The following is a 288,358-nucleotide window of genomic DNA, read 5'->3' as shown; positions in this document are numbered from 1 at the left end:
ACACTTGGGCGTCTGTTCGGATCAATGCACCTAACCAGCACACCTTTCAGAATTTTTACTTAATCACTAAGGTAAGCAGAAAATAATACAAAAGCATAAGTATTAGAAGCTGGAGCAGACCTCTCAATCCTGCTCTGCCATTCAATAAGATCTGATTGTGGCATCAACTCCACTTTCCTGCCTGCCCTCCATAACCCTTCACTCCCTTACTGATCAAAATTTGATCTGTTGTGGTGATGTTTGCACGAAATGATCTCAGGAGACTCAAGTATGGTGCAAGTTGTTTATTCTTCCAACATATGTAGGGAGAGAACTACATTGGAGGGATCTCCCAAGCAAAATGCTGCCAGTCTACAGAATTGCAGTACCTTTGTACATTAACAGTTGCATACCGCAAAACATTGTTAGATTCCAATGCTGTCTGCATATTGGTTTATATCAGATGCCTCTGGATCCAGGTAGTACATGGCTCATAGGCCAGGTATCTCCTAGGTTAGGCATTATACGTCTTCTCCTGTCTTTCCAGAGGCTGTTCCTAATCTCTATCTCAATGACTGTTCCTTCTATAATAATCAGCCATGGTCTTAAGGAGTACAAGATTGGTCTGAGAAACTCATCCGATTGTTATACGTAAAATTGACTTGCATAAACATATAGCTCGTGTTGCCTTTCACTCAAAATAATGAATATTTCTTATAATCCATTTTAATAAATTCATATTAGTTTAATTAGTCTCTTTTAATAAATTCATATTGGTTTAATTTGTTTTTAATTCCAAACGTATCTCACTCAGCCTTGAATAAATTCAGTGATCCTGACTCCGCTGCACCTTGGGGGGAAAAAATTCCATAGAATCTCTGAGGAAAAAAACATTTCTCCTGATCTCAGCCTTAAATGGGAATACTTATTTTTAAACCGTGCCCTCTATTTCTAGACTTCCTCTCCCATCCACCCCCAACAGGGTCTCCGTAATACATGGGGAGTGGTTATGGGTAACACACCTGCTAGACCACCTGCCCTTACAGCTAATGGCCACGGTGAGTTCTGTTTGATTGAGAGGAATGCTTTTGGAGTTGGGTGAACACAGGGAGTTATAAAGAGGTAAGTAGTCATTAAATTTGCTCTCAGGGTGAGCTAAATTAGTTCTGATTTGGGAAGTTAAAATCTGCGCTTCAGTGCATTTCTGCAACAGGAATCGGCTGAGTCAGCTCTCAACTGAACTTGGCTGGTTGTTTGTACAGCTTGTTAAAATCAGTTCCAGGGCCTTGTAAGTTGTGCCTACAAAAACAGAGGCCTCAGAGCGCTGCTCTGCCTGCACAGTGAGTGCTGCCTCGCTGAGAGGAGTGCTTTTGGAGTTGGGTGAACACAGGAAGTTAGGTGAAAGAGGCTACAAGGGAGAGTGCTGATTGGTAAGTAAGTGTTATTTTTTTCTTTTTGCTTTTGGCATTGTAGTTGTTGTTGTACACTACAATAATGTTTGTGTAATTTCTGTGGTTTATAGTTTGAAAAGGTTATATTCAGCAGTAACAAGGGGCAGGAAAGAAGGGCCCCAGAAAATTGGATATAATCTGAAACAAAGCATCTTTCAAAAGTTTAATTTGAAGGGGTAAGACATGACAGGAGAGTCAAGCTGTGGTTTGCTCCTCTTGCTCCATGTGGCAGACTGGGGACAGTTCCAGTCCCCTGGACCAGCATGCGTGCGGGAAGTGTCTCCAGCTACAGCTCCTGGAAGCTCGAGTTTCAGAGCTGGAGCGGCAGTTGCAGACACGTTGGAGCATCTGCAAGTCAGAGTATCGTGGATAGCATGTATACAGCAGTGGTCACACCATAGGCTCAGACTCCGCAAGCAGGAAGGGAATGGGTGACCACCAGACAGAGCAAGAGGGGTAGACAGGTGTGCAGGAATTGCTTGTGGCCATTCCCCTGCAGAACAAATACACGGCTTTGGATATTTTTGAGGAGAATGACCTCTCTAGGGAGAGCAGCAACAGCCAAACTCGTTGTACAACAGTTGGCTCTGCTGTAGAGGGGAGAGATAAAAAGTGTGCTAGTGCAATAGTTATAGGGGATTCAATTGTAAGGGGAATAGACAAGCATTTCTGAGGCTGCAAACGAGTTTCCAGGATGCTATGTTGCCTCCCTGGTGCCAGGGACAAGGATGTCTCGGAGCAACTGCAGGACATTCTGAAGGGGAAGGGTGAACAGCCAGTGGTCGTAGTGTACATTGGTAGAAATGACATAGGTAAAAAAGAGGATGAGGTCTTAAAAGCAGAATACAGGGAGCCAGGAAGAAAGTTAAGAAATTGGACCTCAAAGGTAGCAATCTCAGAATTACTATTGGTGCCACATGCTACTCAGAGTAGAAATGACAGGATATATCAGATAAATATGTAGCTGAAGGGAGAGTGTCAGGGGGAGGTGGGACTTGTACAAATTGGGCGGGTTACACTTGGGCAGGACTGGGACTGCTGTCCTAGGGGGAGTGTTTGCTAGAGCGGTTGGGGAGGGTTTAAACTAATATGCCAGGGGATGGGAACCTATGCAAGGAATCTGAGAAGGGGGGAGCAAGGACAAAAATGTGGGGAGAATGTTCCAACCACATCAAAAATCAGGAAAAAAAGTTAAAAGGAAGTAGAACTCAAGAGATGTTGTTAATGAAAATGTTAGAATTCAAAAAGAAGGTACAAATGTACAAAGGTATGATGGGGTGGCATGGCAGCACAGTGGTTAGCACTGCTTCTTCACAGTTCCCTGGACCTATGATCGATTAATAGCATTAAGCGTAGGTTAAAGAGATGTGTATTGTCTCCAGACAGGACAGTAAGTGAGTTGGTGCAAGCCCAGGCAAATCATGGGGGTTACAAATAGTGTGACATGAACCCAAGATCTCAGTTTTTTGATCCTTAATGCTATCTCCACTCACATTGTCTGCACCTTTAAGTCTGGATTAGCTGTAAAGACTCACATTCTAATCAGTATTCTGTAAATTGAATGTGTATCTTTATATGCCCCGTTTGTGATCAGAACTCCCCACTTACCTAGGGAGCCCCGAAAGCTAGTGGCATTTGCTACTAAATAAGCCTGTTGGACTATAACCTGGTATTGTGAGACTTCTTATGGTGCTTACTCCAGTCCAATGCTGGCAGCTCCACATCATGGCTGTCTGATACAACAGAGTGACTTGCTGGGCAATTTCAGAGGACTGTCAGAACCAACCACATTGTTTATAGGCCTGGAGTTGTATGTAGACCAGACCAGGTCTGGCAAATTTCCTTCTCTGAAAGACATAGTGAACCAAATGGATATTTGTGACAATCCAGTAGTTTCATGATCATCATTACAGAGACTAACTTAATTGGAACATTACCTAAGCCCATCTTCAGTGACAGGGTCACTAATTTGAATTTAATCCCCCCCTGCGCCCCTCCAGCTGCCACGCTGCAATCTGAACCAAGTGCAAAAAGCACTTGTGCAAGCCTCTGGATCACTCATCCAGTAACACAACCACTATGCTCCTGTCCATGTTTATACTTGGGATTTTGCTAGTTGCTCTTGTGTATCCTTTCTGGCAAATGTATCTTTTTTACAGCACATCGAACATGAGAAATCGGGCTGGAGAATTTCTTGGAGCTGTTCCAGCTTTGCTGTTTTTTCATCACAGACAAGAATGCAACAGAAACTGTATGATCACCCACAGTCAACCGCCAATAGCTCACATTTGGCACAAAGCCCAATTTTCAGTTTCATTTCAACAGCAGATTGGCACAGATTCCTTACTTCATATAAAAATGAGCCCCAAGGCTCAGTATCAGACTTGCCTTGGGCTTCACCATTCAGATGCAAGGACAGCACTCTATACTTTTGGAACACCCAAAGAATTGGCATGTCTGAATTTATAAGCCAGTGTTCTTCACATCTTGCAGTATTTGAATTGCAAATTTGCCTTTCTTCACTCTGTAATAGCAACAACATGGACCTTTATTTCTTCGTTGTTATTTCGGGTGTTTAACTACTTCTTAACTGCAAATCAAGGCTGAAAATAGAATGACTGTTTTTCAACTTTCATTGGCTAGGCCACTTTGTGGGATGCATAGGGTTACCTATGGCCCACAGACTGAGGCACAAAATCATGAGTAAACCAGCAGGTACTTTTATCTAAAATCTTCTGGTAACAAAATTAATCTTACAATTGTTTATAAGCAATTATTTCTAGGCTTGTGCCTTCACAATCATTGATCTCTACAATTAATAATGGTTGCTAGTTACAAACTTCATGTTAATCTACTTAGAATGCTTAAGTTGCAACCTATTTAAATAAAAGCTTTTTATTTGAGGTGTGCCTTGTTTATTTTTAAGGAATACATTGGGATATGAGCAGAAAAATGTATGGTTGACAGTGGGAAGTGGGTGGACATAAGAGGTAATTTATGGATGGTCCTTTGATCTTTTCAGTCTGTTGATGTCCTTCAGTTTGGGCCTGGATCTTCCAGCTAGGTTTCTCAGTTAAATATTGCTCCAAGCCAGCTCCACAGATATTGCTGTCAGCATTATCTGAAAGACATGAACAAACCATGAGAATATTGACTCCAATGATTAACTCTCCAAGAAAGGTCTAGGTATTTCAAGCCACTTTTATATTTAGGTCTTTTTAATTTGATTAATGTCTATGTGCTGTCATTGCTGAAAGCAGCTTTATACAATATCAGTGCTGCTGTTAGAAGAAAACTAGGTTTCCATCTGTCACCTGCACAACCTCTCTCCTTTTACCAACGACAGTGCATAGCCACTGTGGGCGTATGACTCTCCATTAGTAATGCAAAAACAATGAGTTAATCCTACGCTTTTGCTCTCTGTGGGTGCTTGTATGGTTTGCTGCACTGACGAACTAAAGCTAGGAATAGCTTCTGCCTTGGGTTAAGGATATATATCCAAAGGTCCCTGAAGAAGTCAAAATGAAGAAGGCTACAGTAAGGAAAATGAAAAAGCATTAGGCTGGTTGGCGGAGGTAAGCTAAAAACAGTGGAATAAATTGAAGATTGTGACAGAACAAACGTTACACAGACACTATGCACATTCACACACCAAGCCTAATTCCAATATAAAATCTGAAACGCATTAAAGATATTGTTCTGCTGAAACTAGATGATGCTATTTACAAATATAAAAAAAACTTTAATTATTTTAAAGGAATACCAATAATGATACCACTCACAAAATCACAGAACAGTCACAGCACAGAGGGAGGCCATGCAGGCCATAATGTTTGTGTTGGTCCTCAGATGGAGAAATTTACATAGATCACTCCCCAGAGCCCTTTTCAAATAATAACATAGATCTCAATGTAGAAATTGACTTTGAAGTCTAGAAAAATCCTTCCAAAACTGGAGGTCGACTTACATGCTGAATGAGATGTGAACCACTGGTATTATTGTAGGTGGTTGTCATTTTGAAATGTAAATAAAAACCCATTGTTAGTTCATATTAAATCAATGGGACATGTTTTATTGGATGACTTCATTCTACAAGGATATCTTTAATCACTATCAAAATATTTAAAAAACTGTAAAATTAATTGTCCTTGGTAGTCAACACAGGTTTCATTGAATTCACGCATAGGGGTAGAGTTGCAGTGGTATGCAGGGAGAGGAGGCACATTGCAGAATAGGGAGAGTGGCCCCTTTTGATTTGATTTATTGTCATATGTATAAATAGACACTGAAAAGTATTGTTTCTTGTGTGCTATACAGACAAAGCATACTGTACATCGAGAAGGAAAAGAGAGTGCAGAATGAAGTGATACAGTTATAACTAGGATGTAGAGAAAGATCAGCTTAATGAAAAAAGTTAGAATAAAGTTTTAGAAGCATGGAACAAGAGTAAAAGATAGAATTAGAGAGCATTCTGGGCACAGTTTGCAAGAAGTCACAATGCTTCGGTGCCATCTTGGGCATCTATACGCCATTGGCCCCCTTCCAATGTACCTTCCATAGCTACACCCATCTTTAATTCTGTGGTCCACTGCACTTGGTGTGATAGAACTCATTTTGTGTGCTAGCCTCATTGAGCTCCAAAGGAATTATAAAAATATTTAAATTGTCAAATAAACAAATTATACAGTCACAGAAATTACTAAGAGTATTCACTTCTACAAATATAGGCAGTACATTTAAAATGTCATAAACTCCTTCTAAATGTGACCTATCATCCCTCCCCAATCTGGAAAATAAACTTACTGCAAAACTGGATAATTACTATGGATGCTGGAATCTGAAACCAAAAGAGAAAATGTTGGGAAAATCTCAGCAGGTTTGGCAGCATTGGTAAGAGAGAAAAGAGCTGCATTTCGAGTCCAGATGACCCTTTGTCAAAGCTTTGACAAAGAGTCATCTGGGCTCAACGCCAGTTCTTTTCTCCTTACAGGTGCTGCCAGACCTGCTGAGATTTTCCAACATTTTCTTTTTTACTTACTGCAATACTGTTTGATTATGTTACCCTGCTGGGCTGTTCACAAGCTTTCACCAAGAGTGCAGTTGGGCAACTCATGCCATTCATTCCAGAACTGAATCAACAGGACTTCATCAAAAATAGTCGAACAGGTTTTATGAAGAAGAGCCTGAACAGATCATCAGTTATAGCAAACCAGTTGATACAAACCTCTAAAAAAGCTTTATACACATGAAGAGAAAAATTAAGAGAGTTGTATAACCTGTAATCAAACCAACATCACTGCATTTACAGGATTATCAAAAGTTAATCACTAAGTGATTAAAAAGTTTGGGATTAAAAGGTAACAAATATCATAAATTTAAAGCAATCAAATCTTAAATAGCCACACCTATGAACTAGAATCCTGCTTGAATTAGGACTGGTTCACCTCAACTTCCTTTCAAATTCTCTGCAGTATGACAGCTCCTGAATTTGGACTGGAGACCACAATTCGATCCACTTCTTCCAACACCCCCCTTCCCTAAAGCTGTGCTCAAACTCTTCATCCCCTGACTCCATACTCCCATTGTATCCTTCCATCCCTATTTCTCAATTCCCCCTTCTGCCTCCCTTATTCTGCCTATTCGCTATTGCTTCATTTTTAGCCAGCCTCCTCCATGTTCTCCTGTTTTCAGTACTCTTTTATACATTTGCCAAAATTGCAGAAATTCAGTGTACGGATTACAAATCCTGCAGAACTTGGAATTTTTCTGTGGGAATTATTTCATAATGTGTTATATTTTAAGATTTAAATAAGGTAGTCTCACTTCATACGAGTGAGATTTGACTGTATCACAAACATACAAACTAGGAGCAGAAGTAGGCTGTTCACCCCCTTGAACCTGCTCCATCATTCAATAAGATCATGGCTGACTGATTTGTATTGAGTTCCACATTCCCCATCTACTCCCAGTAATCTTTTCTCATTGCCCAACAAAAATCTACCTACATCTTCCTGAAAAATCTTCAGTGATCTGCCTTCCACCGCCTTCTGAGGCAGAGAGCTCCAAAGTTGCACAACCCTTTGAGACAAAAACATTCCTCCCCTTCTCCATCTTATATGGGCAACCTCTAATTTAGAACAGTGTCCCCTAATTCTGGACTCATCCACAAAAGGAAACATCCTTTCAATGTCTACCATATCAGCACTATTCAAGATCTTACATATTTCAATCAAATCATGTCTCATTCTTCTAAACTCTATTATCAAATGACAAGCCACTTCGGAGGTAAATCACTTCTGAACCGTCTCCATTGCAGTTACATTCTTCCTTAAATAAGGAGTCCAAAACTGCACACAGTTTTTAAGATACAGTCTCTCCAATGCACTGTATAACTGAAGCACAGTATTCTTATTTTTATGTTCAATTCCTCTCATAATAAAGGAAAGCATTCCATTAGCTCTTTTGATTACATGCTGCATCTGCATACTAACTTCTGTGATTCATGAATGAGAATACTCATATCCCTGTGCACCTCAGCATTCTGCAGTTGTTCTGTTTAAATAATACCCTGCATTTTTAGTCTTCCTACCAAACAACTTCCCATTTTCACACATTATACTCCATCTGCCAGACTTTTGCCCACTCACTGAACCTATCTATACCGATCTGCAAACTTTGTGAGTCTTCTTCACAACATACTTCCCGACTTAGTTTTGTATTGTTGAAAATTTAGCTACTTCATTTAATTCACTGATATAAACTGTATAAAGTTGAAGCACCAGCACGGACCGGCAAGTGCCCCATATTACCTCCTTTGGGAAGGCCTGCCATATTATGTGCCTGTCAGGCCCTTAAGTAGCCAGCGGTAGGCCTCCCCGCAGTCAAAGATCAGAGTCAGAGATCCTACTCTTTGAAAGCCAGCCAATCACAGGCCAGTCGCTCTTCAGTGTGGGCAGTATCACCATAGGAGGAGCAGTAGCTACTGACAGTGCATTCACCTGAGGCCCAAGATCACCAAGGGACCCAGACCACAGATGAAAAACATTTATTTATTAGTCACAACTAGGCTTACATTCACACTGCAATAAAGGTACTGCGATGAAGACAAGATGCAGGGGCGGGGAATCCTGGTGTGTGGGTCATGGAAGAAGGAAGAGGGATTGTCAGAGGTAAGGGTAGGATTAGCTCTGTGGCCCCCACCCCACTTCACAATGTCAGGTCCCTTGATTAGGCACTGTGGGCACAATTTTACAAGATTTTTTTCTAAGTGTTCAGCTAGCATGAAAAAGGCATAGTTCTTGGTCTGTTTTTTGGGTGAGTTTTCATGCCGAGTCTTATGCACTCAGTCTTTGAAAATATGGGCTAGACCATTTCTAGCCAACAGAGGAAGGGGGTAGGGCTTAATTCGCCAGACAGTCAGTAGCTAAGATTGAAGCCACAAACTGCGCATGCTCAGAAAAAGCAACAAAAAGCAACTCTCCTGACAGAACACCGCAGGCTAGTTATAGCTTCCTCCCACCAGGCCACCAGACCACCCTCCCCCACCCACTGACATCAGAGACCACCTTCCAACATTACTGACCCTCTTTCCCCCTCTCCCAACCCTGGATCCTTTGCAGATGGGCCCCTCATCACCCCCCTGGTCCTGACGGCTGACTGATATGATCCTCTCTCTCCCCTGTCCCCAATCATCACAGAAGCACAAACTCCACCCTCTCCTGCCCATCAGCACACCTGCAAGTGCTGACTTGGCTCCCCCTCCATGGTAACAAGGCAAACCTCATTAAACTCGTTAGAATGTTCTAATGGGCATGTGACCCACCCAAACTGCCTGCAGCTGATCTGTCCTAACAAGGGACAGCTCCATAAAAACCCCCAAGGATGGACAGACAGACAGTACAGGGAGAAATGGTCTCCAGGAAGATGGCTCCCTGGTTTTTCTGATGCTGATCTGGCCAGGTTGCTGGAGACAGTGGAAGCAAGGCAAGACACTCTCTTCCCCCAGCAGGATGCCTTCTCAGGGGAAGGGATGGAAATGCAGCTTGGGAGGCAGTGGCAACATGTGTTAGTGCCAGAGCAGTGGCCAGGAGAACTGGGAAGCAGTGACACAAAAAACTGAATGACATAATCTGGACAGTGATAGTGAATGTTTAACCCCAACTAGCATAGAATCCTACAGTGCAGGAGGAGGTCATTGGTTTGCACTGACCACAATCCCACCCAGGCCCTTTCCCCATAACCCCATGCATTTATCTAGTTCCCTTGACACTAAGGGGCAATTTAGCAAGGCCAATCTACCTAACCTGCGCATCTGTAGACTATGGGAGGAAACTGGAGCTTGTGAAGGAAACCAATGCAGATGTGGGGAGGATGTGCAAACTCCACACAGGCAGTCACCCAAGCTGGGAATTGAACCTGGATGCCTGGTGCTGTGAGGCAGCAGAGCTAACCACTGTGCCACCATGCTGCATCTTCCCCCTAAACAATCCCCAGTTCACCCAACCCCCAACCCCCAGCACCCTGCAAGCTTCCAGCATCCAACCTCCAGACACCTCCCTCCTCCTCCCAAGAGTATCACAACTCTTGCCCTCTGATGGCTACCCTGTGATACCCTGCAGGGCTTGTGCCATCAGATTTTACATAGCTCCTTCTGTCCCCAAAGGAGAAGAATGCCCATAATTGCCAGGACAGGGTGAAGACAGGGGGTAGTGCCCCTAAGATTTGGGTCCCCTTTGAAGATCGGGCACTGGAGCCTGCGGGAGAGTAGTGGATGCGGACCATCAGTGACAGCACTGGAACACAAGTGTGTACCTGCCAATCCTCCACTCATTGAAGATATCTCAAGTAAGTTGCATGCAGCCCAGATTCCACACTCTCCCTTGTACTGTGGCCTCTGGCATCGTGGACCCCACTACTGCTCTTGCCTATCTTGGCCCCGGCTGCTTGGAGGACTCCTTGGAGGAAGCTAATGAAGGGACCTCTGAGGCCGACACCAGTTTTGTGTCAGTTTCCACCTCACAATTCACCATCCCACAGATTCTCACATTGGTGGGACAAGGTAGTGGCAAGGCTTCTGGGTCATTCTGGTAAGCACGACATATCAGCTGATGTACATCAGGTGGAGGAGGGAACATCTGAGGTTGCTGGTATGTGGGGACCTGCAGGAGGTGACACTGTAGCTTCTGGAGTTTACTGTAGAAGCACTGCTGTCCCATGATGATCCAGAGGCCCATAGGAATCCCAAGGGAAGAGGAAGGGCTTGAGCCCTTGCCAGGGCCTTCCACCCAGGAGACTGCGGCTGTGGCTACACGATCTGATCCCCCTTCATAACACTGGGGCGCCTCAGGGGCAGCGATATGAAGAAGGTGTCATGGATACGTCCCAACACCTTGAAGCTGGCCAGGGCCCTCAAGGTCCAGGCCTGCCACAGGATAATCGCCAAAAGTATCATAGACCAAGGGCCAAGGTAGGCAGCTGGGCAACTCCACCTCTGATGTACATCCTAGGGGAACATGGAGACATGATGGTAGGCCATGTAAGATTAAGAAGTTGTAGCAGCACTAAGATGGCACAGGTGAAGGGCAACACTAGGTAGATGGAATATTTAGATACTTTAAAGTCTCACATTCATATGTTTTCATATTATCATTTATTTTGAAGGCTTTTTTATTTTATCTCACACCTATGACTAAGTTGTCTCTGATTAGCCTCTAACAGAGATGTACTTACCCTGACAGTCATGTTAGAGGGACACTGCATGTTGAGGCAACCAAATAATTCACTGGCTACACTGGTGATATGAATTGGCAGCGACTTACAGCATCTGCCATGGCATTCCCAGAACTCACAAGAGACTCCTTCCCCTCCCACTCCGGGGCCCTGCATGGGGCATGGTGCTCCCTTACCCTCCATCCAGACGTGGGCCCAGGTGCCAGCATGCAAGCAGACCTCAGGTAGGGGTTAGAATAGTTTGCATCAGGGCATCATCACAATGGCGCATAGCGAGTCATCATTACCCTCCTGCCTGCCAAAATATGCACTAACACCGAGTACCCAGGCCCAGCACTCTCCTGGTGTTATAATGTTACAGGAGGCTGTAGGAATGCACGGGGCGGAGGGGGGAGAATGGAATCCATATGCGGCAACATCGTAACCAAAGCATATGGTGATCAGGGCCTCCCTCGCATGCCTGATTCTTGCTGCTGTCAGCTGTCCAGTGCCCGTGTGGTGTAGCTCATTGTCCTCCTCCTCCTCCTCCTCCTCCTCCTCTTCTTCCTCCTGCTGGGCTCCACCTCCCCAGTAATGCTCAACTGGTCAGCATCCACATCCTCATCCTCAGAAAGATCTCCTCGCTGCTATGCCAGGTTGTCTAGGGCCCAACACACAAACACAATACGGGACGATATTAGAGGGCTATATTGGAGGGCCCTGTCAGAGTGATCCAGGTACCTGAACCACATTTTGAGGAGCCCGGTGCACCACTTCACTACTGAACGGGTGGCAATGTAAGCCTTATTATATCAGGTCTCTGCCTCAGTCTCAGGTCTTGGTTGATAACACCCATGCAAAGTCTGAAGTGGGCAGCCCATGTCCCCCACAAGCCATCCCTACACCCTGGGCTCCCCCTCAAAGATCTCTGAGGTGTCTGGTGCGGATGTGCATGATGTTCAGCTGATTGTCACACACAAACTGCACATTTATTGAATAGAAGTTCATGAATCTTCCTGGATTCTTCACTGGAGCTTTAAGGGTGGCATGGGTGCAGTCTGTAGCCCCTTCACATTTGACATTCCCATGATGGCCATGAATCTTGCAGCCCGGGCCTCCTGCTGGGCCTGGTTCAGGTCAAATTTAATTTATTTAAGAACTCTGCTCATCCCTAGCCCAGCAACACAAACTCCCCATATCCCCACACACCCCCAGCAACACACTCCTCATAAACCTCCACACATCCCCAACAACACACACACCCCATATCCCTCCCACAAACCCCCAGCAACACACCCTCCCCATACTCTTCCCACAGTCCCCCAGCAACACGCTCCCCATAACCCCCACAGATCTCTAGCAACACACACTCCCCATACATACACACAGCCTCCCAGCATCACACACTTCCCATATCTTCCCCACAGGCTCCCAGCAACACACACTCCCCACACCACAACAACACACACTCCCCAGACCATCCTCACACCCTCAAGCAACCCACACTCCCCATACCCCCCTGCACACTCACAGCCGCACACATTCCCCATACCCACCACAGACCCCCAGCAACACACACTTCCCATACCCCCCCCACAGCCTCCCAGAATGGCAACAACCCCCCCCCGCCCCCACCCCCCCCACCCCCCCCACCCCCGCCCCCCCACCCCCTGCCCCTACCCCCCTGCCCCTACCCCCCCGCCCCCCCACCCCCTGCCCCTACCCCTACCACCCTGCCCCCCCACCCCCGCCCCCCCACCCCCTGCCCCTACCCCTACCCCCCCTGCCCCTACCCCCCCACCCCCGCCCCCCACCCCCTGCCCCTACCCCCCGCCCCCCACCCCCTGCCCCTACCCCCCCGCCCCCCCACCCCCTGCCCCTACCCCTACCACCCGCCCCCCACCCCCGCCCCTACCCCTACCCCCCCGCCCCCACCCCCGCCCCTACCCCTACCCCCCCGCCCCCCACCCCCGCCCCTACCCCTACCCCCGCCCCCCTACCCCTACCCCCGCCCCCCTACCCCTACCCCCGCCCCCCACCCACCGCCCCTACCCCCGCCCCCCGCCCCTACCCCCGCCCCCCGCCCCTACCCCTGCCCCCGCCCCCCCAACCCCGCCCCCGCCCCCCCAACCCCGCCCCCCACCCCCGCCCCCCCGCCCCTACCCCTACCCCCCACCCCCCCGCCCCCCCACCCCTACCCCACCCCATCCCCACCCCTGCCCCCCCACCCCTACCCCCGCCCCCCCACCCCTACCCCTACCCCCCCCGCCCCCGCCCCCCCACCCCCGCCCCCTACCCCCCACCCCCGCCCCCGCCCCCCCACCCCCGCCCCCTACCCCCCACCCCCGCCCCCTACCACCCACCCCCGCCCCCTACCACCCTTACCCCCCCGCCCCCCCTACCCCCCCGCCCCCCCCCACCCCCCGCCCCCCACCCCTACCCCCCCACCCCCACCCCCGCCCCCCCACCCCTACCCCTCCACCCCTACCCCTCCCCCCCCACCCCCCCACCCCTACCCCTCCCCCCCCACCCCCCCACCCCTACCCCTCCCCCCCCACCCCCCCACCCCTACCCCTCCCCCCCCACCCCCCCACCCCCCCACCCCCCCACCCCTACCCCTCCCCCCCCCCCACCCCCCCACCCCCCCACCCCCCCACCCCTACCCCTCCCCCCCCACCCCCCCACCCCTCCCCCTCCCCCCCCACCCCTCCCCCTCCCCCCCCACCCCCCCCACCCCCCCACCCCTCCCCCCCCACCCCCACCCCTACCCCCCCGCCCCTACCCCTACCCCCCAGCCCCTACCCCTACCCCCCAGCCCCTACCCCTACCCCCCATATCCCCCCGCCCCTACCCCTACCCCCCATATCCCCCCGCCCCTACCCCTACCCCCCATATCCCCCCGCCCCATATCCCCCGCCCCATATCCCTCCCACGGGTGCCATTCCCACTAGTCGCATCATGCCCGATTATATGAACTTTTCCTACCAGAAAACAGGCATGATGAGGTCGTAAAATTTCGCCATGAGTGCCTGGCAACAAGAGGACCCCCCCCCCTCCCCTCCTACAAGTAACCAAGCAATGGGATAGGTCCTCATGTGGCTATTAATTACTCTTACTCTTTTAAGGGCCTCAACTTGCAGCTGGATGGGAAGCCTGTCCATGAAGTTTAGACTGGTCCAGGCTTAATAGGGACAAAGAGAAAGCAGTGAGGTCCCCACTCAGAACCCTCCCATCTAATTAAATGCTTCTCACCACAAACCTCACCTCGGGGGAGGCATTCAATTCCACCCTGTGTTTTGTTCTCCACATATGTTGCTTGACCTGCTGCAAATTTGCAGCATTTCTGTTTCTATTTCAGATTTCCAGCATGCGCAGTATTTTATTTTTGTATTTTATATTTGTGTAGCTTGATATATGTTTTCTTGTTCATTTTGCCTTATATGAAATTGTTGTTCACTCTTTGGGTCTAATCATGTAATGGATAGATATGAAATATACACTTGGAATCCTAGAGCTTAAATGGTGAGACTGTGAGAAGCTCAGTGAGTACACATCTGGGAGCATACAAGATAAAATTGGTTCAAGTTAAAAGGCTACCCTTGTCTCCCAGATTGGTAAAGCATGATTTCTTTATGTTTATTAAAGATAGCTTGTTCAGGAGATTCATGGTCTGTTTTAGTTGTTGAATCTTTGAGTGATCAATGAATTATATTGTGAAGTGATTTCATTGAGAATTGGAATCCAACGTGCATGCATATTCTTTAAGTACTAGTCTAACATGTTTCATAAAATAGCAATGCGATAAGTGAGCAATTAATTTATTTTGGTGGTGTTGTTTTAAAGGTGAATATTAGCCAGCACACCCAGTGATTCTTTGCTCTTCCTCAAATAGTACCATGGCATGTTTTCTGTCAGACTGAACAGGCAAGAACCTTTGTTTAATATCACTCCTCTGAAAGGTGCAACTTCTGACAAAGCAGCACATACATAATACTGTACAGGACAGAAAGAGTCCATTAAACCCACTGAGTGTGCACTGGCCCTCTGTCAGAGTATCTTACCCAGGGCTACCCCAACAGTAACCCCACAATCCACACATTTACCCACTAATCCTCTAACCTACAAATTTTAGGACACTAAGGAGCAATTTTGCATGGTCTAGCGACCTAGTCTGCACATCTTTGTTCCTAATTCCTCAATTGTATCTTGAATACAATATTTTCAAATAAATTCCAACCTTCCCTACCATGAGATTCAATGAGTTACTCATTTATGCATGGAAAATTAGTTGACAAGCAAACATTCTGGTGTGGCTATCCATTTTGCCGGCCATGCCAACTTTCCTGCCCACCTCTGCACTTAGCCTCTGGAACAGAAATTTCCACCCTATTTTGACATCACACAGACCAATCAACTGATGCAATACAAGGATCGGAAATTTTGTTTATGGAAATGGAGCCCTCAAATTCGTACATTACTCACCAAAGATCAGAATATAACTTCAAGAGGGACCTCGACCTGTGAAATTTAAAGAGCCACTCATGATATTGCAGGTTAGGCTTTCCTATCTTGGACCTAATTAGGACAAAGGACAGGGATTGGGACTCAAACAATGCTGACATCAGTTTCCTGAATGTGGAATGAAAATCCAGCTTAGAGGATTGAACTAACCCATCCTACACTAACTGACACAATGTGAGACAGCTCAACTAAACCACACAATGAGCCATATTTAAAAGAAGTGATCGGGGTCTCACCCTGATGAGCTGGTGAGCTGGCTAGAGCCCCTCAATGCTTCTTTGTAAATAGGCTCACTTATTAAGTGCCAGCTATGGGGCAGCCCTGAGTTCAATGATCTCAGGGACAGGTACAATATGCGTTCAAAACCTGGATCAAAGATGGGCCCAGGCACAGGTGAGTGATGGCAGGAGGGGCAGTTCACAGGGGAGGTGTGGAGGATGTTCACCAGCAAAGCAGTGGCTTGGCTCGCAGCAGGCCCCCTCAACTTGCCATGTCCCTCAATCAGGCACTGAATGCCTTTGCAAGAGGGACTTTGTCCCACTAACCTCCCCAACTCCTGCCACTATTGCAGGAGCTGTAAGCAACACCAACAGGGTTTTCTTTTTAGGTTCTCTGCATGTCAAGTCCTCTGCCCACCACTGGTGAATATTAATAGTGGTAGGATGAGGCTTTTAATGGTATTAATTGCACAATTAAGAGCCTCAATTGGTAGTAGTTGTGTGTGGGCTTTCCCGCAATAACCAATCAGGCCTGTGGTGGGATGGCAGCGGGTTCCCCACTCATCACCTTTTGGGGTGATTGTCCCTTTCAGGGCTATACAGGCCATGTGATCCTTACTCTGCTGTATTGCCCCTTTAAGACCAATATAAGCCATGTGACACTTACTCTGCTGTGTTGTCCTTAAAGGGACAATCACCCACATACCTGATGAAAAGCCCCAACAAACTCACCACAGGGACAGTATTAAATTACGCTCAGTGTCAGGATCTACACTAATGTACACAGTGCGAGGGAGTTCAACTACCTTGCTTCGTCAAAGCTGAAATTAGATTCATGACTGATGTTGATTCAGCTCTCTTACTGATCCTGAATTTATCTGTAATATTTATGCATACTTAAAATTGCAGTCTTGTCAATAGATTAATAGGGGAGATAGCTGAATAATGCAGATAAACATGTGTTACTGGAAAATGCAGTGAGCAAAAGAGCTCATCGGATTATTAAAATAAGTGTCAATAAAGGTAGACCTGCATTTTAAAAACTAAGCTTCTCCCTTTTGTTGCAGTTCCACGATCTGTATTATGCCTGCAAGTCATGCATATGTGTAATTAGTTTAACTGAGTCTCTGCTGCCTGCTCACTGGGGATTTGTGTTAAACTGACAATCCTAGCAGCCTTGTTAGTCTGAGGAAAAGGTTGGAAGCACCTGCTGCATCGTCATCGTCATCGTCATGGGGGGAGGTGGGGGATGGGGGCTGGTGGGTTGGGGAGAGAGAGAGACAAGGAGGGAACGAGGTGTGTAGGGGGAGGAAAACAGTAATTTTCATCAAACCATCTGCTTGTATGTTTGAGAAGAAATTAATCTGAGACAACTGTTGACTTGCCTCCATGTTATGTGCAGTGTTGTTTTCAAGTCTCTAATGTTACATTTAGAAGAATTGCAATCATTTTTCAGTTGAATTGTAACATAGAATATTAGATCCAGTTACATTTTGATATGCATTATTATAGTATGGTAACTATGCTCTGCCTGAAGGCAGTTCCTTGGCCCATTGTTCACTGCTATTTCATCTGTTCCCTTGAGCTGTTCCCTTGGCAGCTTTTTTTTCATTAGTGCCTTCACTCTTTGGGGCAAGGTGAGGAAGCAGGTCCCAGGTCTACCTGAGCTGAAACAGGAATAGAACCCATGCTGTTGCCATTATTCTGAACCACACAAGCTAGCCATCCAATCAACTAAGTTAGCCAACAGCCTCCCCCCCCCACCAAGTGCCTCACACCTTGGGGCATAGTAAGTGTTATCACAGTATATTGAAAGTGTTCGGTACAGTTAATAACAGAGCACTGAATGGGCAAGTCAGCATTATTACGTATGCACAGAACAGAAGTAGTTCAAAAAGGTGGAACAAATGGTCCAGCAGGAAATTGGGTGGGGTAACTTTTATAGGGGGATTTGAAAATCAGGATGAGGATCTTGCGTCAACTTGCTGGATAAGTAGATGAGGAAGCATGGACCTTGGGAAAAATATTGATGATGATTCGCAGGTTTATGTGTGGGAGAGGAACAGGCTGCAGAGATTTGGCTTTCCTGGAAGTTTTGAAGGATGAAGTTAGCGTTGGTTAGCTTTGGAAAACAATGTTTTGATGAAAATTTGAAGGTCAAAAATTATATGCACTATTTTTCTTCCCTTGTACTAAAATTTCTCACTGTGCCTACATGGAGCATGGCAAATAAGGTTATAAAGCTACAGGCACAGATAAACATAAGGGAATATGATGCTATTGGCAATAATAGAGACCTGGCTCAAAAAGGGGCAGGTACCCAAAGTGTTCAGGAAAAAATTGGAATGATGGAAAAGAGGGGTGGCACTGGCAGTATTGATTAAGTAGAACATTATAGTGCTGGAGATAAATAATATTCATGAGTGGTCAAGGTCAGAATCTGGATTTAAGAAACAATAGAGGTATCATTACTGTAGGATAATTACTCATTCATGAGTGGGAAAGATATAGAGGTACAAATTTGCAAGGAAATTTCAGAGAAGTACAAAACATCATACAGTAGTTATAATGAGAGACTTTAATTATTCTAATATAGACTGGAATATTAAAAGTATAAAGGGCAAGGAGGGGACAAGGTTTCTGAAAAGTGCTGAGGAACGTTTTCTAGATCAGTGTGTTTTCAGTCTTATGAGGAAGGAGGTTCTGGTGGACAAATGGGTCAAGTATTAATTTAGGGAACAATGACCAAAGTGTCATAATGCTTAGGTCTGCCATGGAAAAGGACAAGAAGTAATTGAAAGAGAAAAAGAGAATTAACTAGGGGCAGGACCATTTTTGGTGGGTTGAGAATAGAACTGGCCTACATAAACTGGAGTCAAAGATTGGCAAAACTACAGCATTAATGCACTGCCTTTAAAGAGGAGATGGTTTAGTATAGTCAAAGCATATTCCCAGGAGGAAGGAAAGGTAAAAGTAGGACAAACAAAACTAAAGCTCCCTGAATGATGAAAGAGATCAGGAATAAGAAAAAGCATGCATATGACAGATGTCAAGTTGATAATTCAAGTGAGAATCAGGTTGAATACAAAATGTTCAGAGGGGAAGTGAAAACAAATAACCTGACTAAAAAGAATTGATGAGGTAATAACGATGAGGGTAATGCAATTGATATGGTCCACATAAATTTCCAAAAAGGGACTTGTCCGACATAATAGGCTTGTCAGTAAAGTTGAAGCCCGTGAAAGAAAAGTAACAGTACCAGCCAGCATGGATACAAAGTTGTCTGTGTGACAGGAAACAGAATAGTGTTTTTTTTTGACAGGAGTGAGGTATATAGAGGGGCTTCCCAGCACTCGGTGTTGGGACCACTGCTTATCTTAATCTATATTAATGACCTAATTAATAACTTGAATGAATTGGGCACAGCTTAAAAATTGGCAGATGTCACAAAATTAGAATTACATACCATGAAGAGGACAGTGATAAACTTCAAGAAAACTTGGAGAGACTGGTAGAATGGACAAGTATGTGGCAGATAACATTTAGTCCACAGAGATTGAAAATCACACCCAGTGTCTCTACCAGATATAGCTGATACTGGGATCTCAACACAAGGAAATAGCCAGTGGAACCAAGGGGCCTGATCTTCTGATGCCAGCAGTGACAAACGTTGAGGTGTTCACTGCTGTTGTGTGTTTGGACCCATTGGGAGTCTTGATGCATGCAAAGGTGCTATAGTTGCCTAGGAAATCTAAAGCACCAATGGGCTGATTTGCACTTTCCAGCTCACTGCATGAGTGTCTCTTACTTACACTGATCTCTATTTACCCTACATAACTCCGTGCCCCACCCCCCCACCCATTGACCTAATTCCCCACCGCCAGCGGTCTCACTGCCAATGCCACAACTCAATTATCCGTAATGCATTGACCTAACTTCCGAGCCCCCAGTCTGACCGAACAGCCTGGGACTGCTCCTCCCCCTATCCACTCATTCACCCAACAACCCATCCACATACCTATCCACCCATTCACCTACTCACTTTACCCACTCATCCATACACCTACCCACTAAGTCACCCACCGACTCACTCACTCACCAACCCAACCACAAATCCACACACTTATTCAATCACCCACCCACTTTTTCACCCATTCATCCACGCCACATATCCACATTTACTACCTTAACCACTGAGCCACCCATTTAGCCACTTTATTACTAACTCCACTGAAAACCTTTGAAATCTTTATGAATGCTGTTGTTGATATCATAAAAAGGGGGGCATGTTCTCCGCTCCTTTCTACTCATCTTCTCTGTGAATGGCTGCACAGAAGTATTGCTGCTCTAGCTCAGATAGGAAGTTACAGTTGAAAGGATGCAATTAGATTGGGGGGCAGCAACTTCGCAGTCAGCGTTGTTCACCTGGTATTGCTGCTGATATGAAGGATCTGGGCCAAAATATTCTTCAGTGAAGTAAATGCTGCAATGCATGAATATGCTTGCTATATCTTTAGGCACTCAAATGCTGTTAATACACTTAAACTTTCTGCTTATCTTTGCATTACATTATTATACTGTTTTTGCATATCGTTATTATCCTCAACTGATATACAACAAATATTATTTATTTTTAGACTGTCCTATATCAGTTTAATTTTCCATAAAATTTTAAGATAAAAATCCATATTGCTCAATGCAGCAGAGAAATGCCATCTGTCGGTCAATCACTGACAGCTTTCCCTGTATTTTGTGAAGAATAACAGCTTTCTGAAGTGGTGCATGCACCAGAAATCTCTACTGATTCCTGTAAAGATTTCCCTTGGCTGTAAATTAGTTGAATTGTAAGACTAAAGAGAATGTAAACAGGTGATACTGGACAATGGGAGTTGAGCATATAGCGCTGACCATGTGTTGTTTGGTAATTTCACCATTCAGATTTATGGCATTTCTCGTTTTTAAATGCAAAACACATTTTATCTGTTGTCAGTTATGTTAAAATTAGAGTCCATCTTACCTCTGCAGCTTGCTTCAAGTTTCTCTTGAAGCTTTGAAATCTACTAGAAAACCAGTGTTTTGCACATGAATAAATAATGTGCTGAATCAACTCCAGGGAAGTGTGTTTATCGGATGTCTTTGGTGTTTTGGAACTGGTTGATTCTGTCCTCTTTTACTAAATTAATTCTATCCACTCAGGCTCTTATAACTTCAGTGGACCTGAATTTATCATAAAGATGACGGGCGTGGTTTTGCCAGCTTGCTGCACCACTCGATTAGTAGGGCAAGCTGGTAAGATTGTGTTCAAGGCCAAAAATTGGGTTTGCGTCCGGTTTGGCACCGCAAGCAATGTTCCCAGCCCTGTTTGGCCGGATCAGCTTCAAGCCCAGGAAAGTGAAGCCTATTTGCATATTAATGTCTTTATTTGAATTACATTAACGCACCTAGCCTCATGGACACATCCCCCCTTGCTGAGGTCATGCTGGCGAGAATCATTCCTGGTCTCCATCAGTGGAGACTAGATGTGATGGCCATGCCAGGGGGATTGGAGGCCATTGAAGCCTCTGGGTCGTTGGGGGCATGGCCGGCAAGTGCCCATCTGACACCTTCGCGATGCCCATTTTGCACCATAATTGTGCCAGGTGTTTACCAGGGGGTGCTGCCTGAGTGGAAATGGGGCCATGTCTGGGGGGTAGGGGGGAGGTATTCACAATGATGGGTCCATTTCTAGTTTTAAATGCAAAAGTAGAAACAACTACATTGAGCAATGTGGATTTTTATCTTAAAATTTTATGGAAAATTATACTGATATAGGACAGTCTAAAAATAAATAATATTCACTATATCAGTTGAGGATAATAACGATATGCAAAAATAGTATAAAAATGTAATGCAAAGATAAGGGGTCCAATGTCCATTACAGGGGCAGCGAAGGTGTCCCAGTTTCCTGAGAGATTAGGATGCACTGAAGCTAGATTCCCTGGAGAGTTTAATCTCCACCCCCTCCTGTACTAGTACAAATCTCCCTGTTGGCAAAATTCTGAGAGTATGGGAAAATTGCAGTGCCAAATTCGCCCAAAAAAACGACATGAACATGCCTGTTTACACACTTTTATAACACTTAAAGGGTGATCTTACCACTCATCCTGCCAGTCGATTGGTGTCTTGAGCTGGTAGATTGCGAAAAAGGCAAAAAATTGGCATTGCATCCTGTCTCTCACCTCTTGTGATACTACCGACACCATAAAGCTGGTGTGACGCTATGATGCCTTTATGAGTGTATTTTAATCATGATTCTCTGCAGTTCTTTTAAGAGGATCTTTTGTGCTTGTTGCCAACCTGTCTCAGTCAAAGTCTTTTTATTGTTGTAAGAGTTATAAAATAGGCTTTTTGTTTATTTTTAATCTGGGCCTAATGCATCCTCTTGGAGTTTATCACTTTTTTGGAATTATTGGGTAAAAATAATTGATAAGTCAAGTGGGATAGCTTTTTTTCCCCTCACAAGACTTCTAACTTTCAGTTTTGGTTGCTGATTAGTTAGAAGATTTTTGGACTCCACTCTAGATGCAGTGTGTTTGTCTCTCTCCCTGGTATGAGAAATTCTGCTGGCTCATTGGAAGTAGTCTTTCTTAGTTTTCTGGAGTGAAAATTTTGCTTTTGGTTGTTTGCTCGCAAGAAGCAAGCAATGGCTCTATTTCTGCCTCGAGGTTTGTTGGGAGCTACAGGATAGAGAAGTTAGAGTTTCAATTCTCCATCCAAAGAACTAATTCACAGCAGGTGTTACAAAGCTGCAAAATCATGTGGGCATACATAGTTTCTGTGCTAAACCAAAACCGGGGATATACGTTGGTAAGAATGTTGTGTTGGAACAGTGAATTGTGCTGTTAAAGTTTAGTCATTAGCATGGCTTTTTTGTAATTGGTAAAAGTTCTTGTCAACTTTCTTTCTATGTGTTAACAATATTTTTAAATAAACTTTGTTTGATAAAGTTTGATGAAACATAACTGAAGTGAAATATCTTATGCTTACCCGTGCCAAAATTCAAAACTTATGATCTAGGCTGATTTCGTAAACTTTGGAGTTTCTGACCTGGGTTACTGGTGTGATGAGCTCAACAAGGGCATGAGGCTGATTTTAATATTTAAGTGCTAATTAAATATAAAGTGAGCTGGGGTGGAATCTTCTGGGCTCACTTACCTTAATGGCTCTCGAATGGAGGTCCTCACTGGCAGGATCATGTATGATCCCCAGCAATACCTGTCACTCTGGCCTCGCCTGGGGGTGCTGGGGGCAAAGACCATTAAGGCCCCCCAAGTGGTCATGGACAACGTGTCAGTGCCCCATGCCAGCCTCGGACACTGGCAGTGCAAGCTTGACATTGTCCACTTGGCACCTAGGCCCTACTCACCAGACACCAGGCAGTGCCAACGGGTAGGGACTAAGAGGAGGCAGAGCAGGAGGGTGTGCTCTCTGCAACCAATGATCAGCTAGGGAGGCCAACCAGTGATACTGGGAGAGGGGGAGACGGGGCCGGGGGTATGATGTTTGGGGCTTGGTGAAAGTAAGATATCTCCTAGTGCATTAACTGTGTACTCTTGTAAACAGTTAGTGCACTGGGGGAATTGGTGCACGTGCAACAGCACCCTTTAGCTGTCAGCAGCTAGCTTCCCGACATGAATAGACTCCATCCACTCTCCCTACTGGTGAGAATCACACTTCACCTCATTTTATTCTCTAAGTGGCAGAATATCATGTCTGAAAGCTCACCCAAAAATGGGTTCAACTCTCTCTCATTTTCATGCTTGTTTGGCACTTAGAGTTTTTAGATAAGATTGCCCCTGTAGAATTTTTTGGAAAGATTCCAACCAACAATGAAGCTAACAGCTCTCCTCACCACTATCTATCACAAATCTGGCAGTGGCAAGCAAATTATTGAAAATATTGGAAATATGAAATAAAATCAGAAAATGTAAGAAATACTCAGCAGGTTAGGCACCATCTGTGGCAGGAGAAACAAAGGTTTCAGATTGATAACCTTTTTCTTTAAGTTACAGATGTAACAATTTAAGTACAGAGATGGAGAAAAAGGGTGAATGGTTAAAGAACAAAAAGGGAGGTTGGATGCTAGACGGGAGAGATTAAATGACAAAAAAAGTGATGATGCAAGCCAAATTACACAGATAAAATATGGATCTAGAACAGCTGGAACCCCCCCCAACCCCCCACCCACCCCCTCCCCGCCACCGTCAAAATTGAGGCAGCGGTTATCATTGGAAATTGTTGAACCCATTGTTCAATCCAAAAGGTTGCAAAGTATCCTGTTCCTCTAACTTATGCTAAACTTCATTGGAACACTGTAGAATACCAAGTATAGAGATGCCAGGGAGGAATTGGACAAGAGAATTAACATGATAGATGACCAGAAGCTCAAGGTCACGCTTATGGACTGTAGAGAAGCATTTTGCAAAGCCAATCTTTCCCAGTGTAGAGGAAACTCCCTTATGGACAGTTAGCACAGAATACTAAATTGAAAGAAAGGAGATGTAAATTGCTATTTCACCTGAAAAAAATGCTTATGGGCCTGGATGATGAGAAGGTAAAAGGACTGATGTTACATCCTCTGCACTTGCATGGAAAGATGCTGGAGGAAGGGGAAGGGGTGTTGGAGGTGATAGAGGAGCAGACCAGAGTATCACAAAGAGAACGTCCCTTTGGAATGCTGAAAGAGGATGTGAGGAGAAAATTTTCAGTCCAATTCAGGTCCATTTCCTTTCTTCTATGTTTGTTACATTGATGACAGCATTGGTGCCATTTTATCCTCTTGCCAGGAATTGGAAAACCTTTTCAACTTTGCTTCCAATTTTCACCCTTCGCTGACTTTCACATGGTCCATATTTGACTTCTTCTTTCCCATCTCCATTCCTGGGGATAGGCTATTAGCAAACATTCATTATATGCCCACAGCTAATTTGAATATTGTTGTGATAGCCATGAGAGATCGTTCGATCGCCCCATGGGCCTTGTTGCATATGAACTCCCCTATCTGATGAGTGGGGACTTCTCCAAACGGGAAGCAACAGTAGGGATGGTGGGGTGGGGGGTAAAATCACTCAGGCTGGCAGTTGGTAGACTCGGGATTGATCTGCACTCTAGCTGCTGAAAGGCATTCACGTACCATACCACTGTAATAAAAGGGTGATTGGTGATTGAAGACTGATCTTGGTAAGATTATTACAACTATGTTTCCTCACACTCCATTCTTTGTCATTTTCCCAAGTTTCTCTGCTCCATTGCTTTTGTTCCGACAATGTCTATTTCTATACTAATATTTATATCATTTTTTCCCTTATTGTCAGAGAATTCCAACCCCCCCCTCACCCCACCCTAGCATGGTTGACAGAACCCTCAACTGAGTGTTTCATTTCCAACACTTCTGCTCTCACTGTTCCCTCTCAGAACCCCAGCATACTTGCCTCCACTTCCTCCAGATGTTTTGACGTATCTGTCACATCTAGCATGAACCCCCCCACTCCATCAAACACATCCTTTCCCCCACGTCATTTCAGCATTTTGAAGTGACTGTTTCTTCTGTGAAAGCCCCAATCCAGTGCTTCAGCATCCACAACAACACAATCCCTTCCCATGCAAACACAGGAGCTGCAATAACTATCCTTTTACCCCCTCCTTTCTCTCTATCCAAAGCCCTGAACACGGCTTCAGGATGGAACAGCAATTTAAATTTTATTTATTAGTCACAAGTAGTCTTACATTAACACTGCAGTGAAGTTATTGTAAAAATCCCCTAGTGAATCCCCTGTGAAAATTCACAATTTCCCTTCACTTGTACCTCTTTCAATTTGGTATACTATATTTGCTGCTCTACATTGGACAGACCAAACACAGATCACTTTGACCTTTTGCTGTCCTCAACTTCCTGCAGTGTTATGGTGAAGCTTGATGTAAGCTTGAGGAACAGTGCTTCATTTTTCAATTAGGCCCTTTACAGACTTCTGAACTGAATATAGATTTCAACATTTCAGATCACAACATCTGCCACTATTTTCTCAGTTGGTGCTGATTTTGTTACTCACATTTAGGCCTCCTCCAGACCCATCTTTTGTTAGAACATAAGAAATAGGAGCAGGAGTAGGCCATCTAGCCCTTTGAGCCTGCCCCGCCATTCAATAAGATCATGGCTGATCTGAAGTGAATCAGTTCCACTTTCTCCCCATAACCCTTAAATCCCCTGTCTATCAGAAATCTATCTACCCATCACTTAAATATATTCAGCGAGGTAGCCTCCACCAACTCAATGAGCAGAGAATTCTAGAGACTCACCACCCTTTGAGTGAAGAAGTTCCTCCTCAACTCCGACCTAAACTGCCCCCCCCCCCCGCCTTATTTTGAGGCTGTGCCCTCTAGTTCTGCTATCCTTTCTAAGCGGAAAAAAATCTCTCTACCTCTACCCTATTTATGAGATGAGGAGAAATTTCTTCACCCAGAGGACAGTGAATGTGTGGAATTCGCTACCACAGAAAATAGTTCAGGTCAAAACATTGAATCTTTTCAAAAAAGCAATTAGATATAGCACTTGGGGCGAAGGGAATCAAAGGATATAGAACATAAGAACATAAGAAATAGGAGCAGGAGTAGGCCATCCAGCCCTTCGAGCCTGCCCCGCCATTCAATAAGATCATGGCTGATCTGAAGTGGATCAGTTCCACTTTCCTGCTCTCTCCCCATAACCCTTAATTCCCTTGTCTGTCAAAAAACTATCTACCCATGACTTAAATATATTTAGTGAGATAGCCTCCACCACTTCAACGGGCAGAGAATTCCAGAGATTCACCACCCTTTGAGTGAAGAAGTTCCTCCTCAACTCCGTTCTAAACTGCGCCCCCCCTTATTTTGAGGCTGAGCCCTCTAGTCCTGCTATCCTTTCTAAGCGGGAAGAATTTCTCTACCCTATCCATCCCTTTCATTATCTTATACGTCTCTATAAGATCCCCCCTCATCCTTCTAAACTCCAATGAGTACAGACCCAGTCTATTTAGTCTCTCTTCATAGTCCAACCCCCTCATCTCCGGTATCAGCCTAGTGAACCTCCTCTGCACTCCCTCCAAGGCCAAAATATCCTTGCGCAAGTGCGGCGACCAAAACTGCACACAGTACTCCAGCTGCGGCCTCACCAGTGCCCTGTACAGTTGCAGCAAGACCTCCCTGCTTTTATATTCTATCCCCCTCGCTATAAATGCCAGCATTCCATTTGCCTTCTTGATTACCTGCTGCACCTGCAGACTGGGTTTTTGCGACTCATGCACAAGGACCCCCAGGTCCCTCTGCACCGTAGCATGCTGCAGCTTTTCGCCCTTTAAATAGTAATCCCTCCTACTATTATTTCTGCCAAAGTGGATAGCCTCACACTTGCTAACACTGTACTCCATCTGCCAGGTCCTCGCCCACTCGCTCAGCCTATCCAGATCCCTCTGCAGACTTTCCACACCCTCCGCGCAATTTGCTTTTCCACTCATCTTCGTGTCATCAGCAAATTTTGTCATCCTACACTCAGCCCCCTCCTTCAGATCATCTATATAAATGGTAAATAGCTGAGGCCCCAGCACCGATTCCTTGTTGACATAAGCAGAGGATGATGTTGGGTATGTTGTTTCCTCTTCCCCTTATGTTTGTAGATGAGGGTGACAGATGTACAAGCCTTTAAATAAAGGTGGAAAATAACATCCTGATGGCCTCCTTAGTGTACATCTGCAAGATTACACAAGTTGCATTTCCTCATGGATTCTGAAACACTGCCAGCCAAAACCATATTCTTGTTTATTTCCAGCAAGTTTGAGCAAATCCTTAACTACCAAGTCAAGTTCAACTTAGCAGCTAAACTTTCACTTCTGGGAGATTTACTCACCTCAAAGAACCTGAGGATCTTTGTAAGGCTGTCCAGAGTTAATGGTTTGTCTGGACTCTCCTACATGCTGTCGAATAAGATTTCCATGATAGAGGACAGGAAGGACTGGGAAGCCATGCTATCTGTGGGCTTTGTGTCATATAGTCCAGCATTAAAGGATTTGCTGATCTTCGGTACGTCAGGCTGCGACGATGTTCCTTCGTCTTCTTCCTTCGTGGAACTTTCTCTAGCAGAAAGTCTGAGCACACCTCATGCTGCTCCATGCAGCAGACTCTGGACTGGAAGTGATTTTCAAGACTTCCACAGCAACAAATAAGTCTTTATGGCACTTGGAAATCCTCCTCAAAATTGCCCTCCATCAACTGCAGCGGAGCAGGTTTTGCATACTTTTCTGGATTTGGGATATTTCCCTTTGTCATTTCCACCTCCTGAACACCTGTGAAGATGATGAATCTCTTAAAGTTTGCCTTGATTGCTTCCCTCTAATGTGTTGGGGACCGAATGGGAAGTTTTGCCATTCTCCAACCTTTGTAATCTCTTTTGAGTTCTTCAATGTTCTCTGGGGGTCAACATTTCACATTTAGTTTCTATGATCTCTGCCAGCTCTCTGGGCTTCCTGTAGATGACTGTCAACCACTGCCAGTAAGAGACAGTGGTCAGAGAAGAACATTGGCTTGATGTTACTGGATCCGACCACAAATGCTCAGGGTACAAATAGGAAATCTATCTTGGAATGGACACTCATCTGGGATTGATCGAGTGTATATGCACAGAACTCTGCCTCAGAGTTTTGAAGTAATGAACCACTTGACCTAGCATTATTTCCACAAGCAGTAAAATTCAGGAAAATGAAAGGGGCCAAAGCCTGACATAAACAAATTAAGCAGATTAGCGTGGAATCGCTTACGTAATAAAATTGTAAGCAGCAGGGAAAATATTTAATTGATAAAAGGACATTTTTTGTTTCAGGTAGAAGATTCCCAAAAGAAAATTGACAGTACTGTACCCCCTTTCTCCACCACCCCAGAAAAGCTTGTCTAATTAGCATTTATTTCTCTCAGGTAACCTGGATCTGGAGGAATCGGGGAAAGCACAGAGGGCTGTGTGTTTTTCCTTAAAAGGAACTTTTAGGTTGCGTGCTTCTGCTGATTGGGTTATGGGAGGATGACATCCTGTGGTGGTTCTTTGCATTTGCAGTGGGTGTACTCCTGCGAACGTGATTTTCCTGCTATACCTGGCAGACCGTGGAATCAACAGATTAACATCTAGTACCTGAATGTTAACTTATTGCTGAGAAATCGCGGAGTCTACCTCTTAGAATTTCAGAGTTATTCACAGAGTTGCTATTTCCAAAGAAAGCTGTGAATTCAACTGAAAGATCAACTGCTGCCAGTGTTAGCGTTTCACTGTGGTTAAACAGAGGCTTGATTTCAGTCATAGTAATGTTGCTGGCAGGTTAATTTCAGTCAGCACGTGCCTCCTCTGACCTGTAGAGACAGCGTAGAACCGGTGCACTAGCAGTGAAAGTGAGAATGTAGGGTTAAAGAAGGACTTAATTGACTTTCAAGTATTCGAATTGGTTTTCGGACAGATCCAAGCAAACTCGTCGCTTGCCTTGGAACTAGTCCCAGGTTAAACCTGGAAGAGGTCGAGATGGTATTGGGTTCCTGATTCAACATCACTTTTAGGGGATTTAAAGTCTTAAAGTTCCTCACTTGTCTGGGAAATTTGCATTTTCTACCTCCAGATTAAAGTCCATTAATCCACTTTTTTTGTGAATACTTTGCATATTCAAATTTAGTGCCACTGGGGGCTGTATTCATTGGAGTTTAGAAGAATGAGAGTGACCTGAAGATCCTGAGGGAACTTCACAGATAGATGCTGCCAAGGATGTTATCCTTTGTGGGAGAGACTAGAACTGTGGGATATGGTTCAAAAATAAGGAGTCTCCCACTGGAGCTGAGAAGACTTTTTCCCCTCAAAAGAGCATGAATCTTTGAAACTCCCTTCCTCAGAGGGCGGTGAGGCAGTGTCCTTGAATATTTTTAAGGAAGTAGTAGGTAAATTCTTGACTAACAAGGAAGTAAAAGATTACCAGGGTAGGTGGAATGTGGAGTCAAGCCGCCATCAGATCAGCAATTATCTTACTGAATGGCAGAGCAGGTTTGTTTTTTTAAAAAAATTCTGATGTGATCCTAGTCTTTCATGTCCCATTATCTTTGTTCAGCTCTCTGTTTCTCCCTGACCCCCTCTGCTGAATTTTAACCAGAATACTACTCTGCTAAACAGATTCACTCATTGCTTTTGAATTTATCATTCCCTGCATCCTCCCACTGCTCACTTCATTAGTTCAAAGCCCTTTCTATTGTCCCATCTGGTCCCATCACAGTTTAAAATAGAGGGATCTGTTCCATTGGAACAGATTCTTTCTCCTTGAAACAATCCCTTCATCCTAAGCCTTAGTTGTCGTTCACTAAACATTAAGTAAGGAAGCCAAACTGTACACAATTGTCCATGTGTACAAGATAATAAGTAATTGCAGAAATACAATTTAGCCTTCTAATCTGTTTGTCGTGATGCAAATTTACACATTTCAGATAACAATGCAGTGATTATGTTCCATGGGGCTGTGTGGTTTAGGTTCAACCCTGGCTTCTCAAACTCTGAGCAGAACCTCATTCCTTGTTTTACCTATGTTGTAGGTTTCAACATGGATCATGATAACTCCGACCATCCCCACCCCCACTCCATGGGTATAAATTAAGGTAGGCAATGGGGGTTTTGCCCACCGAGTGGAGAGCCGGTGAGAGGCCTGCGTGACCTCCTTTAGGGAAATTGAATACCAAATTAAGTACCAATTTAGCATATTAAAAGCAAAAGTGATAAACTGATAAATAAATAAATAAAATTGCAGAACATGGCTGCAGGATGTCACAGATTGGGACCATATTGTTCCATAACACTCAGGAAGTGAGGAACAGGCAGAGGGGGGTCTCTGTTAATTAATTACAATACAAAAGAGAGGGATGACCTAAATTCGGTAAACCAGGATATAGAAACGATTTGGGAAAATATGAGAAACGAAAAAGGCAAGAAGTCACTTGTGGGAGTGGTGTACAGGCCACCTAACAGTAACCACATGGTCAGATGGGATATAAAGGAAGAAATAATGGGAATTTATCAGAAAAATATGACTATAATCACGAGGGATTTTAATCGACATATAGATTGAAAAATGAGGTGAGCAAAGCTAGCCTAGATAACGAGTTCATAGAATGTTTTCAGGATAGTTTCTCAGAAAACAGGTTCTAGAGCAATTATGAGGGCATAACAAGAGTTATCTAGAATGAACTGGCAACTTGGGTTAAGGGGCGGTCAATAGAGACATTTGAAGGGCTATTTCAGGGTACAAGTATTGGACTCAGTATCTGGGAAGCTTGGGACTGACACATTCCAGGTGTGGTGATTTTGGATTATGTGCAGGGAAGGTGGGGGCGGTGGAGAATAGGGTAACTTTAAGCCAGGCTGATTTCTCTGTCAAGCTGGATCCAGCTGGAAAGGAAGGAAAGAGGGAGGAATTGGTTTCTGCTATTAATCCTGAACCCAAACAATAGGAGATCAGCATGCTGTGATCTGGATATAATGAGAAGCAGTGCCTTATGGAGATTATAGTTTCTGGCAAGCAGGAGTCAACTTTCCAAGTTCCTCTGCCTGAAGCACACCAGCCCTCTTGCAGTCCCAACAGTGGTGGCCCCTACAGGCCCACAGTGACAGATAACTTGAGATGGCATCCACATCAGCCACCATACCCTAGGACTGCACCACACCACACCCCCCTCTCCCCACAACCAGGGTCATTGGGCTGCTACTAGTACCCCTGACCCTCACTCAGACCTGGGCCAGTCTCCCCACTGCTATGCCTTTGTGGAGCACACAGCAGATGGTAGAGAATCCCTACCTTGCACGAGGCCATTTGGCCCATCAAGTCTGCACCAACTCTCTGACAGAGTATCTTACCCAGGCCTTCTCCCTCACCCTCTCCATGCAGCCCACACATTCACCTTGACTAGTCCACCTAACCTGCATATCTTTGGATTATGGGAGGAAACAGGAGCACATGGAGGAAATGCAGCAGAAACGGGGAGAACGTGAAAACATCCCACAGTCACCTAAGACCAGAATTGAACCTGGGGCCCTGGCACTGTGAGATAGCAGAGCTAACCACATGCCCCCATTAGCTTTTGGAGCACTGCTCCTTCATCAGGTAATCTGCTTACCTGATGAAGGAGCGGCACTCTGAAAGCTAGTGGCTTGTGCTACCAAATAAACCTGTTGGACTTTAATCTGGTGTTGTGAGACTTCTTACTGTGTTTACCCCAGTCCAATACCGACATCTCCACATCAGAGATAAAGTCTGCCATGGCACACAGTGTTTGGCAGTTTATTAGAGGACATATGGGTCCTATGGAGCCTGGATCTCTGTCGTCTTCTGGTCTCCCATCTCAGGCCAATGGGCGGCTGTGTCCTGGCCCCAACCTGCAGCCACACACGTCTTACCGCTGTGGCCTCCCGCCTAGGTTGGCCTTGCTGTGGGCGACCATCTCCCTCATTCCACCACAGCAGCCACAAGTATAACTGCCAGCTCCACCGGCTCTAATGCAAAATCTATTCTTGTTCTGGGAATGGGAAGAGTGGGGGTAAGAGGGAGAAAAAGAGAGAGAGAGTGCAAAAGAGAAAGAGGGAGAGAGACAGATCCGTAACTCCATAAGTCTGGATGCTAGCAACCCAACACTGTCCCTAGTGACAGGCATGACCTCAATTGGCTGCTGAGCGCTGCTACATCCTCACCACAGCAGGCACGGAGAGCATAAGGACGGCTGTGATGGAGTCCACATTGGAAACCCTTGAGGTATGGACATGAGTGCATTCACCTGGACAACTGGTGCAGTTGCTTCCAGGAATGGCTTGAAGTTCAGACAGTCAGTGGAGAAGCACATTTGTGCCTTTCATGCCATGGGTGGTCATTGTGGGGAGCACTGCAAAGTTTGCGCAGTGTGAGGAACTGTGTTAATACCTGCAGATCTTTCTTGATTAGGGTGATAGCTGGTGCTTGCCACTGTTAGTGGGGCCTGGGATAGGATGTCAGCGCTAAACCTTATAGCCTGTCCAGCAGACAGATGGCAGGGTAACCAGTGCAACATCAATGGGGTTGAGACTCAATTTCAAATGAAACATCTTGGGGGTCGTTCAGCAATCAGGCGGAATGCGTGCACACAAGCCCCAAGCTAGTGGTGACCCCCGACCCTGAGGATCTCCAGACCAACATGAGCCTCCCTGAACTCCTGCAAGAACCCCCCACCCAACACCATGGCAGCGGCTGACACCCCTGAGATCGATTCCTAACTCCACTAATGTTGTACTGGTTATCCTGTCATCCATCTGAGCCACGCTTTTCAAGAGCAGTACAGCTTTGTGCTAGTTTGACATCTCATCGGGGGGGGTGGGAAGCATCCAAGAGTGGGGGGAAGAATGTATACCGAACTCCAGTGGGATGTGGGAGTGAAGTTTCAAACATTGCCGAAGCGGAGCAGTGTGAGGTCAGGTTGGGTAGGTCCAGCATTAGGCTAGGACAGAGGGTTGTCAGACTTGGGGGGAGTGGGGAACAGTTGCGTTGGTGCAGGAGTTGTCCCATGTGGGGCTTATTCTGGGTTGTAAAATAGTTACTCTGGAATCAGAATTACTTTTTTTTTTCTAACTCTTTCAGAGTAACTATTAGTGTTTAAATCGCTTTGTCAAATGGTTCCCAGACAAGCACAATTGTCCAGAAGTTGGTCCTTCTGGACAATTGCCAGGTAAACCCTTACCTGAGAACTTCCAAGAAAGATTTCCCAGCTCATCTTTGGTGTCCCCTCCAAAACCAACACTGGGGAGCCAGAAAATTATGGGCCTACTTCTCCAGTTTCTGTCAAACTTGTGCTAAATGGATCTCTACAGATAATCTCTACCCCATTGTTCATAGACTTTGATACAGAAATGTAGAAATATGAAACCAAAACTGGCATTTTTGCAATTTTCCTGCAATCTAACTCAATGTTTGTCAGAATCTACGGAACATAGAGATTAGACTCGAAAGAAAATTATGCTGTTTCCAGCATTCTTCTCAAATACCAAACCTGCCATTTATTGGTGACTTGGTACTGTCATTTAAAAAGTTTGTCTGACAAAAAGGATAATGGCCTCCAGCTTTTGAAACAAAGCCAAAGATTTCTACATTTTATTCAATGTCTTTCTCACCAAATTAAAAACTCCACTAATTTGTCAATGTTGTGTTGCACATTTAACTTGTTCTGCTCAGCGGGGTATGAAAAACCAACCACTGATAATAAGCTTATTAATAACAGCTTGTTCAACACCATTAAATAGTTAGATCTGCAATCACATCAATAGCCCAAATGACTCAATTTGAATTAAAGCTGCTGACTGTAAATTAAAATAAATTAAGAAAAAGGAGTTGACAATGTAGCTGAATTAAAATGTGCATGTTGTTAAAATGTCAATTTTGAAAAAAATGTAACCTCTCGCTGAGGTCCCCACCATCAGAGATGCCAGTCTTCAGCCAATTTGATTCACATCACTTGCTATCAATAAATGGCTGTAGGCACTGAATGCTGCTATCAGCCTGACAACATTCCAGCAATAGGACTGAGCATTTCTGCTCTAGAACAAGCAGCAACTCTAGTCAAGCTGTTCCAGTACAGCTAAAACACTTTATAGCATCAACCTGGCAATGAAGAAAATTGCACATGTATATCCCTATGCACAAAAAGCAGTTCAAATCCAACCTGACCAGGTACCACCCCATCAGTCCATAATTGATCATCAGCAAAATGATGGAAAGTGTCGTTGAAGAGCTATCAAGCAGCACTTACATAGCAATAACCTACTTTCTGATGATCAGATTGTGTTCCACCAGGGCCACTCAGCTCTTGGCCTTATTATGTCCTTGGCTGAAACATCGCAAAAAGAGCTTAACTCAAAAGGTAAGTTGAGTGAAATGTGATATCAATGTATCATTTCATCAAGTGTGGCATCGAGGAGTCTGAACAAAACGGAAAATAATGAGAAAAACTGTTCACTGGTTGAAGTTATACGGAGCAAAGAATAATGATTGTGGGTGTTAAATGTCAAATATCTTAGTCCCAGGGCATTGCTGCAGGAGTTCCTCAAGGTAGTTTCTTAGGCCCAAACATCTTCAGCTGTTTCATCAATTACTTTCCCTCCATCATAAAGTCAGAAGTGGGGATGTTTACTGATGATTACACAGTGCTCAGCATCATTCATGATCCCTCAGATACTGAAGCAGTCATGTCCATATGCAGTGAGGCCTGAGTAACATTCAGGCTTGGGCTGTAAGTGGCAAGTAACAATTGTACCACAAAAGTGCCAGGCAACTCTCCAACAAAGGAGAAACTAATCATCTCCCCTTGACATGGGTTGAACTGAGAAATAAGAGGGGGGAAATCCTCTTTGATAGGGTTGTATATAGGTCCCCAAATGGTTGGTGGGAAATTGAGGAGCATAAAACTTAAGGAGATAGCTCCAAGAAAAATAGGGTGGTAACAGTAGGGGATTTTAACTTTTCCAACATTGACTGGGACAGCCATAGTATTGGAGGCTTGGATGGAGAGAAATTTATTGAGGGTACACAGGAGGAATTTTTCATTCAGTAAGTGGATAGCTCAGCTAGAGAGGGGGCAAAATTTGATCTCTTGGGAAATAAGAAAGGCCAAGTGACAGAAGTGTTAGTGAGAGATCACTTTGGGACCAGTGACCATAACTCCATTAGTTATATGATAGCTATGGAGAATGATAGATTTGGCCCAAAAGTTAAAATTCTAAATTGGGGCAAGGCCAATTTTGATGGCATCACACAGGAACTTTCAACAGTTAATTGGGGGAGTCTTTGGGAAGGCAAAGGGATGTCTGCGAAGTGGGCGGCTTTCAGAAGTATGTTAACCAAGGTTCAGAGTAAGCACATTCCTCTTAGAGTGAAGGGCAAGTCTGGTAGAAGTAGGGAACCCTGGATGACTTGAGATATTGAGGTCCTGGTCAAAAAGAAGAAGGAGGCACATGACATGCATAGGCAGCTTGGATCAAGTGACTCCCTTGAAGAGTACAGAGAGTATAGGAGTAGAGTTAAGAGAGAAATTGGGAGGGCAAAAAGGGGACACAAGATTGTTTTGACAGGGCAGAGGAGAATCCAAAGAGCTTCTACAAATACATAAAGGGCATTAGAGTAACTAGGGAGAGTGTTGGACCTCTTAAGGATCAACAAGGTCATTTATGCGCTGATCCACAAGACATGGGTGAGATCCTAAATGAATATTTCTCATCAGTATTCACTGTTGAGAAAAGCATGGATGTTAGGGAACTTGGGGGAATAAATAATGATGTCTTGAGGAGTGTACATATTACAGAGGTGGAGGTGCTAGAGGTCTTAAAGCACATCAAGACAGAATTGTATCTCAGGACACTGTAGGACGCTAGGGAGGAAATTGCGAGCAGAGATATTTGAATCATCGATAGTCACAGGTGAGGTTCCTGAAGATTTGCGGGTGGCAAATGTTGTGCCTTTGTTTAAGAAAGGCTACAGGGAAAAGCCTGGGAACTATAGGCTGGTGAGCCTCACATCTGTAGTGAGTAAGTTGTTAGAAGGTATTCTGAGACAGGACCTACAGGCTTTTAGAGATACAAGGATTGATTAAGAACATAAGAACATAAGAAATAGGAGCAGGAGTAGGCCATCTAGCCCTTCGAGCCTGCCCCGCCATTCAATAAGATCATGGCCGATCTGTCGTGGCTCAGTTCCACTTTCCCGCTTTCTCCCCATAACCCTTAATCCCCTCTCTTATCAAAAACCCATCAACCCGCGTCTTAAAAATATTTAGCGAGGTAGCCTCCACCACTTCAACGGGCAGAGAATTCCAGAGATTCACCACCCTTTGAGTGAAGAAGTTCCTCCTCAACTCCGTTCTAAACTGCCCCCCTTTTATCTTGAGGCTGTGCCCCCTAGTCCTACTGTCTTTTTTGAGCGGGAAGAGTCTCTCCACCTCTATCCTATCCATCCTATTCATCATCTTATACGTCTCAATGAGATCTCCCCTCATTCTTCTAAACTCTAACGAGTACAAGCCCAGTTTATTCAGCCTCTCCTCATAGCTCAACCCCCTCAACTCCGGTATCAGCCTAGTAAACCTCCTCTGCACTCCCTCCAAGGCCAAAATATCTTTGCGCAGGTGCGGCGCCCAAAACTGCACACAGTACTCCAGCTAGGGACAGTCAGCATGGCTTTGTGAGTGGAAAATCATTTTTCACAAATTTGATTTGAGTTTTTTGAAGGGGTAATCAAGAAAGTAGATGATGGAGTGCAGTTAATGTTGTCTACATGGACTTTAGCAAGGCCTTTGACAAGGTACCACATGGTAGGTTGATGCATAAGGTTAAACCTCATGGGATCCAGGGTGAGGTAGCCAAATGGATACAAAATTGGCTTGATGACAGAAGACTGAGGGTGGTTGTAGAGGCTTGTTTTTCAAACTGGAGACCTGTGATCAGTGGTATGCCTCAGGGATCGGTGCTGGGTCCACTGTTATTTGTCATTTACGTTAATGATTTGGGTAAGAATGAGAACTTAGTAGGCATGGTTAGTAAATTTGCAAATGACACCAAGATTGGCAGCATCGTGGATAATGAAGAAGGTTATCTCGGATTGCTTCAGGATCTTGATCAATTGAGCCAGTGGGCTGAGGAATTGCAGATGAAGTTTAATTTAGATAAATATGAGGTGATGCATTTTGGTTGATTGAACTAGGGTAGGACTTGCTCAGTTAATGGTAGGGTGTTGGGGAGAGTTATAGAACAAAGAGAGTTTGGGGTACATATTCATAGCTCTGTGAAAATGGAGTCACAGGTGAACAGAGTGGTGAAGAAGGCACTCAGCATGCTTGGTTTCATTGATTAGAACACTGAATACAGGAGTTGGGAGGTCTTGTTGAAGTTGTACAAGACATTGGTAAGGCCACGCTTAGAATATTGTATACAGTTCTGATTACCCTATCATAGGATATTATTAAATTAGAAAGCATCCTAGTAAATCTTTTCTGCACTCTATCAGGACATGATAGTTTGAGTTACAAGGAGAGGCTGGATAGACTGGGACTTTTTTCTCTGGAGAGTAGGGGGCTTAGAAGAAGATCTTATAGAAGTCTATAAAATAATGAGGAGCATTGATCAGTTAGATACTCAATATCTTTTCCCAAAGGTAGGGAAGCCTAAAACTGAAGGAAATAAGGCCACAATCGGATCATCTGTGTTTTTATTGAATGACGGCGTAGGCTCGTGTGGCTGCATGGCTTACTCCTGCACCTATTTCTTGTATTCCCTCTCCTACAATACAGCTCTACAGGGCCTAGAAATTACACTCACCAGTGACTTCTTTCCCTTGCTATTTCTTATTTCCATTAAAAGTGATTCTACATCTTGATTTTCCGAACTAAGATCATTTTTACAATTGTACTAATCTCATGATTTATCAGCAGAGGTACCCAGCTCCTTTTCCTTTAGTCCAATCTTTCCAAAGTGCCAAGTAGCCTTGAATATTAATTTCATAGCCTTGGTTGACTTGCAACCACTTGTAATAGTTATCAGATCATACCATTTATTTCAATTTGTGCTATCAGTTCATTCATCTTGTAACAAATGCGTGTAGATAAAGAGCCTTTATTCTGTAATTATACCCTGCGCTGGCTTTGTTTGCTGGTGTACTTTTATGTATACATGCTCTGTCCCTTGTTGTCACACTGGTTATTATTCTCCATATCACCATGCTACACTATTGCCTTGACCATTCTCATTAACTGTCAAAATCACAGATGCAACCCCCCCCTCACATATTATTTAAAGTCTCATTTGAATAGCCCACTGTACCAGGATGCTGTAATTAGTTTGCTCAATCTTCCTAAACTCAGAGTCACAAGCTGCAAACCCATTGGACATGTAAGTGTTGCAGTTCCCTCATGAGTACCTTCTTGATCCCCATACTGCCTCACGCAAGGTCACATCCTCATGTCCCTTACCACAGATCTAATCTAAATTACCTAGCCAAAGAATGGCAACTGCCTCCTAGAACAAAATATTTGGGTAACTCTATCCCTCCCCAATGTGTGCAAAGCACCTCGAGTTGCAGATGTAGTTGCTGGTGTCCACCAACCACCCACCACCCACCCGCATGGTACAGATGGAAATGACAGTTACAACACATTAGCTACTCAGTCATCTGCATTGAATTTTATTTAACTATTCAGGGTTTCAAGTTGAGAAATATCGCTCAATGAATTTTTGTAGTTATATTAGACAGGTCAACTCATTAAAATATAAATTAATATATAATTATATATATATATAATTATTTTATATTATGTATAATATAAATTAAAATATAAATTAAATGCAGCATGCGACGGTGCAGAGGGACCTCAGGGTCCTTGTGCATGAGTCACAAAAACCCAGCCTGCAGGTGCAGCAGGTGGTCAGGAAGGCAAATGGGATGCTGGCCTTCATAGCGAGGGGGATTGAATATAAAAGTAGGGAGGTCTTGCTGCAACTGTACAGAGCACTGGTGAGGCCGCAGCTGGAGTACTGTGTGCAGTTTTGGTTGCCGCACTTACGCAAGGATATTTTAGCCTTGGAGGAAGTGCAGAGGAGGTTTACTAGGCTGATACTGGAGTTGAGGGGGTTGAACTACGAGGAGAGGCTGAATAAGCTAGGCTTGTACTCGTTAGAGTTTAGAAGAATGAGGGGAGATCTCATTGAGACATATAAGATGATGAATGGGATGGATAGGATAGAGGTGGAGAGGCTGTTTCCGCTCAGAAAGGACAGTAGGACTAGGGGGCACAGCCTCAAGATAAAGGGGGGGGCAGTTTAGAACGGAGGAAGAACTTCTTCACTCAAAGGGTGGTGAATCTCTGGAATTCTCTGCCCGTTGAAGTGGTGGAGGCTGCCTCGCTAAATATATTTAAGACGTGGGTTGATAGGTTTTTGATAGGCAAGGGGATTAAGGGTTATGGGGAGAGGGCGGGAAGGTGGAACTGAGCCACGACAGATCAGCCATGATCTTATTGAATGGCGGGGCAGGCTCGAAGGGCGAGATGGCCTACTCCTGCTCCTATTTCTTATGTTCTTAAAGTATTAATATCTTCCTGGTACTTTTTAAATTACTGCCCCAGCTTAGAGAAAAATAGAAGCATTAAAAATTGCCAACCACCTTCCTGCTTATCTAGTTAATGCTTCTGGACTTCAGTCTGGAAGGCCGATGAGGAGCGGAAGGGGGGGGAAAAGGGGAGGGAAGGAGGGGGGAAGGAGGGGGGAAAGGGGAGGGAAGGAGGGGGGAAGGAGGGGGGAAAGGGAAGGGAAGGAGGGGGGAAGGGGAGGGAAGAGGGGGGAGGGCGGAAAGAGGGGAAGGAGAGAAGCGCGGAGAGGGGATAGGTGGAAAGGGGGGGGAAGGGAGGGGGAGGGTGGGAATAGGGGAAGAGGGAATGGGGGAAGGGGGAAAAGGGGGTGGAGGAGGGGAAGGAGGGAAGAGGGAAAAAGGGGAAGGGGGAAAGGGGGAAGAGGAGGGGGAGGGGAAAGGGAAAGGGGGGAGGGGGAGGGGGAAGGCCAAAGTGGGGGGGAGGGGGAAGGCCAAAGGGGGAAGGGGGGGGAAAGGCGAAAGGGGGGAGGGGGGGGGAAAGGCGAAAGGGGGGAGGGGGGGGAAAGGCCAAAGGGGGGAGGGGGGGAAAGGCCAAAGGGGGGAGGGGGGGGAAGGCGAAAGGGGGGAGGGGGGGGAAAGGCGAAAGGGGGGAGGGGGGGAAGGCGAAAGGGGGGAGGGGGGGAAGGCGAAAGGGGGGAGGGGGGGGAAGGCGAAAGGGAGGAGGGGGGGGAAGGCGAAAGGGGGGAGGGGGTGGAGGGCGAAAGGGGGGGGGAGGGGGAGGGCGAAAGGGGGGGGGAGGGGGAGGGCGAAAGGGGGGAGGGGGGAAGGCGAAAGGGGGGGGAAGGCGAGGGGGGGGGGAAGGCGAAGGGGGGGAGGGGGGGGAAGGCCAAAGGGGGAAGGGGGGGGAAAGGCGAAAGGGGGGAGGAGGGGGAAAGGCGAAAGGGGGGAGGGGGGGGAAAGGCGAAAGGGGGGAGGGGGGGGAAAGGCGAAAGGGGGGAGGGGGGGGAAAGGCGAAAGGGGGGAGGGGGGGGAAAGGCGAAAGGGGGGAGGGGGGGGAAAGGCGAAAGGGGGGAGGGGGGGGAAGGCGAAAGGGGGGAGGGGGGGAAGGCGAAAGGGGGGGGGAGGGGGAGGGCGAAAGGGGGGAGGGGGGGAAGGCGAAAGGGGGGGGAAGGCGAGGGGGGGGGGAAGGCGAAGGGGGGGGGGGAAGGCGAAGGGGGGGGGGGGGAAGGCGAAGGGGGGGAGGGGGGGGAAGGCGAAGGGGGGGGGGGGAAGGCGAAGGGGGGAGGGGGGGGAAGGCGAAGGGGGGGGAAAGGCGAAGGGGGGAGGGGGGAAGGGGGGAGGGGGGAAAGGCGAAGGGGGGGAAGGGGGAAAGGCGAAGGGGGGGAAGGCGAAGGGGGGGGGAGGGGGGGAAAGGCGAAAGAGGGGGGAAGGCGAAAGGGGGGAAGGCGAAAGGGGGGAGGGGGGAAGGGGGGAGGGGGGAAGGGGGGAGGGGGGAAGGCGAAAGGGGGGAGGGGGGAGGTGATGGGGGGAGGGGGGAAGGGGGGAGGGGGGAAGGCGAAAGGGGGGAGGGGGGAGGTGATGGGGGGGAGGGGGGGAGGGGGGGGAGGGGGGAAGGCGAAAGGGGGGAGGGGGGGAAGGCAAAGGGGGGGGGGAAGGAGGAGGGGGGGAAGGCGAGGGGGGGGAAAGGCGAAGGGGGGGTAGGGGGGGGAAAGGCGAAGGGGGGGTAGGGGGGGGAAAGGCGAAGGGGGGGTAGGGGGGGAAGGCGAAGGGGGGAGGGGGGAAAGGGGGAGGGGGGAAAGGCGAAAGGGGGGAGGGGGGGAAGGGCGAAGGGGGGAAAGGCGAAGGAGGGGGGAGGGGGAAAGGCGAAAGGGGGGAGGGGGGGAAAGGCGAAAGGGGGGAGGGGGGGAAAGGCGAAAGGGGGGAGGGGGGGGAAGGCGAAAGGGGGGGGAAGGCGAAAGGGGGGAGGGGGGGAGGCGATAAGGGGGAGGGGGGAGGCGATAGGGGGGAGGGGGGGAGGCGATAGGGGTGAGGGGGGGAGGGGGGGAAGGCGATAGGGGGAGGGGGGGAAGGCGATAGGGGGGAGGGGGGAAGGCATTGGGGTGGGGAAGGCGAAGGGGGGGAAGGCGAAAGGGGGGAGGGGGGGAAAGGCGAAAGGGGGGAGGGGGGAAGGCGAAAGGGGGGAGGGGGGAAGGCGAAAGGGGGGAGGGGGGGAAGGCGAAAGGGGGGAGGGGGGGAAGGCGAAAGGGGGGAGGGGGGGAAAGGCGAAAGGGGGGAGGGGGGAAGGCGAAAGGGGGGGGAAAGGCGAAAGGGGGGAGGGGGGGAAGGCGAAAGGGGGGGGAAAGGCGAAAGGGGGGAGGGGGGGAAGGCGAAAGGGGGGGGAGGGGGGGAAAGGCGAAAGGGGGGGGAAGGCGAAGGGGGGGAGGGGGGGAAGGCGAGGGGGGGAGGGGGGAAGGCGATAGGGGGAGGGGGGGAAGGCGATGGGGGGAGGGGGGGAAGGCGATGGGGGGAGGGGGGAAGGCGAAGGGGGGAAGGCGAAAGGGGGGAAGGGGGGAAGGCGAAGGGGGGGAAGGCGAAAGGGGGGAAGGCGAAAGGGGGGAAGGGGGAAGGCGAAAGGGGGGAGGGGGGGGAAGGCGAAAGGGGGGAGGGGGGGAAAAGGCGAAAGGCGAAAGGGGGGAGGGGGAAAGGGGAAAGGCGAAAGGGGGGAGGGGGGGAAGGCGAAAGGGGGGAGGGGGGGAAAGGGGGGAGGGGGGAAAGGGGGGAGGGGGGAAAGGGGGGAGGGGGGGAAAGGCAAAAGGGGGGAGGGGGGGGAAGGCGAAAGGGGGAGGGGGGAAGGCGAAGGGGGGGGAAGGCGAAAGGGGGGAGGGGGGGAGGCGATGGGGGGAGGGGGGAAGGCGATGGGGGGAGGGGGGGAAGGCGATGGGGGGAGGGGGGGAAGGCGATGGGGGGAAGGCGAAAGGGGGGAGGGGGGGGAAAGGCGAAAGGCGAAAGGGGGGAGGGGGGGGGAAAGGCGAAAGGCGAAAGGGGGGAGGGGGGGGAAAAGCCAACCCGCAGCTACTCTGTCCGGACCTCCCTTTTGGATTTTTGGCTAGGTGGTGGGCCCTGCTCACTAGGGTAAGTATACTAACTAATCACCCAGTTAACTGACTAGCAGGCAGCTTGTTTATCACTGACTAAGACTGAAATCAACTACAATTTAGGATGAAAATCATGTTGAATGCTGCCAATTGTTTTGGCTAACCAAGTAAACTAAATCAAATTAACAAGGGGATAAATTAAAAGTGGCAGCTCCCAAAAAGGAGGGGAACCACCCAAAACAAGAAACAAAGTGGAAAGGAAACTTAAAACATCAAATCGAAATGTGATTAAACAGATCAGTAATACATCCCAGTCTGTGCGGTGCCCAGCAGACACAGGAGACATTAAAGTACCCTCAGACATGAGATGCTCCCTCTCCAGGGACACCTAGAAAATGAATATAACCACGGTAGAAGGGCAGACAGTTGGGTCGGATGGCCCCTTATGTCGAATGCTGTCCTGACTAGATTTTCAAAGCAGGGCAACTCTTGAAATCATCTCATTCCCCAAATTCCCTGAGTTAAGTATTGTTGTTAAGTACCGAGTTAAGTAGCCTGTTGAGCTGGACTTTGTGCAGCTAGTGAAAGAACATCATCAAAACTTTTTAATGCAATGAGTGGTTAGGATTTCAATGCACTGACTGTGAGGGTAATAGATACAATTCTTAATGGGAGCTTTTGAAAGGGGTTTCTAAGTACTTGAAAGAGAATAAATAGCAGTGATATGGGGAAAGAGCAAGAGAGTGGGAACATAGAACAGCACTGCACTGTACAGGCCCTTTGGTCCTCGAAGCTGTGCCGAGCAATGTCCAAACCCAAGATCAAGCTTTCCCACTCCCTATCATTCTGGTGTGTTCCAAGTGCCTATCCAATAACTGCTTGAAAGTTCCTAAAGTGTCCGACTCCACTAACACAGCAGGCAGTGCATTCCACACCCCAACCACTGAGTAAAGAATCTACCTTGCACATCCCTCCTATATCTCCCACCATGAACCTTATAGTTATGCCTCCTGGTAACAGCTACATCCACCCAAGGAAATAGTCTCTGCATGTCCACTCTATCTAACCCCTCATCATCTTATAAACCTCTACTAAGTCGCCTCTCATCCTCCTCCACTCTAAAGAGAAAAGCCCCAGTTCCCTCAATCTTTCCTCATAAGATCTACCCTCCAAACCAGGCAGCATCCTGGTAAATCTCCTTTGCACTCTCTCCAATGTTTCCACATCCTTATAGTGAGGTGACCAGAACTGCACACAATATTCCAAATGTGGTCTCACCAAGGTCCTGTATAGTTGCAGTATAACCCCATGGCTCTTAAACTCAAATCCCCTGTTAATAAACGCTAACACACTATAAGCCTTCTTCATAGCTCTATCCACTTGAGTGGCAATGTTCAGAGATCTGTGGATATGAACCTTAAGATCTCTCTGTTCCTCCACATTCCTCAGAACCCTGCTGTTGACCCTATAATCTGCATTCAAGTTTGTCTTACCAAAATGAATCACCTCACACTTATCAGGGTTAAACTCCATCTGCCCAGCTCTGCATCTTATCAATGTCTCTTTGAGACCTCCACTCATCCACTAATCTTGGTGTCATCAGCAAATGTATTAACCCACCCTTTTGCCCCCTTTTCCAAGTCAATGATAAAAATCACAAATAGCAGAAGACCCAGCACTGATCCCTGTGGTTCACCATTGGTAACCAGCCTCCAGTCTGAAAATTTTCCCTCTACCACCACCCTCTATCTATGAGATAGCCAGTTACTTATCCATTCAGCCAAATTTCCTTCTAGCCCATACCTCCTTACTTTCTTCATGAGTCTACACCTTGTTAAAATCCATGTATATGACATCAAATGCTCTACCTTCATCTACACACTTAGTTACCTTCTCAAAGAATTCAATCAAATTTGTGAGGCAGGATTTACCCCTCACGAAACTGTGCTATCCTGGATTAAACTGCATCTTTCCAAATGGTCATAAATCCTATCTCTCAAGACCCTTTCTATTAACTTACTGACCACTGAAGTAAGACTAACTGGCCTATAATTTCCAGGGTCATTCCTATTTCCTTTCTTGAAGGGAGGAACAACATTTGCCATTTTCCAGTCCTCTGGCACAATCCCCGTGGACAGTGAGGATGCAAAGATCAAAGCTAAAGGCTCCACAATCTCATCTCTTGCCTTCTAAAATATCCTAGGATGTATCCTATCTGGCCCAGGGGACTTATCGACCCTCAGGTTTTCCAAAATTGCGAATACATTTTCCCTTAGAAGATCTTCCTCCTCCGTCCTATCAGCCTGCATCACACTCTTTTCCTCAAAAACATGGGCCCTCTCCTTAGTGAACACTGAAGAAAAGTATTCATTCAACACCTGATCTATCTCTTCTGACTCCATGCACAAGTTCCTGCTACTATCCTTGACTAGCCCTAACCTCACCCTGGTCATTCTTTTATTTCTCACATAAGAGTAAAAAGCCTTGGTGTTTTCTTTTATCCAACCCAACTAACTGGATTACTCCTCCAAGAGCACGGCCTGATTCAATGGGTTGAATGTCCTCTTTATCATACATATGATGGTTTCTTTGTTGCATTCATCAGTGGATCCGAGGTCAGAGGCTTCCAGGATTTAGAAAACAGTACAGATGTAAACAAGCAAGGCCAGACCGCCAGGACTTTAATTGCTCTTACAAAAGCTTTGGATTTATCAGAAGAAAGGAACATATCAATTGGCTGGAGGGAGTTGATCTTTGCTGCAATCTCTCCTAACTCCCACCAATGACCGATCTTCTACTCTGTTGCACCTCCTCTTATACGGTTTGTAAGCCAACACATTTCTCCCTCTCTTTAGACCCGAAGAAGTGATGTGAACGCAAGACATGAACTCTGGTTTCTTTGCTAGCAGATGCTGCCCGACCAGCTGAATTTTCCCAAACATTGTTTGCTGCGCTCTTTACTGCGCTTTGCTAATTCGACTCTTTCTCTATAATTGGGAAAACATTCCAGCACTCACTGGATGGCAGCCTGGCGATTTTTAGAGAGGGAGAGTAAAGGCAAGGGACACAACATCCAAATCATCCCGCAACAGCTCCTCTGGAACTATCTCCCTCATTTAGAGCGAGACCATCTTCATTCCCTCCGGCGGTTGAGTGGTTTTGAAGTGAGTCTTGCTCCAACTGCCGGTGACATCACGGGCTGCACGCGCTTGCGGCCGTTAACGGCCGAGAAATGGCGAATAAAGTCGGGGTGAGATTTTTATTTTCTGCATGGGGCGTGGCCATTTACAACAGAAAGCACTTTTAAGCTTTACCCTTTAACAGATGTCAACAACATAATCTTGCACTTGGAGTGAGGAATAAATTTAATGTTTGGAATGCAGGGCGGTGAAGGGTGGACACTATCTGCCGTCTTCTCCCCGTGTGCGATAACAGCGTCCTCACCCTAGGGACTCCATCGAATTGAACTCGGGGTTGCCAGCGCCGGTGAAGTTTACGTTTCGCGGCAGGCATTGACATTTCTCTGTTCACTCCGTCTCGCTTGATCCATGTTAGATCCCCCGACCCAAGCCGCTGACTTAGTGCATTGCCTCTGAGCAGGTTATAGCTGTCAGTCTGTGTGGATTGCCGTCGTGACAGGAAATTTGCTGGATGCGCGCTGATTGACTAACTGAGATTTAACTGGTTTCCAAAGAAACGGAGTCTAGCATTCAGTTCCCTTTGATGTAAAATTTGGTTAATGGCCTAAAGCAGCTTAGAACACTTCACTGTGCAGGAAGCTGAGAAGAACTTGTTGAAATGTAGGTGCAAAACAAGAAATCAGCTTGCCGGCAGAGCAATTAAACGAAAGAGGGCCTAAAAAAAACTGGAAAATCTAAGCAGGTCTGGCAGCATCTATAAGGAGAAAACAGAGCTGATGTTTTGAGTCCAGATGACCCTTTGTCAAAGCTAGTGTGAGATATGCTGCAAGGTGAGGGAATGGAAGATGAGTCATAGCCATAGAAACTAGTTCCACTGACCATTTCATGTGCCTCCAATTGGACACCCCCGAGGAGATAATTACCTGCCCTCGATCTTTTCATTGGGAACTGTTGTTGGAACGTTGGCTGTTTCAATTTTTTGCCCCCCCCCCCCCCCCCCCATCCATTCCAATCTCCTTCCGAAATTTCCGCCCTTCGCTCCCTGAGGCAAAACGATGACATTGTCATCAAACCTGCTGACAAAGGGGGTAGGTTTGTTGTGTGGAGTACTGACCTTTACCTCACAGAGGCTGAGCACCAGCTCGCAGATACTTCCTTACACTTCCCCTTGGACCATGACCAACCACTGATCAAGCCATTATCTTCAACACTGTCACTGATCTAATTTTCTCTGGATTCCCCCTCCTCCTCCCCCCGCCGCCCCCCCCTCCTCCTCCCCCCGCCGCCCCCCCCTCCTCCTCCCCCCGCCGCCCCCCCCCTCCTCCTCCCCCCGCCGCCCCCCCCCTCCTCCTCCCCCCGCCGCCCCCCCCTCCTCCTCCCCCCGCCGCCCCCCCCTCCTCCTCCCCCCGCCGCCCCCCCCTCCTCCCCCCGCCGCCCCCCCCTCCTCCTCCCCCCGCCGCCCCCCCCTCCTCCTCCCCCCGCCGCCCCCCCCTCCTCCTCCCCCCGCCGCCCCCCCCTCCTCCTCCCCCCGCCGCGCCCCCCTCCTCCTCCCCCCGCCGCCCCCCCTCCTCCTCCCCCGCCGCCGCCCCCCCTCCTCCTCCCCCCCGCCGCCCCCCTCCTCCTCCCCCCCCCGCCGCCTCCCCTCCTCCCTCCTCCCTCCTCCCCTCCTCCCTCCTCCCCCCTCCCCCTCCTCCTCCCCCTCCCCCCCTCCTCCTCCCCCCCTCCTCCTCCTCCTCCCCCCCTCCTCCTCCTCCTCCCCCCCTCCTCCTCCTCCCCCCTCCTCCTCCTCCCCCCCTCCTCCTCCTCCCCCCCTCCTCCTCCTCCTCCCCCCCTCCTCCTCCTCCCCCCCTCCTCCTCCTCCTCCCCCCCTCCTCCTCCTCCCCCCCTCCTCCTCCTCCTCCCCCCCTCCTCCTCCTCCTCCTCCTCCTCCCCCCCCTCCTCCCCCCCTCCTCCTCCTCCTCCTCCTCCCCCCCCTCCTCCCCCCCTCCTCCTCCTCCTCCTCCCCCCCTCCTCCTCCTCTTCCCCCCCCCCCACACACAGCACACAGCTTCCAACCTTGTAGTTTCCCAACCACGGACAGCCTGCTTTTACCTACTTCCCAAAATTCACAGAGGACTGTCCTGGTAGGCCCATTGTGAGATGCTCCTGCCCTACTGAACTTATTTCCTCTTACCTTGACTCCATCCTCACTCCTCTGGTCTGTTCCCTCCCCCCCCACGTCTGGGATTCCTCTGATGCCCTGTGTCATATTGAAGCTTCCAGTTCACAGCCCTTAACTGCCTCCTATTTATCATGGATGTGAAATCTCTCTACACCTCCATCACACACCAGGATGGCTGGAGAGCTTTTTGTTTCTTTCTTGAAAAGTGGCCTGAACAATTCCCATCCAGCTCCACCGTCCTCCACCTGGCTGAACTCATTCTACCCTTGAACAACTTCTTTAACTCATCCCACTTTCTCCAAATCAAAGAAGTGGCAATGGGTACCTGCATGGGTCCTAGCTACACTTGTCTTTTTATGGGGTATGTGGAACATTCTTTGTTCCAGGCCTACCCGTGTCCCCTCCCACAATTCCTTTATCAGTGCATCGATGACTCTTTTGGTGCCGCTTCATGCTCTCGTCCAGACCTCAAAATTCATCAACTTTGCTTCCAGTTTCCACCCTTCCATCGCCTTCACCAAGTCCATCTCAGACATTTTACTTCCTTGACCTTTCTGTCTCCATTTCTGGCAATAGACTATCTACCAATTGCTATTACAAGCCCACTGACTCCCACAGCTATTTGGACTACAGATCTTCACATCCCACATTCTGTAAGGACTCTATCCCTTTCTCTCAGCTTTTTTGCTTCTGTCGCATTTGTTCTGATGATGCCACTTTCCAAAGTGGTGCTTCTAATATGCGCTCCTTTTTCCTCAACTGTGGATTCTCATCTACAGTTGTCGACAGGGCCCTCAACAGCATGCAGTCCATCTCCCACATGATGACCCTCATCCCCTCCTCTCCCTCCCAGAACAAGAATAGAGTCACCCTCGTTCTCACATTTCATGCTGCCAGCCTCTGCATGCAAAGCATAATCCTCTGCCATTTTTGCCAACTCCATCATGATACCACCACCAAACACATCTTCCCTTAAGTCCCTCTGTCAGCATTCCGTAGAGACCGTTCCCTCTGGGATAACCTAGTCTACTCTTCCACTTTACCCAACACCTCTCCCATTACTCACGGCACCTTCCCATGCGATCATAGAAGGTGTAACACCTGTCCCTTTACCTATTCTATGCTTACCATCCTGGGTCCAAAACATTCATTCCAGGTTAAGCAGTGTTTCACTTGCATCTTCAATTTGGTGTATTGCACTTGCTGCTCCCAATGTGATCTCCTCTATATTGGAGAGACCAAACGTAGAGTGGGTGATTGCTTTGCTGAGCACCTTTGGTCTGTGCGCAATCAGGATCCTGACCTTTTGGTTGCTTGCCAGTGAAGCGCAACGCAAACTGGAGGAACAGCATTTCATCTTCCAACTAGGCACTTCATAGCCTTCTGGTCTGAACATCGAATTCAGCAACTTTAGGTGATTTGCTCTACTCCACCTCCCCCGCTCCCTTTGCTTTCGTTCTATCCGTACAACATCTCCAATTGTCACAGCTTACAGCTTCTCTGCTGTTTGGCCAGTCACACCCTTTATTCTCTCCGTGGGAAGCTATTGGCAGCCTTTTCCTCTAGTTTCTATGTTTATGACCATCTTTCATTCCTTCACCCTGTAGTATAAATATCTTCCACTTCCTATGTCTTTTTGGTTTGACAGAGGGTCATCTGGACTCAACACAGCTCTTTTCTCTCCTTACAGATGCTGCCAAACATGCTGAGATTTTCCAGTGTTTTCTCTTTTGGTTTCAGATTCCAGCATCTGCAGGAATTTGCTTTTAAATGAAAAAGGAAATTGAGCGACCAAACATTGAGGTGGGAGGAATAGATAAGACAGTTTTGAGATCTCCCATGAGTGAATAGGAACAGAAGTGGGTCATTGGGACCATCAAACTTTCTCTATCATTCAGTTACATTATCGTTGAATTATACCTCTACTTCATTTTGCCTGTCTTTGCTTCGTATCCCTTGATATCCTACCAAAAAACTCTACCTTGAAATTTCAGTTGACAAAATATTCTCATCATTATGAGGTGAAAGCTTCAAATTTACACTACAAGTTGTATGAACAATTTGACCCTGACATTTGATCTGAATTTAAGATTGTGCCTTTGCTCTGAATTCTTCAACCAGGTTGAGTTTCTTTGTATCTACACTCATATTCTGTTGATTTTAAATACCTGAGTGGTGAGGTGATGCGTTTTGATAGAAACATGGGCAGACAATAAAAAATAAGGGTAATGTTCTTAGCTGGGTGCAGGAGCAGAGGGACATGAGTGTATATGTGCATGCATCATTGTAGATGGCAGGACGATGGAGAGAACAGTTAATAAAGTGTAGAGTATCCTGGGCTTTATTAATAGGGGTTACGATATAAAACACTTGTTAGACCTGAACTAGAGTATTGTGGACAGTTCTAGCTGCCACACTATATAGGAAGGATGTGAATGCATTGGGGAGAATGTAGAAGAGGTTTGCAAGAATGATTTCAGGGACTTCAGTTATGAAGATAGATTGGGGAGGTTGGGAATGTTCTCCTTGGGGAGAAGATGACGAGGAGAAGATTTAAGAGATGTTCACAATCATGAGGGAGCTAGACTGAGGAGATGGGGAGAAACTGTTCCTGTTGTAAAAGAATCCTGCTTGTAAAAGGATCAAGAAGGAGAGGGCATAGATTTAAGGTGATTTGTAAAAGAAGCAAATGTAATATGAGAAAAACTTTTTCACTCTTGAATGGTTCGGATCTGGAATGCGCTGAATGGAAGTGTGGTGGAGGCAGATTCAATTGAATGCACTGAATGGAAGTGTGGTGGAGGCAGGTTCAATTAAGGCATCAAGAGGGCATTACGTAATTATTTAAATAGGAACAAAGTGCAGGGGCATGGGAAAAAGGCAGGAGAATTGTACTAAGTCATGATGCTCATTTGAAGAGCTGGTGCAGATATAGAGGGCTGATTGTTTCATTCTGCACTGTTGTAATTTTGTGTTGTTATCCAATATAATAAAACATCCCAAGGTGATTGATGGTTATATTATTAAACAAAATTTGACAGAGAACCACATGAATATTCGGACAGATAACGATAAGGTATGTTACAGTGTGTCATTTTGAGTACAAGGTGTTCTTATAAGCCTTTCTCCTATGTAAATATATTACTGGTGTTTGTTGAGGGTTATCAGCATGTGCGGGTTTTGGAAGGCAACAGTTCTGCAAGCAAGACTTGTGTGCTAGTTACTCCTGTTTTCATAGTCATTACTGTTATTACTTTTCTACAGAGTTACGGTTACTGTTAAACTTCATTATTTTGTTATAATAAGGCATTTGACAAGGTCTTTCATAGCAGACTGGTGAAAAGGGTAAATCTCATGGGATCCGGAGTGTGCTGACTAGATGGATACAGAACGGACTTGGTCAAAGAGACAGAGTAGCGTTGAAAGTGTGCTTTTCAGAATGGAGATTAATAGCTAGTGTGTTCCTCAGGGATCAGTGCTGGGAGCTTTGTTGTTTGTAGAGTTGACTGAGGAGAGCCAGTGGATGTAGTTTATTTAGACTTTCAGAAGGCTTTCGACAAGGTCTCACATAACAGATTACAATGTAAAGCTAAAGCACGTGGGATTGCAAGTAATATCTTGAGATGGATAGAAAGTTGGTTAGCAGATAGGAAGCAAATATCTTGAGATGGATAGAAAGCTGGTTAGCAGATAGGAAACAAAGAGTTGGCATAAATGCGTCTTTTTCTGATTGGCAGTCATGACTCGTGAGGTTCCATAGGGATCTGTGCTAGGACCCCAACTGTTCACATTATATGTTAATGATTTGGAAGAAGGAACTGAATGTATTATCTCCAGATTTGCAGATGATACAAAGTTGGGTGGGAGGGTGAGTTGTGAGGAGGATGCAGAGATGCTTTAGTGTGATTTGGACAGGCTGTGTGTGTGGGCATATGCATGGCTGATGCAGTATAATGTGGATAAATATGAGGTTATCCACTTTGGTCGCAATAACAGGAAGACAGATTATTACTTGAATGGGTGTAAATTGAGAGGTGGATACTCAGCAAACCTTGGTGTTCTTGTGCATCAGTCGCTGAAAGTAAGCATGCAGGTACAGGTGGGAGTAAAGAAGACAAATGGTGTTTGGGCTTCATAGTGAGAGAGTTTGAGTGTGTGCATAGGGATGTTTTTGCTGCAATTGTATAGGGTGTTGGTGAGGTCATACCTGGAGTATTGTGTGAAGTTCTGGTGCCTTTATCTGAGGAAGGATGTTCTTGCCATAGATGGAGTACAGTGAAGGTTTACCAGGCTGATTCATGAGATGGCAGGTCTGTCATATGAGGAGAGACTAAATCGGTTAGCATTATACTCACTGGAGTTTAGAAGACTGAGAGGGGATCGCATAGAAACTTGTAAAATTCTATTAAGGTTAGACAGGGAGATTCAGAAAGAATGTTCCCATTGGTGAGGGAGTCCAGAACTGGGAGTCATAGTTTGAGGATAAGGAGTAAACCTTTTAGAACTGAGGTGAGGAGACATTTCTCCACCCAGAGAGTGGCGAATGTGTGGAATTCACTGCCACAGAAAGTAGTTGAGGCCAAAATGTTGTCTGATTTCAAGAAGAAATTAGAATAAGCTCTTGAGGCTAAAGCAATCAAGGGATATGGGGAGAAGGGGGATCAGGATATTGAATTTGATGATCAGTTGTGATCAAAATGAATGATGTAGCAGGGTCAAAGGGCTGAATGGCCTACTCCTAGTTTCTGTGCAGTATGTATAAATGATCTGGGGGAACATGTAGGTGGTGTGATTAGTAAGTTTGAGGATAACACAAAAATCAGCCGAGTTGCAGATAGTGACAAGGATTGTCAAAGGATACAGCAGGATATAGATAGATTGCAGATTTGGGCAGAGAAATGGCAGATGGAGTTTAATCCAGACAAATGTGAGGTGCTGCATTTTAGAAGATCAAATTCAGGTGCAAACTATACAGCAAATGGCAGAACACTTAGGAGCATGTGCAGGTCCACAGATCCCTGAAAATGGCAACACAGGTTGATAAAGTGGTTAAGAAGGCATGCAGTATGCGTGTCTTCGTCGTCCGGGACATCGAGAATAAAAGTTGACAAGTTATGTTACATCTGTATAAAACTTTAGTTAGGCAGCATTTGGAATATTGCGTGTAGTTGTGGTCAGCACACTACCAGAAGTCCTTGGATGCTTTAGGGAGCTTGCAAAAAACGTTTGCCAGGGTGTTGCCTGGTTTGGAGAGTTTTAGATATGAGGAGAGGTTGGATAAACTCAGATTGTTTTGACTGGAAAGATGGAGGCTGAGGGGCAACCTATATAAGTCTACAAAATTGTGAGAGGCATAGATAGGGTGGAAGAATTGATTACAAGAGGGCCTAAGTTTACAGTGAGAGGTGGTAAGTTCAGGGGAGATGCGTGGGGAAAGTTCTTCACACAGAAAGCGGTGGGTACCTGGAACGTGCTGCCAGTGGAGGTGGTAGAAGCAGGCACATCAGCAACGTTCAAGATGTATCTTGATAGACACATGAATGGGAGGCAAGCAAGGGGATAGAAACCGTGTGTTGGTGCATGCAGGTTGGGCCGTAAGGCCATTATGGGTTTATTCGATGAAGTTTCAAGCTAGTAGCGCCATGGCTATGTTTGGGGCTATGTTTGGGTAAACGCGATGAGAGAAGCAAGGACTGCACTGAATATGTGGAGAGATTGCATCATTTCATTTTAGCAAATAGCAGATGAGGTGAAGCAGTACTCGATTCTCCTGAGTGTGCGTAGGGTGAAAGTTAAGTTGACGAAGAATCTGGCCATACCGAGGAAGTTGGGGGAGATTTCAGTTGCAGATTTAGTTGTTCTGGTCCAGGGTCACCATACTCTGAAGCTCTTGGTTCAAAGATTCAAATTTCATAATGATTTTCAAAAAGCAGTTCAATCGGTAGCTAATTTTGTGGTAGAATTATGCCAGCTTTCAGAACACTTGATTTTGGAGAAGTTTTAGATGATGTGCTCAGAGATAACCTGGTCTGCAGCATTAATAAGGACAACATTCAGCGTCAGTTGTTGGGGGAACCACACCGACTTTTAAGGAGGCCCTAGAAGTTTTGCAGGGCATGGAAATGACAGTCAGTAATTCTAATGATATTCAGGAGGCTAATGTTGATATCCAGGCAAATGAAGAAAGACTTTGCAAGTAAAGAAGTAAAAGCACTGGAGTGTTTACGTTTGGTGAGCCACACCATGAATCATTGCAGTTTTTTTTATTCATTTGTGGGACACGGGCATTGCTGGCTGGCCAGCATCTATTGCCCATTCCTAGTGCCCTTGTGAAAGTGGTGGTGAGCCACCTTGAATCGCTCCAGTCCACGTGCTGTGGATTGACCCACAATGTGGGTAAGGAGGGAACTCCAGGATTTTGACACAGTGACAGCGAAGGAAGGGTGTTTATTTTAAAGTCAGGATGGTGAGTAGCTTGGAGGAGAACTTGCAGGTGGTGACGTTCCCAAGTCTTTGCAGTCCTTGTCCTTCTAGATGGAAGTCGTTGTGGGTTTGGGAGGTGCTGTCTAAGGATCTTTGGTGAATTGCTGTTTAGTTACTGGTGCAATACTGAGCTGAGCAAGAAAATTTAAATTTAAAGAAGGCTTAATCAGCTACACATTAAGTAGACAGGTTCGTGCCCATTTTCGTGCCGCACACAATGTGACCAGTACTGTTTTATCAAAAAGGGCACAAAGCAGTTTGCATATTAATGTCATGATTTAAATGACAGTGAATTTGGCATGAGTGTTTATGATCTCATCCACATTTATCACCTTGCTGGTCGGACCTCACGCAGATGAGACTCAGTCATGGTCCCCACTTACGGGAACTAGATGTGGGACCAGAGGCCATTGAAGCCCCTGGGTTATTAGAGGAATGGCTGTGCTTTGTCCATCGAGCTATACCAGTCTGGCACTGCCCACCATGTGCCATAACTGCCTGAGCAGTGCCGAAGGTGTGAAGCTTGTGTGGAGGTAAGGTTATGATGGGGGGAAGCAAAGGGGAGCTCTGATCGACATATGGGGAGTGCTTTCTGTGGGGGTTGATTGGCAAGTGGGGCCTTGCAGGGGAGGCTGAAAGGCAAAGGGGGCACGTACCGTCTCATGGACTTCAAGGGATGGTGGAGAGTGTTACAGAGTGATATTGTAATTGTTTTACTGTTGTCTCTTGCAGATTCTTAGCATGTGTGTGTTTTGGAGGTCTTTTCAGTCTGCAAGCAAATTATGTGTGCTAGTTGCTCCTGTTTTCATATTTATTACTGTTCTGATGAGTTACTGTTATTGTTAAACTTCATTATTTTGTAATATAAAGAAGATCCTTCTTTTTACGAAGCATTTATCTACCCTTATTGTGGTCTCAAATTACCACAGGTACGTTTTAAGGAACCTCTTAAAGGGAGAGAGTAGTGGAGATGCACAGATAAGTTTTGGGAGGAAATTCCAGAGTTTAAGATCTTGATTGTCAGTGGGGCAACACAGTGATTAGCACTGCAGCCTCACAGCACCAGGGATCCGGGTTTGATTCCAGCCTTGATTGACTGTGTGGAGTTTGCACGTTCTTCCTGTGTTTGCATGTTCTCCTCAGGGTGCTCTGGTTTCCTTCAACAGTCCAAAGATGTGTAGGTTGGGTGGATTGGTGGATGCGTTGGGTGGATGGTGGATGCATGGGGTTGCGGGGATGGGACCTGGTTGGGATGCTCTTTCAGGAGTAGGAATTTTATAGTTCTAGTCTATGGTGGAGTGATTAAAAAAATGAATATGCAAAGGCCATAACTGTAGACTGTAGGCGTTTCCAGAAATGAGAAAAGACATTGTGATGAAGGGATTTGAAAACAAAGGTGAAAATCTATAGTATATTTTAATTTTCTAGATTTCTAGATTTTCTAATGATGCTAGGTTAGCAGCCAGTGTAGATTAGCAAACACTAGAATGATAACTTTGATGCCTAAGTTTGAGGGAATATGCATCAAGTTCATATAAGTTGCCCTTGTAGTTCATCCCTTTAAAGCCTTACATTGATTCAACAGTGTACCTTCTCCAAGGCCAATATGTAATTCCGGAAAAAACCCAGAAAATATTGCAAAATCTTGGCAGGTCTGACAGCATCTGTGGAGAGAGAATAGAGTTAATATTTTGAGTCTGGATGACCCTTCGTCAGAGTGCCTGTAATTCCTGAGAATTGTAGTTCAAAATAAGCAGGCCTTCAAAATGTAGTCTGATCGGAGTAATGTGCAACTGGGACATAACTTGTTTTCCTTCGTATTCCATCATTCCTGATATAAAGGCCAATATTGCATCAGCCTTTTTGGATTTTTTAGAAATAAGTTTTACTTTACTTGTGTACCCAGACATCCAGCTTCCTTACTTTGTCATAGCCCTGAGTAACTTAAACCATTTGTTTTGTTTTTCTTGAAACCAAGGTGAATGTTAAATTGAAAGGCATGACTGAATGCATTTTGTGCTGGTTTCTGGGTCTGTATGTTTTAAATCTGATGGGGAACATTCTGGATAATGAAACGAGGTTGATAAGTTTAAAAAGAGTAGGAGAACAACTGACAATGTATAAACAATGTAATAATATAAAAGGATGATGAAACATCAAAAATAAGAAAAAGGATGAAGAGGCCTGGCCCAAATTGACCAGGCAGAAAAGTTAATAAACAAATTGACGTGGATGCTCTTGGAAATATTCAAATTTGAAATAAATTGCATTCAGTGCCTTATATTCAATCATGGTTTACTGTTGAATATATCAGCTTGACAGCCATAGTCTGAACCACATCTAGTGAAATGTTTATGCAATGACGTGGATAAAGATTGCAAGAGTTTGTGTGACAGCAGACAGTCTTATGCCCAATTCTTCAGAATGTTGTAAGTTATCCAGACATTGGGTTGTCAAAGCTTACTGGACCAGAAGGTGTGAGGACTGAATTAGCTGAATTATGAATTGATATTTATTAGTGTTCAGTAAATTAAAAATTTCCAAGCCTGCAGTTCGAGGGTGCATGATATGCCACATGATGAGATTCCATCTCTGCACAATTTTGGAGACTGATGCACCAGATTAAAAGCTCCTCCAAATTGAAATTGCATTCTAAGACCGGCTTTCACAACTCATACTGGATTGTGCTATGCTCAGAAACAACCATGATGAATAATGCAAGATGTAATGGTTCTGGTGGTAAAGAGCTAGAAAGTACCTCACCGCAGCAAACTCCTACCTCATCTTTCCAAAAACTTTAACTTGTTCAATTGATTAGCGAACGCCTATTTCAGAAATGAAAATCAGTTCAGTCTTTGTAAAAAAAAAAGCATCTAACTAGGAAGTAATCTCTATGAAGTCCTTAAAAATTATACTCTGAAATTATGAAAAGTTATCTTTTTTATTTATTTAAACTTTGATCTTTATTTTGAGGCTGAAAATGATCAGGAATTGGAGGCACAAGATAATGAGCAGATTGCTATGGAAAGGTAATGATACTTCAAATTTAAGATTTACCAATAAATCTTTGTAAATATTGTTGCAGATAAGAAACATTGTTTCTATTAAATGATTAAAATCTTTCTCTTGAGCTATTGTGGAATAGCAGCAACCTTGATTGAAGCTGCAGCTGACTTTCAAAGGTTTAGAGATCAAGTAACTGCTTACATTGTGCCCAACAACCTGGGTATTTTGTTGCAGGGATTTTGTTCATATAGTTGGATTTACAGGTTAGGCTTTTTGGACTTTTTCACCTGCCATCACAAATATTTTAAGCAAGAAGAAAGTAAAAGTTGGAAGTAATTCTTTTCTGCCTCGGCTAAACCAGTGTATTGAAGTTCAGCAATAAAAATCTATTTTTGTTTATATGGCATCTTTAAGGTAATAAAATGTCCCAACACACAAGATTACATAAACAAAATGGTACAGAAACAAACTGTTCCATGAGGAGTTTATGCTTCTTTCAAACTCCTTCCATCTTTCCTCATCCAATCTCATCTTCCATCCACTCAAGTGCATAACAAAACAAAATATTGCACGGGGTCACTTAAGGAGATATTAGGTTTGAGACCAAAAGCTGGGTCAAAGAGGTGTATTTAAGAAGTAGTTTAAAGGAGGAAAATGATGTAAAGAGGTGGAAAGGAATAGTAGAGCTTAAGGCCAGACAGCTGAAGGTATGGGAATGAATATTTGTGCAATTAAAATCAAGGACGCGCTAGAGACTAGAATTAGATAAGCTGCAGGTATCTGAGTGTGGTGAGGCTGTGGGAGATTATATGGATAAGGAGAGATGAGACCATGTAGAGATTTAAAAACAAGTATTTTAATTTTTAAAATCAAGATGTTGTTTGGCTAGGTATCAGTTTAGGTCAGGTAAATAACTTGGTGCAAATTAAGACACAGACAGTAGACTTTTAAAAAATCAAGTACATGCTGGGCGGTTAGCACCAAACAGCTCAGACTGAATTCCTTGCTGGTGCTTTTGGAAGGGCTTTAAATTAACTTATGGAAGTCAAGAGAGAATATGAGAGAAGGATTATCAGGTTGCACAAAATGTTGGGAGAAACAAATAGCACTAGTTTAGAGAATAGTAAGTTAAGAGGTAGAATTGGGGTAAGGGGAAACTTTTTTTTGTTGTTTTCTCACACCTACTGGTGCGTAAGACATATATTCATCTGTTTCCATGGCTGGTTTATCGTTGAATGGTCGCCGGATGCTGATAGCTTGAGGGGCACAACTCCGCATCTGTTTCTCCTGCTCATACAATGGCATGTGTTAGAAGGGTTTTGCAGATTGATAGTCAATCTTTTTGACCGCGTTACGTATGCACCTTCCTTAGCCATTAAGTCCTTGAATGGAACTCAAACCTATAGTTTCTGGCTTAGTGGCTGAGATTCTAGCCAACAAGATCTTCTCCACAGGGAGAAAGTAATTAAGTGTAAATCAGGGTTGTTGTGCATGTATCTGAATGCACCAGAGTGTACTGAATAATATTGAGGAGTTACAGGTGTAGATTGCCATTTGGACATGTAATGTCATGATAATAGAGACCTGGCTTAAGGAGGGGCAGGACTGGTTGTTAAACTTTTCTGGTTATAAGGCGTTCCAAAAAGATTCGGAAGGGAAGAAAAATATTGTTACGGAGAGCTTTGCAGTGCTGGGGAAAGAAGATGTCCTAGAGGGATCAAGGACAGAATCAGTTTGGGACAAAGTAAGGAACATAAAAACTGCAGTTATATTGCCCGTTGTAGCCTATAGACTATTAGCTACTTTTTTTCATTCATTTGTGGAACATGGGCGTTTCTGGCTGGCCAGCATTTATTGCCCATCTCTAGTTGTCCTTGAGAAGATGGTTGTGAGCTGCTGCCTTGAATTGCTGCAATCCATGTTCTGTGGGTTGACCCACAATACTGTTAAGGAGGGAATTCCAGGATTTTGACCCAGCAACTGCGAAGGAACAGCAATATATTTCCAAGTCAGGATGTGAGTGGCTTGGAGTGGAACTTGCAAGTGGTGGTGTTCTCATTTATCTGCTGCCCTTGTTCTTCTAGATGGAAGTGATCGTGGGTTTGGCAGGTGCTGTCTAAGAACCTTTGGTGAATTGCTGCAGTGCATCTTGTAGATAGAACACAAAGGTGCTACTGAGCGTCGGTAGTGGAGGGATTGAATGTTTGTAGATGTGGTGCCAATCAAGCGGGCTGCTTTGCCCTGGATGGTGTCAAGCTTCTTGAGTGTTGTTGGAGCTGTACCCATCCAGGCAAATGGAGAGTATCCCATCACACTCTTGGATTGTGCCTTGTAGATGGTGGATAGACTCTAGGGAGTCAGGAGGTGAGTTACTCACCACAGTATTCCTAGCCTGTGACGGGCTCTTGTAGCCACTGTGTGTGTGGTGAGTCCATTTGAGTTTCTGGTCAATGGTAACCCCAAGGATGTTGACAGTTCAGGGGGAGATTCAGTGATGGTTACACCATTGAATGTTAAGGGTCGGTGGTTAGAGGTCTCTTATTGGTGATGATCATTGCCTGGCATCTGTGTGGCGCAAATGTTACTTGCCACTTGTCAGCCTAAGCTTGGATATTGTCCAGATCTTGTTGCATTTGAACATGGACTGCTTCAGTATCTGAGGGGCCACGAATGGTGCTGAACATTGTGCAATCATTGGCGAATGTCCCCACTTCTGACCTTATGATGGAGGGAAGGTCATTGATGAAACAGCTGAAGATTATTGGGCCTAGGACACTATCTTGAGAAACTCCTGTAGAGATGTCTTAGAACTGAGATGCCTGACCTTCCACAACCATCTTCCTATGTATTAGGTAAGATTCTAACCAGTGGAGAGTTTGCCCCCGTTACCCACTGATTTCAGTTTTGCTAGAGCTCCTTGATGCCACACTTGGTCCATTGCGACCTTGATGTCAAGGGCTGTCACTCTCACCTCACCTCTGGAATTCAGCTCTTTCGTCCATGTTTGAACCAAGGCTATAATGAGGTCAGGAGCTGATCCTGGCAAAACCCAAACTGGGAAAGATAGAGAGGAACAAATCTCCAGGAAAATTACAGAGATACAAATACGATGGTGTAGTAATAATAGAGCATTTTAATTACCCAACTGCAGACTTTGATAGTGGTAGGTGCCGGAGTGTGGTGACTAGGGGATTTTCACATTGACTTCATTGCGATGTTAATGTAAGCTTACCTGTGAATAATAAATAAAGTTTTTACTTGGTAGTGGTTAGTATATCTTTAAGAAATGTACTTTTTTAAAATCATGTTCTCTTCAGTTAAGCAGCTTTGGGATTTTGTTTTTCATTGTAGCTGGGCTGTCTGGTTAGAAGTCCTTTTATTGCTGTTTCAATGGTTTAAATAAGGTTTTGTTTATATTTACCCTGGGCCTCAGGTACTTTCTGGAATTTGTTTTATGACCCTACATTGTGAGGGGGGAGATTGATTGACAAGTCAAAGCCAGGTGGCTCCACCCTCGGAAAATCAAAGGATTTATTTTCAATTGTGGTTTAGAGTCAGAAGCTATCTTGGTTGTCAAGTGGCAGGCAGGATTTCTTTCTCTCTCTCTCTCTCTCTGGTCTTGCTATCTAGCTGGAAGCAGGTCACCTGGTCTTCCTGAAGTGAAAATTCTGCTGTTAATGGTTTGCTAGCTAGTACCAAGAGACTCTCTCTCTCTCCCTCTCTCCCTGATGCTTTGGAAAGCTGTTCTGACTTCAAGCTTGACTTCAAGAGAACTGTACGTCCAACCCGGGGATGAAGTTGTAGCATCATGTGAGCATTCATATCCTCTGTGTCAAAGCTGTGGCAAGGGTTTTGTTTATGGGATTTGTTTGGCTGGAATGGTATTTGCCTGTCAAGGTTTATACAATATCATGTTTTTTCTCTTGTTTGCAATTAGTAGAAGTTAACTATATTCTTAAATAAACATTGTTTGAGAGAAGCTCCCTAATGGGTCATTTGAATCATACCTAAAGTGAAATGTGTCATGCTTACCCTAGCCAAATTCAAATAGCAAAACTTAAAGTAAAATTTATTTATTAGTCACAAATAGGCTTACATTCACAATGCAATGAAGTGGCGCCTGTTTGGGTACACTGAGAGAGAGTTTAGCATGGCCAATGCATCTAACCTGCTCATCTTTGGACTGTGGGAGGAAACTGGAGCACCCGGAAGAAACCCACATAGACACAGGGAGAATGTGCAAACTCCACTCAGGCAGTGACCCAAGGTGGGAATCGTACCCAGGTCCCTGGCACTGTGAGGCAGCAATGCTAGCCATCTGCCACTCCGATGATCCAGGCAGACTTCATAAAACAGCTTTGGAGTTTCTGGTCTGAATTATAACAGTAGTGTAAAAGGTAGTGAGGGGCAAATGTTCCTAGATTGTGTTCAGGAAAAGTTTCTACAGCAGGATGTGCCCAGTCCATCAAGAAAACCATGGCAAGAGGGTGGCACAGTTTTTAGCACTGCTGCCACACAGTGCCATAGGCCTGAGTCCAGTTCTGGCCTTTGGACATTCTCTGTGTGGAGTTTGCACAATCTCCCTGTGTCTGCGTGGGTTTCTTTCAGGTGCTCTGGTTTCCTCCCACAGTCCCAAGATGTTAGGCAAATTGGCCATGCTAAATTGCCCTTTACTGTTCAAAGCTGTGCAGGTTAGCTGGATTAGCTGTGTAAAATTCATAGGGTTACAGGAGTAGGGCAGAGAGGAGGGCCTCAGTTGGATGCTCTTTCAAAGAGTCAGTGCAGATTTGATAGGCTGAATGACTTCTTTTTGCGCTGTAAGGGTTCGGTAGTCATAGGGTAAAATATGCACTGTTGGATCTGAGTTTTGGAAATTACATAAGAACATAAGAACATAAGAAATAGGAGCAGAAGTAGGCCATCTGGCCCTTCGAGCCTGCCCCGCCATTCAATAAGATCATGGCTGATCTGTCGTGGCTCAGTTCCACTTTCCCGCCCTCTCCCCATAACCCTTAATCCCTTCTCTTATCAAAAACCCATCAACCCGCTTCTTAAAAATATTTAGCGAGGCAGCCTCCACCACTTCAATGGGCAGAGAATTCCAGAGATTCACCACCCTTTGAGTGAAGAAGTTCCTCCTCAACTCCGTTCTGAACCGCCCCCCCTTTATCTTGAGGCTGTGCCCCCTAGTCCTACTGTCTTTTTTGAGCGGGAAGAGTCTTTCCACCTCTATCCTATCCATCCCATTCATCATCTTATACGTCTCAATGAGATCTCCCCTCATTCTTCTAAACTCTAACGAGTACAAGCCTAGTTTATTCAGCCTCTCCTCATAGCTCAACCCCCTCAACTCCGGTATCAGCCTAGTAAACCTCCTCTGCACTCCCTCCAAGGCCAAAATATCCTTGCGCAGGTGCGGCGCCCAAAACTGCACACAGTACTCCAGCTGCGGCCTCACCAATCCCCTATACAGCTGCAGCAAGACCTCCCTACTTTTATATTCAATCCCCCTCGCTATGAAGGCCAGCATCCCATTCGCCTTCCTGACCACCTGCTGCACCTGCAGGCTGGGTTTTTGCGACTCATGCACAAGGACCCCGAGGTCCCTCTGCACCGTCGCCTGCTGCAGTTTTTCGCCACGTAAGTAATAGTCCTTCCTACCATTCTTCCTACCAAAGTGGACCACCTCACACTTGCCAACATTAAATTCCATTTGCCATTTCCTGGCCCATTCGCCCAGCCTATCTAGATCCTTCTGCAGACTCTCCACACCCTCCGCACAATTTGCCTTTCCCCCAATCTTGGTGTCATCAGCAAATTTCGACACCCTACACTCGGTTCCCTCCTCCAGATCATCTATATAAATGGTAAATAGCTGAGGCCCCAGCACCGACCCCTGGGGCACCCCACTAGTCACCAACCGCCAATCCGAATAGCACCCATTGACCCCCACTCTCTGCCTCCTATTTGACAACCAATCCTCTATCCACGCTAACACCCTACCCCCAACTCCATGTCCTCTGACCTTCTGCAGTAACCTCTTGTGAGGTACCTTATCAAACGCCTTCTGAAAATCCAGAAAGACCACATCCACCGGCTCTCCTCTATCCACCGCCCTAGACACATCCTCATAGAACTCCAGTAAATTTGTCAGACACGACTTCCCTTTAATGAAACCGTGTTGCGTCTGCCCTATCAAGCAATTCCCTTCAAGATGCCTCGCAATTTCCTCCTTAATGACGGATTCTAACATTTTACCTACCACAGACGTTAAACTAACCGGCCTGTAATTCCCCGCCTTTTGCCTGGCACCCTTCTTAAACAACGGCGTAACATTAGCCGTTTTCCAATCCTCCGGCACTTCCCCGGAATCCAGCGACGTCTGGAAAATAACCACCAAGGCATCCACTATCACCTCCGCCATTTCTTTCAGAACCCTCGGATGCATTCCATCCGGTCCTGGGGACTTGTCCACAATCAGCCCCTCCAGTCTGTTGCGCACCACCTCTCTAGTAACAGTAATGTCATTAAGACCCTCCAGTCCTACCACCTTTCCATCGCTAACACCCGGCAAATTATTCACGTCCTCCTCCGTGAAGACAGAAACAAAAAAGTTATTCAAGACCTTAGCCATATCCCCATCCCCTACCACGGAGACTGTAGGGGATCATTTAGGAAACAGTGATCATTTGCTACACAGATCAAGGTTTAGAATGATCATAGAAAGGACAGTGGGCAATCCAGAATAAGAACAATTAACTGACTTCAATGAAGCAATAATGGAGCTGTGCTGAACAGACTGGGACAAAAGATTGGCACAAAAACTGTAGCTGAACAATGAGCTCCCTGCAAAATAGAAATGGTTTGGGTGCCGTCAAGCTATATTCTGTCAAAAGACAATGGTAGGCAAATAACTCCATAACTGCCTGGAAGAAAAAGGTTTAGTAGAACTTAAGATATAGAAGAAAAAGTGTGCCTATGATGTTGTCAGGCTGAAAATACAGTTGGGAACCAAGAAGAATATTGAAAGTTTAGAGAGGAAGTAAAAAAGCATAATAGAGAAGTGAAGAGGGATTATGGGAAAAGGCTGGCAGCCACCAGAAAGGGAAATCGCAAAGCCTTATAAATAGTAAAAGAGTGGTAAAGGGAGGAGTACAGCCGATAATGGACCAAAAAGGCAATTTACACATGAAGGTTTGAAGCATGGCTGAGATATTAAATAAATCTCTCTTTACCAAGGAGGTATATGCTTTCCAGGCTATGGTGACAGAGGAAGAAATTGTCACCAGGAGGGTTCAGAATTGAAAAGGAGGAAGTATTGGGTAGGCTGTAGCTACTAAAAGCTGACAAGGCATTGGACTGGATGAGATGCGTCCAAGGATATTGCAAAGGAACTAACCATCATCTTTCAGTCTTAGAGTTCCAGAGGGCTATAGAATTGCAGACATTTTGTCCATGTTCAAAAAAGGTTGTCAGGATAAGCCAACAATTACAGATTAGTTTTTTTAAATTCATTTGTGGGATGAGGATGTTGCTGGCTGGTCAGCATTTATTGCCCATCCCTAGTTGCCCTTGAGAAGGTGATGGTGAGCTGCCTTCTTGAATCGCTGCAGTCCAAGTGTGGGGGAGGGGGTGTGACCACAATGCCATTAGGGAACAAATTCCAGAATTTTGACCCAGCGACTGTGAAGGAATGTCAATATATTTCCAAGTCAGGACGGTGAGTGGCTTGGAGGTGGTGATGTTCCCATGCATCTGCTGCCCTTGTCCTTGTAGTTGGAAGTGGTCATGGGTTTGGAAGACGCTGTCTAAAAATCTTTGGTGAATTGCTGCAGTACATCTAGTAGATAGTGCACACTGCTGCTACTGAGTGTCGATGGTGGAGAGAGTGGATGTTTGTGGATGTGGTGCCAATCACGCAAGCTGCTTTGTCCTGAATGGTATCAAGCTTCTTGACTCAGTTAACTTTGGTTGATTAGAAAGAGCCAACTCGGATTTCTAAAGAGGAGATCTTATTTAACTAACTTACTGGTTTTTTTGAAGAGGTAACAAAGAGTTGTTGAGGGTAATGCTGTTGACCTTGTGTGCAAGGACTTTCAAAAGGCATTCAGTACAGCGCTACACAACAGACATGTGGGAAGAGTTATGGTTCATGGAATAAAAGGGACAATAGCAACACATATACAAAGTTGGATGAGTAAGAGGAAGCAGAGTTTCAATTTTTAAGGCTGGAAGAAGGTTTGTACTGGGGTTCCCAGCGGTCAGTATTGGAGTCCTTGCATTTATAAATGATCTCGATCTTAGTGTTGGGGGGTCAGTTTCAAAGTTTGGAGATGACTTAGTCAGAGAGGTTTACAGCATGGAAATATGCTGTTTGGCCCAACTTGTTCATGCTGCCCAGTTTTTACCTTTAAGGTAGTCCCAAATGCCTGTGTTTGGCCCATAGCCATGCTAATCTTATCCAGGTAATTGTCTAAATGCTTTTTAAAAGACAAAATTGTACCCATCTCTATTGCTTACCTCTGGCAGCTTGTTCCAGACACTCACCGCCCTCTGTAAAAAGATTGCTCCTCTGGACCCTTTTGTACCTCTCACCTTAAACCTATGCCCTCTAGTTTTAGACTCTCCTACCTTTGGGACATGAAACAGGGACGCATTGTAAATTGAAAAGAATGGAGAACTTCAGAAGGTCACGTAGACAAATCGGCACAATGAGCAGATAGGTGGCAGGTGCAGTTCAGTGTGGAGAAGTGTGAGGAACATGGACATACAATATAAAATAGGCTTAATTCTTAAGGAGGTGCAGGAACAGAGGAACTTGATTTCAAATGTGCATAGATCAGTGAAGGTAGGGTAGATGGAGAGAGCAATTAATAAAGCATCCAGGGCTTTATTAATAGGGGTGAAGAGGACAAGAGCAAAGAGGCTATGCTGAATACTAGTTAGACCTGAGCTGGAGTATTGTGTACAGTTCTAGATGCCACACTATTGGAAGGATCTGAGTGCATTAGCAAGAGTGCAGAAGAGGTTTACCAGATGATTCCTGGAATGGCAGGACTGAGGTATGAGGAGAGATTGAGTCATTTAGGATTATATTAGCTGGAGTCCAGAAGAATGGGGAGAAATCTCATGGCAATCTATAAAATTCTAACAGGACTGGACAGGGTAGATGCAGGAAGCACGTTCCCAACAGTGAACATAAGAACATAAGAAATAGGAGCAGGAGTAGGCCATCTGGCCCTTCGAGCCTGCCCCGCCATTCAATAAGATCATGGCTGATCTGTCGTGGCTCAGTTCCACTTTCCGGCCCTCTCCCCATAACCCTTAATCTCCTCTCTTATCAAAAACCCATCAACCCGCTTCTTGAAAATATTTAGTGAGGCAGCCTCCACCACTTCAACGGGTAGAGAATTCCAGAGATTCACCACCCTTTGAGTGAAGAAGTTCCTCCTCAACTCTGTTCTAAAACGCCCCCCCTTTATCTTGAGGCTGTGCCCCCTAGTCCTACTGTCTTTTTTGAGCGGGAAGAGTCTCTCCACCTCTATCCTATCCATCCCATTCATCATCTTCTACGTCTCAATGAGATCTCCCCTCATTCTTCTAAACTCCAACGAGTACAAGCCTAGTTTATTCAGCCTCTCCTCATAGCTCAACCCCCTCAACTCCGGTATCAGCCTAGTAAACCTCCTCTGCACTCCCTCCAAGGCCAAAATATCTTTGCGCAGGTGCGGCGCCCAAAACTGCACACAGTACTCCAGCTGCGGCCTCACCAATGCCCTATACAGCTGCGGCAAGACCTCCCTACTTTTATATTCAATCCCCTTCGCTATGAAGGCCAGCATCCCATTCGCCTTCCTGACCACCTGCTGCACCTGCAAGCTGGGTTTTTGCGACTCATACACAAGGACCCCGAGGTCCCTCTGCACCGTCGCCTGCTGCAGTTTTTCGCCCCGTAAGTAATAGTCCTTCCTACCATTTTTCCTACCAAAGTGGACCACCTCACACTTGCCAACATTAAATTCCATTTGCCATTTCCTGGCCCATTCGCCCAGCCTATCTAGATCCTTCTGCAGACTCTCCACACCCTCCGCACAATTTGCCGTTCCCCCAATCTTGGTGTCATCCGCAAATTTCGACACCCTACACTCGGTTCCCTCCTCCAGATCATCTATATAAATGGTAAAAAGCTGAGGTCCCAGCACCGACCCCTGGGGCACTCCACTAGTCACCATCCGCCAATCCGAATAGCACCCGTTGACCCCCACTCTCTGCCTCCTATTTGACAACCAATCCTCTATCCACGCTAACACCTTACCCCCAACTCCAAGTCCCCTGACCTTCTGCAATAACCTCTTATGAGGTACTTTGTCAAACGCCTTCTGAAAATCCAGAAAGACCACATCCACCGGCTCTCCTCTATCCACCGCCCTCGACACATCCTCATAGAACTCCAGTAAATTTGTCAGACACGACTTCCCTTTAATGAAACCGTGCTGCGTCTGCTCTATCAAGCAATTCCCTTCAAGATGCCTCGCAATTTCCTCCTTAATGACGGATTCTAACATTTTACCTACCACAGACGTTAAACTAACCGGCCTATAATTCCCTGCCTTTTGCCTGGCACCCTTCTTAAACAACGGCGTAACATTAGCCGTTTTCCAATCTTCCGGCACTTCCCCGGAATCCAGCGACGTCTGGAAAATAACCACCAAGGCATCCACTATCACCTCCGCCATTTCTTTCAGAACCCTCGGATGCATTCCATCCGGTCTTGGGGACTTGTCCACAATCAGCCCCTCCAGTCTGTCGAGCACCGCCTCTCTAGTAACAGTAATGTCATTAAGACCCTCCAGTCCTACCACCTTTCCATCGCTAACACCCGGCAAAGTTTTCACGTCCTCCTCCGTGAAGACAGAAACAAAAAAGTTATTCAATACCTTAGCCATATCCCCATCCCCTACCACTAGGTCCCCTTTCTCATCCTCTAAAGGACCAACGTTCACCCTAGCCAGCCTCTTCCTTTTTATATATTTATAAAAACTCTTGCTATCCTTTTTTATATTAAGCACTAGCCCAGCTTCATAGTTTCTCCTACCCTCCTTTATCAACTTCTTTGTCAATCTTTGTTGACATTTAAACCTCTCCCAATCCTCTTCTCGCCCACTACTCTTAGCTACTCTAAATTCCTCCACTTTTACTTTAACACTTTCCTTCACCTCCTTTGTTATCCACGGCTTATTACCTCTCCTCCTACAGTCCTTTTTGACCATCGGAATAAATTTCTGCTGAGCACCAAGAAAGATCTCCTTAAAGATCCTCCACTGCTCCTCAGCAGACCCTCCCTCCAACGCACTCCCCCAGTCCACATTCGCCAATTCTTCTCTCATCCTACCGTACTCCCCTCTATTCAAACAAAGGATGCGTGTCCGGGAACCCACTTTCTCCTCCTCCATCTGCACCAGAAACTCCACCATACAATGATCACTCTCTCCAAGAGGATCCTTCACCGCAAGGTCCCTAATTCTACCCGCCTCATTACATAGCACCAGATCCAAGATAGCTCGCTCCCTCGTCGGCTCCAACACACACTGTTCAAGGAAATTATCCCGGCAGCACTCCAAGAACTCCTCCTCGAGCCCACCGTGTCCAACATGGGTCGACCAATCAATACGCAGATTGAAATCCCCCATAACTACTGCCGTCCCATTCCTGCACGCCGCACTTATTTGCGCGTTAACAGCCCGCCCCACCACCAGATCATTATTGGGGGGCCTATAGACGACACCCACCAGCGTCTTCCTCCCTTTGCTGTTCCTAATCTCCACCCACAACGATTCCACGTTCTGCTCCTTGGCTCCAATATCATCCCTTGCTACCACCTTGATGCTATCCTTAATCAGCAGAGCTACGCCCCCCCCTCTTTCCTCCTGCCTATCCTTCCTAAACACTTGATACCCTTGGACATTCAGCTCCCAGTCCCTGTCACCTTGCAGCCACGTCTCTGTAATGGCCACCAGATCATATCCATTTGTGTCGATCTGCGCCACCAGCTCATCCACTTTATTCCGAATGCTTCGTGCATTCAGATACAGCGCTTTCATCCTAGCCTTCACCTGGACCCTATTTGCCGTAACGCCACCAACCATACTCACGCCCCCTACTCCCTCTATTATTGGGACATCCTCGGCCTCTTCCCTTACCTGTACCCTCTCCTTAACTTTAGACCTCGTAAGGTCACCTACCCTCGCACCCTCCCCCCCCCAATTAGTTTAAAGCCCTGTCTACAGTCCTCTTTACTCGATTCGCCAGCACTCTGATCCCAGCACGGTTCAGACCAACCCCATCCCGCCCGAACAGGTCCCACCTACCCCAATACTGGTGCCAATGCCCCATAAATTCAAACCCATTCCTCCCACACCAATCTCTGAGCCACCCATTCACTTCCTTAATCCTGTCAACCCTACGCCTGTCTGCACACGGTTCAGGCAGTAGCCCAGAGATGACCACCTTGTCGGTTCTACTTTTTAATTCCATTCCCAGCTTTTCATACTCCCTCCCCAGATCCTCAGTCCGCACTTTGCCTACGTCGTTGGCACCCACATGTACCACAACGACCGGATTCTCACCCTCCCACTCCAGGTTCCTCTGCAGCCCAGCTGCGACATCCCGTACCCGAGCACCAGGCAGACAACACACCCTTCTGTGCACTTTGTCATTGTGACAAAGGACAGTGTCAATACCCTTCACCCCACTGTCCCCAATTACTACTGCGTTTCTTTTCCCCTTCTTTTTGCCTATGTCCTGCTGCATCACTGTACCGTGTGCAGTTTGCTCACCAACCTCACCTGCCTCGTCCTCTTCCAGACTGGAAGCAAGAACCTCAAACCTGTTTTGCAGATTAAGAGGCTGAGGCCTCCGCTCCTCACCCCCCTTCCTCTTCCCAGCAGCCCCCTCTTGTCCCTGACCCTTAGAGTTAGCCAGTCTAGGGGGGGTGGATGTCACTTGCACCCCATTGACAATGGCACCCTTTCTCTCCCTGATGAGCCTCAGTGTCTGTAGCTCAGAGGCCAGCTCACCCACCTTGAGCTGGAGCTCCTCCAGCAACCTGCACTTACTACAGACATGGTCACTGGGGAGGACCCTGGGATCCACCAGTTCCCACATCATACAGAAACCACACATCACATGCCCCTCCATTATTCACAGTAGTAGGTTTGAGAAAAATTTTTTTTCCTTGTTTTTTCAAACAAACTCACCTGGCCTTTTTTCCCTCAAGCCCTTTTTGATATTAAGCCCTATTAACTCACTCTGCTTCCCCCTCACTCCGCTGCCCGCTCAGACGCTGCCCGCTGTCTACACCAGGCCTCCTTTTAAACCTGGCGCTGATTTAAAGCAGGCTGGTCCACAACTCCTTCTAAACACTCCCTCAGAATTCTTAAAGCAGTAAATACAATAAAATAAATGCTTTAAACAGTTCTACAAAGAACAAAGTGCTTTAAACTTATTTTAAACAGGTTTTTAACAGGTAAAATCTTAGCTCTCTCTCTGCTCCTTCACTCGTCTGCTCCAGCAAACAATGGAAGGCTTCACCGTGGTGGTGTCCAAAACCAGGGATCATAGTCTAAGGGTAGGGGGTAAATCTTTGTAGGACTAAGATGAGAAATTTCATCCAGAGAGTGGTAAACCTGTGCAATTCGCAACCATAGAAAGCAGTTGAGAACAAAACTCCTTGTTTTCAAGAAGGAGTTAGATACAGCCCTAGGGGCAAAGCAAATCAAAGGATATGGGGGGAAGGTGGGAAAAGGCTATTGAGTTGGATGATCAGCTATGATCATGATGAATGGTGGAACAGACTTATGGGCCAAATGGTCTTCTCCTGCACCTATTTTCTATGTTTCCGTATAAATTTCTCTTCAAGCCACACATCTTCTTTGGCTTGAAATTATATTGTCATTCCTTCACTGTTGCAGGGACAAAAACATGTGTACCCACATCCTATAGACTAGCCGTTCAAGAAGGTGGCTCACCCTCATCTTCTCAAAAGCAATTAGGGGTGGACAACAAATGTTGGTCTTGCCAGCGATGCCCACCTCCCATGAATGGACGAGTAGCAGACAATGGTTGCCGAAAGTTGTATATTGATAGCTATGAGAAACAAAGAAAACTGGAATGGCAGTAATCATTGTGAAAAAGGGCAGAAAGCGAGTGTAAAGTATTGGGGTATGGTTATCCTCGGTTTCTGAACCATTATACCAGTGGAAGAAATTAGTGGGTATGTGAACATTGGTTATGTTTCTACCAAAGTGGGAACAAAGTGTGGTCTTTGTCACTTTCTACAAGCAGTAAATTCAGAAGTAGAATGCCTATGAGCTCCATTGTTGGATAGTTTGGGATAGCCCAAAAGATTTGGGCATTTTGAGTTCTTGAATTAAATTTAGAAGAAAAATGATATATCAAATGCCTCGGAGTCCTGGTTGGACTTTGATCCATTTCAGAAAACAGGTGGGCATTTCCTGGAAGAATATATCATGGACTTTAACAGATTGTTATAAGATTAAAAAATTAAATTTCAAGATCCCTAATTTAGTTTGGCATTGAAATTGCTGAATTGTGCCAAGGTGTCTCGTATGAGGAGGTTACTGTTTGTAATTCAGGTTTGGTTGGTTCTTTGAGAGGGAGACCCTATCTGATCAGCAGATATCTGCTGCCTTGAACAAAATCCTGTTGGAACAAAAGTTTCTTAAGACTTATGCAACAAGTGGGTGCTCTGTGATACAAAGAACAGGCTTGGTTAAGATACTCTGTCAAAGAAACTGTATAGGCTTGATGGGTTGAATGGTCTCTTTCTGCACTGTAGGGATTCTTTGATTCTACGAAAGACCCAGAGGATCCCATGATTGTCAGTTTTGGAATTGTCCTGGGCGCAAGCAACAATACAGTGGAAGGAGTAAAGACAGGCACAACGAGGATGAAAGTGCCTTTATCAGACCTGGCTAATACAGAAGACAGAATAATAACTATAATAATAGGCAAATTAATCCTAGAAATACCTAAAGACCAATTAATAATTGCTTCATCTGTGACTTGAAGTCGATTATGTGATCAGTTGCCCCAAGTAGAGGCAAGGTCCTTGAACTGACGTGACAAAGAGAATTCTGAGGAACAGTATGAAAATAATGATGAATCTGAATGCATCTTGTCACAAGAAACTTTAGTCTTTTGAAGGTGTTAGTGTGGAATTGTTTAATTGTAAATTGCAGGATAGTGCCTGCGTTTCAACAGTCTGTGGAATGGAGTGATGGAGATGTTATCTTGATTCATTAAGTAGTGAGGATTGAAGCATGGTTGAGGGACATAAAATAGCCACTTGGTTTAGATTTGCTGATTGTTTGTCGACAGCAACGTGCTGACTTGCGATTTCATGTGAAATAGCTGGAATAAGTTACTTAAATGCTGCTATAGTCTTTTTTGCGATGTCTGTGCTGTTGAAAAAGCCTTTCATCAAAAAGTTAGAAATGGAAATTGATGTGAAGCATAAAACAATTATTTTTGGAAAATGAGTGGATTTGCTGTTTAACTAGCAAGTGTACTATTACATCCCTTAACAAAACATGAACCAGGGTCCATAACTTCCTGGGTCATGACTCTCTGGATTCACTTCCTCACAAGGTAGTGGAAGCAGAGTCTTCATATATTTCTAAGGCGGAGTTGGATAGATCTTAATTAACAAGAGGGTGAAAGGTTTTTGGGGATAGACAGGAATGTGGGTTTGTGGTTAGGGTTGCATCAACTATGATCTCATTGAATAACAGGGCAGGCTTGAGTGACTGAGTGGCTTCCTTCTGCTCCTAATTTGTATGTTTGTCGGTCCCCACTGTCAGATGTTAGCGTGGATTCTAGTTAGAAAAGTAATCCTGAAAATAATTTTAGCCCTTTTGGCTATATATTCATGGAGTATAGATGATTTATTGACATAAACCTACAATAACATAGGGCAACACTTTTCAGAGGGAGGTTTTTCTGAAATGCTCAAAGAGGCAGCGGATGCAGAAGAAAAGCTATGGAAATTAAACTAATACATATATGGTCTGAATAATGCTTCCAAGCTTTAGTATATTTTGGTGAGACCTGTTTTCATGAAAATTGGTTGTGTTCAGCTAAAAGCGTACCCTTTGATGTTTTAGTGGCAAAGGAAAACTTCCAGGCATCTTCATGATGAAGGTCGATGATTAGTTATGGGTAGTATTGCATAACTAATATATTAGTTATATTACTTAAATTAGTTTGGAATTTAAAATTAGTTTTCAGCTTGTGGATTTTTAAATATTTTGGTTTCAATGTTAAACAGAGTAGATCTGGAATATCTTCAATTCAAAATCCTATTTGGAGTATTTTGCTTGCATATCAGTTAGTCACACCAGATTCTCACAGAATGACAATGTTATATCTAAAGAAGAGACAGCAGTTGTGAACCTTAATTGGTCAGTTGAACTGGTTGGGTACTCAGACTGGACTAGATACTAGTCAGCTATGGGAGTTGGTTAACACCGTTGGCTGGATGGCTGATTTGTGATGTAGAGCGAAACCAACAGCATAGGTTCAATTTCTGTATTGGCTGAAGTTATTCATGAAGGCCCCACCTTCTCAACCTTGCCCCTTGCCTGAAGTGTGGTGATCTTCAGGTTAGAAGAGCAGCCTATTGTCATCTGGAACAATGGAAACTTTACCTACTACTAGATACTAGTTTTGGTGGGGTTGAGTGCTGTGATGACAAACGCTAATTTTGAGATAGTGAAGAACAAATAAAGCATTAAAAAAAAGATGTTTACTGAAAAGGTTGCTTAAAGAACTTTAGCTGCTGAAACACTAGTTCTTGTAAAGTCATTAGATGTGGGATTCCAATTGTTGAAATATTTTGTTAGATTCTGTTTATTCGACATACTGAATCATAGAATCTCTGCCGTGCAGCAGGAGATCATTCAACCCATCAAGTCAGCACTGACAACAATCCTAACCCCAGGCCCTATCCCCATAACTACACATATTTACTCTGCTAATGCCCCTGACACTAAGGGTCAGTTTAGCATGACCAGTCAACCTAACCTGCACGTCTACTCCCCCTTTTCTGTTTAATCTTGCGTTCTTGTCTCTTCTGTCATTCGGGGAGCTATGGCTTTGCTTGCCCTACTGTTTTTCTATTGGTAATTGAACCAAGGTATCTCCCCTTTAAGGTTACCCATTGGTTAATGACAGTTTTGCCTCCCAATTTTTGATTCCAGTTTACCCAGGACAGATCTTGTTTTAACCCATTGAACTTGGTGCTCCTTGTCCTTTTCCATAGTGAACAAATTATGGTACCATCATTTTTCCCAAAATGATCCCTAAAAGACACTTTTGATCTGCTTGTCTTATCTCATCTGTTTCATTAATGTCCTTTTGGATACACAATTTGGCATCATTACCCGGTCTGACCTAGATTTAATTCTTAAAATACTTTCTGAAATGGTCTAGCAAGCCATTTAGTTCAATGGCAATTAGGAATGAGTAATAAATGCCAGCCCAGGTAGTGACACATCCCATGAAGAAGTAAAAAAAAACCTCATTCTCTACTACAAGATAATCAACTAGATGTTAACTCATCATGAAGTGTTTCAATAAGCATATTTAGTTTTATTTCATGATTAGTAAAGCATTTCAACATACAGCTAATGCTATGGATTTTTTTATTATCATGACAGTGGCCCACAATCAGAGACAACCTTAGATGTGGAACCAAAATCTGAAGATGAACCACGCTTTAAAATTAAAAGGTTTGAAACGGAAAAAAACTGAACATATTTAGTCATGCTTTATCTTTAAAAACGATAATAAGTTAAATGTGTATTTTTGGGGGAGGGGGCTAAAACAAGCCACAAGTTGGTAACTGGACAATGGAATAAGGATCGATATATTCTGAGTTGATCCTAATGGTACTGACAGCAGAAAATGTTGAGAAAAGTGCTCATGTGTCATGATCACAAAATAATTATTAACGAAACATTTGTTTATCCTGCATTCAAATTCTGTTTTTTGGAACAAAGATTCAGGATCTTTACTGATCCTTAGACCTTGTGTGAAGCAATCATCCTGTGCAAATATTTTGTATCGATGGTAAGTGCCAAAATAGATCTGTAGTTGTAAGATGTCTCCAGTATAAATGTGGAGATTTGTGACACATGTAAAATAATCATTGTGAGAATATTCATATAATTGTTTCAGATGACCTTTTTTCCTTCCAACCCTACTTCTCCCATCTCCACTTGTGGTAAAACAAATCCTGAGTACGATTGCACTTTTCAAACTCTCAACTGTTTGGTCTTGCATCCTCTGTAATCGCTACAACATTTCTGCAACGATCAATCTGCTCAATCACCACTCCACTTTTCATCGTACCTTAGTAATTCTTTCCCACCCTGTTTATGTCCACCTGTTACAATCACCATCTCTACTCCTTTAAGCCCAGATATTGGCAAACAAGATGTTTTGGTCATTCAGCATCATTTCTGATTGGATATTAAAATAATGATGAATCTGAATGCATCTTGTCACAGGAAACTTTAGTCTTTTGAAGGTGTTAGTGTGGAATTGTTTAATTGTAAATTGCAGGATAGTGCCTGCGTTTCAACAGTCTGTGGAATGGAGTGATGGAGATGTTATCTTGATTCATTAAGTAGTGAGGATTGAAGCATGGTTGAGGGACATAAAATAGCCACTTGGTTTAGATTTGCTGATTGTTTGTCGACAGCAATGTGCTGACTTGCGATTTCATGTGAAATAGCTGGAATAAGTTACTTAAATGCTGCTATAGTCTTTTTTGCGATGTCTGTGCTGTTGAAAAAGCCTTTCATCAAAAAGTTAGAAATGGAAATTGATGTGAAGCATAAAACAATTATTTTTGGAAAATGAGTGGATTTGCTGTTTAACTAGCAAGTGTACTATTACATCCCTTAACAAAACATGAACCAGGGTCCATAACTTCCTGGGTCATGACTCTCTGGATTCACTTCCTCACAAGGTAGTGGAAGCAGAGTCTTCATATATTTCTAAGGCGGAGTTGGATAGATCTTAATTAACAAGAGGGTGAAAGGTTTTTGGGGATAGACAGGAATGTAGGTTTGTGGTTAGGGTTGCATCAACTATGATCTCATTGAATAACAGAGCAGGCTTGAGTGACTGAGTGGCTTCCTTCTGCTCCTAATTTGTATGTTTGTCGGTCCCCACTGTCAGATGTTAGCGTGGATTCTAGTTAGAAAAGTAATCCTGAAAATAATTTTAGCCCTTTTGGCTATATATTCATGGAGTATAGATGATTTATTGACATAAACCTACAATAACATAGGGCAACACTTTTCAGAGGGAGGTTTTTCTGAAATGCTCAAAGAGGCAGCGGATGCAGAAGAAAAGCTATGGAAATTAAACTAATACATATATGGTCTGAATAATGCTTCCAGGCTTTAGTATATTTTGGTGAGACCTGTTTTCCTGAAAATTGGTTGTGTTCAGCTAAAAGCGTACTCTCTGATGTTTTAGTGGCAAAGGAAAACTTCCAGGCATCTTCATGATGAAGGTCGATGATTAGTTATGGGTAGTATTGCATAACTAATATATTAGTTATATTACTTAAATTAGTTTGGAATTTAAAATTAGTTTTCAGCTTGTGGATTTTTAAATATTTTGGTTTCAATGTTAAACAGAGTAGATCTGGAATATCTTCAATTCAAAATCCTATTTGGAGTATTTTGCTTGCATATCAGTTAGTCACACCAGATTCTCACAGAATGACAATGTTATATCTAAAGAAGAGACAGCAGTTGTGAACCTTAATTGGTCAGTTGAACTGGTTGGGTACTCAGACTGGACTAGATACTAGTCAGCTATGGGAGTTGGTTAACACCGTTGGCTGGATGGCTGATTTGTGATGTAGAGCGAAACCAACAGCATAGGTTCAATTTCTGTATTGGCTGAAGTTATTCATGAAGGCCCCACCTTCTCAACCTTGCCCCTTGCCTGAAGTGTGGTGATCTTCAGGTTAGAAGAGCAGCCTATTGTCATCTGGAACAATGGAAACTTTACCTACTACTAGATACTAGTTTTGGTGGGGTTGAGTGCTGTGATGACAAACGCTAATTTTGAGATAGTGAAGAACAAATAAAGCATTAAAAAAAAGATGTTTACTGAAAAGGTTGCTTAAAGAACTTTAGCTGCTGAAACACTAGTTCTTGTAAAGTCATTAGATGTGGGATTCCAATTGTTGAAATATTTTGTTAGATTCTGTTTATTCGACATACTGAATCATAGAATCTCTGCCGTGCAGCAGGAGATCATTCAACCCATCAAGTCAGCACTGACAACAATCCTAACCCCAGGCCCTATCCCCATAACTACACATATTTACTCTGCTAATGCCCCTGACACTAAGGGTCAGTTTAGCATGACCAGTCAACCTAACCTGCACGTCTACTCCCCCTTTTCTGTTTAATCTTGCGTTCTTGTCTCTTCTGTCATTCGGGGAGCTATGGCTTTGCTTGCCCTACTGTTTTTCTATTGGTAATTGAACCAAGGTATCTCCCCTTTAAGGTTACCCATTGGTTAATGACAGTTTTGCCTCCCAATTTTTGATTCCAGTTTACCCAGGACAGATCTTGTTTTAACCCATTGAACTTGGTGCTCCTTGTCCTTTTCCATAGTGAACAAATTATGGTACCATCATTTTTCCCAAAATGATCCCTAAAAGACACTTTTGATCTGCTTGTCTTATCTCATCTGTTTCATTAATGTCCTTTTGGATACACAATTTGGCATCATTACCCGGTCTGACCTAGATTTAATTCTTAAAATACTTTCTGAAATGGTCTAGCAAGCCATTTAGTTCAATGGCAATTAGGAATGAGTAATAAATGCCAGCCCAGGTAGTGACACATCCCATGAAGAAGTAAAAAAAAACCTCATTCTCTACTACAAGATAATCAACTAGATGTTAACTCATCATGAAGTGTTTCAATAAGCATATTTAGTTTTATTTCATGATTAGTAAAGCATTTCAACACACAGCTAATGCTATGGATTTTTTTATTATCATGACAGTGGCCCACAATCAGAGACAACCTTAGATGTGGAACCAAAATCTGAAGATGAACCACTCTTTAAAATTAAAAGGTTTGAAACGGAAAAAAACTGAACATATTTAGTCATGCTTTATCTTTAAAAACGATAATAAGTTAAATGTGTATTTTTGGGGGAGGGGGCTAAAACAAGCCACAAGTTGGTAACTGGACAATGAAATAAGGATCGATATATTCTGAGTTGATCCTAATGGTACTGACAGCAGAAAATGTTGAGAAAAGTGCTCATGTGTCATGATCACAAAATAATTATTAACGAAACATTTGTTTATCCTGCATTCAAATTCTGTTTTTTGGAACAAAGATTCAGGATCTTTACTGATCCTTAGACCTTGTGTGAAGCAATCATCCTGTGCAAATATTTTGTATCGATGGTAAGTGCCAAAATAGATCTGTAGTTGTAAGATGTCTCCAGTATAAATGTGGAGATTTGTGACACATGTAAAATAATCATTGTGAGAATATTCATATAATTGTTTCAGATGACCTTTTTTCCTTCCAACCCTACTTCTCCCATCTCCACTTGTGGTAAAACAAATCCTGAGTACGATTGCACTTTTCAAACTCTCAACTGTTTGGTCTTGCATCCTCTGTAATCGCTACAACATTTCTGCAACGATCAATCTGCTCAATCACCACTCCACTTTTCATCGTACCTTAGTAATTCTTTCCTACCCTGTTTATGTCCACCTGTTACAATCACCATCTCTACTCCTTTAAGCCCAGATATTGGCAAACAAGATGTTTTGGTCATTCAGCATCATTTCTGATTGGATCATATAAAACAGGTTCAGGTCTTGCTCTCCGCAATCATCATTTAGTTCTAGCCTCCTCAGTATTTAATTGGAACAACCTTAACCAATCTAATAATGGATGTTGGATAAATAGTTGGATAATTTCCCTTTAAAGCAGAGTTTTCCAAATTTTGTGGAGAATTTTCATGGGCTCTGTGGTCAGCGAGGCTGATCTATAAGATTTTAAAAATGCTGTAAAGCTGCTTGTCTAATCAAAGGCCAACTGCTCCAGAATTGAGCCTCTGGACGAGAGGAAAACAGCACACAAATAAATCTTCAGATTTCTAGATTGGGGTGAATGGGGACAGTAGAGAGGGAGTTGGGGAAACGACACTTGGAGTGGGGCAACTGGGCCTTGCTGTTGCAGTGGGGCAAGTGGAGTGATGGGGAGAGTGAATGAATTTGTGGGGATTGGCAATCAGAGCAGGAATGGGGGAAACAAGCCTTGGCGTGTGAGTGGGGGAAGCGAGCTTTGGGCGAGAGTGGAGGAGGCAAGCAACTCCAAGACCTGCTTACTCCATTGCAACTGCGAGGCCCACCTGCCCCACTCCGAAGCTTGTTTTGCCAAATTCCCTTCCACTGACCCCTTGCCTCACTCCAAGACCCGCTTCCCCCACTCCTGCTCCAAGAATCCCTTTCCCTACTTCCACTACGAGGGCTCACTTCCCCAACTCCTGCACCGTGGCAGCCTCCCCAGCCCCACTCCAAGGCTCACTTCCCCAACTCCCATTGCAGGGCCTTGGAGCTGCAGTGGGGAAAACAGTCCTTGGAGCTGCAGTGGGGAAGGCAGACCTTGGAGTTGCAGTGAAGAAAGCGGGCCTTGGAGCTGGACTTGGGAAAGTGAGGCTTAGGGCTGGCCTTGGGGGAACTTGGCCTTGGGGCTGAACTTGGGGCAGTGGGACTTGGGGAAGCGGGCCTTGTGGCTGGACTTGGGGAAGCGGGCCTTGGGGCTGGACTTGGGGCAGTGGGACTTGGGGAAGCGGGCCTTGGGGCTGGACTTGGGGAAGCGGGCCTTGGGGCTGGACTTGGGGAAGCGGGCCTTGGGGCTGGACTTGGGGAAGCTGGACTTGGGGAAGTGGGCCTTGGGGCTGGCCTTGGGGAAGCTGGACTTGGGGAAGCGGGCCTTGGGGCTGGACTTGGGGAAGCGGGCCTTGGGGCTGGACTTGGGGAAGCGGGCCTTGGGGCTGCAGGCCTTGAGGAAGCGGGCCTTGGGGCTGCAGGCCTTGAGGAAGCGGGCCTTGGGGCTGCAGGCCTTGAGGAAGCGGGCCTTGGGGCTGCAGGCCTTGAGGCTGGACTTGGGGAATTGGGCCTTGGGGCTGGACTTGGGGAAGCACGCTTTGGGGCTGCAGGCCTTGAGGCTGGACTCGGGGAAGCGGGCCTTGGGGCTGGACTTGGGGAAGCGGGCCTTGGTGTAGTGGGCCTTGGAGCTGGACTTGGGATGCAGGCTTTGGGGAAGCGGGCCTTGGGGCTGGAATTGGGGAAGCGGGCCTTGGGGCTGGACTTGGGGAAGTGGCCTTGGGGCAGTGGGCCTTGGAGCTGGACTTGGGATGCAGGCTTTGGGGCTGCAGGCCCTGGGCTGGAGGGGGAAGTGGGCCTTGGGGCTGGAATTGGGGAAGCGGGCCTTGGGGCTGGACTTAGGGAAGCAGGCCTTGGGGCAGCAGACCTTGGCGCTCCAGGCCTTGAGGCTGGACTTGGGCAAGCAGGCCATGGGGCTGAGGGCCTTGAGGCTGGACTTGGGGAAGCAGGTCTTGGGGCTGGACTGAGGAAGCGGGCCTTGAGGCTGAACTTGGGGAAGCGGGCCTTGGGACTGGACTGGGGAAGCGGGCCTTGGGGCTGGACTAGGGGAAGCGGGCCTTGGGGCTGGACTAGGGGAAGCGGGCCTTTGGGCTGGACTTGGGGAAGCGGGCCTTGGGGCTGGACTTGGGGAAGCGGGCCTTGAGGCTGAACTTGGGGAAGCAGGACTTGGGGCTGGACTTGGGGAAGTGAGCCTCGGGGCTGGACTTGAGCCAGTATTCATCAAAGAGAAGGACTTGGTGGATGATGAAACAGGGAAAGGGTATGTAGATAGTTTGAGTCATGTTGAAATCAAAAAGGAGGAGGTATTGGGGTTGTTGAGAAACATTAAGATCGACAAGTCCCCAGGGCCTGATGGGATATACCCCAAAATACTGAAAAAGGCAACAGAGGAAATTGCTGGGGCCTTGAGAGAAATCTTTGTATCCTCACTGGCTGCAGGAACGGTCCTAGAGGATTGGAGAATAGCCAATGTTGCTCCTTTGTTTAAGAAGGATAGCAAGAATAATCCAGGTAATTACAGGTCAGTTAGCCTTACATCAGTGGTAGGGAAGTTATTGGAGAGGACTCTTCAAGACAGGATTTAATCTCGCTTGGAAATAAGTGAATGTATTAGCGAGAGGCAACATGGTTTTGTGAAGAGAATGTCGTGCCTCACTAACTTGATCGAGTTTTTCAAGGAAGCGATGAAGATGATTGATGAGGGTAGGACAGTGGATGTTGTCTACATGGACTTCAGTAAGGCCTTTGACAGGGCCCTTCATGGCAGACTGGTGCAGAAGGTGAAGTTGCATGGGATCAGAGGTGGGTTGGAAAAATGGATACAGAACTGGCTTGGTCATAGAAGACAGAGTAGCAGCACTGGAAGGCTGTGTTTCTGAATGGAGGGCTGTGACAAGTGATCAGTGCTGGGACCTTTGCTGTTTGTCATACAAAGAGTCATAGAGGTTTACAGCATGGAAACAGGCCCTTTGGCTCAACTTGTCCATGCCACCCTTTCTTTTTTCAAACCCTGAAGCGAATCCCAATTGCCCGCATTTGGCCCATATCCCTTTATACCCATTGTACCTATGTAACTATCTAAATGCTCTTTAAAAGACAAAATTGTACCTGCCTCTACTACTACCTCTGGCAGCTTGTTCCCGACACTCTCCACCTTCTGTGTGACAAAATTGTCCCTCTGGACACATTTTTATCTCTCCCCTCTCACCTTAAACCTATACCTTTTAGCTTCTGACTCCCCTACCTTTAGGAAAAGACATTGACTATCTAGCTGATCTGTGCCCCTCATTATTTTATAGACCGCTATAAGATCATCCCTCAGCCTCCTTCGCTCCAGAGAAAAAGTCCCAGTCTATCCATCCTCTCCTTATAACTCAATCTATCAAGTCCCGGTAGTATCCTAGTAAATCTTTTCTGCACTCTTTCCAGTTTAATAATATCCTTTCTATAATAGGGTGACCAGAATTGCACACAATATTCCAAGTGTCTTGTATAACTTCAACAAGACATTCCAACTCCTGTATTCAGTGTTCTGACCGATGAAACCAAGCCTGCTGAATGCCTTCTTCACCACTCTGTCTACCTGTGACTCCATTTTTGAGGAGCTATGAACATGTACCCCAAGATCTCTTTGTTCTGTAACTGTCCCCAGTGCCCTACCATTAACTGAGTAAGTCCTGCTCTGGTTCAGTCTACCAAAATGCATTACCTCGCATTTGTCTAAATTAAACTCCATCTGCCATTTGTCAGTCCACTAGCCCAGTTGATCAAGATCCTGTTGCAATTGGAGATAACTTGCTTCACTGTCCACTATGCCACCAATCTTAATGTCATCTGCAAACTTATGCCTCCTATATTCTCATCCAAATCATTTGGAGGAAAATGTAACTGGTTTGATTAATAAGTTGGTAGGCCACTCAAAGGTTAGTGGATTTGCAGATAACGATGAGGACCATCAGATGATTCAGCAGGATATAGATCAGTTGGCGGCTTGGGCGGAGAGATGGCAGATGGGAGTTAATCTGGACAAATGTGAGGTAATGCATTTTGGAAGACCTGATACTGATAGGAATTATACAGTAATCCTTAAGAGTATTATACAGTATCCTTAAGAGTACGATAGGCAGAGAGATCTGGGTGTACAGGTACACAGATCACTGAAAGTAGCAACACAGTTGGAGAATGTAATCAAGAAGGCATACAGCATGCTTGCCTTCATTGGCCAGTGCATTGAGTTTAAAAATTGACAAGTCATTTTGCAGCTTTATAGGACTTTAGTTAGGCTGCACTTGGAATATAATGTTCATTTCTGGTTGTCACACTACCAGAAAGATATGGAGGCTTTGGAGAGGTACAGAAAAGATTTACCAGAATGTTGCCTGGTATGGTGGGCATTATCTGTGAGGAGAGATTGGTTTGTTCTCACTGGAAGGATGGAGGTTGAGGGGGTGACTTGATAGAAGTCTACAAGATTATGAGAATTAGATTATGATTGTAGATAGATGCTTTTTCCTAGATTGGAAGAGTCAATTACGAGGGGGCATAGATTTAAGGTGTGAGGGGCAAGGTTTAAAGGAGATACAGAAGGCAAGTTTTTTACACAGAAATGGAGGACGCCTGGAACTCACTGCCGGGGAAGATAGTGGAAACGGATACAATAGTGAGTTTTAAGGGGTGTCTGGACAAATACATGAATAGGATGGGAATGGAGGAACATGGTCCCTGGAAGGATAGGGGGTTTTAGTTCAGTCAGGCGGCATGGTCAGTGCAGTCTTGGAGGGCCAAAGGGCCTGTTCCTCTGCTGTAATTTTCTTTGTTTTTTGTTCTTGGGGAAGTGGTCCTTGGGGCTCGACTTGGAGAAGTGGGACTTGGGGCTGGGCGTGGTGAGGCTGGGCTTGGGGAAGTGTGCCTTTTAGCTGGGTTGGAAGAAGCGGGCCTTAGGAGTGGAAGTGGGGGAGCAGGCTTGGGGGCAGGGGAAATTGGCTCAGGGGCCCGGACTGGGCAGGAAGCAGACTTGGGAGGCCCAGAGTGGGCTGGCTGGAGGCAGACTTGGGGGTCCAGAATGGGTGGGAGGTGGGCTTGGGGGCTCCGAGTGGGTGGGAGGCAGGCTCGGGGACCTGGAGTGGGCATGAGGCAGATTTGGGGGTTCAGAGTGGGCATGAGGCAGACTCGGGGGCCCAGAGTGGGCGGGAGACAAACTCGAGGGCCCGGAGTGGGCAGGAGGCAGGCTTGGGCACCTGGAGTGGGGGTAGATGGGCTCGTGGGCCTGGAGTTTGGGGGAGCAAACTTGTTCTTTGTTCCTTTAACTTAACTGTCTTCTTGAGATATTCTTTTTGTTCCAACTCCCTGGTTTCTGGTACTTTTTCGTTTGTTGGGAAGTAGTTTTTTGCAACTTCCTGGCTTGTCCACCTTCTCTAGCACCGGCTTGCAACTAACTTAAGAACATAAGAACATAAGAAATAGGAGCAGGAGTAGGCCATCCAGCCCTTCGAGCCTGCCCCGCCATTCAATAAGGTCATGGCTGATCTGTCGCTGCTCAGTTCCACTTTCCCGCCCTCTCTCCATAACCCTTAATCCCCTCTCCTATCAAAAACCCATCAACCCGCGTCTTAAAAATATTTAGCGAGGCAGCCTCCACCACTTCAACGGGCAGAGAATTCCAGAGATTCACCACCCTTTGAGTGAAGAAGTTCCTCCTCAACTCCGTTCTAAAGCGCCCCCCTTTTATCTTGAGGCTGTGCCCCCTAGTCCTATTGTCTTTTTTGAGCGGGAAGAGTCTTTCCACCTCTATCCTATCCATCCCATTCATCATCTTATACGTCTCAATGAGATCTCCTCTCATTCTTCTAAAGTCTAACGAGTACAAGCCCAGTTTATTCAGCCTCTCCTCATAGCTCAACCCCCTCAACTCCGGTATCAGCCTAGTAAACCTCCTCTGCACTCCCTCCAAGGCCAAAATATCTTTGCGCAGGTGCGGCGCCCAAAAATGCACACAGTACTCCAGTTGCGGCCTCACCAAAGCCCTATACAGCTGCAGCAAGACCTCCCTACTTTTATATTCAATCCCCTTCGCTATGAAGGCCAGCATCCCATTCGCCTTCCTGACCACCTGCTGCACCTGCAAGCTGGGTTTTTGCGACTCATGCACAAGGACCCCGAGGTCCCTCTGCACCGTCGCCTGCTGCAGTTTTTCGCCTCGTAAGTAATAGTCCTTCCTACCATTTTTCCTACCAAAGTGGACCACCTCACACTTGCCAACATTAAATTCCATTTGCCATTCCCTGGCCCATTCGCCCAGCCTATCTAGATCCTTCTGCAGACTCTCCACACCCTCCGCACAATTTGCCGTTCCCCAATCTTGGTGTCATCAGCAAATTTCGACACTCTACACTCAGTTCCCTCCTCCAGATCATCTATATAAATGGTAAAAAGCTGAGGCCCCAGCAACGACCCCTGGGGCACTCCACTAGTCACCATCCGCGAATCCGAATAGCACCCGTTGACCCCCACTCTCTGCCTCCTATTTGACAACCAATCCTCTATCCACGCTAACACCCTACCCCCAACTCCATGTCCCTCGACCTTCTGCAATAACCTCTTGTGAGGCACTTTGTCAAACGCTTTCTGAAAATCTAGAAAGACCACATCCACCGGCTCTCCTCTATCCACTGCCCTAGACACATCCTCATAGAACTCCAGTAAATTTGTCAGACACGACTTCCCTTTAATGAAACCGTGCTGCGTCTGCTCTATCAAGCAATTCCCTTCAAGATGCCTCGCAATTTCCTCCTTAATGACAGATTCTAACATTTTACCTACCACAGACGTTAAACTAACCGGCCTATAATTCCCCGCCTTTTGCCTGGCACCCTTCTTAAACAGCGGCGTAACATTAGCCGTTTTCCAATCATCCGGCACTTCCCCGGAATCCAGCGACGTTTGGAAAATAACCACCAAGGCATCCACTATCACCTCCGCCATTTCTTTCAGAACCCTCGGATGCATTCCATCCGGTCCTGGGGACTTGTCCACAATCAGCCCCTCCAGTCTGTCGAGGACCGCCTTTCTAGTAACAGTAATGTCATTAAGACCCTCCAGTCCTACCACCTTTCTATCGCTAACACCCGGCAAATTATTCACGTCCTCCTCCGTGAAGACAGAAACAAAAAAGTTATTCAATACCTTAGCCATCCCCTACCACTAGGTCCCCTTTCTCATCCTCTAAAGGACCAACATTCACCCTAGCCAGCCTCTTTCTTTTTATATATTTATAAAAACTCTTGCTATCCTTTTTTATATTAAGCGCTAGCCCAGCTTCATAGTTTCTCCTACCCTTCCTTATCAACTTCTTTGTCAATCTTTGTTGACATTTAAACCTCTCCCAATCCTCTTCTCGCCCACTACTCTTAGCTACTCTAAATTCCTCCGCTTTTACTTTAACACTTTCCTTCACCTCCTTTGTTATCCACGGCTTATTACCTCTCCTCCTACTATCCTTTTTGACCATCGGAATAAATTTCCGTTGAGCACCAAGAAAGATCTCCTTAAAGATCCTCCACTGCTCCTTAACAGACCCTCCCTCCAACGCGCTCTCCCAGTCCACATTCGCCAATTCTTCTCTCATCCTACCGTATTTCCCTCTATTCAAACAAAGGACGCGTGTCCGGGAACCCACTTTCTCCTCCTCCATCTGCACCAGAAACTCCACCATACAATGATCACTCTCCCCAAGAGGATCCTTCACCACAAGGTCCCTAATTCTACCCGCTTCATTACATAGCACCAGATCCAAGATAGCTCGCTCCCTCGTCGGCTCCAACACACACTGTTCGAGGAAACTATCCCGGCAGCATTCCAAGAACTCTTCCTCGAGCCCCCCACGTCCAACATGGGTCGACCAATCAATATGCAGATTGAAATCCCCCATAACTACGGCCGTCCCATTCCTGCACGCCGCACTTATTTGCGCGTTAACAGCCCGCCCCATCTCCAGATCATTATTCGGGGGCCTATAGACGACACCCACCAGCGTCTTCCTCCCTTTGCTGTTCCTAATCTCCACCCACAACGATTCCACCCTCTGCTCCTTGGCTCCAATATCATCCCTTGCTACCACCGTGATGCTATCCTTAATCAGCAGAGCTACGCGCCCCCCTTTTCCCTCCTGTCTATCCTTCCTAAACACTTGATAGCCCTGTACATTCAGCTCCCAGTCCCTGTCACCCTGCAGCCACGTCTCTGTAATGGCCATCAGATCGTATCCATTTGTGTCGATCTGCGCCATCAGCTCATCCACTTTATTCCGAATGCTTCGTGCATTCAGATAAAGTGCTTTCATCCCAGCCTTCACCTGGACCCTATTTGCCGCAACGCCACCAACTATACTCACGCCCCCTACTCCCTGTATTATTGGGACATCCTCGGCCTCTTCCCTTACATGTACACTCTCCTTAACTTTAGACCTCGTAAGGTCACCTACCCTCACACCCTCCCCCCCCATAATTAGTTTAAAGCCCTGTCTACAGTCCTCTTTACTCGATTCGCCAGCACTCTGGTCCCAGCACGATTCAGACCAACCCCATCCCTCCCGAACAGGTCCCACCTACCCCAATACTGGTGCCAATGCCCCATAAATTCAAACCCATTCCTCCCACACCAATCCCTGAGCCACCAATTCACTTCCTTAATCCTGTCAACCCTACGCCCATCTGCACACGGTTCAGGCAGTAGCCCAGAGATAACCACCTTGTCGGTTCTACTTTTTAATTCCATTCCAAGCTTTTCATACTCCCTCCCCAGATCCTCAGTCTGCATTTTGCTTACGTCGCCGGCACCCACATGTACCACAACGACCGGATTCTCACCCTCCCACTCCAGGTTCCTCTGCAGCCCAGCTGCGACATCCCGTACCCTAGCACCAGGCAGACAACACACCCTTCTGTGCACTTTGTCATTGTGACAAAGGACAGTGTCAATACCCTTCACCCCACTATCCCCAATAACTACTACGTTCCTTTTCCTTTTCTCTTTGCCTATGTCCTGCTGCAGCACTGTACCCTGTGCAGCTTGCTCACCAACCTCACCTGCCTCGTTCTCGTCCAACTTGGAAGCAAGAACCTCAAACCTGTTATGCAGATTAAGAGGCTGAGGCCTCCGCTCCTCACCCCCCTTCCTCTTCCCAGTGGCCCCCTCTTGTCCCTGACCCTTAGAGTTAGCCAGTCTAGGGGGGGTGGATGTCACTTGCACCTCATTGACAATGGCACCCTCTCTCCCCTTGATGAGCCTCAGTGTCTGTAGCTCAGAGGCCAGCTCATTTACCCTGAGCTGGAGCTCCTCCAGCAACCTGCACTTACTGCAGACATGGTCACTGGGATGAACCCTAGGGTCCACCAGTTCCCACATCATACAGAAACCACACATCACATGCCCCTCCATTATTTACTGTAGTAGTTTTGAAAAAATTTTTTTGTTTTTTTTTGTTTTTCAAACGAAATCACCTGGCCTTTTTTCCCTCAAGCCCTTTTTGATATTAAGCCCTAGTAGCTCACTCTGCTTCCCTCTCACTCCGCTGCCCGCTCAGACGCTGCCCGCTGTCTACGCCAGGCCTCCTTTTAAACCTGGCGCTGATTTAAATCTGATGGCCCACAACTGCCTGCTAACCACTCCCTCAGAATTCTTAAAGCAGTAAATACAATAAATAAATGCTTTAAACAGTTCTACAAAGAACAAAGTGCTTTAAACTTATTTTAAACTGGTTTTTAACAGGTAAAATCTTAGCTGTCTCTCTGATCCTTCACTCGTCTGCTCCAGCAAACAATGGAAGGCTTCACCTTGAACTTCAACTTAGAAGTTCTTTCTTTCCTAGGGTGGCCCTTATTGCTAGGCAGCAGCCTAATTTTCCTTCTGCTTTCTTGTCATAAGTTATCATTGCCATGCATTCGCCTAAACTAATTAACCCTTTCTATGTACAGAAATATAACCTTGAACTAACATAAAGCTGTGTCCTATTTCTAATACTCCGAAATGCAAATAACTTAAAACGAGAAAAAACCCTGTAACCTTGCTTTTAATTCTTAATGGTTGAGACATTTAATAATCTTGGGTACCCAGAAGAGTGAGACATATTCTTTGTTAAAGACAGTATGAAAGGTTGGAATCATGTGACTTGAGCCTCTGGCTTGTGGAACCAATAATATTTTTCGCTGTACTACTGTCGCAGTCTGATTTTTTTAGTCACCTGACGTTCAGCCTCACAAACAAGGAGCTCCGGCCCAGGATGAACGCTGGGCCCCCTTTATACTGCTTCTGCTGGAACATATATTCCATTGCCAACAAATCTGGTGCATCTCTGCATGCCTATCGCATTAATTATCCAGAATTAGATTTCAGCTCATTGATCTTCCAGAAGGAATACTCATTGGACTTTGAACCTGGACTCTGGAATCCACGTGACATAATTATTCTTCCTTTCTGGGATCTCTGCACTGTACATCTTTCTTTTCTCTGTCTCTCTTTAACTGTATGAATGAAAAGGAGACAACGTTATGACCTTCCTCCTGCATTTTGTATGTACAAATAAGCTGACCTTTTCAATTAATCCTATCTGGACTTTACTGTGGCGACTATTAATAGAACATTGGATCACACCCGAAGTGAATGGTTGGGAAATGCACCACTGTTTATAAAGATGGAAACAAATCAAAACACCTTCTGTTATCCGATGGGTGATGAGGGGAGAAATTACTGCTGTTTAAGTTACATCCCTCCTGTCCGTAACAGAAATATGGCATCTGAACTCCTACTTGTGACCTAACCATAATTCAATATCAGTTTGTTATTCCTTCTGTACTTTTTAATTCTGTCTCTTCAGAAATAAACCCAATTGCTTGGCTTGCTTTTGCTTTGACCTTACTGACCTATGTTGCTGTTTTGCTTCATGTATTCCCAGATCCCTTTGCTCTTTTTCCTGTTATAATTCTTATTTTCTAAGTAATATGCAGTTGTCTTACTTTGCCCAAATATTGTACTTCATATTTATCTATGTCAAAATTCACCTGTCAATTATATGCCCATTCTGCAAGTTTATTAATGTCTTCTAATTTGTTGCAGAGCTCCTCAGTGTTATCTGTTCTGCCCAATTTGGTGTCATCTGCAAAATTGGAAATTGTGCTTTGATTCCAAAATCTAAGTTAGTAAACATTATAAGTTATGGAGTTTTCAGCATTGATCGTGGAGATCCACTTATCTTCTACCAATTTGAAGAGCCATTACAAATAACAAAGAACAAAGAAAATTACAGCACAGGAACAGGCCCTTCGGCCCTCCAAGCCTGCAACGACCATGCTGCCCGACTTAACTAAAACTGCCTACACTTCTGGGGATCATATTCCTCTATTCCCATTTCATTCATGTACTTGTCAAGACATCCCTTAAAAGCCATTACTGTATCTGCTTCCACTACCTCCCCTGGCAATGAGTTCCAGGCACCTACCACTCTGTGTAAAAAAATCTGCCTCGTACATCTCTTTTAAAACTTGCCCCTCGCACCTTAAATCTATGCCACCTAGTAATTGACTCTTCCACCACGGGAAAAAGCTTCTGACTATCCACTTTGTCATACCTCTCATAATCTTGTAGACTTCTATCAGGTCTCCCCTCAACCTCCATCGCTCCAGTTAGTTTCTGAAGTTAAAATCAAAAATAAATGTGCAGATTCCAAATGAATTAGATAAATTCAATCAATAATATTTTTAAGTCTAGTAACATAATGGAGTTATGCATACATGGGTTTGCACATGCGTAACAATCGCATCTCACCCAACAGAACACTAAATAATAACTAAATTAATTTCAAGGCTCAATCTGTATTAGAACACCTCAAATTAGTTGAGGGAGGGCAGAAAGCTATTATGGGCAGTTCATTGTAGTCAGAGTGAAAACAAATAGTTTTAGTTAAATATGAGCATCACACCAGCTTAATGATTGACCATTTTAAATGCTTTTATTTATTAATTCCATCACCTTACTGTACACTTTAAACATGCATCCATGTTTACTCCAATGTATGCGTCTCCATCAACACAAATATTAACATACATTCAATACACAATAATTGCAGCATAAGTGTCATTGAATATGACACCAATCATGTTACATGAGACATTGAATGTCAATAGAGGCTATAAGTTAAATCTGTCTACGAATGATCAATTGTTTTGTATGTTCAGATTCTTCAGAGCTTGTGGAAAGATATATGAACAACAGCTTGAATGCTGTTCGAAGTACAGAGAAAGTATTTATCGTATAGTTTTGATCATCTGTGTGACAGGTAAGACCATTAGATATAGGAGCAGAATTAGGCCATTTGGCTCATCGTGTCTGCTGTGCTATTCAACTGTGGCTGATAAGTTCCCAACCCCATTCCCCTGCCTTTTCGTCATAACCTTTGATCCCCTTACCAATCAATCAAGAACCTATCTACCTCTGTCTTAAATAAACTCAGTGATCTGGCCTCTGCAGCCTTGGGTGGCAATGAATTCCACAGATTTACCACCCTCTGGCTGAAGAAATTCCTCCTTATCTCAGTTCTAAAGTATCGTCCCTTTACTCTGAGGCTGTACCCTCGGATCCTACTCTGTCTTACATACGGAAACATCTTCTCCATATCCTGTCTATCTAGGCCTTTCAGTATTCTGTAAATTTCAGTGAGATCCCTCCTTATCCTTCTAAACTCCATCACGTATCGACCCTGAATCCTCAAACGATCCTCATATGTCAAGCTTTTCATTCCTGGGATCATTCTCATGAGCCTTCTCTGGACCCTAAGGACCAGCACATCCTTCCTTAGATACAGACTCCAAAATTGCTCACTATAATCCAAATGTAGTCTGACAAGAGCCTTATAAAACCTCAGAAATGCCTTGAAATAAATGCTAACCATGCATTTCCGTTTCTAACTACCAACTCAACCTGTAAGTTAACCTTAAGGGAATCCTGAATTTGAACTCTCAAGTCCCTTGCGCTTCTGATATCTGAATTCTCTCCTCATTTGGAAAATAGTTTACGCCTCTATTCTTCCTATCAAAGTGCATAACCTCACACTTTTCCACATTGTATTCCATGTGCCACTTCTTTGCCCACTCTCCTAACCTGTCCAAGTTCTTCTGCAGTCTCCCTACCTCCTCAATACTACTTGTCCCTCCACCGACCTTTGTATCGTCTGCAAACTTAGCCACAATGCCCTCGGTTCCTTTATGTAGATCATTGATGTATAGGTGATCCCACTGTGGTCCCAACACAGACCACTGTGGAACTCCACTAGTCACTGTTGCCATCTTGAAAAGGACCCTTTTATCCTCTCTCTGTCTTCTGTGAATCAGACAGTCTTCTATCCATGTTAGTACCTCACCTTGAACACCATGGGCTCTTATCTTACTCAGCAGTCTCCTGTGCGGCACCTTGTCAAAGGCCTTCGAGTAGATCACATCCTTTGTCTAACCTGCTCGTTACTTCCTCCAAGAATTCTAACAGATTTGTCAGGCATGACCTCCCCTTGATGAAAGTATTTTGACTTTGGTCTATTTTATGCACTTTCAAGGGCTTTGAAATCTTATCCTTAATAATGGAATTCACCTGAAGAAGGGGCTAACTGAAGCTAGTGAATTTACTATCAAATAAATCGGTTGGACTGAAACCTGGTGTTGTCAGTCTTTTTACTGTATTTTCCAGCAGTCCAATATTCACTCTTGCCTCTTTCTTACTTTTTATCTAACCTAAGAAAACTCTTGCAATTTGCTTTTATATTACTGGCTAGTTTACCCCATGTATTGTTTAAGATATTGTGAATGACTGAAAACAACACGATTAATGTAATTTTTATATCTGATATATAGTGCAGACTTACTGTTCAAGTACATCATTACATCCTGTAACATTTTTTATGTTAACACTTCTAAGGGAAACATTCCTGTATTAGTATTTATAATGGGAAAAAATGACATGTAAGCATTTGGCTAAACAATTAAGCTTTTTGAAAAACTCATTTGCAGTTATTTTCACTAACTTAGTTTAAATAAGGATAATTTTCTGCAGGGTTTTCATAATCTCCATGACTTCGCCTTCCAGGTTATTTAGTGTTTTCAGTGTCGATGCACTGACTGTTTACCTTTAGTCTTGGGTGCATTGGTTGGAGTCCGACAAGCCACCATTTGAACACTTACAAGGTCTCAGGTCAGCCGTACCAACATTGGGACTGTTTTCCCACTTGTGCACCCGGTCCGTGCGGTAACAGGAGTCCAGTCATAAGACATTATTTCCTTCTGGCCAGCCCTTTCATGTCTTTGTGTGTGGCAGTAAGAAGACTAGGCTGTCTGAGGTACAATACCAGAAAACCATCTCTGTTCCAGGTTCACCCCTGAATTTAGTAGCTTAATTTCCAAAATATTGATCTTGTGTGTGTATCCTGGTCCTCAGGTAGTAAGTAGAAAGAATGTCTTTATTAACCTGAAAAAAAAAGAGCATTAGGGAAAGGAATCTGCCGATAAATTATTTTGACCTTGTTTATAATAATTGGCTTGAAGTTTTTTTGGTTTGTTGGCTGAATGATAGATCTATATTTGCAAGCATGGGACAAGATTACAGTTGTGGTTTGGGTTTGGCTTTGGCATGGTGAAATGCTGTTGGGTAATAGTGGATTGAATTTGATCATTTTCATGAATTAGGTTCCCTTACCACCTTGTTTGCCATCTTTTATTTTCCTTTCAAATCTGATTGTCTACTGTACAACGGGCTTGTTTTCCTTTCAGTTGTTTCCATTTCTAAACTTTACTGAACGTGAATACTTTAAAGAACATAGCGTCTGACCATAATTTTGGAGACGTTACTGAGGACTGCTGCAAGACTTACATGATCATTGCGGGCTCTGGAAATATTCTGCCAACATTCTAGTAGTTTGAGATCTAGCTGGATGTGTGAAACTCATTGCACTATCAGCCTGTGACTGCTAATTTAATGCATCATCTGCCATGAAAGGATGGTGGTGAGTAATTAAACAACAAAAAGAAGTGGGAGGGTCTTTGTAAATCTGACCCGAGACGCAGCACCTAGCATAGTTGCAGAAGATCAGGCTTAAATCTTTGTAACTAGATTTATTCAGAAATGCCAAGCAGAGGATCCATCACTGCTTGCTCCAATGTCACAGATACCCATCTTCAGCTAATCAACATGATTCACTTGATAGCCGGAAATGGCTGAATGCTGAAAACTGTAAAGGCAACGACCCTCAAACAACATCTTGGCTCTGGTGCTGAAGATGTATGCTCCAGAACTAACTATGTCCCTAGCCTTGCTGTTCCAGAACACCTGCAACATTAATGACTACCTGAAAACATGGAGAATCTTCAAGGTATGTCCTGTACCCTAAAAATGACAAATTGTGATGACATTGTGCCTTTAAGAAATGTATTTTAACCATGCTTCTCTGTAGGATTTTGTCAGCACTGTGTTGTCTGCAGCTGGTGTCCTCTAATTGTTACAGAAACAATATAATAGCTATCCTGCTAATTTTAATCTGGACTAATGCAGGGTCCTGTGGTTTTTAGTGCTTCTTGATATTGCTGAGTAGAGCTTAATTGATGCTGATTGACAGGTCAGGTGATTTGTTTGGGGACAGCTTTTTTTTACATAGCTTTCTAATTTTATAGTTTCATTTCAGTTGCTGCCAGAAGCTGGTAGAAGATGGCACTGTCTGTCTTCCCTCTCCAGAAGCTTTCTGAAAGTTTCAAGACTGGGAAGCTCAGAGAATTGATCCAACATTCAAAGGACCAATTCACAGCAGGTGTTAAAAAGCTGCAAATCCAGCATTATGTGAGCATACTTGTTTCTGTGTCAAGTCTGGAGAAGGGTGTATGCCTGTGGGATGGTGTTTGATCGAGCACAACAGGGATAGTTAGCTGTTAGGAGCTGTATTGTGTAATGTTTAAATCTTGTAATTGAGACAGGTTATGCTAATTTTTGTTATATTTTAACTATATTCTTAAATAAACTTTGTTTGATAAAAGCTTCCTAGTGGGTCACTTAAATTCTACCTGGAGTGAAATACCTTATGCTCACCCATGTCACAATCAAATGTAAAACTTAGGCTCTAGGCTAACTTTACAAAATGCCTTGGAGTTTCAGGCCTGGGTCTTAAACCCAATCCAAATAATTATTGCCCTATCAGTGTACTCTTAGCTATTTACAAAGTAATAGAAGATGTTGTCAACAGTGATGTTAAGTGATACTTCCGAATTAATAAGTGCTCCGAAGTCCTCAATTTTGGAACCACAAGAGCAGATTGGGTCCAGACTTTATACAATCATGGCCCAAACTTAGCAAGAGGTCCTCCAGAGGTAAGGGAGAGTGACCACCCTTGATATCAAGTCAGCATTTGACTGATTTGTGACACAAAGAAGCCAAGTAAAATTTAAACTGGTGGGAATGAAGGCAATAATTTCCACAGGATGAGGTCATCTCCAACATGAAGGAAGCTGGTTTTGGTTATTGGAAGCCAATCATTTCAGCCCCAGAGCATCGCTGCATGAGTTCCTCAGGGTAAGGTCCTAGGTCCAGTTGTATTGGTGGGCTTTCTTAACTATAGCATCGGCATGGAAGGATCACGACAGGTGATTGGCGATCTGAACACCTAGAAACTTGAAGCTCTTGACTTTTTCCATTTCATTCCTGTTGAGGTACAAGGGCATGTCCTTCACTACACTTCCTGAAGTCGATGACTATGTCCTTCACTTTACTGGCATTGAGGGGGAGATTACTTTCGTTGCACCAATTCACCAAATTCTCTATCTCTTTGCTGTACTTCAGCAAAGGCATTTTAACATTTGCCTGTATGCCTCCAGATTCTTAACCCTCCAGCTGTGCACTGTGATCCCCAAGGACTTCGAAAGCTTTACCTCGTACCCAGTGTAATAAATCAAGAGCAACTCGATGAGGCTAAAAAAAAATGGCTTTATTGCCAATGAACAAATAACTATATTTACTATAAGGTGAGATCAAATAACTGTATGACTAAACATTACTTCTTCCAGGCTGCAACTGCAGACTCTTCCCTGCCCAGGATACATGGCCTTGCACTTGATTGACTCAGCTTCCTGCAACAACATTCCATTGGCTCGCCCAACCTGGTGGCCCTTAGGGAATGTCCCTTTAAAGGAGCCACACTACCACATATCCCATGTAGTAATCCAGTGAACCTTTGCGAAGCAACCTTCAATTCTATGGGATATGCCCTGAACCATACTTAAAATTGAAATGAGCAGGGACTACTTCTTGCATAGTGTGGTGAATGTGTAGAACTCACTGCTCCTAGCACGGTGGAGTCCCATTGATTTCAAGAGGGAACTAGACATATTTCTAATATTAAAAAAAAGAGGGATATGGGGAACAAGTGAAGAGATGGATTTGGGACCAGGGAAAGATAAGCCATGATCTGATTGAATGGCGGAGCAGGCTTCAAGGGCTGAATTTGCCTACTTCTGCTCCTAATTTCTATGTTCCTATGTTCCATTATAATGTTTGAAATGAGGATGTTTGCTGATGATTGCACAGTATTCAGTTGCATTTGCAACTCCTCATGTAAGACCTGGGTGGGCAATATTCAGCCTTATGCTAATAAGTACCAGGTGAAATTTCTGTCAAAAAATGTATCCCTTTGATATTCAATAGCATTATTATTGCTGACTTTTCCACCATCGACGGACTGGATTTGCCTTTGATCAGAAACTTAACTGAAGTTACATAAATACTGTGACTACAAGAGTAGGTCAACTGCTGTGTGTTCTGTGGCAAGTAATGACAGGCAGACTGAACCAAGACATCCACAGACTGTAATGGCAGCATGCAGAGTGATCAAGTGCCAGTTGTACATTGAGAAACTTGCTTCGTGTGTTCCCAGCCTCCTAGCTTTGACAAATGCTTCCTTTTTGTCTTTGACTAGGCTCACAATATTTCTTGTTATCCAAGGTTCCCAAAACTTGCATTACTTACCTTTTTTCCTTACAGGAATGTGCAGGTCCTGAATCCCTATCAACTTACATTTGAAAGATTCCCACATGCCAGATGTTGATTTGCCCTCAAACATCTGCCCCCAATCTACATTCTTCAGTTTCTGTCTAATATTGTTGTAATTAGCCTTGCCCCAAATTAGCACCTTAACTTATGTAATGGGATTTCCATAGGGAACCTCATATTTAAACCTTTTAGGAAATTCTTTTGAGAGGCCATCCACTCCAGTGGAAGGCAAAGGCAGAGCTCAGGCTTCCACAGTTCAATAAAGGGGTAATTTTCAAAATGCTCCATAAAACGCAAGATTGCAGGTAAATGGCAACTTCCTTTTTATGAAGTTACTTCTGCCTTGATCAGCTAGCCCTGACAGTGAAGAGTATACATTGACAGGGCAGCTGGAAGACAATTACATAATAAAAGTAAAATACTTCAGATGCTGGAAATCTGAAATGAAAACAAGTTGTTGGAAAAGCTCAGCAGTTCTGAAGAAGTCATCTTGAACTCAAAACACTATATATATTACTAACAGCAAAGGTCCCAGCACTGATCCCTGAGGAACGTCACTTGTCACAGCCTTCCATTCAGAAACGCACCCTTCCACTGCTACCCTCTGTCTTCTTTGACCGAGCCAGTTTTGTATCCACCTTGCTGGCTCACCTCTGATCCCATGCAACTTCACCTTCTGCACCAGTGTGCCATGAGGGACCTTGTCAAAGGCCTTACTGAAGTCCATGTGGACAACATCCACTGTCCTACCCTCATCAAACATTTTTGTCACTTCCTCAAAAAACTCGATCAAGATCGTAAGACATGACCTCCCCTTCACAAAACCATGTTGCCTCTCACTAATACATCCACTTATTTCCAAGTGGGAATAAATCCTGTCTCATAGTATTCTCTCCAGTAATTTCCCTACCACTGATGTAAGGCTCGCCGGCCTGTAATTACCTGAATTATTCTTGCTACCCTTCTTAAACAAAGGAACAACATTGGCTATCTCCAGTCCTCTGGGACTTCCCCTGTAGCCAGTGAGGATACAACGATTTCCCTCAATGCCCCAGCAATTTCCTCCTTTGCCTCTCTCAGTACTCTGGGGTATATCCCATCAGGCCCTGGGGACTTGTCTACCTTAATGTTTCTCAAGAACCCCAATACCTTCTTTTTGATCTCAACATGACTCAAACTAATTACACATTCTTTCCCAGACTCACCATCCACCAAGTCCTTCTCTTTGGTGAATACTGAATCAAAGTACTCATTTAATACTTCACCCATTTCCTCTGGCTCCATGCATAGATTCCCTCCCTTGTCCTTAAATGGACCAACCCTCTCCCTGGCTACCCTGTTGCTCTTTATATATGTGTAAAAAGCCTTGGGATTTTCCTTAACCCTGCTGGCCAATGCTTTTTCATTACCCCTTGTAGCCTTTCTTACTCTTTGCTTTTGTTTCTTTCTACTTTCCTTGTATTCAAAACACTAACTTTGTTTCTCCAGAGGCATAGTTACATTAATTAAGCTACATTGTTTGTGGCTGAGCATGTTGTGTTGTCCACCATCATACCAGAACTTTCCACGGATTAAGAAATTGAGCAAAATCCCTGTTAAGTTAGGGCAAACCCCAAATCCTGTCCCATGATTTGGTGCTATACAGCCAGTTAAGTACTTTTGAAGTGTAGTCACTGTTGTGATGTAGGAAAATCCAACAGCCAATTTTCACACAGCAATATTCCACAAACAGCGGTAGGTAAATGATTAGATATCTGTATTTGTGAAGTTGGTTGAGAATGTATGTTGGTCAAGACAGTGGGGAAAATCACTTTTGAATACTTCACTTTGAAAGGTATAAAGGGATCTTGTTCTCCATCTGAGGTAGGAAACAGTTAAACTTCTCATCTGAACGTCAGCACATCCAACAGTACAATACTCCCTTGCAGCTGAAATGTCAGAATATGTGCTCAAGTATCTGGAGAGGGACTTGAATCCATGGTAGAGGTGTACACATATATTGAAAAGTATTTTGTTTTTTTTTTGCAGGCTACCTTTGCATGGTGCTCGCAGCATGCATTTTGCACTTTAAAAGAGCCCTCGGACTTCTTGTGCTAACCCTGATTGGCATTTTCTTTTATGTTTGGGATTGGCTTATTGCAAAGTATGAAGCCAAAATTGTTGAGAGGTTTGCTGTTCATGGTGGATTCTTCAGGCGGAAATTAAGTCTATTCAAAATGTGAGTAAAGTAATCCAAGTAGATAACATTCACTGGCTCTCCTTTGTCTAACCTGCTCATTACTTCTCATAGAATTCTAACGGTTTGTCAGGCATGACCTCCCCATGACAAAACCATGTTGACTTCATCCTGTTTTCCCATGCGCTTCCAAGTACTCCAAAATTATATCCTGAATAATGGACTGTAAAATCTTAACAACAACCAAGGTCAGGCTAATGGGCTTATATTTTCCCTTATTTTGCCTCCCTTCTTAAACAGGGGTTTTTAATTAGCAACTTTCCAGTCCTCCAGGACCATACCTGACTTCTGAAAGATCACCACAAATGCCTCCAACAACCTCTTCAGCTATCTCCTTCAGAATTCTGGGGTGTAGTCCATCTAATCGAGGTGATTTATTCACCTTTAGACTTTTCAGCTTCCTAGCACCTTCTCCTTAGTAATGGCCACCACGCTCACTTCTGCCCCCTGACTCTTTTGAATTTTTGTTATGTTACTGGTGTGTTCCACCATGAAGAATGACACAGAGTAACTGCTCAGTTCCTCTGCCGCTTCTTTGTTCATTCTGCAGGTCCGTAGGCTTTTCTCTGAAGTATCACTGGAGTCATCCTCCTTGGCCTGTGGAGCTGCTTCGCTTTCCTCAGCCTCCACTGGGTTCCTCCCTCTTACCAGAGTGAAGCTGTTTGCAGTGTACAACGACTGTGAGTGAAACTCGCTCTGGAGTGTAGCACATTGCTCCCCTGGATCAATCAAGGCACCTACAATGCATCCTAAGCAATTTGATGGTCCAATCCACTACCACGATTCCTATTGTATCTTTCCACGATTTCAATTCTTGGATGATAGAGTGGGTCATCAGCCACTTCTTCAAGGGATAGCTCTTGATACCCAAGAGTCATCCATTGAATCATGTTGGTGCCACGAACAGTCTTGATACCTGTGTGTGCCACAAAATGCAAGTATTGTCTGTGATCCAGGATAATGGGTACAAACTTGGAGAATCTCTCTGTTGGTCACAGATGGTCTGAATATTCTTAATTCTTGCAAAAACTCCCAGCCCACCTGTTGGCATCTTGAAAGCCACATAAGTGCCATTTATTACACCCTGGATGTGGGGAGAACCCAGACACCATCATGAAGCCTTATGTTCTCTCAGCCTGGCTGGCCTCATGAATGTGCGGATGTCTGCAAAGATGGCATCAGTCAACAGCTAGATGCAACTGTGTGCAGCTGATTGAGAGATTCCACACACAGCCTTGAAAAGAACTGGAAATTGAGGGCATCAGTGAAATTTGAAGCCACCAATGAAGGGTGTCCGTCCATGCATTTGGAGGTACTTTGGGACTATCATGCCATATATGGCTACCACCGTGTTTCCACTAGACCTCAGATATTTGGAGGGAGTTGGAGGGCTGTGTACACTCTAAGTGTGGGGTAATTTTTAAAATTAATTTGCAGGATGTGGGCTTTGCTGGCTAGGCCAATATTTATTGTCTATCCCTCCATTTAAGAGGGTATTTGAGAGTCAACCAAATTGCTGTGGATCTAGAGTCACATGTAGGCCAGACCAGGTAAGAATGGCAGATCTTCTTCCCCAAAGGACATCAGTGAACCTGATGGGTTTTTAACCATGGTTTCATGGTCATTATTAGACTTTTAATTCCAGATTGTTATTGAATTGAGATTTCTGCATCTGCCGTGGATCTTGCTGTGGATTACTGGTCCAGTGACAATACCACTATGCCTCCCCAACTGTTGTGTACCCACTTCACCACTGCCTCCCCATCTTGGATTTCTGCTGACCTATGCCTCTCTCCTTAAAGGAGGTGCTGCCTGTATTCAACTGGCTTTCTCTCCCTCCTGTCCGTGGTGCCACCGGTAGAATACATTATCCCTATTAAATCGGATGCAGAGGAGCAATGCTTCGCAAATGAGGAGTCACTGTTCTCCAATCCTCAGGGAAATCTTCCAAGTCAAACAATTGTTAAATTAAGGGATAACTTTATAGTCACACAGGGGCAAACTAACAATAACAGTGTTGCTTCTCCATGGGCCTTTTATCCTACCTTTGGATGAGGAAATGCAAAGAAACATGATAAACACCCACCTGTTGCCTAAGCTGAAAATTGCATGGACAGCATAAAATTGCTGTGCATTGGCTTGTTAAGGGCCTTAATTGGTCTTTTAGTTGCCGATATGCGTGGATCTGATTTGAGCACGTGGGCGCAAATCTCAATTGTGTGCATATGCAATGGCATCGGGAAGCATGCTTGATGTTATTTGATGAATTTTCATGTTTGACCAGGTCAGTCATGCACTTGACCCCTGAAAGCAAAATTCTGGCCTTAGTTCTTAGGATGTGGATGATTTTGGAAAAGTCATGTTTTATTGTCCATCCTTGAATTGCTCTGAGGTGAACCGTTGTAGTATTTGTGGTAATGGTTATCTCAAAATAAAATTCTTGAATTTTGACCCATGTAATGAAGGAACAGTGATATATGTCCAAGTCAGGTTGGCGTATTACTCGAAAGGGAATTTTTTAAGTAATTCCAAAGTTATGAAAATGCTAGATAAACTCAGCAGATCTGGCAACCTCTGAGGAGAGGGAAAAGCAGAGTTAATGTTTCGAATTTGTATGACTCATCTCAGAGTTTATCTAACATTTTCAGTTATATTTCAGATTTCCAGCATCTCCAGTACTTTGACTTCAATTGCAAAGTAATGTTTGAGTCTGTTAGGATGGCTACAGTTTATTGCTTCCTTACAATGTAATAAAGTTGACCAAAATACTAAGATTTTGTCAAACTGTTACTCTTTCTTTTACTTCAGACCTCTATTTGTGGCTGCACTTGTATTTATTATACTTTGGCTTTCTCTGGACACAGCCAAGCAAGGCACAAACCAGCTAATTTCCTTTGTGGGACTTCTACTGTTTATTGTCTTTTTGTTCATCTTCTCCAAGTATCCAGGAAAGGTAAATTCAATACATTTTTATTTATTAGTCACAAGTAGGCTTACATTAACACTGCACTGAAGTTACTGTGAAAAGTTTTTTGCATTATTTGTCAATTGCACCAAGTAACCAGAAAGTAATTTTAACAAATAGTCATGAATTATTCCCTTTAGTTTTGTTCTTTGTTTTGGGTCGTGTGTGTTCAAATCATGTTTGAAAAACAAAACAATTGAACTTGTGACATTTTATACTTAATATTAAGATGTCGGTGCTGAAAGCTGAAACATATGCTCCCCCATTGTTAGTAACAGTTACTAGGAGTAATCTTTAACTTTTCTATCAGGGACTTAATTAGGTTGTTATGCAACCTGCGCAATTTTAATTCTATTGAAATCAGTAGACCAGATTTCAGTCAGTTTATGCAATTTTTGGGGAATCCATTATGCCAGGATACCATCCAGCCAGTGAGGTTGAAAAATGATTCTCACCATTTTAAAGCATTTCTGAATCAAGTTAGTAAGGGGAAGAGTGGTATTTCTGCAACTACTGACATGAATCCTGCATAATACATTGCCTCTCTCAACAGTGTAAAAGGAAGGAAAAGGACTGTAACCACCTTTGGTTTGCTCCAGGGACATGCATACACTGAATATAAGAATAGTTGAACAAACCAGATTAACCGATGACTGGTGAAAAGGTGATTCCAGAGACATTGGGGCCAGTTGTGGGTAGGAGGGACCTGTTCAAGATAATCAGGTTGCACTGCAACAGGGATGCTACAATTGTGCACATGGGAGATTAACTACTATTGTGGAGAGGGATTTAAACTAATTTAGCAGAAGAAGGCCATCAGAACGGAATACCCTAAAATGAGAAGGGAAAGGAGGTACGGGAGGATTGGGAAAAGCAAATAACTCTAGAGTAAAGAATAGTTTAGAATTATGGGGCTTGTATAGGTGGCAAATGCTTGACAGTCTAAGGTGCATTTACAATGCATGTATACAGATGCAGGGAGCATTGTAAACATCATATTACAAGAAATTGGAGTAGGCCATTTGGCTCATTGTGCTTGATTTGTGATTCAGTAGGATATGGTTGATCTGATCTGGCTGGAACTCTACTCTGCTGCTTGTCTTCCATATCCCTTGACGTCATAGAGTTTTACAGTACAGTAGAAAGCCCTTAGGCCCATTGTGTCTGCACTGACCATCAAGCACGTATCTAATCCCTTTTTCTAGCACTTGGTCCATGGCCTTGTATGCTAAGGCATTTCAAGTGCTCATCCAAATGCTTCTTAAGCGTTGTGAAGGTTCCTGCCTGTGCCACCCTTTCAGGTAGTTCCAGATTCCCACTGCCCTCTGGATGAAAAAGATTTTCCTCAAAGCCCCTCTAAATCTCCTGCCCCTGACCTTAGACCTTTGCCCTCCTAACTAAGGGAAAAAATCTTGATCTCTCATAATTTTTCACACCTCAATGATATCTACCCTACCTTTCTTGGCCAGAAGGAGAACAACCATAGCTTAACCAGCCTCTCTTCATAGCTGAAACACCCCAATCTAGGCAACATCCTGATGAATCTCCTCTTCATTTTTTCTGGTGCAGTCATATCCTTCCTATTGTTTGGCAATCCGAACTGCACCTCGTGGTCTAGCTGTGGCCTAATGAGTGCTTTAAGCAACTACATCACAACCTCCCTACACTTATATTCAATGCCTCAACTAGGCTTTTAAACTAGAAGGGGTTGAGGTACTTAAGGAGGAGGTGTTAGCAATTCTTGAGAGTATGAAAATAGGTAAGTCCCCTGGGCTGGATGGGATTTACCCTAGGATTCTCTGGGAGGCTAGGGAGGAGATTGCAGAGCCTTTGGCTTTGATCTTTATGTCGTCATTGGCTACAGGTATAGTGCCAGAAGACTGGAGGATAGCAAATGTTGTCCTCTTGTCCAAGAAGGGGAGTAGAGATCATCCTGGGAATTATAGACCAGTGAGCCTTACTTCTGTTGTCGGCAAAGCTTTGGAAAGAATTATAAGGGATAGGATTTATAATCATCTGGAGAGAAATAAATTGATTAGGGATAGTCAACATGGTTTTGTGAAGGGTAGGTCGTGCCTCACGAACCTTATCGAGTTTTTTGAAAAGGTGACCAAGGAGGTGGATAAGGGTAAGACAGTTGACGTGGTGTATATGGATTTTAGCAAAGCGTTTGATAAGGTTCCCCATGGTAGGCTATTGCAGAAAATGCAGATGCATGGGATTGAGGGCGATTTAGCAGTTTGGATCAGGCATTGGCTAGCTGATAGAATACAGTAAAAAGTCTGACAACACCAGGTTTTAGTCCAACCGATTTATTTGATAATACTCACAAGCTTTTGAGGGGACTGCCTCTTCGTCAGGTGAATGGAGAGTTCTGGCCTCAGACGGAACATATAAAGCACAGACAGTTTAGAGATTACTGATTAAAATGCGAATCCTTACACCTAACCTGCTGTTCAAGACCTGAAGTGGCTGACAATGTGAGTGGAAGGAGCACTGATCACAGGTTACAGAGATGTGTATTGTCTCCAGACAGTACAGTAAGTGAGGTTTTGCAAACCCAGGCAAGTCACGGGGGTTACAGATAGTGCGACATGAACCCAAGATCCCTGTTGAGACCGTCCTCGTGTGCGGAACTTGGCTATCAGTCTCTGTTCAGCGACTCTGCGCTGTCGTGTGTCGTGAAGGCCGCCTTGGAGAATGCTTACCCGAAGGTCAGAGGCTGAATGCCGGTGACCACTGAAGTGTTCGCCAACAGGAAGGGAACAGTCTTGCCTGGTGATTGTCGAGCGATTGGATGAATGAACATCGCTCGACAATCACCAGGCAAGACTGTATTTTATTGGTAGAGGGATTGAATTTCGGAGCAGTGAGGTCATGTTGCAACTGTACAAAACTCTGGTGCGGCCGCACTTGGAGTATTGCGTACAGTTCTGGTCGCCGCATAATAAGAAGGATGTGGAGGCATTGGAAAGAGTGCAGAGGAGGTTTACCAGGATGTTGCCTGGTATGGTGGGAAGGTCTTATGAGGAAAGGCTGAGGGACTTGAGGTTGTTTTCATTAGAAAGAAGGTGGTTGAGAGGTGACCTAATTGAGGCATATAAGATGATCAGAGGGTTAGATAAGGTGGATAGTGAGAGCATTTTTCCTCGGATGGTGATGGCTAACATGAGGGGACATAACTTTAAACTAAGGGGTGGTAATTATAGGACGGATGTCATAAGAACATAAGAAATAGGAGCAGGAGTAGGCCATCTGGCCCTTTGAGCGTGCCCCGCCATTCAATAAGATCATGGCTGATCTGTCGTGGCTCTGTTCCACATTCCCGCCCTCTCCCCATAACCTTAATCCCCTCTCTTATCAAAAACATGTCAGAGGTAGGTTCTTTACTCAGAGGGTAGTAAGGTCATGGAATGCCCTGCCTGCAGCAGTTGTGGACTCACCAACTTTAAGGGCGATCAAATGGTCAGTGGATAGGCATATGGATAACATTGGAATCGTTTAGGTTAGAGGGCCATTAGATTGGTTCCACTGGTCGGCACAACATTGAGGGCCGAAGGGCCTGTACTGCGCTGTAATGTTCTATGTTCTATTAACTAAGGATCCAATTTGCCAAATTGTCCTGGATCCCATGGGCTCTTAGATTCCTGATCAGTCTCTCATGCGGGAACTTGTCAGAAAGCTTACTGAAGGCCATGTAGATGACATTAACTGCACTGCCCACACCTAGTCACCTTGAAAAATTAAACTAAATTTGTTAGACGTGATCTCCCCTTGACAAAACCATGCTGACTACCCTTGATTAAACCTCGCCTCTCCAATGGGACATTAATTCTGTTCCTCAGAATTTTTTCCCAGTAATTTCCCTGACACATGTTGGACTCATTGGCCTATAATTATATTTTTTCCATATCTCCCTTCTTAAATAACGGTAGCACATTAGCTGTCCTCCAGTCCCCTACTACCTCTTCTGTGACCAGAGAAGATTGGAAAATTCATATCAGAGCCTCTGCAACCTCCTTCCTTGACTCACGCAGCAGTCGAAGATATATCTGGGACTGGGGATCTATTTCCACTTTTAAGCCAGCTAAAACTGCTAACACCTCTCCCTCTCAATGCTGCGTTGTTCAATTGTATCATAGTCCCTCTCCCTGCCTTCTAGACCTGCATTATAATTCTGCATAGTGAATATGGATGCAAAGTACTCATTTAATACTTCACCTACTGCCTTTTGGCTCCCTCCACAGATATATTGCCACTTTGGTCCCTATTGGGCCCTACTCTTCTTCTGGTTACCTGCTTGCCCTTAATATACTTATAGAACACTTGGGATTTTCCTTTATTTAGCCAGCCAATGTTTCTACATGCCCCGTTGTAGCTTTTTTAAAATTTTTAAGTACCCCTCAGCACTTTTTTTACCCATCTTGGGCATCCACTGTTTTGAGCCCCTTGTATCTGCTGTAAATCTCCCTTTTTTCCCTTCTCCAGTCCTGTACACACCTTGACATTCAGCGTTCTATGGATTTTTTGGCTCTACCCGTTATCTTTTACAGAAACATGTTGGCTGTGCACTCTCTTTCCTTTTTGAATAACTCCCATGACTCTGATTTGGATATTATACAAGTAGCTGCTCCAGTCCATCTTGGCCATATCCCAACACGCTTTTTAGCACGGTGGGCCAGGAGGATCACATGTGGCCCGATTAATGGGATTTGTGCATGGGTTTCAAATATGACCGCATCTTTAAGCGCCAGATATCCAGTGCAGTCAGGACCACACTGGAAACTGGGGGGAACAGCAGGTAAGTGATTTTAATCTATTTTTAAATCTTATTTTAATGCCTTTAGCAGGCCTGGGACAGAAATCTCCAAGCCTGCGAGCATCTCCCACCCCCTCAGTGCAATTTCACTCCGGCGGCGCTCAGGCTAGCTCCCCGCCTTTAGGGGACTAGTGGGAGACCCACTAGAGTGAAGGGGGGGGCAATCAGGGCCTCCAAGGGGGTCAGATGGCAGAAGTTAGTGGTCCTTTGGGCATGGGCGCCCTGGCAATGCCAGCCTGTGCCCTTGGTACTGCCCGAGGCAAAGTGCCCATGCCCAGTGGGGCACTTTGGCAGTGCCAAGCGGCAGGGCTGAGGTGGCGGGACTTAGGAGTGGGCAGTCCTGCTGCCAGTCTGCATTGGGATCGATCGGGGCTGGAGGAAACCAGAAATCAGGGAGGACTGGAGGTCTACCTCCAGGAGGTTGGGAGGGGGTTGCTGTGCTGGAGGGGTGGGGGTGCCTGCCAGGGGGGTGGGGGGGGGTGGGCTAGAGATCGGGGTACTCCCAACGGGAGGGGGGGAATGGTTGTGGGGCCATGAACGGGCCATGGGGCTGTTGGGAGGGGCAGCACTGCAGGAGTCCTGGGCTGGCCAACGATCAAGCTGGCCGGCAAACTGCAGGCTGACAGTTCGTGGCCACTGCACATGCACAGAGGCCCAGAATAGACCCTACCCCCTGAGCTTTTAATGTTATTCATGATTGTGACCTCTGCATTACACAGAGTGTGGGAGATTCTAGTGTGAACTCCCATGAAAAACCAATTGTGAATTACAGTTTTCCCGCAAATTCAGCACTTAGAACTTTTTTGGGAGAATCGTCCCCTGTATTCCCCAATTCAGAACCTTCATTTCAGGTTCATCTTTGCCTTTTTCCATAACTACCATAAATCTGACCAAGTTGTGGCCAATATCACCAAAATGCTTCCAGACTGGCATCATACTAAACTTCTCTAAATGTTCATAAATCCTGTCCCTCGGTATCCTCTCCATCAACTTACCAACCACTGAGGTCAGACTCACCAGTCGGTAATTTCCTGAGCTATCCCTGTTCCCTTTCTTGAAAATAGGAACCACATCCGCAATCCTCCGGAACCTCTCCCGTCTCCATCGATGATGCAAAGATCATTACCAGGGGCTCTGCAATCTCTTCCCTCACCTCCCACAGTAACCTGGGGTACATCCCATCCGGTCCCGGCGACTTATCTAGATAGTATTTAAAAGTTCCAACACATCCTTTTTCTTAACGTCCACGTACTCAATCTTTTCAGTCCGCCACAAACCTGCAGTACAACCTCCCAGGTCATTTTCCACTGTGAATACCGAGGCAAAGTACTCATTAAGCACCTCTGCCATTTCCTCTGGTTCCACACAGACTTTTCCCACTTCACCTTTTATACGTCCTTTCCCTTCACTTCTCATCCTTTTACTCTTCACGTATTTGTAGAACTCCTTGAGGTTCTCCTTAATCTTACCTGCCAGGGCCTTCTCATGACCCCTTCTGGCTCTCCTAATTTCCTTTTTAAGCTCCTTCCTACATGTCATACATTGATGACATTTCTGTCCTTTGGACTCATGGTGAACAATCACTGAAACAACTATATGATGACATCAACAAGTTCCATCCCACCATCAGACTCACCATGGACTATTCTCCGGAATCGGTTGCACTCTTGGACACATGCATCTCCATCAAGGACAGCCACCTCAACACCTCACTGTACTGCAAGCCCATGGATAACCTCACGATGCTCCACTTCTCCAGCTTCCACCCTAAACATGTGAAAGAAGCCATCCCCGACAGATAAGCCCTCCGTATACACAGGATGAGGAGGATTGTGACAGATACCCTAGACGCTGAAAGATGCCCTCATAAGAACAGGATATGACGCTCGACTTATCGATCGACAGTTCCAATGCTCCACAGCGAAAAACCGCACTGACCTCCTCAGAAGATAAATACAGGACATGGTGGACAGAGTACCCTTCGTCGTCCAGTACTTCCCCGGAGCGGAGATGCTACGACATCTTCTCTGGAGTCTTCAACATATCATTGATGAAGATGAACATCTCACCAGTGCCATCCCCGCACCCCCACTTCTTGCCTTCAAACAACTGCACAACCTCAGACAGACTATTGTCCGCAGCAAAGTACCCAGCCTTCAGGAGAACAGTGACCACAACATCACACAACCCTGCCACAGCAACCTCTGCAAGACATGCTACATCATCTCATGTGAGAACACCATCCACCAGATACACGGTACATACTTCTGCAACTCGGCCAACTTTGTCTACCTAATATGCTGCAGGAAAGGATGTCCCAAAGCATGGTACATTGGGGAGACCATGCAGACGCTATGACAACGGACGAATGAACATCGCTCGACAATCACCAGGCAAGACTGTTCCCTTCCTATTGACGAACACTTCAGTGGTCATAGGCATTTGGCCTCTGATCTTCGGATAAGCGTTCTCCAAGGCACTAGAGAGGTAGTGCTTGATAGACTAACGGGACTGGTGGTGGACAAGTCCCCAGGACCGGATGGACTGCATCCCAGGGTTCTGAAGGAAATGGCAGAGGTGATAGTGGATGCCTTAGTGATTATTTACCAAAATTTGCTGGATTCCGGGGAAGTGCTGGAAGATTGGAAAATTGCTAATGTTACGCCGCTGTTTAAAAAAGGTAGCAGACAAAAGGCAGGGAATTGTAGGCCGGTTAGTTTAACGTCTGTAGTTGGAAAAATGCTTGAATCCATCATCAAAGAAGAAATAGCGAGGCACCTGGAAAGGAATGGTTTGATAGAGCAGACGCAGCACAGATTCGTTAAGGGGAAGTCATGTTTGACAAATTTATTGGATTTCTATGAGGATGCAACTAGTGCGGTAGATAGAGGGGGACCGGTGGATGTGGTGTTTCTAGATTTTCAAAAGGCGTTTGATAAGGTGCCTCACAAAAGGTTGCTTCAGAAGGTTAGGGTGCATGGAGTTGGGGGTAAGGTGTTAACGTGGATACAGGATTGGTTGTCTCATAGGAGGCAGAGAATTGGTATCAATAGGTGCTATTCTGATTGGCGTTTGGTGACTAGTGGAGTGCCGCATGGATCGGTGCTGGGGCCTCAGCTATTTACCATTTATATAGATGATCTGGAGGAGGGGGCTGAGTGTAGGGTGACGAAATTTGCTGATGACACGAAGATGAGTGGAAAAGCAAATTGCGCGGAGGGTGTGGAAAGTCTGCAGAGGGGTCTGGATAGGTTGAGCGAGTGGGCGAGGACCTGGCAGATGGAGTACAATGTTAGCAAGTGTGAGGTTATCCACTTTGGCAGGAATAATAGTAGGAGGGATTACTATTTAAAGGGCGAAAAGCTGCAGCATGCTACGGTGCAGAGGGACCTGGGGGTCCTTGTGCATGAGTCGCAAAAACCCAGTCTGCAGGTGCAGCAGGTGGTCAAGAAGGCGAATGGTATGCTGGCCTTTATAGCGAGGGGGATAGAATATAAAAGCAGGGAGGTCTTGCTGCAACTGTACAGGGCACTGGTGAGGCCACAGCTGGAGTACTGTGTGCAGTTTTGGTCGCCGCACTTGCGCAAGGTTATTTTGGCGTTGGAGGGAGTGCAGAGGATGTTCACTAGGCTGATACCGGAGATGAGGGGGTTGGACTATGAAGAGAGACTAAATAGACTGGGTCTGTACTCATTGGAGTTTAGAAGGATGAGGGGGGATCTTATAGAGACGTATAAGATAATGAAAGGGATGGATAGGGTAGAGGTAGAGAGATTCTTCCCACTTAGAAAGGACAGCAGGACTAGAGGGCACAGCCTCAAGTTAGGTGGGGGGCAGTTTAGATTGGAGTTGAGGAGGAACTTCTTCACTCAAAGGGTGGTGAATCTCTGGAATCCTCTGCCTGTTGAAGTGGTGGAGGCTACCTCACTAAATATATTTAAGTCACGGGTAGATAGGTTTTTGACAGACAAGGGAATTAAGGGTTATGGGGAGAAAGCGGGAAAGTGGAACTGATCCACTTCAGATCAGCCATGATCTTATTGAATGGCGGGGCAGGCTCGAAGGGCTACATAGCCTACTCCTGCTCCTATTTCTTATGTTCTTAAGGCGGCCTTCACGACACATGACAGCGCAGAGTCGCTGAGCAGAGACCGATAGCCAAGTTACGCAACATGAGGACGGTCTCAACTGGGATCTTGGGTTCATGTTGCACTATCTGTAACCCCCATGACTTGCCTGGGCTTATAAAATCTCACTTACTGTCCTGTCTGGAGACAATACATATCTCTTTAACCTAATGCTCTCTCTACCCGCATTGTCTGCATCTTTAAGATTTGAAAACAGGTTAGCTGTAAAGACTCACATTCTAATCAGTATTCTGTAAACTGTGTGTGCTGTTATATGCTCTGTCAGAGACCAGAACTCGCCACTCACCTGATGAAGGGGCAAACCCCGAAAGCTTGTGGGTTTACTATCAAATAAACCTGTTGGACTTTAACCTGGTGTTATGAGACTTCTTACTGAGTTGTCTGGAATGAGGTGCCAGAGGCAAAGGTAGAGGCAGGTACAATTTTGTCTTTTAAAAAGCATTTTGACAGTTACATGGGTAAGATGAGCTTTGAGGGATATGGCCCAAATGCAGGCAATTGGGACTAGCTTAATGGTAAGAACTGGGCAGCATGACAAGTTGGGCCAAAGGGCCTGTTTCCATGCTGTAAACCGCTATAGCTCTATGATAAGGTGGGGGGATAGGATCAGGATATTGAATTTGATGATCAGCCATGATCAAAATGAATGGCAGAATAAGCTCGAAGGGCCAAATCGCTTACTTTTGCATCTAATTTTTATGTTTCTCTGCAATTTGAATAAATGTGAGGTTATCCACTTGGTGGCAAAAATGGGATGGCAGATTACAGTCTGAATGGCCATAAACTAAGAGAGGGAAATGTGCAACATGACGTGCATGTCCTTGTACACCAGTCACTGAAGACAAGCATGCAAGTGCAACAGACAGTAAAAAAGGTCTGATGCCCTTCATTGCAAGAGGATTCAAGTGCAAAAGCAAGGATTTCTTGATGCAATTACACATGACCTTGGTGAGGCCACATGTGGAATATTTTGGTCTCTTTATCTGAGGAAGGGTACTCTTGCTGTAGGCATAGTGCAGAGCAGCTTTACCAGACTGATTCCTGACATATAAGGATTAGGATTGTATTCGCTGGACTTCAAAAGAATGAGGGGGAGTGGAATCTTATAGAAACCAATAAAATTCTACCAGGGCTAGACAGGGTAGATGCAAGTTGGATGTTCTCGACGGTTGGACAGTCCAGAACCACGGGTCACATCTGAAGTTACAGGGTAGACTGTTTAGGATAGAGATGAGGAGAAATTTCTTCACCCAGAGAATGGTCAGGCTGTGGAATTTGTTACCGCAGAAAGTAATTGAAGTGAAAATGTTGTATGTTTACAAGGAGTAGTTAAATATAACACTTGGGGGCAAAGGGGATCAAGGGATGTTGGGGGAGTCAGGAACAGGCTTTTGAGTTGGATGATCAACCATGATAATAATAAATGGTGCGCAACAGGCTCAAAGGGCCGAATGGCCTTCACTTGTTCTTATTTTCTGTTTCTATGGAATTAATCCTGCGCTAGTTAATTGTTTTCACATTTGACTATTCTTTGTTATTTTCTATACCATTCAAAACCTAAACTCCAAATGCAATATATTAACACAGCTTTGGGGATGAAGGCAAGTTTGCATCTGAAGTGTCAGGTAGAATTACACCTGTCTTTAAGGTTGCCATAGGATTGCTCAAAAGTTCTGACTGTTCATCTTTTCCAAGTATCGTCTGTTAAAGTTTTGAGGAAAATATCTTGCAGCAGAAAAGGAATGCACAGAACAGCATCAGCAGCCAATTCATTAAAAATGATGAAAGAATAGGTATATAAATAATCAAAAATGACAGGAAGAAAACCATTCAATCCATCCAAGTATGCCTCACATAGTTGTGATGCCTGAGATGTTAAGATTAGAAACCTTCTACCCAAAAATAACCATGTAATCTCTGGATAGTGGGTGGGTAGGGGGGTAAAATAAAAACCTACGGCCATAGGAGGAACAAATCTAGAAAAACCTTTTTTGTTGGACATAGGCAATCAAGAAATTAGTCTGGGAGATTGTATTGAGTACATTGCCTGTTATTTTGCCTCATTTTCCAGCTCCAGTTGGATACCAGTCTCTAGAGAGCCAATGCTTATCACTTGATCTGAGAGTGTTCCAAGGACCAATGCTATGGAATTGAAAAACTGCTTGATGTCAAAACCAGTCTTATATATGACTTATTGCCTTTCCTAATCTGTACAATTGAAATAGTCTATCAATAAGAGCATAATCTGATCATTTAAGTATTTTCAATGCCTCCATCAAAATCTACACATCTCAAAAGAATATACAAAACTTTTTAAGTGTCTGAGTAACTCAGGGTTTTTAAGCTGTGACTCACTCTTGTGGGCTTTCTTGAAACTTTTCCATAGTCTCAATATCACTTATCTAATGAGGAGACAAACATTAGTTGCAGTATGGTAAGTGGGATCTCACCAAAGCTTGTACCAGGACAAAATGTACTTTTTATTTTATATTGAAAGTTATATTTTTTTGCTTTACCACAGGCATAGTGACAAATCCGACTATCCAAAAACCAGCGATGTTGAAAAACAGGACATTATTGAACCTGCATGGATTTTAATTGTTATTAGTTGAGTAAAATAACTTACTGCCTTGTTTGGCCATGTGTTGCATTGACTTGATGCTCTGACTAGTTACCGTTTTGTGTGCCTGCCTTTGCCTATGGTCTAAGTGATCCTTGACCTCACTGACCCCGTTCTGCTTGATCCGCCAACCTGGTATGAATTGCATGACCTGACAAAATCTGAAATCCATGAGGGACTCAGTCCTGCGATTGCTGGTATTGCACACTGTACTTGTAGCTGATTTTCTTTGGTTATGGCTACTCAGCATTGAAAATGAACCTGTAAAGAATTCTGAACCATGACACAAAAATTTTCCTGTCTCAATTGATTTTAGTTCTGTTCCATGTAAAGCATGAATTTGAGTGTATTTCTCCTTCCATCACTGCATTAATAATTGGGAGCAGGCTGATTGGATGGTAAATGGGTTGAACTTTTCCTTCTTGAGCACAGGACACATAGTAAGTCTTCACTTTAATTTGTCCCACTTAATGTTGTTTATTTTTAGAGTAACTTGTTCTTTCAGGTCTGTTTTTCCAATTTGCTTTACCATTTTTATTTTAATATTGTTTCTGTGTCATCAGCATTGGAATGCATGTTGGTATTAGAGTTGCATGTTGTCATCACAGATCAACATACAGTCAGTGAATAGAAATCCTATTGACATGAATATGGAAATTCAGGCAAAGAATACTGGAAACCAATCGCAAGATGATTGAAGGGCTTGGGTAGCTATCTGTGACATAGGGTTAAATGTTAACTTCATAGGGTGAAGAATGGTCAGGAAGAAAATCGTTGGAATAATTAAATTTAATGTGTAGAGATAAAAAGGAGATTGGAAAACATAGTCCAGAATTTCATGTTTGAAAGGTTACTAAAAGATTTTAAAAATGCAGTTAGTTGTAATAGAGATACAGAAGAAAGAACTTAACAGAAGTTTTCTGTTGAATTTAGGGAAAAGGGACCAGAGGGCTAGACTCAGGCTTCTCCTTTGCTTCATATAATAGAATAATCAAATTATACAGTAAAAAAATGAAGCCATGCAGCCTATCATGTCACTGCTGGCTCTTTGAAATACAGTAAGAAGTCTCACAACACCAGGTTAAAGTCCAACAAGTTTATTTGATAGTAAACCCACTAGCTTTCGGGGTTTGCCCTTCCGTCAGGTGAGTGGAGAGTTCTGGTCACAAACAGAGCATATAAAGGCACACACAGTTTGGCCTTTATATGCTCTGTTTGTGACCAGAACTCTCCACTCACCTGACGAAAGGGCAAGCCCCGAAAGCTAGTGGGTTTACTATCAAATAAACTTGTTGGACTTTAACCTGGTGTTGTTCTTACTGTGTTTACCCCAGTCCAATGCCGGCATCTCCACATCTTTGAAATACTGCAGCTATCTAACCAGTCTTAACCCCCTGTTTTATTTCGAAAGCTCTGCAGTGTTTTCCCTTCAAGTTATATACACTCCAATTAAACTGCATCCCTATTGTGCTTAGAGTTCATTACATGAAATGTAAACACAAGCTTGGAAAATCTGTAAGGCATCTTTGATTTCCTGGATTCTATAAGAGCAATCAGTAAAGAAAGGCAACAACACCTCCCCCACAGTGATCCTCAACACCAGTGCCCCACTAGTCTGTGTCTTCAGCCCCTTACTATACTCCTTATACACCTATGATATGTGGCCATATTTTTCTCCAACTCGATTTTCAAATTTGCTGATGACACCACCATAGTGGGTCGGATCTCAGTGAGATGGAGTACAGGAAAAACAGAGAATCTTCTGAACTGGTGCAATGACAATAGTCTCTCCCTCAATGTCAGCAAAACAAAGGAAAGTCATCGACTTCAGGATGCGTAGTGTAGGTTATGGCCCTGTCTACATCAATGGGGATGAAGTGAAAGTGGTCGACAGCTTCAAGTTTCTAGTGTCCAGATCACAAACAACCTGGCCTGGTGCCTCCAAGCTGACGCTATAGTTAAGAAAGCCCACCAACACCTCTACTTTCTCAGGAGGTGAAGGAAAATCAGCATGTCTGCTACAACTCTCACCAACTTTTACAGATACAACCAGAAAGGATGCTTGCTATGGTGTATCACAGCCTGGTATGGCTCCTGCTCTGTTCAGGACCACAAGGAACTACAAAAGGTCGTGAATGAAGTCCAGTCCATCATGCAAACCAACCTCCCATCCAATGACTCTGTCTACAATTCCCATTGCCTTGGAAACACAGCCAGTATAAACGAGGACCCCATGCATCCAAAACATACTCTTTTCCACTCCCGTTGGGAAAAAGAATCAAAAGTCTTAGGTCGTATATCAACCGACTCAAGAACAGCTTTTTCCCTGCTGCTATCAGACTTTTGAATGGACTTACCTTGTAATGAGTTGATCTTTCTCTGCACACTAGCTATGACTGTAACACTACACTCTGCACTCTCTCATTTCCTTCCCTATATATGGTATGCTTTGTCTGTATAGCATGGAAGAAACAATCCTTTTTGCTGTATACTAATACATGTGACAATAATAAATCAAAGGAAATCAAAAGAGGATACCATCTCTATTGTCATGACATCTATGTCTTCCTCGTGATCTGCCTGGTTTGTAGTTGGTAGGAAGGCTCTGCAGAGCGCATCAGCCAAGTATAGTTTCTTACTACAGTTGTGAATGACGCTGAGATTATAACAATGCAGTTATAGCACTGAGTTGCAGTCGTGCAGATGCAGTATGTAGAGGGTTTTTTTCAGATAGTTATGAGTGGCTGATGATCAGTTTCAACAGTTGCAGGATGACTATATATGAAGTCCTGAAATTTCTGACAAGTGAAGACTAGAGTGTGGAGTTCCTTTTTGATCTGTAAAAAATGTGTATCATTGAAGACTTTTGATGCAAAGGCTATTGGTCTGCAATTCTGGATACATACCGCACCGTCAGTGCTGGAAGGTGTCTGCTGATGTAAGTACGATAACTCTAAAGTATTGCAGTACTTGTCAGGCTGCATGTGTCTATTTGAGTCTGTTGAAGATCATTTTGTGGTGTTCTTGTCAGCACCATTAGATGTCCTGATGGAGGTGCTGATGAAGAGGTCTAGTGACCTCACTATAAGGAATAAACTCAAAAAGATAATTTGTCGTGCCAAGGAAACACTGTAAAGTGTGATTATCCATGGGGATGGCCACCGATCATATAGCCATTGTCAGGCTTTACACCATTAGCTGTGAGTAAATGACCCATATGAGGATCCTACTTGATCTTGAATGTGTAATTTGCATGGTTAAGCTTTAGCTATATGGTCCTGATTCTGTTGAGGAGAAGACAAAGATGTGCATCGTGTTCTTGCAGAATGTAACCCCAAACCAGGATATCATTGACAATAATTTGGCAGAATTGGCGTGCAAAGATTTGCTATGTGCAGTACTGGAAGAGCTCCATGGCTGTGGAGATCCCATAGGACATACAAAGAAACAATATCTGCGTACCAGAGACATGAATGTAACAAGTTTGGAGGATTCTTCATCCAGCAAGATCTGTTCGAACTCACATTTCGCATCCAGTATGCTGTAAATCTTAGCATTTGGCATGGCTGCTGTCACCTGTAACACGGTCTTTAAAGGATGATGAACACTCAGCAGTACCTTGTTAAAGTACACTGGGTCAATGTGCATCCTGATCATGTCATATTTACTGCAACCACTATTACTGAAACCCATTCTGTGGCTTCCTCTATAGGAGTTGTTATGGGGCTAGTATTTTTTTTGTTGTTGTAGTTAAAACTATCATTCCCCTCAATAACGAGACAAAGTCATGGAGTGGTTCAAAATTATTTATTGACAACTGTAGCGCTACAGGACCCTGACTAAATCTTTAAGACCAGCCAGAGTGCAGATTTCAGAAATACACAAGCAATTATTGTTTCAAATTCAATTACAAGTAATTAGCATATACCATAAAAGTATAGAAGTTATCTCTATCCACTCTCAGTTGTTGATTAAGGTTACATAATGCATACATAAGAGTACGTGTCCAATTGTAACTTGGTATGAAGGGTAAATGTTAGCTGCAGCTGCACATCACTCAGTTAAATGGTTCTTGACTCTTATCTGGGTCTACTTTTAGACCTGTGGTTTTAACATATTTTTCCCTGCATGACTGAGGTATAGCTTGCAGCTTATATGATTTTTAAACTTGTGTGATTATTAACCCTGTCAAGAGTTATGTCACCTAGTATCATCATCCAGTGCACCTCATTGACTACTCTCTGCTTCATGACTATTGGTACTCTTCCAAGAGTACAAACTGTCGGTGGCACAGAATCATCGAGTTTTCATGTGTGTTTCCTGATAGTTTATCAGTGTCACTGTTGAAGAGGTCTTTGTACTCTATCATTTCTGCAACTGGTGTAGTAAAATATGCATCTCTGACCAAGTTGGATAAGCCCCAGTATAATGCTGTTCTGAAGACCTAGCAGTGATCTTCAGTTTTGGTCAACTGTGTCAAACTTGAAGCTGCCCAATGTGCAGTGGAGAATGGCCACACCCTGAGTGCAGAAGGGTTGCCCACCATAATCCATGAACGAGGTCCACCTGGCTTCTAGGGTCTGATGCTACATATGGGTCTAGTTCCCAAAGCATTTGGCTAGGCAAAATGTTGCATTTTGTTCTTGTGTCAGTCTTCAGTCTTGCTTTCTGCAAATCATGTTGAGGGTGGTGAAGATCTCACCGTTTCTTTTGATGGCGTCAACATTTTCACCATAGAGTGTTGTTGGAGGCTCAATATTTGTTGACTGTTCGTTTAACATGCAGATACAAATGGCTGTTTGTAGTGTTAAATTTTTCTGTCACAACAGCTGTTTATCGACAAGATTGTCGTGGATCTTGCAGACTATTCAATTCCTTGACTAACCCATCAGTAAGGGTTCCAAATGTAAATTTCTTCACTAAGACTTTCATACAAGCTTGTATTGATTCACCTGGTCTTTGGTTTGTAGAACTTAATGTGTGCCCGTTGAGTATTATATTGTTTACCGAAACACAAATGTTCTCAAACTATTTTAGAATTATTTTCAGCTCCTCTTTCTCCTCCTCCATTTTGAAAATAAATGAATCTAACTAATCGATCGCTTCAGGGCCTGTTAGGTTTAATAAGTTGTAGGCTTGTACCTTTTTTGATTTGTCAGATAATGTAGCACTGTGATAAATACACCAGTCCTTCTCAAACTTTGTTCAAGTGTCTGCAATGTTTTAATTGAAGATGAGCATGTCAATGCAATGAAGTCCTTGTGTCATGCCTACTTGCGACACCATGTGGAAGGACTGGATGCCCAAACATTGGAAATGGGGACTTGTGACGAACAATACTTTACTCACTAGCTGAGCATCTATGCCATGCTTGTGGTCTGCCCACTCTCCGGAAGAATTCCCACACTTCCATCACATGACCCTTACTGTAGCCATGTCACTGTGTGACCTCTCAGTCTACATATTCCAACACATGTCTCCCTCTCTGAAGAAGCTCTGAAGAAGTCCTACAGAAGAGGCAATTACATCTTTGTCACACTTGGTTTTTGGCGAGATGTGGTAGTAAAATCGGAGTGAATGGTCAAATGAGAATAGTGCCCTTTCAGCGCACGTTCCCATCATACCAGAAAAAATCCAGACGTGATGTGGAACTTGGCCAAAATGGGCGAGAGATCACTTGCATGCTTTTGCATGTATCTCAATGTCATTACCACGGTACTCTCCCAATCGTCCTACCTCACTTAATGATTTTGTTGGGGACAATTCAAACCAGCGAGTAAAACATCCACCCTATAAAAGTGTGCTGCAAGTGCAACAGTACTGAGAGTGAGCGAGGAGATAGGTCATTCTGACCCCAGGGCTCCATGCTGTAGTTGGGGTGGGGGGTGGTGGTCACAGAAACGGCCATGTTGCGTTTTGGGTCCAGAGAGGAGTTGGGGGTGTGGGAGGGAGGCGGGGTGGTGGGCCTGCATGTGTGTTGTGGGGCAAGTGCCACTCCATGGGATCCAACCTTGGGTCTTAGAGCTGACCTCAGATCCTAGCGCTGCCAGCAGTGGTAGGGGTACATTGATGCCAATAGGAGGGGTGTGGTAACAGCACCATAGTGCGAGAGCTGCTTCCCTTTGGGCTTATGAGATAGTTCAGGCTGGGGTCAATGCTGAGGTTCTGTGGGGGGGCTGGAATTGCTGGTTGGTGACCCAAGTGATCTACTTTTTAAAAAAATTAATTTGTGGGACATGGGCATCGCTGGCTGGGAGGGTGGTTGAGAGTCAACCACATTACTGCAGCTCTGGGGGCACATATAGGCCAGATCAAGTAAGATTTCCTTTCTGAAGGGACATAGTGACCCAGATGGGTTTTTCTGACAAGCGACAATGGTGTCATGGTCACTAGTAGATTCTTAATTCCAGATTTTTTTTATTGAATTCAAATTCCATCTGGCATAGCAGGATTCAAACCTGGGTCCTCAGAACATTAGCTGAATTTCTGGATTAATAGTCTAGAAATAATGCCATTAGGCCACCGCCTCCATATCTCTCCCCATCTTCCCCCAAACAAACCCCCCACACCCCCCTTCTAGATTAGAGATGGCCTTTTGCTATGGAACCAATTGACATGGCGGTCATTCTTGTGCCTGAACAAAGAGAAGTACTGCACAGGAACAGGCCCTTCAGCACCTCCTCAAACCTGCAACCATAATGATGCCTGCCTAAATTAAAACCGTATGCACTCACGGAGTCCATATCCTTCCATTCCCTTCCTATTCATGTATTCGCCTGATTACCACTTAAACGCCACTGTTGTACCTGTTCCCACTGCCTTCCCGGGCAGCGCGTTCCAGATATTCATCATCTTCTGTGTAAAAAACCTGCCTCGCACATCTGTAAACATTTCCCCACACACCTTAATCTTTGCCCTAGTACTTGACTTTTCTACTCTTGGAAAGAGCATCTGACTCTCCACTCTGTCCATGTCACTCATCTGTCCTTGAAAGGACCAATGCTTTCCCTAGCTACTTTCTTGCTCTTTACACATGAAATGCTTTAGCATTTTCCTTAATCCTGTTTGCTAAGGGCCTTTCATGACCCCTTTTGGCCCTTCTAACTCCTTCCTTACGTTCCTTCCTACATTCTTTACATTCTTCAAGGTTTCATCTGTCCTAAGCCTATTAGACCTTATGAATGCTTCCTTTTTCTTGTTATCCTTTGTTATCCAGAGTTCCCGATACTTGCCATACTTATCCTTCATGCTCACAGATACATGCATGTCCTGAATTCCAATCAACTGACAGTTGAAAGACACCCATATGTCGGATGTTGATCTACCCTCTAATAGCCTCCCCCCAGTCTACACTCTCCAAATCCTGCCTAATGTTGTTGTAGTCTTCCCCCAATTTAACACCCTTGTCCAAGGCCCACTCTTGTCCTTATCCACAAGCGTTTTAAAACTTAGGGAATTATGATCACTGTTCCCGAAATGCTCTCCTACTGAAACTTCGATCACCTGGCCGGGCTCATTCCCCAATACCAGGTCTAATATGGCTCCTTCCCGAGTTGGGCTATTTACATACTGTTTCATGAAACCCTCCTGGATGCTCCTGACAAATTCTGCCCCATCCAAGCCCCTAGCAGTAATTGAGTCCCAGTCAAAATCATCCACCACAACAACCCTGTTGTTACCGTATCTTTCCAAAATCTGTCTGTCTATCTGCTCCTCTAGCTCCTGCTGGCTGTTGGGAGGCCTCTAATAAACCTCCAACATTGTGACTGCCTCCTTCTTATTCCTGAGCTCTACCCATATTGTCTTGCTGCCTGAACCCTCTGAGGTGTCCTCCCTCAATACAGCTGTGATGTTCTCCTTGACCAGTAATGCAACTCCCCTACCCCTTTTACATCCCCCTATATCCTGCCTGAAGCATCTAAATCCTGGAATGTTTAGCTGCCAATTCTGCCCCCCTTTCAACCAAGTCTCTGTGATAGCAACAACATCGTAGTTCCAACTACTAATCTGTTTTACCTGTTAAACTCCTTGTGTTGAAACAAATGCACTTTAGACCACCAGTCCCGCTGCGTTCAACAACTACTCCATGCCTACTCTTCCTCTTAATCTCACTGGCCTTTTACACTGTAGAGATTCTAGATTCTATGGATTCTATTAAAATCCCCTGACCAGAACGCACAACAGTTTGTTAACATGAAGGGGTTCCACTCACTTAATGTGCAGTTGGTGAGCAACTACCGGATGTACATCATGTATGTGTGTGCCCGACACCAAGGTACCGTGCATGACAGTTTTACACTGAGGAGCTTGGACATTCCCAAAGTATTCGAGGAACAGCCCAGGATGCAGGGATGGTTCATGGGGTACCTGCTCAGGATTTGGCTGATGATGCAGTGCAAAAGCCACTCACCGAGGTGGAGACCGATTACAATGAGACCCATGCTGTCACCCGGTCAATCATGGAACGGTGTATTGAGCGCCTCAAGATGCAGTTCCAGTGTCTGGACCATCCTGACGGGCTCTCCAGTACAGCCCCCTCAATGTGTCCCACATAGAGGTAGTCTGCTGTGTGCTTCACAACTTGGTGCAACAGCAGGGAGACTTTTTGGAGGAGGAGGTAGAGGGCGACTAACCTGGTGTTACTGGGGAAGAGACAGCCCAGAAGGATGTGAAGGAGGAGGACGAGGCTGATGAACAACCAGGTGACGGATGACAAGCAGTGGCAAAGGTCTGGCATGCCAGGGTAGTGAGGGAGACCCTCATCGCTACCAAGTTCACCAACTAGGGAGCATGTGGTATTATAGGTGTAATGGAACTACAGGTGGAAACCACCCACCCCCCAAACTCCCAGCCCTCCATCACCAGACCCACCACCCCTCCCTTAATAACCCTTGTTTTTATCCTGCACCATGGTAACACCAGGGCAATGGGCCTAGGTAGGCCATGTTAGCGAGTTATTGTTGCAAGCAGAAGGCTGATTATGACTCGCTATGTGCCAAACTGTGATGGTGTCCTGTTGCAAACAAATCTGACTCCTAACTGAGCTCTGCATGTATGCTGGCACCCCCTTGGGCCTGCAGTCACTTTCCAAAGAGAACTGAGGGACTGCTGTGTGTTCTGTTTCACAGAGACATGGCTCATTCCTGCTTCATCAGACTGTGCCGGACAACCAGATGGCTTCTCAATCCACAGCGGCCTCAGGCAAGAGTAGGGAAGTTGGGGCCTGCCTTCTAATTAACACTTCATGGTACCTAGTCATTGCTACACTGGTGAGTTTCTGCTCCCTGGACCTAGAACACTTGACACTAAAATGCTGCCCCTAATACCTTCCATGAGAGTATCCTCTCTTATCCTGACAGCAATTTACATCCCACCCTATGCAGACGTGAAGACCACACTGGACAAAACACACACCACACCTAATAGCCTTGAGACGAAACATCTTGAGGCCCTGTTCGTCGTTGCGGGGGACTTCAATCAGATCAAACTCGAATGTTCTACCAAGATATTACCAACACACCTCCTGTACCACTAGAGGCCCAAACGTTCGAGACCACTGCTACACAAATATCAAAAATGCCTACTGCTCTATTGCCCATCCACACTTCGGCAAATCAGAATAAAAGGCTGAGCTCTTGCTCACAGCTTGCAAGCAAAAACTGAAACGGGATATTCCATCAAAGAACGCTGTGCAATGTTGGTCTGAGGAATCTAATGATCTTCTATAGGACTGCTTTGAGTCAGTAGACTGGTCAGTGTTTAAAAAAATCTGCAATCAGTCTGAACAAGTACGGCACTACAGTAACTGACTTCATCAGTAAGTTGTAGAAGATTATGTGGTAAAGAAGCAAATCCGCGAGTTTCCGGAACGGAATCCATGGATGAACGGGGATATCCATTGCCTCCTGAAGTTCAAGTCAGGCGACACTGACCTATACAAAAAAGCTAGATACAATCTAAGGAGATCCATCAAAGATGCCAAAAGACAGTATCAGACCAAGCTAAAGTCCCAGGCTAGCCACACAGACTCCCGCCGACTATGGCAAGTTCTGCAAGACGTAACAGGCTACAAGATGAATTAATTGGTTAAAATTGCCAGCTCCAATGCACCCCTCCATGATAGCTCAAAACATTCTATGCCCGTTTTGAGCAAGAGGTTGGAGAGAGCATGCCCTCCATCACGGAAGCCTCGGATGAACCTGTATCCAAGGTCCCCATTGGCGATGTCAGAGCAGCCTTCTCAAAAGTCGACCCATGGAAAACAACTGGAGTAGATGGGTACCCAGCCGAGCACTCAGATCCTGTGCAAACCAGCTAGCGAGGATATTTGCAGACATCTTCAACCTCGCTTTACGCCAATCCGAGGTTCCTACCTGCTTCAAGCAGATGACCATCATCCCAGTACCAAAGAAAAGCCAGGCAGCGTGCCTTAATGACTGTCATCTGGTGGCTCTGACAGTCATCATTATGAAGTGTTTGGAAAGGTTCGTCATAGCACAAATCAATTTCTGCCCTCGCAGACTGCCTAGATCCACTTAGTTTACCTACTGCCGCAACAGGTCCAAAGCAGACACCATCTCCCCAGCTCTACACTCAACCCTGGAACACCTAGATAACAAAGAGACCTATGTCAGACTCCTATTCATAGACTACAGTTCAGCCTTTAACACCATTCCTATGAGACTCATCTTCAAACTTTGAGGTCTGGGCTCGGCTCCACCCTCTGCAACTGGATCCTAGACTTCCTAACCCATAGACTGCAGCTGGTAAAGACAAGTGACAACACCTCCATGATCATCCTCAAGACTGGTGCTCCACAAGGCTCTGCCCTTATTATACTCCTTATACATCTTTGACTATGGCCAAATTCCCCTCCAACTCGATTTTCGAGTTTGCTGATGACACCACCGTTGTGGGTTGGATCTCAAACAATGACGAGACACAGCACAAGAAGAAGATAGATAATTTGGTGAACGGTGCGATGAGCAAGTCATAGAGGAAAAGGGGGAATGGGAGCCAGTCATCGGGGACAGTCATCCCAAAAATGGATCAGAGACTGTCCTGTTTTCATGCTTGTCCTGGATTTAAAATTTTTTTAATAATATCACCCTCGAAGCTTTAATTTGTCTCCCTGCAGATCTTACCTGACTGGCTGAGGTTTTCTTGCATTTTCTGTTTTTGTTCCAGAATCAAGTTCACGTGACAACAACCCTCCTAGAAATTTGACTACAAGAAACCTCAGTCTATTGAGAATCCTTCACTTTACAAATCCTGCACACTAGACATAAACCATCAAAAGAATCGAAGAAAGTTCTGACTTGACATTGAGATAATTACGATCTGTTACTATATATTCATTAGTATCTCATCTTTCTGAGGGAGAGAGTGGGTTTGAAACAGATGGATGAAATGTGTTATTTTTTGGGTAAGTGATTGAGAATAATTAATCTAATTTATTTTTAAACTCTCAAAAAGCTTGCTACCAGAATTAACTAATCATGTCCCATACTCTAAGGGTGACAAAACACCCAGTTATCTGATTATGGGCAGCAAGGGAACCACAAATTGTATTTGTGATAGAATTCCAATGACAGTAACCTCTTTAGTTTTGTCTTTTGTACTCACATACTCATAGAGTCATAGAGGTTTATAGCATAGAAACAAGCCCTTTGGCCTAACTTGTCCATGCTGCCCTTTTTTTTCAAACCCCTAAGCTAATCCCAATTGCCTGCATTTGGACCACATCCCTCTATACCTGTCTTAACCATGTAATTTTCTAAATGCTTTTTAAAAAACAACATTGTACCCGCCTCTACTACTACCTCTGGCAGCTTGTTCCAGGTACTCTCCACCCTGTGTGTGAAAAAATTGCCCCCCTGGACACTTTTGTATCTCTCCCCCTCACCTTAAACCCATGCCCTCTAGTTTAAGACTCCCCTACTTTTGAGAAAAGATATTGACTATCTAGCTAATCTGTGCCCCCTCATTATTTTATAGAGCTCTAAGATCACTCCTCATCCTCCTACGCTCCAGAGAAAAAAGTCCTAGTTTATCTAGCCTCTCCTTTATAAGCCAAACCATCAAGTCCTGATAGCATCCTAGTAAATCTTTTCTGCACTCTTTCTAGTTTAATAATATCCTTTCTATAATAGGGACCAGAACTGCACACAGTACTCCAGGTGTGGCCTTAACAATGTCTTGTACAACTTCAACAACATGTCCCATTTCCTGTATTCAACAATCTGACCAATGAAACCAAGTATGTCGAATGCCTTCTTCACCACTCTGTCAATGAGCTATGAACATGTATCCTTAGATCTCTTTGTTCTGTAATTCTCCCCAACACCTTACCATTAACTGAATATTTCTTACCTTGGTTCAATCTACCAAAATTTATCACCTCGCAATTGTGTAAATTAAATTCCATCTGCCATTCGTCAGCCCGCTGGCCCAATTGATCAAGATCCCATTGCAATTGAAGAAAACTTTCTTCACTGTCCACTATGCCACCAATCTTGGTGTCATCTGCAAACTTACTAACTATGCCTTCTATATTCTCATCCAAATCATGAATATAAATGACAAATGACACTGGACTCAGCAATGATCCCTGAGGTACACTGCTGGTCATAAGCCTCCAGTTTGAAAAGCAACCGTCTTCAACCACCCTCTGGTTTCTGTCAAAAAAACAAATTTTGTATCCATTTAGATACCTCACCCTGGATCCCGTGAGATTTAACCGTATGCAACAACCTACCTTGCTAAAGTCCATGTAGACAACATCAACTGCGCTGTCCTCATCTACCTTCTTGGTTACCCCTTCAAAAAACTCAATCAAATTTGTGAGACATGATTTTCCACTCACAAAGCCATGCTGACTGTCCCTAATCAGTCCTTGTGTATCTAAATGCCTGTAGATCTTGTCTCTCAAAATACCTCCCAACAACTTACCCACCACAGATGTGAGGCTCACTGGCCTGTAGTTCCCAGGCTTTTCCCTGCAGCCCTTTTTAAACAAAGGCACAACATTTGCCACTCTCCAATCTTCAGGTACCTCACCTGTGATTATCAATGATTCAATTATCTTGGTTAGGGAATCCGCAATTTTCTCCCTAGCTTCCCACAGTGTCCTAGGATACACTTCATCAGGTCCTAGGAATTTATCTACCTTGATGTGCTTTAAAACTTCCAGCACCACCTCCTCTGTAATATGTACACCCCTCATGTTAATTGGGGGAGTCTGTGGAAAGGCAAAGGGACATCTGGTAAGTCGCAGGCTTTCAAAAGTGTGTTAACCAGGGTTCAGGGTAAACACCTTCCTCTTAGAGTGAAGGCCAAAGCTAGCAGAAATAGGGAACCCTGGATGACTCGGGATATTGAGGCCCTGGTCAAGAAGAAGAAAGAGGCACATGACATCCATAGCTAGGATCAAGTGAATCCCTTGAAGAGTACAGTGGGTGTATCACTATTTATTTCCCCAAGTTCCCTGACATCCATGCTTTTCTCAACAGTAACTACTGATGAAAAATATTCATTTAGGATCTCACCCATCTCTTGTGGATCTGCACATAGATGACCTTGTTGATCCTTAAGAGGCCCTACTCTCTCCCTTGTTACTCTTTTGCCCTTTATGTATTTGTAGAAGCTTTTTGGATTCTCCTTTGCCTTATCTGCCAAAACGATCTTGTTTCTCCTTTTTGCCCTCCTGATTTCTCTCAACTCTACTCCTATACCCCCTGTACTCTTCAAGGGATTCACTTGATCCTAGCTGCCTATGCATGTCTTTGTTGTTCTTGACCAGGGCCTCAATATCCCGAGTCATCCAGGGTTCCCTACTTCTGCCAGCCTTGCCCTTCACTCTAAGAGGAATGTGTTTACCCTGAACCCTGGCTAACACACTTTTGAAAGCCTGTCACTTACCAGATGTCCCTTTGCCTTCCCACAGACTCTCCAATTAAGATACTGGCCCTCAATTTTATTAAAAATAAAGATGCTCCTGGGCTTCCTCATTCTGACAGTTTCTTAAGTAACAACCAAAATCATGGCTGCCAGTGACAGGTTTGCAGAGGTTTGGCATGATGTGAAATTAATTCATTCTGTTTGTATTGTGTTGCTTGTGCTGCTCAACATGCATAGTGTGTAGCGTTGAGTTTGACACTTTTTGGAATTTCCATGCATGTCTGACGCTGTTCCTAATATGTATCCTACCTTCTTAATTGAGCCACTTTAAGCCATCTGGCTTCATGATGATAGAAGAGTGAGGGGATATTAGGCCATGTACTTCATATTACAGTGAAAATTAGTTCTGCTGCTTTCAAGTAGCCCACAACACCTCACGAGTTTATCAAGTTTAATCCCCTAGATTTTTTACTTATTCTGTTCATTTAGCAATGCCACAAAGGATGATGGAGCAGTGTGAATCCGGAACTTGGTTTCCATGAAGATTGTGTGGTGGTCTTTTATACCAGTGTTGTTATAGGGAAATGCAACTGTGACAAGTAGATTGGTGTGTCTGAAATTGTGAATATTATTCCCTCACGTTAGTTGTGTCACCGTCTGCTGTGAAAGTCTTGTCTGGCAGCTACATCTTCAGGATTTTACAGGCTCAATTGGTGTTTGTATTGCTGAGCCAATCTTGGATGCCTGTACTTCAGTCAGTTCTTCCTATAAGTGATGTTTAGACATGGAAAAATGATGAGCATTCATCTACTGAGGGAGGATGGCGTGTAGTAATTGCTGACAGGTTTTCTTGTTCATGTTTGACCTGAAAACCCGAGTCATGAAATTCAGAGTTAGTGTTGTGAACTTCCCTAGCCTCTATAAGTGGGATTTTTACTCACTCAAAGCCCAATCACTCATAGTCAAAATTGAGTTCTGTTATCATTCACCCCTAGTGAGACAGGACATAAGCAAGGATGGCTATAGAGGAGTCTGAACACTTTTGAAAAGAACTGAATTCAAATTCTTAAAATGGCATTTGAACTTGCATTCTGCTGGATTATTCATCCAGACCTCTGGGCTCCAGGACTAATAATACAACCATATTGCTACCTTGCCCAGCAGACAATGCTAATGATTTCAGCCACTCAACCAGGAAAAGAATCATGAGCATACAGTATAAAAGCCAGCAAACTCGGTACTTATAACTCAGGGAGAGGAATTTACACCACTTGTTAGAAAATCTCGGGTGTTAAAGGCCTTTTGCTTTGCAAGAATGAAACACAAGTAGTAATTATTGTGCTCATATTGCAATGAAGAAAGCAATTTATTTAAAAAAAAACTGGGAACCATTAATCTTTCTGTTCAAATACGTGCAAGTATTGTTACAAGTCAGATCGGATACTTCAAGCTTGCCTAACCTGTAACGTTTTAAGTTAAATTAAGCTGGGATAAGCATGAGGTATTTCACTTCAGGTGTGATTCAGCTGACCCACGAGGAGCTTTTATCAAAAACAAAGTTTAATTAAGAATATTGTTGACATGTAGAGTAAGACAATTACAAACTAGAATCACAACAACTATGATAATATATAACTCTTCAGGAAATATCTGTAATGTATTCCAACCAAAGCCAATATCCAATACACAAAACCCTCCAAATAAACACAGTACAGCATAGGTTAATGCCCACTTGTTATAGGAATCCCGCCTCCTGGTTGAATGTTGAAAATCCCTTGGGAAAAACTCAGAAGGATTGTAGTTGAAACTGTTTCCCAAAACACAGCTTCTTTAAGGCAGAACCAAACAAAGACAAAAAAAGGGAGAGAGAGACTGCTTCTTAGCTTGCTGCTAAACTGCTTCCCAAAATGAAACTAAGTGCCAAAGGGAAAAAAACCCTATCATCTGACTGCCACAAATGAAACTGAAAGCCTTGTCACCTGATTGCCACAGCTTAGCTCCTCCCCCATGACATCGCTAAAGCAGTAGGTTGCATGATTTGAAAAAATACTTCCTTAAACTATGACAGTATGTAGACCATCTAAATTCAAATCCAAATAGTGAAATAAATAGGTACTTAGAATCATTTTCAAAGCTTAAAGGTTGCCATCAGCATGATAAATTCAACAAGGTAACTGAAAACATTTAAAGGAAACTAGGTTACCTATATGTTGATTATGTAACTTGCTTTGTCAGAAATATATTTTTGAACCTGAATATGGACAAAGAACAGTATAGCACAGGAACAGGCCTTTTGGCCCCCCCAAGCCTACACTGATCACGTTTACCTATCTAACCAACCACTTATATCTCTGTCCCCCATTTGTTCATATGCCCATCAAGATAAGTCTTAAATGTGGCTAATGTAACTGCCTCAACCAACTCACTTGACAGTGCATTTCAGGCCCCCACAACCCTCTGTGTAAAAAAAACTTCCCCCTGTGCATCTCCACTGAAATTTTCTCCCCTTATCTTGAACTTGTGTCCCCTTGTAATTGTCATTTCTGTCCTGGGAAAAAGCTTCCTACTGTTCTCATAATTTTATAAACTTCTATCAGGTCGTCCCTCAGCCTCCATTTTTCCAGTTTATTCAATCTCATTTGTTTCAGCATCTGAAGCAGCTTGATTTTTGGATCGGTTTGGATTTTCTATTCATTTTGGTTCTTACTCACAGAAAGATTTTTAGTTAATAATAAGAGAAATGCTAAAATTATGCTTCTGTAATTAAGTTTATCCTCTTAAATCATTCTTATTGGATTTATCTTAGGTAAATTGGAGAACTGTTTTCTGGGGCCTTGGCTTGCAGTTTATATTTGGACTCTTCATTTTGAGAACAGAAGCAGGACTCACTGCTTTTAAATGGCTAGGAAAACAAGTGGAGGTATGTGGGCAATCAGGAATTCTTTGAAAAAAAACATTGCACTCAAATATCTATCAAATAACAGTTGATGTGCAAATCATTGTTTTTGACAAGTAAGAGGATAGGTTATTTTATGCTATATCATATACGATAAAAAGTCTGACAACACCAGGTTTAAGTCCAACCGCTTTATTTGATAGTACACTCACTAGCTTTTGGGGTTAGTCCCTTCGCCAGGTGAATGACTGTTCACCTGACGAAGGGACTAACCCCGAAAGCTAGTGAGTGTACTATCAAATAAATCGGTTGGACTTAAACCTGGTGTTGTCAGACTTTTTACTGTGTTTACCCCAGTCCAACGCCAGCATATCCACATCATATCATATACAACACAGGAGCTATGATTTATTTTTAATGTAAAGTTCAAATAGAGATTTAACAATATTTTTAAAATCTAAATTCTGTAATTATGTTCTTATTTTTGTGTAAAGTATAACAAATGTTTTGAGCTTTTTGAAGTCTAGGATCCAGTGACCCAGTGGACAATGGTGGGAAAGGTACCCCTATGTAGCTGAGTAGGTGGTCTGTGGAAATATTGAGTGGAGTTGATGATATGGCCGAATAGTATTGGGAGAATAATCCATGGATAGGGTAGCACTTGATGTGGGTGAAACATTGGAAATTGGAATTACTATATGTGCACTGTATATGATATTGAAGGTGAAGCTTGTAGGATAAGGTTTGCAATTAGCTACTAAGAAGAGTATTGTACTCACATTTGTGGTCACAATGTGGAAGCTAGATGCAAGTTATTTAAGTCCAGAAATTGTACAGCCATTCCAGCAGACTTCCACCTGAATATGCCTGGTCCCTGTTTCAAAGCAGAATTTTCAGGATGATCTTGCGGTGGCAGGACTGTCATTCATACCCACAAAGCCATAAAAATGAAGGAAAGGCAGTACTTTATGATTCTTTTTTGGGAATCCCACTCCCAGTCGCCTTATCAGGTCCCAGTGCATCAGCTGTGCAGGTATATCTGGTCTCAGCATGTACGCTCCCGAAGCCATGGAAATTCGACCTATCCAACACTCTGATTGAATCTGTGGTCTAGATTCCATTTTCTCGATGGGAGGACTTTTGTCGGAAAAGTCAGGTTTATTTTGTGAGAAGAGGAACCCAAGTTATTTGCTTGTGGCATTTCTTGTTGTCTTGGCAGGAATGTGTGTCCATTCAAACTGCTAACAGTAAGGAAGAGGAAGAGTGGCCTTGCATTTGCTGGTGACAGTTTTATTATTATTTTCAGGGATATGGGTGTTTCTGATGAGGTCAGTATTTGTTGTACATCCCTATTTGCCCTTGAACTGGGTGGTTTGCTAGAACAGGAATTGCTCTGGAGAGGGTGCAGAGGGGATTTAGAGAAATATTTCCATAGCTTGAAATTTGCAGCTATGAGGAGATATTGGATAGACTAGAGTTGTTTTTCTTAGAACAGCGGAGGTTAAAGGGTGACCTAAATGAGGTTTATAGAATTATAAGGGGCCTAGAAAGGAAAGACTTGTTTCCCTGGAAGGGTTGATTACCAGGGAGCATAGGTTTAAGATGATTGGTAAAAGGATTAGAGAGAACATGAAGAAAAATCTTTTCATCCAGAGGGTGATGGTGGGCATTGGGAATTCACTGCTTAAACTGGTGATTGAGGCTGAAATTCTCAACTCATTTAAAAGCTAGCTGGATCTGCATCTGAAGTGCTGTAACCTGCAAGGCTACAGAATAGGTGCTGGAAAATAGGATTAAAAGAAGCAGCTAGTTTATTTTCTCTTTTTTTGACTGGTTCAGACACAATAGGCAGAAGGCTTCTTTCTGCTCTGTAATGTAACTTTTTTATATAGTTTTATTTCTGAGGACATTTAAGAGTCAGGCACATTGTGAGGCTGGAGTCACTAGTAAGCCAGACCAAGTAAGAGTGGCAAAATTAAGGGTGGCTCCTCCTTGACATTGATGGTTTTGTAGGTATGGATGTCAGCTCTGTCACCACAAGATCATCTTGAAAACTTTGCTTTGAAGCAGAGACTTAGCTAACCAATGGTAGCTGAGTTTACAACCATATCAGGAAACATCCATAGATTTATATGGTGAACACTTACCAGAATGGCTTTTTGCAACAATTTATGATGGCTGCAATGGTCCCCATGACTGATACTAGTTTTATATTCCAGATATTTAATTAAATTTTGAAAATTGAAACTACTAGTTGCTTTTGTGGGATTTGTCTCTAGAGCCTTTGCATGGGCCTCAGGATTATTAGTGGAGTGACATTACCATTACACCATCTCACTTCACATAGGTGTGCTGGTGCAACCTTGAATTTTTATAAGGGCATCCAGGCAGCAATGTGAGCAGCTAAGGTACATTACCTTATCATCCTCCTTGTCTTATCTCATGCCCCTCCAATTCATCTGAGGAGAATTTGAGCTCTTCACCTTGTTCTTCCCCCAGATCCAAACCTTGATAATCATATGCTGGAATTGAAGTGGGCGAGGGGCAGACAATGGAAAGGTCTGTTGACTTTGGGTGAGAATTTCGGGTCTCGCTGGAGCAATGCCACAAAATCCCGCCCATAGAGTTATACAGCACAGAAACAGGCCCTTCAGCCCACTGTGTCTGTGCTGACCATCAGCACTTATCTTAATCCCATTTTCCAGCACTTGGCCCTTGACCTTCTATGCTCTAATGTATCATCTAAATGCTTCTTAAATGTTGTGAGGGTTCCCACCTCTACTACCCTTAAGACAGTGAGTGTTACTCACAATAAATGGCAGTGGTGGAAGAATCAATCCAAACTGGATTTTAGGTTCAAGCTGGTTTATTGTAAAATAACTCCTTAACTGCTCATCTACAAGAAACTTACCCAAGTGTTCCAGCTGTCTCAATTTGTAAGACAATTAATGTCAAATGTTTAACTAGCAATTCCATTAACAAGGTAATTGTCATACACTGTGCTTACCAGTACATTGGCAGCAGGTTCCAGATTCCCACCATCACCCACTGGGTGAAAAAAAAATTCCTTACATCTCCTCTAAATGCCCTGCCCCTTACCTTAAATCTATGCTCCCTAGTTATTAATTCTACTACTCAGGGGAAATGTTTCTTCAGATCCATCTTGTCTATATTGCTCATAATTTTGAACAACTCAATGAAGTATTGTTCCCCTACTCCCCCTCCCACTTCCAACCCTTCTCTGCTCTAAGAAAACCAACCCCAGCCTTCCTTCATAGGTGAAACACTCTAGCCAAGGCAACGTCCTGGTAAGTCTCCTCTACACCTTTTCTATCACACCTTTCCTATAATGTGGCAACCAACACTACATTATAATACTTTAACAGCGGGCTAATGAGTGCTTTATACAGCTCTATCCTTGCTCTTATCTTCAGTGCTTTGGCTAATGAAGGCAAGTATCCCAACCTTCTGTTGGGTCCCTTCATTCGTTTGAACAGATGAGGGAACAGCACTTTTAAAATGGTTTTCTTTAATTGGATCAAACTTAAAAAGGTTAACATGACAGAAGAAAATGTGAACTTGGAGACTTCTCAGCCAGGCCCTGTGCTGAACTTAAACACACTGAATTGAAATGGATTTAGAAACAACTGAATACACACACTCTGAAACCAAAACATATTTCAACCCTTACCTTGTCACCGGAAGTGTTTTTCACAGGCTGCCTCCATCTAGAAAAACAATCCTTGCAGTAGCTGTTGTGGGAGTGTTGTTTGCCTGCATTGTAAAGCCTTCAGGAATGCAGTCAACTTTTAGCTAAGCTTTAGCTTCTGATTCTACATGTAGTCAAGTCAACAGTCAATTGTTAAACTTAACAAAGTTACTTGCATAGCAGAAATATCTTAAAATGAAGTTTTGGCAATAAACTGAAGCAAACAGGGCTAAGCATATACAGGATGTCTCATCTTGTTAACCACCTTCTCCGCCTGTCCTGCTGCCTTCAGGAATCTTTGGACATACATCCTCAGGTCCCTTCAGTCCTCTGTATTTCCTAGTGTCTTAGCATTCATTGTATATTCCCTTACCTCGTTAATCCTCCCAAAATGCATCACCTCATGCTTTTCAGGATTAAATTCTATTTGCCACTGTTCAAGCCCATCCATTTTGCCCTGTAATCTAAGGCTTTCCTTCTCATTCTCTTATCTATTAAGAACCTCTTAATCCTTTAGTGTCTCCCTCTTCCCTTCTCACTTCCCTGTTCTCCACGCCCCTAACCTCCACCCTATCTTTCCCTTAGAGTGTCCCTCACCCTCTTCCAAGTTTCTCTCACTCCTCCGCAGCGCAATGATGATTGAACTTTCCTCGGCTATTTGCAGGGTTTTGAAGATGACTTCATCCGCTGTCCCTGTGTAATTTGAATCTTGCTACTATCTGACGTCATGTTAAGTATACTTCACTATGCCAATTCCATGGGTTGTGCCTTCTGTGAGGTGCATCTTTCAGGTAGTCTGATTTTTTTTTACTGAACTCCTGTTTGCTAGACCTCTCTGGTCATCTCTAAACTACTGCCTTCTCTTTCACTCCTCCTCCTCCTGCTCCACAACTACAAATCTTTGACCTGCAGCTGTGGCTGGTACTATCTGCCATCCTTATATGATCTGGCCTGCATGTGACTCCAGTCACATGTGGTTGACTGTCAACTGCCCTCTGAAGTGGCCTAGCAAGCCATTCAGTTTTATCGATCGCTACAAAATCTCAACAAAAAATGAAATTGGACAGACCACCTGGCATCGATATAAACACCAGAAAAGACAGCAGCAAAACAAACAGCCCTGTCGACCCTTCAGAGTCCTCCTTATTAACATCTGAGGGCTAGTGCCAAAATTGGGAGAGCTATCCCACAGATTAGTCAAGCAACAGCCTGACATAGTCATTCTCACAAAATCATGCTGTAGAGATAGCACCCCAGACACTAGCATTACCATCACTGGATATGTCCTGACACACTGGCAGGACAGACCTAGCAGACGTGGTGGCACAGTGGTTTACAGCCAGGAGGGAGTTGCCTTGGGAGTCCTCAACATCGACTCTGGACCCCATGAAATCTCATGGCTTCATGGAAACCCCTCATTGGTTACCACGTACCATCCTTCTTTGGCTGATGAATCAATACACCTCCATGTTGAGCAATACTTGGAGGAAGCACTGTGGGTGGCAAGGGTGCAAAATGTACCCTGGGTGAGGTACACCAAGAGTGGCTCGGCAGCAGCACTACTGATTGAGCTGGTTGGGTCTTAAAGGATATAACTGCTAGACTGGGTGTGCAGCAGGTAGTGAAGGAACCAACAGGAGGAAAAACCATACTTGATCTCATCCTTACCAATCTGCTGGCTGCAGATGCATCTGTCCATGACAGTATCGGTAAGAGTGATCACCACATAGTCCTCATGGAGGCGAAGTCTCGCCTTCACGTTGAGAATAATTCCATCGTGTTGTGTGGCACTATCACTGTGCTAAATGGGACAGACTTCAAACTGATCTAGCAGCTCAAGATAGGGCATCCATGAGGTGCTGTGGACCATCAACAGCAGCAGAACTGTACTCCCATCAATCTGCAACCTCATGGCATGGCATATCCCTCACTCAACCATTACCATCAAGCAGGGGATCAACTCTGGTTCAATAGAGATTGCAAGAGGACATGCTAGGAGCAGCACCAGGCATTCCTAAAAATTAAGTGTCAACCTGGTGAAGCTACCAAACAGGACTACTTGCATGCCAAACGGCAAAATCAGCGAGCGATAGACGGAGCTAAGCGATCCCACAACCAATGGATCAAATCCAAGCTCTGCAGTCCTTCCAAATCCAGTCGTGTTTGGTGATGGACAATTAGACAACTCACTGGAGGAGGCTCCACAAATATGCCCATCCTCAAAGATGGAGGAGCCCAGCATATCAGTGCAAAAGATAAGGTGAAGCATTTGCAGCAATCTTCAGCCAGAAGTGCCGAGTGGGTGATCCATCTCGGTCTCCTCTAAAGGTCCTCAGCTTCTCAGATGCCAGTCTCCAGTCAATTCGATTCACTCCACCTGATATCAAGAAACTGTTGGAGGCACTGGATACTGCAAAGACTCTGATAACATTCCGGCAATAGTACTGAAGACTTGTGCTCCAGAATTTGATGCTCCCTAGCCAGCCTCTTCCAGCTCAGTTACAACACTGGCATCTACCCAGCAATGTGGCAAAAAGCCCAGGTGTGTCCTGTACGCAAAAGTAGGGCGAATCCAATCCAGCCAATTACCGCCAAGTCAGTCTACTCTTGATAGAGTCATAGAGGTTTACAGCATGAAAACAGGCCTTTCGGCCCAACTTGTCCATGTCATCTTTTTTATTTAAACAACTAAGCGAGTCCCAATTGCCTGCGCTTGCCAGATATCCCTCGATAGCTATGCTACTCATATTATTGTCTAAATGCCTTTTAAAAGACAAAATTATACCCGCCTCTACTACTACCTCTGGCAGCTTATTCCACACACTCTCCATCCTCTGTGTGAAAAAATTGCCTTTCTCGACACTTTTGTATCTCTCCCCTCTCACCTTAAACCAATGCCTCCTAGTTTTAGAACCGTCTACCGTTGGGAAAAGATATTGACTATCTAGCTGATCTATGGCACTCATTATTTTATAGACCTCTATAAGATCACCTCTCAGCCTCCTACACTCCAGAAAAAAAAGTCCCAGTCTATCCAGCCTCTCCTTATAACTCAAACCATCAAGTCCTGGTAGCATCCTAGTAAATTTTTTCTGCACTCTTTCTAGTTTAATAATATCCTTTCTACAATAGGGTGACCAGAACTGTACACTGTATTCCAAGTGTGGCCTTAACAATGTCTTGTACAACTTCAACAAGACGTCCCAATTCCTGTATTCAATGTTTGACCTATGAAACCAAGCATGTCAAATGCCTTCTTCACCACTCTGTCTACCTGTGACTCCACTTTCAATGAGTTATGAATATGTACCCCTAGATCTCTCCCCAACTTCCTACCATTAACTGAGTAAGTCCTGCCCTGGTTCAATTGAACAAAATGCATCATCTCTCATTTATCTAAATTAAACTCCATCTGCCATTGGTCAGCTCACTGGCCCAATTGATCAAGATCCCTTTGCAATCCGAGATAACGTTCTGTACTGTCCACTATCCCATCAATCTTGGTATCATTTGCAAACTTACTAACCATGCGTCCTAAATTCTTTTCCGAATCATTGATATAAATGACAAATAACAGTGGATCCAACACCGATCCCTGAGGCACACAGCTGATCACAGGCCTCCAGTTTGATCATTAGTTAAGTGATGGAAGGGGGTCATCGATAGTGCTATCAAGCAGCACCTGCTCAGCAATAATCTGCCCAGTGACGTCGAGTTTGTGTTTCATCAGGGTCACTCAGCTCCTGACCTCATTACAGCCTTGGTTCAAACATGGATGAAAGAGTTGAATTCCAGAGGTGAGGTGAGAGTAACAGTCCTTGACATAAAAGCCACATTTGACCAAGTGTGGCATCAAGGAGCGCTAGCCAAACTGGAATCAATGGGTATCAGGGGGCAAATACTCCATTGGTTCGAGTCAGAACTGGTACGTAGGAAGATAGTTGTGGTTGTGGAGGGTCAGTCATCCGAGCTGCAGGACATCTCTGCATGAGTCTCTCAGTGTAGTAACCTAGGTGCAACAATCTTCAGCTGCATCATCAATAATGTTCCCTCAGTGATAAGGTCAGAAATGGGGATGTTTGCCGATGATTGCACAATGTTCAGCACCATTCGCGACTTCTCAAATACTGAAACAGTCCATGTTCAAATGCAATTAGATCTGGACAATATCCAGGCTTGGACTGACAAGTGGCAGGTAACATTTGTGCCATTCAGATGTCAGGCAATGACCATCACCAATAAGGGACACTCTAACTACCACCCCTTGACATTCAACGGTGTTTCTATCACTGAATCCCCCACTGTAAACATCCTTGAGGTTATCATTGACCAGAAACTCAACTGGACTCACCACATAAACACAGTGACTCCGAGAGCAGGTCAGAGGCTAGGAATACTGCGATGAGTAACTCACCTCCTGACTCTCCAAAGCCTATCCACTATCTACAAGGCACAAGTCAAGAGTGTGATGAAATACTCTGCACTTGCCTGGATGGGTGCAGCTCCAACAACACTCAAGAAGCTTGACACCATCTAGGAGAAAACAGCCTGCTTGATTGGCACCACACCTACAGACATTCGGTCTCTCCACCACTGGCACTCAATAGCAGCAGTATGTACTATCTACAAGATGCACTGCAGCAATTCATCAAAGATCTTTAGACAGCACTTTCCAAACCCACGACCACTTACATCTAGAAGGACAAGGGTAGCAGATACATGGGAATGCCTGCAAGTTCCCCTCCAAGGCACTCACCATCCTGACTTGGAAATATATTACTGTTCCTTCATAGTCGCTGGGTCAAAATCCTGGAATTCCCCCCCTATTCACCAAGCATGCCGAATGCCTTCTTCACCACTCTGTCTACCTGTGACTCCACTTTCAATGAGTTATGAACATATACTTCTAGATCTCTCCCCATCTCCCTATGATTAACTGAGTAAGTCCTGCCCTGGTTCACTCTACTAAAATGCATCACCTCGCATTTATCTAAATTAAACTTCATTTGCCATTGGTCAGCCCACTGGCCCAATTGATCAAGATCCCTTTGCAATCCAAGATAACCTTCTCTATGCCACCAATCTTAGTGTTATCTGCAAACTTGCTAACCATGCCTCCAAAATTCTTTTCCAAATCGTTAATATAAATGACAGTTGTGGGTCAACCCACAGCACATGGACTGCAGCAATTCAAGAAGGCAGCTCACCTCCTCAAGGGCAACTAGGAATGGACAATTAATGCTGGCCAACCAGCCACGCCCAAATCCCACAAATGAATAGAAAAGGCAACTGAGAAAGATGTGGAGTTGATGGAGAGGAGGATGAGACAGGAGGAGGTATGATAGGTTGGCAGGGTCGGTGGGGGGCGGTGGTTTACGTTGTCAGTCCATGAAGGATAATTGGCAGGTTGGGGGTTGAGGGAATAGTTAGGGAGGGCGGTAGTTGGGAGTTTGTGGGGAGGGGCAGTCTGGGTTGGAAGGATAATTATGGGGGTTTGGACAGTGATTATGGGGGTGGGGCCAGGAGATTTGTTGAGAAGAGGGTTATTCTAGGGGTGGGAGGGCAGGGGTGTAGTCGGGGCTCCAATAAGAGTCTGGAAAAGGTTAGTAGTATAGTTACCCAGTAATTAGAAGTAGTTTTAGTACTTCTAACTTTTCTCTGGTAACTATTTTGCTAGTATCCAATTTAAATTGGAATATCAGATGGTTCCCAAAGCAGGATAATTACCCATCGGAAGTTTAAACACCTTGGCACTTTCTCCAGTGCTTCAGTGTATTTTTGTTGTACAGAAATCCAGAACCACTCAATACTTAGTATGGTCAACTGAATGCTGTATATAAATCTATCATTACCTCCTTACTATGTAATATTTCTTCAGAAATGAACTACAGACTTTTTGTGGCCTTAACAATTAATATTGTTATTTTTACTAATTAAAGTATTTGCACTCTCAAGTTTCCTTGCTCCACTACACCATATAATAACTGATCTTGAAATGAATAAGACTTCCTTATTCCTTCTATAAAAATAAACAATATGCAAATATTGACATTAATCCTCCTCTCACCTCCCTCAAACATACAAGGGAAGGAGAGGGTGGGATGTACTTCAAAAATAAAGTAACAACATATTCTCACTTCACCAGATATGCAAGTTGCCCTTTTATTTTGGAAGTTGGATACTTGAACATGTTTAAAAAAGCCTCACAATGCCATTTAGAAGCCTGATTTAATTCTTCTGTTGGCAAATGCTTCTTTGAGCCAGTGGAGCAGAAGTACTGTCCCCAGTCTCCAGGAAAGGTTTGGCCTCCCTTCTGCTAATCGTGGCGTCTGCTTCACTCCCATGATGGTTGACTTCCATCTCTTCGTTTATTCCTCCCATGATGCTGACAACTCATCTCCAAGCACCAATCTCTGCTACCTTCTATCATATGATGGCTCTTTCTCCCAGTCTCCCAAGATTTGATCTTTTTCATGCTCCATCCCTCCATGTTTCTCTTCAGTGATTGCTGGGACTGTCACTGCTGTTTTTTCTTGGATTTCAGCTGGCCTTTTTGACTGAATGACAGGCATGAACTAGAAAAATGGGCTTTTGAGATTCTGTATTAATTTCAGCAAGTCTTTTACATTCCTAGGTTTTCCCCACACTCCCTTTCAGTTTCCCTGCCTCTCCATAAATATTGTGGCCAATACCTCCAATTCCTCATCTCAAATTATTGATGTATATTGCAAAGAATGGCAATCCGAGCATGGATCCCTGTAGGACACTACTTCCCACTTCCTGCTGATCTACTTTTTTTTGGTTTGTATCATCTTCCAGTCCATTCTGCTATCTTACTCCAATCCCACATATTCCGATCTACATTGCGAGTATTTTATGTGGTACCTCTCAATAGCATTTGCAGAAGTCCATGCGTACCTTTATAAATTGCATTTGTCTAATTATTAATTATTTAAATAATTTAATAATATTGTTTAAACTTCACCTTTTAGAAAACTATGATGACATTTTTATTCTCAATCTCTAAATGTTTTATGTTTAGCAGAGATTATGATATATGATCTACCATTGATGTTAAGCTGAGTGGCCTATAGATTTTGAAGATTGGAATTGTATTGGAATCTCAGTTTCCTGGCAGTGCTCTTTTTTCTATTTTTTATAAATCAGTGGATACAAGTGTTTCTGCCATCAACTTCCTTGTTTTTTGTGAGCACTCCATCTGAAACCAAAGCTCTGTACTTAAATTTGGCTACTATCTCTTTTATTTCTATCTTAAATGCTGTAATATTTCCTAACTCCTTTATTAAAGCCCTAGTGGAAAATTGAGCTTAACATTACAACTTGAACAATTTGTGCCTCAACCTGCATGGAGGGGCAATCAGAGTTGGGTTGCCAGTTTGCTCCTACTTTAGTGCCTTGTAATACTTTTGATTCTGTCTCACCTGATCTTCCAATTTAGGCTGGGCAGGGATTATGTAAGGCAGCATGCTCCTGAGGTCTTCAGTTGAGTGCTGCAGAATCGGTGGCAGGGACTCACTGCCTTTTGTTTACCACACTGGCTACATGAACCAGGTAGGTTTAAAAGTTCAGCCAGAGTGAAGGTAGGTTTTTCAGATAAGTGGTTAGTGGTTAAAATTTTGAGGGGGGTACTGTTCGGGAATTTGGGGGTTGGGGGTGTGGCAAGGGTGGTCAGAGGTAATAAGGGGATTCCGAAAGGGTTGTTGGGTCTGGAAAGATTCTCGAAGGGGTTCGGAAGTAGAAGGGAGTTCCATGGGGCTTAGGATAGGGTGAGGGGGGGGATGGTGTTGTAGAGGTGGGGTGGGGTCGGTGTGAATCTGCACAATAAATAGTTAATCAGAAGCTAGGAGTAGTTTTAATCCTTAACTTTGCTGGATAACTATGGGTGTAAGACAATCAGTGACATCCAAAGTGTGCAATTCAAATTACATTTTCAGATGGTTCCCAGTGCAGGGCAATTGCCCACCGGAATGTTTTTCTTTATGGACAATTGCTGTGCAAACCCTATCTGGGACACCTTGCAGGATGGGGAGGTGTCCCCAACATATCTTTGCAGTACCTCCCAGGTACACTACCCTGGAGCTCGATATTTATATAATGCCTTCAACTGAGTAAAACATCACAGGAGCATTTGCAAACAAAATTTGACAGCAATCCGTGTAAGGAAATATTGGGGCAGATAAGAGGTATTTTTCAAAGAGTGTTTAAAAAGACAGATAAGCAGAGAGGTTTAGAGAGTGACTTCGAGAGGTTTGAGGTTCAGCATGGCTACCAATGGTTGAGCGATTAAAACTGGAATAGAATTTGGGAAATTCATATCCCCGAAGGTGTATAGATGGACAAGTTTATAGAGACGGACTGGACAGGGCCACGGAGGGATTTGAAAATAATGTTGATTATTTTAAAATGGAGACCTGGCTAAATCAAGCACCAATGCAGGGCAATAAACACAAGGGGTAATCAGTGAACATGACTAGGTGCACAAGAAGAAATGTGCAGTCAAGTTTTGGATGATCTTAAGATTATGGAAGTTGGAAGATGGCAGGCCATTTAGAATTCCACTGGAATAATCTGCAGGCAGCAAAAGCATGGATTAGGATTTCAGCAGCAGTTGAGCTGAGGCAGAGGCACATTCAGACAATGTTACTAAAGTGGATGCAGGCCTTATTAGTGATGGCACAGATTTTTTGGAAGCTCATCTCAATCAAATGTGACACCAAAATTGCAGATCGTTTTTTTCAACCTCAGAAATGCAAAGAAATGGGATACAATTGGCAGTTAAAGAATGGAGTTTGTGACAGGAAGTAAAGACAATACCAATGTTTAGTTGGAAAAAAATCCTCGGATTCTGCTGCTCCTGACCTGGAAAGCGGTGTGACAATTTAGAGGTAATGGAGCAGTTGAGCTATATCTATTCAATATCCCTGTCATTTCAGTAGCCTCTGTAAGTTTATCTTGTTCATCCTTTGGTGGACCTATCTCTATCTTAATTCTTCTTATGTTACATAGAAATACTTTGGGGGCGATTCTCCCCAAAAAGTTTGAAGTGCTGAATTGGCAGAAAAACAGGTGTAATCATGATTGTTTTTTCAGTGGGAGTTCAGACTCAAATATTCCACACTGTGCAAGCAGAGGTCACAATCATGAATCTCATTAAAAGCTTGAATGGCGGGGCCTATTCACACCAGAATCTGACAGTTCCGGGCCTCTGCATATGCTCTGAACTGTCAGCCTGCGGTTTGCTGGCCAGCGATTGACTCTTGGATCAGAGGCGGGATGTCCTCTACTCACATCCTTCTAGGAACGTGACTGCCTTCTGGATGGGAGGCAGCGGCACTGTTAGTGTCAGAGCACTACAGAAGAGCACAAAACAACAATTCCGCCAGAAGATGAATGATCTTCTACACGCAGTTGGTATGTCTGCCTCCTGAGGTCTCTCAGTGCACCCACTCACACACCCCTCTCACTCCAAGTTGATCTTTCATCTAGCCGTCTCACAGGTTGCCAACTCCTATCACCAGGTCGTGTTCCCCACACTGCCCGCTCCCCCCCCAAATCCCCATGTTCTCACCCATTAGCTGCTATGCTTCTCACAGTCCCGCTCCCACTCAAGTGTCACTCAAGCCACACCTTATCATATCAGAACTGACAGGAATCCCACCAACACTCTCCCCATCTGTCTCATTGCAGGACAAACTTCACCATAACATGAAGATAAAAGAAAATTATCATGGATGCTGGAATCTGAAATAAAAACAAAAAATGCTGGAAAGTCTCAGCAGGTGACAGCATCTGAGGAGAGAAAATAGAGCTAATGTTTTGAGTCGAGGTAACATTTGTCAGAGCGAAGGTCACTTTTAGCTCTATTCTCTTTCCACAGATGCTGTTAGATCTCCTAAGATTTTGAAGCATAACATTATAAGCAAGCGCAGTCTGGACGAGTCACGTAAGAGCTCATAACCCTCACAACCTTTGTGGAGAGAGCACTTGAGCTGGCCGGGGAAGAGGAAGACTATGCCTGTGCAGAGAGCAAAGTGGGGCATTAGACAAGAGTGAGAATCTGTACGACCTGCAGCCATTCTTTAAGCCTCAAGTGAGTAAACACTGCCCCTTCATTAAGTCCCAATAAAGCACAAATGCCATCTTGCCTTTCAGGGAAATCAGGAGCAACCAGGACCATCCTTGAATAGCTTGGAGACCACAGGAGATTTTTTGCATCCCACCTTAGAAGAGGCACCACAGCTGTTACCAACACTCTCCATCAGTACAGTTACTTGCACCTTGGTGGGATCAAATAGTAGGCAAGCTTCTGGATTACTCACTGGTGAGTACCTCACAGCTGAGGATTTACAGCAGGCAGAGGCAGGGAACTGGCACTTGGAGGGATGACGGAGCTCAGGACTCTGCTGAGTCGCTGACCAATGAAGTGCTCCTGGGTCCAGTCATTCCACGACTGATGGAACTGTAAAGGTAGCCTCGTGAGCATTAGCATCTCTTCTCACACTGCTTGGCCAACTGGAGGAGACCCATTGCCTTCTGAAAAATTGGTACCATCACTCCGATGCAACAAGTGAGTCCACAGTGTGAGCCCTCATTGTGAGTCCACAGTGGAGACCTTGGTGCTTAAGTTGTATTCCATGGTGGGGTATGTCTACTTCATGGGTTCAGCTGATGCCTCCATGGCTGAGGGCATAAGCTCCATAGTGCAGGACTTCAACTGCATGTTGCATGCACGAGTGGGAATCTGTGAATGTCGGCTCCATGGAACAGTGGGACTTCTGCATCTTACTGCAGCTGCCCCTCTATCTCATGGAGGAACACAAATCCCTGGGCAGGCAGTGGGGAGAGGATCAGCAAGAGCACAGCCTTGGAGGTTGAAGAGCTATGCCCATTGTCTGGGTTCTTCCTTCCCCACTGCATAGTCACCCTCGCTGCCCTCTTTGACATCCTCATCCAAGGAGATGTGGCGCACCCCTATCTCCTATTCCGGGTGGTCTACCTCTGCAGTGTCAGATTGTGCAGAGTGCAGCAGAACATTTTGATGTGCGACACCCTCTGAGGGCTGAATCAGAAGGCACCCCTTGTCTGGTCCAAGAGCTAGAACTGGATCATGTGCAGTCCACTTGACTACTCGACCAGTACACGTGTTGAAGCATGTGCCTCATTGTAATGAGCCATCATTCCCATGATGAGACCCTTGCATGGTGTCATCAATCCCTCTTGAGGGTAGGCTCCCAATTCCCAAGGAGCCATCCCACCAGCCACTGCTCTCCCTCAAAGATGGCTAGGATCTGAGAACATCTCTAGAAGTGGCTGTCAATGACTGTCCTCAGGAAATGGCCATACACCTGCATGCAGCATATCATGTGGACATTCTGGGAGGGAGCTTGTGATTCATGAATGGGGCTACATGCTGCCTTGGTGACTGCAGGGCCATGTGGGTGCAGTCGATCATGCCCTGCACCTTGGGCAAGCCTACTGAGTGGACGAAGCCCATGATGCCTTGACTTGCCCGCTTTCAGTCCTGGTTTATATACATGTGGGCTTTCTCATAAAGGACATCTGTGACATCTGGATGAGGTTGTGTGTGGCTGACTGGGAGATGCCCACAGATCACCTGTGCTGCCCTGAAATGAGCCACTTGTACAAAACTTCAGAATAGTGGTAACTTTAAGGGCCATAGGAAATGGGTGTCCTCCCTTCTCATGAGATGCCAGCTCTTGCAGGATCTGGCAGAGGTGGTCAGACATCACTTGAGGACAGACACAGTGTTCTGTGGCATTGAAGCTCCAGCATATACAGATAGGATGACGAACGTCGAGAAGACCCTTGGCTGGGTTTATCTCTGATGAAACTCCAGCACCTGTGGTGTCACTCCTGGAACAGTCAAGAGCCCAACCTTTCCCTCTTCTTCAGAGCGTTGGTCCTGGCCACGTGCCATGGCATGTCAAGCTCTGTTGCTGCTCAATGGCAATAAGTAGAAAAGCCAGTTCAACAAATACTGTGATTCTCCAGAATCATGCACTGAAAAGATGAGAATACCACTATGAGCTGTGAAGATCCCTGACTGAGGCCTGACCCTCATCCTTCAACGTCTCTGTGCCTACCACTCAAACACATCCCACTCAGTATGTTCCTCACTACTCATCCCTCACACCATCCCCTCTCACACTATACATCTCCACATCAGTTCCTCTCAACTCCATCAGGATGGAGTATGTGGACCATCTGGAGTCTCATCTAATACCTGCACACACACCCACACCCCCACCCCAACCAGCTCCCAAAAGTTTGCATAACATGAAAAGATAGTTTTCTATCTTTAGGGGTTGAAAGAACATTAATGCAAAGGGTCAGTACCAAGGCGACTATGATGTCCCTGGGTGTTGTCAGTGAGGTAATACTTCTTCCCACTGAGAGGCAGGAGATTGTGCCTATATGTAACACAAGTGAATACAAGGTTAGTGCCCTCCATCTCTAGAAATGAACCACAATTAATACACAATTAACACTGATCACAACAGAATAAGGCTAAAGATATTGATTTTAAGTTATACAGTTCACTGCCTCTTGAGGCATGAAGACCGTCTCACTTGAGAGAGGGAAACTGCAGTGTGTTCCGAACCCCACAGTCAGGCAAAAATGTGCAGCCAATAGGGTAAAGCTGAATGGAAATTTAAATCTTCTCAGGGAAGTTTGAGGCAGCACAGTGGCACTGTCCCTTAAGCTAGGTGGTTCACTTCTAGGGGACAGGGAATATACTTTGAAAAGACAGCTATTCCTTTATGTTATAGATTATTACAGTAAGCATCTTCCATTTTGAATGTATATACGGATGTTTTTTGTAGGTATGATCATGCATGACTGAGATCATCAATAGTGCGGACTTTTTGTGGGTCTTGTTATGAGGGACCTGTGTAACTAGCTGCCTCCAGTTCTGAGTCCATGTTGTACTGTATTTTGATATTTTTATAAATAGAGTGAATATCACCATGTATTCAACTACCTTATTGTGATCAAGTTACCACGTATTTTTGGTGACGAGGAGAAAATGGCAAAATGAAAGGAAAGAAATTTGAGGTTCAGCGTGGTGCAATGAAGATTTGCACAGTGAGTAGCTAGTTTGAAGTGTGAGCAGCATTTGAGGGCTCTGATCAGCAGCGGGTTCATGAGTTTACGGATGAAAGTAAGACCATGACTATTTTTGGGACAATGGATGAATTTGGAGCAGAATGGTGACTGGACTGAATATGTGGAAAGGTTGGAATGCCTTTTCTTGAGAAATGATGAGACAAAAAATGCTCACTTCTCCCAAGTGTGTGTGGGGCAAAGATACAGGCTAGTGAGGAGTTTAGCAACGCCATGGAGCCCTGGGGCAATTCTATTTGTTCCATTGTTATTTTCGTAAGATAGCATGTTAGCTTTGTTGCTGAATTAAGATAACTCTCTGAACATTGTAAGCTTAGAGATGTATTGGAGGATGTGCTCCATGACAGAGTATGGCATTAATGAGGACAGCATTCAGCATTGTTTGCTGATAGAAGCCGCACTGATTTTCAAGAAAGCTCTAGAAATTTCTAAGGGCATAGAAATGGCTGTCAGCAAGGCAAAAGATTCAAAAGGCCAATGGCGCTGCGTAGATGAGTGCATCAAGAAGGAGGGTGCAAGCAGAAAGGTGAATGCAATGGAATGTTTTAGATGTGGAGGCACATACTATGTGGACTATTACAAATTTATGGAAGCTGTTTGTCACCATTGCAACAAAAGGGGTAATTTAACTAAAAAATGCAGTGATGCCTTGAGCAATTCGAAGACTGAGCAGGAAAATTCAAATTTGAAAAAGCCTCATCACCTTGAAAGCTCAGAGCAGGCAGTATGTTTAACGTGTGCGAGAGGCATACAGATCTTATCTATGCATCTGCATCTGTAACCAGTGAGGAGACTTACAGGAAGACATGGGGCTCTAAGCAGGTGCCATACCTTACTCAGGCAGGAATCCAACTTTAGACGTACACCAAAGAAGCTGTACCATTGCTTGGGGCATTAGAAGTATACATTGCATACAGCAGTCAAGAAGCAAGAACACGGCTCCTGGTAGTAAAAAGGAAAGGGCCTAATTTAACATAAAACATAGAGCATAGAACATTACAGTGCAGTACAAGCCCTTTGGCCCTCGATGTTGTGCTGACCTGTGAAACCAATCTAAAGCCCATTTAACCTAACTATTCCAATATCATCCATATGTTTATCTATTTACTCCAGTGTGACTGGCTCAGTAAAGTTCTGTTGAACTGGGGTGAGGTTAAGCACATACAGGTGACTGAGGATGTTATTCAGAAATAACCTGAGGTTTTCAAGATGAATTAGGTACTTTGCATGGCACTACAGTTGTCATTTGTGGATTATAAGGCTACTCCTCAGATTTCAAGTCCAAGACAGTGCCCTATACTGTGAAAGGCGAAGTGGAGGAGGAGTTGGGCGTGGCTGCAAAAGTTTGGAATCATTGAGTCCATTCAGTTCTCTTGTTGGGCAGCTCCAATTGTTCCTATTCTAAAAGTGATGGTACAGTGCACATATGCAGGGATTACAAACTCACCATTAATCAGGCTTCCAAGTTGAACACTTACCCATTGCTGTGGGTGAAAGATCTGTTTTAAACCCTTGAAGGAAGCAGAACATTCTCCAAACTTAACATGAGCTACACCTACCAGCAGCTTTTGTTAGGGGAGGATTCAAATCAGTCAACACTCGCAAGGGTTTGTTCAAATACCACCTTTTGACAAGGGAGAATATCATAGTCTACGCTATTTGCATATAAAACCCCAGTGCAGTGGTGAATGGCAAACTGGGGGTTGCTGAAAAAATCACCTGCATCAACCTGAAATATACTCAATGCATAATAATTTCATGGCCACAATTACCTTCACATTCATTAACAATGCTGTCCTTGTCCTGTTCTGAGGCTGTGGTTTTGCCTGCCACAGTTGCAGATTTCAGTGAGTATCTCCTTAGTGAAACAGAGGTGCCTAACATTCTGTTCCTTGCTTGAGGACCCTGGGTGGATTGGCCATCTGACAACCACCATCTCCTGTTTCTCTTGAAGCAGCTTATCCTCCTCTGTATTTCTTTTGCTCATTCTCCCTGTCATACAGTGGCACAAGGGAATAAAACAACTGTATTCACGTCTGGAAAAAATGTTGAGACCAGAACTTTGTTGAAGTCAGGACAATTGAGCTTGCACCTCCACAGAGTGGCAATCAAAATTAAGTTACCATCCTCTTCAACCCCCTTACCTAGAAGTTTTCTTCATCCTGTCTCGCCTGACTTTTGACTCAGGCCGACCGAGAAGTGTACAGGGCAATGTGTTCCTGAAGACTTAGTTGTGTGCTGCAGAATCAGATGGGAGGAGTCACAGGCTGCCACTTTCAGCCATCGAAAAGATAGGTTTGTCAGATGAGTGGTTAGAATATGGATGCCACTGTGAACTGGGAAGGGGGAGCAGTTGGAGGGGACAGATGTGGAATGACAGTTGTGGGGGGATGGTTTTGGACAGTTGTGGGTGGGGGACAAATTGGACAGTTGGTGGGGGAGGGTCACAATCAAAGGCACCTCACAAAAGGTTAAGTCATAAGAGTCCATGGTGTTGGAAGTAATATATTGGCATGGATAGAGAAGTTGGTCAATGTGCAGGAACCAGGAAGTGAGGCTAAGGCATTGTTTTTCAGGTTGGTGACCTGTAATCAGTGGGCTTCCACAGGGATCAGTGAAAGGGCACTCCGTGGTGCTGGTTAGTCAAGGATGGGGGTGTTCCATGCGGGCGGAGGGAAGGGTGGTGGTCAGTGTAGATCTGTACGTTAGTTATCCAGAAGCTAGAAGTGATTTTGATTCTTTTAACCTTTGCTGATTAACTATTGATGTTACAAAATTGGAACCATCTGAAGTTCGTGATTTAAATCACATTTCTGAATGGTTTCCAGTGCAGGGAAATTGCCAATCTTAAATTTGCTCTTCTTGGGCTATTGTCGTGCAATCCTTGCATGGGAACCTCTAGGGAGGGTGGGTGGGTGGGGGGGCGGGTATTGTTCCCAGCGCGTCTTTGGCGTCTTCCTCAGTTACACTGCTCTCTCCACTACAGCCTCAAGCGTCTCAAAATAGCTAGTTGTTCTTCTTCATCCCAGTGCTGAGTCCAGCATGGATAGAGAATGCACTAGAGGTGAATGGTCCAAGGTTAAAAAGCTTTCACTTGAGTGGAAATTCTAACTTTGTTTATTGGTCATGTAAAAATATGAAATTATCATGCTGTGTGATGCTCTGCTAATGCCCTGCAGCATTATTCCTGCTAGAGTGTGGGATTAGTGTGAGGCAACTCATTTGCATTCCCTGTGTTATTAGTAACACATTTCAGTGCTCATTATCTTAAAAGTGCTAGCAAATCTGATGAAATTTGAACATGCCCTGTGAGGTTGTTGGACACCCTCAGTGTTGGAAAATGCTTATCATTGCTTTGTGATAGGGCTGCAGTTAAAAAAGATTTCAAAATTCTAAATGTAGTTTACACAATCCCTGACTGGACTTATTTCTACTTTTTAGTAGCCAGTAAACCTTTTCTCCTCCAGCATACCAGCTTCCACAATTAAACTAGTTTCCTCCACTTAAGGGAGTCTCTTCTGTATTTGGAACAGATGCTCCATCTCTAAACCAGTCTACAGAAACTTCCATATAAATTGAGGGCATTATAGATCAGGGTTTTGGCAGAAGTTGGAGATATTTCATTGGATTCATGGGACTCACAGTTCATTGAAATGAACAAACTATTTGAATCTCAAATTGTTTTTAGAACCATAGAACATAAAACATTACAGCACAGAAACAGGCCTTTTGGCCCTTCTTGGCTGTGCCGAACCATTTTTCTGTCCAGTCGCACTGACCTGCACCTGGACCATATCCCTCCACACACCCCTCATCTATGTACCTGTCCAAGTTTTTCTTGAATGTTAAAAGTGAGCTTGCATTCACCACTTCATCTGGCAGCTGACTGAGAAACTTCTTATGTTTATAGAGGGAAAAGGCTGTTTGTGCTTTTTCACATGGACATCATGTGCAATTGACAATGTTGGATTTTGATGTTATTCATTCTCAAGCTCATTTTTTCAGTTTATTTATTCTCTCAAGGAATGTGGGTGTTGCTGACTAGGCCAGCATTCGTTGCCCTTCCCTTGAATAAGCCCTCAACCACCTTCTGCGCCTTTCTTGGTATTCTCTGAAGTACTCAGTACTGATTCCTTACAATGGGATGCCCAACTGCACCTATTGTACCATCTTTCTCTCTGATCAATGTTCTTGCCTACATACCAACTGCAGGTTAAGCATGCCAACATCCTCATTCTATTTGCTCCACCCAGCTCTGCCTTAACTATTAAATTAATAATAATGCTGCTCTGAGCATTACCATCTGCAATGTCCTCAGTTGATGACAAGGCTTTTGCTGTTCATAATAATTAAAGCCATGATGCCATTAAGATAAGACTTGGCTCATCGGTGCAACTCTTAGTCTCTTATCAAAGTTTTTCCACGTGCCTTGTGCAAACTTGCCAAGTTAACAGATAACCCTTATAACCAAGTCAGATCTCAGTCTTTTTCCATTCCTTCATTAGCCTCTTCATTCACCTTCCATCCTTCAACATCCATGCACATCAGCTCATCCAAAACTCCTGTGTCCTATTCCACTCCGAGTTGTTTGCTCATCATCACTACATTTAACTTGCATTGGCTTCCTGTCCCAAACAACTAAAATTTAAATCCCATTATGAATTTGCCTTGCTGCTCCTTATTCCTGAAACTTAAGAAAAACACTTCCCAAATCCTGTTTCTCTGTTTTGTTTTGTACATTTCCCCTGGCCATACCATTAGCTGCTCCAGCCACATTCTGTGGAATTCCTTCTTTATATCTTTCTGTTTATTACCTTTTTTCAGACTTCCTAAAAACCCGTCTTTTTTCCCAAACTTTTGTTTATTTTTCTTAATAATCATTCTTTAGCTCATTATCTATTATTCGATCACCTCTGTGAAACAACTTCAATGTGATTCTACAATAAAGCTACAAATAATGTAATTTTTTGATTGACCATCATATATTTGTAAGCAAATAGTGTTCTTTTAAACATTTATGATACCAGTATTAAATATTTGGCTATCTTGTATTCTTATGAAACTTGTTGATTTTTCATATGTTTTTGAACAAGACATTTACACAATTTACTTATTTCCTTACAGATTTTTTTGAATTACACGGATGCTGGTTCAAGATTTCTATTTGGTGATGCATACACAAACCACTTTTTTGCTTTTAAGGTCAGTTTAATATGCACCTTGCACTTTGGAATGCCCAAAGAGAACTGGTGATGTCACAATTTCAATGACAACATTCCACAAGAACACAAGAAATAGGAGAGCAGTAGACCATATGGTCGACTGAATTTGCTTTGCGATTCAATACGATTTTTGCTGGCTTTAGCTCCACATTCTTACGTAGTTTATATATCGCTTGATTGATTGAAAGACCAAAACTATTGTATTCCAAAGATGGAGTATCCATAACTCTCTAGGGCACTCAGTTCCAAAGATTCATAATCTTTTGAGTGAAATAATTTATCCTTATCTCAGTCTGAAATGATTGGCCCCTAATTCTGAGATAATGGCCCTGGGTTTTCAATTCCACAAATAGCAGGAACAAAGGGTGGAATCTTCCTGTCCCACCAGTAGCAAGAAGCATGAAAGCAAACTTAATTTGGCATGAGGCCAAAAATCAGTTTCCCAACATCACAATTATGTTTTTGGGACTTTAAAGGTGGGTGGAGTTTCCTGATGAACAATGTCAAGAAGCCCTTTTGCATGCATTAGTGTATCATGAATGCTCACTAAAAGGCTACTTTACTAGAATTAAGTAAGTCCTCCAAACTAAGTTCCCACCAGCAAGAAGTTAGAGTGTTCACTTTTGTGAGTATATATAAATGGTAGGCACCCTCATGAGTTTCATTTCTTCTGTGACTTAAGTGGTCAATAGACACTGATTTCATCTTCTTGGGGACTGCTAATAACTTGACTCATTGCAGGCCAGTAGCAAAAACTGCACGGAGGCTGGAAATGGAAGCTGAAAGTTGGAATTGGAGAGGTAAGCTGAAGCGGAGACTGGACATGGTGTGCTGGCAAAGAATGGAAGGGATGGGGATGTAGGGTAGAAGGATGATGTGAGGCTAGACATGGGTGGCAGGAAAATAGTGGAATCAGGTTAGGGTAGAAAGATAGAGCAGAATTCGGACATGGGAGGCAGAAGAAATATGGAAAGGGGAGACTGGAGAAGAATGGGAGAATGTCTAAGGAATGGGGAGGTAATAAGGGAATGAGCGTGTGTAGTGGCATTAGATGAAGAGATGATGGCTCCTATACTTGGGGAGGGCTTGGGGAGGGTGTTTTGTGGACAAAGGTGGTTGGAAAGTAAGGTCATGGACAGCAGAGTCAGTGCTTTCAATGGTTGGGTCCTAGTGGCTGAACTGAGGGTACTGGGCAGTGGAGGGAACAGTCACAATCCGAACAGGGTAGTGGGATGTGATAGCATGAGCCAATGCTTTCATGGCTGGGGCCAGGTCATGGAGGCATACTGCACTAATGCTTTGGGTAATGGGATGGGTCAAGGCCAGGGTGGACACAGGGAAGGTAACAAACGTTGGCTCTGTAGAGTGGACAGCCATGTGGAGATGGGTGGTAATTGGGTCAGGAGGAAGGTTCAAGATTGACAGAGGAGAGAGGAATCATGATTTTGGTGGGTCAAGGGCAATGAGTGAAAGTTGATAGATGATGCTGAGGTTTCATTGTGGAACAGGTTGAAAAGCTAACATAAACTAGTTACTACCTACCCTGCTGGTAGGTTGATCGTTCACATGTGGCAAACTATGCTAATATGCAAAGTCCAGGCACTAAAAACCTACACAATACTCCCTTCCTTGGGCATCTGTAACTGGAATTATGTTTTTACCCATGCCCTCGCAAAGTCTGTGTGCATGGCAACTTGGAAGCAATTTAAAGTCTAACCTTGACAGTGATGCACTCAAGTCAGCCTTACAGCTGTTCCCAAAGTGGGGGCCAATCTGGCAGAGAGCTCTCTCAGGCAGAACCATAGATGAGTCCACAGGCAGGAGCAGCTTGGGAGCAGTGTTTGGCCCTTGAAATTGCTTCTCCATATAGATTGATCAAGGAAGATTATGTCCCTGCCCACTCATGGAAACCATATCCCTTGACATCTTTATCCTGCTGTGAAGTTTCGAGGTAACTCAGAGTCCCTCATCTGCGCTGTGAGTGATCCAGGTGCAACCACCCCTCACTCTCCAATTGCAGACTTTGACAAGTTTCAGACCTAAACAGCCATAACATTAACGCAAGACTGTGATCTGTTATTGTGGATACCCAGCCAAGCTAAACTTTTTTCTTGCATGGACCCTGAAAGACCTGCTAGAGCTTCGTATGGAGAGCCTTACAGTCCTTAGCACAGTCCAGCACACAGGCCTATTCTGCTGTCCATCTCTTCGCACGCTAAAATCCCAGTCCATCATTAATGTTCAATGCATTATGGATGCAACTCTTTATGCAATATCTACTGCCACTATGGAGACGAACAAAACAAATTAACATGTGACGTCTGACAAAGCTTTCAATGAACTTACTAACTAATGGTAGGACGTCAGGGAGAAGTACAGAACAAAGAGATCTAGGAGTACAGGTTCATAACTTCTTGAAAGTGGAGTCATGGGTGGACAAAATGGTGAAGAAGGCATTCAGCATGCTTGGTCAGAACATGAATACAGGTGCTGGGACATCTTGTTGAAGTTATACAAGACGTTGGTAAGGCTACATTTGAAATACTGTGTACATTTCTGGTCACCTTACTATAGAAAGGATATTATTAAACTAGAAAGAGTGCAGAAAAGATTTACTAGGATGCTACCAGGATGTGATGATTTGAGTTGTAAGGAGAGGCCGGATAGATTGGGATTTTTTTCTCTGGAGTGTAGGAGGCTGAGAGGCATTCTTATAGAGGTCTATAAAATAATGAGGGGCATAGATAAGGTAGATAATCAATATCTTTTCCCAAAGGTAGGGGAGTGTAAAACTAGGGGGCATAGGTTTAAGGTGAGAGGGGAGAGGTAGAATAGGGTCCAGAAGAGCAATTTTTTTCATACAGAGGGTGGTGAATATTTGGAACAAGTTGCCAGAGATAGTAGTAGAGACAGGTACAATTCTGTCTTTTAAAAAAGCCTTTAGACAGATACATGGGTAAGGTGGATATAGAGAGCTATGGGCCTACAAAAAGGCAGCATGAACAAGCTGGGCCGAAAGGTCTGTTTCCATGCTGTAGACCTCTAAAAAAGAACTGCTCACACACCTCTTAAACTCTACAGTCAATTCCCACTAGCAGTCAATGCTAATTTACCCACTGCCTCCTTAATTGCACAGTAAGAAGTCTTACAATACCAGGTTAAAGACCAACAGGTTTATTTGGTCGTGCAAGCTTTCGGAGGACTGCCCTTCATCAGAATAGTGGAGAGGTGGAGTGTTGGGTTCACAAACAGGGCATATATACATATAGACTCAATTACAAGATGATTGGAATGCAAGTCTAACAGGTAATCAACTCTTTACACGTACAGACAGTACAAGTGGACAGAGGGCAAAGCACAGGCTAAAGAGGTGTGAATTGATTTGAGCCAGAATAGTTAGTAAGATTTTGCAAGCCCAGGCAAATCATGGGGGTTGCAGGAAGTGTGACATGAACCCAAGATCCTGGTTGAGGCTGTCCTCGTATGCAGAACTTGGTATCAGTTTCTGCTTGGTCATTTTGTGTTGTGTGTTTTGAAGGCTGTCTTGGAGAACACTTACCCGAAGATTGGAGGCTGAATGCCCTTGACTGCTGAGGTGTTTCCCGACAGGAAGAGACAGGACAGGCTTCACCTGCATGTTGGCTCAAGATGACAAATTGTCAAGGAAAGCCATTAGATGGCTTAAACCAAATGATCGAAGCGAGGGATCAAATGTGGAAAAATGTGGCATATTGAAGAGCAGAGATGAGTAAAGGGAGGAAAATAGTAAAATGGGACATGAGAGTTGGAGAATGACAAGGATGGACAAAGGGAAAATACCTAAGAATGCACAAAGAATCAAGAGTAGATGTTACAGAGAAAAAAGATTGAACTAAGAGCCTACTTAATTCGCGTAGCGTTCATAACAAAGTAAACAAATTGCTGGCAGACATTAAACTAAGTTTACTTTTATTAATTCATGGGACATGGGCATCGCTGGCTGGCCAGCATTTACTGCCCATCCTTAGTTGCACTTGAGAAGGTGGTGATGAGCTGCCTTCTTGAATTGCTGTAGTCCATGTTCCGTGGGTTGACCCACAATGCTGTTAAGGAGAGAATTCCAGGATTTTGACTCAGCAACTGCAGAGGAATAGTGATATATTTCCAAGTCAGGATGGTGAATGGCTTGGAGGGGAACTTGCAGTAAATATGATCTCATAGACATGACAGAGATCTGGTTGCAGGAGGACAAGGATTGGGTACTGAATATTGAGTGGTATATGACATTCAAGAAGATGGAAGCAATGCTAAGATGGAAGAGCAGCACTGTTGATCACTATTGATTGCACTGGTGCAATAGTTAGAATTGACCTTGGTTCAGGAGATAAGGATGTGAATCGATTTGGGTATTGATGAGGAATAGTAGGGGAAATAAGTCACTAATGGGAGTGGTCTACAGGCCCCTAATGGTGACCACAATGTAGGGAAAAGTATACAGGAAGAAATATTGTGTTCTGACAGCAATAGTTATGGGTGACTTTCATCTACATAAACTGCAAAAATCAGATTGTCAACAGAAGCCTGGTTAAGGATTTCATTGAATGTTTTCAAGATAGTTTCTTGGAGCAGTATGTTCTCGAACCAAATAGAGAGCAAGTTATTTTAAACTTATATGGCAGGTTTAATTAATGGCCTCTGTGAAGACACCCTTAGGTAGCATCAAACACAATGTGAGCTAGGTGAAGGGAACTTTCAAAAGTTAATTGGGGGAGTCTGTGGGAAGGCAAAGGGATGTCTGGTAAATAGGAGGCTCTCAAAACTGTATTAACCAGGGTTCAGGGTAAGCACATTCCTCTTAGAGTGAAGGGCAAGGCTGGCAGAAGTAGGAACCCTGGGATATTGAGGCCCTAGTCAAGAAGAAGGAGGAGACACATAATATGCATAGGCAGCTGGGATCAAGTGAATCCCTTGTAGAGTATAAGGGTATAGGAATAGAATTAAGAGAGAAATCAGGAAGGCAAAAAAGGGGACACAAGATTGTTTTGGCAGATAAGGCAAAGGAGAATCCAAAGAGCTTCTACAAAAACATAAAGGGCAAAAGAGTAACAAGGGAGAGAGTAGGGTCTATTAAGAATCAGCAAGGTCATCAATGTGCAGATCCACAAGAGATGGGTGAGATCCTAATGAATATTCCTCATCAGTATTTACTGTTGAGAGAAGCATAGGTATTAGGGAACTTGGGGAAATAAATAGTGATGTCTTGAGAAGTGTACATATTACAGAGGAGGTGGTGCTGGAAGTATTAAAGCACACCAAGGTAGGTAAATCCCTGGGACCTGATGAAGTGTATCCTAGGACATTGTGGGAGGCTAGGGAGGAAATTGCAGGTTCCCTAGCAGAGATATTTGAATCATCGATAGTCACAGGTGTGGTGCCTGAACATTGGAGGGTAGAAACTGTTGTGCCTTTGTTTAAAAAGAGCTTTAGAGAAAAGCCTGGGAACTACAGGCCAGTGAGCCCCACATCTGTGGTGGGCAAGTTGTTGGAAGGTATTGTGAGAGTTAGGATCTACAGGCATTTAGAGATGCAAGGAGTGATTAGGGACAGTCAACATGGCTTTGTGAGTGGAAAATCATGTCTCACAAATTTGATTGAGTTTTTTGAAGGGATAACCAAGAAAGTAGATAAGGACAGTGCAGTTGATGTTGTCTACATGGACTTTAGCAAGGCCTTTGACAAGGTACCGTATGGTAAGTTGTTGCATAAGGTTAAGTCTCACAGGATCCAGGGTGAGGTAACTAAATGGATACAAAATTGGCTTGACGATAGATTGTAGAGGGTTGTTTTTCAAACTGGAGGCTTGTGGCCAGCAGTGTGCCTCAGGGATCTGTGCTGGGTTCACTGTTATTTGTCATTTATATTAATGATTTGGATGAGAATATAGGAGGGATGATTAGTATGTTTGCAGATGCCACCAAGATTGGTAGCATAGTGGCCAGTGAAGAAAGTCATCTCCGATTGCAATAAGATCTTAATCAGTTGGACCAGTGGGCTGACAAATGGCAGATGGAGTTTAATTTAGATAAATATGAGGTGATGCATTTTGTAGATTGGACCAGGGCAGGACTTAATCAGTTAATGGTAGGGCGGTGGGGAGAGTTAGAGAGCAGAGAGATCTAGGGGTACAGGTTCTTGAAAGTGGAGTCACAGATGGACAGAGTGGTGAAGAAGGCATTTGGCATGCTTGGTTTCATAGGTCAGAATATTGCATACAAGAGTTGGGACTTGTTAAAGTTATACAGGACATTGATAAGGCCACATTTGGAATACTGTGTACAGTTCTGGTCACCATATTATGGAAAATGTATTATTAAACTAGAAAGAATGCAAAAAAGATTTACTAGGATGCTACCAGGACTTGATGATTTGAGTTATAGGAGAGGCTGGATAGTCTGGGATTTTTTTTCTCTGGAGCGTAGAAGGCTGAGGGGTGATCTTATTAGAGGTCTATAAAATAATGAGGGGCATAAATAATATCGATAATCAATATCTTTTCCCTAAGGTAGGGAAGTCTAAAACTAGAGGGCATAAGTTTAAGGTGAGAGGGGAGAGATACAAAAGGGTCCAGAGGGTCCAATTCTTTCACACACAGGGTGGTGAGTGTCTGGAACAAGCTGCTAGAGGTGGTAGTAGAGGTGGGTACATTTTTGTCTTTTAAAATGCCTTTTGACACTTACATGGGTAAGATGGGTATAGAGGGATATGGGCCAAATGTGGGCAATTGGGACTAGTTTAGGGCTTTAAAAAAAAGGGGTGGCATGGACAAGTTGGGTAGAAGGGCCTGTTTCCTGAGAACTGAGGCTGAAAATAGATAAATGGTTAACATACGAAAAGACAACATAATACTGAGTTTAAACATGTTAAAACGTGATTATATATGCAACAAGGATAAAAGATATATGTCCTTAGGTGGAGCCATTGGGTGCTCTCTTGATGTGTGATGCGTGTATCCAGGCTTTCTTCCCCTGGACCTTGATGGCTGCTTGAGTGGTTAGTAGCACTTGGTAAGGTCCTTCCCACTTGGCTCCCAGAGGTTCTTTGTGTATCTTCGTCATGTAGGCCCAGGCTTCCGGGATGATATGATGCCCTCCTTCAGATGGATTGCCTCATGCTGCCAACACCTGCCGGGAGACAACTGATAACATTTGTCAGGTTTTTACAGTATTCCAACGAAGTACCACTCATCAAAGGAAATCAGCTTTTCGCAAATCAATGGTTCCAGGCAACAACATTGAACGAGGTGAATTCTAGTAGGTTTAGTCTGCTGGAGTTTTATATTATCTCTACTTGCTCTTTGTGCTATTACCAATTGGTTGCCCATGGAGAAATGTCTTTTGTATTTCAGTGGTAGACAGATTAATTCTGCCCTGGTGTCTAGGAAGTTATACATATCCCTTCTCCCCTCTATTCCACTAATGCCAGAAGGAGGGCTATAAGGACAAGGGCGGGCTCTTCTAGTTTGTTGCTGTGTTTAGCAACACATCTTGTTGCTCTATGGTGAGCTGCTTAAATTTCTTCATCTTCAGACTGTTGCTGAGACTTATGGTGTTCCTGATATACTTTACCTTGCTGCTTGGCTCAGCATGTTTTTACCCAGTGATCTTTTCCGCTGTAGTGGCATTTTCCCAGTAACCTCCCTTGGCAGGGCCTGTCTGAATCCTTGGGTTTCCCTCCTGCCTGCAGGACATGGATTTGGACTCTCATGTCCCAATCTATTTGGTTACACCGCTCTACCAACATTGTGAATGTTGTTCCGACTTTGTCCTAGTGTGGCAAATGTAACTTTACCATCTTTGCCAATTCTTTAGGCCAGTGACAAATGTAGCTTTCATGGGTTCAAAAGTATTGCCATCCCTTTCTTCGGGTCCATCATCTATTCCTGAATATCCTATCCACACAGCCCTGAACCGTTCATCATATTCCCATACCTCTTCTGTACCTCTGTTGATGGTTGCTACTTTTTCCCAGTCTATTTTGGCAGGGCTGAATACCTGTAGCCACCACCTGATGGCACCCCATCCTTCATTTAGTTGCTGTTCGTTTTCACCCAGAGCTGTTTGCACATCCCTTTGTAGTCCCTTTGCCTCTTGTCTGGGCACTGTTACGGTTATAATCTGAACTCTATCTCATGGGTTGAGCTGGTAGATAGCTTTGAGACAATTTAATTGACCTCTAGTCTTCATGCCCCCTTTCTTAGGGTGTGGCAGTTCTTCCGACCACTTATCAATTTTCTCAGGGTCTGCCCCCTGATGCAGTAGGTGATAGGATATTGGCTTTCACTATATGATGTTGTGGCCATTTCTGAGACATGGATAGAGCAGGGTCAGGAATGGATGTTGCAGGTTCCGGGGTACAAATGCTTTAGTCGGAGTAGAGAAGAAGGTAGAAGGGGGGGTGGGGTAGCATTGCTAGTCAAGGACTGTATCACAGTGTCGGAGAGAAAGTTTGATGAGGACTTGTCAGTTGAGGTAGTATGGGCGGAGATTAGAAATAGGAGAGGAGAGGTCACCCTGTTGGGAGTCTCTTATAGACCTCCTAAAAGTTCTAGAGAGGTTGAGGAAAGGATTGCGGAGACAATCCTGGTTAGGAGTGAAAGTAATAGGGTAATTGTTATGGGGGACTTTAACTTTACGAATATTGATTGGAGTTGCTATAGTTCTAGCTCGCTAGAGGGGTCAGTGTTTGTACAAAGCGTGCAGGAAGGTTTTTTGTCTCAGTATGTAGACAGGCCAACTAGAGGTGAGGCTATATTGGATTTGGTGCTGGGAAATGAGCCAGACCAGGTTCTAGACTTGGAAGTTGGTGTGCATTTTGGTGATAGTGACCACAATTCGGTTACGTTCACCTTAGTGATGGGAAGAGATAGGCATGAACCTCGGGTCAGCAATTTTAGCTGGGGTAAGGGCGATTATGAGGCTATCAGGAGTGAATTAGGAAGCATGGATTGGATTAGGGGATTACAGGGACTGGGAACGTCTGAAATGTGGAGTTTTTTCAAGGAGCAGCTACTGCGAGTCCTTGATAGGTATGTCCCTGTCAGGCATGGTGGATTTGGTAGATCTAGGGAACCGTGGTGCACTAAAAGAGTTGAGTCGATGGTTAAAAAGAAAAAGGAGGCTTATGTTCGGATGAGATTGGAGGGCTCAGATAGTGCACTAGAAAGCTTTAGATTGGCTAGGAGGGAGTTGAAGAGTGAGTTGAGAAGGGCTAAAAGAGGACATGAGAAGACTTTGGCTGATAGGATTAAGGAGAATCCTAAGGCGTTCTATAGGTATGTCAAGAACAGAAGGTTGGTCAGGGCAAGATTAGGGCCAGTTACAGACAGCAGGGGGAAGTTGTGTGTGGAACCGGAGGAGATTGGAGAAGTATTGAACCAATATTTCTCTTCGGTGTTCACGCAGGGGGACATGAATATAGCTGAGGAGGACATTGGGTTGCAGGGGTGTAAAATAGACAGTATTACGGTTGATAAAGAGGATGTGCTGGAAATTCTTGAGGGGCTGAAAATAGATAAGTCCCCTGGTCCGGATGGGATCTACCCTAGGATTCTCTGGGAGGCTGGAGAGGTGATTGCAGAGCCTCTGGCTCAGATCTTCAGGTCGTCATTGGTCTCTGGTGTAGTCCCGGAGGATTGGAGGATAGCGAATGTTGTCCCATTGTTTAAGAAGGGGAACAGAGACTTTGCCGGGAATTATAGACCGGTGAGTCTTACTTCTGTTGTGGGCAAGGTTTTAGAAAAAATTATTAGGGATAGGATTTATAGTTATTTGGAGTGTAATGAATTGATTAGAAATAGTCAGCATGGTTTTGTAGCGGGTAGGTCGTGCCTTACTAACCTTATTGAGTTTTTTGAGAAGGTGACCAAAGAGGTGGATGGGGGTAAGGCAGTTGACGTGGTATACATGGATTTTAGTAAGGCGTTCGATAAGGTTCACCATGGTAGGCTTCTGCAGAAAATGCAGATGTATGGGATTGTGGGTAATCTAGGAAGTTGGATCAGGAATTGGCTATCAGATAGGAGACAGAGGGTGGTGGTGGATGGTAAATATTCATCATGGAGTGCAGTTACGAGTGGTGTGCCTCAGGGATCTGTTTTGGGGCCACTGTTGTTTGTAATTTTTATTAATGATCTGGATGAGGGTATAGTTGGGTGGATTAGTAAATTTGCTGATGACACCAAAGTTGGAGGTGTGGTAGATTGTGAGGAAGGGTGTCATAGTCTGCAGGGAGACTTAGATAGGTTGCAGAGCTGGGCCGAGAGGTGGCGGATGGAATTTAATGCGGAGAAGTGTGAGGTAATTCACTTTGGTAGGAGCAACAGATGTGTCGAGTATAGGGCTAACGGGAGGACTTTGAATAGTGTGGATGAACAGAGGGATCTAGGTGTGTGTGTACATAGATCCCTGAAAGTTGGGAATCAAGTAGATAAGGTTGTCAAGAAGGCGTACGGTGTCTTGGCGTTTATTGGTAGGGGGATTGAATTTAGGAGTCGCAGTGTAATGTTGCAACTGTACACTACTCTAGTGCGGCCGCACTTGGAGTACTGTGTGCAGTTCTGGTCCCCGCATTACAAGAAGGATGTGGAGGCGTTGGAGAGGGTGCAGAGGAGGTTTACTAGGATGTTGCCTGGTATGGTGGGGAGGTCCTATGAGGAGAGACTGAGGGATCTAGGGTTGTTTTCGTTGGAAAGAAGGCGGCTAAGAGGGGATCTTATTGAAACATATAAGATGATTAGAGGTTTAGATAGGGTGGATAGTGATAGCCTTTTTCCTCGGATGGAGAAAGCTAGCACGAGGGGGCATGGCTTTAAATTAAGGGGGGGTAGCTACAGGACGGATGTCAGGGGTAGGTTCTTTACCCAGCGGGTGGTGAGGGATTGGAATGCCCTGCCTGCTGCAGTTGTAAATGCGTCTAGTTTGGGGGCGTTTAAGAGATCTCTGGATAGGTTTATGGACGAAAAGGGATTGGTATAGGCTAGTGGGTCATTGTTTTTGTAACTGGTCGGCGCAACATCGTGGGCCGAAGGGCCTGTTCTGCGCTGTAATGTTCTATGTTCTATTTCTATATGCAGTTTTTACCATATGCAGTTGTTGCCTCAGACTTAATATTGACTTGTTTTCTCTTTAATGGTGTGTGTTTTATGTCAAAAGTCCTCTGAGTGTTGCTGCACTCGTTAAAGGATTCTGAGTCTACTTCTAAGCCAGCTTTGCACCTCTATGTCTCGCTATTCCTTTCCTATCTGCTGCATGCTAGGGTAACCTGGCCTGGGTTCAATACATACTCCTTTAACTGGTGTCAGTTCTTTCAAAGATGGTTTTTTAAATTCTCGCTGCTCAGCTTTTATGGTTTTGTTTTTGGTCTTAGATCCCTTTCTAACCTTTCTAACTCCTGCGTTTTATTTTCCAACTGTTCGTATGTCGCTTTTAGTTGTTTCTTTGTATTGGTCAGATCGCAGTCATGTTTGGAATTCTTTATGATTTTGTTCCATTGTCAGCTCTGATTCTGTTCCGAGCGCCAGAAACTATTGGGTCCATTCATTCATTTGAATAGATGAGCGGACAACACTGATACAAGTTTTAAAGTAGTTTTCTTTTATTGAACAGAATACAAAAAGATTAACGTGACAAAAGTGAAAAGAAAAAGTAAACTTGGAGACTGGCTTCTACTGCCAGCCCCCTTACTGAATTTGAACACAGTGAAAGATCTCAAAAACAAAGTGGAAAACATACTGTAAAATCCAAACTATATTTCAGCTGTTATCTTATTATTGGAAATGTTTTTTGCAGTCTGTCTCTGTCTTAGAAAAACAATTCTGTTATGAAAATTTTTTTGCCTGCATTGTGTACCCTTCAGGAATGCAGTCAATCTTCAGCTAATCTTTAGCCTTCTGATCTGGGAAAAAGTGTGTAGATAGTTTGAGTCATGTTGAGATTAAAGAAGAGGAGGTATTGGGGTTCTTGAGAAACATTAAGGTAGACAAGTTCTCAGGGCCTGATGGGATATACCCCAGAATACTGAGAGAAGCAAGGGGGGAAATTGCTGGGGTATTGAGAGAAATCTTCGTAACCTCACTGGCTACAGTGGAAGTCCCAGAGGATTGGAGAATAGCCAATGTTGTTCCTTTGTTTAAGAAGGGTAGCAAGAATAATCCAGGTAATTACAGGCGGGTGAGCCTTATGTTAGTGGTAGGGAAATTATTGGAGAGGATTCTTCAAGATAGGATTTATTCACACATGGAAATAAGTGGACATATTAGTGAGAGGCAACAGGGATTTGTGAAGGGGAGGTTGTGTCTCACTAATTTGATCGAGTTTTTCAAGGAAGTAATGAAGATGTTTGATAGGGTAGGGCAGTAGATATTGTCTATATGGACTTCAGTAAGGCCTTTGACAAGGTCCCTCATAGCAGACTGGTGCAGACGATGAAGTCGCATGGTATCAGAGGTGAGCTGGCAAGGTGGATACAAAACTGGCTCAATCATAGAAGACAGAGGGTAGCAGTGGAAGGGTGTGTTTCTGAATGGAGGGCTGTGACAAGTGATATTCCTCAGGGATCAGTGCTGGGACCTTTGCTGTTTCTAATATATATAAATGATTTGGAGGAAAATGTAACTGGTTTGCTTGGTAAGTTTGCAGAAGACACAAAGGTTGGTGAGGGATAGCAGTGAGGACCATCAGAGGATACAGCAAAATATAGATTTGTTCAATACTCGCATTTGGAGTATTGTGAGCAGTTTTGGGTCCCATATCTAAGGGAGGATGTGCAGAGGATGTTCACAAGAATGATCCCTGTAATGAAGAGCTTGTTGTATGAGGAATGGCTGAGGACTCTGGGTCAGTTCTCGTTGGAGTTTAGAAGGATGAGGGGGGATCTTATTGAAACTGACATGGTACTGCGAGGCCTGGATAGAGTGGATGTGGAGAGGATGTTTCTACTTGTAGGAAAAACTAGAACCTGAGGGCACAGTCTCAGGCTGAAGAGATGATCCTTTAAGACAGAGATGAGGAGGAATTTCTTCAGCCAGAGAGTGGTGAATCTGTGGAAGTCTTTGCTGCAGAAGGCTGTGGAGGCCAGGTCATTGAGTGTCTTTAAGACAGAGATAGATGGGTTATTAATTAATAAGGCGGTCAGGGGTTATGAGCAAAAGGCAGGAGAACAGAGATGAGAAATGTATCGGCCATGATTGAATGGTGAAGCAGACTTTCTGCTCCTATGTCTTATGGTCTTATGTTTGGAGACTTGGATGGAGAGATGGCAGATGGAGTTTAATCTGGACAAAATGCATTTTGGAAGGTCAAATAAAGAGATAGATAGAGGGATCTGTGTGTACAGGTACATAGGTCACTGAAAGTGGCAACGCCGGTGGAGAAGGTAGTTAAGAAGGCATATGGCATGCTTGCCTTCATCAGCCGGGGCATTGAGTTTAAAAATGTTGCAGCTTTATAGAAACTTAGGCTGCACATGAAATATAGTGTTCAATTCTGGTCACTACCCTACCAGAAAGATGTGGAGGCTTTGGAGAGGGTACAGAAAAGATTTACCAGGATGTTGCCTAGTATAGAGGGCATTAATTATGAGAAGAGGTTGGAGAAACTTGGTTTGTTCTCGCTGGAACGATGGAGGTTGCAGGGCAACCTGATAGCAACCTATAAGATTGAGGGGCATGGACAGAGTGTATAGTCAGAAGCTTTTTCCCCAGGGGAAGAGTCAATTACTAAGGGACATAGGTTTAAGGTGCGAGGGGCAAGGTTTAAAGGAGATGTATGAGGCAAGTTTTTTACACAGAGGATGGTGGGTGCCTGGAACTCACTGCCGGGGGAGATAGTGAAAGTGGATACGATAGCGAATTTTCAGTGGCATCTGGACAAATACAAGAATAGGATAGGAATGGAGGGATATGGTCCCCAAAAGGGTAGGGGGTTTTAATTCAGTCGATCAGCATGTTTGGTGCAGGCTTGGAGGGCTGAAGGGCTTGTTCCTGTGCTGTAATTTTCTTTGTTCTTTGATTCTTCCACATGTCAATTTTTAAGCTTTACATAGTTACATAGGCAGAAATATCTTAAAATGAAGTCTTTGCATAGACTGAAGCTAACAGGGCTCAGCATACATAGGATCTCTCACCAGTTGTGCCACAATTCCTGCAATTGACTATTTGCTTTAGCATTTGCTGTCTGAATGGTCCATTTTGGCACATCCGTGACATGTTTCTTGCTGTTTTGACTTCTTACGGGCAGTTCCCAACTTGTGGATCTTCATTCCTATATCAAAATGTGAAGCCTCTTTAACAGCCAGTTCCATCAACACTGCGACTTCTACTGCTGACTTTAAAGTCAAAGCATGTTCAGTAAGCAATCTTCTTTGTATGGCCTCATTTTGGAGACCACAAACTAGACGATCTCAAAGAATATCTTCCAATGACTCACCAAACTCACAATCTTTTTAAGGTTGCCACAAATTGAGCAATGCTTTCACCTACTGCTTGACTCGTTTGGTGGAACTGAACCATTTTGCGATGAAATGGTGACGCTGCTCAAGGGGATCTTTGTCAAGTTTAGTTTATTGAGGGCATCATGATTGGCACAGGCTTGGAGGGCCGAAGGGTCTGGCTGGTTCCTGTGCTGTATTTTTCTTTGTTCTTTGCAATCATATGTTTTGGTTCCTTACTTTGCTGACAGCAAATTGAAGGCTTTACTTCCTATTGTATAGAGAAAAGCTGGTATGAATAACTAGTTTGCAATTTTATTCGCTTGTACAAAGTACCAAAACCACTGTGCAAGGGAACTCCATGATCCATTTTCTTCATTGAAAAGACCCATGGTACTAATTGACCTGCAATTTCTCTTGCAAGAACTAGCAACTTAAGTCTGCTTAATATCAATTTTTTGACTGTCTTCCTAGTAGTTCCCTTTTTATCCTGGAGACTGTTGACTTGATTATTAATTTATTCAAATGGCCCCAGCTGTATAGCAGTGCATTTCTTCATTTCAAATATGCCAAATACTGTCTGGAAGCTCAACCTTCCTTGATTGGAAATATCTCCTCTTTTAAAACCACACAAAGAGCTCCCACCATTTTTCAACTGTACACAAGGGTGTCCGCTAAACACTGCAACACTGTGCCTGGACCCTACAGCTTAAAGGAGTCTACCAATGTCTTTTCCGGTGAGATATAAAGTATCCGATGATATTTTCCCTTTTTTTCTTACTCTGTCTTCCTTCCCTATCTTTTCAATCTTTAATTCTGATGTTGATTTTCCCTCGCTTTCTAATATTTGAAGTATGAGGACCCACAGTTTCCTTTTTTTCCTTAGGGTCTTTTCTTGATGAACCTAAACTCTGACTTGTTGCCAATTTTCTTTTTGTAATGTCCTAAATGGGTTTGTGGGTTTTAAACAAAAAAAAAGAAATGGTTTGCACATGTAAATTCAAAATAACAACATTTTTTTTACTGGTTTTGTGAACTGTACAGAGTAGAAAATGAAACTAAAGCAGTAGCCTGTGAAACACTCCAATGACATCACCATCAAATTATGTGACCAGCTCTTAAAGCAATCATGCAACCACTTAAACATATAACACCCGTCCTCCTAGGGACCAAATTACTGAACCTTTGCTCTGCTGTCTCCAATGCTGGTATATCCTCCTTAAATATTGAGGCTCAAACTGCTGATAGTATTCCAGGTGTTATCTCACCTAGGCTCTTTGCAATTGTAGCCAGACTTCTTTATTCCTCCAATCCCCTTGCAATAATGGCACCATGCCATTTGATCTTTTTTTAAATTATTCATGGATGTGAGTGTCACTGGCTGAGCTAGTGTTTATTGAGCTTCCCTAATTTCCCCTCAACCTAGTGGCTTGCTAGATAATTTCAGAGGTCATTTACGAGTCACGTTGCTGTGGATGTGGTATCACATGTAAGCCAGACCAGGTAAGCATGGCAGATTTCCTAAAGAACCAGGTGTATTATGGTGCCATGGTCAGTCCATTCATCCACAGTCTTTTTCTCCATCCACATCCATAGCAAGCACCTCAAACCTGTTGGACAAAGTCAGGCTCCATCACCGTATGCATATCCCCATACCTCCCTGACTCTCAATCAAATCCTGTAACCCTGATGACTGATCAATTCAAGAGATGTGACTGTCTGCTGGAACAGTGTCCAGATAACTCTTCCCCCTCCCTAATGCCCCACAATGTCTATAACTTAGACTGCAGATCAACAACTGTAATTCAAAATTGTGTAAGCTGCAGACACTTACCACAATCTATGTTTGCAATGGAATTCCCACATGAAGCAGGGATAATTGCCATTGTTACAGCACACCAACATCCTTGCCATGTCTGTCTAATTTTATTTATTTAACTTAGTAATCCATTATTAACTTACCCAAAATATAACACAGCTCAAGTTTAACGCAGCTAATTCTGATTTCCTTTGTTTTATCATTAGGTTTTACCAATAGTGATTTTCTTCAGCGCAGTAATTTCCATATTATATTATCTTGGATTTATACAATGGCTCATCTTAAAGGTATGCACTTTTTAATAATTGTCAGGTTTTATCATTGTGAAATTTTATTACTTGTTGGTCAGATTGCAAATACACTAAAATTGTAAGCATCAGTATGAGTCAAAGGCATGTCGTTTACCAGTATAGCTAAGCTCAGTACTGGGTGAATCATAAATATGGTTTTAAAAAAAATCTGCATGATCTTACCCAGAAATGGGATTCTTATTCTTCCTGAGGATCGCAAAACTGTTATCCCCGCCTCCCAAATCATTTTGTCCTCATATAATCTTCAAATCAAATCTAGGCACCAACTACTTACTAAATACTGACATTTTATCGTTGCAAACTTGGAACCTCTGCATTGATTTGAGTTCTTTCACAATACCAGTATACAATAATATGAAAAAAATCAAAATTTAAATTCATTAAATGAACAGGGAGGAACTTTATTTAGCAACCTCATAATAACAGGAAATGGCAAAAATATCTTTTTCATTGGTATGTTTACGAAATTGCATTGTAACCCTGCATTATGTAACATTCATCACTTGGTATCCTCCAATGATCTTAGAAGGTAAAAATAATCAACAATTCTAAAAGGCTTCGCTGCTGATGGATCACCTAAGGAATCAACATGAATTGTATAATCAAACTTTCTTTCGTATAATCTGATCATGTTAAAGTAACAGCTAAAAAGGACATGGCGACACATGCTACTCCAGGGATGGGGATATCAAGTATCTACCTATTTTGTAGCCATTACTTAGGAATTATTACGCTCTGGCTTTTGAACAACTTTCTTTATTTCAGATTTTATAAAGATTATCATCATTTTTCTTAAAATACATCCAGAAAGGTTTCTGATATTCAGTGGATTATGCAAAAAATGTGAAACGAACTGAACTTTGATTATATTCCATTTTAAATTACTAAATGGAAATGCTATCAAAAGGAAGACTAGATGCACTTTACTTCAAATGGGAAATAAGCAGGAACAGAGCAAACCTGTCATAGAAGATTCTTAGAATTACAGTACAGAAGGAGGCCATTTAGCCCATCAAGCCTGGACCAGTAACAATCCCACCGATTTAACCCCACATTTTTGTCCTGTCAATTCCCCTGGGGCAATTTATCATGGCCAATCCACCTAACGCCTTTGGACTATGGGAGGAAACCGGAGTACTGAGAGGAAACCCACGCAGACATATACAAACTCCACACAAACAGTCACCCAAGGCTGCAATTGAACCCAGGTCCCTGGCGCTGTGAGGCAGTAATACTCACCATTGAGCCACTGTGCCACCCATCTAAAACCCTTTTTATAAATATTCTGTATATTTAATGTCTCCCTTCCACCCCATGACCTTCCACCCTCCTACACCAGGCCATCTGCTTTTTGTTAAGTGTTACATCTTGTTGTCCTCTCTCACAGCTATAGATTAATATCTATCATATTCTCCCTCTTAAGTTGTAATGAAGAAACAAATGGACTCAAAATGTTAACTCTGGTTTCTCTCCTTACAAGTGCTACCAGATCTACTCCAGTATTCTCCATTCTTGTTTTAGATTTCAGCATCCACAGTATTTTGCTTCTTTTGGGGACAGTTGAGAATTCTCCTCCACTTTTAGCTGATCCTGTTAACAGTTGTGACCCACGTGGGCACCAGCCACACTGACCATTATCAACGTTTTGCTGGTCGTGCATTTTGCCAGCCCTTTATGATACATTGTATGATTTTCTGGGTTATTGAAAACACTCTGGTCACATGTTTTCCTATCAGCTTGTTTCTTTCAATTAGCTTTTAATGAATTATCTTAATTGCATTGAAACTCTGTTATAAATGCCATATATTGGTGTCCATTTTGGATGAAGACCAGAGTTTAATTGAGTTATCACAAAAAGAATGTTGCTTCAATGTCCACAATGTTATCTTAATTATATCTATCATATATATCCTATCAAATGATAAAACAATTGTAATGCCCTTTACTCTAACATTCCTGAGAGGTCAATTTTAAACTTAACCACCAAAATCACTCCAGTTTTGAAAAAAAGCTCATTTATAAAGAAACATAATCTTTAAATGTGCAGTATTTGATTTTCTTTGCAATGATATTCCTTGAGCTACTTTAGACTTATTTCATTGTTCAGATTGGCTGGATAATGCAAATTTCCATGGATACAACTCCAACGGAGTCATTGGTAGCAGCAGGCAACATATTTATCGGACAGGTGAGTATCACTTAGATGGATAAGGTTAGTAGAGCTAAGATTGGTTAACTTTCAGATTTAAATGTTGCAAGGTCAATTTTTCTTTTGCCTCCTTTGGGCATCAGGCCAATAGAGCCCACCTGTTCTGAGATCTACCTACAATGACCTGAACCTGCACTCCTGGTGCAGGTTCATTCCAACAGGATCTTGCGCCTAGAAAAAGCTTCTGCCTTCGGCCTCCCTACTGGCCTTTCTGCCTTCATTCTCAGATCTGATGAGGAGCAGGAACAATGCTCATGGTCAAACTGTTCTGATGCCCTAAACTTGCAAGGCTGTTGGGTGTCTGACAAAGAAATCTGGAGGTTTATTTGGTTGAACACAAATCATTTATTACTTACCTGTAACTATATCTGCTTTGTATTTGCATTAATTCTTATTAGCTATTGTGAAGCTCTGTTGTATGAATTTATTCACCAGAAGTAACGTTATAAGTCCTAGCGCAGGAGAGATCACAAACAGTAAATAAAGCTCTGTTTTTTAAAACCTCCATGCTCCCAAGAATCATATCTCCAAAACATAAGATAAAAACTGGCATGAAGACTATGAGCATATGATGGCTACCACCCGGGAAGAAGAAATTTCTGAAGAAAATTTGGAAACAAAGTTAGAAAGAAAAACTTTTCACCCAGTGTGACACTTGCCATCTAGAACTAATAGGCTAGGTGGATGTGAATAATGATATGGAGAACAAATTATACAGCTGTCTATGATAATTAAGAGGTTGAAGCTTGGATTTTTGCTTTTTGTGTAAGGAAATCAAGGTAGCTGCTGAAAGTGTGGTTCTGAAGTGTGCAGACAGAAAATCTCCATTAATAGAAAAATGCCAGGTGTTTTTGATGTTGTGGGACCCTTTGATGAAAATATAGGCTGATGGAGCTCCTACACTGAGTATTTTGACTATTTTGCACAGGCAGACAAAATAGCTGAAAATATTATGCCATTCATTTTCCTGAGCATGATGGAGAGAAAAACGTTTAATCTCTCCCATAATTTAGTGCAACCTGAGAAATCAGGCATTAAAATGTGCAGGCAGGTTGTAGATATTCTGTGAGCACATTTTTCGCCAAAACCTTTAGTGATTGGACAGTGCTTTAGATTACATAAAATCACACAATTCTGTGCTTAAACTGTAGAAAAAGAAAATTCAAGTCCACTTTCGGAATAACTGGTGTGAACGTTGCATCCAGCAAAAATGGACACACTCATATGGGGGATGTCTTACCAAAAACATTCTAAGTCCAGGACAGGTGGGAAAATGGGAGAGTTTCAGATTCGTTTTTTGGACTTATAACATCACTTCTGGTGAATACATCAGTACAATAGAGGTTCACTAGAGCTAATAAGAATTGATATAAATATATAATATTTCCTCCCTCCTGAAATTGAACATCCCCATCAAGTTCAACAAATCGCCCTTCTGGAACAGTTAATGACACGCCTTTGGGGCACTTGAATTTTCTTTTTCTGTTGAGTCTGCCATTTTTTTTACTGGAGGTTGATATCTCAAAAATGGGACATTCATTTCCACTTGTTTCACAATTTCAGCTAAACATTTGTCTACTATTTTATTTTCTAATCCATTTTCAAGCTTATGAATCATTTCCTTCTGCTCTGTAGCTATTCAAGTAAAGTTAATTGTCTTTGTTTCAGAGTTATCTGCAAAATCCTTGTAAATGTTTAACTTCATTTGCTTTACCACTCATCTTCATCACGAAGATGAGTGGTAAAGCAAATTGCGTGGAGAGTGTGGAAAGTCTGCAGAGGGATCTGGATAGGCTGAGCGAGTGGGCGAGGACCTGGCAGATGGAGTATAATGTTAGCAAGTGTGAGGTTATCCACTTTGGCAGAAATAATAGTAGGAGGGATTACTATTTAAAGGGCGAATAGCTGCAGCATGCTATGGTGCAGAGGGACCCGGGGTCCTTGTGCATGAGTCGCAAAAACCCGGTCTGCAGGTGCAGCAGGTGATCAAGAAGGCGAATGGAATGCTGGCCTTTATAGCGAGGGGGATAGAATATAAAAGCAGGGAGGTCTTGCTGCAACTGTACAGGGTCCTGGTGAGGCCGCAGCTGGAGTACTGTGTGCAGTTTTGGTCACCGCACTTGCACAAGGATATTTTGGCCTTGGAGGGAGTGCAGAGGAGGGTCACTAAGCTGATACCGGAAATGAGGGGGTTGGACTATGAGGAGAGACTAAATAGATTGGGTCTGTACTCGTTGGAGTTTAGAAGGATGAGGGGGGATCTTATAGAGACGTATAAGATGATGAAAGGGATGGATAGGGTAGACGTAGAGAGATTCTTCCCACTTAGAAAGGATAGCAGGACTAGAGGGCACAGCCTCAGGATAAGGGGGGGGCGCAGTTTAGATCGGAGTTGAGGAGGAACTTCTTCACTCAAAGGGTGGTGAATCTCAGGAATTCTCTGCCCGTTGAAGCGGTGGAGGCTACCTCACTAAATATATTTAAGTCATGGGTAGATAGGTTTTTGACAGACAAGAGAATTAAGGTTTATGGGGAGAAAGCAGGAAAGTGGAACTGATCCACTTCAGATCAGCCATGATCTTATTGAATGGCGGGGCAGGCTTGAAGGGCTAGATGGCCTACTCCTGCTCCTATTTCTTATGTTCTTTATGTTCATTGGGCCCATTAGAAATAGGAGCAGAAGTAGGCTGTTTGGCCCATTGTGTTCTCCATCATTCAATGAGAACATGATTAATCTGATGTGATAATACTCAACTCAACTTTCTTGCCCTATCTCCATAATCCCTGATCCCTTTACTGATTAAAAATCTGTCTATTTCAGCCTTGAACATGCATAACAGCCCAGCCTCTACAGCCCTCTGTAGTAAAGAATTCCACAGATTTACTACCCTTTGAGAGAAGAAATTCTTTCTCATCTCTGTCTTAGTGTATGGCCCAGACTCCGAGATTATGCCCTCTGGTCCTAGTCTTTCCCACAAGACAAAACAACCTCTCAGCATCTACCCTGTCAAGTACCCTGAGAATTCCATTTGTCACAATAAGGTCGCCTCTCATTCCTCTAAATTCCAACGAGTAAGGGCCCAAACCACCTAACCTCTTTTCATAAGAAAATCCCTCCATACCCGGGATAAACCTAGTGAACTTTTTCTGGATTGTCTCCAATGCCAATGCATCTTTCCTGAGATAAGATGACCATAACTGTATTCCAAATGTGGTTTAGCTTGCCTTGTAGTTTTACACTCTTTCAAATAAAGACCAACAATCCACTTCCTTTCCCAATCCTACTGACTTAAGTGCTAGCTTTTTGTGATTTATATACAAGGACCTCCAAATCTCCTGTTGCTGCAGTTTTGTGCATTCTTGATCCATTCAAATAATCAGCTCCTTAATTCTTCCTACCAAAGTGCATTACTTCACATTTTCCTACATTATATTCCATCTGACAAATAATTGTCCACTCACCTAACCTGTCTTTATGCCTCTCTGGACCCTTCACTTCCCTTGTTCAAGTCACTAATATATATTATAAATAATTGTAGCCCCAGCATGGATCCAAAAAAAAACAAAAAAAGGAACAGGCCCTTCAGCCCTCCCCAAACGCATGCCGATCATGGTGCCCTAACTAAACTAAAAAATAACCTTTTTCCTGAGTCGGTCTGTATCCCTCTATTCCCTTCTTATTCATGTACCCATCCCGATGCCTCTTAAATGTTGCTAATATGCCTGCTTCCACTATCTCCTCTGGCAGCACGTTCCAGGTACCCATCACTCTGTGTGCAAAACCTACCTGCACACCTCCCTTTAACTTTCTCCCTCTTGTCTTGAATTTGTGCCTCCTTGGAATTAATGCTGACATCCTAAGAGAAAGCTTCTGACTGTCCACCCTGTCTATGCCTCTCATAATTTTGCAGACCTCTATCAGGTCTCCCCTCAGCGTCCATCTTTCCAGTAAAAACAATCGTATTTTATCCAACTGCTCCTCATAGCCAACGCCCTTGAGAAAGGCAACATTCATTGAACCTTCTTTGCACTCTCTCCAAAGTTTCCACATCCTTTTGGAACTGTGGCAACCAGAACTGCAGGCAATAGTCCAAATACAGCCGAACCAAGGTTTTATATAGTTGTAACATAATTTGCCAACTCTTGTACTCAGTGTCCCGGCCGATGAAGGCAAGCATGCCCTATGACTTTTTAATCACCTTGGCCACCTGTGTTGCCACTTTTAGGGAACTGTGGCCCTGCACATCCATATGTTAATGTTCCTAATGATTTTGCCATTTACAGTGTAACTCACACCTAAATTTGATCTTCCAAAACGCATCATTTTGCTTTGTCCAGATTAAAAGCCATTTGTCATTTCTGTGCCTATATCTCCAATCTATCTATACCCTGTTGTATCCTCTGACAATCCCAGCACTATCAGCAACTCTACCAATCTTTGTGTCATATGCAGACTTACTAATCAGATCACCCACATTTTCCTCTAGATTATTCCTATATACTACAAACAACAAAGGTCTGAGTTCTGATCCCTGCAGGAACACCACTAGCTATAGATTTCCGTTCTGAAAAGCGCCTTTCCACCACTACACTGTTTTGTATGACCAAGCCAGTTCCCATTGTGATTTTAATTTTTGTACTGGTCTGCCTTGTGGGACTTTGCCAAATGCCTTACTAAGGTCCATATAAACTACATTCACAGCCCTTCCCTCAGCAATTATCTTTGTCACCCCTTCAAAAAACTCAATCAATTTGGTAAGGCATGACCTTCCCCGTACAAAACCATGCTGCCTGTCATTAATCAGTCCATTCTCCTCCAAATGTGCATATATTCTATTCCTCAGTATCTTCTTCAAAAGTTTCCCCACCATAGATATCAGGCTCACTGACTTATAATTTCCTGGATTATCCCTGCTTTCTTTCTTAATGCGATTTAGGATATCCAACACTTCTTCCTTTGATATATTGATATTCTCTAGAGCATTCACATGCCCATCCCTGATTTCAACACTGTCGTGTCCTTCTCCTTGGTGAATACCAATATAAAGCACTCATTAAGGATCTCACCCACTTCCTGTGGCTCCAAGCATAACTTCCCTCCGTTGTCCTTGAGCTGGCCTACTTTTTCTCTTGCTGCCCTCTTGCTCCAGTTATATGCACAAAAAGCCTTGGGATTCTCCTTGACCCTGTTTGTTAAAGACATTTCATGGCCCCCTTTACACTGCAATGAAGTTACTGTGAAAATTCTCTAGTCGCCACACTCTGATGTCTGTTCAGGTACACTGAGGGAGAATTTAGCATTGGCAATGCATCTAACCAGCATGTCTTTTAGACTACTTTCTCCATACTCCTCAAGGGCTTCATCAGTTTTTAGTTGCTTAGACATATCGTATGCTTCCTTTCTCCTTTTACCTAAGCCTACAATTTCCCTTGTCAAACATTGTTCCCCGTGGCACTCCACTAGTTACCAGTTGCCACTCTGAAAATGCATATCCAACTTTTTGTCTTCTAAAAGTTCACCAATTCTCTAACTATGCTAATATACTAAACCCAATACTATCACTCTTACCTTATTACGTAGCCTTTTGTGTGGTACCTTATCAAATGCGTTTTTATAAATCCAAGTATGTTACGTCTGCTAGTTCCCCTTTATCTATCCAGCTGGTTACTACCTCAAAGAATTCTAATTTGCCAGGCATGATTTCCCCTTCAGGAAGCATGCTGGCTCTGCGTGATTATGTTATGTTTTTCTAAATGCTATGCTATTACATCCTTTGTAATGGACTATAACGTTTTCCCAATAACAGATACTAAGATAATGGGGCTATTTGACTGGTCTCCCACAGCGTACACCTGGCGGACAGACCTGCTGGAAGTGAGTGCATCACTTGTAGAGAGAGAATCACATCTGGGCAGTATCCCTGGCTAGGCAAGGGGTCGGGGGGGGGCGGTGTGGGCGTGGTATAGGCGATGCAGTGTCAAGGAGCAGTGCTACAGGGTTTATTGTGGAAGAACTTCTATTTTTACCTTTTTGCATCAGGGCGGCTTTGACTGCTTCAGTATCTGAGGAATTGCGTGTGGTGCTGAACACTATGCAAACATCAGCGAACATCCCCACTTCTCACCTTATCATGGAGGAAAGTAATTGATGAAGCAGCTGAAGACTGTTGGGCCTAGGACACTACCCTGAGGGATTCCTGCAGAGATGCCCTGGAGCTGAGATGACTGACCCTCCACAATCACAACCATCTTCCTATCTATCAGGTATGATTCCAACCAGCAGAGAGTTTGCCACCGATACTCATTGATTCCAGTTTTGCGAGGGCTCCTTGATGCCACACTGGATCGAATGTGGCCTTGATGTCAATGGCTATCACTGTCTCACCTCTGGAATTCAACTCTTTCGTCCATGTTTGAACCAAGGCTGTAATAAGGTCAGGAGCTGAATGACCCTGGTGAAACCCAGGGAGTCACTGAGCTGGTGCTGCTTTATAGTGCTGTTGATAACCCCTTCCATCACTTTACTGATGATCAAGAGTAGATTGGGCTGTAATTGGCTGGATTGGATTTGTCCTGCTTTCTGTGTACAGAAAGAAATCCCACACCACCAGTTTAAAGTCCAAACAGGTTTATTTTCTGTGTACAGGACATACCTGGGCAATTTTCCACTTTGTTGGATAGCTGCCCGTGTTGTAACTGTACTGGAAGAGCTTGGCTAGGGGAGCGCTAAGTTCTGGAGCACTAGTCTTCCATACTATTGCCAGAATGTTATCATTGTCTTTGCAGTATCCAGTGCCACCAACAGTTTCTTCATTTCATGTGGAGTGAATTGAATTAGCTGGAGGCTGGCATCTGAGATGCTGGGGATCACTGCAGGAGGCCGAGATGGATCATTCACTCAGCACTCCTAGCTGAAGATTGCTGCGAATACTTCTGCCTTATATTTTGCACTGATGTGTTCCTCCATCATTGAGGGGAGGGATATTTATGGAACCGCCTCCCCCAGTGAGTTGTTTAATTATCCGCCATCATTCACGACTGGATGTGAAAGGACTGCAGAGCTTAGATCTGATTCGTTTGTTGTGGAATCACTTAGTTCTATCGCTTGCTTTTTCTGCCATTTGACATGCAAGTAGTCCTGTTTGGTAGCTTCACCAGGCTGACGATCATTTTTAGGTATACCTGATGCTACTCCTGGCATGCCCTGCTGCACTCTCCATTGAACCAGGGTTGACTCCCTGGCTTGATGGAAATGGTTGAGTTGGGGATATGTCACGCAATGAGGTTGCAGATTGTGCTGGAGTTTAGTACCACTGTTGTTGATGGTCCACAGCACCTCATGGATGCCTGGTCTTGATTTGCTAGATTGGTTTGAAGTTTGTCCCATTTAGCACGGTGATAGTGCCAGACAACATGAAGAGGTTATTCTCACTGTGAAGGCAGGACTTGGTCTCCACAAGGATTGTGCAGTAGTCACTCTTACTGATACTGTCATGGACAGATCCATCTGCAGCTGGCAGATTGGTAAGGATGAGGTCAAGTATGTTATTTCCTCTTGTTGGTTCCGTCACTACCTGTTGCAGACCCAGTCTAACAATCATATTCTTTCGGACCTGATCAGCTCAATCAGTAATTCTGCTGCCAAGCCACTCTTGGTTGTGGACATTGAAATCCCCACCCAAAGTACATTTTGCACCCTTGCCACCCATAGTGTTTCCTCCAAGTGTTGTTCAACGTGGAGGAGTACTGATTCATCAGCCGAAGGAGGATGGTACGTGGTAGCCAGTAAGAGGCTTCCTTGCTCATGTTTAACTGAAGCCATGAGACTTCTTGGGATCCAGAGTCGATGTTAGGGACTCACAGGGCAATTCCCTCCTGACTTAAACCACTGTACCACCACCTCAGCTGGATTTGTTCTGCCAGTGGGACAGGACATATCCAGGGTTGGTAATGGTGGTGTCTGAGGTATTATCTATGATTCAATGAGAATAACTATGTCAGGCTGCTGCATGATTCGTCTGTGAGACAGCTCCGCCAATTTTGGCACAAACCACCAGATGTTAGTAAAGAGGACTTTGAAGGGTTGACAGGGTGCTTGTTTTGCCATTGTCTTTTCCAGTGCCTAGGTCAATGCCAAATGGTCCATTCAGTTTCATTTCTTTGTTGAGACTTCGTAGCAATTGATACAACTGAGTGGCTTGCTAGGCCATTTCAGAGGGCAGTTGAGAGTCAACCACATAACATTGTTGTGGCTCTGGAGTCACATGTAGCCCGGACTAGGCAGATTTCCGTTCACATTAGTGAATCAGATGGATTTTTTCGACAATCGACATTAGTTTCATGGTCATCAACAGGCTTTTAATTCCAAATTTTTTTATTGAAATCACATTCCACCATCTGTCGAGGCAGGATTCGAACCTGGGTCCCCAGCACATTAGCTTGGTTTCTGGATTAATAGTCGAGTGATAATACCACCAGGCTATCGCCTCCTCCAAACTTGCAGCACAGGTTTAATTTTCCCATGTTCTCGTTGTGTCAGAAGTGCAAGGTGGATGTGAGGGATTACCTGTGTTGGTTTTGGTCGTCTGTCAAGATTAAAGCCTACTGGCTTAATGTCTTAAAGAGCTTGAGAGGATCTTTGATATAGCCTTAGATTTTGATCCTTTGCATCTGATACTGGATCTCCCAGACAAAAAAATTAGTGACGTGAATGGGAAAAAGCTGTATAATATTTTAACATTTGCAGCACGGAAGAATATCCTTTGCTCATAGATTAGCAGTGAGCACCCTTCAATTCAGAATTAACATGAAATCATGCTGGAATGTATATCAATGGAATTCTTGACTTGTTTACTTCAAGCTAAACTGAATACATTTCATAAGGTAAGGGACCCTTATCTAAAAGTTCTGGACTCCGCATTGTCTAACGTAGATTTTCTATAAACTCTGTAGCTCTATTGTCATCATTTGAGCTTGGTTGTGTACCACTGAACCAATTGTGACTGCATCCTGATATCCCCCCATCCTTCGATATATATTTTTATGACTTGTATGATGGGAGGCATTGGATACAATGAATAATTCAAACCAACTGTATTAGTAATTTTTTTCTATCTTTTCCTATATGTACAGGGCACAGTGGTTAGTGCTGCTGCCTCAGCACCAGGGACCTGGGTTTGATTCCCTGTTTGGGTCACTGTTTATGTGGAGCTTGCACATTCCCCTCATGACTTTGTAGGTTTCCTCCAGGTGCTCTTGTTTTCTCCCACAGTCCAAAAGACACGCTGATTAGATGCATTGGCCATGTTAAGATTTCCCTCAAAGTACCCGAACAGGTGCCGGAATGTAACGACTTGGGGATTTTCACAGTAATTTCACTGCAGTGTCAATGTAAGCCTACTTGTGACTAATAAATATACTTTTACTTTATGTACTTATTTTATTGCACCAATCTTTGAGAGTTTGTTGCGATATTTGTAAAACATTTTAAAAAAATCTTCAATGAAAATATATATTAAAAAAATTGCACCTCATTTCACTGATACTTCCCTGGATGCGATGCTGGGGGCTTTAAGGATCTGGAGAGATATGCTGGTTTGGAGTGCGATGTTTCTGGATACAATTTAGGAAGCAGTTCAATGACCTAGGTGGGGGATAAAGGATGAAAGAATTTTTTTTTGAACAGTCCATTTACTTACGTCCTGTAAGTATCATCCCAGCCCCTTCAGATTGTTTTCTCAAATCTACTTTGGCATATCACTTTACACACCAACTTATTTTACCTTACACCCATGCTTCTTTGTTTCAACCCCTACTCTTTTCCCATCTTTCGATCCAATCCTGACATTCACCCTCAGATTTGTACAAATGGTTGGACTTTTACCTTTGAGATGGGAATTGGAGGTCAAACAACTTCTCAACATCACAATCCTGCTTTCTAAGTGGTTGTGCCTGCACACTGTGCACCTGTAGAGTTGGAGCAGGCTAGAGTTGGGAATATGACCTACCAAAGGAGGATGACAGGGTAATCTGGGATGCACGGTGTCAGGAACGGAGGTGGATCTATTCTATCTCGGGCTCAATGAAAGATCTGCCATCAGTACGTTATATTTATCATTTTACTGCATTCGACACTGCTCACAGAGTGCAAATATTGAAATATGATCAGAAAGTGACTGTCAACTCTTCAACAAATGGCAGAACTTTGACCTCAGAGTACATACTGTCATTGTTGATGTAATTGAGAGCTAATACGTGTTGCCCTGTGAGAATATCTATTACAAAAAGATTCTTAGTGTCCTCCCAAACACTACAGAATCTATTGCAGGCCTCATCTGCTGCTGTGAAGACCCACCTTTAAGGACTTCACTGGAACAGGCTTTTGTCATTTCCTTCCTACAATTGTCTGCACTCAACTAAATGAACATGCAGGAGATCACAGCACAACCCTGTAAGTGCTGTGCTATGTCAATACATGCCATTCAAGCAGATTGTATGTGAACAGTAAAGCCAACAAGCAAGTTCAGGATGAACCCACACTGATAATGTCAGACCACAAAACACAATTCCTTCACTATCATGGCACCCTGATAAGCTACCGAAGCACTATACACTTGGATAATACACATACTAATCCAAGTACTTTTCCATTCAAATGACAGAATAGCTGAAAGAGAGCAGGCACGATACCTGAGGCATTCAGGCTAATCTGAAAGGTCTTGGTGCACGCTAACCCTATTTACCTTCACTCTGTGCATTTCTGTTGTCGCTGGTGTTTTGCTTGCTGCAGTCTGAATAGTTCTTGGGGTGGAACATCGTGTGAAGCCATGACTTCAGGCAATTACTGCATTTTTCAATATGGTACATCTCCATTCATAGACAAAGAAGTATATTAGACCAAACCAGAAATTCTCTGTTATAAGTACATTTATTAATTTTTAAAAATCATTACAAATTTTTTTTAGCAAATCCAAACCTGGTTCACCAACAATTATAAACTGTAACGTATGTGACTCCCAAGGCAACTGGGAAACTGTATTTTAGCATATGAATCAACGATTGAATACTTTCAATACAGTTTAATCTACATCAGAGAAAACTTTGAATCCTTCTCCACTCTGTTAAAGTGGAAGTTTGCAGCTAGCATAAGGCTGAGGGCAGGAATAATTATTATGGTCTTCCTCTGGATGAGTATCTCGTTTCTCTGGTCTAATGATAATCTCAGCTTTGATACATCCGTTCATAATCGCGGGTTTAGACATTGTCCTATGTATCCATATTCCACCTGGTTACATCTGCATAGGAGGCATGCTGCCTATGTTCTTTGTTCATGAAACTGTGTTCTCCTGTAGACATACAACTTTCACAAATCTTATGATATTCAACCTAACCGTATCAGTTAAAGCTGACTCCTGAAGAGACTGATATGCTGTACCTGACTTGTTGCAGCACATTATAAACACGTCACAAGTCTGTAAGATTGCCGCCTTTCTAGATCAGCATCTCCCAGGAGTATCCAGTATTGAGTAAAACACATTTTGTTGCCATTGCTCTTCACAATGACAATGGTGAAGACAACACAAAGGACCCAGCTGAACTCAGTGCCTGATGTGCATATTGTCCTTTCATCCTGATGGGAGTCAGATTGTAAGAACATAAGAACATAAGAAATAGGAGCAGGAGTAGGCCATCTAGCCCTTCGAGCCTGCCCCACCATTCAATAAGATCATGGCTGATCTGTCGTGGCTCAGTTCCACATTCCCGCCCTCTCCCCATAACCCTTAATCCCCTCTCTTATCAAAAACCCATCAACCCGCGTCTTAAAAATATTTAGCAAGGTAGCCTCCACCACTTCAACGGGCAGAGAATTCCAGAGATTCACCACCCTTTGAGTGAAGAAGTTCCTCCTCAACTCCGTTCTAAACCACCCCCCCTTTATCTTGAGGCTGTGCCCCCTAGTCCTACTATCCTTTCTGAGCGGGAAGAGTCTCTCCACCTCTACCCTATCCATCCCATTCATCATCTTATACGTCTCAATGAGATCTCCCCTCATTCTTCTAAACTCTAACGAGTACAAGCCTAGTTTATTCAGCCTCTCCTCATAGCTCAACCCCCTCAACTCTGGCATCAGCCTAGTAAACCTCCTCTGCACTCCCTCCAAGGCCAAAATATCCTTGCGTAAGTACGGCACCCAAAACTGTACACAGTACTCCAGCTGCGGCCTCACCAATGCCCTATACAGCCAAGCAGACCAAGCAGGCTCAGCTATCACATTGTGACGACCAAGCAGGCTCAGCTATCACATTAATATAGCACGCAGCCATGTGACAATGAAATATACAAGAAATGCCATTTACTTATGACACTGCCGTTTCCAAAGAGTTTGATTGCACCTACAATTAGATTTATAGTTAGCTAGTTATTATTGAGTTATGTGGGTGAACCATTTCATTAAAGTGTGTTGCCTGGAAATTTGTTTACAAACCACTACTCTAATCTGCACTTTGTTGCCTCACTTAAATGAGCTTGTAGAAAGCCCATGACTAACATTGACTTTTTGTTTGAAAAAATCCACCTGGCCAATGTCAGTTGCACATCCAAAGCCGTTGCCCCATCATCTGATTATCCATCCACCCCCCTGGATTAACTTCTACTAGTACACTTTTCAGAAACCTCTTTGGCATGGCCTTCTACTTTAAGATTATCACTGGACATGGCTTCCCGCCATGAGCAGCACATATAAACACTACAGTGAAACTTGCCTCTTTGAGACCTGTAGCCTTGCTAGTCACTGTTTCAGCTCCTTTACTCTCTGTTGTCCTGTTCATTGGAAAATCAAATGTTAGGAGCATTTTGTCCATGTTTGACATGTTACAGTTCTCTATGTGATGAAAGAGGTGAAGTTGTTTAGCTTCTCTTTAAATTCTTCAGGGAGTTTCTGGGACGTACTTGTCCACTGTTGAATACACAGTCCCCTTAGTTGCTTTAAACTGAAATATTATGATGGATTACCACTAAAATTTATAATTCCAAAATCTAGCAATCTGTCTGGCCTTAAAATAAGATGAATTGTATTTAACCCACGGCGTACGGCTGTTTGTGTCAATACATATTCTTCTAATTTCTGTTTGATGTTAGTCCACTTGGATTAAGATCCAAGGTTTACTTTTGTGGTCTGCGTGATTGTATGTAACATTTTCTTTGCCTTGCACCAGTCCTGAACTTTTTTTTTGCTGACTCCATATTTACGGTGAGCATCCATGTTTCTGCTATTTTCTTCTGCACATATCACAACTTCCAGTTTTAATGCTGCCATACAGGATTGACATGACTTGATTGGAGGCACTTTGGTGTGAGTCATTGGGTTTGTTTGGATTTTTAAACTCACAAATCCACTTAATTGACAGATAAGTTGAAACAGCATTCAAGATAAGGCCCAATCTACAGGTGAAAAACAACAAAAATGTGGTGATTATCTTTGGTAACTTTGGTCCTGGCTACCACAGTCATCAGTAGTGGGGCTGCTCCTGATTTTCTGGCTGTAAACTTTCAGCCTCAGCTTCTCATTTCCCCCATGTCTTGTAGTGATCTCCTCGCAGCATCTATAAAAACACAATGAATCTCTGATAATTTAAGCTAAATAAGGTTAGACCATAAAATATAGGAGCAGAGTTAAGCCATTCGGCTGTTGAGCCTGCTCCATCATTCAATCATGGCTGATAATTTTCTCAACCCTATTCTCCCCACTTTTCCTTGTAACCTTTGATCCCCTTACCAATCAAGAATCTATTTCTGTCTTAAATAAACTCAATGACTTGTCCTCCAGCCTTTCGTGGCAGTAAATTCCATAGATTTACCACCTTCAAGCTGAAGAAGTTCCTCCTCATTTCGGTTCTAAAGGGTCATCCCTTTACTCTGAGGCTGCACTCTTGGATCCCAGTCTCTCCTACCAATGGAAACATCTTCTAAATGTCCACTCTATTCAGGCTTTTCGGTATTCTGTAAGATTCAATGAGATCCTCCCTTATTCTTCTAAACTTCATTGAATACAAACCCAAAGTCCTCAAACGCTCCTCCTACATCAAGCTTTTCATTCTTTGGATCATTCTTGTGAACATCCTCTGGACCATCTCCAAGGCCAGCAAGTCCTTCCTTAGATACGGGGCCCAAAATTGCTCACAATATTTCAAATGTGGTCTCACCAGAGCCTTTTAAAGCCTCAGCATTATATCCCTGCTTTTGTATTCTAGTCTTCTTGAAATGAATACTAACATTACATTTGCCTTCCTATCTACCAAGTCAACCTGCAAGTTAACCTTAAAAGAATCCTGAACGAGAACTCTCAAGTCCCTTTGCGTTTCGGATTTTTGAATTCTCTCCCCATTTAGAAAATAGTTTACACTTCTATTCTTCCTGCACATTATTGGTTACTGCACATTTTTCCTTTTTATGCTCTTTCAGATGCTTTTCCTTGATAATTACTCCACATACAGGAAGGAATAAAATTTTCATCTAGGCTTCTGTAATATGAATTAGGCATGGTACATAACTGATATGTCACCTATTTTTCTTTTCAAATCATTTCACTTTTTCCTATGTCGCAGGAATATCCAGGAATTAGAGGATCTATTTATCAGTCTACCCTCTCTCAAAAGTGCTTGAGCGGCTGTTTTCAGCTTTTTTGCCTCCTGTGTCCAGAAGATGTCTCTTTCCTATTAGAAGCTCCATTTCAATTTCAGTAAAGTTTCCAGCTCTTCATTTCATTCTGTTCACTGGTGCAGTTTCTCTTTTCTGTTTCCTTAATTGGTGAGATATCTGACTGAGTCATCAGGGTTATAGGGTGTTGGAAGTTGCTGGCTTCATTTTGAAACCCTAATCATAGAATTCCAACAGTGCAGAAGGAAGCCATTCAGCCCATCGAGTCTGAGTATCTTTGTAGGCCCACCGTCTGCTCTTTCCCTGTAATCCCACACATTTAGCCCTCTAATCCCCCTAATTTACACATCTTGTGATACTCAGGGGCAATTTAGCACGGCCAATCCACCTAACCTGCACATCTTTGGACTTGATCAGAAACACATATATATGTTTATATAAATTATTAATTCTTGTTATTTCTGAAAGAAAAATGCACTTCCAACAAATTTATTTCGATGTCAGATTCTAACATGCCTACTGTTGTGTGTTTTGCATAGGTCGAATCTCCACTGCTAATTCAACCATATATGGTGGATCTCACAAGGTCTGAAATACATTCTGTAATGACCAGTGGATTTTCTACAATTGCAGGATCTGTCCTGGGAGCATATATTTCATTTGGGGTGAGTGATTTACATAGGCTATTATTATATGACGAAAGCAGAAGTTTTTTTGTCCTGTTACGATTGTGTATATTTTAATATTTATGGTAAATAGGAATAATGTAACTTCTTCCTAATTTTAATCAGACTGATAGACTCCAATGACTGACTGAGCATTAGAAGACGGTCAGAAATGGATTTCAGCCTGCTGCTTCAACTTGGTTTCCTGAGTTGAGCATCTTCATTCGGCAGTAAGAATACATCAGTAGCAAACAATAATAAACCAAGAAAACCAACTTCACAAAGCAAAGATTTAATGAACATCCTTAATTACACAAACCCTTGGGCCACAAATGCTCACCCCAATTCCCAGCTGCTTTCTATTTCTACCAGGTCAACTTGTCAGCTGACCATCACAGCATGCTGCTATTGGTTACATTGTCTACTGGATCAACTTGTCATCTGACCACAGTATGTTGCCATTAGTTACATTGTCTACTGGATCAGCTAGTCAGCTGACCGTCACAGCATGTTGCCATTGATTACATTGTCTACCGGATCAACTAGTCAGTTGATCATTACAGCATGTTGCCATTAGTTACATTGTCTGTTAGGTCAGCTAATCAGTTGATCATTACAGCATGTTGCCATTGGTTACATTGTGACAGAGCACATTACCTGAATAATAAGTCCCCCCAGGACGTATAGCACAAGAGTGACCGTCTTGCTACTCAGGAGGGAGGTGTGGCATTGGAAATGCAAGATGCTTGTCACAGGAACCTGAAGATAGGAGATTGATGTTAAAGGAGGCAGATGTTTTGATTTTATTTATTTATGGAATCAGGACATTGCTGGGCATCTTTAGTTGTCTTTGAAAAGATGGTGTTGATCTGTCTTCATGAACTGCTGTGGTCAGTATGCAGTGGCACACTATTAAAGTAAAGTTGGCAGTTCCAGGACTATTGACCCAATGATGATGATGGAATGGTGAACATAAGAACTAGGAGCAGGATTAGACCATCTGGCCCCTCGAGCCTGCTCTGCAATTCAATAAGATCATGGTTGATCTTTTCGTAGACTCAGTTCCACTTACCTGCCTGCTCACCATAATCCATAATTTCTTTACTGTTCAAAAATTTATCTATCCTTGCCTTAAAAGCATTCAATGACATTGCCTCAAGTGCTTCACTGGGCAGGGAATTCCACAGCATCACAATCCTTTGGGTGAAGAAGTTCCTACTCAATTCAGTCCTAAATCTGCTCCCCCTTATTTTGAGAACCTGCCCCCTAGTTCTAGTTGCACCTGCCAGGGGAAACAACTTCCCTGCTTCTATTTTATATGTTTCTATAAGATCTCCCCTCGTTCTTCTGAATTCCAGTGAGTAGAGCCCTAGTCTATTCATCTCCCCTCATCAGCCAACCCTCTCAACTCTAGAATCAACCAAATGAATCTCCTCTGCATCCCCTCCAGTGCCAGTATACCCTTTCTCAAGTAAGGAGACCAAAACTGTACACAGTACTTCAGGTTTGACTTCACCAGCACGTTATACAGCTGCAACATAACCTCCCTGTTTTTAAACTCCATTCCTCTAGCAATGAAGGACAAAATTTTATTTGCCTTCTTAATTACCTGCTGCATCTGCATGCCAGCTTTTTGTGATTCATGCATTAGGACACCCAGGTCCCTTTGCACAGAGCATGCTGTAATATTTTTACCATTTAAGTAATTGTCCATTTTGCTGTTATTCTAACCAAAATGGATGACCTCACATTTACCAGCAATATACTCCACCTGCCAAACCCTTGCATCTCACTTATATCCCTTTCCAGACATTGTGTCCTCTCCATACTTTGCTGTGCCACTTATCTTAATGTCGTCTGGGAATTTTGACACACTGCACTTGGTCCCCAACTCCAAATCATCTATGTAAATTTAAACAATTGCAGTCCCAATTCTGATCCCTGAGGCACACTATTAGTCACTGATCACCAACCAGAATAACACCCATTTACCTTCATTCTTTGCTTTCTGTTAGTTAACCAATCCTCTATCCATGCTAATACATTACCTGTAACACCGTGCCCCTGTATCTTATGTAGCAGTCTTTTATGTGGTGTCTTGTCAAATGCCTTCTGGAAATCCAGATATAGATGAAATCCAGATCCAGATACAATGAAACCAATATCATATCCACAGGTTCCCCATTGTCCACTGCGCATGTAATATTCTCAAAGAATTCCACCAAATTAGTCAAACATGATCTGCCCTTCATGAACCCATGGTGCATCTTCCCAATGGGACAATTTGTATCCAGATGTCTCGCTATTTCTTCCTTGTTGATAGATTCAAGCATTTTCCCTACTACAGAAGGTAAGCTAACCAGCCTATAATTATCTGCTTTTAAACAGTGGCATCACATTTGCTGTTTTTCAATCTGCGGGAACCACCCCAGAGTCCAAGGGATTTTGGTAAATTACCACTAATGCATTTGCTATTTCCCCCATCATCTCTTTTAGTACCCTGCGATGCATTCCATCAGGGCGCGGAGACTCGTCTACCTTTAACCCCACTAGCTTGCCTAACACTACCTCTAATGATAATAGTTTCCAGGTCCTCACCTGCAATAGCCTTCTTGTCATCAATGTTTGGTGACACGTTTCTGAGTCAATATAGTGTGTGACTTGAAGGGGAATTTGCAAGTGGTAGTGCTCCCAAATGCCTTGTATTTGCTACACTTTGTCTAGGATGAGAGATAATGATCTAGACATGTGGCATTGATGAAGTCTTGATTAATTGTTGTAGATGATTTGCAGTCCATTGGTGGACTGGTTGAATTTTTAAAGTGATGGATAATGTGCCAATCAAGCGAGCTACTTTGTCTTTGTTGTGTTGATCTTGAGAGTTGTTGGGGCTACATACATCCAAGAAGTGGTGAATATTCCATATCAGACTCCTGACTTGCATCTTGAGGATGGAGGAAAGACTCAGTAGAGTCAGAGTGTAAGTTGCTCACCGCAAAATTCTCAACTTCTGACCTGCTTTTTTAGCCACAATATTTATGTGGCAGGTCCACTTAAATAACTGGTCGGTGATTATCCCCAGATTGTTGATCATGGGGATTCAGCAATGGTAATTCCATTGAATGTCAAGGGAAACCATGCCATTCTGCTCGTATACAGTTGCCTAGCTGGATGGGCTGCTCAAGTGGTTCCATTCTTACCTATCAAATCATAGCCAGAGAATAACTTACAAGTTTTTAGTTTTGTGAAGGGGAGGCCGTGTCTCACTAACTTGATCGAGTTTTTCGAGGAAGTGATGAAGATGATTGATGAGGGTAGGGCAGTGGATGTTGTCAACATGCACTTCAGTAAGGCCTTTGGCAAAATCACTCATGGCAGACTGGTGCAGATGGTGAAGCTGCATAGGATCAGAGGTGAGCTGGCTATGTGGATATAAAACTAGCTCGGTCAAAGAAGATAGAGGGTAGCAGTGGAAGAGTGCATTTCTGAATGGAGGGCTGTGACATGTGGTGTTCCTCAGGGATCAGTGCTGGGACCTTTGCTGTTTGTTTTATATATATATATGATTTGTAAGAAAATGTAACTGGATTGATTAGTAAGTTTGCAAATGACGCAAAGGTTGGTGGGTTTGCAGATACCGATGAGGACCATCAGAGGATACAGCAGGATATAGATCAGTTGGAGACTTGGGCGGAGAAATGGCAAATGGAATTTAATGCGAGGTAATGCATTTTGGAAGGTCTAATACAAATAGAAAATATACAATAAATGGCAGAACCTTTAAGAGTATTGATAGGCAAAGGGACCTGGGTGTACAGGTACTCAGGTCACTGAAAATGGCAATACAGATGAAGAAAGTAGTCAAGAAGACATACGGCATGCTTGCCTTCATTGGCCGGGGCATTGAGCTTAAAAATTGGCAAGTCCTGTTGCAGCTTTATAGAACCTTAGTTAGGGTGCACTTGGAATATAGTATTCAGTTCTGGTCGCCACACTACCAGAAGGATGTGGAAGTTTTGGCAAGGGTACAGAAAAGATTTACCAGGATGTTGCCTGGTATGGAGGGCATGAGCTGTGAGAAGAGGTTGGAGAAACTTGGTTTGTTCTCACTGGAACAACGGAGGTTGAGCGGTGATCTGATAGAAGCCTACAAGATCATGAGAGGCATGGACAGAGTGGATAGTCAGAAGCTTTTTGCAGGGTGGAAGAGTCAATTACTAGGGGACATAGGTTTAAGTGTGAGGGGCAAGGTTTAAAGGAGATGTATGAAGCAGATTTTTTACACAGAGGGTGGTGGGTGTCTGGAACTCATTGCCGGGAAGATAGTAGAAGCAGATATGATATTGACTTTTAAGGGCATCTTGACAAATATATGAATAGGATGGGAATAGAGGGATATGATCCCCGGAAGGGTAAGGGTTTTAGTTAAATTGGGTAGCATAGTTGATGCAGGCTTGGATGGCCGAAAGGCCTGTTCCTATGCTGTAATTTTCCTTGTCCTTGGTTCAATGATTTCCCTTCCCTCTTCTACAACATTGCCTCTGATGTACCGCAATTACCTCTCTTTGGCCTCCTCCAATTTTCCACTTACGTGATGGCCCTTGGCAACATTAACTGCAAGTGTAGTGTCTCTCTTCATGTATGCGGGTGACCCTCAGGTTTTTCTCACCATTCGCTTCACTTATGATGAGCAGCTGGGACTGTTCTCCTTGGAGAGAAGAAGTCTGAGAGGAGGTTTGATAGAGTTGCGCAAAATCATGAGGGGCTGGACAGAGTAAGTAGAGAGAAACTGTAACCTTCCCCCATGAAAGTGAGAGGGCACAGATTTAAGAAGCAAATGTGATGTGAGGTGAGGAAAAAAATATTTTCACACAGAGTGGTTCGGATCCGGAATGCGCTGCCTGGAAGTGTGATGGAGGGAGGTTCAATTGAGGAATTCAAGAGGGCATTGGAAGATTACTTGAATAGAGGCAATATGCAGTGATGGAGGGGAATGGCACTATGCTAAAATGCTAGTTTGGAGAGCTGATGCAGAAACGATGCGCTAAGTGGCTTCCTTCTGCATAATAACAGTTCTGTGATTTTCTGACTTCTCTCAACTCCCCTATTGTTGCTAGATTATCAGATTGCTTATCTGACATTCAACACTGGATGAACAGTAATTTCTTTCAATTCAACAAAGGGATGACTGATTTAATTGTTTTCAACTTCCATTCCCCAACGACTGACTCCATCTCTCGCCATGGCAACAGTCTGAGAATAAATCAGTCTGTTCACAATCATGATATCATGTTTGATCCTGAGATGAGCTTCTGATTATCTATTTATGTTATCATTAACACTGCCTATTTTCACCTTCATAACCCCGCCAAATTTCGCCACTGTCTCAGTTAATATTCTATTGGAACCCTCATTCATGGCTTTGTTACTCCCAAACTTTGTTATTCTAATGCACTCCTTGCTGGTCTCACACATTCTACCCTCCATAGAATTGAGATCATCAAATCTTTGCTGATCTTCCCTTAACCTTCACCAGATCTTGTTCACTTATCTCTCCTGAGCTTACTTTACGTTGGTTCGCAGTTAAGTAATGCCTTGATTTTAAAATTCTCATGCCTGTTTTCAGATACCTCTATTGCCTTGCCCTTCCTTATCCCTGTAATCTCCTCTGACCTCACAATCCACTAAGATATATGCACTGATCTAATTCTGGTCTGTTAAGGATCTCCAATTTTAAGTACTCCACTATTGGTGGTCAGGCCTTTAGTTGCTTGAACAACTAATTTAGGATTGTAAAAATTCTCCATGAAGATTTCTAACAGCTAAATTTCTTGATGAGTATCATATACTTGTGCTTTTATAGGAAATATAAACCCTAATGATTATGCAGATCAGTATCATTCATGTCAATTTTATTTAGCCCTGCATAGGGTCACGTCAGATTTAAATTACATGGTCTTTATCATGCAGTTGTACTCCATTGTTGCTATAAGGGAAAGTGTAAGCTTTGATATTTCAAATACAGGTTTCACCTGCCCATTTATTAACAGCTTCAGTTATGTCTGCTCCTGCTTCTCTGGCTGTTGCCAAACTGTTCTGGCCTGAAACAGAAACTCCAAAGATAACGGTCAGATCTAACCTCAAGTTGGATAAAAGGTAAGTTTCATTGCTTTTTTCATTGCTATATGAAAATAAATCTCATTAAATACATTTGGTATTCTGCTCTTCTGATAACAAAAGTAATGAGAGGGAAAAAGGTCCTATGTGCAAAATCTTTTTGGATGTGTTTAGGTAGACTTCTTCCTGTATCTTTCAACTCGAATATAACCTATGGTGTAACTTGCTGCAAGCTCCAAATCTTTCTGAATTGCACTTAGGTAGACGTCTTCTTGCACCCTTCAACTCAAAACATGGCTGAATAATATGGTGTAAAAATGTGTCTGCGCTAATGGACTATAGGTACGAGGATGTCAGATCGTGTCCTTGACATCATCATGCTCGATCCGGATAATACTATAGGCAGCTGGGGCTAAACATCGAGAACCTGCCCATGTTATTCATATTTATTCAAATGGGATATTTAATGTCCCAACTGACTTCAGAAATACATGGTATTTGTAGAATGTGTTTCATGCCAGGTGGATTTCTGATTTTGTTTAGTGCAGAGTTAGCTTGTTAGGGTGGATTTAGAGTCTCCAGCTGAGTCTTGAATTTGAACTTGGGTTCAGGGTGTTGTGACTGCTGGTGATGCTTTATCTGTGTAATATCTGTTGTTAGCTTAATATCTGATACATCCCCTATCTGGGGGCTAAATATTAAGCAGATTTTTAGGACAGGGCAGTGGGAAAGGGGCTTGCTCCTTCCACCCAATTTTTTTGTGGGCAGCATGTTGGGACAGTGGTTAGCACTGCTGCCTCACAGCACCAGGGAGCTGAGTCCAATTCCAGCTTGGGTCACTGCCTGTGTGGAGTTTGCACATTCACCCCATGTCTGTATGGATTTCCTCCGGGTGCTCCGGTTTCCTCCCACGCTCTGAAAGACGTGTTGGCTAGGTATATTGACTTGAACAGGTGCCGGAGTGTAGCGACTAGGTTTTTCACAATAACTTCATTGCAGTGTTAATGTCAGCCTTACTTGTGACTAATAAATAAACCTTTAATTTAGAAAACCTTTAATTTAGAAAAATGGAGTTTCTATTTCATATTTTTCTTATTTCAAGGCCTTATTCTTACTGCTGAGAGCTCAGTTTTGACTCTCATCAGCATCTAAGCCTTCTGACTCAGAAAAAATGGGAATAGTTATCTGTGTGGAAGAGACATCCTCCAGTAAGCAGAATGGGAAGTGACTGAACATGAGATGAAGAAGGGCAGACCAAGATGTCCACGATGTGCTGGTGATATATAAGGGTAAACACAGTAAGCAGTCTCACGACAACTTCTTATTGTGTTAACCCCAATCCAGCATCAGTATATAAGGGTGGTGGAGCTGCACCAGCCAAGAATGGGATAAAGCCATCATATATCATCAATGAAGACACAGAATGACTTATGCAGCTCCTTGCATATACATGCTAAAACTGAGCTACCTTCAGATGGTAGGGACACAATACCAGAGAGATCTCAGGCTTTCAAGGGCTGCATTCACCTTTCTTTCTGACATGGAAATGGAATTGAATCCAGAGAAGTGTGAAGTATTGCATTTGGGAGGGCACAAAATGCTAGGTAATGCACAGTAAACTGGAGGATCTTGAGATGGGTAAAGAAAATGAGAATCTTTGGAGTGCATGTCCACAGGTCCCTGAAGGTGGCAGGACAAGTGGATAAGGTGGTAAGGAAAGGATATGGAATGTATTTCTTTATTGGACGAGATATTGAATACAAGACTGTAATGCCAGAACTGTATAAATTACTGGTCACCACATTGCAGGGAAAACATATTTGCTGTGAAGAGAGTCCAGAGGAGACTTACAAACATGCTACCAGGGCTTGTAAGTTGCAGCTGTGAAGAAAAAATGGATGGGCTGGCATTGTTTTTCTTAGAACAGAGAAGGCTGAAGTGTGACCTAACTGAGGTATACAAAATCATGAGTGAAAAAATTCATTGGTGGTTGAGGCATAAATCATAGAATTCCTAAAGTGCAGAAGGAGACCATTAGGCCTGTCAAGCCTGCATTGCCAATAATCCAACCAGGCCATATCCCCATAACCCCATGTATTTACCCTGCTAGTCTCCCTGACACTAAAGAGCAATTTACCATGCCATTCAACTTAATCCGCACACCTTTGAATTGTGGAAGGAAACCCATGCGGACATGAGTGGACCCGTCACTGATCCCTGAGGCACACCGCTGGTCACAGGCCTCCAGTTTGAAAAACAACCCTCTACAACCACGCTCTGGCTTCTGTCAAGAAGTCAATTTTGTATCCATTTGGCTACCTCACCCTGGATCCTGTGAGATTTAACCTTATGCAACAGCCTACCGTACGGTACCTTGTCAAAGGCTTGCTGAAGTTCATGTAGACAACATCAACTACACTGCCCTCATCTACCTTCTTGATTACCCCTTCAAAAAACTCAATCAAATTTGTGAGACATGATTTTCCACTCTCAAAGCCATGCTGACCGTCCCTAATCAGTCCTTTTGTCTCTAAATTCCTGTAGATCCTGTCTCTCAAAATACCTTCCAACAACTTACTCACCACAGATGTGAGGCTCACTGACCTGTAATTTCTAGGCTTTTCCCTGCAGCCCTTTTTAAACAAAGGCATAACATTTGCCACCCTCCATTCTTCAGGCACCTCACCCATGACTGTCGATGATCGAAATATCTCTGCTTGGGGACCTGCAATTTCCTCCCTACCCTCCCACAGTGTCTTGGGATATACTTCATCAGTCCCAGGGATTATCTACCTACCTTGATGCAGTTTAAGACTTCCAGCATCTCTTTCTCTCAACCTTTACCTGCTACCTCTTGTTCTAGATTACCCCATAAGAGAAAACATTTGATCTACATTTCCTCTGCAAATCTCTTTTAAAATTTTATATACCTCGATCAGATCTCCTCTCATCCTTCTAAACTCCAGTGAGTATAAGCTCAAACTGTTTAATCTCCCCTCATACGTCAACCCTTTTCACCCCAGAATCAATCTGGTGAATGTCCTCTGAACTGCCTCCAATGCCACCACATCCTTCTTCAAATAAGGAGACCAAAACTGGACAAGGTACTTCAGATGTGGTCTCACCAACATCCTATACAATTGCACCATACTTCTCCACTTTTATACTCCAATCCTTTTGCAATAAATGCTATAATATCCCATTTGCCTTTTTCATTACATGTTGCACCTGCAAATTGACTTCCTGTGATCTATGGAAGGCACACATTTGCTGGATCACTTCACACTGCCCCATGCCCTTTAAGTGAGAGGCTACGACCTCCTTTCAGATTATGATCAACACCTAAAAAGTTTGGATGCCAGATAACTTGCCCTTCTGCACCACTCCATATTCACTTTGTACTTCATGAACTGGAATCCTGTCCGCTGGCCCGAATTTTCATAATTATCACATTATACTCTGCAATTTGATGGCAGGGGTGGAAATTGGAAATCAGCCCCTTTCTTGTTGCAAGTCCCATTCACTGTGACTGCGTGTGTTATTCAGCCCATAATTTGTGCTATAATGTGCTGAATGTATAAACTGATAATGGTGATTTGGGGGCATTTAAGATATTAGTGAACAAGTGGGCCAATAGAATTTCTCCTTCACCAATAAGATATAAAGATCTGGAAAGAAAGAGAGGTACAGCAAAGAAGTCGGGTTTGTTAGAGCCAAATCAGATATAGAAAGAGAAAAAAGGGAAAAGATTGGATTAAGGCAGAGAGAGAAAAGAGACAGGAGAAACAAGAAATAGAAAATACATTCTTTAAACTTCTAACAAGTTACTGTTTGCAGAAATGAGAGTCCACAGTTTAATTTGTTCCCTTGCTGGGCTGGAGAGATCAATTAGCTTTGCATTAAGAATTATCATGTCACTAAAAGGGCACTTGCATTGTTAATTATTAGCTGTAACTTTCTACAATAAGTTTAATGGACAATTAATGTGAAAATCCAGCAAATGCTGAAGAACAGTAGGAAGATTTAAAATGAGGCAAAGAACAGAATGACATAAATTGATCTGAAGGTTCTGAAAATCTACAAATAACAGCATATCTCTTCTGCCTTAAATGGTAAATTTGCACATTGTGAGCTCCCTGTTATTTTTCCAGATTTGGCCCTAAGAATGTTTGACTGATATGTACAATAGTCTTTTGTGTTATTTATTTTTTGTTTCGCAGTGAGGCAAAGAACATCATAGAAGCTGCCTGTTTGGGAGCCTTTACCTCAATTGGTTTGGTGGCAAACATTGCTGTTAACCTTATTGCATTTCTGGCACTCCTGACTTTTCTTAATGCTGCGCTTTCCTGGTTGGGAAACATGTTTGATGAGCCTGGGCTGAGCTTTGAGGTAATTTTCTTTCTTTTGGATTTTATTATATCATCTTTCTCGAGGAAGTTTGTGATTCTGAAGAGCTGAATTCTGGACTTAGCAACTAATTTGTATTTTCAAAGCATACACTATTGTTTTAGGAATAAAAAAGACTAATTGAATTTTAATAAGTTATAATCATTATTAAATGGACAATCATTAGAAATTCAATTTGGTGACGCGGTATTCAGACATTTGTCTGATATTTAGATCATCCTAAATTTGAAAATTTACAGATGTTGATTGCATATGAGATTGAGTTTAATTACATGGAGGTGAAGCAAATTAACTGGAGTCTCATTTGAGCAGATATAAATTGAAATTGACATTTGAAACTGGGATGCAGTTGGGTTACCTAGTGTATGCTTGTAATGTTTTATTCTAAATAAATGTTAGACTGGGTGAGGATTGGCTCCAGTACTATCCTTCATTAACTGATTTACTGGAACATAATATCTGAAGTATAGTTCATATTTCAATGAACAATGACAATCATTGGAATTTTGGTGAATCTAGACCTGCTTTGAAAGTCTATGGAGCCAAAATGTTTGTGTTCAAAAGTATAGAACAAGAGAAAGCTATGTTGTCCATTGAACATGCTTCCTGTAATATCAGACTGCTACCAAAAGCCACAAAGGTATCACAAATAAACCTGCACAAAGGGGACCTAGGAAATAAAAGTTTGAAAGCGCACAAGTGTAGAATTAAGAGGAGATACTGTAGTTAAAAACATACATTAATAATACAGATTGGATTAAAATTTGAAATCATTTATATGTGGATGATTTAGAGACTGTGAGGCAAAGAATAATAGATGCTTTCAGTGGGAGCGATGGTAGTTGCAAATTGATATTGTTGCTAAATGGGGACCATGATTATAGCATTTTGCGATTGGCTTTTTTTGCCAATGTCTGGCAGGTGGAAAAGGATGCTGCTTTGCGAGATGCATGTGAATTGAGGTCATAGTCATGTGCTAATCTTCGCCATATTTTTGTTAATATTCCATGTTGTTAATGAGCAACAGCATACAGTAAACTACAACAATATTAGAGACCTTAGTCAAGACTGCATTGGACTACTCTAATTAATCTAGGCATCTGAAAGGTGTCAATAGGATCCATATGTTCTGCTCAGATACAGATCTGATGATCAAGACATTTGTGGTATTAGTGTTAGGTTTACTGGGATCTAAGCCAATGTCTGTAGCCATACCTATTGAGAGTAGCCTTGGTTACTAGTCAACCATCCAGATATGCACCGCCGTCCCACCCCCATTAAAGCAGCAAAGGGATTATAGATTGTTTTAATAGATGGAAAAATTAAAACCTGAGCAAAAGTGGAAAATTCTGGAAATATTCAATAGGTCAGGTGTCACCAATGGTGAGAGAAACAAGAAAGATCATTGACCTTGCATCAGAAATATTGGACACTTGTTGGAAAGCAAGCATTCACATGCTCCACACACATCTGGTATGTACTAACAGCCAGAAGTCCTATGCTGTTGAAAGTTGATGGCATTGTTGATTGAGGTGCATTTGGAGCTGCAAGTTTTGTCAAGTGCATCTTGCATTTAACCATTCTTTAAAAATTGATGGATCCATTATTGTTGTAAAGGAAAGATGAATTGGACTTGCCATGATTTTGGTTGAAACCAGTAACTTTTTTCAAAAGAGAAAATCTGATATCCCTGTTACTTATTGGAAGAATGAAACCACTGGATTCCACGGTTTGAAACAAAAGAATTTTTAATATACTGAGTGAAACATCGAAAATCCTGTCTTGGGTAATTAGCTATATTTAAAACCCAGAATCAAAATAAGTTAAGACATGAATTAACAGACAAATTGTGGTCAATTATAAACTACACATTACATATTAAACAGCAGATTGATAAAGACTTGGCAGTCCACTCAGCTAATATATCAGCAAAGTCCTTCAAAACTCTATCTTCCTCACAAAGACATCCAGCTCCTCCTCTTTGATTTAGCCTGATCCCCTACTGACAGCAATGCACACTTAGCTGGGTTCCATGGGCACAGTCTATACCAAAAATTGTACATATCTGTAGAACCTTCTCAACTCAGCTTACAGAATCACAGAATTCTAACAGCACAAAGGAGGTAATTTGGATCACAATATTTGTGGTCCCCTGAATGAAATCTCAGTTTCAGACCCACTCTCCTGAGGTTTTGATTTTTAATCTCAGTTTCAGTCGTAGCTTCCTTAGAAACTGGATGGGTGAGTTTCTCAGTTTTGTTTTTCAATTATGGTCTTACTCAAAAAAATACAAATTTTGAATCCACAGATTCCATTACTCATCCCACTCCCTGCTTGGGAAAAATAAGTCTTTGTCCTAGTAAAGTTTGCTTTACAATTTTTTAAAATAGCAAGATCTTCTTGATCTATTTAGCTTTCACTCTTCCTATTGGTCTCGCTCTCTCTAGTGCTCTCGCTCACTCTTGCCCTCGCTGTCTGTCTTGCTCTCGCTGTCTCTCTTGCTCTCTCTCTGTCTTGCCCTCGCCCTCTCTTGCTTTTGCCTGTTCTGGTTCTGGCTCGCTGTGGGTCTGGCTCGCTGTGGTTCTGCCTCGTTCGTGATCTGACTCTGGCTCACTCTTGCTCCAGCTCGCTCGCGCTTTTGCTCCATGCTCTCGCTCCGGCCCGCTCGCGCCCTCGCCCCGGCCCGAGCTCGCGCCCTCGCCCCGGCCCGAGCTCGCGCCCTCGCCCCGGCCCGAGCTCGCGCCCTCGCCCCGGCCCGAGCTCGCGCCCTCGCCCCGGCCCGAGCTCGCGCCCTCGCCCCGGCCCGAGCTCGCGCCCTCGCCCCGGCCCGAGCTCGCGCCCTCGCCCCGGCCCGAGCTTGCTCTCATCTCCCGCGCTCGCTCTCTGGTGCTCGCTCTCTGGTGCTGTCTCTGGCACTCTCTCTCTCTGACGCTCTCTCTCTCTCTCTCTCTGACGCTCTCTCTCTGGTGCGCTTTCTCTCTGATGCTCTCGCCCTCTCTGATGCGCTCTCTCTCTCTCTGACGCGCTCTCTCTCTATCGCTCTCTCTCTGACGCTCTCTCTCTGGTGTGCTTTCTCTCTGGCTCTCTCTCTCTCTGGCACTCCCTCTCTCACACTCTCTGGCGCTCTCTCGCTCTCTCTCGCTCTCTCTCGCTCTCTCTCGCTCTCGCGCTCTCGCGCTCTCGCGCTCTCGCGCTCTCGCGCTCTCTCGCTCTCGCGCTCTCTCGCTCTCGCGCTCTCTCGCTCTCGCGCTCTCGCGCTCTCGCACTCTCGCACTCTTTCGCCCTCACACTATCTTGCTCACGCTCTTGCTCTCCCCTGCTGTCGCTTGCTCTCCCTTGTGCTGTCCCTCGTGCTGTCTCTCGCGCTCTCGCTTGCTCTCTCATTCGCTGTCTGTCTCGCTGACTCTCTGCCTTGTTTGCTGTCTGTCTTGCTCGGTCTAGCTTGCTCACATTCTGGCTTGCTGTCACTTTCTCTCACTTAGACTCTCGCTTGTGCTGTCGCTCGTGCTCGTGCTCTTGCTCGCACTTGCGCTCGCGCCCTTGCTCGCGCTCGCGGGCTCGCGCTCGCACTCTCGCTCGCGCTCTCGCTCTTGCTCGCGCTTTTGCTCGCGCTCTTGCTCTCGCTCACGTTCTTGCTCTCGCTCACGTTCTTGCTCTCGCTCACGTTCTTGCTCTCGCTCTCGCTCTCGCTCTTGCTCTTGCTCTCAATCACACTTACACTCTTGCACGCACTTGCACTCTTGCTCTCGCTCGTGCTCGCTCGCACTGTTGCTCGCGCTCGCGCTCTTGATCTCGCTCTCGCTTGCGCCCTTGCTCTCGCTTGCAGTCCTGCTCTCACTTGCGCTCTTGCTCTCGTTCACATTCTTGTTTGGAGTGCCAGTTTGGTTTTAGAAGGGGCATCAAGGTAAGCGAGAACTCTCTTCCTGGTTTTGAAAATTTTGTTGGTCATCTTAAAGTAAGGTCTTGTCTTTCTGGAGTAAGTCGGTTGTTGGTGGCTTGCCTAGAGTCCCTGGTGTTTTGGGAACCTGTTCTGACTTCAAACTTTGAGTCTATCCTGAGAACTGCAGACTTCATCCAAAGGACCCAAGTCCAATGTTACGTGAACATTAGTCTTTGCTGTGTTAAACCTGTGTCTTTTGTCAATGGGATTGGTTTGTTTGGAATACATTAGATGGGTTAAGGGTTACACATTAAAGTGGTTGTTCAGTTTCTGGTTTTAACTGATAAAAGTTCTTGCCAATTTTCTTACAATACATGTTAACGATATTGTTAAATAAACTTTGTTTAATAAAATCTCTCTAGTGGGTCATTTGGATCATATCTGAAGTGAAACATCCCATGCTTACCCTAGCCAAATTCAAGAGGCAAAGCTTATGATCTAGGTGGGTTCTATATAACATTTTAGAGTTTCTGACCTGAACTAAAATACCACTGTCTGATGGCTGACCATTTCAGCCTCCAAGACCTCCACTTTATCATCCGTCTCAATATCCTCTTCATCAGAAGAAATGTGGCACTCTTCTGTCTTCTCCTCAAGCAGCTCCTCACCCCATTGAAATGTCAGGTTGTGAAGGGTACAGCAGAAGTCAACGATGTACACCACCCTCTGCAGGCTACACTGCAGGACTCCAACAGACTGGTCTAGGCACTGGAACCACATTTTTAGTATCCCAGTGATCTGTTCCAGCAAAGTGCATATAACAGCATGAGCTTTATTGTATCTGGTTTCAAACTGCACTTTGTTGTCTCGACACAGGCATTATCAGCCAAATCCTCAGTGTGTATCCCTTGTTCCCAAGTAGCCCTTGTGGTCTCTCAAAAGCATCAGGGATTGAAACAGGCTAAAGGGGTGGCACAGTAGTTAGCACTGCTGCCTCAGCACCAGGGACATGGGTTCGATTCCCGGCTTGGATCACTGTCTATGTGTAGAGTGCACGTTCTCCTCATGTTGCGTGGATTTCCTCCGGGTGCTCCGGTTTCCTCCCACTGTCCGAAAGACATGCTGATTAGGTAGACTAGCCATGCCAATATTCTTCGTCAGTGTACCCCAACAGGAGCAGGAGACTGGCAACTGAGGGATTTCCACAGTAACTTCATTGTAGTGTTAATATAAACCTACTTGTGACACTAATAAATAAACTTAAAAAAGAATATAGAATTCCTGAACACTCCTCAAGAACCTAGTGCACGTCTGGAGGATGTGCTTTGTGTGGTCGAAGACTAACAACATTGAAGAAGTGGAATTCTTTGCGGTTGATAAGCTACGCTCCTTGATGCCATGAGAATCAGAGAGCCACATGTGTGAAGCAATGGCTCCCTGCTCTTGTGGAAAGCATACAATCTGTGCAAATCCCTTGGTTCCTGCATTTTTGCGAGGCTGATCACAGTCAAGATGGATGTAGGTGTGTGCCCTTATAGAGTGCATCTGTCACTCCTTGGATGCATTTATGAGCGGACACTTGAGGGTGCTACACAATGTACGAGCAACCAATTTAAGATTACAGTTGAGCTCATAACTTGGTTCATTTACATTTGCTTGAAGCATCATACATTAATATGCAGTTCTCTACAAGACTAAAAGAAGCACCAGGAAAAGAAAGTTAAAAGCACACTCAACCTGAAATTCAAGTGCTTAACCCTTTTAACAGCACAAGTGGTGAGGGTGGATAGACCTCATGTAGCCGAACAAATGTTTTGTTGGGATTGATTGAGAGAGGGTGTTAAATGAGCCTGCACGTTTCAAAATGGCATATTATAAATGAAATTTATGGTGATTGACTTCACAATCTATCAACTTTCAATGCATGTATTGTGCATCTGAGCAAGCTTCCTTACAGTCTGCGCACAATGTGGGCCTTGTCAGAAGTGGCCAAAGTGCATTCCAGCTATTATTTTGCAGTTGCTCGCTTCCATATATCACTAGTATTAGCACTGCCAGTAACCAGTGGTGCAACAGAGCAGAATTTCTTGGCCCAGATTTCTTATCACCTTTATAAGAATTGTTCCATTTTAATAAAACTTTTTATTTATTTTCTTTCCCAAACTCTTGTCAAAACAATGTTCCTACAATCCAATTGTGATATCTTAGAAACATTCTCAGCCCAAAATTCTTGGTGGCTGCAACTTAGCTTTATCCCAGTAATAGTAACATTTACATGGAAAGGCGAATGGCACTTCTGATCCTTGGCTAGTATCAATCATCAAAATAACAACTTTAGAGGCGCAGCGTAATAGAGTCATGTGGCCCTATTTTACCATTTTGATTCTAAGTGCTGGGTGGACTTGAAACTGAAAGTGTTTCAGATCTGACTTTAGATCTGTCCTCAGGATGCCCCATATGCACCCTACTTGCAAAAATATCAGCAATTCCAAATTACACTGCAGAAGCCTGTGGGTGAGGCCTTACACGCCTGAAATGCTGCAGTTCTGATTGGCTTTTTCAATTGCAAACATGCAGAAAAAAAACATAGACTGCGACTCCCCTGTCTCATCGTTCTTGGGCCGGATAATGCCTCCCTCTGGCCCCCACACACATTGCCCTACCCCCACAACATCACTGACCCCTTTATGCCCACACCCTCTCTGCCACCCAGACCGATCAAGCAGGGAGCTGTCGAATGCTTGGCACTAACCATTTACCTCCTCACTAACTGGAGCGCCCAAATCGGACTTTTGTGGAGCATGTCTGTTTCTGGATGAGCGAACGTAGTGGTAAAAGAGGAAGTGTCAATAAGGTTGGGCGTGCAGCCCATTATGTCAGTTTAAATGCATGCAAATGCATTTAAATGGCCGCCGTGCCCGTTTTGGGCATGGTCCAGATTGCGGCCATTTTCCGGCCTTGCTAAAGGGGGAACCAGCATGGAGGCAGGCATGGATTGCGTTACCTCACATCCGATTTACCAAATTTCTGTGCCCATAAATGGGTGCAACTTGATGATAAAATCTGACCCATAGAGTCATTGAGGATTACAGTGTGGAAGCAGGCTCTTCAGCCCAACTTGTCTATGCTGACCCTTTTTTTAACCACTAAGCTAGTCCCAATTGCTCTCATTTTGCCCATACTGCTCTATACCCATCTTACGTATCTGTCTAAATACATTTTAAAAAACAAAATTGTATCCGCCTCTACTGCTACCAAAATGCATCACCTTGCATTTATCTAAATTAAATTCTATCTGCCATCGTCAGCCCACTGCCCCAACTGATCAAGATCCTGTTGCAATCTTAGATAACCTTCTTCACTGTCCACTATGCCACCAATCTTGATGTCATCTGCAGACTCACTAACCATGCCTACTAAATTCTCATCCTAATCATTAACATAAATGACAATTAACAGAGGACCCAGCACCAATCCCTGAGGCACACCGCTGGTCACAGGCCTCCAGTTTGAAAAACAACCCTCTATAACCGTCCTCTGTCTCCTGTCAATATGCCAATTTTGTATCCATTTCGCTATCTCACTCTGTATCCCGTGAGATTTAACCTTATGCAACAACCTACCATAGAGTACTTTGTCAAATGCCTTGCTAAAGTCCATGTAGACAACATCAACTGCACTGCCCTCATCTACCTTCCTGGTTACCCTTCAAAAGACACGAACAAATTTGTGAGACATGATTTTCCACTCTCAAAGCCATGCTGTCCCAAATCAGTCCTTACATCTCTGAATGCCCATAGATCCTATCTCTCAGAATACCTTCTACCAACTTAGCCACTACAGATATGAGGCTCACTGGCCTGTAACCCCCAGGCTTTTCCCTGCAACTCTTTTTTAACAAAGGCACAACATTTCCCTCTCTCCAATCTTCAGGCACCTCACTTGTAGCTGTTGATGATTGAAATATCTCTGCTATGGGACCCGCAATTTCCTCCCTTGCCTCCCACAACGTCCTGGGATACACTTCATCAGGTCCCAGGGATTTATGTGCTTTGATATGCTGTAAGACTTCCAGCCCCTCCTTCTCTGTAATATGTACACTCAAGATATCACTATTTATTTCCCCAAGTTCCCTAACATCCATGCTTTTCTCAACAGTAAATACTGATGAAAAATATTCATTTAGGATCTCACCCATCTCTTATGGATCCTCACAAAGATGACCTCGTTGATCCTTAAGAGGCCCTACTCTCTCTCTAGTTACTCTTTTGTCCTTTATGTATTTATGGAAGCTCGTTGGATTTTCCTTTGCCTTATTTGCCAAAACAATCTTGTGTTCCCTTTTTGCCCTCCTGCTTTCCCTCTTAACTCTATTCCTACACCCTCTATACTCTTCAAGGGATCCACATGATCCCAGCTGCCTATGCATGTCATGTGTGTCCTTTTTTTTGACCAGGGCTTTAATATCTCCGGTCATCCAGGATTCCCTACTTCTTCCAGCCTTGCCCTTCACTCTGAGAGGAATGTGTTTACTCTGAACCCTGGGTTAATACACTTTTGATAGCCTCCCACTAAACAAACGTCCCTTTGCCTGCCAACAGACTCTTCCAGTTAACTTTTGAAAGTTCCTGCTTTAGCCATCAAAATTGGCCTTGCTCCAATGTAGAATTTTAACTTTTGAGCCAGACCTATCATTCTCCATAGCTATCTGAAATTTAATGGAATTACGGTCACTGGTCGCAAAGTGATCCCTCACTAATACTTCTGTCACCTGCCCTTCTATATTTCTCAAGAAGTGGTCAAGTTTTGCCCCCTCTGTAGTCGGAACATCCACATACTGAATGAGAAATTCTTCCTGAATACATTCAACAAAGTTCTCTCCATTCAAGCCTCTAATACTATGGCTGTCCCAGTCAATATTGGGAAAGTTAAAACCCCCTACTATGACTACTCTATTTGTCTTGGAGCTATCTGTAATCTTACATATTTGCTACTCAACTTCCCCCTGACTATTTGGGGGCCTATAGTTCAACCCTATCAAAGTGATTTCCCCCTTCTTATTTCTCAATTCTACCCATATAGACTCAGTGGACGAACTTTCGAAAATATCCCCTCTCAGTACTGCAATGATGTTTTCCCTAATCAAAAGTGCAACTCCCCGTGCTCTCTCACTTCCTGTTCTATCTTTCCTATAGCATCTGGACCCTGGAACATTGAGCTGCCAGTCCTGTCCCTACCTTAGCCATGTTTCAGTAATTGCTATAATATCCCAGTCTCACATACCTATCCATGCCCTGTGTTCATCTCATGAAAAGGCAGAACTTTTATTTATATTGCAACTTGCACAACAAATAACATTTTACAGCCAATTAAGTATTTTTACCATTGTTATGCAGAAAACACAGCATCCAATTTGCACTCTGCCAAGTCCCAGAACAGAGAAAAAGGACCAGACAAGCTCTCCAGATTGTGGGACATTACATGAGGGATAAGCATTTGCCAATGAATGAATATCCCTGCTTATTCAAATAGTGCCATGTAGTGCTAGGTCAGTACAATACCAACTTGTCAGCCCAGATCATTGAATTACATAGAAAATATAGCACAAAAATGGATTATTCAACCCAACCATCCATTCTCGAGCCTCCTCACACTCCTCCCCATCTAACCATCATCTATTTCTTTCACTGGTACATACCTATCTAGCTTCCCTTAAATGCATCTGTTCTATTTGCCTTAACTTGTTGTATCAAGCTCTATATTCTCACCATTGTTTGGGAAAAACAAGTTTTTTTCTGAATGGTTTTCTTAAATTGATTTGCTCTTCTCCATAAATTGAAACACTGAGGGGAATGTAAGTATCATTATTAGGCTTTTACATTCAATAGTCCCCAATGTTAAGTTGTCCATTCATGTCGGCAGAATCACAACAGGTCCCTCACAATGTACCCCGGCTCATTCAGAACCCACTCTACCAGCATGGCATCATGGGACTACTCTCTTTACCTTTTGTTTGACAGTGTTTAAAACTATGGTGGAAAAAGCCAGCAGCAAATTATACTCCACTTCTCTAACTGAGTTGACAATTGGACCAAGAATTGATAACTTCCACCCACTTTGTTTACTCTATCAAACTTTTCAACATTTGAAGGACTTTGATGAAGTCACTTCTCAGTTTTCTCTTTCAAGAGACCCAGACTTTTTACACTTGCCTAGCAGGTACATTCTCGTTGTTCTTGTAGCTTCCTTGTGGATATTGTTTGTACCCTCTCCAGTGCCTCTATAATTGTACTATTTAGGTTTCCTTTCATTGGGAACAAAAGCAACACAACAGTGAGATTGCTAGCAGACACCATCATTCCATCACTTCTAAATTTATAAGAAGAATTTTTTGGTGATTCACAAGAGATGTGGCAGAGATCTGGCAGAATGTGGTCCTGCTCCAAATTCTGCCCTATCATTCATCTATGTAAAATATGTAATTAATCATATTCAGCTCTCAAAAATTATTTTTCTGTTGAGTGCAAATTTTTTATACCAGTGTTGAGGCCAAATAATCAAATCACATATGATACTTTCCTCCCACTTCTAAGTACGAGTTAATAGAAGGAATATTTGTCATTGATCAGAGAACCAATTAGCCTTCTTTTATCGCTCTGCAAGATCAACATTATCTTCAAGAATGTTGCTGTAGCATCTTGCATCAAGTATTTCTCATTTTGAGTTTGAGAAGTGCAAAGAGAAGAAAATTTAGCACTTTATTGAATTACTCTGCAGGTAAAGTTTAGAGCCAACTCATACACAGCAAGAGAGAAAATTCTGGAGAATCTCAGCAGGTTGGGCAGCATCTGTAAGGATGTCAAAGCCCTTGGTCATCTGAACTCGAAACACAGCTCTTTTCTCTCCTTACAGATACTGCTAGACCTGCTTAGATTTTCCAGCATTTTCTCTTTTGGTTTCAGATTCCAGCATCTGCAGTAATTTGCTTTTATTTTGTACACTGCAAGGTTCTGCAAGTCAAAATGAGTGGTATTGATTCAAGAAGATTTGGCCATGACACTGGGTAACAGTTTACTTGTGTCTGAATCATGCAACTGAGCAGGCAGCTAATTGGAAGTTTCATCCAAAATGCAGCACCACTCTAACATGCCCACAAAGTGGAATTCATGTGCAAATTTAGATTATGTGCTTAATTTAAAGTAGGGATTGAATCCACAATCATCTGACTTATGAGTTTGAATGCATCTAACAGGGGTTTCATAGAGATTTTGAAGGAAAAGCAAAAAGAGTGAGATAGAATAAGATACTCATGAAGGCAGAAAGAGCCAATAACTCTTTCCACACTACAGCTCTGTCAGTTTTGGTAGGGAACACAGTAGCACGTTTGACTAGGCAATTGATTCATAAGGGAGCATAAGCCACAGATTAAAGAATGGTTACGGCACAAAAGGCAGTTATTTGGCTTGTCGTGGCTGTGATGGTACTTGAAGAAGCAATTCACCCAGTGTCAAACCCCCACCTTCTCCCTGTATCTCTACACATACTTTGGTCCTATTTTACCATTTTGATTCTAAGTGCTGGGCGGACTTGAAACTGGGAGTGTACAGATCCAACTTTTAGAGTTGTTCTGAGGTGCCCCATATGCACTCTGCCTGAAAAAATATCAGCGATTCCGAATCCTCTGCAAAAGCCTGTGGGTGAGGCTTAATGCACCCGTAACCCGGCAGCCCTGATCGGTGCCTCCAACTGCCAGTGCGCAGGAAAAGAACGATACAATGCCACATCCTTACCGTGCTGGATAATGCCTTCCCTTGGACCCCACAGACGTTGCCCCACCCCCCCAACATTATTGACCCCCTTATCCACTATCCCTCCACCACCCAGACCGATCGCAGGCCACTCCCTCCCCCCCCCCCCCCAGCCAATCTCACGCAGAGTGGCAGCGGACCCCCCTTCCCCCCCAATGATCTCAGGTTGAGTGGCAATGGACCCCTTCCCTCCCACTGATCTCAGGCAGAGTTGACCACAGAACCACCCCTCACCATCCCCCCCCCACCCCCTCCGCCCACCCCACTGATCTCAGGCAAAGTGACCTATCCTCCCCCTTGTCCTCCGATCTCAGGCAGAGTGGCAGCACACCCCCCTTTCCTACCGGCCTCAGGCAGAGAGATCCATCCTTGCCCCTCCACCCTACAGATATCAGGCAGGATGATCCCCCCTTCACCCTCATCCCAGACCCTCCCGCACAAGGCTCCCATCTCCTCCTCTCCTCCAGGCCCTGATGGCTGTGTGACACCTCTCTCTCTCTCTCCCTCCCCAGTCCCCAGTCATTTTGGCACTTATCCATCCTCCACACTGCCTGCCACCCCATCAGTTCACCTGCAAATGCTCACTTGCCTTCCACTCAATGCTAACAAGCAAACTCCATGTAACTTGCTGGAATGCTCTGCCAAACTGCCTGCAGCTGATTTGCCCAAACGAGGGGCAGCTCCGTAAAAAACTCAAGTATGGACAGAGGTAGGCAGTGCAGGACAAATTGAGTGCACAACTAGCCACCCGATTTTCTGAGGGTGATCTGGGGAGGCTACTAGCTGCTGCAGAGGTGAGATGGAACACTCTTTTCTCCAAAGGCGGATGCAGACCCAGAGGTTCTGATGGCAGTGCGGCCTGGGAGGCAGTCGCTGCCTCGGTCAGTGCCAGCCACTGGCCCCCTGAACCACGAAGCAGTGCCGGAAAAAAGTCAATGATCTCATCCGGGCAGCAAGGGTGAATGCTTAATCCCACCCAGCATCTTCCCCTAAATCTCCCCCAATCCTCCCACCCCCAGCACCCTTCATGCTTCTAGTTCCTGATCTCCAAGCACCTCCTTCCTATCCCCCACAAGAGCTCCACTGTGCTTGACCTCTAAGGACCACTTTAAAAACACATACAGTCCCCGGAAGGATAGGGGTTACAAATCAGGTAGGCAGCCTGGCTGCTGCAGGCTTGGAGGGCTGAAGGACCTGATCACTTCTCCCCCAGCTCCTGGTGATGCAGCAACAGAGCCAGGAGGGGCTGACGGCCACACAGGATTAACTGCAAAGCTGTTGGGGAGGAGTCCCAAAGTTTTCAGGCTAATGCCTGTCTGTGTGCTTCCCATGCCAGCACTGCAAGGGTGGCAACTACAGTGGTGTGGATCCTCACCATGAGTGGCAGGCTGCAAGCAATGGATGAGTCACAGCAGACCACTCAGGTGGCCATCGCAGAGAGCACGACCACCATTGGTATAATGCAGGTGGTCCTTTAGGGCTGGCAGGGCCAGGTGATGCAGGAGCTTCTGGAGCTCATGGCAGAAATACTGCCATCCCATGGAGTGACCCAGGGACCAACAGGAGCCCAAAAGGAAGAAGGAGGCTCGAACCCATACCGGGGCCTTCTAGACAGGGGACTATGACTGTGGCTACTTCTTCTCATCTCCCTTCCTGACGCTGGAGCATCTCAGGGGCAGCGGGATGAAGAGGGTATCATGGAAATGTCCCAGACACCTGGAAGCTGGCCAGGGCCCTCATGGTCCAGGGCCTCCAGTGGATGCCCACCACACGCATCTCAGGCAACAGGGCGAAGTAGACAGCTGGGCCCCTCCACCTCTGAGGTATATTCTGGAGAGGCACTAGATCATAGCGGTAGGCCATGTAAGGTTAGGAAGTTGTTGTGCTGAGGTGGCATAGGTGAAGGGCTACACTAATTAGATAGATCTTTAAGCGCCTTAACATTTTCCGTTCACAAGTTTTTATTAGAATTTATTATTTAAACACCTTAATTGTAATCATTAAATGTTTTCTCACCATGCATCTGTGACCAGTTTGTCTCAGATTTTTCTCGAATAGGAATTCTTTTCTATTGATGATCGCTGGAAGGATGCTTCATGTTGATGTCAGTTGGGGAGGCCTCTCAATATTATGTCACTGAGAAAAGGAAGTCATTGGTTCCCCAGAGCCCACGAGTGATTTCTTCATCCCCTACCCAACCCGTCCCAGGGCCCTGAATGGGAGTTTCAGATCCCTTACCCACTACACAGATGTGGGCCCAAGTGCCAGTGTGCATGTGGAGCTCAGGTAGAAGTTGGACTAGTTTGCACCAGGGCGTCGTCATAATGGTGCTTAACAAGTTGTCATCAACCTCCTGCCTGCCAAAGAACACAGTACCCAGGCCCACCACTCTACTGTGACAATGTTGCAAGAGATAGAAGGATTTTGGGAAGGGGGGAATGGAACCCATAGACACAAGCCCCTAGCAATTGAACTACCTGCTGATGAGGGTCTCCCCAGCTGTCCTCGCATGCCCCATTTGAGCTGCCAGCCCTCTAGCACCTAGGTGGAGTTGCTCAGCGTGCTGTTCCACTTCTTCCTCCTCCTCCTGCTGGGCGGCCTCCTCCCCAGCGACACCCAGCTGGTCAGCATCCATGATCTCCTCCTCCTCCTCCAGTAGGTCACCTCTCTGCTGTGCCAGGTTGTGCAAGGCACAGCACATCACCGCAATGCAGGAAAAAATCAGGGGGATGTATTGTAGGGCCCGCCAAAGTGGTGCAAGCATCAGAATCACATTTTAAGGAGCCCAATACACTCTCTACTATCGCACAGGTGGCTATATGGGCCTCATTATAGCAGGTCTCTGCCTCAGGCAAAGGCCTCTGTTCAGGCGCCATCAGCCATTTCCAAAGTTCATGAATCACCCCCGCAGCCTGAGCTCTTCCTCATATGCCTTAGGATGTCAGTGCTCCTGACAATGAAGCTGTCATGTACGAGAGAGCAAGCGAGAGAGACAAAGAGCATGGGAGAAAGAGATCATGAGAGAGAAAGAGAGAGAGAGTGCATGAGAGAGAGAGAGCATGAGAGAGTGAGAGAGAGCGAGCGCAAGAGCAAGCAAGAGGGAGTGAGAGCGAGCCAGGGCACAAGTGAGCCAGAGCCAGAGCGTGAGCGAGCCAGAGCCAGAGCAAGCCAGAGCCAGAGCACGGGCGAGAGCAAGCCAGAGGGCAGGCAAGCCAAAGCACAAGTGAGCCAGAGTGTGATTGAGCCAGAGCGTGAGCAAGCCTGAGCCAGAGCATGATCAAGCCCGAGCCAGAGCACGAGCAAGCCAGCCGAGAGCTAGCCCAAGCCAGAGCACAAGTGAGCCCGAGCCAGAGCGCGGGCGACCCAGAGACAGAGCGCGGGCGAGCCAGATCCAGAGCATGGGTGAGCCGGAGCGTGGGAGAGTGTGAGTGTGAGGGAGCCAGAGCACAAGGCGCGAGGGAGCATGAGTAAGCCCGGGTGTGAGCATCAGAGAGCATGAGGGAGCCAGAGCTTGAGCGTAAGTGAGCCAAAGAGGAGGGAGTCAGAGCGCAAGGGGGCGTGAGGGAGCCAGAGCCGAGGGGGCGCAAGTGAGTCAGAGCGCAAGGAAGCCAGAGCGCGAGGGTGCGGGAGCACAAGGGAGCCAGAGCACGAGCATGAGAGAGCACGAGGGAGTCAGAGCATGAGGGAGTCAGAGCGCGAGCACAAGGGAGCCAGAGCATGAGGGAGCCAGAGCGTGAGGCAGCCGGAGCGCAAGTGTACCAGAGTGCGAGGGAGCGTGAGGGAGACAGAGCACGAGCATCAGGGAGCGTGAGGGAGCCAGAGCGCAAAGGAGCTAGTGCGGAGGGAGCCGTAACGCAAGGGGGCTCGAGGGAGCCAGAGGGCGAGGGAGCATGAAGGAGCCAGAGGGCAAGGGGGCATGAAGGAGCCAGAGTGCGAGGGGGTGTGAGGGAGCCAGAGCGCGAGGGGGTGTGAGGGAGCCAGAGCACGAGGGGGTGTGAGGGAGCCAGAGCAAGAGGGGGTGTGAGGGAGCCAGAGCATGAGGGGGTGTGAGGGAGCCAGAGCACGAGGGGGTGTGAGGGAGCCAGAGCGCAAAGGGGCGCAAGGGAGCCAGAGTGTGAGGAGGTGCAAGGGAGCCTGAGCGCAAGGGAACATGAGGGACCCAGAATGTGAGGGAGCCAGAGTGCGAGGGAGTGCAAAGGAGCCCGAGCGCCAGGGAGCCCGAGCTCGAGGGAGCCAGTGTGCAAGGGAGTCAGAGCATGAGCATGGTGGAGCCAGAGCATAAGGAAGCTAGAGCACAAGTGCGAGGGAGCGCAAGGGAGCCCAAGTGTGAGGGAACCAGAGTGCAAGAGAGTCAGAGCACGAGCATGGTGGAGCCAGAGTGTGAGGGAACCAGAGTGCGAGAGAGCCAGAGCGTGAGGGAGCCAGAGCACGAGGGTACCAGAGTGCAAGGCAGCGCAAGAAGCCAGAGCGTGAGGAGGCAGACCACGAAGGAGCCAGAGTGTGAGGGAGCGCAAGGGAGCAAATTTAGATAGTTACATGGGTACGATGGGTACAGAGGGATATGGGCCAAATGCGAGCAACTGGGATTAGCTTAGGGGCTAAAAAAAGGGCGGCATGGACAAGTTGGGCCGAAGGGCCTGTTTCCATGCTGTAAACTTCTATGACTCTAAGAGTGCGTGGGAGCGTGAGCGCAAGTGAGCCAGAACACAATGGAGCGTGAGGAAGCCAGAGTGCGAGCATCAGGGAGTGCGAGGGAGCCAGAGCAAGAGGGAGCCAGAGTACATGGGCGAGGGAGCTGGAGAGTGAGAGAGCCAGAGCATGAGGGAGCTAGAGCGCGAGGGTGCTTGAGGGAGCCAGAGGGTGCGAGGGAGCCAGACTGTGAGGGGATGCGAGGGAGCCAGAGCACAAGGGTACACAAGTGCGAGCGCACACCAGCGTGAGCACGAGGGAGCGCAAGGGAGCCAGAGCATGAGGGAGCCAGAGCGCGAGTGCAAGTGAGCTAAAACACAACCGTGAGTGAGGCAGGACCGGGGTGTGAGGGAGGCGGGACTGGGGCATAGGGCAGGTGGGGCCGGGGCACGGGGGGAGGTGGGGCCGGGGCATGGGGGAGGCGGGGCTGGGCCACGGGGGAGGCGGGGCTGGGCCACGGGGAGGTAGGGCCGGGACGTGGGGGAGGCGGGGCCGGGGCAGGACGAGGCGGGGCTGGAGTGCGGGGAGTTGAGGTCGGGGGTGGGGGTGGTGTGGGGCAGGTTGTGGGATGTGGGAGGGGGAGTGGGGGTGGGGAGTGGGAGTGGGGGTGGGGGTGGAGGTGCCTGGGGTGGGGGTGGGGGTGGAGGTGCCTGTGGTGGGGGAGGGCCTGGATGTGGTGGGGGGACCTGGGGGGCGGCTTGGGAGTGGTGGGGGGGCCTGGGAGTGGTGGGGGGGCTGGGTATGGAGGGGCCAGGGCCTGGGTGTGGGGGAGCTGGGGTGCATGGAAGCCAGGGCCAGAGTACAGGGGGACTGGGGCTCGGGGAGCAGGGTACTAGGACCGATGTCAGGGCTTGGGCATGGGGAGCCGGTGCTGGGGTACGGGTGAACTGGGGCTGGGATGTGGGGGAGTGGGGTAGCCGGGGCCGGGGCGCAGGGGAGCCGGGGCGGGGGCGGGGGCGGGGGTGGGGGCGGTGGGGGGAGCCGGGGCGGGGGTGTGGGAGAGCTGGGGCCGGTGCCGATGCGCTGGGGCCAGTGTGCGGGGGAGCCAGGGTGCAGGGGAGCCCGAGTGCAAGGAGCTGGAACCTGGGCATGTGAGAGCCGGGGCCGGGGCCTGTGCGGGTGTGTGGAGGAGGCAGGGCTGGGGCGCGGGGGAGCCGGGCAACAGGGAGCGTGGGAGCCAGAACTGGAACCGGGCTCTGGGAGAGCCGAGGCGTAGGGGAGCTGGGGCCGGGCGTGGGAGAGCCAGACAACGGGGCATGGGGGCAGCCGGGCAACAGGGAGCAGGGGGGCCAGAACCAGAACCAGAACTGGGCTGTGGGGGAGCCAGGGCCAGGTGCGGGGTGCCAACGCTAGGGTGCAGGGGAATTAGGAAGCCGGGGCACAGGGGCTGGAGCTGGAACCGGGATGCGGGGTGCGGGGGAGCCGGAGCCGGGGCACGGAGGAGCAGGGGTGCTGGGGCGCAGGGGGAGCCAGAGTGAGAGCACAGGGAGCCAGAACCGGGACGTGGAGAAGCCGGGGCCGGGGCCAGGGCGCAGGGGAGCCAGTGTTGGGGCGTGGGGGACCCAGACAATGGGGCGCAAGAGACCTGGACGACGGGGTGCAAGGGACCCAGACAACGGGGCGCAAGAGACCCAGACAACGGGGTGCAAGAGACCCAGACAACGGGGTGCAAGAGACCTGGACAACAGAGCGCAAGGGGACCTGGGCAATGGGGCGCGGGGAAGGTGGGGCTGGGGCAACCAGGGCTGGGGGCTGTGGGCTGGGGGTCGGGGGAGCCAGAGCTAGGACCGGGCACAGGGAAGCCAGGGCCAGGGCTCAGGGCAGCCGGAGCCGGGGTGTAGGGGAGCCGGAGCCGGGGCGTAGGGGAGCTGGAGCCAGAGCTAGGGCACGGGGGAGCCGAGTGTGGGGGAGCTGGGGCCAGTGCTTGGGGGTGCTGGGGCGGGGGCATGGCAGATCTGGGGCACGGGGAGCCGGACAACAGGGTGCCTGGGCGCAGGGGTGCTGGAGCCGGTGCCAGGGCTCGAGAGAGCGGGGGCCAGGGCGCAGGGGAGCCGGAACCGGGTCGCAGGGGAGCCAGAGCCGGGCCGGTGTGCGGGGGAGCCAGGGCGGGGCACGGGGTAGCCAGGGCCGGGGCCAGGGCGTGGGCGTGGGTGAGCCAGGACCGGGGCCAGGGCATTATGGGAGCTGGGGCCAGGGTCCTGGGTGTGTGGGTGCGAGAGTCGGGGCACGATGGAGCTGGAGCCAGGCCGGGGCTCGGGGGTGCCAGGGGAGCTGGAACCGGGGCGCAGGGGAGCTGGGCCAGGGTACAGAGGAGCTGGGGCCAGGGTCCTGTCTGTGTGGGTGCGAGGGCCGGGGCTAGGGGGTGCCAGGGAGCCTGAGCTGGAACCGGGGCACGGGGGAGCTGGGCCGGGGTACAGGGGAACCAGGGCACGGGGCAGCTGGGGCATGGGGCAGCCAGACGACGGGGCGCAGGGGAGCCGGGTTGTGGGAGAGCCAGGGCACAGGGGAACCGGAGCCAGAGCCAGAGTGCAGGGGAGCTGGAGCCGGCGCGTTGGGGAGCTAGAGCCAGGGCCGGAGTCGGGGCCAGGTCACAGGGGAGCCAGAGCTGGGGCCGGGGCGCGGGGCCGGGGCACGGAGGAGCTGGTGTTGGGGCCTGGGGGCCGGAATCGGGGCTGGGAGGCCTGGGGGGAGCTGGATCCAGGGCTCGGGGGAGCTGGGTCTTGGGCCCGGGGGAGCCAGTGCCGGGGCTCTGGGGCCTGGGGGAGCCGGGGCTGGCGGCGGGGGAGCAGAGGGCAGGGTAGCACGACCGAGGGCGAGCCCAACCGATTGTGAGCCCAACCAAGGGCAAGCGAGACAGAGCGTGAGAGAATGGACATGCGGGCGAGGGAGGGCAAGCGGGGGAGGGAGAGCAAGCGGGTGAGAAAGACAGCATGAGAACAGGAGCACAAGCAAGAGCAGGAGTGCAGGTGACAGCAAGAGCGCAAGCGAGATGGGGAGCACAAGGCCGCAGCTGGAGTACTGTGTGCAGTTTTGGTCACCGTACTTACGCAAGGATATTTTGGCCTTGGAGAGAGTGCAGAGGAGGTTTACTAGGCTGATACCAGAGTTGAGGGGGTTGAACTATGAGGAGAGGCTGAATAAACTAGGCTTGTACTCGTTAGAGTTTAGAAGAATGAGGGGAGATCTCATTGAGATGTATAAGATGATGAATGGGATGTATAGGATGGAGGTGGAGAGGCTCTTTCCGCTCAGAAAGGACAGTAGGACTGGAGGGCACAGCCTCAAGATAAAGGGGGGGGCGATTTAGAACGGAGTTGAGGAGGAACTTCTTCACTCAAAGGGTGGTGAATCTCTGGAATTCTCTGCCCGTTGAAGTGGTGGAGGCTACCTCGCTAAATATTTTTAAGGGTTGATAGGTTTTTGATAGGCAAGGGGATTAAGGGTTATGGGGAGAGGGCGGGAATGTGCAACTGAGCCACGACAGATCAGCCATGATCTTATTGAATGGCGGGGCAGGCTTGAGGGGCTAGATGGCCTACTCCTGCTCCTATTTCTTATGTTCTTATGAGAGCAAGGGCACAAGCAAGAGTGCAAGCGAGAGCGCAAGTGAGAGCAAGAGCGCGAGCAAAAGCAAGAATGCGAGCAAGAGCTGAAAATGAGAAAACTCCTATCACCTGACCTGCCAAACAATTTTTTTCCCCTAACAATACAGAGTCATAAGCATCCCAGCAAAAATAAACAAACTCCCATTTAAGCAGCAATCAAAAGACTCTCGTAGACAGCCCAGCAACAATGAGAAAAACAAACCGAAAAAGTTTGCTTACAACTGCAGAATACACGATTTAAAAAAACACTTCTTAAAGGTACGTTAATGTCACAGTGGCAATGACCAGAAGGGGCAGAAGAGCTCAGGATGCACTTATAGCCACCAAATTAATGGGTACCGATGATTAGGGCCAATGATAACATCCCATCGTTCTTAGCTCCCTCCATGTGCACTGCTGCCCCGACTGACTGCTGACAGTGCACTCAATTTTTGATAATACTCATGTCATGAGAAGGGAACGGCTGCTCATAGTCCCTACAGGGCAGGAAGATGATGATCACTTGCAGTGGGGACAGTGCACTGTTGCTCCAAGAACTACTGCAAATATCTGACTTCTACCTGGCTGAAGTCTCATCTCACTTACTCTCATTCACCAGAGTCATATCAGAAAGATGTGCAGAGAATTTAGTCTCTCTGGATCTAGGCTGCACCCTTGTTAAATGTGCCATTAAGCTTTTGTGTCACCAGAGGTCAATGTACTTTTTGTAAGGGTTTAGCAGCTGGATTACATGTGCAGAGAGCACACATTGACAATGACTGGGTTGAGTGATGGTGGCCCTGAACATTTTGGGGGATGTTCTCATTACGAAGAGGAAACGGACATGACAGATGTGTTCTATCAGTGTGAAAGGATACCAATCAATGTGCTGGCAGCCTTGCAGAGAGCAGATGGAGGAGGCTATGGGCTGAGCATCTTGCTTTTCTGTGGAACATGAATGCGGTTATCTCTGTGCAGGAAGACTAGGGAGCCATAGAGAGGTTGCAATAAATGAGAGTTTATTTACAGAAGTTGTTAGGAAAACAAAGCTCGTTTTAAGAGGTCTATATTTGTGTCAGTAAACATTAGAAATAAGGTATAGTTTTTAGTGGGTTTGATTTAATATTTCTGGATGGGGTAAAACCTGTACTTAGGTTCATACTAGACAAAGATGGTTGAATGTGTGGGTGTTAAGTTCTAATTATGCTTCTTTTGTCCTTAGAAAAGGCTATGGCATGAAAAATGAATAAACCAGCAGTGGTTGCTTAGCATGGTAGCGGCAGCATGGTAGCACAGTGATCAGGGCGGCACAGTATCACAGTGGTTAGCACTGCTGCTTCACAGCACCAGGAACCCAGGTTTGATTACCGGCTTGGGTCACTGTCTATGTGGAGTTTGCACGTTCCCCCCAAGTCTGCATGGGTTTCCTCTGGGTGCTCCTCCTACATTCTGAAAGATGTGCTGGTTAGGTGCATAGACCCGAACAGGCACCAGACTGTTGTGACTCAGAGAATTTCACAGTAACTTCATTGCAGTGTTAATGTAAGCCTTACTTTTGACTAATAAACTTTAAACTTTTTTTCTTTAAACTGGAGACTTATAAGATAAAGAAGCTTTTAAGTTGTAGTTGGGTTAATTTATTTGCAGTTGGAGATAGTGAGAAAGAAGAAAGCTTGCACAACTCTGCTAGAAGTAGATGGTTTAGTCTCTCTGCTTTTCTAGAAGAAAAGACATACCATGGAGAAATAATTAAGAAAACAAGTGCAGAGATCTGAAGAGCTAGTTACAAAAACTAGAGAAATGAAGAGAAGTGTCCATGAAATCTGGAATTAAGTGAACTGAGACCATGGTATTGTTCAGAAAAGCTTGAGAAAGGGCAAACACAGTGTTTTGAGTTGAAGAGACAATTGCAATGTTGTAGATTTAGAAAGGGTTGCACGTTGCTTTAAAAGCTGATCACATGAATTGATGATAATGTCATTAGGGTGTGTGTTCAAGCTGCTGTTTTACTTTCAGTTTTGTGCTCTGAAGCAGAGTAAAACGCAGCATTTTAATAAAATGTGTGTTTGAATCTATGTGTGCAGACAAAGTCACTTTTTTTTCTGTTAAAACCCACAACTCCTAACATAGGACATTACAGAAAGAAAACTAACGATGAGTCAATATTTGGTTTCATCGAGAACATCAAGAAAAAATCCTAAAGGAGTAAGGAAAAGAAGTTGTGGGTCCTCAAACTTTGAATATTAGAAGTTGGAAAAAGAGATGACAGGATTAAATATAAACATAGAAACTAGAAGCAGGAGTAGGCCATTCAGCCCTTCGAGCCTGCTGCTCCACCATTCATTTTGATCATGGCTGATCATCAAATTCAATATCCTGGTACCCCCCATCCTCCCCAATATCCCTTGATCGTTTTAGCCCCAAGAGCTATATCAAATTTCTTCTTGAAATCAGACAGCATTTTGGCCTCAACTACATTCTGTGGTAATGAATTACATACCCTCACCTCTTCTGGTTGAAGAAATTTCTCCTCACCTCAGTTTTAAAAGGTTTACCCCGATCCTCAAACTATGACTCCTACTTCTGAACTCCCCCACCATCACGAACATTCTTTCTGAATCTACCTTGTCTCATTCTGTTAGAGTTTTATGACTTCCTATGAGAACCCCTCTCTTCTAAATGCCGATGAATGTAATCCTAACTGACTTAGTCTCTCCTCATACGACAGACCTACCATCTGAGGAATCAGCCTAGTAAATCTTCACTGTACTTCCTCTATAGCATGGACATCCTTCCTCAGATAAGGACACCAAAACTGCACACAATACTCCAGGTGTGGCCTCACCTATGCCCTATAGAATTGCAGCAAAACGTTCCTATCCCTATACTCAAATCCTCTCGTTATGAAGGCCAACATGCCAATTGTCTTCTTTACTGCTTGCTGTACCCACACATTTACTTTCAGGAACTGATGCACGAGGACCCCAAGGTCTCGTTGAGTATCCATCTTTCTCAATTTACACCCATTCAAGTAATAATCTGTCTTCCTATTATTGCTACCAAAATGGGTAACCTCCTATTTATCCACACCATAATGCATCTGTCGTGCAGATGTCCACACACTCACCCTGTCCAAATCATGCTAAAGCTTCACTGTATCCCCCTCACAGCTCACCCTCCCACCCAAATGTGTATCATCTGCAAATTTGGAGATAATACATTCAGTTGTCTCTTTCAAGCCATTAATATATAATGTGAACAGTTGGGGTCCTAACACAGATCCTTGCGGAACCCCACTAGTCACTGACTGCTAATCACAAAAAGGCCCATTTATGCTAACCCGTTGCTTCCTATCTGTTAACTGGTTTTCTATCCATCTCAAGATGGATAGAAAACCTGCAATCCTATGTGCTTTAACTTTACTTAGTAGTCTGTTACGTGAGACCTTGTCGAAAGATTTGTGAAAGCTTAAATGAACCATATCTACTGGTTCTCCTTGGTCAACAGTATTAGTTACATCCTCAAAAAATTCCAACAGATTCATCGAACATGATGTCCCTAAAGTGCCAGGAAGACAAGCAAGAAAAAGCTGTATTTAGTTTTAAGAGAGTGTTTTTTTCCTGACCAGAGAAGGGTGAGATTCCAGGTAGTATCTGGCATATTTCAAAAAGAATGGATGCTTAGCAGTAAAGTTGGAGTCATTTAAAAAATACAGTAAGTCAACAGTCTCCAGATTAAAAAGAAGAGTACTGGGAAAGCAATAAAATAAAATAATGCTGAGCGCTCTCAAGTTGTCAATGCCTGCAAGAGAAATGGTAGGTCAGTTAGATTCTTGGACCTTTCAATGAAGAAGATGAATCTTGGAGTACTCATGCAGAGTGTTTACTTTCTTCAAGCAAAAAGAATTGAAAATGAATTGCTCATACCAACTTTCCTCAATACAATAGGAAGTAAAACCTTTAATTTGCTGAAGAACTTGATTCATCCAACAAATCTAGGAACCAAACCTTATGATCTGTTAAAGATCCTTGAACAGCATTACTCCCCAAAGACATGATATTCATGGAAAAGTTCATGTTCCACTGAAGGAATCAAGTTGAAGGCGAATGCATTACTCAGTTTGTGGCAACCTTAAAACGTACTGCCAGCCTTTTTGAGTTTGATGAGTCAGAAGATTCTCTTCACCATCAGCAAGTTTATGGCCCATCCAAAATGAGGCTATCCAAAGAAGTTTGCTTCCTGAACATGCTTTGACTTTAAAGGCAGAAGTAGAAATTGCAGTGTTGATGGAACTAACTGCTAAAGAGGCTTCACAATTTGGTGCAGAAATGAAGATCCAGAAGTTGGGAAATGCCCATAAGAAGACAATTTACATGCTAATTTCTTCAAATATGTATAAAAAAAGGAGTGGCTAAGGTAAACATTAGTCCTTTAGAGGATGAGAAGGGAGATTTAATAAGGGGAAATAAGGAAACTGGCCGAGGCATTGAACAGGTATTTTGTTTTGGCCTTCACAGTGGCAGGCGCAAATGACATGCCAAATATTGATGACAAGAAGACTATGGCAGATGAGGACCTAGAAAATGATCATTATCACTAAAGAAGTAACGTTAGATAAACTAATGGGGCTAAAGGTAAGCAAGCTTCCGAGCCCTGATAGAATGCATCGCAATGTACTAAAAGAGATGGCGAAGGAAATAGCAAATGCATTAGTGGTAATTTACCAAAATTCGCTGGACTTTGGTTTGGTTCCAGCAGATTGGAAAACAGCAAATGTGGCACCACTGTATAAAAAAGGGGGTAGACAAAAGGCGGGTAACTATAGGTGCTTAGCTTAACATCTGTAGTGAGGAAAATGCTTGAATTTATCATCAAGGAAGAAATAGCAAGACATCTGGATATATATTGTCGCATTGGGAAGACACAGCACAGGTTCATGAAAGACAGGTCGTGTTTAACTAATCGAGTGGAATTCTTTGAGGAAATTATGAACTCAGTGGACAATGGGTGGATGTAGTGTATCTGGATTTCCAGAAGGCATTCGACACAGTGCCACACAAAAGGCTACTGCTTAAGATGAAGGTGCACAGCGTCATGAGTAATGTATTGACGTGGATAGAGGATTGGTTAACTAACAGAAAGCAAAGAGTGGGGGTAAATGGGTGTTTTTCTGATTGGCGATCAGTGACTTGTGATATGTCTCAGGGATCAGTGAGGGGACTGCAATTGTTTACAAGTTACGTAGATGATTTGGAGCTGGGGAGCAAGTATAGTGTGTCAAAGTTTGCAGATGACACAAAGATGAGTGGCAGAGCAAAATGTACGGAGGGCACTGAATGTCTTAAAAGGAATATAGATAGTTTAAGGGCAAAGGTCTGGCAGATGGAGTACAATGTTGGTAAATGTGAGGTCTTCCATTTTGGTTGGAGTAACAGCAAAATAGACTATTACTTAAATGGTTAAAAATTGCAGCATGATGCTGTGCAGAGGGACTTGGCTGTCCTTGTGCTTGTATCACAAAAATTTGGTTTGCAGGTGCAGCAGGTAATTAAGAAGGCAAATGGAATTTTGTTCTTCATTGCTAGAGAAATGGAATTTAAAAAAAAGGGAATTTATGCTTCTGCTGTATACAGTTTTGGTCTCTTTACTTGAGAAAAGATGTACTGGCACTGGAGGGGGTGCAGAGGACATTCACTAGGTTGATTTTGGAGTTGAGAAGGTTGGCTTATGAGGACAGACTGAGTAGACTGGGGCTACACTCACTGGAATTTAGAATAATGAGGGGGGATCTTGTAGAAACATATAAAATTATGAAGGGAATAGATAAGATATTCCCTTAAGATATCATTGTAAGGAGGTTGTTTCGACTGGGGAGTAAAACCAGAACCAGGTGGCATAGTCTCAAAATAAGGGGGAGCAGATTTAGGACTTGGTTGAGGGGGAACTTCTTCACCTAGAGGGTTGTGAATACCCTGCCCAGTGAAGCAGTTGAGCGTACCTTGTTGAATGTTTTTAAGGCAAAGATAGATTTTTAAACAGTAAAGGAGTTAAGGGTTGTGGTGAGCAGGGTGGGTAAGGGGAACTGAGTCCATGCAAAGATCACCCATGATCTTATTGAATGGTGGAGCAGGTTTGAGGGGCCAAATGGCCTACTCCTGCTTCTTGTTCTTTTGTTCTTATGTGCTGATCAATATTCCCTTCATTGAATTGAAGATTTGTTTGCTGGGTTACCGGTGCCAGAAATTCAGCAAGCTTGATCTTTCACAAGCATACTCACAGATGCTTGTATCCACTGAAATGCTCACCGTTGTTACTTGTAAACGTCTTTTTCATGATAGAAGATTGTCTTTTGGAATAACACCTATACCAGCCCTATTCCAAAGATCAGTGGAATTTCTCATATACAGTGCTACTTGAGTGATATCTTAATATCAGGTCCAGTGAACAAGAGCACTTGAATAAGTTAGAAACAATGTTGGAATGTCTTCAAGCATGTGGTTTGCACATCAAGAAAGTTGTGACTTTTTACAGACATCAGTCCAGCATTTGGGTCATGTTATTGATAGTAAAGGCCTACAGAAAACACTATTTTAGAATTGCCACATCCAATGCATCTGTTACATTTGGGATCCTTTCCAGGATTAATAAATTATTATGGCAAATTTACTTCCAACTTAGGTACTTTACTTTTTATTACATTTCAAAATTTACTATGTGTGAAAAAGTCATGGAACTGGACAACAGAATGTAAGAAACCATACAAACTGTCAAAGTTGCTTCGCAGAAGTCTGAAGTATTGATTCATTTTAATCCAAATACCATTAATGCTTGCTTGCGATGGTTTACCCAATGAAGTAGAGAGCAATAATTTCACATATTATGCCTTTGGGAGAAGAACGACCATTAGCTTTTGCTGCACATGTTCTGACTAGTGCTGAATCTAACAGTGCTCAGATAGGAAAAGAAGCATCAAATATAATTTTGGCGTACAAAAGTTTCATCACTATTTATGTGGTTATTATTTCATATTATTGACTGATCATCGACCCTGAACCATATAAAGGCATACCATTGTTAGCTGCTAGCCGATTGAAAAGATGGTCACTGATCTTATCTGCTTACTCATACAATATAAAGTGTCATCAGTCAGAGTGCCACGCCAATGCTAGTGCATTATTATGTTTGCCTTTACCTTTTGAGCAGATATCACCAAATAGTTTTGCTAATATTTTTTATTTTTTGCAAGTAGACCATCTGCTTGTTACAGCTTCTCAAGTTCAGAGACATATCAGAAATGATCCTGTGGTGGGGAAGGTCCAGCCTTATGGTTTTGTACCTGAACGCTCAGAACATTCAAAATAAAATGATTGAATTAGTTGTGCAGATAGATGTAAAAGGATATGATATTGTTGGGACTATGCAGACATGGCTCGAAGGGTGACCAAAGATGGGAACAAAACATTTAGGGCTATTAAGTGTTTAGAAAGAACAGATAAATAGGAAAAAGTGGTGGAGTTATATTGTTGATTAAAAAAGATCTTGACACAATATTAGGGAAAATTATTAACACAGATGATGTCAAATCTATGGGTCAAGTTAAACACCAAAGGGCAAAAAGCATTCATTGAGGGTGGTATACAGACCACCAAACTGTAGTCGTAAAATTGGGAATTGCATTAGGCAGGAAATCAGAGACGCATGTGATAAAGGAAATCAGTCAATGCTGGTGATTTTAATCTGCATATAGATTAGGTGAATCTAATTAGTCACAGTCCAATAGATGAGGAATTTATGGAGTGTATTTCTGGGATGGTTCTCCAGATCCTTGCCGCCGCCCATCCTACATGACCTGGATGTTTGTCGTCATCCTGCTCCTCTTCCACATCCTCCTCAGCCACCTTCTCCCCGGTGATATCCGGCTGGTCGCCCTCCACTTCCTCCTCCTTCAAAAAATCTCCAAATTGCTATGCCAGGTTGTGTAGCACAAAGCAGACAACCGTTATGTGGGACACTTTCACGGGGTTATACTGCAGGGCCCCACCAGAGTGGTCCAAGCACCGGAACCACATCTTGAGGAGTCCGATGTTCCGGTCAATGTTTGACCAGGTGGCTGCATGGACCCCATTATAATGGGTCGCTGCCTCAGTCATTGACATCCTCACTGGCTTCATCAGCCAAATTCTCAGGGTATCCCATGTCCTCCATGAGCCATCCCTACAGCCTGGGCAGTTCCTTGAAGATTTTGTGGATTTTGGAGCTCCTCATTATAAAGCCATCTTGTACGCTTCTAGGTGTCAGGCACACACGTGCATGATATGCATATGGCACCCATGAGCTGCATATTGAGTGAATGGAGCTTTTCTGTTGATGAACTGCTGGGAGTTCTGGTTCGAGGAGCACAGGACAACGTCTGCAGCCATTGGCACCCCTTGCACATTGGATATCTCTGCAATGGCGGCAAATCCTGTCATCTGGGCTTCCTGCTGGGCCTGGCCCAGGTCAAAAGTGATGTACTCCTTAGCCTGGCTGTACAGTGCTACTGTCACCTCTCTCACATACTTGTGGACCGAGAACTGCAAGTTGCCACAGAGGTAACCCGTTGGCATCCTGGAAGGTGCCGGTGGCTGCCGTGACCTTCACCACCACCAGGAGCGGGTGTCCCCCTGTGCCCCGAGGTGCCAAGTCCTACAGCAGATGACACAGATGCCACACTATTTCCTTGTGGAGTCAGAGCCCGCAGCAGCACAAGCTGTCTGACAGCTCTTTGAGCATGTGCAGAACTTTCTGGATCTTGAGATGCTCACTTTCCTGGCCCCTCCACGTGGGTTGATTGGGGCCGGCTCCTACCTCTGGTGGCCATCTCCCTCTCCTGCTGCAGCCTGGGGTCTTGGCTGCCTTTGCTGTTTCACACAATTCGTCCCTCCTCCACAGCAGCACAAGCAGACACAAGAATCATTGCTACAACGATTGGCTCCATATGGTGCACCATTCTCAAGTCTGGAAAGGGGGATGTGGTTTTGATTGTGGGAAGGGGGGGGAAGATATTGAGCGAGTCAATCGGGTCTCCAATCAGTCACTCCCATCAGCCCACAGCCCCCCTCCACTACACCTCAATCACACGCTCCACCCCATCCGCACACAGCCTTAATCATTACTGGCCCCAGCCAGTGCTTTCTCACTGGACTCAAGGGAAGCAGCACTGTCACAATGCTGCAGCATCCCCGAACTCCTTAACTCCTAACTTCCCCGATGAGTGCCCGACTTAAAGCTTTGGCAACATATCTGTCTTTTCAGCAAACAAAATGGAAGTTCTGTGGTAGGGTGGAAAGCAAGCGAGATTAAATGACTAAAGGTCCCATAATACAAAACTAAAGGGAGTGGTCATGGAAGAAGTAATGAAACAGACATATGACTAGAAGAGGTGTAAATGTCGATATGGCAGCCATCCAAATACAAATTAAAAGGTTTAATCAAGGAATGAGGAAAAAATGGTCCTGCAAAAACAGCTGAATCAAAATGAGGGACAGAGGTTATGATCTAAAATTATTGACCTCGATGTTGAGTGTAAAAAAAAAACGATTAAAAGATGAGGTGCTTTCCTCAAGCTTATATTGATATTCACTGGAACACTGCAGCAGAGTACAGACATAAAGGTCAGAATGGGATTAATGTAAAGAATTAAAATGCTGGCAACTGCAAACTCACATCCTGAGTAGATGTGTTCCGCAAAATGGTGAAAGTTGAGGGTAAAGGAAACCCTATCGTGGTTTTAGGAGGGAGGGGAAGGAATGAGAGCAGAAATGTGTGAAATAGAATGGATAAGGGTTGAGGCCCTGTCAACCATGGTGGAGGAAATCCTCAATTCAGGATAAAGGAAGATATATTAAAAGGATTTATCTGGAAGATTGCATTATCTGAACAGATGCAATCGAAATGGAGAAACTTGGAGAATAGAATAGAGTCCTTAACTCAATGTTATGCGATGTTTCTTCCAGCTAATTTGTTCCTATATCTTCATGCCGATTGCGTTCATAATGGGAGTAGACTGGAATGACAGCTTCATGGTTGCTGAGCTCCTTGGAGTGAAAACTTTCTTCAATGAATTTGTAGCTTATAGGAGATTATCTGTGCTGATTGCCAGAAGAGCTGAAGGCAAACTTGAGTATGTTGATGGTATAAAGCAATACTTGTCAGTAAGTAAATATAGTTATTTCTGCATGATATTGTACTAATAAAAGCATAATCATACTTTTGTTTAACTAACCAGGACATTATTCTTGTTCTTCACACAAGATCTGCAATTTTTAACTAGCATAGAACTATAATACGCTTAGGGGTCAATCCTTGTTTCCTTAGCAGTAAATTAATCAATTACAAAGCAAATTAAAATTGTCCTAATGCTGAATTAACAACCAGGGTCAGGGCTACGTCTTTATAATGGTTATATCAAAGTAGAGAGCTATAATTCCTCGAAATGAAGTAGGAAAGATTGCCAAACTACATTAGTTATTTTCTCAAGTTTGAAACTCCGCATAAAGTCACATATCTAGTTAGTAAAATAGGGCAAGGCAGACTACTTCCAGTTTAATATAATGTGTCTCTCCAACAGTGTTGAAATCGTGAGTGCATCGGTCTGAATTTTGTAAGATGAATGCCATTTTGCTCCACGCCAAAGAATGCCATAATTGAAGGTTCAATGTTACTAGTAAAAAATGAGATGTGTAATGGAAAAGCTATTTTGTCCAAGACAAAGCCACTTTAGCACACGACCAGTACATATGAATAACTTCCACTAGATGGATAAATGTAAGAGTTTAAAGTGTAGCAAGTCTTGTCTTGCACATGCAGATGAAGAATAGACAAGAATAGACTTCCAGTTATCCTCTGATAAATCTGAATCAAAATCTTGTTCCCAAAGAGTTTTTAAGATAGAAAGCAAAGGACAATGTAGTGAAAAGATTAGAGAATATCATTTGAAAATGAATCCCAAAACAAAAGGATTTAGTTCCAATATATCGACTGGTAATTTAGGGGTTCAATAAAGAAAACTGAATGGCAATATTTCATAGTTCACTGTTTTAGTGATAAATCTTTTCCCCAAATAGTGTGTTCTGGTTTGCAAATTAAAATCCATTTTGCTCTTTATGAATAAATTCAAATACAGCATTACAAGAAAATCCTGGCTTTTTTGCAGAATTAAATATTTAATTTGTTTTTCCTTTGGCTTTTTTATAGATCCGTTCTGAAACTATTGTTACTTATGCCCTATGTGGATTTGCTAACTTTGGTTCCATTGGTATTGTGATAGGAGGACTGAGTAAGTTTTTATTTGCTGTTTATGTGTACTTACAGAAACATATGTGCTTTGAAGCACACTGTTTGCCAACTCTGGGAGATGCACATGCATTCCTAGTGTATGCACAAATCCCTGTTCAAGGCCGGCAATGCGCATCTCCCACCACAACCTGACAGAAAAGTTGCCGGTTGCGATGGGAGAATCACGACCTCTGTTAGTACTTTCATAGGCTTGCATGTCTTGCCCATTAATGAACTAATTGAATCAAATTTTATGTTGCCGATGTGATTTTGTGTTTATTGCACAGGCAACATGGGCAGGTGGTAAACCCATTTTATACTTTCCAAAGGCGGGATGAAAAGGGCCAGGAATATTGGCTGTGTGAGTTGTTCAGACTTCAATGAGATTTGCTGCTGCTTTATTCCTTACCCTATTTTGTGGTTTCTTCTGAAGTATTTTCTTTGTTAACATTATTTTGAGTTTTGTCAATTCTTGGAATATTTCTACTGAGTGCATCCTTTGGTGCATGAGACAGTGCCATATGCATTTCAGCAGATGGGGATTGCATACTGCACTGGGGGAACCTACACTGAAGTGGAAGTGCCCACCAACACAGTTTGAAAGGAGAGGAGCTCGAGCAGGCAGCACTACAGAGAAAGACCTGTGGGAGGCGGGAGGGAAACATTCACAGGCAGTACAGGGCAGCAAGTAGAGCAAAGCATTAAAGATGCCATTATCCTGCTGCCAGAGTATACAGGCAGTGATCCAGCTATCTCAACATGTCTGAGATCCAGTGGCACATCTCTTTGGAGACACTGTCACATCAGTATGCTGGATGAATGGGCTGGCCTCACCTCAAACAGTGGGTAGGCACCCAATGCTAGTGGCTCTGAAAATTATAGTAGCCCTCAATAGTTTTGCATACAGATCTTCCCAAGGATCAGTGGGTGATCTGTATCGACTGTCCCAATCATCTGCTCACAGTTGCATCAAGCTGGTCACTCATACTCTCTTCCGATGGGTCATCACATTCATTCATTATTGGATAATAAAGCCAGCCAAAGTGAGCAAGGCAGAAACTTCACTGTTATCGCCTCATGAGTTCACTGCCAGTGTATGGACTTTTAGGACTGAACGTAGACTCAGAAATCCATGATTGATTTCTTAGGATTGCTTCTCCATAGGAGGCACCATTCTCTCATTGGGGGAAGTTGCGAATTCGGTGCTCAGGATTAACACTTTGCATGGACTCCTCCATGTCTTTTGTGACTCTGAATCTTACACTGCTACGAATGATGGCCATGCCTCATGACATTCCCCACACTGCAACATGCCAATTTGGTATTCACTATTACTGAGCACAGAAGTTCATTAAAACTTATAAGATCTGCACATGATTAATGTTCTTTTAGACATTTGCAAACAATTTAACCTATCCTCCCTCCTTGTAACTTATTTCATGTGTGTGTGAACTCTTGGATGCATATGTGAGTTTGAGTGCTTTTTATTATTTTTAGTTGTCGGGTTTTATGAAACTCACAAAGAAACCTGCCTCTGTTTGTCTTTACAATCTCAGCAGTAGATAGTTAAATGCTTACCATACAGGCAAACAAATTATTTTAAAACAACTTGCAATCAACTGAGAAGCAGAAAGAAAGGGAAACTATTCTGCTATTCTCACCTGCCATAACAACATCTAGGAAACATTTCACTGAGTCTAACACCGATGAGTAGCCCTCATAAAACCTATCTCAATGAGAGAAAGATCTCAACAAGAGAAAGTTTTCATTGTGTGGAGTCATACCTAACATAAAGAAAGATGTTTGTGCTTATCGGAGATCAAATCTCTTAGCCCTAGGACAGTGCCCAGGCCAATCATCTCCTGCTGCTCTATTAATAACCTTCTGTTCATCGTAATAATAATCTGTGCTCCATCATAAAGTCAGAAATGAGGATGTTCATCAATGATTGCACACCTTTTAGTTCCATTCATATTTCTTCAAATAATAAAGCAGTTCGTGCACACACACATGTAGAAAGTCTAGGACTATATTCAAACTTGGGCTGCTAAGTGACTTGTAAGAAGATGACACACGTGTGCCAGTGATATGATCCTGGCTGATGTTCCTAATGGACAAATCAGATCCCAGGGTGCAACAGGCTTGATAGATCCTAACTATTTTTTGTTTAGATACATGGATGCCAGCTCCTGAACAGTGACAGGACTGCTGATTAACTTTTGGCAAAAGACTAAAACAAGAAAGGATGAACTACATTACACTACTCAACCTCAACTATACCTTTACAGAGATATACAGATTTTTAAGGATATCACAAGTTAGAAAAACTGCATTTGATACTCTAATGTTCACAGAAAGTACACAGTCCATGTTTGTCCACAGTTTGTATTCAGAACACTACACTCTGAAATCAAGTGACAGATTCCATCCAACTAATCTTACTGGAACTCCGTCTTCCACATGAAATTTTCCAATCTGTACCCTCAAAGAATACTCCTTGGAATCTCCTCCCAAAGTGTGCTTTCTCTTGGATATCTTCACCAAAGATCCTCCTCCACGGTTCCCTCTCATTCTGGTATTCCCCTGTCCTGGATTGCTATGTGTTTTTCACACCACCTCTCAGGCCCCCAGATGCAGTAAGGGGTCAGCAAACTACTGATCACTTTGTATCTCTAGCTTTTTCCAAGCTATTCCCTTTACCTCTGCTTCCTTTAACTTTGCTTTTTAACTTGGAGTCTTTCCTTGCTCCTCATCCTTAACTTCACTGAACCTTTTACCCAGATTCCTGTTTTTTGTTCCTTTGACTTCAGTCTGCTTGGAAGTCTATTCTATATGATTCCCTCGTTCCTGGATTTCCAGTTCTTTGGCCTGAGACCTGCTCTCTCCTTGCTTCGAGGTTATCCTGTTCCAACTGCATTGATCTTCTCTTAGCTGAATTAATTGGTTCTGTTTCTCTATGAGGCCCCTTGTTTCTTGGCAACAGGCCCGTTTTTTTATACCCTGTGATTGCTTTAAGGTTGTAAAACCTCAATATAATGCAGGCATCTAATCTGGCGCGCATAGAGGAAATTTTTAAAAAAAGAAACCAAAACAAAGTTCTTAACTCTTTCTAAACACATAAATATAGAAACACCAATTCAGCTCACCTAAGCTACATCTATTTCCTAATAACTAGACAGTAACCATCAGTTTCAACAGTTGTTCATTGGCTCAGCACTCTTGCCTTTGAGTTACAAAGTATGGAGTTCATGTTCCACTTCAGGACACTAATTGTAGTACTATGGGAGCATTTTATTATGAGAGGTGTTGTTTGTGTACTGCAACTTGATGATAGAAGTTGGGGTGGTCTTGGTTGTGGCTTGGAGATATCAAATTCTCCTCTTGTTCAGGAGGTTATCTCCACTTTGACAGCGAGCTTCAGGGTGATGGGGTGCAGTGTTGTTGCTTGGAAGATGGAGAAGAGTGTTTGTGCAATGGCACAGCTCTGTTTGACCCCAGTTTGTACACATATTAGGTCTATGATGGTTCCATTGGTGAGGATCACAGTTTGCATGTCATCATGGAGCAGGCAGAGAATGGTGATGAATTTCTGTGGGTTGCCAAATTTGAGGACGATATTCCACAGTCCTTCATAATGTCATGCGTCAAAGGCCTTTGCGAGATTGAAGAAGGCCAGGTACAGAGGTTGATGCACTTTTCCTGGACTTGTTGCTATTCTGTCAACCTGTCGGACTATATGTATATATATACCCAGGTCCCTCGGCTCTTGTACCTGGGACATTTCCATGATACGTTTTTCATCCCACTGCCCCTGAGATGCCTCAATGTCAGGAAGGGGGGGATCAGAAGGTATAGCCAAAGCTGCTGTCTCCTCTATGGAAGGCCCCAGCATGGGCTGCAGCCCTTCCTCCTCCCTTGGGGTTCTTATGGACCTCTAGGCCACTCCATGGGATGCTGGTCCTTCTGCAGTGAGCTCCAGAAGCTCCGGCATCACCTGGCCCTGCCAGTTCTGGAGGACCACCTGCGTTCTAGACATGGTGGTCGAGCCCTATGTGCTCATGCTCTGAGTTGGGGGCCTCCTGTCAATGGCAGCAGCAGGTGCCCCCTGAGATTGGGCCATGCTCTGCAGCCCCTCAGCTATGACCCTTTGTGACTGGGCCATGTTCTCAAGGGCTGCTGCCAAAGCTCGCTATGTCTCAACACTGTCCCATTAGGTTTCCTGCAAGCTCTCAAGCCTCTCAGCCATGGAATCTCCAGAAGCCTGTTGAGGTTTTCAGCTGTGGCCTGCTGTGACTCAGCCGCAGCCCTCTAGGACTCTGCTGTGGACTGCTGTGACTTGGCCATTGCTTGGAACCTACCATTCATGGTGAGGATTCCCTGCCCCAGGTTCTCCATTGTGGATGCCACCCTTGCAGTGTTGGCCTGGGAACCATGCAAGACACGCAATAACTGATCCCACCTGAAAGATTTGGGACTTCTCCAAACAGCATCGCAGTCAGTCAGTGTTGCCATCAGTCCCTCCTGCATTCCCTGGCAATGTTGCTGCATCGCCAGCATCTGTGGGACAAGTGATCACAGAGGTCCGGCATGTAGTCAGGGGCCAGGTGAGTCCTCACCTCTGGCACGTGGGAGCGTGCCAGAGGCATCAGATGGGCATTCCTTCCTCCACCCGATGTACATCAGCTGATATGTTATGCACACCAGAGTGTCCAGAAGCCTCGCCATTAACTTGACCCACCAGTGTAAGAGTCTGTGGGATGGTGATTTGCGAGGTGGAAGCTGACGCCAAAGTGGTGCCGCCCCGGACGTCCCTTCACCTTCTTTCTCCGAGGAGTCTTCCGAGTTGTCTGGGGTAGGATAGGTGGGAACTGCGGTGGGGCTGCAATGCCAGATGGATAAGGCACATCTGAGTCCCTTTCTGCAACACAGGACACAAGGTTAAGTACAAAGGAAGGAGAGGAATCTGGAATGCAGGCAACTTACTTGACATTTCTCTATTGAACAAAGAACAAAGATAATTACAGCATAGGAAAAGGCCCTTCGGCCCTACAAGCTTGTACTGACCATGCTGCCCACCTGAACTAAAACCTCCTACCCTTCTGGGTACCATATCCCTCGATTCCCATCATATTTATGTATTTGTCAAGACGGCCCTTAAAAGTTATTATCATATTACTATCATATCTGCTTTCACTATCTCCCCTGGCAGCGAGTTCCATGCACCCACCACCCTCCGTGTAAAAAAACTTGGCTTGTACATCGCCTTTAAGCCTTGCCCCTTGCACATTAAACCTATGCCCCCTAGTAATTGATTCAAATTGAGTGGCAGATTGACAGGTGCTCACTTCTAAACTCCAGCCCAACCATGCCATCTCTGATAGTCCGGATGTCCTCCTCTCCCACAAGCTCCAGTGCCCACTCCTCAAAGAGGGTGAGGACTTGGAGGTCAGGCTCACCATCCCCTGTCTTCGCCCTCTCCTGGCGGCTGTGAGCATTCTTCTCCTAGTACTAAATTATGTGTTTTATTGCAAAATGGGAAGCATCCTGCCTCCAAGTCAGTATCTCCAGATTTGATACCACTCTGGGACTTGATGGCTACGTATGTGTTCACCATGTGGCGAAGTTGATTATAAACTTGCAAACCTTCCAATTCACCTATGGCAAGCTGTAAGAGCAGCAGAGTATCTTCCTCAGCCAGAACCTGTAAAAGGCATCGGAAAATCACTGCAGTACTTTGCCAGACATAAACATGGATTAATGCATTAAAGTCAATGATTGCCAAAACCCTCCCAGGACATGGAACTCAAAGAGAATGAGCAGTAATACATTGTGAAATGGATTGAATTTTAAAGTATTGATAAATATTTTAACATATTAGCTGGTAACCACTGACAGTAACTTCAGACTTGTTTGATCAACCCATAATATAACTTTTTTTTATATTTTATATTGTTTGCAGACCAAGAATAAAAGCTGTGTGTATGCTCGCCTTACACTGACCTAATTATTGTAAATATACATATCTCAGTCATATCAATTTATATATATATCAATTTATATGTTTATCATTTTGACTTTCTTTACAGCATCTTTGGCTCCGTCAAGATTGCATGACATAGCAGGTGTTAGTGTGAGAGCTCTCATCTCTGGTACAGTCGCTAGTTTCTTGACCGCCTGCGTAGCAGGTATGATTTTCATATTACTACTAAAACATAACTATCTGTAGAAGGATAAGGAATGGTATCCACTATTAGCTCATTTAATCTCAGTACTATTTTGTGCCCAAATTGGTTAAAGTGCCAGCTGTTAACAGTGGAGGAAACTGGGCATCTGGGATCTGAGTGAACAAGGCAAGTAACTACCCATCTACTTTACCAATCAGATTTTACTTTGATAGTGAATGATATGATTGTGAAATTAACAAAGGAATGACCGAGAAAGGTGAATTAAAGTGAATTCAATGCCAAATCAGGTACAGAAAATAATAAGAGCAAAATAAAAATGATACGAAGGGAAAGAAAGAAGAAGTAAAGAAAGTTTATATTTAAAAAATGTTTTAGATATGCCAGCCACTCTCCAAGGTGGAATTTTCTCCCAGTAAATTTGTCCCAGTAAGTTCTGCTTCTGACAATCAACACTTGTTAGAGCATGAAATGGCACCGGCCCTGCTGGAGTTGGTAGAGACAACTCCAATAGTTTCCTGGAACAGTACGTGTTGGCATCAACTAAGGATAAAACCTGTCTTAGGTATAGCAGTGTATAATGAAACAGTTTTCATTAGAAACTTACAGTTCCTCTGAGACAAAGTTATCATTTACAATTGAATTCCATATTAAGTTTTAAAACAAAAAAATTCCTGGTCCCAAACAAAAATTTTAAAGTTAAACAAAGCCAACTAAATAAGTGTGAGAGAAGAGCTAGCTAAGGTGGATTGGATAAACAGATTAAAAGTATGTTGGTAAATAAACAGTAAAGTGCTAGACAGAAGATGAATAATCGACATAAGGACTCACGGAGTTGGGAGTAATCTTTAAGCATCAATGGAGGATTAGTTAATGGACCGGTAACAGACAACAGGGATAAATAGGCAGGGTGTAACTAGTGGAGTGCCCATAAGGTTCAGTGCTGGTACCTCAGCTGTTTGCTGAGAAGAGTAACATATCTAGGTTTGCTGATGGCATAAAATTAGGCAGGAATTTAAACTGTGGGGAGGTCACAAAAAAAGCTACAAAGAGAATGGAAAGTGAATAACAGGTGACACATGGTAGGTAGACTAAGTGGTGACTGTAAATAGTAATAACCATGATTAATTAAGAGTAATAGCCATGTAAAAGATGAGAACACAGAGTGACAGTGAGTAGAGAGCAGTAACACAGCATGGTAGCAATGTAGAGTGACAACAGTGTATCAATTGAGAATATAAAACAGCAGCGGTGTAACTTGTGAGAACACAGTGGTGGAAGGGTAACGAGAGGGAATACAGCGTGATGGCACTGTAATGAGCAATAATACATAGTGATGGTGGTGTAATGAGTTGGAATAAAGAGTGACAGTGTAACAAGCAGGAACATGGAGCAGCAGCAGTGTAATGAATGGGAACACTAAGTAGTGTAAGTGTACTGAACAGGAACACAGAGCAGCAGCTGTGTACTGAGTGGGATCACAGAGTGCCAGCATTGTAACAAGCAGGAGTACAGAGTAGAAACACTGTAACAAGCAGGGACACAGAGTGATGACAGTATAAAGTGCAGGAAGACTGAGTGGTGGAAATGTAATGAGCAGGAATACAGAGTGATGGGAGTGTAACAAGCAGGAACACAGAGTGGTGGTAGTGTGAAGAGCGAGAGCACTAGTGGAATTGTAACAAACAGCGATATGGAGTGATGCCACTGTAAAGAATGGGAACACAGAGTGGTGCAAGTGTAACAAGCAGGAACACAGAGTGACGGCAGTGTAATGAGCTGGAACAGTGGTGGGACTATAATGAGCGGGGACACAGCTCAGTGGCATTGTAACAAGCAGGAGCAAAGAGCGACAGCAAAGTATTGAGGGGATATCATAGAAACCCTACAGTACAGAAAGAGGCCATTCGGCCCATCGAGTCTGCACTGACAACCATCCCACCGAGGCTCTACCCTCATATCCGTATGTATTTTACTTACTAATCCTCTAACCTATGCATCTACGGTCAATTTTAGCATGGTCAATCAACCTAACCCGCACATCTTTGGACTGTGGGAGAAAACCCACACAGACATGAGGAGAATGTGCAAACTCCACACAGACAGTGACCCAAGCTGGGAATTGAACCCAGGTCCCTGGAGCTGTGAAGCAGCAGTGCTAACCACTGTGCTACAGTGCCGCCCGGGATATATAAAGCAGCATCAGTGAAGTGAGTGACTGTACATGGTGGAGTAATTGTAACAAGCAGGAACACAGCGACTGCAGTGTAAGGAATGGGAATACAGTGGCAGTAGTGTAAGGAATGGGAACACAGAGTAGAAGCAGTGTAAAGAGTGATAACATAGAGGGGCAATAGAATAACAAATGAAAAGGCAAAGCGGCAGCAGCGTAACAAGGGGAAACACAACAGTAGCAGAATAAAAAACGGGGACACAGATTGGTAGCAGTAGCAAAGGGAATGCAGGGGTGGCAGTGTAAAGAGTGGGTATAGAACAGCACCAGTGAAACAAATGAGACTGCATTTGGTGGCAGTCTAACACTGCTCTGGCAGTGTAAAGAGCAGGAACACAGCATGCGCAGTGTAACATGTGGCAACACAGCATGGTGACATTGCAATGAGCAGAAAAACAGAGCAGTGGCAATGTCATGAATTTAAACACAGAGCAGCAGAAGTGTAGTGAGTGGAAACACATAACAACAGCTATGTATTGAGCGGGATCACAGAGTGACAGTACTGTAACAAGTGGAAACACAATGTGAGCAGTGTAATGAGCGGGAAGACAGATTGGTGGCAGTAACAAACAGGAACACAATAGTGGCAGTTCAACGAGCAGGAACACAGCTGCAGTGGTGTAATAAGCAGGAACAGAGTGACGAAGTGCAATGAGCAGTGTGATCTTTGTGTACCTTTAAGAGTTTTTTTTTAAATTCATGCTCACAGCTTTAATGTCATTGTTGGGAGGAGAAAAAACTGTGGACGGGTCATGTAACAGGGATTCATTTTCAGTTTCTGTTTGAAGTTGCAGGTTTGTGTTTTTGAAGGGACAGCAAGCTAAAAAGAACTGCTTTCCCCCGGTCCCTTTATTTTTTCTTTGGAAATTCCCTTATTTTCATGAATGTTAAAAATCTGTTCTTGTTGGGGCTGGACCAGATTCTCTCTGGTGCTTTGGGAAGCCGCCTTGTCTTTAAACAGTTCGAAGTCTCAAGAGCATTAAACTGCAGAATTCAACTATCGGCCTCAATCCCATTATCAGTGAGCGGTAGACTTTGCTGTATTGAATCTGTTTAAAGGGTTTTGTCTATGGCAAGAATTTTTGTTTGATTGGAACACATTAGATATCTTTGTTAAGGGTTATATACGATAGTGGTTGTTTTGTTTCTTGTTTGTTATTGATAAAAGTTTTTGCTAATTTTCTCACATTTAATAATCTTAAATAAACTTTGTTTGCTAAAAGCTCCTTCGTGGGTCACTTGAATCATACCTGAACTGAAACATCTCATGCCTATCCTAGCCAAATTCAAGATGTGAAACTTATGTCAAAGGTGGGCTTCATAAAACACTTTGGAATTTATGATTTGAACCATAACAGCAGGGACACAAAGTGCTAGCAGAGTTACAAGTGGGAAGATAGAATGATGGCAATACCAATGGAAACACAGAATGGTGCTGGTGTATTTCGCAGGAACACAGAGAATAAGGATGGGAACACACAGCAATACTGGCAGTATGAGCAGGATCACAGACCAATGACGGTGTACTGAGCAGAAACATAGACCGCAGTGCAAGAATACTAAGCATTGGCAGTTAAACAAATGAAAATACAGACTGGTTGCACTCTAACCAGTGAGAACACAGAGCAGGAACAGTGTAACAAATGAGAATACAAGGTGGCAACAATGTACACAAAAGGGTATATGGAGTGGTGGCAGTGTAAAGAGTGGGAAAGCACAGTGGCAGTAATAACATAGAGCAGCAGCAATGCAACAAGCAGAAATACAGAGTGGCAGCAGTGTAATGTATGGAAATGAGCAGGAACAGTGAGGATTGGCATTGCAAGAAGCAGGAATGCAGCAGCAATGTAACGAACAGGAGCCTAATAGTGGCAGTGTAACTAGTGGGAACACAGATTCATAGTAGCAACAGCATTAAGTCAGAGTGGCAGCAGTGCAAAGAGTGGGAACACAAGCGGTGAGAGTGTAATGAGTGCAAACACAGAGCTTCAGCAGCATAACATATGGAAACAAAATAGAGCAACAGTGCAAAGTGCAGAAACAGAGAAGAATACAGCAGCAGCACTGTAACAAACAGGAACATGAGAGATGACATTATAAAAAGTGGGAACATAGATTTGTGGCAGTAACCAGCATTAATGCAGAGCGGTAGCAGTGTAGAGTGGGAACACAAAGCAGTGACAACGTAAAGAGAAGGAACACGGAATAATGAGTGTGCAAAGATTGGAAAGAAAGCACAAAGGCAGTGCAAAGAGCACGAGCAGAAAAGGATGGCATTTTAAGAAACAGGAACACAGCAGCAGTCTAACAAGCAGGAACACTGAGCGGTGGAAGTATAATGAGTAGCAGCACTGCGCCAAGACATTGTACTAAGCAGGAACACATCCAATGGCAATGTAATGAGTGGGAACATAGAGTGGCATATTTGTAACGAGCAGGAACACAGTGACAGCAGCAACCAGTGGGAACCCAGATTAGTTGAGTTGCAGTAACGAACAGCAACAAGAGTGGTGACAGCGTAATGTGTGGGAACACAGCAGCAGCATTGTATCGAATGAGAACACAGATTGTGATGACCAGTGTAATGACCAGGAATACAAAATGGGGGTAGTTTAACAACACAGCGTGGTGGCAGTAACCAGCAGGAACACAGCGCAGCGGCAGTAACCAGCAGGAACACAGCACAGCGGCAGTAACCAGCAGGAACACAGCGCAGCGGCTGTAACCAACAGGAACACAGCACAGCAGCAGTAACCAGCAGGAACACAGCGCAGCGGCTGTAACCAGCAGGAACACAGCACAGCGGCAGTACAATCAGTGAGAACATAGACCAGCAGTATAATAAGCAGTAACACAGAACAGAGAAAGATTAACGAGTGGAAACATAGACAGGCAGCAGTGTAATGAGCTGGAACATGGAGCGGCAGCAAGTAACATTTAGGAGCACAGTGATTATGGCAGAGTAATGAGCAGGAACACTATGATGGCAATGTAACAGGCAGAACAAAGAACCATGGCAGTGTTATGGGAGGGAACACTGAGCGGTGGCAGTGGGAGCATCGAGCAGCACTATAACAAGTGGGAACACAGTGCAGTGTAAGTATAACAAGTGGGAACACAGAATGACAGCAGTGTACTGAGTGGGAGCACAGAACCTAGAGTAATGAGCAAGAAGTCAGTGCAGCCACATTGTAATGAATAGGAATACAGAACGGTGCCAGTAACAAGTGAGAATACAGCGGTCGCAGTATAACGTGTAGGAAAACAGAGTGGTAGCAGCTAAAGAACAAAGAACAACACAGCACAGGAAACAGGCCCTTCAGCCCTACAAGCCTGCGCCACCCATTTTAACACTCAGTGAGTGCCTCATTCCAATCCTTCTTCTGCCTATGACTTTTGTCTACGCCTCTTGGACTCGACAATAAAGGGGTGCAAATTTAGAGAATTATATGTGCACCAGATTAAGGGATGTCTAATTTAGTTCAATTTGTTAACACCAATCAGCCTAAAAGCACGTTTTTGGGGTGTGGGAGGAAACTGGAGCACCCGGAGAAAACCCACGCAAGCATGGGGAGAATGTGCAAACTCCTACACTCACTGACCCAAGTCGGAGATCCGACCCGGTCCCTATATCTGCACAGCAAACAGTGATAGTCACTGAGCTGTCATGTTGCCCGTCAGTTGGTCCAGTTTAAGCGTACACTAACGGCGTGAAGCACTAGGCAACTCTTGGAGTACTGTGTGCAGTTTTGGTCGCCGCACTTGCGCAAGGATATTTTGGCCTTAGAGGGAGTGCAGAGGAGGTTCACTAGGCTGATACCGGAGATGAGGGGGTTGAACTATGAAGAGAGGCTGAATAGACTGAGTTTGTACTCGGAGTTTAGAAGGATGAGGGGGGATCTTATAGAGACGTGTAAGATAATGGAAGGGATGGATAGAGTAGAGGTAGAGAGATTCTTCCCACTCAGAAAGGACAGCAGGACTAGAGGGCACAGCCTCAAGATAAGGGGGGGCAGTTTAAAACGGAGTTGAGGAGGAACTTCTTCACTCAAAGGGTGGTGAATCTCAGGAATTCTCTGCCCGTTGATGTGGTGGAGGCTACCTCGCTAAATTTATTTAAGACACGGGTAGATAGGTTTTTGATAGGCAAGGGAATTAAGGGTTATGGGGAGAAAGCGGGAAAGTGGAACTGAGCCACTTCAGATCAGCCATGATCTTGTTGAATGGCGGGGCAGGCTCGAAGGGCTAGATGGCCTACTCCTACTCCTATTTCTTATGTTCTTATGTAAACATGAGCCACCACATCCTTAGACAAGCAAAGGCACCTGTGACCCTGTTTGTTGCTCATCTCTATGTCTAAGTTTCAATTTCTGTAGATCTTTGTTATACTAAATATCATTGTGGAATTGGCACAGGGAGTTCCTGATGACGGCCTGTTGTCTCTTGATCTTTAGGGTGATATCTTCCCTGAATTGTGCCAATTGGTGATGAGTTCTTTGTCTTCTCATTCTAATTATAGGTTTTAAGAAGACAATGTTGTCTGTAGCTTACATTCTCTGCTCCTACTTGTATCTGAAGTGATATAATTGAGCAATCAATGGTAGATCACTTTGAACAATCTCCCTCCATATACAAAAGAGAAACCCAAGGGGCAATTCTCCCAAAAGTGCTGAATTGGTAGGAAAACTGGTCTAGTTCACGACTATCTTTTCAATGCAACTTCAGACCTGAATCTCCCCACTCTGTGCAATGCAGAGGTCACAATCATGAATATCATTTAACGCTCAGGGGGCAGGGCCTATTCACGCCAAAGATCCTGAAATCAGCAGGATGAATGGGAACCCGCACATTTCAGTAATCTCCCAGCAAAGACCTCCCAGCATCCAGATCACTCTCATCCAACCCCCACAGGACATTGCAGGCCTCATTGCTGGCACCTACAACCCCCCCCCACAGACAAACATTGCTGGCCTCATCATCGCTGGCCCCCACAAACATCGTTGGCCCACTCCCCCATATAGACATCGCTGGCCACCTCCCCCCTATACAGATAGTGCTGGCCCCCTCCCCCCTTCAGACATCACTGGCCCTCTCCCCTATACAGATATTGCTGCCCCCACAGACATCACTGGCCCCCTTCCCTATACAGACAGCACTGCCCCCTCTCTCCCCCCCACCCACACAGACATGGCTGCCCACTCACCCCATGCTCCCATGGGCCTGGATAATGCGGATACCCAATCCCTCCATTCCCTTGAACATACTGTCCTCACTGCTACCCTGCAGAGAACTTGCGTTATGCTGACATGCACAACCCCCAGCTTGCAAGCATTCCCTCTCTTGAATGGGAGCCTTGAGTATTGCACCCCACCCCAGATACAGCAGCTTATTGATTAGGAGCCCTGAGTATTGCACTCCCCCAGACACAGCAGCCTATTGAATGGCAGCCAATCAGCACCCTGAGGGATGCATGACATGCAACTGAATGCACCCTTCAAAATTTCTCACAAGTATTTGTTGCCAATGGGCTCTTAATGGCCACATTCACTGCACCTGCACTCCCCTAATAATCCAGAGCTGTATATAAGCTGCAGGAATGGACACAGCCAGTCACACCACAAAGATGCCTGTGTGCAAACCTGCATCCAGATTCACAGAGGCTGACCAGGGGCACCTGCTGGATGCCATGGAGGAGAATCTTCCGTGGCCAGGGCCCTCACCGAAGGGGTGCATCTGCCAAAGCGTTATGGAAGTAGTGAATGCCAGGAGCCAGGACTCTTGGGTGGTTCCTGCAGATTAGAAAACAGTAAATGTGACGCTGCTGTTTAAAAAAGGAATTGGAAAAGGCTGATAACTATAGGCCGGTTAGCTTAACTTCTGTAGTAGGGAAAATGCTTGAATCTATCATCAAGGGAGAAATAGCAAAACATCTGGATATAAATTGTCACATTGGTAAGATGCAGCATGGGTTCATGAAGGGAAGGTCATGGTTGACTAATTTGGTGGAATTCTTTGAGAACGTTACATGTGCAGTGGATAGTGGGCAATCTTTGGGTATGGTGTACCTGGATTTCCAGAAGGCATTTGACAAGGTGCTGCACCAAAGACTGCTCCGTAAGATAAAGGTGCACAGTGTTATGGGTAATGTATTAGCATGGATAGCGGATTGGTTAATTAACAGAAAACAAAGAGTGGCAGTAAATGGATATTTTTCTGGTTGGCGATCAGTGACTAGTGGTGTGCCACAGGGATCAGTGTTGGGACCGCAATTGTTCATAACTTACATAGATGATTTGGAGTTGGGGACTAACTGTAGTGTGTCAAAATTTGCATAAGACACTAAGGTGGGTGGAAGAGCAAAGTGTGCAGGGGATGCTGAAAGTCTGCAAAGGGATATATAGTCTAAGTGAGTGGCTGAGGGTCTGGCTGATGGAGTACAATGTTAGTAAATGTGAGGTCATCCATTTTGGTAGGAATAACAGTGAAATGGACTTATTTAAATGGTAAAAAAATTGCAGCATGCTGCTATGTAGAGGGACTTGGGTGTCCTTGTGCAAGAATCTTAAGGAGTTGGTTTGCAGGTGCAGCAGGTAATTAAGAAGGCAAATGGAATTTTGTCCTTCATTGCTAGAGGGATGGAGTTTAAAAACAGCGAGGTATGTTGCAGCTGTATAAAGTGCTTGTGAGGCCACACCTGGAGTACTGTGTACAATTTTGGTCTCCTTGAGAAAGGATATACTGGCACTAGAGGGGGTGCAGCAGAGATTCACTAGGTTGATTCCAGAATTGAGAGGGTTGGCTTATGAGGAAAGACTGAGTAGACGGGGGCTATACTCATTGGAATTCAGAAGAATGAGGGGATATCTTATAGAAACCTGTAAGATTATGAAGGCAATAGATAAGATAGAAGCAGGGAAGCAATTTCCACTGGCAGGTGAAATTAGAACTAGGGGGCATGGCCTCAAAATAAGGGGAAGCACATTTAGGACTGAGTTGAGGAGGAACTTCTTCACACAAATCTGGAATTCCCTGCCCAGTGAAACAGTTGAGGCTACTTCATTGAATGTTTTTAAGGCATGAAAGATACATTTTTGAACAGTAAAGGAATTAAGGGTTATGGTGAGCGGGCAGGTAAGTGGCGCTGAGTGTAAGAAAAGATCAGCCATGATCTTATTGAATAGCGGATCAGGCTCAAGGGGCCAGATTGCGTACTCCTGCTCCTAGTTCTTATGTTCTTATGCCACCATGCTCTGGCCTGCAGTGTCAGGAAAAATATGTACGACCTTCTTTGAGCAGCAAGGGTGAGTGAACATCCCAAATGGAACCTCACACATTCTTGGCATGGATCTCAAACCCTGCTTAGATATCTGAAGAGCATGCTACAAGTTACCCTTCCCCCAGGAACAGAATCTAACCCCACCTCTCAACGAGCATCCTTCAGTGGTGACCACTTTCCCATAACTGCCAGCATAACGTCCCTGACACTGGCATGCATTGCACACCATGCACTGCAATATAGTAATGCTTGCTATCCACATTATGTTCCCACAGGAATAGAACATTCATAATGTATGTGAGATGATACAGACTGGCAGTGGTGTGCTGACCTGCGGCAGCTGACCAGTATCAAGGAGCGTACCATGGAACTGGCAAAAGGGTAATGCACCTTCCTGATTGGTCACTAACAGCCAGGTTGGCATCCAGCATGCAAGTGAGCAGAAAAGAATCCTCAATGTAGGCCCTCCTCAAAGTAAGTTCAATGCTGCATTAAATGTTTTGCCTCCCTTCCCCTAATGTGAGTTCCTTATTGCAGCTCTGGACCCAGAGGAACTCGGCCCTTCAGGTATTGCCACCACCCCTGCTGCTCTGGAGCAAACTGCCCATGACCACCTGGATGACACCTCAAAGGGAGACACTGAGGAATCCTCCGAGGGCAGCACCACTGATGCAGCACCAGCATGTACCACACAATCCACCAACACAGAGACTATCACCACGTTGGATACCTTTAGTGTTGAGGCTTCTGAGTCACAAACTGGTGAGCACATCACAGACACTGACGCATATCAGATGGAGGGGGGCACATCCAAGGGCTTGGGCACACAGAGGTCTGCCGGAGTCCAGAAGTCAGCTGTCCCCAAGCCAGCCTCTGGGTGTGTTCCTCCGAAGGCTGGTGGAGATGCATCAGGAAATTCGGAGTTGTGGAAGGGCGTCAGCAATCATGCATGCTGCAAGGCTGTTTAGGGGAGTCCAACAGAATGCTGTTGCTAGAGGTGGTGCTGACACAGTGTGCAAACCAGGCCAAAACTGCAAAGGTGATCACCGCAGTGGAAAGTCTGGCTCAAGGGTCTGTCCTCATGCTTGGCAAGGTCCAAGCCATCCTGGAGACACAACGGGCCACGGACGAGTGTGTTTCCAGCATCCAGGAGTCACAGCATTCGATGGCCATGGATGTTGGGGGCATGTGGGAGACACTGTTGGCCTTGCTGGGACTCTCGCAGGTATTCTGAAGGCACAGCAGGCTGTGATTGTGAGCCACGACAACTTAGCCCAGGCTCAAAGGTCTGCTGCTGAGGGGCTCCAGAGCCTGGCTCACTCTCAATGCTGTAGCAGAGGGGCTCCAGACTGTGGCCCAGTGTCAGAGGGCCAGGGCTGAAGGATCGTAGATCAAGAGGAAGACGCACCTAGGCCTCCAGGACTGGCAGAGCTAGATGACGCTGGAGCTCAGTCCAGTTACCCTGGCGACTCATGGAGTGTTCCTAGGGCCTCCGGACATCCCTAGGGAGGAGGAAGGGCTTGAGCCCATGACAGGGCCTTCTACTTAGGAGATCCCGTATTCCTCCTTCCTCACACTGGGGCATCTCAGAGCCCGCAAGGTGAACAGGGTGGCACCGAAACAGTACCATCTGGAAGTCAGTCGAGACCCTCCATAGGGCTGAGTGGTCTCCATTGCCACCTGTCTGTTGTGCCTTGCGAAACTCAACCACATGTTAGAGTGCCTGCCCTACCTTCCCCAACATCCACCAGACCCTTGGTGCAAGAACCCCGCACCCCCCACCCCACCACCACCAATCTTATTTCTAAAAAACATGTCCCCAACCCTTTATAGCTACATGGGCTAGGGTGGCACTGAGCATCCGGAGTACAGGTAGGAGTCAGACTTGAGTGACACCAGTGGCAGGATCCCAGTGTGCACAAGAGCAAGTTTTCATCATCCTCCAGCCTTCAACCAAGACTTGCAACCATTGCCAATCCTGGCACATTAACGGGTTCAGATGTTTCTTGGGGATAGGGTGGTGGGATGACAGAGGCTGTGGAAGGGTGATATGGTGGTTTGAGGGCCCAGGTTGGTTTGTAAGGGGAATAGTGGCTGCACTTGTTCCTGTGGTGTGGTGGATGTGTGTTGATTTCAGCCCCCATCACTTCACAGCTCCAGCTAGGTGAAGTGGGCTGCAATGAATGTGTCCCTTGCTGGCCTTTCTTACTGGATACCTGCCTTCGCTGCCCGCCCTCTTTCCTCTGGCTCTTCATATGGCGGGACATCCACCTCACTCCTTTGCCACTCTTCCTCCTCCTCCTCCTCCTCCCCCTCTTCCTCCTGCTGCAGCTCGTCTCCCCACTGCTGGTTAATGTTGTGCAGAGTGCAGCGAACGATAATGATGCATGAAGCACGCACAGGGTCATATTGGAGGGCCACCCCCAAGAGGTCCAACCAGCGGAAGCACATGGTTCCACGATGGACCGGGTGGCTTCGTGGGCCTTAGTGTAGCGTGTCTCCGTCTTGGTTTCAGGTCTCCACATAGGCATCATCAGCCATGACCTTTCGCGGGTAACCCTTGTCACCCAGTAGCCATCTGGGAGCCTAAGCTGGTCTTCAAAGAGCTCAGGGTTGCCTGACTGCCTGAGCACAAAGCTGTTATGGACACTCCCTGGATGGTGTGCATCAACCTGCGTGATTGTCATTTGATGGTCGCAGACAATTTGGACATTCAGGGAGTGAAACCCCTTCCTTTTCATAAATTGCTACAGTCCTGCATGTGGGGCCCGCAAGACGCTGTGTCCCACCCACTGCTCCCTGGACTTTGGGAATCCCAGCAATGGAAGTGAAGCCAAGAGCCCAGGCCTCCAGCTGCGCATGGCCCACATTGAAATTTATGTAGTGCCCTGCCAGGGCATACAGGGCATCTGTGACCTGCTGCACACATCCATACATGGAGACCTAGGAGATCCCAACGAGGTCGCCACTGCGTGCCTGAAATGAGCCAGAGGCATAGAAATTCAGGGCAGCCATAACCTTCAAGTTAACAGGGAGCAGGTGGCAGTCCCTTCCCTGAGGTGCCAGGTGTGCAAGCATCTCACAAAAGTGTTGCACTGTGGTCTTGGAGAGTCGCAGCCGGCAATGGCACATCTCCAAGAGGGCCTTGAATCTATTGCGGGGCCTATACCTTCTTGGTCTCAGCACTCTCCACATTCTGTGCACCCTCTCGGGAGCCTGCTCCCCCACCTCCTGGCCTTCAATGGCAGTTCCCCGCCCTCCTTCCTGAGAGATTGGTAGTGGCTGCTCCTGCAGTAGGCTCTCCAAGCCCGCCACCTCCTGAGCTGCCTCCTCCTCCTCCTCCACCTCTGCTGTCACCATAATGGCCAGCTCGAAATCAAGCAAACTGAGATCCATTTGCACAATGGGGTTTGGAAAGGGCATAGAATGATGGATTATTATCATTGGCTGCATAAACCCAGCACCACTCCAATCCCTCACTTGGGCCAGTACCCCCACTAGGGAGTGCTGGCAACACCACACAATCCATGGTGCCATTCGTGACCCGATTAGTATGAGATTCCCATCATGACAAATGCTGGCACAGATTTGGCAGCTCGGTATGCAACCATGGGCAATACGCACTCTTGAGCCATTGCTATGTGTACAACTGCAGCATCTATTATAAGCATGTGTCGCTGATCTGTGTCACAAGGCAGGGACAGACTGCAAATCAGTGCCAGATGTGTGCCCAGTGACAGCAGATTCCATATCTCCTACCTCTGCACACTAGGAAGTCTTACAACACCAGGTTAAAGCTTATTTGGTAGCAAACGCCACTAGCTTTTAGAACGCTTGCTGCTCCTTCATCAGGTGAGTGGGAGATCTTTTCACAACCAGGGCATATAAAGGCACAAACTCAATTTACAGAATAATGATTGAAACCACACAACAATGCCACAGCAACCTCTGCAAGACGTGCCGGATCATCGACGCGGATGCCATCATCACACATGAGAACACCATCCACCAGGTACACAGTACATACTCTTGCAACTCGGCCAACGTTGTCTACCTGATACGCTACAGGAAAGGATGTCCCGAGACATGGTACATTGGGGAAACCATGCAGACTCTACGACAATGGATGAATGAACATCGCTCGATAATCACCAGGCAAGAATGTTCTCTTCCTGTTGGGGAACGTTTCAGTGGCCATGGGCATTCGGCTTCTGATCTTCAGATAAGCGTTCTCCAAGGCAGCCTTCACAACACACGGCAGTGCAGAGTCGCTGAGCAAAGACTGATAGCCAAGTTCCGCACACATAAGGACAGCCTCAACCGGGATCTTGGGTTCATGTCACACTATCTGTAACCCCCATGACTTGTCTGGACTTGCAAAATCTCACTAACTGTCTCATTTGGAGACAATACACATCTCTTTAACTTGTGCTTAATGCTCTCTGCACTTGCATTGTCTGTACCTTAAAGACTTGATTAGATGTAAAGACTCGCATTTCAATCATTATTCTGTAAATTGAGTTTGTGCCTTTATATGCCCTGTTTGTGAAAAGATCTCCCACTCACCTGACGAAGGAGCAGCAAGAGCCCCATAAGCTAGTGGTGTTTGCTACCAAATAAACCTGTCGGACTTTAACCTGGTGTTGTAAGACTACTTACTGTATTTACCCCAGTCCAACACCGACATCTCCAATCATGAACCTTTACACCCCAGCCTGGAACAGCAGCTGCTTCATCTGGTTGGACTTCAGTCAGCACGTGGTGCACTCCTCCCCCACCCCCGAAACCCAGCATTCAGTCAAATCCCTGACCACACTCCGCAGCAAGACAATGCCACTGCAAAATGCCCTGCAGGGGAAGGTTGAGCAGGACTCTTTGATGGTGCCTCCCACACTGAGCTACAGTGCTGTTCTGGAGGGGAAGAGTGAGAGGAACTCCTTGATAGTGCCTCCCACATTGAGCCACAGCGCTGCCCTGGAGGGGAAGGGTGAGCAGGACTTCTAGATGATGCCTCTCGCAATAAGCTACAGTGTTGTCCTGGAGGGGAGGGGTGAGCAGGCCACCTTGATGGGGCTCCCACAGTGAGCTATGGCACTGCCCTGGGTGGAAAGGGTGGGCAGGACTCCTTGATGGTGCCTCCCACACTAAGCTATGGTGCTGCTCTGGTGGGGGAAGGGGTGAGTAGGACTCCTTGATGGTGCCTCCCACACTGAGCTACAGCGCTGCCGTGGAGGGAGAGGGTGAGCAGGACTCCTTGATGGTGCCTCCCACACTGGGCGCTATGAAAGTAGAAGCTCCCACTGGCCCCCATCCCAGATATCACCGGTCCATGAGTCAGCATCTGACGCCAAAGAGGTGGGAGATTGCCATGTTAATCCTGATAATAGCATGCTAAAGTATGGAAAGTAATGCAAATCAGCGGCACGCCGGTTTTCTGCATTGTCCTGGTGGTGCCATTTTTTTCCAATTGGGAGATATTTGTGGGTCATGTGCGCTCACGGGGAGCCTGCGTAATGACTGACACACACATCTCCTGACCAACCCACCAGAAAATTTGCAGGTCACAATGAGAGAATCACCCTCCAGTCTTTAGTCCTTGACCTGCCCTCAGTTTGTACTTTGGTATACCAAGGCTATGTCATGCAGAATGATATCATCCAGGAGGATGACAGGTGGCTGAGCATTCCCTTCAGACTAAGGCTTTTATTTTCTAAGAACATAAGAAATAGGAGCAGGAGTAGGCCATCTAGCCCTTCGAAGGAAAAAATTCCTTCCCTGGATGCTGGTAAAGATGGCGGCTTGGGGAAGGCGGCGCGGTGTCACCGGGAATTGGGAAAGGTCAGTGTCCCGCGCTCTTGCCTTTGCTTTTTTTTTAAAAAAATCCTCTTCTCTCATCGAAGGCCTCGGCTTCTTGAGTAGCGCATTGCTGTCGGCTGATGTGGGGGCCATACCGAGCGGGAAGGCAGTTCCACATTGGCCGGCTGGCCTAACCCAGCCCGGCCTCTCAAACTCCGAGCTCTCCGGGTGAAACATGACCGGCCTCCTGATGAAACGTGGCGGGTTTTTATCGGTAACTGCACCGTGCAGGGGTAGGAAGAGGGAGGGAGCGCCTTTTTGATCCGCAGTACTTCTAGAAGCTTCCAAACTTGAGATGTACCTTTTTTTTCCTTTTCGGAGCCTGGAAAGGGGGTTTGTTTTAGGAGCCAGCTTGGAGTAGACTTCAAATTGCCTTCCCCTTGGCGGCCAGTGTCTACATTGGTCGTGATGAGATGCTGCACCGTTTGGACTTGAGGTTTTTTTTAGGCGGTAACATTCTGCCCTTGTGACAAGTGAATCAAGTAAATAATTGTTATACCTCAACTAATAACATATTGTGTTGCTAACCTCTCTTCATTGCCGGATAAGTAGTTGGTTGTGTGCAGTTCTGGTCCCCACATTACAGGAAGGATGTAGAGGCTTTGGAGAGGGTGCAGAGGAGGTTTACCAGGATGTTGCCTGGTATGGAGGGGAGATCCTATGAGGAGAGACTGAGAGATTTGGGGTTGTTTTCGCTGGAAAGAAGGCGGCTAAGAGGGGACCTTATTGAAACATATAAGATGATTAGAGGTTTAGACAGGGTGGATAGTGATAGCCTTTTTCCTAGGATGGAGAAAGCTAGCACGAGGGGGCACGGCTTTAAATTAAGGGGGGGTAGTTATAGGACTGATGTCAGGGGTAGGTTCTTTACCCAGAGGGTGGTGAGGGACTGGAATGCCCTGCCAGCTGCAGTTGTAAATGCGCCTAGTTTGGGGGCGTTTAAGAGATCTGTGGATAGGTTTATGGACGAAATGGGATTGGTTTAGATTAGTGGGTTAGTGTTGTTTTTTTTTAAGAAGCTGGTCGGCGCAACATCGTGGGCCGAAGGGCCTGTTCTGTGCTGTAATGTTCTATGTTCTATGTTCTATGTTCGAGCCTGCCCCACCATTCAATAAGATCATGGCTGATCTGTTGTGGCTCAGTTCCACTTTCCCGCCCTCTCCCCATAACCCTTAATCCCCTTGCCTATCAAAAACCTATCAACCCGCGTCTTAAATATATTTAGCGAGGCAGCCTCCACCACTTCAACGGGCAGAGAATTCCAGAGATTCACCACCCTTTGAGTGAAGAAGTTCCTCCTCAACTCCGTTCTAAACCGCGCTCCCCCCTTATCTTGAGGCTGTGCCCTCTAGTCCTACTGTCCTTTCTGAGCGGGAAGAGCCTCTCCACCTCTATCCTATCCATCCCATTCATCATCTTATATGTCTCAATGAGATCTCCCCTCATTCTTCTAAACTCTAACGAGTACAAGCCTAGTTTATTCAGCCTCTCCTCATAGTTCAACCCCCTCAACTCCGGTATCAGCCTAGTAAACCTCCTCTGCACTCCCTCCAAGGCCAAAATATCCTTGCGTAAGTGCGGCGACCAAAACTGCACACAGTACTCCAGCTGCGGCCTCACTAGTGCCCTGTACAGTTGCAGCAAGACCTCCCTACTTTTATATTCAATCCCCCTCACTATGAAGGCCAGCATCCCATTTGCCTTCCTGACCACCTGCTGCACCTGCAGGCTGGGTTTTTGCGACTCATGCACAAGGACCCCGAGGTCCCTCTGCACCGTTGCATGCTGCAGTTTTTCGCCATGTAAGTAATAGTCCTTCCTACCATTATTCCTACCAAAGTGGACAACTTCACACTTGCCAACATTAAATTCCATTTGCCAGTTCCTGGCCCATTCGCCCAGCCTATCTAGATCCTTCTGCAGACTTTCCACACCCTCCGCGCAATTTGCCGTTCCACCAATCTTGGTGTCATCAGCAAATTTCAACACCATACACTCGGTTCCCTCCTCCAGATCATCTATATAAATGGTAAATAGCTGAGGCCCCAGCACCGACCCCTGGGGCACTCCACTAGTCACCAACCGCCAATCCAAATAGCACCCATTGACCCCCACTCTCTGCCTCCTATTTGACAGCCAATCCTCTATCCACGCTAACACCCTACCCCCAACTCCATGCCCCCTAACCTCTGTAATAACCTCTTGTGCGGCACCTTATCAAACGCCTTCTGAAAATCAAGAAACACCACATCCACCGGCTCTCCTCTATCCACCGCCCTAGACACATCCTCATAGAACTCCAATAAATTCGTCAGACACGACTTCCCCTTAACGAAACCGTGCTGCGTCTGCTCTATCAAACAATTCTCCTCAAGATGCCTCGCTATTTTCTCCTTGATCATGGATTCTAACATTTTACCTACAACAGACGTTAAACTAACCGGCCTATAATTCCCTGCCTTTTGCCTGCCACCCTTCTTAAACAACGGTGTAACATTAGCCGTTTTCCAATCTTCCGGCACTTCCCCGGAATCCAGCGATGTTTGGAAAATAATCATCAAGGCATCCACTATCACCTCCGCCATTTCTTTCAGAACCCTTGGATGCATTCTATCCGGTCCTGGGGACTTGTCCACAATCAGTCCCTCCAGTCTGTCGAGCACTGCCTCTCTAGTAACAATAACGTCATTCAGGCCCTCCACTCCTACCATCTTTCCATCGCTAACATATATTTCCTATATCCCAGTCAGACTTCTGGCAGTTGTCCTCCAGTGGCCTTGACAATAAATATTAATACTTGCATTTATGTCATGACTTCAAGCATGGTGCTTTGAATGCCATGACCAATACATTGGAATACTCAGGCATTTACATTCAATGCAATGGCCCTTGGTTCTTTAACCTACTTTATTTCTTATATTCCTCTATAATGATCAGATGCCAATTAGAACCAAATGTAATGCAGCACTTATATTTAATGGATTTTCACCTAGATGTGTAATGTTAGTAAAGGTGCCAAGTTTGTTAATTCTGTATTAGATACTCAAGCCCAGCACTCAATTGGACCATGACCTATTTGGTTTGAGCAGGAATTTTATAGTCTGCCGTTTCAATCTACCTGAAGTTGTTTATGGAATTCTTCCCACATTCCCTCTTCCCGATTGATTTCTTTTTCCCTGCTTGCTTAGAAACGACACCATCCTTAGTTGAATGCAAAAGTTACGTTGTTGACATTTATAAGTGAGGCTAGCTTCCAACTCCCCTGTCAATCATCAAGTTCCTCCCATCCTCCTCCGTACTCAATGCCTCCTAATTCCCATTCATTCTGTCAATATCCATTTTGATGCTCCTATTCTGCTTGATGACCTGATCCCTTCCTTTCTTAAGGCCTTTACTCTTTTTTAAAATTAATATACCAGATATAGGTGTGGTTGGCTAGGTCAGGATTTATTGCCCATTCATAATTGTCCTTAAGAAGCTGGTGGTGAGCTGCCTTCTTTAACTGTTGCATGTAGTAGTGTAGGTACGAATACAATGCTGTTAGGGAGGGAATTCTATAATTATGACCATTTGATTCAAGTGAAGATGCTGTGTGGCTTGGAGGGAAACTTGAGAGTGGTGGTGTTCCCATTTCTCTGCTACCGTCTAGGTGATTGAGGCTGTGGGCTTAGAAGATCTTGTCGAAGGCACCTCGATGAGTTGCTGCCGTGCAACTTGTAGATGGTAAACACTGCCACTGTGTGTCAATGGTGGAGGGAGTATATTCTGAAGGTGGTGAATAGGTTGTTAATAAATATCCTGATTGGTATTGAGGGCCTTCAGTGTTGTTGGAGCAGTCTTCACCCAGGACAGTGAAGAGTAATCCACTACACTCCAGGCTTGTGCCTTTTTTATGATGGTTTTGGCAGTGACAGTTTGCTAAGCAAAGCCGCCATTCTGACTATGGGGAGTTAGAAGATTAGTTTTCTTCATGAAATTCCAGCCTCTGACATGCTGTTGTAGCTACAGTATTCATATGGTGAATCTTGTTCAATATATGGTCAATGGTAACCCCCAGGATTTTGACAGTAGGGGATTTAGCGATGGCTATGCCATTGAATGGCAAGGGGAGATGGTTGGATTCTGTCTTGTTGGAAATGGTCATTGCCTGGCAGTTGTGTGGCAGGAATGTTACCTGCCACTAACCAGTCCAAGCCTGAATGTGGTCACAGACTGCTTCAGTACCTGAAGAGTTGTGAATAGTTCTGAACATTGTGCAATCATCAACGAACACCCTCATATCTGATGTTAAGATGGAGGGAAGGAAGTTGATGAAACAGCTGAAGATGGTTGGGTCTTGGGCACTATCCTGAGGAACTCCTACTGTGATGTCCTGGGACTGAAATGATTGATCTACAACACCCACAACCATTAACGTTTGTGCAAATTGGGCTCCAACCAGTGCAGAGTCCTTCATTCCCCCTGCCCCGATTACCATAGTCTTCAGTTTTGCTAGGATTGGTGTCTCACTTGGTCAAATGCTGCCCTGGTATTAAAGAGTCTCACCACACCTCTTGAGTTCTGCTCTTTTGTCCGTGTTTGGACTAAGGCAGTGGGAAGCTGAGTGGCCCTGGTGGAACCTAAAAACCCAAAGTGAGCAACAGTGAGCAGGTTATTGCTATATATATGTGGCTTGATAGCACTGTAGACAACTCTTTCATCACTTTATTGATGATCGGGAATGAGCTGAATGGGGAAATAATTGGTTGAATAGGATTTGTCCTGTTTTTTGTGGACTGAACGTACTTAAAACTGTTTTCCACATTTCAGGATAGATGCCAGTGTCATAACTGCACAGCTTGGCTAAGGATGCAGCCAGTTCTGGAGCACACATATTCAGTACTATGGCTAGAATGTTGTCAAGGTCCATAGTCTTTGAAGTAATCAGTAGTTTGAGACATTTCTTGTTGTCACTTGGTGTGAATCGAATTGGCTGAAGACTGACATCTCTGCTGCTGGGATCTCTGGAGGAGGACACTTGGCACTTCTGGCTGAAGATTGTTTTGTTTCTGCTCTATCGTTTGCACTGATGAGCTGGGCTCCCTCAACATTGAGGATGGGGATAATTTGTAGCCTCCTTCTCCCTTCAGTTGTTTAATTGTCCACCACCATTCTTAGTTGGATCTGGCAGGACTGAGAGCTTAGACATGATCCATTGGTTGTGGGATTACTTGGCTCTGTCTATTGCATGCTGTTTTATGGTTTGTTATGCAAAAAGTCCTTCATCGTAGCTTCACTAGGCTAAGTATTGCTGGTGCACCTCCTGGCATGCCCTCCTGCACACTTCCTTGAACCAAGGTTGAACCTCCAACTTGATGATAATAGTAGAGTGGAGAATTTTGTAAGCCATGAAATTACAGATTACAGCCAAATACAACTCTGCTGCTGCTACTGCTACTGATGGCTGGTAGCACCTTATGGATTCCCCATTTTGAGTTGCTAGATCTGTTCAAAATCTATCTCATTTAGCACAATGGTAATGTCACACAACATGATAAAGGATATCTTCAATAAGAAGATGAGACTTCGGCTCCACAAGTCCTGTGTGGTGGTTACTCTTACTAATACAGTCGTGGACAAATGCATTTGTAAATTGCTGAGGACAAGAGCAAGTAGATTATTCCCTCTTGTTTCTTCTCTCACCAGTATCTTGCACATAACTGAACTACTTCATCTCCGTGCCCATGAGACCATCCAATAACTCTTACAAAACTTTTCAGCTCCCACCATACAGAATCCAGATGCCTTCTCTGAACGTTACTGTGCGTCTGGCTCACAATTCCCTGACTTGAAGTCTGAGGACCAAATTCCTGACCATGAATTGCACATCACACTGTGTACGACTGTCACTTAACAGAGAGGCCTTCCTCTTCCCAAGGCTGGAACCATGACATGCCTCTAGAGTCATGTTAGAGTCCTCTGACATGGCCCATACAACCCAGGGCATTCTCTTCAATATGACCCCCAGAGCACAGCCTCAGCCCTAGTACAGTCTCTTCAATAAATTCCTGACAACATGGCCTCAACCCAGTCTCTTCAACATATCCCTGACTATTTAGCCACAGCCCCAGGACAGAATCTGTGTCTTCCGTGAAGAGTGTTGTAATTCTTGCCCAGAACAGCTTTCGCTACTCCCCTTTGAAGAATGACCACTCCTCATTCAAATTTCCATCTCATGTTTTCCCTCCCTGCCCCCTGCCTGTCCTTTCCCATCCCCAACCACATGTCTTATGACTGCCTTCCCCTCCAAACCCAGCCTCCAGTACTACCACTGTCTCATCCCTCCCCACTGGCCCTGCCTTGGTCCATCTTATATCTTGTGCTAGAGGCATCCAATAGTTTGCAACTATAGTATTAAATGAGTGTGAAAGCAGCATATACTGACCTCCAAGCTGTGGATGAATTGAAGTTTGCCAGGTTCGTGCCACTTGTATACAGTTGTAAAACAGACCATTCTAATTTTTGGCTGGTGGGACACTTAGTTTGGAGTGGTAGTGTAATTCCCATATGTTGGCCTTTTAATGAGCATTCATGAGATGCGATGGAATGCAAATGTGCTTCCCAAAATAGATCAATGGGAAATGCCACTCACCATCAAAGACAGCAGAACAAAATTCCAAATTCATTTTCTGCTGTGAGGAAACAGACTTTTTCAGTCATGCCACATTTAGTGCTCCACCTGCCACAATTCCTGCCGCTGGTAGGAGCAGAAAATTCTGCCAAATGGGTTACCATCAAAGCTAATGCAATGCTTTTAAGTTTGGTTAACTGATTCCAGGAAATAAGTTCCAACGTACACTGAAAGTTGGGCAATTATTTGCTATTAATAAATAATCAAAAATAGCTTCTGTAGGACTGTTACAGATTCTGTCCTGGACTGTGGCTATACAGTCAGGGATATGTTGAAGACACTGTCTGGGTTGAGGCCATGTTGTTGGGTGTTTATTGAAGTGTCTCTTCTGAATGACATAAAATGAAAAATAACTGTCCAATTTTGGCAATTTTTTATGACAATTAAAAAATATTATTCTGACATTTTTAATTTTGGGGATTATATTCTGCAAATCTGTCATGCCTTGGAGATATGCTGATCCACTGCATTAGAAATTGTTCATCCCTGCATGGGATAGTGACACAGTGATTAGCATTCGCTCACAATGCCAGGGACCCAGGTTCAGCTGGCCTTGGATGACTGTGTGGAATTTGCATGTTCTCCCTGTGTCTGCAAGGGTTTCCATCTGTTGCTCCGGTTTCCTCCCACAGTCCAAAGATGTGCAGGGTAGGTGGATTGACCATGCTAAATTCCCTTTAGTGTGCAAGGAAGTGGAGGTTAGGGAGATTAGTGGGATGTTCCATGACTATAGCAGGAGATGAGCCTAGGTGAGATGCTCTGTCGGAGAGTCAGTGCAGACTTGATGAGCTGAATGGGCTCCTTCTGCACTGTAGGGATTCTATGATTCTGTTTTCTGATCCATAACAAGTGGTATATTGATGGTGTCCACATCATTGCAAGGCTTGCAGCCTATGCATTTTATTTAGACCAGTATCTGCCCCTTGACTCACAGACTTTCTTTTAATTTAAGTTTCTTTTAATTTAAGTTTCTTTTAATTTAAACCTATTCGTTGGTGGAAGTTGCTTCTTAAATTGAAATGATCAGTGAAAATTTCTGAACACAGCACGTCTGCCACATATTCCACTCCTGAAAAAACAATTGCCGCTGCTTCTGATGCTTGTACCTACTCCTACCAGGAGATTGGCTGTCATCATATGTCATACTTGTCTGCCTTGCATCATCCTCACTCATCCACTGTAATTCGCTGGCAACTGTTCTGTGACATCCATCAGCCATTTTTTCAGAAAATATATTAATAGGGTCCTTAAACAACAGTGTGTAAAGTTATTCACAGGGAGTATGTTTTAAATTAAATGTTGCCAGGTACGCCTAAAAATTTGGCCCAACAAATATAGCAGTCGCATATACACACGTGCAGATTCAGTGTAGGTTGTCCTCATACTAGATTTATCATTGCTGTTCCTGTGTACACCCCAAAATTGGATGCAATGCCTACCTATTTCTATCCTAATATATCTAATTGATTGTTATTTAACATTACAAAGGATGCTTCAATGAAACTTAGAGACTTTGTTTATTTTAAACAGGAATATTGTATAGCTCTCCCATAGATGCTTTAGCTCCTTGTCCCACATTTCTGATGAATTCTTTTAATACTTCAATCTTGCCAGTGAAGAGCTCACTTCTCATTGAGTGCTGCATGAATCTTTTCGAAAAGTATGTAAGCTACTTACCAGTTTAATGATACTGAATGTTTAAACCTTTACAAAACAATTATTTATGAAATTATAGATCCTATTAAGAAAAAATTCTATCGTTAACAAAATAGATTAAATTATGTTTACGATATCAGGGTGAAACAATATTTTGTGTTTGAATTGAGAATGTGAATGGATTTTTGCTTACATCCAGTGTGAAGAGATCTGATAAGAGAATCATAGCTATCCCTTTTAAGGGGCATTCCGAAACACTGCAAGTCAAATTCAATAGGAATAGTAGAGGATTAGGAACAAATCTCCCATTTGACCTTACAAGTGAATATTGGAGAAAATTCATAGAGGGAACAAAAACAACCTTTTTAAGTAGCTGGGGAGGACAAGTTGAAAAGAAGAAATAAAAATGGAAATTGAATGGGAATTATTCAAGCACACAGCAAATCAATCAATATTAGAAAGAGAAAGGTAGACTTCTGCTTTTGTGGAATTTTATATGAATTTTAGTTCTAAGCAATTAAAACATTCAATTTAACATTAAAAACAACTTGCATCGTTTTCTAGTGCCTTTTGCACGACACTACCAAACACTTCACAGCCTTTCACAGACTACACTTTGAAGTGTAGTCATTCTGGGCATGTAAGAAAAAATGGCATCTAATTTGCATGGACAATCAGAGAAATAAGCAAATGAATTAATCTATTACCAGTTGAGAAAATATGTTGCCCAGAAAACAAGGAGAATTTCTCTGCTCTTCTTTGAATAATGATATTAGATCATTTACATCCATCTGATATGATATATGGGACCTTGGTTTAAAATTTCATTCCATGGTAATGGCAGAACATCATACCATTCTGTTTAAATTGATTTCACTATATACATACACATCACCAAAATCTGTCCTACTTTTTCACAGGACTTGATGTCACTGGCTAGGCCCCTCTCTAATTGCCCTTGAGAAGGTGCTGTTGAGTCACCTTCATTGCGCCTAGGTGGGATCGTGGTCAATGCAGACTTGATGGCCTCCTTCAGCACTGTAGGGATTCTATGATGATTCATTAACTGCTGCAGTCCATGTGGTGTCAGTCCACCCACAGTGGTGATAGGAAGGGAGTTTCAGGATTTTGACCTGTGACAAAGAAGGAATAATGATGTAGCTCCAAGTCAGGGTGTTGTGTGTCTTGAAAAAGAACTTGCAGGCAATGGTGCTCCCATGCATCTGCTGTCCTTATCCTTCTAGGCAGTAAAGGTTGCCGGTTTGGAATGGAAAGCAGGTGAGTTGCTGCAGTACATCTTTTTGATTGCACACCCTACTGTCACTGTGTATTGATGGTAGAGGAGGTGAATGTTGAATATGGTAGAAGGGTTGCCAGTTGAGCAGGCTACTTTGTGCTGGATGGTGTTAAGTTGGGGTTGCTTGCTATTTATTAGCACCAACTTAAATGTTGTCCACATCTTATATGGATACAGACTGCTTCAATATCTGAGGAAACACGAATGATGCTGAACATTGTGCAATCATCAGTGAATATCCCCATTTCTGACCATACTATGGTGGATGGTCATTGATGAAGCAGCTGAAGGTGGTTAGGCTTCGGACATTACCCTGAAAATATGTTGCAAAGATGTTTTGGGACTGAGATGATCAGTCACCAGTAACCATGCCATCTTCTTTGCACTTGGTTGGGGATCTTGCCCCAATTCCCATTCACTCCAGTTTTGCCAAGGTTACTTGATACCTCACTTGGTTAAATGCTGCCTGTCAAGGGCTGTTACTCTCACTTCACCTCTTGAGTTCAGCTCATTTGTTGATGTCTGGGCCGTGGCTGTAATGAAGTCAGAAACTGGATGGCCGTGACAGACCCAAACTGAATATCATTAGGCTGGTTATTTCAGAATAAATGCTACTTGGTAGCACTGTTGATAATCCCTTCAATTACTTTACTGATGATCGAGGGTTGTCTGATGCGATGATAATTGGCAAGGTTGGATCTTTCCTGCTTTCTGTGTATAGGACATACTTGAGAAATACTGGTAAATATCATTATCATAGATGTATTGGAAAAGCCTTGCGCTTGCAGCTTATGAGCTCCTGGATCTCACAATCATTAACTGGAATAATTCATGCTGTTCTTTTCAATGGGAATTCAGATAAGAATGTCCCACACTCTGTGCCCTGCAGAATATCTTTAAATTTCAGGGAGCAGGGCCTATTCCCACAGGAGAGGCTGAAATCAGTGCGCTGAGCAGGCCACTGCACATGCTCCGATCTATCAGTGCTGAGATCAGCGCATAAACAGTGTTGGCTTCCAGCCTCGAACCCGCCGATTCCCCCCCGCCCCCGGACAGTTATGCTCCCCGGCAGTGCTGACCTCCCCAGCTTACCCTGTGCCCCCAGCCCACCCCGATTACTGGCCTCCCTCCTTGCCCCATCATTCTGAATTACAGAGCGGCAGCTGGATGCCCTGCTCGTTGGCACTATCCCATGCCTGATGGGCAGTATCAAGTTGCCCCCTGGGCATTGGCATTTTGCCCCTTGGGCAGTGCCAGGGGACGTAGACTTGCACTGACAGGGTGCCAATGCCCAAGGGACATCCCCCTGTCTGACTCTCCGGAGGGCCCTGCTTGCCCCCCTTGACTCCAGTGGGGTTGAGCCGTTAGTGGGGAGCTAGTGTGATCACTGCTGGAATGAAATACTTTGGCAGGGTGGGAGATGCTAGCGGGCCCTGAAACTTCCGTTCTGGGCTCACTAATCACATGCAAATGAAATTGAAATGACCATTTAAAGAACTGTGCGTCTCCCTGCCAATTTCCGTCATGGAGCAGACGCTGGAAATCTGACGCTGAGAGATGCAAGCAGGACACAAATGCTCTCAGAAACCCTGCAAATCAGCAGCCGCAGAGTTCTCCTGGAATGCTGGGATGGAAGAATCATGGCCACTGTCTTTCAGATGATATGTTAAACTGAGGCCCAATCTGCCCTTGGTTTGATGTCAAATATCCTAAATTAGCATTTTGAAGAACAGAATTATAAGATGCCCGAAACCTATGTCACTGAAAAAAGAGCTTAGCTGGTCATTATCGTACTGGTCATTATCATACCTCTATTTGTGGGTGCTTGCTGTGTAGAATTTGGCTGCCAGGTTTCCTTCATTACAGCAATGATTATTCAAAATTTATTTTTTTAGCTGTGAAGTGCTTTGGGATTTGATTTGTTTTAAATTGTGTGCATACATGGTCAAGCACATGGCCAAGCAACAAATGGCCTGTGCACAGTGAAAGGAAATTAGGGGAAACTTTGAATAGGATGTCGCTCATCAGCTTAATCAAAGAGTTGAGTATTAAGCAGATTTTAAAGGAAGAGAAGGATGAATTCCCATTAGCAGGTAGCCAAAAGCATGGATACCAATGACAAGTGTCAGAGGAAGAGAGATTTTGGTGGAGGAATTTGTGGGGGGTGAAGGATGGCCAGGGGTGGGGGCAGTGGTTGGTGAGGTAGATTCTTGAGGAGACTGAGAGGTTGGAATTAGGGAGAGTGAACCATGAAATGAAGATAGTTAAACAGTAAAATAAAATTGTTAAATTTGCGACATTGGGGGACCAGTAGTCACTGTAGTTCAAAAGGAGAAGAGAGATAGGTGAGTGGGTTGCATTAAAGAGCAGCAGAGTTTTGGATAAATTGAAATTTTTATAGAATCATAGAATCCTCAAAGTGTAGAATGAGGCCATTTGGCCAATCAAGCCTTTTACCTCCACACATTTACCCTGCTGATCCTCCTGATACTGAAGGGCAACTTAGCATGGCCAGTCAACATAACCTGCACATCTTTGGAGTGTGGGAGGAAACCGGAGCACCCGGAGGAAACCCACACATAGACAGTGACCCAAGGCCAGAACTGAACCCGGGTCGCTGAAGCTGTGAGGCAGCAGTGCTAAGCACTGTGCCGTCTTAAATTTGCCTTTAGGGCTGTGGGTGATGTTATAGATATCCAAATCCACTGTCATGGATAGGGCTTAATATTCACCATTTTGTAAAACTGTAAATTTGTCTGTTTTGCAATGAGATGTGCCCAATGTGAAGTTGAATCTCACTTTGATGTGCAGTACAACAAGTGGTTGTTGTGGGGCAGAGACCTCCCTCCCTGCATCACTCACTTTTTTGCCACAAAACCACCTACAACATAGTCACGCACCATACATAATGGTTGTAGGAAGTCTTTCCATTTTATCCCTGATGCAAGTTGAGATTTTGGATATCTAGAACCTGGTTTTCATAGAGATTATCCTGATCTCTGCTGGCAGCAGCCTGGAGAAACATGGGAATATGGCTGAAAATAGCTATTTGTACTGTTTCTTTAAAGGTTTTCTCTGTCTGCTAACAAACTAAATTTGGGCATATCCCATCACAAAAATTTAGCATCCAGATATTTACATCAGTTATATGATTTGAGAATATTTACTGCTTTATATGAATTATCAATATATGTGGCTAACAAAATTTCCAACATCTGGAATTATACTAGTTCAACATTCTTCAATTGTTAACAAAAACCTTTCAAGAGAATATTGTTTCATATTTGTATGAGGTCATTATTTTATCTTGACTATTCTTTTGCCTTTACTTTTTAGCACGATTGTCATTAATTCCATGGAGGTCAACATAGGAGGACAGTACACTAATTCGTCACTTGAGGGTTGCTGTCAAATGGTGACATCTCCCACATTCAACTGCCATCAGATCTCTTTTTAAAAGAAAAAAATAATTTGGAGAAATTTAATCTCTTTTAATTTCCAGCTGCATTGTTGACTTAATGGCATACTTTGCATAAATGACTAATGTCTAACCCAGTCTGTTCACTGCCCATTTCTCTATTACACACTGTTTAGCAGAAACATATGACTTTAAAGTCTATGCTTTGAAACACATTAACAATTAATGCAACTTGATGAAAGCAACACTGATACAATCCACTTTATTAAATATATTAATTGCACTGCAACCACCTTCACATCAACATTTTCCTACTGTTTCTAGCAAGATGGCCATTTCTTTCAGGTTGAAATTGGATCATTGGGAAACTAATTGCTAGGACGTTTATTTTATTTGGGCAGGATATTGGTGGGCTCAAAACATGAGTTTGGTGAAAATTAATTGAAAACCTTTTCTGGGAGTTTCCTTTGGGCTTCTCCCACTATGTGACTGACAGAACACTTGGCAGAGTATTATCATCCTGGCGAGGCAAATAGTGGATTGGAGGAACCTGTAAAATAACAAGAGAACTGTACAGGCCTGATGTGATCTCGCCACTGATATTTTAGCAGCAACAGGACTAGATAAGGGTCATCTGCGTGCTTCAAGAAGATAGCCAGCCAACCAAATCAAAACCCCAATTAGAGGCCATTTTCCTTGCTGTTAGTATTTTGTTGATAGCAGAGTGGCCACCTGATGGTTGGGGAAACTGCCAGGTTAATGGAGGCAGTATCTATACAGTAGCCTGGTGGGCCATCAGAAAATAGAGGTTCTAAGACGTAAAGTGGGGGGTCATTTACATGGAAGATAGTCTCTGTAGTCACAGCAGTCATCTTGGTCATGGTCTCCCTCCAACGTTCGATCCCATGATTTTTTTCTGTTTTTTCAATCTTACCTGCTTTAGGTTGGAGGTTAGCACCTACTTCTCTCATTGATGATGCTGAGGTTTCGCAGCTTCCAACCCTCTGTTTGGGTCAGCAGCATCAAGAACCCATCTACACTCTTAATTAAACAGCAGGCCAATAAGCAGCCAATTATGAGGCTGCTTGTGGTAAAATTGCTGAAGCAATCTCATTGTTAAAAAGTGCGGGCTCAAGATCTGCTTTTCTCCACTATGTCAAGGCCCTTAGTAAAATTCAGGCCCCTTTACACTTTTAAAAACATTTTCAATAAATTTCTGCTGATGTGACAAAGATGGTGGAATGGGAGAACCTTCAATGAAAGCCACAGTGTTCTAGTCAGCCATCCTCCCACACTCTATACACACAGTTTGCCTTAAAAATATAATCCACTCATCCCTGTAATTTTGTACTGATTTCTGCTCCAAAACTAAGCATTAACTCCAAAATCCATTATCTCTTAGCTCCTTTAACATAAGGTATAGTAAATAACATAGTAAATAACTTATTCTTTCAGCAGTCCTACCAAAATGTGTCTCCTCTACCATTGGCACAATTCATATAACCATGTCAGCACATTATCGCTAAATATAAAAGGAGTGTCATATAACTGGAAGAACGAACCAAGTGTACTATAAATAAATAAAACCTGCTGAAACACCTACATCGAATAGGGCTAAATTTCTTCTGCCACTTTAGGGAGTTTACTAACAGCTTAGTCACAGATATGTTGATTCCCTCCGGAATGTCCCTAATTTCTTAAGCCTTAGTTTGTCCTGACTGTTGACATGAACAGTGGGGATGACGCTGATTGGGAATTTCCATTTCCTGGTCCTCACGGCCTGGTGTAATGATGGAGTCAGATGCATCAAGAAAGAAATAGTTTCTTAAAGGGTGGACGTATCTCCCACTTCGGTGCCCTGAAGACTACCGCCTCACAAAGTTTTTTTAAAGACTTTTAAGTTTTTCAAAGTTTTTTAAAGAACTTAAAAAAAACACCCCTTGCAAAGACCATTGCTCCTCTGTTTTGGAAGTCTGTAATACCTCTCCACCTCTAGAAGCATCTAGAAGTTGGATTTTTCCGTAGACTGAGCAGATAGGCAAATGAGATGTGCCCAGTGTACTTCTGTGGGTTGATGCTGGATGCCAAATGTTCCAAATTCATGGCTCTTGGAATTCTGGGCCACTGTATTACACCTACAGTTACTCCAGAAATGTTCTTGGGTGCCTGTGGGATGCAGTGTACGTTCTTAATGTGTTGTGTCTGCTATTGACAGAATACAATCTCTGTGTTCCCACCAGCAAGGAAATGTAAGAATTAACTGTGATGTCAGGAGTGCCCCCTTTCACCTCATGTCAAGTCTATGCCTCAGACTACAAACTTCTAATCAGAAGCCTTGGAAATCCCTTAATAACATTAGTGAAGCAGAAACTTTAGTGCTAACTTTTGCATCAAAGAAACTGAGCATTTTCTGAAGGCAAGGATCAGAAAAATATGCCTTGTTGTCTGGACATTAGCCAATATACAAATCCTCCTGAAGTTTATTTTGCGCCCCCCCCCCCACTTCCCCCAAGGCAGTATATTTTGATTCTCCTCTTCATAAAAGCATATTTGTATGGGTAGATTTTTCATATCCTCCTCAATGGTGAAGTATCTTGCTAATTGTAAATGCACATTAGAAAATCATGGCGTCCATTGGTTGTGATTTTCCTAATGAGCACTCAGTGTGCAAGTGACTACTACAGGTATGAACTGACAAAAACTACTCTTATATTACACATTGACTAATAATTGCTTTTAACTACAAAATGTGTTTTCAGATTCAATGACCAATTTGAAGTGTTGAAAATTTATTTATAGCATTTGTGAGTTAAAAGATCAAAATGAAGAAAATCACTTGTGTTATTTAGTGGAATTGCATCCATATTAAATGCATCTGCTCAAACTTTTCTAACTTTTCTCAATTATCAGTTTTCAGTTGCACAACATGAGGTATTCAATTAGACCCAGTCAGCCATAACTTTCAGAATCATTGGGTCGAATTTTTCGATCCTCCCAACGATGGGTAGGCAGGAGTAGAAAATTTGGAGAGGGGCCAAAAATCAGATTCCTGTTGGGAAATCAGTTTGGAATTTTCATCTCTCCACTTTCACAGTGTTATGTTTTCTGTTGATCCATATCTAGAATGCCATTTTCATTCATTGCCATTATGAATTCTCATTAAAAATGCCACTCACAGGAATCATTCACCCCCTCCCAATCATGCAGCCAGTGGGAAATTAACACCGGTCTGAATCACATCTGAAAATCAGCAGTATACAGCGGCTGGCCCTCACTTCGCTTGTGATTTTGAGATGAGTGCAACATTCAAAGCTTGCCTGCAGCAGCACAACTCTGGGTTCTCAGCAATGCCAGTGAGATGCTAAACTTGTGGGTGTGTAAGGTTGGCCTACTCAAGGCTTCCTCTTCTCTGAGAAGGTGTCTGCTACAGGGTTCAGGTAGGACTACATATGCAAGAGACCTGCATTGTGATCTGGTGGAAAAAGGAGGAAGGAGGATAGTCACCTGGGTGACAGCTATGGAGTTGGAGAGAGTGGAATAAGGCAGAAGGCACAAGTCACATTGGTATTGTTGGAGAAGGAAGGAGACATGGGATAATGATGGTGTTGGAGAGGGGAGAAAGAGTATCTGGGTGACAATGGGTAATGATGAGGTTAGAGAGCAGGGCGAAAGAAGGAAAGAGACTGGGAAATTAGGCAATGGTGGGATTGGAGACAGGAAGGAGACTTGGGGGCAATGGGCAGTGGTGAGGTTGTGGGAGGGGGGCGGGAAGGTGGGATGGGAAGGAGAACATGAAACAATGGGAAATGATTGGGTTGGGTGGAGAATTTAGCATAGCCAATGCACCTAACCTGCACATCTTTGGACTGTAAGAGGAAACCGGAACACCCTTTGGAAACCCATGCAGACATGGGGAGAACATGCAAACAGACAGTGACCCAGCCAGGAATCGAATCCAGGTCCCTGGTGCTTTGAGACAGCAGTGCTAGCCAATGTGCTGCCCCATATGCCGGATAAGGCACAGTTTGGGTTGTAGGATATGGTCATGATCTTAAAGGTGGTGTCCATGGGCTCACCGGCCTTGATACTGGACTGCAGATGGGATGGTCATGGTTAGGGGAGGCATCTGTAGCCTTCAAAAAGGAATACATAATAAAGAGGGTGTAATTCAAAATTCTCCTAGGGCTGGAGGTGTCTCGATATATGACCGTGCACACAGCCTTGATTTGGGGAGAAATGAGATCCACATTGGACATGGGAGCATCAGTATTGATGGGTTTGGATAGGTGGGTTGGAATGTTGACCACAAATGCAATGGGATTGAGAATTACTAGTGGAGTTCTACATGCACATCATAGGGTTCCAGAAAGATTGGATAGACCCAAACACTAACAGGATGAGGGTTGAAGCTGGTTTCAAAATAAAAATACCTCATTGCAGTGTTAATGTAAGTCCTATTTGTGACTAATAAACTTTTTACTATAATTTTTAATGTATCACCTCAATTTTGAAAATCTGAAGTTGTGCAGTTTGAAATTGAAACTGGAAAAGAATGCACAGAAGACATCTGAATCAATGTGGGAGAACTCGGAGGGCCTTTTCATCTTGTACCCTCAAACTGCTTAGCATCACAACATTGAGCTGAACGAAAAGAGAAAGACTTCACTGAGAAGGTGCAATGGAACCATGGCTTTTGTTGTGCTTTAACAAGAGACTGCAGGAGTCCTTGGCTTCACAATACAGTCACTTCACTTGAGCTTTAACAGAGGTACATGGGGATGAAAAATGCAGGCAGATATTAAGGAACCAAAGCTGCTGCCTATCTGATAGATTGTTAGTGAAAGACTCTAATGTGCTATCTTCAAATAGCATGGATAACAGGTCAAAGGGCATCCAGTTACTGCTGAACTATAGATTCAGCTTAATGGACATGGTAGATCATAGATTGAAGGCATGTCTTTGGTGACGAGGCATTTTTCACAAATGTGTCCAAACCTCTCCCAAGTTCTGTGGGATTGAGATATCAAGCAACAGGGCTAGCATCATAGTAACCCAGACATGTAAGTGTGTGCCTCAGCACACCTAGCAACAACAACATAGCTCCAGGGCATGACATTGGGTTTCTGTTTGCAAATGAAAGGTCTAATTTACTTGCCACTGTTGATAAGTCTCTTACCTCGATCTGCACCCAAGGAGAAGAACATTGAGTAATGGAGCCTGTACTCAATACTGCCTTCTTGGTGACAGTGATCTCATTGAGGAGGAGGAGAAGGGCCTGACACCACTGGACACAGCTTCAACAAGAGGCCCATCCTCAGCTTCATGGTCCAGGGGAACCCCAGAAACACCCAGAATACAAGAAGGTTAGATTCATTCATGGAGGCAACTCAATTGACAAAGTCTACCAAAAATGATTTCCCAATCTGGAGATGAGCAACAGATAATGCTACGCACTTCTTCGTTTGTCAAGGGAGGTAGTGAAACATACAAAGAACAAAGAAAATGACAGCACAGGAACAGGCCCTTCAGCCCTCTAAGCCTGCATTGACCATGCTAAAAACCCCAATCCTTCTGGGGATCATATCCCTCTATTCCCATTCTATTCATGTATTTGTCAAGATACCCCTTAAATGTCACTACCGTATCTGCTTCCACTATCTCCCCCAGCGACGAGTTCCAGGCACCCACTACTCCTTCTGTAAAAAATCGTACATCTCTTTTAAACCTTGCACCTTAAACTTGTGCCCCGTAGTAATTGACTTTTCCACCCTGGGAAAAAATGCTTCTGACTATCCACTCTGTCCATGTCTCTCACAATCTTGTAGACTTCTATCAGGTTGCCTCCTTCCGTCATTCCAGTGAGAACAAACCAAGTTTCTCCAACCTCTCCTCATAGCTAATGCCCTCCATACCAGGCAACAACCTGGTAAACTTTTTCTGTACCCACTCCAAAGCCTCCACATCCTTCTGGTAGTGTGGCGACCGGAATTATACACTATATTCCAAGTGTGACCTCACTAAGGTTCTATAAAGCTGCAACATGACTTGCCAATTTTTAATTTCAGTGCCCCAGCCTATGAAAGCAAGCATGCCGTATGCCTCCTTGACTACCTTCTCCATCTGCATTGCCACTTTCAGTGACCTGTGTATCTGTACATCCAGATCACTTTGCCTATCAATACTCTTAAGGGTTCTGCCATTTACTGTATATTTCCTATCTGCATTAGACTTTCTAAAATGCATTACCCCACATTTTTCCAGATTAAACTCCATCCGCCATCTCTCTGCCCTAGTCTCCAACTGATCTATATCCTATTGTATCCTCCGATGGCCCTCATCACTATCTGGAAATCCACCAACCTTTGTGTCATCCGCAAACTTACTAATCAAACCAGTTACATTTTCCTCCAAATCATTTAGAGATATTACAAACAGCAAAGGTGCCTGCACTGATCCCTGAGGAACCCCACTTGTCACAGCTCTCCATTCAGAAACACACCCTTCCACTGCTAGCCTCTGTCTTCTTTGATCGAGCCAGTCTTGCAACCACCTTGCCAGCTCACCTCTGATCCCATGCGACTTCATCTTCTGCACCAGTCTGCCAAGAGGGACCTTGTCAAAGGCCTTACTGAAGTCCATGTAGACAACATCCACTGCCCTACCCTCATCAATCATCTTTGTCACTTCCTCGAAAAACTCGATCAAGTTCATGAGACACGACTTCCCCTTCACAAAATCATTTTGCCTCTCACAAATAAGTCCATTATTCCCAAGTGGGAAGAAATCCTGCCTTGAAGAATCATCTCCAGTAATTTCCCTACCACAGATTTAAGGCTCACCAGCCTTTAATTACCTGGATTATTCTTGCTACCCTTCTTAAACAAAGGAACAACATTAGCTATTCTCCAATCATCTGGGACCTCTCTTGTAAGAGTCTCACAACACCAGATTAAAGTCCAACAGGTTTATTTGGTGGTAAACACCGCTAGCTTTCAGAGTTTGCCCCTTTGTCAGGTGGGTGGGAGTTCTGATCACAAACAGAGCGTATCAAGGCACACACAGTTTACAGAATACTGATAAGAATGTGAGTCTTTAGAGCTAATTAAATCTTGAAGGTGCAGACAATGTGAGTGGAGATAGCATTAAATATAGGTTAAAGAGATGTGTATTGTCCCCAGACAGGACAGTAAGTGAGATGTTGCAAACCCAGGCAAGTCATGGGGGTTACAGATAGTGTGACATGAACCCAAGATCCCAGTTGAGCCACGTTCCGCACACATGAGGACGGCCTCAACTGCAATCTTGGATTCATGTCACACTATCTGTAACCCCTATGACTTGCCTGGGCTTGCAACATCTCACTTACTGTCCTGTCTGGAGACAATATACATCTTTTTAACCTATGCTTAATGCTATCTCCATTCACATTGTCTGCACCTTTAAGACTTAATTAGCTCTAAAGGCTCACATTCTTATCAGTATTCTGTAAACTGTGTGTGCCTTGATATGCTCTGTTTGTGATCAGAACTCCCACCCACCTGATGAAGGGGCAAACCCCAAAAGCTAGTGGTGTTTACTACCAAATAAACCTGTTGGACTTTAACCTGGTGTTGTGAGACTTCTCACTGTGTTTACTCAAGTCCAATGCTGGCATCTCCACATCATGACATCCCCTGTAGCCAGTGAAGATACAAAGATTTCTTGCAAGGCCCCAGCAATTTCCTTCCTTGCCTTTTTCAGTATTTTGGGGTATATCCCATCAGGCTCTGGGAACTTGTCTACCTTAATGTTTCTCAAGAACCCCAATACCTCCTCCTTTCTGATCTCAACATGTCTCAAACTGTCTACACATACTTTTCCAGAATCATCATCCACCAAGTTCTTCTCTTTGGTGAATACTGATACAAAGTACTCATTTAATACCTAGCCCATTTCCTCTGGCTCCATGCATAGATTTCCTTGTCCTTGAGTGGGCAATCGTCTCCCTGGCTACCCTCTTGCTCTTTACATGTGTATAAAAAGCTTTGGGATTTTCCTTAATCCTGCTGGCCAATGCTTCTTCGTGACCCCTTTTAGCCCTCCTTACGCCTTGCTTATGTTTCTTTCTACTTTCCTTTGTATTCCACACTTGTTTCTTGTGTTCCCAGCCTCCTAACTTTGACAAATGCTTCCTTTTTTTCTTTGACTAGGCTCACAATATTTCTCATTATCCAAGGTTCCCGAAACTTGCCATACTTATCCTTTATTCTTACAGGAACTTGCATTTGAAAGCCTCCCACATGCCAGATGTTGATTTGTCCTCAAACACCTGCCCCCAATCTACATTCTTCAGTTCCTGCCTAATAAGAGCATAAGAAATAGGAGCAGGAGTAGGCCATCTAGCCCTTTGAGCCTGCCCCGCCATTCAATAAGATCATGGCTGATCTGAAGTGGATCAGTTCCACTTTCCTGCTTTCTCCCCATAACCCTTAATTCCCCTGTCTATCAGAAACCTATCTACCCGTGACTTAAATATATTCAGTGAGGTAGCCTCCACCACATCAATGGGCAAAGAATTCCAGAGATTCACCATCCTTTGAGTGAAGAAGTTCCTCCTCAACTCCGATCTAAACTGACCCCCCCCCTTATCTTGAGGCTGTGCCCTCTAGTCCTGCTATCCTTTCTAAGCGGGAAGAATCTCTCTACCACTACCCTATCCATCCCCTTCATTATCTTATACAACTCTATAAGATCCCCTCTCAGCCTTCTAAACTCCAACGAGTACAGACCCAGTCTATTCAATCTCTCTTCATAGGCTAACCCCCTCATCTCTGATATCAGCCTAGTGAACCTCCTCTGCACTCCCTCCAAGGCCAATATATCCTTCCGTAAGTGCGGCGACCAAAACTGAACACAGTACTCCAGCTGTGGCCTCACCAGTGCCCTGTACAGTTGCAGCAAGATCTCCCTACTTTTATATTCTATCCCCCTCGCTATAAAGGCCAACATCCCATTCGACTTCTTGATCACCTGCTGCACCTGCAGACTGGGTTTTTGCGACTCGTGCACAAAGACCCCCAGGTCCCTCTGCACCGTAGCATGCTGCAGCTTTTTGCCTTTTAAATAATAATCCCTCCTACTATTATTTCTGCCAAAGTGGATAACCTCATACTTGCAAACATTATACTCCATCTGCCAGATCCTCGCCTACTCGCTCAGCCTATCCAGATCTCTCTGCAGACTTTCCACACCCTCCACGCAATTTGCTTTTCCACTCATCTTTGTATCATCAGCAAATTACATCACCCTACACTCGGCCCCCTCCTCCAGATCATCTATATAAATGGTAAATAGTTGAGGCCCCAGCACCGATCCCTGCGGCACTCCACTAGTCACCAACTGCCAACCAGAATAGCACCCATTGATACCAACTCTCAAGCCCCACAGCAATCCAGCAATCCAGTCTCAGAGGGCTATCGCCGAGGGCTCGCATTGTGGGGCGAATGCTGTTGGGCCTCCAAGATTGGCAGGGGTAGGTGGCATTGGGCCTCATGGAGCTCACTCCAGCTGCCAGCCATCCCATTAATTGTCTCAGGGACCATAGGTGCCCTGAGGAAGGAAGAAGGGCTGGAGCCTGTGTCGGGGTCTTTGACCCAGGAGACTCCGGTTGATTCCCCCTTCCTGACACCAGTGCATCTCATGGGCAGCGGGGTGAACAGTGTGGCATGGATACGACCTGGAGGGCCCCAGCAACTCAGGGGATGTTCACCAAGAGCATCACAATCCATGAGGCACAGGACACACCTGACTGTCCCTATCTCTGATGTACATCTGAGGGAGAACACCTTGATATAGCTGTAGGCCATGAGCGATTAAGAGGTTGTTGGGTCACCAGGAGGGTATGGGCAGAAGACTGCACTTTAGTTAGGGAGAAGATAACATCCATCATTAAACTTCACCAATAAATGATATTGCACCCTGTAGCTATGACTAATCTGTCTGTGATTCACCTTCCACAGGGATGACCATCCCCCGACTGCACTAAGAGGGCCTCAGAGCTTCATTCTGCATGGGAGAGCCATTTGGCCCACCAAGTATACGATCCACATTTCCCAGCAAATGTGCCAGACTCCTGACTAGCATGGAACTCCAAAGCACTCAGCCCAGGCAGACCCAGCAGTGAGTGCCCTGTAGACCCACAGGCCTTCATTGTCACACAGCTGGGCACGGCATCACCAACATCCACTGTACCATGGGACACCCCCACCCCCCCATCCCTGGGGTATTGCATCAGACGGTGATGATCCTGGCCTCCCTCAGTCACGAGCCTAGGCACCAGTGTGCAGTGAGAGAATGGGTAGGTCAGACGTGTTTGCACGAGGGCAACATCATAGTGTGCCGCATAGTGAGCCATCATTACCTTCCTGCCAGGACGAGTAATTCACTAACATGGCCAATCCAGGCCCATCATCCTGATGTAATGTCAATGGGACCCATGGCAGATAGTGTGGACAAGGGTGAGATTAGAGTTGGTGGACCCCCATTCCCAAGTCGGGCTACCTTATGACGATGAGAGCCTATCTTTCTTCTCCGCCCTGCCAGACCCTGCGGCCACCTGTCTCCACCCACCAGCTTTTCTCTGCCTCCTTCTAATCTGCATCATGCTGGAACCCCTCATCCTCCTCCTCAGGGATGTCCACCTGTTCACCCTCTTCCTCCTCAGTAAGTCTTCCCACTGCTGTGTTAGATTGTGGAGCACACAGCAGACCACAATGATGTGGGAGACTCTCAGGGAGCTGTACTGGGGGGTCCAGCCAGAGCAGTCCAGGCAACGAAAACACATCTTCAGGAGCCCGTGCTCCATTCAATGATGGACTGGGTCACAGAGTGGCCCTCAATATAGTGGTCCAGGTCTTGGCCTCTGGCCTCCACACTGCCATCATCAGCCAAGCCCTTAGCAGATAGCTTGTCCCCATGACCCAAAATGGCAACTTGGGCTTGTCTTGAAGGAGGCCAAGGACGTCAGAGCTTTGCAGGACGAAGCCATCGTGCATCACATTAACCCATGTGGTATGCACACACGTGCATCATATTAACCTTGTTGTCACAGATCACCTGAATATTCAGAGAGTGGAACCCCTTTCTACTCATCAACCACAGTGTCTGATGTTTTGAGGACCACAGGGTGACATGCATGCAATCGATTGCCCCCTGCACAGTACCTTGACATTGGCAGCAAAGACTACTGCACAGGCTTCTTGCTAGGCCTGACCCACATCAAAATTATTGAACTGGCCTGCCCAGGCTAACAGGGCATTCATCACCTCATGAGCAAACTTGTGGACTGAGGACTGGAAAATCCCACAGAGGTCCCTGCTGAATGACAGTCCATGAGGTTATCCATGCCAAACACTCCCTCCCTCCCCACAACATGTGTACCCATGAGTCTGGAAGGTGGCAACTCGACACCATACGCAATGCCATGCATCACATCACGACGGGTTGACAGCTATCACCCCACCCACACCAGGGGGGACACAGAGAGCATACGATGGCTGTGCAGGTGTCCCCATTGAGGCATAGACATGGGTGCACCCGCTTGTATATTTGGTACAGTGGCTTATAGGAATTGCTTTCAGTTTGAACAGATGGTGGAGGAGCACCCTCATGACTATCATGAGATGGGTTCCCCTCAAAGGGAGCACTGCAGAGTCCATGCAGTGTTTGGGGCTGTGTTCCCTTGATGGGAGCAGAAGCTGCCAGACTTGGTGATTGTTAGTTGTGCCTGGGATGGAATGTCAGCAGAAAGCACAGAGCCTATCCAGCTGACAGATGACAGGATAACCATAGCAACATCACTGGCATTGCGGGTCAACCCCATACGCAACCCCTCAGGGGTCATTCAGCAGTCTGGCGGAATGTGCACATCAGCCCCAAGCCATTGGCGACCCCCAACATGAGAGCCCCAGACTGGCACGAGTCCCCCCCCAAACACCTGCACCCAAGCACACCCTGCCACCATGGCAGAGACTGAGACCCCTTTTCTTCACCCCAGAGGTTGGTAGTCAGTGATACTCACTTCCTCACCCACCTTTGTCACTGCTGTGCCAGAACTACACTTCTAAAGAGCAGGAGTGATTTACGTCTGCATGAAGTCACACTGTGACATGGTGCGGGGGGAATGTGGGGGCCATTGCATGTCAAACTCATTAATGATATTGAAATCTAGTCATATTCATGCTAATAAGCTTTGTACCAAAAATGGGTGCGAGGTGGTCCTCGCCATTAAAAGATGGCAAACCATTTCCCACCAGGTGAAAATCAGATAATCAGATTTTTAGCATCCCATGTAATTTTTCCAGCTCACCCTGCTGATCATGTGATAAGATTGTGCTGTTTATCTGGCCACTGAGCAGCGTTCAAGTCCCAACCCACTAATGTCACACTGCTTTATGTCTGCTGGACAGGCTGTGTGCTTTATTGCCCACATCCCATCCCAGGCCCCATTAACAGTAACAAGAATCAGGTCTGGCAGCTGTTGCCCCAATCGAAGGAGCTCTGCAGATGTTAACACAGCTCCTCGCATTGGATGAATGCTGCAGTTCTCCCTACGATGAGAACCCACCTCATGATAATCACAGGGCCATTCCTGCAACCCACTGCAACAGACATCTGGATTGGTGCACTCATATCTGTGTTTCAGGAATTACCAATGGGGACCCCATTACAGCCACCCATATGCTCTTCTTGCCCGCCATAGTGATGATGTGTTAATGGCCGGCAGCCCGCTGGAGAGGCACATGGTGCTGGGGCTACTGTTGGATAGCCAGCATCCAGACTCACGAGGGCACGAGTTGATGGGAGGGAGTGAGGGGCGCAGAATGGATAGATTACTGACTGTCTCTCTCTCTCTCTCTCTCTGTTTCCCTTTTCCTCTCCCCAATCCGCCAAAGGAATAATGGATTTTGCATTGACACCAGCAGGGATGGCAGTTATACTTGTGGCTGCTGTGGCAAAGGAGGGATACATCTGCCCACATCAAGGACAAGCTGGACTAAAGGTTGCAGCAGGAGGACAGGGGGCCACTGGTTGTGACCTGGATGCAGTTGCCCATCAGTCTGAGGGGGACTAGAGGACATCAGATATGGAGATCCCGCCTGAATAGGATGTGCGTGTCTTTTGATGGACTGCTGGACGCCGTGTGCTGCTCTGGTTCAGTAAGGAGACAGTGAGGCACCTGTGCCACATCCTTGCAGACCTGGCATCTCATGGGGCAGGAGGGCACCCACTCCTGATGCCAGTGAAAGACATGGCAACCCTAAACTTTTGCATTACCAGGTTCTTCCAGACCTCGAGCAGAGACATCCGTGGCATCTCCCAGTGTTCTGTGCACAAGTGCATCCATGAGGCGATAGAAATCCTATATACTCGGGCAGCCAACTATATCAAATTTGACATGGGCCAGGCTCAACAAAAAGCTGGGCTGCAGGCTTCACTGTGATTGCCAGGATGTTCCATGTGCAGAGGGCAATAGATGGCATATATGTCACCCTTTGACCCCCTTACTGATGATGATACTGATGTTTTTCTCTTTTAATCCACAGGCACTTCGGTCCGCCTTGTTGTCCAACAAGGGGTACACACGCGATGGGTCGTACGAGGGATGCTCTTGGTTGTTTCGAGAATAGCCTAGTGCTTCACGTCGTTAGTGTACGCTTAAACTGGATCAGATGCTGGGCAACATGACAGCTCAGTGACTATCACTGTTTGCTGTGTAGACACATGGAATTGGGCCAGTGTCTGCGGGAATTTGCGCATTCTCCCTGTGCTTGCATGGGTTTTCTCCAGGTGCTCCGGTTTCCTCCCACACCCCAAAGATGTGCTGTTAGGCTGATTGGTGAAACAAATTGTCCCTAAATTAGTTTTCCTCAATGTGGAATGCCATAAGCATAGATAACGGTCATGGGTGGAGAGGGGACTCATAATGTTAAAATGGTGGCGCGGGCTCATTGGGCCATAGGGCCTGTTTCCTGGGCTGTTTTGTTCTTTGTTCTTTATGATCAAGGGGTGCCCTTCATTAATAGAAAGGCTTTCCACTCACTTAATGTTCAGATTGTGTATAACCACTGCATAGACATGGTCGTCACGGTGCCACAGCGGTTAGCACTGCTGCCTCACAGCGCCAGGGACCTGAGTTCAGTTCCAGCCTCAGGTCACTGTCTGTGTGGAGTTTGCACGTTCTCCCCATGTCTGCATGGGTTTCCTCTGGGAGCTCCAGATGTATGGGTTAGGTTGATTGGCCATGCTAAATTGCTCCTTAGTGTCAGGGGATTTAGCAGAGTAAATAAAAATGGTTAAGGGAATAGGGCCTGGATGGGATTGTTGTCAGTGCAGGCTTGATGGGCTGAATGGTCTCTTTCTGCATTGTAGGGTTCCTATGAAATGTCATGCAGGTGTGTGCATGGCACCTGTGGAGCGTGCAGGACAACTATACTCTGTGGAGCTTGGAGCTCCCCGGGCTGTTCGAGGACCAGCCCAGGATGCCAGAATGGCTCATGGGCGACAAGGGCTATCCGCTGAAGTCATTGCTGATGGTGCCAGTGCAGGGGCCTGAGACGGAAGTGGAGACTCGTTGCAATGAAGCCCATGCTGCCATCTGAACCATTGTTGAGCGAAGTACAGGGCTCCTGAAGGTGCGGTTCCACTGCCTGGATGGTGTCCTCCAGTACCAGAACCCTGAGGTTCTCCCATATTATCATGGCCTGCTGCGCACTCCACAACCTAGCCCAGCAGCAGAGAGACATTCTGGAGGAGGAGGAGGATGACCAGTCAGACGCCATTGAGGAGGAGGAGGAAGAGGTCCATGAGGATGTGGAGACAAGGCTAAGGAGGAGCCAGAGAATGGAGATCAGGCAATGGCAGCAAGGGTCCAGCAAGGCAGGATGTCGAGGGAGGCCCTCGTCATCACAAGCTTTTCCCAATCGGAGGCATGCAGTCAACCAGTTCCGACTCCTGTCTGCCCATCATCCTGCAGGAACCTTCCACCTCCCCTTCCCCCTGCTCCTTGCCCTCAACACCTGCCTTGACAGACAGCCTGGATAATGGTGTCCCCATTACCTTCTGGTCCTTAAGAATAGCCCCCCAAGCACTACTCCCCCCCCCAAACCCCGGGGCAGCGGACCAGACAGTGTTGCCCTCAATCCCCACTGAGACATGGGTGGGGGGCGGGGGGGGGGGGGGGAGGCAGTGTGCAGTCAGAGAACAGGTAGGAGTCAGATATGTATGGCACCAGGACAGCACAGTGTGCCACCTGTAACATACTAACACAGCCAGCGCAGGCCCATAACCTTAGTGTGATGTCAATGGGACCCATGACCGGTGGTGTGGACAAGGGGTGGAAGGAGAGGGGGTTTGAAGGCTCCTGGGGGATAGTGGGTGGATGGGGATCAGTTCTTAACCCACACCTTCTCTTGTGACGATGAGGACCTCCCTCGCTGTTCTGCCTTGCGAGACTCTTGCTGTCAGCTGTCCTCCATTCCCGGCTCCACCTTAGTCTTGTCCTCCACATCATCAAAGACCTCTTCCTCAGTGGCGTCTGCCTGATCCCCCTACTCCTCCAAACAGATGTCTCTCTGCTGCTGTGCGAGCACACACACATTCTTTACCCCCCCACATACTCGCTGTCCCCTCTCACACTCTCTCATGCAGTCTCCAGTAACTCAGGTTGTGAAGAGCACAGTAGACCACGATGATGTGGATAGCCCTCAGGGGATTGTACTGGACAGCACCATCAGAGTGATCCAATCAGCAGAACTGCATTTTCAGGAGCCCAGTGCACCGCTCAACGATGGACTGAGAATCTGGGAAATGCCAATAGAACTTCAATCTGTAATAGGATGAAGGAGATTCAACTTATAATATTACATTGTCTGTAAATTACACCAAGCTTAAGGCACAGGATAGACCCCATTGTATCTTCAGATGACCCTTTGTCAAAGCTAAAAGGCATAGAAAGTGGGAGATATTTATACTGTAGGGTGAGGGAGTGAAAGATGGGTTTGGTAGCCAGAGAAACCGGGGAAAAAGGCTGCTAGTGGCAGTCCGTAGAGAGAATAAAGGAGGTGAAGGGCTAAAATCAGAGGGTAAACTGTACCAGATGAAGATGTGTGGGGAGGAGGAATGGATGGGAGAGATGTAAAATTTAGGGAAAGGGAAAGCAAAGGGGGAGAAAAGATAAGGAAAGAGGGGATAAAGTAGGGGAAAGAGTAGGGGGAAGAAAAATGAAGAAAGACAATGAAGAAGTAAAAGGTAGAGAACAGTAAAAAATTAAATAAAATGAAAATAAAGGGGTCAAGCTCGGATAGAGCTAATCATCTGAAATTGTTGAATTCGATGTTGAGACTGGAAGGCTGTAAAGTGCTGAGCCGGAAGATGAGATGCTGTTCCTCCAGTTTGCGTTGAACTTCAAAGGAACATTGCCTCAGGACAAGGACAGACATGTGGACCTGGGAGCAGGATCGTGTGTTAAAATGGCAAGCAATCGGAAGGTCAGGATCCTGATTGCTTTGCTGAGCACCTTTGGTCTGTGCGCAATCACCCACTCTACATTTGGTCTCTCCAATATAGAGGAGATCACATTGGGAGCAGCAAGTGCAATACACCAAATTGAAGTGAAACACTGCTTAACCTGGAATGAATGTTTTGGGCCTGGGATGGTAAGCATAGAATAGGTAAAGGGACAGGTGTTACACCTTCTGCAATTCTGTGGGAAGGTGACATGAGTGACGGAGAGGTGACAGGTTTATTGGAGGAGTGGACTAGGTTATCCCAGAGGGAACAGTCTCTGCGGGATGCTAACAGACGGTGTGAACGGAAGATGTGTTTGGTAGTGGCATCATGCTGGAGTTGCCGAAAATGGTGGAGGATTCTGCTTTGCATGCGGAGACTGACAGGTTAAAATGTGAGATCAAGGGGGACTTTATCCTTGTTCTGGGAGGGAGGGGAAAGGGTGAGGGTCTTGGTGTGGGAAATGGACTGATAGATTATTTCTTTGACCTGAGCGTTTTTCATTGAGCATCTATAAATCCAGTTACTACAATGAAAAATAATGGCTGTGTCCATCAACCAAGTCAGGTATTTTAACATTGGCTGTATTCTTTTTCCACAGATGCTGTCAGACCTGCTGAGATTTTCTGTTTTTGTTCCAGATTCCAGCAACGTCTTGCTTTACAAGAGGCAGAAATGGTTATGCTGACTTTGGAGTCACCTTTTCAGATCAATGTATACCTTTGTTCCATTTCAGTCAAAGACCTGGATGCATAATATATGGATCTGTGGGTTGCATCCTTCTGGATTTGGAAGAGTGCTGCTCTAGGTCGTAGTATGCCAATATATCTGGTGAAATAATCATGTTCTTGATGTTCTGGAATGAGGTTTGTTGATGTTCTTTCTGACACCAGGCCTGGTTTTGCCTGAGCAGTGGTTTGTTCACATGTCAGGTTAGGTTGATTATCCCCATGAACAATATCGGAGCTTCGTAATTTTGCGGAGTGGTGGAAAATCTTTTATGGTCTTTGTCTTTTGAGGATCGGCCTTAGTGCCTGAAGCATGACAAATATGCCCCAAGAACTTTATGATGAATTGTGAAAATGCAATTGTTGAAAGTTAACACTGCTTCTTCCAAGCAGGGTCCTCATTGTCATAGCATATTTCTATGTGGTAGACCCATGGATCAGAATGTCATCCAGATGACCCGTCCCAATTCCTCCAGAATAGTTGTCCTTGACAGTTTCCTGGAAAGGTTCTGGAGTCAACATAATTCCAAAAGGTAAAATGCCTGTCTCTACATCTCTCAGGGCTGATTCCAGAGGCTCATCATTGGACTTTGACTCAGCAGGGGTCTGGTCTCCAGATGTCCTCTGTGAGTCAGAGACCTCAGCTGCCACTGCCTCTGCCTGCTGTGGACGCGTCAGTGAGATGGTCATCAAATAATGCACCCAAACTTATTCTGGAGCTAGATCCCACAGAGGTGTATCTATCTGTGTTAGTGGAGGGCGCAGGTGAATGCAGTGTTGGGTCTTCATTTGAAGGTTACTCTGCCTCCTTATCTGAGATGGGCTGGGGGCTGGACTTTGCCAGGGGTCTTGCTTCACCTTTGCTTGCTGGTAGCTGGAATAGAGGGAGCAGGCAATTAGAGATTGATCAAGCAGGTTTCAGCATTATATGTATCTCATTGTCCACATCTGGCTCATATGTACTGGATGGACCCTCACTGGCTTGTTAAAACAGGCTGATCTCACCTTCCATGCAGGAACAATCTCTGTCCTCTCCAGTGAGTACTGCTGCTTTCTCCTTGTGGGAGGAGAGTGTCCCAACTCTGTGGTACCCCTCCGGTCTTCGCTGTCTCCCTTCTGTTATGGGTAACCCTGGCCCACATAAAGACAAGTGGAGTGAATGTGAGCACTCTGGATGAAAGCATGTTCAGAAGCATGTATAACAGGCCTCTATATGTGATGGGGACAAGGGAATTAGGTATTGCTTGGCATGTCACTAACTCTGCACTTAGTCACACAGGATAAGCAGTCACATAATTCCAGGGAGAGTTCGCACACGGGAGGTGGAATTCCAGACCTTAGGGTCCTCACAACACCTGAGGAGGAGGGAATGGAGATCACTGGGAAGGAGGGAACATGACCAGTCACAGTCAGCAAGGTTGAACCACTGTTATGGTATTGGACCAGAACGTTGGGTATGTTATGAAGCCAGACTCAACCCCAACAATGTTTTCATTTTGCATAAATGTATTTCTGGAAAGTTATTTGTGCTCCCCCTTAGTGAAAACAGATTCAAAGTATCTGTTCAGTTGGTCTGCCATCTCTTTGTTGCCCATTATGAATTCACGTGATTCTAACCATAAGAGGCCTACATTTGTCTTCAGTCTTTTTCTCTTCACATACCTATAGAAGCTTTTTATGTTTTCTGCAAACCTACTCTTGTATTCTATTTTCGTCTCCCTTTGCCCTCCTTTGCTGGATTTTAAATTTCTTTCAGGCCTCAGATTTGTTGCTTTTTAGGCCAATTTATGCACCTCCTCTTTGGCTTTAACGCTTTCCCTGATTTCCCTTGTTAGCCATTTGTTTTAATCTTACTCCAGACAGGGATGTACTGTTGTTAAAGTTCATCCATGTGTTCTTTAAATGTCTGCCATGTCAACCCCTCAAGTATCCTTTGCCAACTTATCCTAGCCAATGCATGTCTCATACCATCAAAGTTAGCTTTCCTTAAGTTCAGAATCCTAGTCTCAGATTTAACTGTATCAATCTCCATCTTAATGAAGAATTCTACCATACAATGATCACTCTTCCCTAAAGGATCTTGCACCACAAGGTTGCTAATCAATCGTTTCTCGTTACCCAGTCTAGGATGGCCTGTTCTCTAGTTGGTTTCTCAACATATTGGTTGAGAAAACAATCCCTTATAATTTCCAAGAAATCCTCCTCCATCAAATTGCTACCAGTTTGGTGAGCCCAATCAATATTCAGATTGAAGCCATCCACAATAACTGATGCACCCTTAATACATGCATTTTTAACTTTCTATTTGATGCCATCCCCAACATCACTACTATTATTTGGTGGTCTGTACAAAACTCCCACCAATGTTTTTTGTCCTTTGGTGTTCTGCAGCTCTACTCATACAGATTCTACATCATCCAGGCTATTGTTCTTCCTTACTATTGTATTGATCTCCTCTTTAACCAGCAACAGCTTTTTGCAGGATATAGAGGACCCATACATGCCATGAGTCTGCCATGTCCCAGGCATTTCAGTGCATGGCTTCATCCCTAGAGATGGTGATTACTATAGAAAGCCAGGTCAAGCGTTTGATCCATATGCGCTCTGACCTGCATTCCATTAGCCTAGCCATGAACTCAGTGCAGCCGTCACTAGGTGAGTTACAGATGAGATCTCTGGACCTCCAGCCTGGAGCTCAGCCCCTTCAGGGAAACAGGAAGGTATCATTCTGATGTAATAAAATGAATTGAATAACATTCATTTTTTGAAATCATTTGTAATTATTGAGAATCAATGGGGCCTGTTGTAGTATCAGATATTTTGGTCATGGAGCATTCTTATGTTTCTCACAATGTGATGTTCAGAGAGGAGATAACAACTCAGACATTATTCCTGAATGAGATGTGTTGCATTTTCATTAATTCTGTATTCAATGTTCATGTTAAATTGTTACTTCTCTGGTCATTTTGTGAAACATGGCTTTAAATGCAGGCACAGCTGGCCACTCCGGAATGGTCAAGACAGCAGAATCACATTTTAAGTCCAATGATGTGCTTGATGATACATGAGCTTGAATGTAGCTCACCCCTGCCTCGCGTTGGAGATGCCTCACTGGCATCATCAGCCATAAGGGGGTAGTTCTTGTCGCCAAGGTTTCATCCATCAGCCTGGGCTAAGACTTCAAGAAGCTCTGGAAGTTGTGAGTTGCACAAGCTACACGCATTGTGATAACTCTCTGGGAAACAAGCACAGACCCTGCTTTATTTTTCTCCTGTTGTTTTGCACTGGTTGTAGATTCATGGAGAAAAAACAATTACAATTTACAAATGCAGCCATCTGTTCCCGGGAACTTTTACAGACACATGAGTGCAGTCAATGAGACCTTACATTCGAAGAAATTCATCGATGATACTGGATGCTGCTGGCCTTGCCACCTGACTGTTTTCATTGGTGGTGGACAGTCTTGGCTAAATAGGGAATCAGCCACTTCTTTTCTGCACTTATCTATGGCAGCCTGTGAGGTGCCACAATTGTTCCCTATCACACCTAGGAAGTCATCGTTGAGAAATTGAGCTCTAATGTAACCTTGAGGGCTAATGGTATGGGATTCCCACCAAATCCACACAGCTGCACATCTGGCTGAATGACCGAACATGTCTCAGTGACCATTTCTGGGGACATCCTAAGAGGGCTCTGGAATCATCTCTCTGACCACTAGAGGGAGTTTGCTCTTGTCCTCTCGATGCATTCTCTTTCCAGTTCCCATCTTCACCAATACTTTCCCTGGTTGTCTGCCTTGCGGCCAGCCTCTCTCTCTGCTGTTGTCTGCAGTTGGCCTTATAGCCTCTGTTTTTGGACAGCAAGAGTTCTCCTTCTTCACATTCTCTCCTCCTGTTCCTGAGGTTACAGGAGTATCAGGGCAGTACAGCAACACAGTCAGATGGCATGGTCTCACAGTGGTTAGCACTGCTGCCTCACAGTGCCAGGGACCTGGGTTTGATTCCTGCCTTGGGTCACTGTGTGGAGTTTGTACGTTCTCCCCATGTCTGCGTGAGTTTCCTCCTGGTGCTCTGGTTTCCTCCCACAGTCCAAAGATGTGTGAGTTAGGCTGATTGGCCATGCTAAATTAACTCTAGTGTCAGGGGGATTAGCAGGCTAAACATGTGGGGTTACTGAGATGGGGTAGGATTGTTGTTGGTGCAGCCTCGATGGGTTGAATGGCTTTCTTCTGTACCGTAGGGATTCTATCGTCAGGTGAATGAGACTTGTGGCTATGGCAGTTATTACACTGTGCGAAGAGGGCAGCAATCCATCTGCTCACCCATTTCAATTATTGTTAGGGAATCCCCTTAACTGATCAGTTATGCACAACATGAACTCCACCCACTGTTCAAAATGACCCTCCTCTCAGTTCAATTGAACGCATATTCAAAAAAGCTATACCTGAAAAGAGACATTAAAATCATGTTGTGTGTATCTTTTGAAATCTGATCCTGATATCTTCTATCCGCCTCATGTTACCCTCACCCTTACCCCAATAACACTTGAGTCACCCACATAATCTCTCCTGTCCCCGCTGTTAGCCTTAAACTTCTGCTGCTACCTTGCACTCGATTACCATTTCCCTGGACATTTCATCTCTCAGCCCTGAGCCTATATCTATAACCATTCCAATGTTCACTCTGATCCTGAAACCTGTTGTCCTGCTCTGTGTCTTTGTCCAATTCCTGTGACCCACCCCATGTGACCTTCTGATACTTAAATCTGACTCTAGATCTGATCCTATACTGCGTACAAATTAACCCCTTTGACTGTTACTGTGCTGTCTGCCACTCAGCACCCCCAGTTTGACCCACAGGACCCCTACTACATTGAGGGCACTGACTCTGCCATTTAGGCCCATCATCCATCTTTCGAAACTTGCCTTGGCCTGCACACTCCAGCCCCCTTAGTTGACCACCAGACCCAGGATGCTCGGAACTTCCCTACACCACACCCCTCTGCATACGAAGACCAGTCTTTCAATACTCACTGTCTTGTGCCACAGAGTTCAACATGAACAACTGCTTAATATGTCACTTTTAAATAATCCTGAACAGTGCAAACTTTATCCCAAGGTTACAGAGCTTTATTAAAACACTTGCACATTAATGAGTATCCATGGTAAACAAATATATTAAAAGTCTGAACCCATTGTAGAATGTTGTAACACTAGATATGCTACAAGTGTGGCACAGATTTTATCTCTGCTCCTTAACCTGCCATCAGGAAATGGAAATTTATTGGGAATGATTCTTCCAAAAGTGCTGAATTAGTGGGAAAACTGTTCTAAATCCCGACTGTTCTGCCAGTTCAGATTTTCACCTGAATCTCCGCACTCTGTGCACTAAAGAAATCCCAGTCGTGAATCTCATTAAAAACCCAGAGGGAGCAGGGCCTAATCGTGCCGGAGCCTGACAGTTCTGGAACTCTGCGCATGTGTAGTGGTGCCAAACTGTCAACCTCCCAATCGCTGGCCAGCCTGGGACCCCTACAGTGCTGTCTCTCCAGCCCTCCCCATGGCCCGATCGCGGCTCCTCAGCAATTCGAGGGCCAGCCCTGACCCCCCTGCCCCAGAGCGCTCCTGGCAACGGTGATTCCCCCACCCTCCTCACCCCAGTAGACCCCTCTCCACTGACCACCCACCCAAAGGCAAGCCCTCCACCCTCTGGAAGACCAACCCCCCACAGCCTGCCCCAATTGCTGCCGTCCTCCATCCTAAACCAATGTTGTCTGCAGGGTGGCACTAGGACCGTCACCCCACCAACCACCCCTACGTCTCACTCACAGTAGGCCCCGCCCCCTTGGCACTGCCCAATACTAGGTGGACAGTGCCAAGGTGCCCCTGGATATGGGCATTTTATCCCTTGGGAACATGCTGACAAGGAGGCACAGTCTCCGCCGCCTGACCCCCAGGGTCCCCCCTTCATTCCGGCGGGGTCTCCTGTTAATTTACCGAACGTGGGGAGATAGTCTGAACCCCACCAGAATGAAGTACTCCTGGTGGGGTGGGAGATTCGATCAGAACCTGAAAGGTCCCGATTATTACCTAATGTACATATTTAAAACAGATTAAAAACAGATTCAAATTACTTACCTGCCTTCCCTTCATTTCCAGCGTGGTCTGACTGGCGACTGATCGCTGGCTCTGGGAGATGCGGATGTGTTCCTGGCTCATGCGCAAATCTCGGTACAAGGCCGCTGACATGTATCTCCCACTGCAATCCGACAGAAAGGTTGTGGTTCACGATGGGAGAGTTGTGGCAAATGTTTTCTGCACTGTTCCACTTGATAAAATCCAAGCCCTTGGCCCTACCATCTCCCTCAGTCTTGTACCTCCACCTCAACAATCCTTTATTATCCTCATGCTTTATTATCCTCATTGTTTTTCCACTAATTAGTTCTGTTACTGATCTCTCCTGATCAAATCTTCCTTCTTGTATTGGTGGAATTATATAACATGACTCTCTGAACCAGCAGCCCCGTCACACCACAAAGCAATGGGAGGGGGTGCTGCTGCTGCTGCCATAAATTTAAAAGGTAAAGTGCCTCAGGGCTTCTAGCCAGTGCTGGTGCCAGTCTCTTCATTCTTCATTCTGGAGGCTTTTGGCACTACCAGATGGTTTGGCAACTCTAGAATCAATGCAGCTAATCACATAAGCGAATATTGGAAAGGAGAGAAAGTCCTGCTCTTTCAGTAACATTGGATTTTCAGAACCTGATCTGATGAACTCATATTTTTTTCAGAATTGCAGAATTGTTATCATACAGAATGAGGCCATTCAGCCCATCATATCTATACTGGCTCTTTTCAGGGAACAGTTTATTTCCCTTTTAAATGCTTCAATTGAACTAACCTCACTTCACTGCCAGGCAGCACCTTCCTAACCCGAACTATTCTTTGCATGAGAAAGTGTTTCCTCATATTGCTAAGTTTGCTAATTACCTTAATTTTGTGCCCTCAAGCCTTTCATGAGTGGAAACTCTTTTGTACTCAAACTCATTTCCTGCACTTCTTGCTCAATGGGGTCTCAATCCAGTCCTCTTTCCATTGCTTCTACTATTAACCTTAGTACAAGCTTTAATTCCTGTTGGAAATGCACTGGTTAACATGCTCAGGTAAAATTTCTTT

The 288,358-nt window shown here is 44.7% G+C and overlaps 1 protein-coding gene and 1 pseudogene across 1 annotated transcript; both read left to right on the top strand.

The window, feature by feature from the left end:
• Nucleotides 1–95,046: 95,046 nt before the first annotated feature.
• Nucleotides 95,047–264,771, top strand: LOC145343538 (solute carrier family 28 member 3-like). The gene is made up of 14 exons (XM_080189788.1): nt 95,047–95,062; nt 99,751–99,940; nt 102,767–102,911; nt 131,216–131,329; nt 153,306–153,383; nt 169,892–169,972; nt 172,104–172,184; nt 187,400–187,525; nt 193,551–193,681; nt 197,863–198,031; nt 228,006–228,203; nt 229,246–229,327; nt 235,413–235,511; nt 263,833–264,771. Exons 1-14 carry the CDS (start codon nt 95,047–95,049, stop codon nt 263,865–263,867), a joined length of 1,545 nt encoding a protein of 514 aa, XP_080045914.1. The 3' UTR covers nt 263,868–264,771.
• LOC145343638 (U2 spliceosomal RNA) lies at nt 194,263–194,428 on the top strand (annotated as a pseudogene).
• Nucleotides 264,772–288,358: the final 23,587 nt, after the last annotated feature.

This window comes from Carcharhinus amblyrhynchos, chromosome 5 (assembly GCF_965287045.1).
Source record: "Carcharhinus amblyrhynchos chromosome 5, sCarAmb.v2.hapA, whole genome shotgun sequence".
In the NCBI taxonomy this organism is placed as follows: Eukaryota; Metazoa; Chordata; class Chondrichthyes; order Carcharhiniformes; family Carcharhinidae; genus Carcharhinus; species Carcharhinus amblyrhynchos.
This window is presented reverse-complemented; position numbering and strand designations above follow the sequence as displayed.

Excerpts from the sequence above, each read along its gene's own strand:
- LOC145343538 (XM_080189788.1), top strand. Across the intron at positions 172,185-187,399 it reads GCAACATATTTATCGGACAG|GTCGAATCTCCACTGCTAAT; the intron begins GTGAGTATCACT and ends TGTTTTGCATAG. Across the intron at positions 198,032-228,005 it reads AGCCTGGGCTGAGCTTTGAG|CTAATTTGTTCCTATATCTT; the intron begins GTAATTTTCTTT and ends TGTTTCTTCCAG.